The sequence below is a fragment of the Delphinapterus leucas genome, chromosome 11, assembly GCF_059928025.1.
Source record: "Delphinapterus leucas isolate spDelLeu-1000000601 "Yukka" chromosome 11, BTC_Dleu_Yukka2, whole genome shotgun sequence".
NCBI lineage: Eukaryota > Metazoa > Chordata > Mammalia > Artiodactyla > Monodontidae > Delphinapterus > Delphinapterus leucas.
Genome location: NC_143139.1, coordinates 60,111,674 through 60,400,031, shown reverse-complemented (window position 1 = coordinate 60,400,031; position 288,358 = coordinate 60,111,674). Strand labels below are relative to the sequence as shown.

At 40.3% G+C, this 288,358-nt stretch overlaps 2 long non-coding RNA genes across 2 annotated transcripts; both read left to right on the top strand.

Annotated features, from left to right (window-relative positions):
- The first annotated feature begins 45,071 nt into the window (after positions 1-45,071).
- LOC149748035 (uncharacterized) lies at positions 45,072-133,763 on the top strand. The gene is made up of 2 exons (XR_016394979.1): positions 45,072-48,483; positions 48,861-133,763. It is a non-coding gene; the product is annotated as an uncharacterized LOC149748035 (long non-coding RNA).
- Positions 133,764-137,089: 3,326 nt separating this feature from the next.
- On the top strand, positions 137,090-209,101 carry LOC149748034 (uncharacterized). Its single transcript, XR_016394980.1, has 2 exons — positions 137,090-179,580; positions 186,843-209,101. It is a non-coding gene; the product is annotated as an uncharacterized LOC149748034 (long non-coding RNA).
- Positions 209,102-288,358: the final 79,257 nt, after the last annotated feature.

Genomic DNA, 288,358 nt, shown 5'->3' with positions numbered 1-288,358 from the left:
AAATCAAGGCTAAGTCGGTTCCTCAGAGCATTTGAGGGCCAAAGAAATGATTGCAGGTACATTATTATGTGCCACCGCTTAGGTGAGCTTAATGGAACAGATAACAGATGCTGTCTACATCCAGCTACAGAAGGAACTGCCCTCACTGCAGATGAGGACTGTCGGAACACAAGTTCGCCTGCCAGGGGCTACCAGAGAAGAGATTATGATTAGGCCTCTTGTTTCCTGAGCAGAGCAGTGTTAATGGAAATCATGGAGATCATAATAAGCTGGTGGCTTCAGGGTAGTAGATGGATCATGAGGAAAAGACCTGCCTTTGTTGAGTGATTTTTGTTACCCCCAAAGGTAACAAGACTAGTAAGTAAACTATCTCTTTTAAGGTGCTCTTGTGGTATTAAAGAGTCTACTGCTGGGCTTCCCTGGTGGCGCACTGGTTGAGGGTCTGCCTGCTGATGCAGCGGACACGGGTTCGTGCCCCCGTCCGGGAGGATCCCGCGTGCCGCGGAGCAGTTGGGCCCGTGAGCCATGGCCGCTGAGCCTGCGCGTCCAGAGCCTGTTGCCCTGCGGCGGGATAGGCCACAACAATGAGAGGCCCGCGTACCGCAAAAAAAAAAAAAAAAAAAAGTCCACTGCTTCTGAGCCTCCCAGGACTGGGGTTTTAAAGTGACCCTTGACAGAAAGTCTGAAAAATTGGACAACTTCTCTGGGATAGGCCTTGGGAGAGACAGATAATATTATCAATCTGTAACTCTTGTTTCTTTCCTCATTGGGATCAGTTATATTCCCACCAATCCCTTCCACATGGGACAGTCTCCTGTTCTGTTTGAATTTCATGGAGTTGAAAGTCTTACATGTATTCCAGACTCCATTAATTCCAAAGGAACCTAATTCAAAAATAACCTTCAAAGGTGTTCACTTATTTCTCTATTTCTTAACTCAGCTGTTAAATGATTGGATTTTTATCTTTTCATCTGTTTGGGATTGAATCCAGGCCCCATCTTTTACATAATGTGCAATCTTGGGAAAGTTATTGAACTTCTATGGATGTCAGTTTCCTTATCTATAAAATAGTGATAATAATAGAATCTACCTCCTGGGTTACCATGGAGATTCAATAAGATATTCTATATACAGTTGACCCTTGAACAACACTGGGGTTAGGGGCACTGACCCACCACACAGCTGAAATCTGCCTCTGCCTCAAAAACAATGGAATCGATAAATGATTCACCCAAGGACAGGAAGCTGAAACAGTTTGGGTAGAATCAGAGTTCAAACCCTACTTTGAGTCCACATACTGTGATCTCTAAACAAACACAAACTTTTCCCCACACTTAGTTCAAGGGTCAACTGTAGTTGCCACAATTTTAGCAAAGAGCAAATGCTCAATAGACATTAGCCCTAATTTTTATTTGTTATTCTGTACCTCAAATTCTTTCAGGTTGTCTTTATAGGTATATAGCTGATATATGTTTATCGAGTGACCAACAATGGCATTTTTACCCAGCTGTGACTCATGCTTTATTTACTATAGGTGACTATATTATATTTGAAAGTGAAAACAAGAAAATCTTGCTTTTCATAGTCTGTGCAAGTACCGAATTTTGCTTGATTGGGTGCATTTAAGGGGAGTGAGGTGAAGGAAGGAATATTTGGGTGGTAAATCTCTATTCCTAAATCTCATTTCTAGCTTTCAGCTGTGCAGGAAGCCAGTGATTACATTTCTGACACTAATAACCTTTTTGCTCATGACTCATCTCAGATGATGGCATAAGGAAACCATGGCTCTGGTAAATGGACATGTAATTTGTTTCTCAGATTTAATAGTGTATGAACTGGGATTCTCTGAGCACTAATCTCCCTAACAAGGACAATTCCTGATTGCAAATTGTTTAGTCTATATACAGTTTGGAAACTTAGGAATGTTTAGATATTCAGTATTTCACAAGCCAGACTATTCATGTTCAGAGAATGTCTACCAAATCCTCTGATTTGGTTCAGATAACATACAAGCTTACGTAAATCTTGTAGAAGGTATTGAACAACAAAGCAGCGAGTCACATGGCTTGGTTAATTCTGCCTTAGGTTATTCAGTCATTCTTCAAACATGTGTACTCTGGACACACAAATGAATGTGATACCATCTCTGTTCTCTGGGGTCTCAATGGCAGGTAGTACTTTAGTCAGAAAAATATGGTGGTTACAGCAGGAAACAACCATTTATCCATCTATCCATTTATCCATCAATTCAATAAATATTAATGAAGCATTTATAGGAGCCAGACACCAAGCTAGGTATAAGTGATTCAACAATGGTAATATAGATGCTTCCTGCCCTCTTAGACTTGTTAAAACTCACAGTAGAGTTAAAAAATTAAACACATTTACAGTACATTGTGATAAATGCAAGATAAGGAAACTATTCATAGCCCATTGGGACACGCACGATCGATATAAGGAAAGGAGCTACAGTAATCAAAGTTAAAATGCTCACTTCAGAACTGATATTTTTTCTTTTCTTTCTTTTTCCCTCTTTGTTTTTGTTTTCTCTTTTCTTTTCTTTCTTTTCCTCTTCTTTTCTCTTGAGACTAGAAAGATCAGAAGTCATGAGCAGAATACAGTTCCATTCAAAAGAAGTTATACGGGAGGGTTGTACCTTTAGAAGTTTCTTTGGTTATACGAGTTTGTACAAAAGCAATTAGGAGTACAGATAGAAAGAGTGATAGTAATATAGTTGATGTCTTAAGTGGAAGAAAACCTGTATATTAGGCAATGGACTTTGAGTAATTGCAGACACAGACAGCAAAGACTTCTTTAAGATGAGCACGGTAGCACTGACAGCAGGAAACAACCGGAAAGGACCTGCCTGGATATAGAGACCATGATGAAAGAAGATGCAGATTTGTTTCATCATAGGGGGTTGTATTTCCTTAAACATTGTCTCATTTTCCTCATCAGGTACTGAGTTATAAAAGTTTTTTTCTTTTACCATTAGGAAGTACCTGAATCAGATAGAAACAACCAACACGAGTGTTCTAGCACCCAAGCAGGTAGCTGAGTAAGAAGTCCTCACTTGTTTTTGGTAAAAAGTCCTAAACATTGAAGGCATCTGCAAAGTCAGAAGTTCCCAAGTCTCCTTGTGTATCAGAAATACCTGAGGAGCTTTGAAAAAATAGAGATAACCTTCCTATCCCGGGAGATTCTGATTTAGTGGGTTTGGGAGAGAGAGCTGGGGATATATTGTTAAAAAGGCTTCTCGGGTGATTCTAATGTACCTAGTCTGCTATGGGTGGCTGTTTCTGACCATTGTACCAGGTTAACTGTAGATTTCTCATTTATTTCCCTTTTCAGGTGGATCACTCGTTTTAAAACTTAAACATAGGTTTACATCAATGGCAATTTAAAATTCTTATTCCCTTCTTTTGTCCCATCCTCTCTTCTTTCATCTCTTCCACATTTTTCATTGAATCCTAAAATTTGTAGATACAGTGTGAACACCTTGTCTAAATCCTGCTTTGAGATAAGAGAAGAAAAGTAAATAAACTATTAGGGAAATCCCTTGCCCAGTAAAATTTCCTGGAAGAGTCTCAGAGTCAGGTAGCAATTCACAAGGGGAACTACGTTACAGTCAACACAACTGGTCGAAAACGATGTGGGGCGGAGCAGCTGACAATCTGGAAGTCAACACATTGTTCAGCTGGCGTTTTCAGACCTGCCTTCTTGCCTCTGGTAAGCTCTTTCCGTGTGTTCCATCCCGCATCATGACTCATGACTCAGCTTCAATGACCTGGCAGGCTTCTCACTGTGGCCCCTTGGTTTGGCAGTTTGGTGAAGGCTTTCCTTCCAGGGCTGGGGCTGCTCTGAGCCCTACTCTGCCAACTGGGGTTTAGCCTATCTGTCTCCTTGGCCCTTTCCGGCTCCCTTGTACCTAGGCTCCTTCCCTAGGCAAATGGCCTTTTGGAGTCACAGTCCCCCCAGAACTTTTTCTTCCAGTGTTTGATCAACTTCATAACCAAATAATTTCTCCCTTATGTTCAGCTGAGCTCTCTTTTGTCATAATGTAACCATTATCTCCTTATCTAGTCTTTGGAGGACCAATATCCTCATAGGACCCAATTTCTGTTCCTCTACTATTCTCTCTTACCTCTAAGCTCTCATGCTTTTTTCTTTTATGAATTAGTAAGTATAACAGTGCTTGACATAGAGTAGACGTATGTAGGTGTTATTTCTATTATTGTTTTCTTTACATCCTTCTAGTACTGTGAACAGAGGTACACTTATTTCTCTAATAAATAAGTGATTTCTCGAATAAGGATCAGAGGAAGAAGGACAGGGGTACAATTACTGTCACGTTCCTTTCACTTCATTACACACTAACTTCCACTTTCCTCCTTCGTATCTCCCGACCCTCAACCTCACACACCTCATCTAAACTGCTAACTTTGAATTTGTTTTCAAGGACAATGACCTCCAATTTTTTTTTTTCTCTTTTATTTGTCACTGCTGAGTACTTTTTCCTCATGTTAAATTAGGTATGTTTTGGCAGTAATTTGTGATAAGAGACACAGCAATGTAGTTTCCCTTTTCATTTTCCATAAAATTTGCTTATTGTGCCATATTTGTTTATGGTAGGAAGTTATGGTCACATAAACTCATACACATTTACATTGCCCAGAAGCATCGTTTGTAGAAGAGCAGACGTTTTCAGTTTCATTACCCCTGGTCTTTTTTCAGTTTGAGGTAAAATCTTCCTCCCTAAGATTCATTACATAAATAAAATGGGATCATTTTATTTGCCTTGAAATAATTTTTGAGGTGTGATACAAAACATCTTCTGTTGACAAGAGACCTCTTACTGTAAGACTTGGTCTACGTAGGAAGACAGAGGACCTGCTGTAATTTTGGCAAGAGTCAAGGTAGGGACCAGATGTTGGTTGGTCAATTGAAAAAGTCTGCTAAAGCTAGGAATTAAAGATACATAGATATAGAGCTATAGATATCTAAATGTCTTAAACTTTTTAGTTTAAACTTAAAATGCATGGATCATTTTTTACTCTGAAGTCCGGCTTTTCCTTGCTTTGAGTTCACCGTTTGGAGTTCCATGTCCTCATTCTTATATAAACCACTCTTGTCATGCATCATTAACCACATCCAGTTGCAATTTCTTTAAAGTGGAGCAAGATCTTAAAAACACTTGCGAAGTAAACTGACTGTCGTCTCTGTCTAAACGGAAGTTTTCATATATTTTTCTTCCTGCCTTTTACAGTTGCCTTACCCGCACCTAGATGGACAGCAGTTTTTAAAGCAACTCACTTTTGAGTTTTTTGAGACATTCAACTAAATTTTTACAGAAACCTTTTCTGTTTACATTTTATCGGTTTACATAGTGTTTACTATACGTAATTCTGATAACAAATACAATGGGTATAAACATGTCTGGGATTGTAGACAAGTGATTCTTTTTTTTTTTTGCAGTATGCGGGCCTCTCACTGTTGTGGCCTCTCCCGTTGCGGAGCACAGGCTCCGGACGCGCGGGCTCAGCGGCCATGGCTCACGGGCCCAGCCGCTCCGCGGCATGTGGGGTCCTCGCGGACCGGGGCACGAACCCATGTCCCCTGCATCGGCAGGCGGACTCTCAACCACTGCGCCACCAGGGAAGCCCAAGACAAGTGCTTCTTTATAGCTCAGCTGATGGGCACCTGAAGTGCAGAGGCTGCTGGGAAACAGTCTGTGCTTGCCTATAGGTCAGTGGGTTTAAAGAGGGACAGATGGCCCTGGTTTGTGCCTTTTGTCCTGGCTTAACTATTAAGAGCACTGTTTTCATTCTTCCAGAGGTCCTGGGTAATAAATTACACGGTCACCCCTAGTGTTGGTTAACCCAGTTAGTCTGGTTAAGTGAAGGTAAAAGTTGATTAAGAGAGTTTCTACTGAATTTGGTTAGAGTTTCATTGTAGCTGACTTGACAATGCCTATAAATCCTTGCTAACTGGTGGGGAAAATTGGAGTTGTTGAGAGGATAGGGTTCTTTTTTTTTTTTTTTTTAATTGCAGTATAGTCAATTTACAGTGGTGTGTTAGTTTCAGGTATATAGCAAAGTGATTCAGTTATACATATATATATATATTTTAGATTCTTTTTCCTTGTAAGTTATTACAAAATATTGAGTATAGTCCCCTGTGCTATACAGTAGGTCCTTGTTGGTTATCTATTTTATATGTACTAGTGTGTTTATGTTAATCCCCAATTCCTAATTTATCCCCCCGCTTTCCTCTTTGGTAACCATAACTTTGTTTTCTATGTCTGTGGGTCTATTTCTGTTTTGTAGATAAGTTCACTTGTATCAATTTTTTTTAGATTCCACATATAAGCGATATCATATTTGTCTTTGTCTGGCTTACTTCACTTAGTACGGTAATCTCTAGGTCCATCCATGTTGCTGCCAATGGCATTATTTCATTCTTTTTTATGGCTGAGTAATATTCCATTATATATATATGTGCACACACACACACACACACACACCCCACATCTTTATCCATTCATCTGTTGATGGACAATTCGGTTGCTTCCACGTCCTGGCTATTGTAAATAGTGCTGCAGTGAACATTGGGGTGCATGTATCTTTTCAAGTTATGGTTTTCTTTGGATATATGCCCAGGAGTGGGATTGCAGGATCATGTGGTAGAGAAGGTAGAATGCTTGTCTCAGGCTGGGAATGGGGCCAGAGGCACAGAGTAGCCCAGATGGCTGCTGAGAGGCTGTGTTGAGAGGCTCCCAGGTAAATGGTGCCGCAGGGGGCGTCTCCTCCGCTGCTGCTGCTAGAGCGGCTCATTCAGGTAGGCAGGTATTAGAAACAGGTGATGACTGTGAGCACCAAAGATGACTTTCATTGACATGGGAATCAAAAGTGCACCAGTTTTCTGTGTGTGTGGTGTGTGTGCGTGTGCATGTGCGTGCGTGTGTGTGTGTGTGTGTTTTAAGCATTGGTAAACGTGATTAACTGAAAATGATATTAAATAAAACCTTTTTGCTTTCTGGGCCTGAGTCTCCCCAACCACATCCATTTTCTCCATTTCTGTGGTTGCCTTCCTGTACTGTTCCTTCCTCAGTCCCTCCTTGTCTTGGTTCGCTCCCAACACTGCCTCTTCCTTATCTGGCTCAGGATCCTAGAGAGGATGCTGACTACCAGTGTGTTATATCCTGTGGAGAGACAACCCCGCTTCGCCCAGCAGGCTGATTCAAGGGGACCGCTGCTCACCACCTCCACCTCTTCTTTCTCCCCTCCTACACGCACCTACCTTTTTTGCCACGTGGACCTCTATGCTGGTTTCTGTGCTTGGAGGACAATTCCAAAGCTACAATCCTTAGAATGGATTAAGCCTGGAGTTGGCTCTAGACCCTGACATCCGGAGATCTGACCCTCCACTATATAATCTATGTGGTCTGTAACTGAGCACTGAGCTTGAGTTGGGGCAGGAGTGTCACTGAAGAAACATCCATGGGGCCTGAATTCTGCTACTGCGTTAAAGCTTTTTCAGCACTTTGACTCAGTTTCAGATTAGCCAGTAATTGAGTATTTGCTATATACTAGTTCAGTGCTAGTTACTTTTATAAACACCATAACATTTAATCCTCACAACAGTCCTTTGAGCTAATATTACACACACACACACCCCACACCCATACACATGCCTGCACACACTATTTTTAAACAAATGAAGACATAAAGATCAGAAGGTATGAAGAAATACGTTCCTGGTCACACAGATGGCAGGCATGGACCCTGGATTTGAACCTGATGCCTTTGACTCGGCATCTCCTTCCCAGCAGACCTTAGTTTTCCTCTTCTGTAAACAGTTGTTCAGAGAGTGTTGCTATTTACACACTGTAAGTAAAGAGATCAATGCCATGGTTTTCAAAATAAAATCATAAAACCTGTTATTTAAGTGGAGTCTTGTGAGGGAGCTCAATGGCTGAGTACGAAGTGGTTCTAAGCAGGGGGTCTAAGCGGGTGGAGGGCGTCTGCAGTCGTCGCCATTGCCATTGCTTCCCTGCCTTCCACCCCTGCAGCCCCTCAAAGCCGGCTGAGGAGCACACCCTAGCAACACTGGTTGAGTGTAATCATACGTCTGCATCCGTTGAACTCAGAGGGCTCCGAAAGGGCAGGCAGCGGGGGATCGCCGTCAGCCAGTGCTGAGTTCCCTCTCGGGAAGCAATGAGACTACGCTTCCCTGTTCACCTTCTGGCCGTTCCTTATCTATGGATAAGCAAATGCACATCTGTTCTTCTTTTTAAACTCTTTTTGGTGAACAAATTGATGGAATTTGCGTTTATGATCTTATTCACTTTCCCAGTCATCCTTGGAATCCCAAAGACCAAAGCAACATTTTGTTAAGGTACTTTGACAAGTGGTGGCTGTGCAGTAGGACGACCAAACAACCCGGTTTGCCTGGGACCGAGGAGTTTCCTGGGACTCTAGACTTTTAGTGCTAAAACTGCAACAGTCCCAGGAAAACTGGGACAGTCGGCCATGAAGCCATGAGGTCACAAGAACTGGCCCTGAGGACCACTCTCCAGGGTACCCCAAACCACTACTCCCATGACCTGGACAGTTGGTTCCTGGTCCTTTATTCCTGGCCCTGAGCTTGATCTGAAAATCAATGACAAAGGAGGCCATTTCAAGGAGATGAAAAAGCAATACTTTTTGTTTTTAAAGCTTAGTTAGAATATGGACACTATCTCTTTTTCTTCTATTCTCAAGCTATTTTTAAGGTAAATTAGTAGCTACAGCTATTTTTAATGTTACCTAATAGAGAACTGTTTTTTAAATTTTTATTTTCTATGGATTTCAGTTATCCTTTACACTTTGTTGGGTATAAATAAATAAGAGTTGGCTAAAACAAAGAAACAGACACCCCCAAACCTCTCATTAGTTGCAAACTGTAGTAAGCTGTATTATCTGGCAGTGTGATTAAATGGAAAAAAAGGGCTCCCGAGTTGCTTATAGACTGTAAGACATTGGGAGGGTCCCTTAAACTCTCAGAGTCCAAGCTGCTTCTTTGCCCCAATGGAGATAATTACACCTGCCTAACAGGATTAGCATGATATGTCAAAGTGCTTGGCAAATTACATTTGCTTGATAAATGTTAGTTTCTTTTCTCCCTGGCATGGTCACGTATCGCTTAATCAAATATTCTCATTACAAACTGAAAACTTTCTACTAAAGAATAAAGCATGTTTACCATTAAAAACGTACCAAACAAGCATACAGGCATGAGGGAACTTTCTGGGTGATGAAAATATTCTATATTTTGATCTAGATAATGGTAACATAGTGGTTCTCCAAGCAGTATACTTAAGACTTATGTATTTTACTGCATGTAAATTAATCTTCAGTTTTAAAAAGTACTCCAAACATAAAAGGTGTTTGTATTGATTTATATGATTCTTCTAAAGCAGGAGAGGGGTCATAATCATAGGAATTTATTGGTACTTTACTCTTAGTAGGGAAAAAAATACCATTTATTAGCGTGTTTAGTAATTAAAATACTCAGCCTATTACAATTCATACTAATATATATGTGTCTATATGTATATGTGTATATATATATATACACACATTTATATTTAAATTTACAGAGTAATGGACACTGCTGTATTCTATGTGCAATGGGGAGAAATGATGCTTATTCAAGCTCTAAATCAGTTACATTTTGTATTCTCCACGGAATGTATGGTAAAATATTGCTTTTTTTGCATCTTGTTTTTTTTGGCTTCCCTGGGAGCCTCAGCTAACCAAACTTTTGCAGTAGTTTAGTTATTATCTAATATTTGGATTTGAGGAAGGTGGTCACATTCTGTAGTCTGTGGAGCAATGGCCTGATAAATGATTTTGGAAAATGGGTTTGGAAAAAGCCTTTGGGCACTGGGCCTACACAGAACTCACTCATAGACCCCTGGTGACAACAGTTAGCACAAAGCAATTGGCTTAAAAAAGAGAAAAACACTGGCGTTTGCAACTCATTTTTACATTGCACCATTTATTATAATCTCTTTGTGGCATCCTGTGTTTAAGGAAATAATGTTATCATCCATTTCCAGAAATGGTTTGGATAACTTCTTCTCGGAAACCCTTCCCACGCATTTGTATTTTGGTATCTCTCCATTATTTCCCACTTAGGCAGACTGACCACAGGGACACTGGGGGACTCTCTGGCTCTGGAATGCACCAGCCTCCCACTTTTGCATGCCGGAGACACACGTGGGATTGTCTGGAAAGAGAAGGAGGGAGTCATGATTTGGAGGGAAAGCTAAATATAGCATTTGGCTCAATGGAGGGAAAATGTAACCATCACCACCACCACCTGGTATCTTGGGGAGGGGGGAGATTCAAGGGAGCTGCCTGGGATCATCTCATGAGATACGGCATCCAGTGTCACCCTGGTTGCTGATGACAGGTGATCTCAGAATGGTGGTGGGCAGCAAGCCCAGGGAGCAGTCTTTCTGTATTGGAGCAGAAGAGTGGAAGCGCTGGGGTGACAAGGGTGTCTCTGAGAACATATAAAATGGAGAGATGTGTTCAGTCTATCAAAAGGAGAGGTTTTTTTTTGCGGGGGGCGCGTAGAGAGCTTGCCGCTGAATTAGAGATTACTGAAAAACTAAGCAAGGGGATAAAATGATGACTAATTCTAAGAAAAACAAAGTTTACAAGAAAAGAAATACAGAAAACAACATGATGCAGCTGTGAATAAATGTTACGTAATTATGATAATGTAATACTGAATACTGATTTAACCCAAAAAATTATATTGGGAAGATGAGTGGAAAAGTAGGAGTTTGTGTGTGTGTGTGTGTATGTGAGTGCGCGCGCATATGGGTGTTAAATTATATGAAAGCTAATTTCTCATTTTCAATAGTATGGTGTCAATAGATAATATCTATTAATAAATTGAAAAATCAAGAACTAGCAGTATAAGCATACTATTTAGAAATATGGAGGTGAGAAAGAGCTGTAAGAATTGAAAGTAATTGCTCTCAGCAAACAGGGAATAAGAATGTAACTTTGATCATTGAAATTAAGTTAAAAATTATCCCAAATTTGTCTTCGGTCATTTCAGCTAATTTACCTTTTAAAACTAAAGCGTTTCCTGAAGAAATTAAGGTAAGCGGAGAAGTAGGGCAGCCACCAAGTAAGAATTTTCAGTGAGAGTGGAAAACAGAGCCCAGAGTTACCGTACCGTTAACTAAAGCCGTTGGTGCACAGGCCTCTCAAAATGGGCTCTGGTAAGAATAGGAAGGGCTAGGAAGTGACTTTTGCACCATGTTGCTTTTCTTCTGGAGGCTGTTCAAGATTTGAATCTGCAAAGAAAGTATCTCACCGGATCCTGAGAGCTGGAGAATATAGCCCTAGTGTTAAAATAATGGTCAAAACATTTACTCTGTGGATTTGATCCCACCATTAAACTGGAGCCACCCTGCGCTCTTCCCACCCGCCTTGTGGAGTTATCTGTAGTGGATTATGACCGACTCCACATATTTTCTGAATTCCAGATTGTTGCAAGGCCCATCCCTGACCATGCCAGAGTTTCTCTGGGCAATGCGGAACCCTTCCTGCTCCCTTCTGTGAGAGCTTCCTAGCACAGGGCTAGAAACCTGGGAACTACATTTCCAGAATCCCTTGCCATAGGGTCCCAGTTAGATTCTGTCCCTGGCAGGCACTTGTGAGAGATGTGGAGGCAGAAGTGATACATATTGTTCGTGCAGCAGTGGGGGTAGATGGAAAGGCTTTACTGGACTTGAGATTTTGCAGCAACCCCTAAGCAACGCCTGGGAGTCATCTGTTGCGGTGTTGCTGGCAGCTGTAATCACTGGCAGTAGGTACCCTGGGATTCAGGCAACTTCTTGATTCTCTGAAAGCAAAAGGACAAACTTGAGAGCTAGTGATGTTTCCGCTTAAACCTTCGCTTCACAAAGACCTAGATTTGAATCCTGACTCCTCCTTTTTAAAAACTATGTAACCCTGAGTTATGTTTTTTAAAAAATTCTTGATTTATGTTTTTTTCAACTGTAGAAAAAGGGTAACATCATTTGTCTCATAGATGATAAGGAATAAATATAATATATGTAAGAATGCCCAGCAGAAGACCTGTCACCAGAGTAGGTACTCAATAAGTGGTAGTTATTGCTATTATTGGTATTATTTTTATCCTCTGCTTGCCACCTGCCACTTTTGTTATTTATGCTATAGCTGCTGTGCAATCACCAGGCAAGAAACCTGTGTGCAGGGTGCCGGGATGAGCAGCTAGGATAGCTTGCCCACTCCTCCTTCCATAAACTTCTCCTTTTACATAAAGCTGGAACGTCCACATTTTCCCTTCTCCCTGCCTCAGGGCATAAGCCTGTGTCTACCAGATACCCAGGCCTGTCTGTGTGCAGGAAACCAGGACTGATCAAGTCGGCTGTGACCTTGGCACATGGGTTTTGCTTTTTCTGTTTTTCCTAGTTTGCTTCTTTCAATAACCCAGGGAGCGCGGTAGCCCCTACCTTTTTCTCCATGTGATGAGCTGACATTTGATTGACGTCTTTGGCTGTGCGGCTTTTGGGGGGCCAATCACTCGCTCCTACTAGGTCTCCATGCTTGACCTAGGCTCATTCTTACACATCTGGGGGCTTTCACAACAAATCTCATTGCAAGGCGGAACCCTTTTGAGGCGAAGTTGTAGAATTCCTGATTTGGAGAATTTCTTTCCCATCCCCCCTTTTATATGTGAAACACCAGATGTTCCAGCTGATGAGCCCTATAAGTGATTTCTTCCCCCTCATTGATTTAAAAAATTGTACCCTTTCACTATATGGCACATGATCAAGCACTTTAAAATATATAATTAATTAAAGTGTTTACTGAAACTACAAGCAGGCAAAATACATGCAAATGAAGGAGGAAATCTATACAAATAGCCTAAGAATAGCCAACTCTTCATGGGCTGACTTAATCCTGAGGTCTAAGAAGCAGGAGTCCTTGCGGATGGAGGAGGTAGCCAGTTCAGACGTGGAGGCCACCACTCTTAGCGTGCAGTTTCTACTTCCCTCTTGCTCACAGCTACAGACTCCTAGCAGAAATTTTTAGCCTCTCTCTGTCTTCAAGAAATATGGACAAACAGGGAGAGAGGAAAAAATAAATGAATCTATAGAGTGAAAGTTATCATATCATGATCTATTCCATTTCCCCCACTATTTCTAATTTCTTCTCTCTCTGTTCTACATTTCCAAAAGGCTCACAATGAAACAGGTCCTCAGGGGAAGGCAAGATGCTATGGGAGAATTTTCCCTGTCCTTCATCAGAGACCCTAGCTCTAGGATGATTGCTTGTGATGCTGTGAGAAACAGGGTCTGCTTTCTTGCCTAGTGACCTATGACTAAAAATGAATTGAAACAAAACACCTTCATTAAGAGTTGTTTTTTTTTCTTGAATGAAAAATATAAAATGTCTCTTACTTTAAAAGACAGGATGTGTGCATGAAACAAATTAAAATCCCAAATAATCAAACACATGCATCTTTTCCCTATTGTGTTAAGAGCCAAAGAAAGGAAGAGACAGAGGGAAAGAGGGAGGAAAGTATAGGGTTTTCTATTCAGTGGTCATTGGGTTGGTCAAATTTGTCTCTTTGACAGTTGACTTTAGCTGTTAATTTTGGATGTGGTTAGCAGCTTTACGGTAATTCACCACTGTTCACAGATTTTCTGCGACTTCAAAAAGCCTTTCATGACCCTCAGTGGGGCATCAGAACAGCAGACTGGGGTGAGTGAGGATGTCATTTTTTTTTTCCCCCCCCAGGGATGGGAGTTGGGAGGGAGACAAACTATAGTCTGTGGGGCAAATCCAGCCTGCCACCTGTTGTTGTGGATAAAGTTTTATTGGAACCCAGCCATGTCCATTTGTTTACATGTTGTCCACGGCTTCTCTTCTGCAACAATGGCAATGTTGAGTCGTTGTGACAAACATCATCTGGCCCACAAAGCCAAACACTTTTACTATCTGACCCTTCACCGAAAAAGTTTTCCAAGCTCTGGTCCAGGATGAAGGGTTGTTGAAGTTAGAGTCCCATTAGCTGTTGGTTGAGTGTGACAGACCGGGTGAAATTAAGCCAAGAGCTAAATTTGACTCTTGAAGTGCTTTTGTAGTAACTGAAAACTGAAAACATTTTGTAGTAACTGAAAACTGCACATTGCTTGTGAACTGTCGTATGGTTGGTTTCACATAGATACAATCATTCAGTTTTTCAGTCACTCACGGTTTAAGCAAATGTTTACATTCACATCACCCTACATGGGTTTGATGAAGAGTGGGCTTCGAGTATTTGTTGAAGTGAATGAATTACCCTTGCTAGCACCTAGATGTCAAGTAAATGATTCTGCAAATTGAACTCCTTTTTCCTTCTGGGATGAGGTGGAAATATTTTAAGAAGGCTTGTTGGATGAAGAACCTTTATGATTTGTGAGAAAGATGGACACTAGAATATAAGACTACTTATAATTAGGCAAATTCACATTATAAAATCAAAATACTATTTTTAAAAAGCATCTTCATGCCCATGTCTCCCCAGTTCTTCCTCTAAGGACAGACATTATAAAGTACTGAGTAAGATAAGTGAAGGATCTAGTGCCGTACACATTTGGGTTTGAATTCTGGCTCTGCCGTTACTAGCTGCGTGGCCTTGGACAAGTTACTTAACCTCTCTGTGTTTCCTCATTTTTCATGTGGGAATGATAATAGTACCTATGTCATGGGGTTGTTATGAGGATTGATTGAGATGAGGCAGGCAAAGACTTAGTACTGTGATGGTGCCAAGTTAGCTATTATATTTATAGTCCCCTCTCAGAAAATTCAACCAGCTCTACCGGAATCTTAATTTCCTGTACTTGCTTCTCAAAATCTCCCCCTTAATTTGCCTTAGATGTCAAAGACAGGGCTGTTTGGCTGTGTCATATGAAAACCCTCCTCTGATTAGGGGAAGATGTGATCTCGACAGAAACGAGAGCCCCGGTGGCAGTACCCTGCAATGCTTTGAGCTAGCTCCTAATATCCTGGCCATCAGTCTTTCTGGGAGAGAACTACGTGAGTCACAGAGGGAAAGGGACCATCTCTGTGTTACCGAACCGTGACCAATGGCTTGCCAATCACAAGAATGCGTCTCTCTCTTTGTTCAGTACAAGTTTTTACCTGTTCCATTGTTCTTCTGACTCGGGCCTATCTTTAGTTCTCGCATCTGGAAAAATCTCTGACAAGAGGAGTTATTAAGCTGCTCCCTTGGTTGGCATGGGGTTAATTCCACCAGACTTGTGATGTTTTGCTGTTATTGTCCATGTGTGAAGCTGTGCCCACTGGTACTTTTGCATCTGTGCTTCAGTCATCTTCAGGTTTTCCTTGGGTTACCTTTTATCACCTCCTTTTACTAAAAGCACAGATGTTAGGATTCAGAAGAGTTTAGCCAGGTGTTGGTGAATCTGAATCATTGCTTTTGGTGGAAAAAATTCCCCTGGCAGGCTTGTGGTTGGTAGAGGATTCACCATCCATCCATCCTTCAATCTGTCCACCTGCTGTGATACTGTGAAATAATATTGAATTTGACTTTTGTTTTTACCTGAAATTCTCCTGTTAGCTATTCTCATCTCCTCTTTCAGCCTCCTTTTCCTTATGTGTTAAATGAGAATAATAAATGTTCGTCTAATTCTCTTTGTCTGGACTCATTTCTTACCACCAGCTGTCCTCTCCACAGTCCCCTTCACACCCTCACACCATACATACATTTTTGGATAAATGGAAGTACTGTGACCATTGCAGTTTTGCTGTGAAGTTTATGTCAGGTCGCATATGTGAAAACACTTATTACCATGTCTGGTACAGCGCAGGTGTTTCTTGGACCCTCATGTCTGAATTCCACGTCCAGCTATGTGTCACATTCACGGAGTTGTGTTTCAGAAGACTTGTGGTAGAGCCCCAGCTCTGTCACTTAGTGGCTGTGACACCTCGAGCACATGATATCGTTTACTTCTGCAAACTGCAGTTTTTCATCAATACCGTGAGGAAACCTGTGCTATGTTGTTAGGGAGATCAAGGGAAAATACACGAAAAGTGTTTTCTAAACTGTAAAGGATGGTACAAACGTATAGCGTTACATAGACAGTTGTGGTAGTTGCAGCTGCTTTCAATTGGGAATGATAAGAAAAAGTTAAGTTTAATGATTTTTTTTTTTTGCTTTAATTCAGCTTTGCTCAGTGGCCCCAGGACACGCATGTAAGTATTAATAAAACAGGAGAGCGGTTGACCTTGCTTTATAATCAAAGCAAACACACACACAGGTGTATCACATCCATCAAATGTACTACACGCGTTCAGACTTCAGCTGGGGAGAAGTGGGTGTGGCAGCCACAGCAGGGAAGCATAGGAGCCAGTTCACCCCATTAATGCCCTGGGGGCCAAGTGCTGATGGTGAAAAGCCGAAGGGGAGACAGGGCACCCGTTTAACCCAGAGGAGAGAAGTTGCTTAAGCGCCTGACCTGGCCAGTCTTTCCCTTTTGCCTCAGTTCAAAAGGGGTTAATTGCTCAAGTCACCCAGCTGTTTGCCCTGAGTCTCTGATTCGCTTTGCAGTGGGGGAGGGAGGGGTGAGTAGGTAGGGGGTGTGTTGCTGCTTCTCTTGTTCCTCTTCCTTCTTCAATCCAGGGAAGTTGGAGGGAGAGAATGGAAGGCAGCGTGAGTCACCTCTAAGAGACAGTTGCTTTCCCCAGGGCTTGCTTTCCCTGAACATAGAGGAGACACTTCCAATGCCATGGACTCTGGAGAAAACAGATGAATCAACGTCATCCTCATCTCACACATCACACTTATTTGACCTCATTTTCTAGCTGACGGTTTGGAGGCCTGAGGTCAGCACAGGACTCGACAGAGAGAGGAGAGAAGACAGAGAATGTACATGAGAGAATGTAGTATGCTAAGAAGGGTACCTGTCCAGGCGGGCTAGGTGTCTTAGAAGTAAGAAGACTCTCTGGAAGGTAGGTACCTGGTGGTTTTGGCAAAGCCAAGCCTTGTGTGGGACCAGGTGAAACAGCTGAATCATGGATTCATACAAGAAATTGGGCAAAAAAAAAGTCACTCTGGATGTTTCAAAGATGCAGTGGATGCAGGGAAAAGCATCTAGGACTTTTTTTTTTTTGGTACGCGGGCCTCTCACTGTTGTGGCCTCTCCCGTTGCGGAGCACAGGCTCTGGACGCGCAGGCTCAGCGGCCATGGCTCACGGGCCCAGCCGCTCCGCGGCATGTGGGATCTTCCCAGACCGGGGCACGAACCCGTGTCCCCTGCATCGGCAGGTGGACTGTCAACCACTGCGCCACCAGGGAAGCCCTCTAGGACATTTTTAGACACTGTTGAGGCTACTTTGCAAATGTAATTTTACTCAATCCCCATAGAAATATTATGAGGAAAGTTACAGATGAAAAAACATAGATTCAGAGGAGCCTAAAGCTATTAGCTTAAATGGAGGGGATTGATTTGATTCGGAAGTCCCTGTTCTTTCTTTAGTTTCGTGCAGAGACCGTCAAGCTAAACTATGTCCTTTGTGGATAGGACTTTTGTCCCTCTAAATCCATGGGACCACTGTTGCTTCAGTTGTGGTGAGAATTTTGTCATCCTTACCCAAAAGCACTGTGGCAGCTAAGGGTCCTGCTCATTGATATTCTGGTACTTCTCCTGCCACATAGGTTTGTACTGCCCACTTCCTTGAAGATAGCCATGGCCAGGTGACTTATTTTGAGCAACAGAGCATGAGTGAAAGTGACTTGTGTCACTTCTAGGTGGAAGAATGTAAGAGCCAATGAGATATTCACCATGTTTTCTTCTAACGGCCACTGTTAGCCCTCCAGTTGGTAAAGTGTCTGAGACTAGTGAGGAAGCATGGAGTGGAACCCCTTTTTATTTAGCATAAGAAATAATCAAACTTAATTGTTAAAAAAACCCCTAAGATTTTAGGATTGTTTGTTACTGCAGCATGACCTAACCTGTCCTGACTGATACGAGCAGGAAATAATTTTCCTATCATTCATGATTTCAAAAGGTGTGTTCTTAGGGAAGAGAAAGAATGGAGAAATGGGCTAACAGGAGTAAGAAAAAAAATGTAAAAATTAAATAAGTCATCTCTTTTGTTTGTATTTATAATCACTGAACATGTTTTAAATTGTGGACACATTTTAGGTGGTGGATAATTTCTGAAGAATCGGAGATAATAACTACTAGTTTGCTTGGGCTGCCATAGCAAACTACGATAGTCTGGGCAGTTTAAGCAACAGAAACTTATTTTCTTGGGGTCCTGGAGGCTAGAAGTCCAAGATCAAGGTGTTAGAAGGGTTGGTTTCTTCTGAGGTCTCTCTTCTTGGTTTGTAGATGGTCATCTTCACAATGTCTTCCCTCTGTATGTGTCTGTGTCCTAATGTCTTTTTTTTTTTATAAAGACACCAGTTATATAAGATTAGGGCCCATCCTAATGATCTCATTGAACCTTATGTACTTCTTTAAAGACTCACTCTTCAGGTACAGTCACATTCTGGGGTGCTGGGGGTTAGGACTTAAACGTATGAATTCGGTGCGGGGGAGCATTTCCGCCTATGACAACTATGGAATAGTACCTGCTACATAATATATACTCAAAAAATGACTTGAATGTCTTTGGCCTCAGCCACACATTTCCTACATATTTTGCTCTGGCCAGCACCCCCAACAGACTCTATCTCACAGCAACTGCAGTGTTTCACTGATCTCTTCATTGTTCTTTTAACCCCACACCAAAATGATCTGGATGGGAAAGATCTCTAAAGGAATTGTGAGGAGGGTGCTTCTAGTCCCAGTTTTTATAGCTAATGAAACTGGAGCTCAGAGATGTTAAGTGACTTATCCTAGGTCACACAGCCAATTTATGAATTCTGAGCACCTGGAATCGTCTTTCCATTAGGTCAGAGCTAATGCAGTTTACACTAAGAGAGTTTGGGCTTTAAATGAAGGAGAGTGTATGAGAAGTTCTCAGAGAAGATTTGCAGACTGGGATGAGAAGAGCAAAGAGATCATTCCAAGTGATTGGAGTGACATAAGCAAAGGTAGAATCAGGAAGGGTAAAGGGGCTCCTTATTTTTAGCCACTGTCCATCCACTCTCTAATCTGTAAGATGGTACATGTGATGGTACATATGAGGATTCACGATGAGTCCTCACGTTGAGGTTGGGCTGACAGTGCCTCTCTAGATAATCCAGGAAATAATGAGACATCTTGGATGTGTCATCAATTTATTTACTGGTTCATTGGGAAAGCCATAATGATTATTCACCAGCCAGTTTATATTTGCAAAATGGTTTGCCCTAATTTTGATATGATTTCTCTCTAGCAAATTAGTTCAGGGTGGTCACCGCAAGTGACTCAGCTTGCCAAGGAAACATTTAAAGATATAAAGATATTAAATAAGTTCACCCAGAGCAGCTCAGAGCAAGAGCTGGGATTAAAAATTGGAAACTTCAGAGACCTCCTCTGTTTTTGCTTCTGGGACCGGCTTTTTCCACAAATAGGCTTCTTGGAATGATGAGGGGATTCCATGAAGAGCGTGGCATTTTCTATAACCATTTATTGAAAGTGAAAGTCATCAGGGCTTCCCTGGTGGCGCAGTGCTTGAGAGTCCGCCTGCCGATGCAGGGGACACGGGTTCGTGGCCCGGTCCAGGAGGATCCCACATGCCGCGGAGCGGCAGGGCCCGTGAGCCATGGCCGCTGAGCCTGCGCATCCGGAGCCTGTGCTCCGCAACGGGAGAGGCCACAACAGTGAGAGGCCCGCGTACCGCTTAAAAAAAAAAAAAAAAAAACAACAAAAAATGCAAGTCATCAAATTAGAAGAAAGGCATACCAGGGAAGCGGGGAGGCCCACACTCTGGGCCAGGGTTTTAGAGCAAGGGTCCTGGACTGGGCTCCCTCTTACATATTCGTACTGACGGCCATGAAAGGCTTCAGCGTCTTGAATGAGACAGCTGCTTGTACAGAGGCGTTTTTTTTATGAGCTGACAAGTTAGCCAGGAACAAAGCATGTTTGTAGGAAGTAAATCGTTGCCAGTTTTAATCTGAGCTTTTCATTCAGCTGTGGCCGGAGACAATCGAGTTTTTCATGTTCTGCATGAAGCTCCTTGTTTCACATTTTGGTCAGAATAAGGCCCGGGATTTGGTTTGGCTTAGGTGCTCCATTTTCAAAATGTCACTGAAATCAATGAAAACAAAAGCACTGCTGGTTTTTTGCATTTCCTGCCGATCATAACTTTTCCAGGCGACAGGGTCTGGACAAAAAAAGCTGCCTCCACGAAGCATGTTTATGTTTCTCGCTCCAAGACTGAGCTTAAAGAGGGGAGGCAGATAAACAGTTGACATGTTATGATGTGAAAATGATTTAAGGTCCGCAATGAGCTGAGAATTAAGCTGAGGGCCCGGGAAGAACCCACTGGGGTCTTGAGGAGTCCTAGGAAGTTGCGCTGAGTCACACTGATGTGAGTGAAGAATTGCCTCTGATCTAGCTTCTCTGGGAGAGATGATTTTCCCAAGAAAAATTTCCAGGTAACTGAAGAGAATTTCTTTAAAAAAAGAAAAAAAAAAACCTTTACGGACTTCCCTGGTAGCGCAGTGGTTAAGAATTCTCCTGCCAATGCGGGGGACATGGGTTCGAGCCCTGGTCCGGGAAGATCCCACATGCCGCGGAGCAGCTAAGCCCGTGTACCACAACTTCTGAGCCTGCACTCTAGATCCTGTGAGCCACAACTACTGAGCCTGTGTGCCACAACTACTGAAGCCCACTCGCCTAGAACCCATGCTCCGCAACAAGAGAAGCTACCGCAATGAGAAGCCCGTGCACCGCAACTAAGAGTAGCCCCCGCTCACTGCAACTAGAGAAAGCCCGTGCACAGCAACAAAGACCCAACACAGCCAAAAATAAACAAAATATATAAATTTATTTTAGAAAAAGAACTTTTAGAAAGCACTTTTGTTGAAATTCTTTAACAATGTATATTATACACTTCCTTGCCTTATCAACAAGAGTGTAGACCATAACAGGCCGTGTTCTTCATGATTGAGGGTAATCATTGTCTGCACCGGCTCTACTGTAGTGATCCCTGAGGGCTCCTGAGCTGTCCGTCACTGAACCAGTTCACTGGGGGAAGCTGCACATTGGCTGCATGATGGTTGGGTGCCCCTGGGGATTTATAGTTTTATTCTAGACCATGAATGGAATTTTCATTAGAATCTTAAAATAAAGGCAGTATCTGAGAATACTCAAATCCTGCTACGGGGGAATAATAACTATTTACCAAGTCAACTAAGTTAACATTTCAACAGGTCAACCAGATTGGTTTGACCAGCGATACCTTCTCATTAGAAAGTTGATCTTGGACCTCAGAGTTTCTGTCACCTGACACTTTTCACTGTGTCTCTTCATATACATGTAGCAGGGCCTTAAAAACCACCTTTGTGTTTGAATAATGTCTAGTTATTGTAATGCAACTCAATCCAGGACAACTCAAACTCTAAAAACTAGAACTTCACTGCTTTTCACCATACTCACTGAATGATCATTTGTCTCTTTTAAACTGTCTTCAAACTATGCAGTCTCCTTCGGAATTCTACCTTCTGATGGATGAACCTTCCATTTCCCTAGGGATTTTACCCTAGCTTCCTGAACTCACAGTCAGTAAACCCAGTGGTTGAGTTAGTCTCTGCCGATTCTGGGATCCAGTCTGCACCGAACACAGTCAGCCTGTGGTCGACCTGACCTTAATTGTCTAAACACTTTAATAACAAAGAGAATGGATATTTATTTCCATCTGCAGTTTTGGGTGGGAAAAGACTGGTTTTGTGGCTGAATGCCACTAGGAAAACTTTCTTCCCCAGGAAAAAAATGAACCTGAATTCATGGTGTTTCCAGCAATTCTATTTTGAAATAATCTTTTGATCCTATGGGATCAAAAATAATACCAATACTTTTGACTTATTTCAAACTATTTCTTTTCTAGTAGTTAATCCTTTTGGCAATTTTTAACTGTATAATATTTTTTCTACTGGTAGGTTGTGATGATCTGTTTTGCATTGTTTTCTGATTCTTGTCTATTTGCTGAAATCCCTGGATGAGAGGGAGAATATTCTTTGTGATTTTAATTGATTTTATTTGTTTGTTTGCTACAGCTTTATCAAATCAAAGGGCCTTAATCTAAGGGTGTGGTAGGCTGAATAAGGGCCCTTAAATGGTCCTTAAAGACATTGACCCCAATCCTTGGAATCTGTAAATGTTACCTTACATGGAAAAAGGGTCTTATTAGATGTGACTAAGTTAAGGGTCTTGAGATAGGGAGGTTACGCTGGATTATCTGGGAGCACCTTAAATGCAATGATAGGTGTCTTTACAAGAGAGAGGCAGAGGGAGATTTGACACAGGTACAAGAAGGTAATGTGACCACAGCAACTGAGATTGGATGATGTGGCCATAAAACAAGGATGCAGCCACCAGGAAGGAAGAGGCAAGTAACAGACTCTCCCCTGGAGTCTCCAGAGGGAGCATGGCCCTGTTGACCCCTTGGATTTAGCCCAGTGATATTGATTGCAGACTTCTGGCTTTCACAGCTAAGAAAGAAGACATTCTGGTTGTTGTTTTTTTGTGGTACGCGGGCCTCTGACTGTTGTGGCCTCTCCCGTTGTGGAGCACAGGCTCCGGATGCGCAGGCTCAGCGGCCATGGCTCACGGACCCAGCTGCTCCGCGGCAAGTGGGATCTTCCCGGACCGGGGCACGAACCCGTGTCGCCTTCATCAGCAGGTGGACTCTCAACCACTGTGCCACCAGGGAAGCCCCATTCTGGTTAAGTCACCAAGTTTGTGGTAATTTATTATAAAGGCCATAGGAAACTAATACAAAGGGTAAATGAACTACTCTTAAATTTGGTTTGGAACGATGCTGTCATCTGCAATACATTCTTAAAATGTACTGAGTTCTGTGTTAGACCACATGGAAGGCAGAGGTGAAACAAAAAATGTAGTTCTTTCCTTCAAGAGCTTTGTGTCTTAGCTGGGAAGATAAGGTGGCATTCACGAGACAAGAGCAGGTGATACAGGGAGGGCAGTGTATCATTAAATGCTGTGTTACTTTCACAGGTTCATAAGAGGTGATGGATCAACCTCTCATTCGTATAGAGAAAAGTTTTCCCAGAAGATGAGAGACGTGGAGAATTTTCCGGCAGGGAGCAGGAAAGTGGGCGTTCCTATAGAAGTGAGTGTGAGCGAGGTAGAAGTGGAACCACACCTGGTGAGCATTGTGAGGCCAGGGGCCACGTTCACGCCACTCACCGTTGATCCCCACTACCTGGTATAGTGCCTGAACGGAAAAGGTACTCTCTAAATACCTGATAAATGAACAGATGGTGTTTTGTCGGGTATCACCGATCTAGGGCAGCTGGCCTGTAGAGCAAAAGACATACTTTGGGAAAAACAGGGAATTAGTTTGGGTTTGTAGGGTGTAGTCAGTCCTGAAGGGCCTTGGGAGCCAGGGAGAAGAAAGTCACAGTATCAGAGTACTGTTATATTAAAGACAAATTATTCTCTCAGAGGGTTTGGAAAGGCATTTAGGAACCATGCCTTCCTGGCACATTTCTTTCCTTTTTTTTTGAAAAATAAACAAAAAAATCTCTCCAGATCTCCAGTCTTCCTGTGACACTGGGATGGAAAATACATAAAATTAATTTGATAATCTCTTCACCCTGTTTAAATTGCCTTAGTTTCATCTGGAAGGTGGAGATATTGATGGACTCTTCAGAACCCAGTATCAGCCATCTGCCTGAGAATTGTATCCCACACGTCCTGGCTTCTGAAATCTACAGGCTGTCCATGGCTCTCTGTTACGTCCCCTCTCCTTCCCTGAGCCGCTGGACAGCAAATGCTGGCAGTTTTAGCAGGACAACTGGACAAATGCTGACATTTTTTGGGGGGGGAGACAGGGGTGTGATGATGTACTGAAGGTGTTAACCAGCTTCCAAATGATAAGAAACTTAGGAAATTTAAATGCCAAACCAAAGTTCCTTTTTCCAGAAGGGGCTTTCCATTCTTGGAAAGGCAGGGTCTAGCTGTTCAGTGACATGTTCTATGGTGACAGTCCCCATTGCCATATCACACAGGAACTGTTGTTTCAATAATGAAATCATCCTGGCTGCTAGTGGGGACTCTTTTACCTGTAGGGTTGTCCATCTCCTATAGAAACTACCTCTTTACAAAATAAGATGACAACAGCATGTATCGTACAGCTGTCACTTCTGGTTAATCGCTTAATTCTGAATTGTACTTAACAAAGATCTTTCTTTCCCTGATGGTTATTTATCAAAATAAAGTATACTAAAATCCAACAACATAAAATGATTGTTTTAGGCTGTACTGCCTTACATGCAACTTCACATCTCCTGCTGTTGATCGTTAGGCTGTCTTCCTGTCAGCCGATAAAAATGCTTAGTTCTTCAAAAATCCTGAAACAAACAAGCAAATAAGCAAACAAACACTACTCAATTCTGCTAACCTGTCATATAACCATTATACTTTTCTCATTCTTTCATTGCCAGACTTAATGAAAGCATAGTGGATTCAGAAGGTCTTACACTCTTAGGCAGTGAGCTGGCTTCTTCCTGTTTTGTTGGCTCATATCATGTTTTTATTCCCCCTGACATTTAAAAATTGTGAAATTTCCATAAAAATTTGTATTTCTCTTTCACTTAACACACTGGGGAATTGGCAACACGGGGTCCATATTTGCACATGACAGCAGTCTCTTAGAGTTGAATTTCTGTTTCTGTTTTTAGACAGGGTATGCATGCTCCAGTAATCCACAGACCCCACCACTCCCTATTGTCTCCAAGTCTGAGATCAAGTGTCAGTTACCATTTATCTTTGCCTTGCAGTCTTGTTTTCCTTAGATACAGAAATCTTTGTACTGATGCCTCTGTCGCGTATGAGAAGTAGGAGGTAGAGCCAGAGGGCTGCATGATCTTGTACTTAGCATTTTTACTCTTGTATGTTCTCTGCCTGGCTCCTTTGGCATCTGGGTTTGCAATCCCTAACTTGTATCACACGTTGTCAGCCTCTGTGATTCTTCAACTCGTTGTTAGCTCTTCTTTGCATCCACTGTCACCCGTCTTAACGATCACTGATAGTCAGATGGCTTTTTGTTGGTTCTGTTTCTCAAAGCCCTGTCTGCTGCCCTTTCCCCTCACTTTCACTTCATCCTAAACTGCCTTGCTCATTGACTTCATTGACACCCCCTGGGATCCCTGATGCATCCTCTTACCTCCAACACTGTTTCTTTTTTCCCATTTATTTATTTGAAGTATAGTTGATTTACATGGTTCTGTTAGTTTCAGATGTATAGCAAAGTGATTCAGTTATACATATACATATATATATATATTCTCTTCCAGATTCTTTCTTACAGGTTATTATAAAATATTGAGTATAGTTCTCTGTGCTATACAGTAGGTCCATTTTGGTTATCTATTTCATATATAGTAATGTGTATATGTAAATCCCAACCTCCTAATTTATTCCCCCAGCCCCTTTCCCCTTTGGTAACCATAAGTTTGTTTTCTATGTCTATGTCTGTGGGTCTGTTTCTCTTTTGTATGTAAGTTCATTTGTATCATTTATTTTTTAGATTACACATATAAATGATATTGTATGATATTTGTCTTTCTCTGTCTGGCTTACTTCACTTAGTATGATCATCTCTAGGTCATCCATGTTGCTGCAAATGGCACTATTTCATTCTTTTTTATGGCCGAGTAGTATTCCATTGTATATATACATCACATCTTCTTTATCCATTCATCTGTTGATGGACATTTAGGTTGCTTCCATTGTAAATAGTGCTGCTGTGGACATTGGGGTGCCTATATCTTTTTGAATTACAGTTTTCTCTGAATATATGCCAAGGAATGGGATTGTAGGATCATATGGTAGCTCTATTTTTAGTTTTTAAAGGAACTCTCCATACTGTTCTATCTAGTGGTTGTTACCAATTTACATTCCCACCAATGGTGTAGGAGGGTTCCCTTTTCTCCACACCTTCTCCAGTATTTATTGTGTGTAGAATTTTTGATGATGGCCGTTCTGACTGGTGTGAGGTGATACTTCATTGTACTTTTAAAAAATTTTTTGTTTTGCGGTACGCGGGCCTCTCACTGTTGTGGCCTCTCCTGTTTCGGAGCACAGGCTCTGGATGTGCAGGCTCAGCGGCCATGACTCACGGGTCCAGCTGCTCCACGGCATGTGGGATCTTCCCGGACCGGGGCACGAACCCGTGTCCCCTGCATCTGCAGGTGGACTCCCAACCACTGCGCCACCAGGGAAGCCCTCATTGTACTTTTGATTTGCATTTCTCTGATCATTAGCGATGTTGAGCATCTTTTCATGTGCCGTTTGGCCATCTGAACACTGTATTTCTTAATGTTACGTTTAAGATCTTTTTATTTTTATATACTTGGTCTGGGCAGTTTCCTTCATGTCATGGTTTTGATGGTTTCCTCTACGTGGATGACTCCCAATTCCATCCTTTCCTCTGACCTCCCTTCTGAGTCCTCATCCTGCAGAACAGCTCCATTGTGGGGAGGGGGGGGCAGTCCTGCTAGCCCCTGAATCTCCTGCCCACACACCTACAGTATTTATTTCATTGCTTCTTTCTCTGAATGACATGGTTGTCCTTCCAGTTTCTCAGGTACATGACATTATTCCATGTCTGATCAGTCTCCATGTTTGCTCTTTCTTTTCTCTCCCATGATCACTGTCTAGTTAAGTCCCTGTTACCTCTTTCTAAACATTATTTATTGGTTTCATTATTTCAGTCTCTCTCTCCTTCAATCTGTTATATATACCACTGCTTGGCTAATCTAACCTACAAAGTTCATTCATTGATTAATTTATTACTACATACAATAACTACTTAAAGCCTGTAAAATGTGTCATATTTTTTATTCTAAGTCATCCGTTGCTCTGTACTGCTAACAGAATCAAGATCACGCTACTTACCGTGGCTTGGGAGTCCTCTGCCATCTGCCCCCCAGCCTCTCTTTCTGGTCTCATCCTTTGCTACTCCCACGTTCAAATCTTTGCTCCTTGAGTTAGTGTCTGGGAGCATATAAGCATAAAGCCCTAGAGTCTGCCTTGATTGAATCTCAGCTCTGCCAATTTCTGGTTGTGTGACCTTGGGCAATTCACATAATTTCTAAACCTTGTTTGCTTAACCCATGGAGTTATTTGAAGATTTAGAAAAATAATAAGCCATGTAATATTATATAATGCCTGGTGTATAGTAAGAGCACAAGAAATGTTAGATGTCATTATCCAGCCAAATCATAGTTTGCTGTACATTCTCATGTTATTTCTTCATCCTGGAATGCCTGCCTCTGTCTCTCTACATGTCTAAATCCTGGTCACCTTCAAGGCCCAGGTCAGAGATGGTATGGCCTCCCGTGCAGCCGTTTCTGATCCCTACAGGTAGAAATACTCTCTCTTCTTGCACCCTTAATAGAGACATTAACGTTTTATAATTTGCAAGATTGTATTTATATACCAGTCTCATCTAGCATACAGTGCAATAAGCTTTTTGATTCCTGGGATCTTAATCATGTTTTTGTTTCCCGTGTCAGCCAAGGTGCCTTGTGTAAAATAGATGCTCGACAACTATTTGTTGAATGGATAAACATTCATCTGAGTGGCTATTTCCTTATAGTTCTCTATTTTGATTCATTCAAGAAAACATGAAGAAGTATCAGTCATTAGATTTGAGAAGTGTGATATATTTTTCCGTAAATTTTCCCCCTTACCCCTATGCTATAGGTATAACCCAGGTGTCTTTTGAGAAACTTACATATCTGTTGATTTATTCAAAATGTATACCACACCTTCTTTTAAAAGGATTTGAAACAGCATGGAAATTAAACCTAATGTAAAACAGGACAGTTATGGCTAAAAAGAGAACAGAGACCATCTCAGAGAAACAGGGAGCAGATGTTACCAGGCACCTGGGATGAGTTAATTACTATACTTGGTAACAGGGTTTGGCTTTGAGTTTCTTGGCAGCTAAAGCTGAAAGGAAACACATTGGGTTATTCATTCAGCAAACATTTGTTGAATATCTTTGATAAACGGGGCACTGTGCTAACAGTGGAGATACTAAAGTGAATAAGCCTGGGTCCCTGGCTTTAGCACATCACTTAGACATGAGTTAAGTGATTGGAGGTGGATACAGGGGGCAGTAGACTCAGGGAAAGGGCACCAGTGATGTTTGTAAGGGGGAGAGTCAGGGACAGTTCGCTGAAGCGGAGAGGCTTTCACCAGACCACTCCTTGGGGGAAGTACCTTCTTGGTATAAGGCACAGCATACAGAGAGACCGTGAGGCCTCAAAGCACATGTTTGCCGAGTGAAGCAGCAGGTGCAGGAGTGGCAGAAGGTGAGGTGGGAGGAATTGGTAGAAGGCAGAATATGCTGGATTTCACACGTGACATGAAGGAGTTTGGATGTTATTCTCTTGGCCGCTGTTTTCCAATGTGACTGCATGTAAGAATCACTGGGGGGCTTCCCTGGTGGCTCAGTGGTTGAGAGTCCGCCTGCCGATGCAGGGGACACGGGTTCATGCCCCGGTCCAGGAGGATCCCACATGCCGCGGAGCGGCTGGGCCCGTGAGCCACGGCCGCCTGAGCCTGCGCGTCCGGAGCCTGTGCTCCGCAACGGGAGAGGCCACAACAGTGAGAGGCCCGCGTACCACAAAAAAAAAAAAAAAAAAAAAGAGAATCACTGGGGAGCTTTGAGAATATATATAGACTTACTGAATCAGATTCTCCAGACGTGAAGCTGGAGCATCTGTATACAGTGCTCCTTGGCTGAGTTTCATACCACCAGCCTTGACACTGGTCACTGGACCAGGTTGGTGAATCACCATGGTGCAGGGGAGGGAGACACCCCCGAAAGAGTTTAATCAGGGGAGTATCTGAGAGATGTGGATTTTCAAAAACTAACCGGGGTGCAGAAAAGGGAGGGTGAACAAGGGTGGCTGTGAGCTTGGAAGAAAGGAGCAGATGTGAGTTTATTTTGCTCACTAGTATGAGTGCTTGGCACAATGCCTGGTATACAGTGGTGCTCAAAAAGTAACTACTTGTTAAACATGAAAGCTGATTTTATTTACAGTGGTCGTGAGATTTCTGGGCTATAGGATGTGGCTGAATGTGGACACTTGAGCCGGAATGAGATTTGGCAGAAAGGTCTATGGAGTCAAACAGTCCCAGGTGCAGATTTCCGCTTCATCCCTGGGCAAGTTGTTTTAAATCCCCCAGAGCTTCAGTTTCCTCACCTAAGTGATGGGAATACTAACTCCTAACCCACAGGACTTCTGTGCGGGTTAAATGAGGTCACATCTGAAGCATGGGGCAGTGGAGAACTAATTCTCTTTCTCCTTCTCATTACATTCCTTAAAAATAGTCAGGGATGCTTTCACTATCTTATTAATTCTGTTCTGGTTATCTGCTGCTGTATAATAAATCACACCAAAATTAGAAGTAGAAAACAATAGCCATTTTATTCCACCCATAGAGTCTGTGGGTCAGGAATTCAAACAGGGCAGAGTAATAATGGCTTTGTCTCTGCCCTACAATGTCTGGGGCTCGGCTGGAAAGACAGGACTGCCTGGGAGTGGCTGGGAGCTAGAACTCTCTAGAAACTCTTCACTCACATGTCTGGTGTCCGGGCAGGGATGACTTGAAGTCTGGGTTCAGACAGGACTGTCACCTGGAGAACTTGTTTATGGCCCCTACCTGTGGCTTGGGCTTCCTCATAGCATCGAGGCTTCAAATCATGGAGACCTCTTACAAGGTGGGATAGGGCTTCAAGAGTAAGGGTACCTACAAATAAGGGATGCTACATGGTCTTTTATAATCTAGCCTCCCAAGTCATCTAGCATCACTTTTGTCACACTCTATTAGTTGAAGCAGCCTGCCCATATTCAAAGTGGCAACACATAGGAATTACCTCACTACCGAAGAAATACCAAAGAATCTGCCACCATATTTTATTTTTTAAAATATTATTTATTTATTTATTTTGACTGCACCAGATCTTAGTTGCAGAACGTGGGCTCTTCTTTGCAGCATGTGGGATCTTTAGTTGCGGCCTGTGGACTTCCTAGTTGCGGCATTTGGACTCTTAGTTGTGGCATGCATGTAGGATCTAGTTCCCTGACCAGGGATCAAACCTGGGCCCCCTGCATTGGGAGCACGGAGTCTTACCCACTGGACCACCAGGGAAGTCCCTGCCACCGTATTTTAAAAGCACTATCCATGTATCTGAGCTTTTTTGTTTTTAGTGCACCTAATTTTTAGTGCTTAGTAATGGTCCTTGTAAAAAAGAAGAGTATGATTCTTTCTTGTCTGTGTTCTCTGTTGTTCCAGTGTCATCTACTCCAAGTAGTTGGCCTAGCTCACCCTTGTTTTTCTACTTTTCTTATGTATATTTAATGCAAACCCAATCTTTATGATGTATCAGGCACTGTTTACAAACCTTCACTCCTTCTGGGATTCTTTATGAAGAAAATGTAAAACATATTTTAAAAAGAACAGACTGGCCAAAGTAAATGAATGGAACCCTTTCTGGGATTGACCAGGAACCATGGCAGGAAGACTCCTGATTTATTTGCCCTCAGTTTCTCCAAGTGCTGGAGAGAGTTAGAGACATTGAGATAAAATGGGAAGATCATTGTGCCTGCTTAGAGCTCATCACAGAAAAGTGATGCATAGTTAATGACCTTTTGTGACAACCTTATTCTTACATCTAGTGGGGCCATATGTGCCCTGCGGTGACAGATGGTCCCAATCTGCTGTTGCCAGATAATGGCTTGTTTAGAGGCTCGGGGTGACAGTGTGACAAGTCTGGGCTGGACCAGCTGTTTCCCCTGCAACTAAAGCATGGTCTGGCTGAATGAGTGCAGACAACAGACTTTAAAAGACGTGCTTCTACTGCATGGAAGTATCCATAATTTCTCTGGCAGGAGAACCGACTAACATATTTCTTCAAACGCATGTACACCATTCTTCTTCTTTTTCCCCCTAAAAGAACTGGTCTAGGGGTCAAGGCACCTGGGTTTTAATCTCATCTCATTGCTAACTAGCTGTGTAACCATGGATACATCACATAAATTCTCTGAGCTCCTATTTCCTAAAATGGATCTGAATTAAATCATCTTTGAGATCTAAAATTTTGCTCTTTGAATCTTTGAATCCAAATTGTGGGCCATAGTGATTAATATTCGTCAACTTACCAAGTGTTAGGCCCTCTGCTAAGCCCAAACTAATATTACTTTTTTTAAACAACGACAATGGCCCTAGGTAGCCATTATCACTATTAGTCATCATTTTAAAGATGGGGAAACTCAGTAACAGACAGACAAGTAACTTGCCTACAGTCAAATGGCTGGGACAAGGTAAAGCTGGACCTGGCCCATGTGCTTTATCCCCATGCTATACAGCACAGCTGTGTGAGTTGAAAAATAGGCAAGGCAAGAACCAAGATGGAAACAAATCAACACCCTGATTTTGTGGCATCTCTGTTTCCTCTCCTTGCAAGTTATTGTCTGTTGCCTTATATTTGTGATAACTTGGGATAAGTGCCCTAATCCATTTCAGAACCCCACTATGTGGGTACTTGCCTCCCCTCTGGTACCGAACAAGTCCTGAAGAGCCAGGCTGCTGGGGTTCCCGTGTTGTGTGTTTGGAAGCGCCCCATTCATGTGCAGCACTGGGGGCGCTTCGGTATGGGGTTGCACTAAGTATGAGAAGATGGCCTTTTCCTGGAAGAAAAGCAAAGATTCCACAGTATGCTGTCAGTATATCTCTGTGTGCTTAAGTCACACGTACAGGTTTGTCATCTCTTAAGCCCACTTTATTTTAGTTCTCATTTCTGAAACGTCTCATTCTATTAGCCTTGTGTTTCCCGGTCATATGAATTTTGAGACAGTAATCCCTTTCTGTGAAGAATGACCTCATTCTCCTCATAGAAAAATTCCTTTGGCCTTTGAGCAAATAAGAATTAAATTGAAACCCAAGCCGTTTCTCTGATTATGGTAAGCTTCTCCACTCAGCAGCTCTGCAGTGTTTTGCTGTTGAAGGTTGTCATATTTTTTCTCTAGGCTCAGGTTTATTTTAAGAATATAATATGGGGCTTCCCTGGTGGCGCAGTGGTTGAGAGTCCGCCTGCCGATGCAGGGGACACGGGTTCGTGCCCCGGTCCGGGAAGATCCCACGTGCCGCGGAGCAGCTGGGCCCGTGAGCCATGGCCGCTGAGCCTGCGCGTCCGGAGCCTGTGCTCCGCAACGGGAGAGGCCACAACAGCGAGAGGCCCGCGTACCGCAAAAAAAAAAAAAAAAAAAAAGAATATAATATGAATATCGTTTAAATAAGTCCTTCCCCAACAAGTACAGGATAAAAGGCTTGGTCATACTGTGGGAAGAAGACTAGATATTTAGTTGACCCTGAGGTTAGAGAATATACTCTTTACTAAATTTAGGTCAGTTTGACTTTTGACTGGCATTTGAGTCTCAAGAGGCATTTTTTTGAAGAAGGTTTGTGGGTTTTGCCAAATACAGCTACTGATGGGTCCTGGAAGGAAGTAGGTATTACAGCTCCTGTAAGATATTGCCAGACCTTTTGTGTATTAGTTGATCATTTAACTTTGGTCACTTGTCCTCTCATCTGGCATTGTTAGGGTTAGTCCCTCCTCTGCCTGGCATGGGGAGGATAGAAGACTCATTAGAGGCCTGCTAGAGGGTTGGTGGTATTTAATTGGTGGTGAGATCTTTAATACTAAAGTCAGCCCCGGGGCGTGCAGGTAATAACGGAAGGCCATCTGAATTAGAAAAGAGAAAACTGAGTCCACAGGCAAGGCTGGTAGCTCCATTTCATGAGGTTTGAGGGAAGCTAGGCTAGAATGAGATATATTAAGTTGACATTTTAAATTTAGAAAATGATTTTCTGTAGACACCAGCTAACACAGGTAGCTGTGTAAATTAGCGAAGTATATCATTGCCTGTGTCTCACACCCACAGTTCGTAGCAGACCAGTGATTACGTTATAGATCAGTTATATTGACAGATCTGACCAGGTCAGTAAAGTTGCTGTACCATGTGCACTGTCTATGGAATATTCCTTCAGGTTGGTGCTCTCTGCCCTTCCATCATGATGTGAGGGCTTCTCAACCTCAACAGTCCTGACATTTGGGGTCAGTAAATGCTCTGTTGTGGAGGGGGCTGCCCTATGTGTTATAGAATGGTCAGCAGCATCCTTGGTCTCCACCCTCTAGGTGCCAGTTACATCCTCCAATATGACAGCCAAAAATGTCTCCAGATGTTGCCAAATGTCCCCTGGGGGACAAAATTACCCTCCTTCCTAATTGAGAACCACTGCATCAGATTCACACTGACCTATATAGGATTAAAAGTGTCTATGAGTTTGTATGTGCGTATGTGCACACAGGCACACACATAAACATACACTTCTTTCTTTTTCCAAGGTGTGAAACTAATAGCAATCCCTTACACATAGCAAACTTTGCATAAATGGAATGTTATCAATAACTCTTACTTAATAAAATGATGCTACCTCCCCTCCACTTGAAAAGCTGATTCATCTCCAAGAGTGATATGAAACCAGGAATGAATGATCTATGGTAGATTATAAGTGGAGCTAAAGAGAGCTTGGTAGACCAGACCTCCAACGCCTACTGTTGAGTGAGGTAATTCATGTAGTGAAATCTGAGAAAACAACGTAAACACTTGATTCCACCAAGGCATTCCTATGGCACTTAGAAGAATTGTTGATGAATTTTTGGAAAACCTAGGGATAAGTTTCACGGATTGCACCATTTCTTTTTATTGACCTTTCCTTCAGGTAAAATTGCTATTTGTTTTGAATTAGTTGGGAAAGTGAGGACAGCAAAAAGAGTCCCTAAGGGAAGCTTCGGGGATAAATGAAGGAGAAGGTATTTATAGCCTGGCGCAGGTCATCAAAATCATAGAATCCAAAGATGGGAAGACTTTAGAAGCCCAATGGCCTGTGTCCCCCAATTCTACTGCAACAGTTCACATCAGGGTCACCAGGACTACGTATGTATTGATAAACCCATGGCCAGTTATCTGCCCTTCTCTTATACTGAAGCACTTGACACCGTTGACTGTGTCCTCCTCAGAACACAGTCTTGCCTAGGGCTCCTTATCATCATACTCAAAGAAACCTTTCCATCTGTCTCTTTTGCAGGCTCTTCTCTACAAGCCTGTAAAATATTGGAGTTTCCCAGAGCTGTTTCTTTTCTTTCTTCTCTCTTGAACTGATTTTACCAGGTCCCAGTGACTCGCAGCATGTATACTTCCAACCCAGAATTCTTCCTTAAGTCTGCCTCATATGTTCATTGGTCTTCTTGACATCTCCTCTTGGATGTCTGACAGACACCTCAAATTTAATATGGCCAAAAGCCAGGTGATTTCACCCCCATCCCTGGCCCACACCTCTCAAGTCTTCTCCATGGTGGTCAATAGCCGCATTGTTTATTCAGGCCCCACGTCTAGGAGTCATCTCTCCTTTCCCTCTTTTTCTCACACTCACATCAAATTTGTCAGAATCTCCCATCACTACCACCTCTTAAATATATCCTGAATTGTATCACTTTTCATCAGCTCTAAGCTCCAAGCTGTGGTCCAAGCTACCAGTTGATCTTGCTTCTACTTCTGCCCACCCACAGTTGGTGCTTTTCACAGCATCAAGAGTGATCACATGTACATCATACCAAGCTACTTCCTGGTCGAACCCTTCAATGTCTTCCCATTATACCAAGAATAACATCGAAACTCTTTCACATTGTCCACAAGTCTTACAAGATCCAGTTCCTGGCTCCCTCTCTGGCCTTATCGCCCTGCATTCCCTCTCATTCCTGTCTCTCTAGCCGATTTTGGCCTTTTTTTCCCCCACCTCTTGAAAAGACATCAAGCTCATGCCCGTCTCCAGATCTGCTATATCCTTCTGCCTGACTGTTCTTCTCCTGATCTTCATATTGCTGTCAACTTCTCATCATGCATACAGCAACTGAGGGCCCCTCTTTATCATAATATCCTATTTCTCTTCCTCCTAGTGCTTATCAGTATCATAAAATATCTTGTTTGCTTACATGCTTATTGTCCATCTCTCCCTCACCAGAAGGGAGGCTCCCGGAGAGGCTCTGTCTGTTTTCTTACTGCCTGGCAAATAGCAGGTGTTTAATAAATACATATGCATTGCCTGGCCAACATTCCACAACACAGTGAGATACAGCCACATTCTGACTACAGGCTCGGCTGGCTAAAGGGAAGTAGCAAAAGGGATGTTGGCTGGTTCAGAAGAAGTTTATTCATATATGTTGTGGGTGTAGACAGGGAAACAATTTGTCTGAATCTCAGTTGTCCTTTAAGAAAATTTGCCTTTGACACTTGAGGGCAGGAGTCATCCCCTAAATTGGGCTGACATATTGAATAGACTCTTCAAGCAGCTGTGTGTTATGCCCTAAGAGTTCTCTTTTCGTTATTTCCGATTAGTGTAACTAAAAGAGTAAATCAGTCCTCATTGGCCTAGATTTCCAGAAGAGACCCTCCCACCACATTTTTAAAACAGAAAACCCCCAAATCCAAAAATGGTTCCATTCCACACTCATCATATTTCCATAGAGAGACAGGAAATTCACTCTAGGCTCTAGGAAGGCAGATCTTGGGAGGGATTCTTCCCGGTTCTCTCGGCCTCCTCACTCATGCTCATCAGAGTGGGACTTAGTTGATTGATCAGTTTGAGAGGAAGAACTGAGCATGCTAAGCTCCCGCATGTGTCTCTTATTCCATCCATCTGTCCACAAAAAGGTGCAGTCCCATCTGCTGTCTGCCACACGGTGAGCTGTCTGCTCTGGCATGGCCTGTGGGTATCGAATGATGCCCGTGACTGGGGTGGATGAGGCCGTTTAATGGGGCAGCACATAAGGAGTCAAACACACCCTTCGGTCCCACTCTATAGTAAGTGCATTGTGATCTCTATTGGTCTCTAGTCTGTGTCTGTCTCTCTGTTGGTTCTGAGCTTGTGCAGGGCAGAGTGCTGTCTTGTATGGCCCCTCTTAAACTCTAAATAAAAGGAATGATTCAGTCTCAAAAACTCCAGTTTGAAAGGTACCAGTAGATTATAAGAAATATTCAAAGTTTTTCTGCATCCTGACAGATGCAGAATAAGTTCCAATTTCTAGATCATTTTGTACAGTGACAATTGATGTTCCATGAAGGCAGCAGGATGTTGATGAAAATATCATATGTTTCAAAATCAATAAGACATGACACCAGTTCGCAGCTTGGCCCTGTACAAATAGCTTTGGATAATTCACTCGACTGCTTAACACGCATTTTCCTCATTTGTAAAGTTAACATGATAGCATCTGCACTTCCCAGGGCTGGTGGGAGACTTAAGTGAGATTGTGTACATAAATTGCTTCCACAGTGCCTGGCAGTGAGTGGTCGATCTATAGAACCTAGTTCCCATCTGTCTTCCCATGCTGCATGACTAGAAGTTAGCCAGAGTGTTAAGTCTTGCATAATGTCTGTTCATTATAGTCATTAACATTTGTGTTATTCTTTACACCTATTAAATGTATTCACATATACATTGTGATCTTTCTAAATCACTACGTGAACTATGAGATAGATGCATGGGTAGGGGTGATCCTATGTCACAGATGAGAAAAGGCAGCTCAGATTGTCAGTTGATTTGCCCAAGGTCAGTAGAGTCAGGTCTCAAACTCAAGTTGGTCTCTAAATCTGATACTCTTCCCACCATGCCTTGCAGCCCTGTGCTATTCTGTTTGAGAAGCATGTTATTTACTGGCTATTCCAACAGATAGGAGAACTGGGAGAGGGCAGTTTGAGTACCTCAAATCTAAGGTAAGTGTTAGAATAATTCTTGGATATGTTTCCTTACATTATTGATGCCCAAAGCTCGACCTCTGTGCACTGGTGCTGAATTGAATCTCAGAGACGGAGTTTTGGGTGAAGTAGAAAAGAATAGCTTTATCGCTTTGCCAGGCAAAGGTGGACACAGTGGGCTTGTGCCCTGAAAACTGTGCATCCCAACCTGGGAGGATTTGGTGAGGAGTTTTATAACAATGGTTCAAGGGTGGGGTTGCTGATAAGGATTAGCGTGTGTGCAGGGCCTGCACTCCTTTAATCTGATCTCAGGCAGTCTCTTGATGAGCTTCTCTGGTTCCTTTAATCTGGCCTCAGATGGTCTTTTCTGCAATGAAGAATGCTAGCATCTTCCATTTTTTGGGGGGTTTAGTTCTGTAAAGAGCTCAAAGATATTGTTATGTGTATCCCTTGAGGTGGAACCAGGACCCTGCCCCAAGGCTGCACTATTGTTTCTTGACTGCTCCTCCCTTGTCTCTGCATCCCCTCCCTTCCCTGATTAGCAACTGTTTGAAAGGCTTCTGTGCCCAGGAGCCCCACAGGGTCCTGCTCGGCTTCATTATTCCAGTATTCCTTCACTGTTCGGTCCTTTTCCAATGATGCTTCATTTTTTTAAATGTTGATCTTTTCCATCCATTCGTTCACTCATACATTCATAAGCATTTCTTGAGTCCCTACTGTGCATTATCAAGCAGCATAACACATGCTGTGAATACAAAAGCGCAAGACAGTGTTGTTGCCCTCTAGGAGCTCAGTGTTGCTGGGGATACAGATGTACAGACAAATAATTATTATACGGTGTGTGGTAGGTACCACGGAGGAGGAATATGCTGGGTGTAGTGCAGCTTCAGGGAGGGAGTGATCAAGGAAGCCTGGAGGGGGCAAGGCCATAAGCAGAAAGGCTTCTCAGAGAAGATGCTTGAATCAGGCACTGATGGGGAGGAGGAATTGGCTTCTCTCTCTGAGCCCCAGCCTCTCACTTGTGAAATGGTGGTAACATGAGTAAATACCTCATATGTTTGCTGATGTATGTAAAGTGTTTAGCTTTGTGCCTGGCAAGTAGTAAGCACTTGATAGATGGTGGCTGTTATTACTATTACCATTTCATTCACGAAAAAGCCATTTTGTTTTATGTCGACTTCACACAAGACAGTAGAATAAAATGAATACTCTAATATTCTTTAGATGTTGGTTCCAGAGATGTGCTTAAAAGGGCACACATATATCCAAATTTTAGATAACACTAGGGAGAATAATCTTTACATTTTATTTATAAAGGCTTGAAAGATAATGCTACCTGACCTCTTCCTACCCCGGCCCTTCCTCCTCATTCTTTTGCTCATGGCAGGCAGTATTAAAATGTAGGTTTTCTAATTTCCTGTCCAGAAACTGCTGTTCTGCCCAGAGTGTTTCTGATGTGTCTGCAAGAGTTAATTTCAGTGTGATTTTTTTCCCCCTAACCTTGGGGATCTGGCTGACCCTTGTTAAATTCTGTTCATCCACCATGGATGATGACATGTTTAATTGCAACACGTGAAGACTTGGGAGTCATGGAGAATCCTAACTCAAGAGGGTCGTTCTTTAAAGATGCGAGCTTGGTCCACAGGCTGAATGCTTTCTCAGGGCAGCTCTCTTCTGAAGGTCTGGAAACTACTCTAACCCTTTACAAAATGAAGCTTCCTATCAATCATACTCACCTATTCATCATATCATTTTTTTCTTTTTTTCTCAAATCGCCTCCACAAAGCAGATGGTTGGGCACTGAAGATGCCTGTATATGCTGTAGAAGAAACTGCAGGGAATTTTACGGATTTTATGTTGCTTAGTAGCCAAGAAGGGATAAAATGACATACTCAAGTAAGAATCCTGAGAACAGTGGAGAGTAGGATTGCCTTGTGCTGCCTTGTCTGGGAATAGGGATTCAGATAAGTCAGTGGCCTAAAGTGAACTTAGCCCAGTGTTTTATCTTACTTCCTACTTGATAACAGTTCACATATCCAAAGCCCAGTCTGGAGAGCACGGCTCAATTGGAATTTAGAAAATCTACAGAGTGAGTCGGCATGCCAACTATATCACATTTCTCCTCTTGAGAGAGCAAATGCTGGGCTGCCAATAGCAATAGTGTTTAGCATTAGTGGGACCAAAAGATAGAGCAGTTGAGGAAAAACCCCAAAGCTCTGTGACTGAACTGTACCCTGATAGAGGGGTCTGTGTAACCCTCTCTCAGGCCCCTAATTGAAATATATTCTTCTTCTTTGTTATTTCCGAGGCTTATCTGATGATATCTTTGACATGAAATATGAACAATTAGATGTGCATTTATGAATGTGGTTGAGAAATATAAGTTTGCCCTATAAAAGCAGTTACATTTTTTAAATTTATTTTTATTTTTATAAATTTATTTTATTTATTTATTTATTTATTTTTGGCTGCTTTGGGTCTTCATTGCTGCTTGTGGGCTTTCTCTAGTTGTGGCCAGTGGAGGCTACTCTCCGTTGCGGTGCACAGGCTTCTCATTGCCCTGGCTTCTCTTGTTGCAGAGCAAGGGCTCTAGGGTGCACAGGCTTCAGTAGTTGCGGCGCGTGGGCTCAGTAGCTGTGGCTCGTAGGCTCTAGAGCGCAGGCTCAGTAGTTGTGGCACATGGGCTTAGTTGCTCCGTGGCATGTGGGATCTTCCCAGACCAGGGCTTGAACCCGTGTCCCCAGCATTGGCAGGCAGATTCTTAACCACTGCACCACCAGGGAAGCCCCAAAAGCGGTTACATTTTTAATAACTACATATTTTACTGGTGATGTTAACCTGATATTTCACATTTTAATATTATATGTTGTTACTTTTACTTACATAATTTTCAATATTGTTAACGAAACTAAAGCTGCACCAGAGGCAATAAAGGTTGATTTGCAAAGGAATTAGGTATTTTCGCAATTACCGTGCAATATGTCAGCTACTGGAATAGCAGAAAAATGCCTGTATTATTTTATTGCATGCCATATCACATTATTTACACTTTCCAACAGTGAACCTATAAAATATATGATACTTTTAGGTGTGAAGATTAATGAAATTTTATTTTTATTATGATTACTGTCAGTGACGTTTATGAAATTCTTTCAATTCCCAATGAATAACCATTGTTTTTGCTTATTCAGAGATACTTAACTGTGTGCTCCAAGTATGCTGAAACTAAGTTATACAAATGGCTAAAGGCAATAGAAATAGAGATCAGTAAAAATATTTTACAAATTGGGAAAGAGAGGTATCTTCTATTGAGTTAAAACACTTGAACTTTATGATTTGACATTTATTTTAGAATTTAGCTAATTATTTGAGCATTGAAAAATTATCTTAAGTTCATTGCCTCATGGCAGCAGAAAGAATATTTTAAACGCCTCCATTTAGAAGGAAGAGCAAGAAGTTGTGGGCAGAAAAACTCTCTTGTATGTAAGATAGGTACATTTGAGGAGGCAAAATATGCATTGTTATTAAAAACTCAAATTTCAGCTCTGAAATTAGATAGGCTTCAGTTCAAGTTCAGCACTACCAATTAATAGCTGTGTGAAATTAGACAAGTATTTGATTTCTCTAAACTCATTTCCTCTTCTATAAAGATGAAAATAAAACCTCATGTGGTTGTTATAAGAATAACTAAGATGCTTAACAGATTACTTAATAATCATGCAATTAATGACAGCTTTTACTGATCTTTTTTTGGATGAAGAGATTTAAGTGTACCAAGGAACAACAAAAGCTCATGAGTCAATTCAAAGATTACTAAATGTTCTAAAGAAAGATTATGTCTTTTTAATAAAGGAACATTCTGCTCTGCATATGATATTTGTGGAATTTGCTAAAGCCAGGAATATAATCAAAAGAATCTACACACAATCCATGTTTGTCATGTCATAACACAGGATAAACTGTTAGACATTTTTGTATTTTTATTTATGAGAATAATTAAAAATTAAGGGGTGAGGATTTAGGGAAGTTAACTCTATTTCTCTGGTTTTTCCTTTTCCTTCTAAGTTTGGTGCTTAACAAAAAGCACCCAGAGCTCGGTTGAGTTGGGTAAGAGTAAAACTGTCACAGCCACAGAAATCATAAAATATTCAATGTATCTGTTTATAGAAAATGTGTGATACCGGTCCAGTTGGCATGAGAGAGTAAAAATGACAGCAGTAAATTAAACATATGGCCAAATTTTTGCTTTTAAAACAGAAACTATCTATATTCATGAGAAATACTGCACTGTAGTTTTCCATTTCTTGTAATGTCTTTGTCTGGTTTTGGTATTATGGTAATTCTCGCTTCATAGAACAAATTGGTAAGTATTCCTTTCTTTTCAATTTTCTGGAAGAGTTTGCATAAAATGGTATTATTTCTTCCTTACATGTTTGGAAGAATTCACCAGTGAAGCCATCTGGGCCTGGAGCTTTCTTTGTGGGAAGATTTTGAACAACACTTCAATTTCTTTAGTAGATATATGGCTATACAGGTTATCTGTTTCTTTAAGTGAGCTTTGGTAGGTTTTATCTTCAAGGGCTCTTCCCATTTTGTTTAAGTTGTCAAAATTACTGATATACAGTTTTTTTTTTGTTTTTTTTTTTTTTGTGGTTCGCAGGCCTCTCACTGTTGTGGCCTCTCCTGTTGCGGAGCACAGGCTCCGGACACGCAGGCTCAGCGGCCATGGCTCACGGGCCCAGCTGCTCCGCGACGTGTGGGATCTTCCCGGACCGGGGCATGAACCCGTGTCCCCTGCATCGGCAGGCGGACTGTCAACCACTGCGCCACCAGGGAAGCCCTGATATAAAGTTCTTGATAACATATTAACTCCTTTAAAAAATCAGTAGAATCTGTAATGATGTCACATCTCTTATTCCTGAGATTGGCAATTTATGTCTTCTCTCTCTCTCTGTTGTTGTTGATGTTCTTCTCCTTCTCCAGTCTGTGTAGAGGTTTATCAATTTCATTGTTCTTCTCAAGAGCCAAGTTTTTATTTCATTGATTTTCTTTGTTTTCTATTTCACTGATTTCCTTTCTGATCTTTATTATTTTCTTTCTTCTGCTTACTTTGGGTGTATTTTTCACTTCATATATCTAGTTTCTTAAGATATATGAAGTTTCTTAAGGTGAAAGTTAAGGTCATTGATTTGAGATCTTCTTTTCTTATATAGAAGATTAATGTTGTACATTTTCCCCCAAGTAATGCTTTAGTAGAACTCCACAAATGTTGATATGCTCTGTTTTCATTTTCATTTAGTTCAAAATACTTTATCATTTCTTTTTCAGGTTCTTCTTTGACACATGTGTTGTAGAAATGTAGCAAAAAAGGGTTAAGAGGATGTGAGCTAGAGAATTAGTTTGAGATAAGAGTTTGAGATATAGTCTCTGGACTGGGTAGAAAGGAGGTAAGGGAAGGTGCTGATGAAGAAATGGTTGTGTGAGTGGAGTGAGGAGAGGATTGGAAGGTGAGGTAATTCCTACATGATCCCTCTGTGTCCTTGGTGAAGACAGAGGTAAGGGTGTCCCCTGGGGATAAGAGGATAGGTAACTGAGTGTGGTAGAGAGTGGAAGCAATCTTTGTGGGGAATGATAGTGAGAGAGAACTATCTAGAAACATATTGAGGCAGTAGCTAAGGATGAAGGTCATGGATTTGTAGAAGCATGCTGTACAGTTTTTATTCTGCCTTGCCTGGATGCTTGAGTACAGGTTCAAGCTGAGGATTTTAGAGGAAGCGCAATGGAATGAGAAAATCAAAGTTATTGATAAGAGAGTGTTTGAAGAGCTTATTTAGGCTGAAGGGAAGTGAAGACAGAAAGAAGCTTACTGATCAGAGAAAATGGGTGCATGGGGAAGCGGGTCAAAGGACTAGCATTCTTTTTTATGAAGTTGAAAAACAAGTTTAAAGGAATTGACAGAGCAGGAAGTTTAAGTAGGTTGTGTGGTCAGGCTGCAGAATATTGGTGATTAAGTTTTCATCAGTGAAGCAATTCTGTGGGACAAGTTTCCAGGTGTGGTTATACAGGCAGGTGAGAGAATTAGAGTAGAATCGAAGGTTATTGAATTGAGAAAGCTTAGGAATTGGGAGTAAAGGCATTTTAAGGGGCCTGCACATAGACTGTGAAACCACCAGGGGCGATGGTAAAGCTAGGGGTGGAGAGGAGAATATGAATCAGCTACTGTTTCAGGTTTGGGGATGAATGTGAGGGGGTTGGTTGATGACGATAAGAAAAAGGCATTTAGGATTGTATAACTAGAAGACACAAGCCTGAAGAGAATGCTGGCGCACCTCTAAGTCTCGTGTCAAGTGAGGCTTGAGAGACCAAAAGCCACCCCTAGTGAGGACTGTGGAAGAGAAGAGTACCCATGGGGAGGACCAGGCTTGGGTTCAGCAAAGATGTGGTGAAAGATTCACTTTCGGAGGATGAAAATGCACTGGACTTTGATGATCAGGAAATGGGGTTCTAGAAGAGACAGCAGAAAGATTTGGGAGTGAACAGGAGATGTGGGCATTTGGTTCTCCCTGATCCAAGTGTTGGTCTGGTATTAAGGGTTAAGGGCAGGATTGCTGACTGGAGGGGCTTATCTTTGGGACAGTGATTGAAGATGTCAGGGATGTGAGGCATGGTACTGACCTCAAGCTTCCAAAGGGAATTGTAATGTGAGGTTGTTTTAGTTTGAAACTGATGTTCCAAATGGTACTGGAAGCAATCTGTGAACTTGCCTGCTTAACACCTCTTTCAGCTCAGGGGAGTGTAACAGCATTCATTTCAAATATCAGTGTATAATGTATTTTTCCTTCCTGATGACTGAGTTGTCTTTAGAGATTGTCTCATGGGTTGTAGTTCCCATGCTTCCTACAAAGGCAAGGACAGTCCACTTGACCTGTGATAAGGCCCATGTAGAAAGCATTGGTCCAGGGAAATGTGGGCAACCACAGGGCTCCACCTGAACCCCCGTGGCGATTCCCTGTGGAATCCCTGTGTCCCATGATTGTGCATCTTTCTATCCCTTTAACCATCTCCCTGCAAACTGCCAAAGTAACCCTTGGACCCATCCAAGGTCACAATATTGAGTATATGACGGGCAGTTTTATGCCTTCCTTTCCTCAAGTATATCATTAGAAACATTTTCTTGCTTCATTTATGAGACTTTTTCTCTGAATTGAGTTCACTGTTTCCAGAAGAGCGAAGATTTCAAATTATACATCTATGATTCCCATCTATTCTGTTGGCATGTGAAAACAACAAGATGCAGTGACCATCCCAGGGTTGTGGCTTACCTGGCAGGAGGACCTTGTGTCAATTGTTCTGCCTTCTTATGCCTCAGTCTTCTCTTCAGTGAGACACAATTAATGACACAGGACTCACCTTGCAGGGTTGTTGTGACCTCTATAGTTGATGTGCATGAAGTTCTCAGTCCAGAGCCTGGCATATAGCAGGTGTTTAATAAATGGCCGCTGTTACTTTTATTCAGAACATCATGCCAGAATCATACAGAGGTTTAACACAAACTCACAACTTCACAACAATTCTGTAAAATGACTATTAATGATGAACTTGACAGATAAGGAAATTGAAGTTCAGTGTGATGTCAAAGGTCAAAGTCTAGTAAATTGCAGAGCTCAGATGTGGCTTCAGGTCTCTTTGACTCTAAACCCAATGTTCTTCCCAGTGTATTGGGAAGATGTATTAGATTATCCTAGGAAAATTATTTAGAATTTAAGAAGAAAATTTCAAAATGTTCTATTGTTGCCATGACATATTGTAATCCCAACTATCAGGTAATATTCTTGGGTCAGTCTCAAGCCCCTTATGCAAGAACTGTAAACTCTTTTCATCTTATTCAGTTTTCAGGGGCATAAAGAGAGATATGCCTATGCAAGCTGATTTCCTAGGCAAGGAGAATTGTACTCAGAGCACTTGGGTGGTTTCTCACAGGGAGCTCAGCAATTAGGCTCAAATTAGATCATCAAAGCTGAGCTGAGGGAAGCGGTGGTTGATTTGAAATATCAAGGGAAGAATAGGAACACTAAAAGTCAGAAATATCATACAATCACATTTCTCCTGATCCAAGCACATCAGAATTCATTTAGTTAGCAGAGAGCAGAGGCTACCCACGGGGCTCCTTATTTATAACACCAGGGCCCTCTGTAAAAACATGAGAGGAATGCCACTTCTGGCCATTCATAAACCAGGCAATTTCACTTCCCCTCTGGGATGGACATTTTATTGCAGACCAGGTAGGGATTTGCTGGACATGCAAACCCCCTCCATTCACTTAATCGTGGTACATGACAAGCTCCATAATGCCCGGGGGGAGTGATTTTTAATAATCCGCAGTCCTTCAGTAGTTAACGCTCTTTCCCATCCCGAGCCTGAAGCATTGCTGTATTTCTCCTATCATCTTGTGGAGTCACAGCTCTGAAAGGAAGTTATAGAGAAGATCATGGAGATCATGGAGTTCCATCCCTTTACAGTATAAATGAATAAACCGGAGCCTCAAGAAGTTTAATGCCTTTTTTGACACTACATGGCCGGATTATAGAAACATTAGAACTGGAGGCCATATCTTGATGAGGCAAACTAGTGTCATGCAATGGGGCAGACTTTGGAGACAGAGACAGGGCTTTTTGTTTTTTTCTTTTTTTTTGATGTGGAGAGGAGAAATTTCTTAACCTTTTTGAGCTTCATTGCCTTGTCTGTAAAGTGTCTTAATATCTGTCTGGTGGGATGGTTGGATAATTGAATAAAGTCATGCGCTTTGCAGAATGTCTGGTAAGTGCTTAAAAAAAAAGATAGATTTTACAAATCTGCCTTTGAATTCTACATTATCATATTTAAACTAAAAGAGACTCTTGCTCCACTTTCTTGGTATTTCCAGCTGAACTCATCGTCCTTCACTCACCAACTCAACCCAAACCAGTTTGGAATCAACCTAGATTATGGTCATAAGCACTCACAGCTCTAGTGCAGTAGATTTAGGAAGCCTGGAGAGAGTCTTGCTTTCATCTTCACGTCTGCTTCACCCTTGTTCTTTCCTTCAGTGTGTGCCTTAATCAGGCCTGCCATACTCCGTGCCATGCTGTCGGGTGCCATTCTTGAGAGGTTGATACATCCAGCTTTGTGCCTCATTCTCCTCTGAGCTTTCCTGTTCCCCCTGGTATTCCTGTTTATCTCTCACCTCAGCATCTTTGGCTGGAGCCATAACCTGATTGTGTTGAAACCAGTGTATCTCTCCAGTCCCAGTGAGGTCTAGCTGGAATGGTTGCTCATTAGCTGTAGCCAATCCTAGTAGTCCCAGATGTACCCTCAGGTGCTTACATGTTTTTCTGCGTCTCTTCCAGGCCCAGGTAGAACTAGGTACCTAGAAAAGTAAAGTGCTAGAGGGATGTGGAATTTCATGATCACACTTGGCCCAAGACTACCACAAGAAGTTACTCTGTTCTGTCCAAGAATGTGAAGAAGCCAGGTTCCTTTCTACCTGGATCATCTAGGCACCTGACTTTTCTCTCTTATGATTCAGGGTTTGATGTCCGGTGGGAATCTCTTTAAACAACCGCAGACAATCTGACTGGGATATGTTCCCGTTCCTGTCTTCCCCAGTTCTAGACATGGAGTAGGGGTTGCCATGAGGTCTTGTTTCCTTTAGTAGCTGGCTTTAACAGAGAATCCAGACCACCCGCATTTGGTGATTGACACTCACTGTGCCTTTATGGGATGGTTATGGGGCTGCACCTTGCTTGATTCCCCAAATGAGATCACCCCTTAATCTCACATGTGGTTTAAGCTTAGAGGAATGAACTGATTCTGTGCCCTTCCTACTCACTCTTTGGGACTTGATCTTAAGTAGTCAGCTGCTGAGGTTAAAAAAAAGGTTATTTTCATGCTGTCAGCCTGGAGATTTGACAAAATGTCTACATGACACCAGGCATCCAATACATAGAGCTTTCATGACTTTGGCTCAATACATATACAAGGCAGTAAATTCTATAAACCATTACAAAACTACCCTACTTTGCTTGTATCAAAAAATAAAATTTTTTACAGATTAACTTTTTTCCTTTATTCAAAATGGCAATAGTTTTAATGAGTCCGATAGTGGGGTGTGGGTATCAGCAATTGAAAATACCTACTTTGTTGAATAAAAGAAAGTCAGTAGGAAAATGTGTGTTGCTTTTCAACTACTAATGTTAATCTCCAGGCACATTTGAGAAGCAGCAACATGGAGCTGCTTTCTTAGCTTTCACTGACTGTAACTCTCAGGCTGAATCACTTGAATCCTGAAGATTAGGGTTGCCTATCACCGCTGGAGATTCTTGTCTTTCCCCACCTTACTCTCTCTTGCCAGGATTATGGAGAAGGCTGGAACTGCTTTGCTGAAATTCCAGTGAAGCAATATCTTATAAAAATGATCATGCCAGGTATAAGACTGAGCAGTAAAAGGGCAGGGTTACAGGCTTTTAAAAAAGACAGCAATTCATAGTTCTCCCTTAGTGCTGGTCTCTCCCCTTCCTTTTTCTTTCTAATTGGAGGGAGTATTGAGACTGGGACTTCAAAACCATCATTGGCCTGGGGTAGCCAGTAAGGCAATAAGATGCAGCTGTTCTACAGGGCAGCCAAAAACATAAGGGTAAGAGACAACCACATGTTTTCCTGGTTTTGATTGGAGCACACCGTTCAAACTTGCTTTTCCAAAGCCCCATGAATCCTTGCTATTGGTTCATCTTCTGCTTCCAAACATGACCTCACCCCACGCGCTGCCCAGTGGTTAGCAACTCTAGAACATATTCTTTTCTCAATGCAAGAGAATCGGAATGGAAGATCCCTGAGTTGGTGCTTGTTTAGGAGCTTTTCAAAATGAATCATTAGAGTGCAGGGATTTGGTGTGGATGACTCATCCAGTAATTATCTGAAGTTATTTAGTTATCAGGTCTTTGCATAGAATTCAAGCCCAGGCCCTGACACAAAAGCCTGTCATTTGGGAGTGATCAAAATTGTGTCGCCTTGTTCTCTCTTCTTAATCCTTTTGGAATGTCTCGCTCCCCAGCTAACATTCCCTGTTATTCCAAAGGTGATTTGGAGGTAAGATGGAAAGCCATTAGCTGGGGACCGAATACAGAGCCACGTTTTCATCCAGGATCTGAACACCCATCTTTAATCTCTTTTCTCTCAAATGACAAGGACGTTGATCTGGTTAGCCCCGAGGTTAAGTGATTTGTCCAAGTAGACACATGAGTCACTTCCACACCACGCACTGTAGGTTGTATTCCAACACAAGTCTCTAAAGATTGAGCATCTGTTTTTTTTCTAGGAGATACGGCTGTTACCTTTAGTTATAGGATTTTATTTTTATTTTTTTAGGAGATGCTACAATTCATTGAGTCCTTGGTGAGTTCAAGCTGTTACCCTCTGTTAGGCTGACAGTAGTGCCTTGTGCTCAATAACTTTCATGTCTGAATGGCCCCAGAGAGAAACATCAGCGCTGGAACTGTTTCCTGGTTTGAAAAAGATAGCTTGTCTGATTAAATTTTTTACACTGGCTGAATTAAAGAGTTTATGGACAGTCGTCTAAGAAAACCAAATGAGGGCATTTCTCCCAAGGGTTACGACCATTAAAGGAGAGAGGAGAGAAATCAATACAGAATTTATCTGGAAGTGAGTTGAGCTGAGGGAGAGAGAAAGCAGCTGAAAGAAAGGAAGTGGCAAGAGCTGCTTTCCCCTGTGACTTGAGTGTTCATGCTTTGTGTATGGTTGTACTTTTTCAGATATGCCAGAAAATCAGCAAAAGAAATGCTTCTCACCTGCAGGATGAGACCATAGGACAACGAACAAACATCTTCCTTTCTTCATCTCCCAAACATGCAGAGGGTTACCTTCCTTTGGAGAACCACCACCAATGCTTCTCCAGCTCTTTTTAGGTAAGTGTGCTAAACACTTTACATGTTTAATTTAATTCTCTCTGCATCCCTATGAGGAAAGTGGATTAATATCCCCATTTTGAAGACACCGAAACTAAGGTTTATAGAAGTTAAATCACCCAAGGTCCCACGCCCAAGGAAAAGCTGGGCTTTGAACTCGTTCTGCCTGATTCCAGCCTTTATGCTCATATGCGTGTCTGGTGCTGTCTACATTCTTGGTAAAGGATGTCAGTCCTGTGCTCCTTTGGCGGCTGGTGCCTGTCCAGTGACCATAAAGTGACAGGTTAGCTCTGAGTCAGCAAGGAGACAGGGACATCCACCTGTAATACATCATTCACCCGGCCAGTTCTTTTCCTAGGGTGTAGGAAACTTACATTTTCCTTCAACTGTTTCTTGTACGGGGTTAAAGAAAAGTTATCAACATAAATAGGATTATAGAAGAGAATAGTATTTTAGTATCATTTGGTAAATCAAGTATCTCAATATGACACTCTGTTCTTAAAGTTGTATAAGGTGCACAGGGCGGGAGTGGTGTTTCTTTTTTTTTTTTTAATTTATTAAATTTATTTATTTTTGGCTGCGTTGGGACTTCATTGCTGCGCACAGGCTTTCTCTAGTTGCGGCAAGCAGGGGCTACTCTTCGTTGCGTTGCGTGGGCTTCTCATTGTGGTGGCTTCTCTAGTTGCGGAGCACGGGCTCTAGGCACGCGGGCTCAGTAGTTGTGGCCCGCGGGCTCTAGAGTGCAGGCTCAGTAGTTGTGGTGCACGGGCTTAGTTGCTCCACAGCATGTGGGATCTTCCCCAACCAGGGATCGAACCCGTGTCCCCTGCATTGGCAGGCAGATTCTTAACGACTGTGCCACCAGGGAACTCCTGGAAGGGTGTTTCAATGGCATGTCTAGGCCCTTAACAAAGAACTTACAAGCTCCACAAGGTGACATCAGACTATTAAGGGTCCAGAGTCATGTATTTAAGTTCTAAGTGCTTTAATTCTGAATGTTAAGGATGCTTGGGGAAGCGGATGGTTTGTGTGGGTCTTTAACGTGCTGTTTTGAAGAACGTAGAACTGCCGTGTCTTAGAGAATTGAAATTATTTAGAAAGCAGAAGGAAATGAGGCACTGGAGAGAAAAGCTGTTGTTGTTATTTATTACATGCTGATTGCAACCGCAGTGGTGACAAAGGTATAAAAGGAGGGGACTGCTGGAAACATCAGGGTGGGTTTTACTGCATATAACAATGTGCGCCGAATCAGTTCATTATCTTCGTGTCAATATCAGGAAGCGGGGTGGAGTGCATCATATTGTTTTATGTGTTGTTTGCAAAATGTTTGAGTTTAAATTCTTAGATAGGAATGTCTAGTGTGTTAACCCATTGCATTATCGTGAACTGATTTTACTGCATGACACTTCTGACAAAAAATGTGGGTTTTGGGACTTCCCTGGTGGTGCGGTGGTGAATTCAATCTCCAGCTCCTCTTCCCTCCCCAGAGGTCTGGGGGTGAGACTGAAAGTTCAAGCTTCTAATCAAAAGTTGGTCTTTCTTGGGCTTCCCTGGTGGCGCAGTGGTTGAGAGTCCGCCTGCCGATGCAGGGGACGTGGGTTCGTGCCCCGGTCTGGGAAGATCCCACGTGCCGCAGAGCGGCTGGGCCCGTGAGCCATGGCCGCTGAGCCTGCGCGTCCGGAGCCTGTGCTCCACAATGGGAGAGGCCACAGCAGTGAAAGGCCCGCGTACCGCAAAAAAAAAACAACAAAAAGTTGGTCTTTCTGGTAACCAGTCCCCATCCTTCCTTTCTAGGAACCCCTCAGCCAAGAGTCATCTCATTAGTATACTAAAGGCACTCTTATTATTCAGGGAATTCCTAAGGTTTTAGGAACTCTGTGTCAGGAACCAGAAACAGAGACCAAATATTATAACAGAAGATACTTGTATCAGCCCCCATCACTCAGGAAATTCCAAGGGTTTTAAAAGCTCTGTGTCAGGAACTTGGGAAAAAAGACCAAATATATATTTCTTATTATATCATAATATCACAATTATCAAGCCATGTGACTAAGTTTTCTTAAAACACAATTACATATTATAGTTATTATCTGGGGAAAGGTCAGGCAGGCGTCTGCTTGTTCAGCAGAGTCGTGTAAGCCTGTGGCAGCTTCCTTGCTAGTCGAGGTGGCAAATAAGGGTTCTCAGGAATCTCGTAGTGAAGCTCTACTCAGATTCTTTTCTCATAAGTGTGCTTCTACTGCATTTTATGCATAACTGTTTCTTATCCTCTAAGCGAGCAATCCAAGAGACAAGGTAAAAGTTTCGATACCTTTTATGACCTCACCTTAGAGGTCACGGAGCATCTCTTCCATGGTATTGTAGTGGTCAAGGCAGCTAAAGGTCTGCATAGGTTCAAGAATAAGGAAAATACACCTCTTGATGGAGAATGTTAATATCACATTTTAAGAAGAGCATGTAGGACAGAATATATGTCCATGTGGCCATATTTAGAAAATGCAATCTGCCCCAATATGGAAAGCATATAAACACATAAAGTGTTCACAAACATTAGCTATTATTAGTATCGCTAAATAAATGTGTTCATAAGAGTGAATCAATGTATCTTCCTTTGGCTAGAGCTTCATAATGTAGTTAAAGAATTATTTACTTGTGAATTTTCAGTTTGAGCTTGTCTTGTTTATGTCTACCTACTACCTGCATGGATCCCTTGAAATTGAAGAATTTTTAAATTTTACTTTTATTTTGAAATCATTTCAAACTTAACAGAAGTTTTAAAAATAGTACAATGAACTAACTCTCTAAACCCACCTGGATTTACCTGTTTTAACATTTTTGCTTCTTTTACTTGCTTTCTCTGTCTCCGTGTGTGGTGTGGGGTGTGTGTGTGTGTGTGTGTGTGTGTGTGTGTGTGTACCTTTATTTTTCTACTATTTTAGAGTTAGTTTCAGACATCATACCCGTTTATCCCTTATAGACTCATAGTACCATCATCAAATTCAGGTAACTTAACATTGATACAACGCTATTATTTAATATACTATTAAACAATATTCAAATTTCAACAATTGTCCTAATAATGCTTTTATAGCAGTTTATTTTCTCTCTGAACCAGGATCCAATCCAGGATCTCAGATTGCATTTTAATCTCCTTCAATTGAAGCAACTCCTCAGCTCTGTCTTTTATGACATTGCATTTTTGAAGTGCACAGTCCAGATGTTTGGGTAGAAAGCACCTTCCATCCTATTTACTTGAATTAACGGAGTCTTATTTTTGTTAAATGAATTGTAATCCAGTACTGTCAATTCATTCATTTTGAAGCTCAAATTGTCCCAGATTTGGCCAGTGGGTGCCCTTAAAGCTGGCTCCTGAGTCTTTGACATACCTCCTATATTAGTTTGGGCTGCCATAAAAAAGTACTACAGACTAGATGGCTTAAAGATCAGGAACTTATTTCTCACAGTTCTGGAGGCTGGGAAGTCCAGGATCAAGGTGCTGGCCAATTTAGTTCCTGGTGAGAGTTTCTTCTTGGCTTGCAGATGGCCACCTTCTCTCTGAATCCTCACATGGTGGAGAGAGAGAGGTGTAGTGTCTCCTCCTCTTCTTATAAGGTCACCAGCCCTATTGGATGAGGGTTGCATCTTCGTGACTTCATTTATCCTCATAGGCCCTGTCTCCAAATACAGTTACATTGGGGGTTTGGGCTTCAACGTATGATTTTTGAGGGGACACAAACATTCAATCCATAACATCTCCCATCATTCTTTTGAGTACTTCCTTACTTTTTAGTATAGCAAGATATTCTAAACCCTTCTTTTATTTCTTTGCTTCAGCCCTCCTTCCTCTAAGCTCTGGTTCCTTTTAGCAAGGAATGGTACTTAGAAACAAGATCTGCAAGGAAGCATTTGTGTAGGTCATCTAATGTTGAGGCAATTCAGGCAAAAACTAATTAAATGGTGAATCTGTGAAAGGGTTAGAAAACCTTCCTTGAATTAGAAAGTGTAAAGACATTTGGGCACTTCTTGACCCTTGTCTAAAATGTTCTATGTACAATATTACTTTTACATTCAATCAGTTGCAAAGCAAGAGTATGAGAGCCATATGCCTAGGCTTCATGAAGTGATGATCAATTGAACACTGAGTCAGGAGAGTAGAATTTGAGAGCTAGTGAGAGGTCCGGATGCCAGAAGAAGGTACAGCACTTGTGGGACACACACTTTTCAGAAAACTGGTCAGAACCAGCAGACAAATAGCCTTGTTTTCAAATAGTGACTGTTTGTACCATCTGGACTTAACCAATCATAAAGCTCAGTTGACACTCCAAGGCTATTATGGTCTTAGAGACGATTTGTAGTTTTTGATTTAAGCTCCATTTCAAAGATCCAGCCTCTCTGTGTAGGATCAGATTTCCCTGCCTTGCACTGAACTTGGCTAATCTTTGTCCATCCTAAATCTTTATGTTACTTATCCTTGCTGATTATTTAGGACAAGAGACATAGTCAGGGAAGGAGGAGCCCTGGCCCTGGTACTCAGTAATTATACATCTTTTGATGACTAATTGACTTACTGTGTAAACCTAAGTCCCTTCTCCTTTCCAGTCCTCAGTTTCCTTATGTGTAGAATGAGAGACTGAGGCTAAATTATCTCTAAGTTCTTTTCTGGCTTTCAAGTTCTCTCAAACCTTCCCTGCCTAAAATCTTTAAAGTGTGAATTAAACTCGCAGATCAAGATAAATTACTAGAGGAGCTGGGTGCATTACAGAATTAAATTCTTCAGAGCCCCAGCAAGCCTGCGTTTTGGAGCATGCTTTCTTTTTACAGCTGTGAAGAGAGGAATCAGCACACTAGTTATAACTTCATATGACTAATGGTTACCATGGCGACCACTAAATATTCCTTCTAGACCTTGCATCTGCACAGCTCACTGAAGCAGAGGAAATAAACGTTGCTGCTTTGAAAAATGATAAAAATAATCTGAACCAGCGACAGGCTTAGAAGGAAAGGAGAGATCTCACATCTGAAGGTCAAGCCATTTCATCTCATTATCTCTCAGGCCTTTGTTTAATCTCACAAGGCATTTGATGCCAACTGAATGGATAGGTCACAGGCCTGAGGGATTTAGCATGAGGCTTCTGAAGCACTTGACTAATTTTTAAAGAAGCTTCTGGGGTTCTGATAATATTTGCTAGGTTAGTGTGATGACCCCTATGTTGAAATGCTGAAAGTGAACATCAGGACACTAGGAGAGGACCCCTGGGCTTCTGGTAGTTCTTGATATCAGGTCAGCTTAGTGGTTTAAGGAAAGAGCGACTAGAAGACTGGCCAAGGTCAGACCACACTCAGCAGGAACATGGGCAAGAGAACTGGGCCTCATGAAGCCTGCAGATTAGACAAGGAGAACGGATGACAGGTTGACATCACCTTGGTAAAACGTGGGCAGTCACCAGGAAGACTAATGCTGTGGTGCATCCCAGGAGAGTCACCCAGGAAACGTAAATGAGTGGATTAGTGGAGAGGGGGTGGGGTCTGTGCAAAACTGGAGAGCACATGGCCTGTCTCAAGAGGTCAGCCTATTGTTGCCATGGGAGATTACAGATCCAGAGCTCCCATTTTTCAAGAGAGGCTATAAATCTGGGTTTTTAAAAATATGAAATTTCTTAATTATTTCACGTTGACATGGTATGGGCTGCCATTTTGAATTCTCTGAAATTACAGTTCCATTTTGAAAATGAAAACAGGAAATGCCAGAGAAGTGGGATTCTGTATAATGACCTGTACAATGACCATGAGACCAGGAACACTCCAAATCCAATCAAGTTGAACTGGGTCTGTAATGTCAGGGAGGCACAACTGTGTGTGATGGCTTTGGAAGAAGTTGGCATTTCAGTAACTACATTGTGCTTGGTTTGGAGAAAATATGTCAATAGATAGAAGATGATCTGCATGGAAGGTTTAAAAGGGGTCCAGAGTGACACACGTTGCAGTCTGTCTCCAGCACCAGAGGCTGGGAATACCTTTCCAAGTGGCTAGTCAGTCTTCCTGAAGCCGTCTCCCACAGCTCCCCTCCCCCCACTATTTTCACCTGAATTCCAATAGACACACTAGCACCAGGAACCCAGCCTTGAGCCAGTCGTATGCTTTAGGCTACTCTGGGGTCTGCACATAAGTCATAAACACCTGACTAGGGTGGGGAGTGAGGGGACAGAGAGAGAAGTGGACAGTGTCTGACAGAGAAGAGAAGCCAACATATGTAGAATTGCCCACTGTCCCATCCACTCCGTTACCCCACTGGGGACTAGTCCGGTTATTGCCTAATAAAACTTAGCGCCTGGGCTTCAGTAGGGAGCAGCGGATCACTTTACCCCTTTGAAAAGCATAATTACTTACCAGATTACAGAATTATTACAGGAAAATCTGAAAATTGGGAAAAAAAGGAAGAATAACTTATAATCATATCATGAAATAGAGATGAAGAGACAGTTCACAGAAAAAAAGTGAGACCAGCCAGCAAAATGTTGTCTTGTGGGAAATTCCTTTGATGTATGGTAGCCTCCAAGTACCATTCCAGACAAGTCATTACAGAAGGTATGGAACAGAAAGGCTTATAGACTGAATTAATATGTTGGAGTCATGTAGCTCATTGAATCAATTTAAAACAAGAGTGAGAAACGATTGGAAGAAACAGCATACTCAGGGCAGGTGCATGTGGGCAGAAGGACCACACTATCTGAATCCTGCGCTACACAGTGTTCATATGTCCTGACTCTCTTCCTTCCTTCCTGGCCACATAGATATGAGGCCCAGAGTTGAAGGGAAGAAAGGGGATTCAGGCAGCTGGAAGATGCTTGGAACCAGCACATATTTCCTCTCTGGGAGAGATGCAAGGGCAGGTATACTGAACAGAGCTGCAGCTCCCTTATTAGCCTGATGGGGTTAACTTGTATATTTGGTGTGCATTTGCTAGGCAGAGGATATGTGGGCCAAAATGGGGTCATAATGGGCGTCACCAGTGTGTGGATAATTTAGGGGTGGCATAGCCATCCATCTGGAAATGACATTTTTACCTTACTAATACTTAAGGTTTACTTGTGTAGCTTTTGAGCCTTCGACACTGGTGGTGGTAGTGGTGGGCATCCTCCTCAGGTTTTGGAGACCCCTAACCCTTTACCAGACAGAGAATGACAGGCGGAAATATATTGACTGCTGCCTTTTGTGTGAAGAGAGCGTGGTGTTTCCTCATGAATTTCGGAATGGGCTCATATAAAAAAGTAACCAGGATCAGAAAGGGTCTAATATGAGTTTCCCTTTAAGAGCTAAACCAGCGCTATTTTCATGGGGATATTTAGGTCTGTGAATGCCCCAAACCTGCAGACAAGAGAGTAAGTGTACGCAGTAAGATGAGTGGAGGACGGAAGTCCAGAGAGAAGATCCACAGCTAAAGGGCAGATGGAGAAAAGTGAGCACGTGAAGGCGATGGAGCTTGAAGGACCAGGAGATGATGCTGTCCCAGAAGCCAGGGTGCTACATAAATCCCACTTAAGTTAAAGGGACCGGTCGTGAACTAAAGATGAGAATGTCTCAGTGAGCACACCCATCTAGAAGGGGGAGGGAACAGAGCCAGAGGGAGGGAGCTCCTGCCAGGCGGGATGGAAGGTAAAGGAGGGAGACTGTCTAATCCAGAGTGCTTCATCCTGCACAGGGGGAAGAGTGCTGATGGTGTCAGGAAATCAAAGTGCCATTTTGGGTTCCCCTCTTTGAAATCACATCACTCCACAGTGGGGTTTATAGCATCCCACTACCTGCCCCTTTCTTTCATTCCACACTTCTGAAGGGTTTGCCTATGTGCACATTCTTTTTCAGATGTCTAATTCTGACTCAGAAAATTGCTGGTTTCAACTCTTTTGCCAGATGGCTGAGGAAAGAGCAATTGACTGTTAGTGCTAAATGCCTGTGTCAGAACCCAAAGCAGCCGATTCCAATTAACATAAAAAGCAGAACAGAGCTCCTAAAGTGCAAGTGTAAAATGATGGGATGAAAAAAAAATACAAAAAAAAAAAAGATGGGATGATGAAACCTCATCCTGGCTGAGAAAAGAAAACACACAGCATCCTTTATCCTCTCAGATGCTGGCCACACTGCTGGGTTGAGAGGCGGATGTATTCACGAATGAGAGGGGACTGCAGATCAGTACCCCTAGAACAGCCCCCTTGGTTCCTTTCTGTTTAGCAGGATGGGAGTGGTCCTCAAAGTCACATGTCAGAAATCTTTATTTGTTTGGGTGGACGGAGTACAACATTGTTGTTTTCAACACAACTTCCTGTTTTCTCAAATGAGACTCATTTCATAGAAGTGAGTGGTACTGATCTTTTAAGTGGATGATATAGATAAAGAGCTCTTGATTTTTCACATTTAGAGAGGCCAAAATAAAAATAAAATAAAAAGATCTAAATTGAGATATTTTGTTCCCATGCCATTTCCATCTACCCTATTTCTTTCTGCCCTTAAGAAGTAGTCATTTTAGGGATTTCCCTGGCAGTCCAGTGGTTAGGATTCTGAGCTCTCACTGCCAAGGGCCCGGGGTTCAATCCCTGGTCGGGAATCTAAGATCCCACAAAAGAAGCAGTCATTTAAATTATTCTCTTGCTTATTCTTCCAATATTTCTTTATGCATATGAAGCATATGTGAATTTATGTATTTATATATGTGTATATATGTACATTTTTATTTCCTTTTTCTCCCCATAAAAGATGGCATATTATATAAATTATGTCTTGTTTTTTTTGTTACTGAATAATATATTTGGAGATCTTTCCATATTAATACACAGAGAGTTTCTTCATTTTTCTTTTACTTCTATATCATATTCCACGGTATGTCTGTACCATAGTTCATTTAACCAGTCCCCTGTTTTTGGACACATGGATTGTTTCTAGTTTTTTGCTATAACAAACAGTTCTTGGTGGATGGTCTTGTACATAGATCCTGTGATATGTGTATAAGAGGAATCATAGGAGAGATTCCCAGAAGCAGCATTTTAGTTCAGATGCATCTGTAATTTTGGTAGATGTTGCCAGATGGCCTTCCATGGAGCTTGACCATTTTGCATTCCATCTGGTACAGTATGAGAATGCCCATTCCCTGCAACTTAAGTAACTGAGTGTTGCCAAATTTCTGCTTTTGTTAGTTTGTTTTTGTTTAGTAGGTAATGAAATGGTAGCTCAGGGTAGTTTTCACTTGTATTTCTCTTATTATTCTTTCTTCAGGGAATAGAATATTCTTATTTTACTTTGTTTTCATTATCGCTCAGAGAAGGATTATGACATGATGATGCAGGGAAAAAACTCTTTCCAGGTGCTCCACTCTTCGGCTGTAAGGACCTCATAAGACTCTGGGCTCTTTGCCATGTCCTTTTGTGTTAGTTAATTACTTCACATTTCCTTTCAGTGGTTAGTAATCATAATGATAACCAACATTTTTTGAGTACTTACTGCGTACCAGGCATGATCTTAAGCACTTTATGTATTAACTCATTTACTCTCCAAAACAAACAAAAAAACAGCTTTATGCAGGGGGGTTGCTATAATCTTTGTATTCAGATGTGGAAACTGAGGCACTGAAAGGTTAGTAACTTGCCTAAGGTCACAAAGGCAGTCTGTCCTAGGGTAAACAGCTGTCGTATTTTTCCTGGGAGCATCTCGATTTTAGCACTGAAAGTCCCACGTCTTTAGAAACCCCTCATTCCTGGTACAGTTGGTCACCCTGGTCTAGCCCCAGAGTCTTCGCTTATCACTGTTAGGCTCCTCTGAAGGTCAGAGGGCCTACCTGCTTGTAAGCAGAGGAATGGGGGAGGTGATGTTCCTATAGCAGCATGTGTGAGACTTAATTTGCAGGTTCTTAGTTTTATTCAATTAGCCTGATGCCAAGGGAGTAGGAAAAAAGAGAGTAGGGCCGCTTCCTCTAATCAGGTAGCAGCATAATGGCCATAAGGGGAGGGCAGTTGTTAATGCAACTACTGTCATGAGAAAGCCACGTGGAGATCTAGTAAAAAAAAAAAATTGCCTTGCCACTGTGGTAAGTGAAAAATGTTTATGTGTTATCTCAGTTACTCATCGGAGTAGCCCTGTGAGATGGGTACTAATATCATACCCATTTTACAGAGGAGAGGTTAAGAAACTTCCTGAAAGAAGGTTGATTGACACTCAAGTCTTCCTGCAAAGCCCATGGTTTCAAGCATTATATTTTACCTAAATATAAGCACATATTTGATTTCTGACTGGACCCTTAATGCCTGTCAGCAGGAAAGACTCTCAGACGAGGAAAGTCTGAATCTTTGGGCTGCTGCAAGAGATGTTGGTTTGTACCTGAATAGAGTAGCTCAGCAGCTAAGCGATTCAAAATGCCTGTGAGGATTTCCAACAGCTCTGGGGAATATCTGAGAGAACAAGGCCTCGTGTAAACATGCTGATGCTGTGAAGAACAGCGAGAAAGTGTCTGCTCTCTTTCTGCTACCTGGAGCCATGTGGGACTGAGCATGTCTCACTTCATCTCTGTGGATTTAGGCACCTTCAGTATAAAATGAAGATAACTGTTTCTTACTTGCTTCAAAGATAATCTTTTGAAGACCCTTCTGGTTCTAAGATTCATGACTATCCATATAGCCCTGATTTCGCAAGCTACATTATCCTTGAGGAAAATCAAGGCCTCATTATAGAAAAGTTTATACCAAGTGCATTGTATATATAAATTGGTATAATTCAAGAGTGAATTTGGTTAGAGTCCTGTGGTAGACAGAATTTCTAAAATGGTCTCCCAAAGATGCCCTGTTCTCATCCCGAGAACCCATGAATGTGATAAGATTCCTCTGATTATGTTATGTTATATTGCACAGTTGGTCTTAAAATAAGGAGATTGTCCCGGATTATCTGCTAGGCCCATTGTAATCTCATGAGCCCTTAAAAGCAAAGAGCTTTCTTTGGCTGGTAGCAGATGAGGCCAAAGTGGAAGACAGGGTGATGGGAGAGATTTGAAGCACAAGAGGGCATTGGACACAGCATTGTTGGCTTTGAGGATGGAAGGATACTTGTGCCAAGGAATGTGGGCAGCCTTTAGGAGCTGAGAACAGCTTCCGGCCCACAGCTGGTAAGGGACTGGGGACTTCAGTCCTACAAGTGCAAGGAAATGAATTCAGCCAATAGCCTGAATAAGGAAGTGAATTCTTCCCTAGAGCCACCAGATAACCTCCCAGCCTGAACACACCTTGATTTCAGTTTCTTGAGACCCTAATCAGAGAACCAGTAAAGCTCAACTTGGATTTGTAACCAGCAGAATTGTGATATAATAAATGGATGTTGTTTTAAGTTGCTAACTTTGTGGGGTTTTGTTAGATCAACAGATAACCAATATATGTCCCAATCCTTATTTCCTAGAATCCTCATTTTCTACCTGATACCCCTGTAAATTAGAACCCAGCATGACCTGGGCCTACTTATGGGGTGTTCCACTTATGTGCTATCTTTTTTTTTTTTTTTTTTTTTTGCGGTACTCGGGCCTCTCACTGTTGTGGCCTCTCCCGTTGCGGAGCAACAGGCTCCGGACGCGCAGGCTCAGCGGCCATGGCTCACGGGCACAGCCGCTCCGCGGCATGTGGGATCTTCCTGGACCGGGGCGCGAACCCGTGTCCCCTGCATCGGCAGGCGGACTCTCAACCACTGCGCCACCAGGAAAGCCCTTATGTGCTATCTTAACACCTGATCATGTCACATTGTATTGTCTTTGGCTGTTTATTATTTGTCTCTTCTGTTGGGTTATAAAGTCATTAAGGGGAACAGTGTGTCTTGGTCATTGTTGAAAATTCAGTACATATCTGAGGGCCTGATATATAGTAGTTCTCAACCAACACTTGAATGAAAATGAGATATTACTTCATGCCCAACATGGTAGTTAGGTAACAGTTTCCATGGATACTTTTTTGGTATGTGGATTATATCAGAGAGTTTTAATGGTTTTTCTAAAAAAAATCTCATAATCAGAAACATTGCCATCAAGGAAAACCATTGGTTGAAATGTAAAAGAGCAAGTATAAGCTCTGACTACCTCTAGCAAGTAGAGAATTTATGGTATATTGATCAATTAATATTTTCTTCAAAGCGCTATAGGTTCATGAAGCACAATAAAAGCGCCCATTAAATACTAAAAACCAACCTGCAGTGCTAGGATAGCTGTATAATTTTTCAGGAGCAGCCATTCTTAACCAATTTTTATGTCTTCAATGCAGTGAATTCAGTTATTATATTTTCTGGTTCCCAGTAACCAAAAAATTTTTGACTCCATTTTTAAGTTTCAAAATAGATTTAAATGTGTCTATTGGATGAAAGGAGAATATAGGACTTATGAGAAATCCAGATAGTTTTTGTTGGCCTAGTGTTGATGGGAAGACATGGGGACAGAGTTGAAGCAATAGAAGTGGAGTCCTAAGTGACATGAGACTAAGATTAGAACTGAAATCATTGTTGTGAAGAGTCAAAATTATACCAGATGCTGGAGTTGAAAGAGTGAAGTAGAAATGGGAAAGAAATATCAAGGTCAATAGCTAAAAATAGAACAGAGCTAAGGCTCTGAATGGCAGAACGGTGCTTGCCATGTATTACAAGGGTGAGTATTCTGTCTGTCTGGACATATAAAGCATGTTAGTTATGTCTTTAGGAAGTTCAAGTCCTAAACATGTATTAGCTGGTCCTAAAGCACTCTGTGTGTGTGTGTGTGTGTGTGTGTATGGAGAGTGAAAGACAGGCAATTCATGGAAAGGTGTCCATATAAGATGGAGCTGAGTGGGACGTTGTTTTTGAATGAAAAAACAAATTGTATATGGATACAAGTTGATTTCTTCTTCTTATAGTGAGTTTTACTGCTTTTATCTCAACAAAATACTCTTTACAAATTTGGTGGCTAGGAAAAGGAATCTTTCTGGTATGAAGTGCTATTTTAGCTGTGAAAAAAAGGTCTTTGGTAAATTAGCTATGTAACCCTTGGGCCCAATTCATGAAAATGTATACACCAGCAATAGAGCTCTCTCTAGCTGTTACGCTGTCTCAAGTACCTGCTCAGTTAGTGATTCAGAGTATTCTGTTATCCCAGTTGTATTCTACACTGCTTCAGAGCTGATGTTAGAAGTTTTTTGAGATTATCTCTGTAAATAATAAAGTCCCCATACTCTAGGCTTCACCTCAATGTGTGTTACATCTCGTTGGAAAATTTACTGACTTTATACAACTTTCTTCTCTCCCTTTGGGTTTCTTCTGACACTAACTCTGGCCCATTTCTCTCTTAAAATTTTTTAAGCTGGAAGGAGCTGAGTTTAGTTTTAACTACTGAAATTGGTGCCTTGGTGGGTAAACTTCACCAATATTATTGATCAGATGAAATGGTTTTGTAGACATCAAAAGAATTTAAGTTGAATTAGGAGCCAGTAGCTTGAGAGTTTTAGCTGGAACTTTGAAATCTCTTAGGTCCTAGGAATAGGCTTAGGGAGCCAAATATTGGTCCTTTTCTCTGTGGGTGCAGGGTTTATTTTTTATTTGGGCAAAAAGTTGTTGTTCTGTCTTTTAAATTCATGCTGTTGTGCGTTGATTACAGTAAGAGCTTCATTGCCATTAATTATTGATGGAGATGATGATGGCTATGTAATCTTATGAGACCAGGTGGCCTTAATGGGTTTTAAGCTTGGTTCCTCGTTCCTACTCAATCCAGCGTGACTTTCTCCTGGTATTTTCCATGTTATCAAGGTCTTGGATCATTAAAGAGAAATGCAAATTAAAAAAAAAATCTCACCAGAAATTGTAAAATATCGTAATTCATAAAGTAACTATTTTGTGTGAGCCTGGGGCACCATACTTTATTTGATCACACACTTTCATTGGAAACAAATCTGTCAGATAAAATTAGTATTTTCATGGTTGGTAACTGAAAGAATTGCTAGGCAATCTTAATACCTTGCTTTTGGGTTATTATCTACTGTAATATGTAAAATTTAACCACTTCAATGTCTGATCTAAAGGGGAATACTCAGGGAGTATCATTCATTTCCTCTTTATTTCACTTACTTATTTAGTCAAATATTTATTGAGTATCCACCATTTGCCAGATACTGTGTTAGATGCTGAAAATATATCAGTAAAGAAAACAAACTCTCATAGCAATTACATTTTAATCAGAAAGACAGACAGTAATTAAATAAAGCAAGAGATAAGTACTATCAAGATAAAAAGAGACTACTGTGGAGGAGAGGGGATAGTCATTAAAGCAATGTGAATTCCTAAGAAGGCGGGTTATAATATATCTATAATAATCATAATAAAACAAGGCACATGGATGGACTTAGAGTCTGTCATACAGAGTGAAGTAAGTCAGAAAGAGAAAAACAAATACCGTATGCTAACACATATATATGGAATCTAAAAAAAAAAAAGGTTCTGAAGAACCTAGGGGCAGGACAGAAATAAAGACGCAGATGTAGAGAACGGACTTGAGGACATGCGGAGGGGAAGGGTAAGCTGGGATGAAGTGAGAGAGTGGCATGGACTTATATACACTACCAAATGTAAACTAGATAGCTAGTGGGGAGCAGCCGCATAGCACAGGGAGATCAGCTCGGTGCTTTGTGACCGCCTGGAGGGGTGGGATAGGGAGGGTGGGAGGGAGGGAGACGCAAGAGGGAGGGGATATGGGGATATATGTATATGTATAGCTGATTCACTTTGTTACACAGCAGAAACTAGCACACCATTGTAAAGCAATTATACTCCAATAAAGATGTTAAAAAAAAGAAAAACAAGGCACAGTAGTATAGCATATAGCTACTGATCACCTGGGTGATTGCTGTTTACTACAATGGCTTTCTTTTTCCTTGAGCTTTTGATTTCTATTTTTATTTATTATTTTTAGGTTTCCTATTTTATAAAACATTAAGGTGAGGGGGCGGGGAGACACAATTGCAGAACTTTTATCTTAGAGTTGATCCAGTCTAATTTCCTTCACTCTGTAGGTGATGGAATTGAGGCTCAGAGAAGTTACCTGACTTACTGTGGGTTTCACAGCTACTTACAGCTAATTATAAGTAGCTCGTCCCTGTGGGTTTCCAGTGAGTGATGCATCTCTGGGTTTTTAATTCATAAAACCCCAGACCTGAACTTTTATGGTCTCACACGTGATTAACCCTGAGATATCCCAAGATCTCCAGGCTCCAGGAATTTCCTGTTATTTAATGCCTAATAACAACGTACAAGCCCCCTTTCCACTCCCAAATTAGCAAGAAATCTAGCCTTTAATGGGCTCTCATGTGCCTCCTCTCTGTCTGGCTTAGTGTTCCAGGTTTTTCTGTGGGTGGACTCTGGAAGTTTCATGACTGCTGGGAATTTCCTCAGTGTGGACACAGTTCATTTTCTAAGCCCTTCTAAGACCAGGCTATCTAGTTTACAAAATTTTACCAATGGTTTGGGGATGACAGAAGAGAATTACACTGCAAAAAAGGAAAAGGAACTTGAATGCTAGCTATGACTAGAGTTCATTGGTCAAGCCACTCAGAAGAGGTCCCTTATTGTTGTCTTAATCTTTCAACCTTCCTCTAAGCCCATCCCTGCCACCATATTGCAGGGACCAGTTTAACACACCACGGCCTTTGACAGTGTCCCTCCTTCCTGGAGTCCAGGCCATTAGGTCTTCACTGGCTCTAGACAGTTAAAAAAAGTCCTTTTGTCTCTCAGAGAGGCACTGCAGTCCACATTGATGACAACCTTTGACAGAATCATAGAGAGCAGTTTAGTCTTCATGGTCTCATGTTTTCCATTCCAGACTTGAAGCTGGGCTTTCTTTTCACATAATCAAAATGCTCTAAGTAAGAATTTTTTCCAAGACAAAAGAGAACCCCTCCCCTACCCACTATGAATAATGCCTCCACTTCCAGCTAAATTTTAAAAATATAAAACAAACCGAAAAAACCTGTTTGCGGGCTTTGAAATAATTATCTCACATAACAGCCAGCTATCAAAATTTCAATCTTACTGGCTCAAGTTTCTGAACAGCTCCTTATATAACCTGTAGAAATTCTCCACTTCTTCTTGGCTGGTTGCCTTCCATCACCATCTTCAAAACTTATTTCAAAACCCAACCTTTTTTGGAAGCCTGGTTAGCCTCAAGTCCTTCTAATTAACACTTTATTCTTAGCACTTATGTGTTCAGTTTGTGTGATGCCATTTTGCCATATTTCATCATTTGTACATGTGTATTCTCCTCCCAATTAGAAGGAACACAAACACTTTAAAGACAGGTACTTTGTTTTAAGAACCCCTCGCTCCCTGTTTGACAACAATGCCTATTTAGTACTCAACAAAATAATGTAACATAGTCTTGTCAGACTGAAGTCTATTGTTTACCCCCCAAACACTGCCAAAGACCTTAGACTTACTGCATTGCTCTATTTTGAAAATGTCTTTCGTTTCACCTTCCTTCTGAATTTGTCCCAAGTTCAGTTGCCACTGCTTGTCATATGGATTTGGGCACGCCATCCAGTGAAATTCCCATTCGAGAGCATTGTTTAATCTCATTTGACATGAGAGCGTTTAATCTTTAAATTTCATACTGTGATTTTCTATTGCATAACCCAATGGGAAAATAGTATGCTGAGTTGCCAGAGACTGAACTGAAGCCAGGGTGTCACATTGGCACTGCTTTTTCTATGCAGGAGGATGCTGGTGATATAACTGGGCAGAAGGAACCGTAATCAGAGCTTGAAAAGGTGGTGGAGGGGAGTATATGTGCAAAGGGAGCACACCTACTGATACATCTTCTTGAGGGCAGGAAATGACGTAAGGAAGGGAAGTTGAGAAGCCTGGGCCACTACACCTCAGACCCAACTGTGTCCTGAAAATACCCGACATGTGAGGAGGAGATATAGAGATGGGGTCAAGGAGGGAGGACTACATTTTGCAGGTCCACACTGAGATGTAGAAGTAGCTGAACTCAGTGTCTGTGTTATTTAACAATTTTAGGTCAATAAAATAAAATGGAAACATATCTAATAAACATCATTATCCCCCCCGTGCCTAGCCCCACCCCATCTTCTTTTAATGTTTAGTACCATGTGAAAATTTAGGAAACTTTGATTTTCCAGTGTTTGAATTCAAAAATATGCTTAAAAATGCTATTTGATAGTTTGGTTACTTGCTTATTCTAATTATGTTTTTCTTATAAGAAGGAAGTATATCTCCGACTAGGAATCAACAAAATTAATTCATGATAGAAATCTAAGACCTACACATCTGCAATGGTTTTAATATTATGCAAAACTACTTCTCTGGATGTCAAAACATGTACTATACATATCTGATGGAACTGACATATAGCTAACAGAATCCAGAGGGGATCTATTTAGAGCCAAATATCTTAGGTTCCAACCCCACCTCTACTCTTAACTAGCTTGGTGATCTGAGCAAGTTACTTGGCCTCTTCAAGTCTCGTTTCCCCTGTTAAATGAGACTGGTGATAATAGTATTTATCTTATAGGGGTGTTGAGAGTTTAAAATGAGTCAATATGTATAAAGTTCATAGAAGAATGCCTGGTACACAGTGCCAAATAAGTGTTCACTATTATTATGATTATACTCCCATGGTCTACTTCTGCATGAGTTCATGCTTAAGGTGCTTGGAGGTGAAGATTTTATTGTTAATCAACTTTACAAATATTGAAAGTTGAATTTTCTTTTTTCTTCTGAAGAATATGTGTGTATGTGACATATATATGCATACGTGTATATGTATTTGTGTATATGTATATGGTGATTTTTAAGTGTGTGCTTGTCTATTTCCATAATACTCAATAATGGATTGAATTTTTTTTTGATGGTAATTCTGAAAATATTCTACTCATGGGGCAAGTTCTTTCTCATCTTAACCACCAGGGATAGAATGTAATTCTAAGGCGGGAGCAATTTCAGTGAAGGTGTGAGCCCACAGAGTTCCCTTTATATTAGGGCCAAAGGAACAGTTTAATTTTCTCCTTGTTATATTTCAAATGCATCTCAAGCTGTACTGGGAATATCACTGTAAAATAAAGAGGCTCTTGCAATTCAGCACCTCCTACACACAGCTAATTAAACAGAACAAGAGACAAGGAGCAGACAAGAATCAAGCTCATAAATATTACACCTTTTTATTAATAATATACAAATTATCTTAATTAAACCTGCATTTTCCATGAGTAACAATCTCACACATAGTTTGTTCCCTTGTCCAAGGGGTGGAAGTGTCCTGGAGTTTTAATATGAGGAGACTGCTTCCTGGCTTAACAGACTTCCCTACTCTCTGTTTTGCAGTCTTTCAGAAAAAGTGTAGTTTTTCCCAGTTTCTAGGATCCAAGTGACTAAATGAAAGACCTGCTTTTCCTCTGAGCTCTAGATGAGCCTGGGATCCTCGAGATAAGCCTTGCCAATTAAAAAAGATTTCAGGGCTTCCCTGGTGGTGCAGTGGTTGAGAGTCCACCTGCCGATGTAGGGGACACGGGTTCGTGCCCCGGTCCGGGAGGATCCCACGTGCCGCGGAGCGGCTGGGCCCGTGAGCCATGGCCGCTGAGCCTGCGCGTCTGGAGCCTGTGCTCCGCAACGGGAGAGGCCACGACAGTGAGAGGCCCGCGTACCGCAAAACAAAAACAAAAACAAAAAACGACTTCAAACCAAACCCATATAGTCCACAAAGGTCTCAGTTAGGTCTCTTTATATTGTTTATTCTTCTTGACTCCTTCATTGTACTTACTCAAATTTATGATTATATATTTTCCTGTGATTATTTTTAAAAAGCCTGTTTCCCTCTCTAGATACAAGCTCCTGAGATCAAGGACTCTATGTATCTTGTTCACATTCCATTTCCAGTGCTAAGCTCCCCTCTGATCTATGGTTGGTTCTTTGTGATTTGGTGTGTGTGTGTGTGTGTGTGTGTGTGTGTGTGTGTGTGTGTGTTAGAGGGAGGTGAAAGCCAGGGATTTTATAACTGCTTCTTCTTTTTCTAGCTGTAAAATAATTTACACACAATACAGTTTACACTTTGAAGTGTATACTTTCATGTGTTTTGACAAATATATGGAGTCATGTAATTTTCACCATAATCAAGATGAAGAACAGTTACATCATTCCTTAAAGTTCCCTCCTTCCCCTTTGCAGTCAGTCCCCTACTTTGCTTTCATCTCCAGCTCCTGGCAACCACCAATTTGTTTTCTGTCCCTCTAGCTGTTGCCTTTTCTAGAATATCATATAAATGGCCTCAAACAGTGGGTAGTCTTTTGTGTCTGGCTTCTTTCATTTAGCATAATGCTTTTGAAATCCATCCATGTTGTTTTGTCTGTTAGTAATTTGTTGCTTTTTAAAACTGAGAAGAAAGAGAGTAGATTCTTAATAATTATTTATTGAATATATAAAAAGGAATACAGACCTAGAAGAGCATCTACTAATGGATTAATTGAGAAAATGTAAACATCTTTATCCATAAGTACTTGCTGATTGCCTGGATAATATGTTAATTATCCTTTCATGGTAATTGTAGATTTGAATACCAGATCTTGTTTTTATCTTCAGATTTTTTAATGGAGTAGTTTTCCAGGATAATTGGAATATTTAAGCACCATCTCTAGTGGAAAGGAAGTCATTTTTTGTTTCTGTGATACCTAGGAGTTAGCATCTGGATACTGTCCCATGAAATCTTCAGGGGAGACCCTGCAATAAGTTTGAGGGAGGCTGATATTTTCAGCATAGATTATCCCCATTGGGAGAGTAGACATTGCACTTTTCAAGTAAAAATTTCACCTTTCAGCTAAAAAGGTGTGAAAATTATCTTATTTGTATGTTTAAAAGGAGAATTTAAAATATATTACTTGCCCAACCTTAGAAAAATAGAAATTAATATTGGATACTTCCTGAAAATTTTATCTTGGATCCTTGGAGAGTACTTTCTCCAGTGCTTACTTGGACCATGACAAGGAGAACTTTGATATTTTGAAGAGTGCTAACATTAAGTCACTGAGACGAAAGGAAAATCAGGTCTGTCTTTTCTTCTTTTTCTTTCTTTCTCTTTTTCTTTTTAAATTTATTTTGGTTGCACTGGGTCTTCACTGCGGCGTGTGGGTTTAGTTGCAGCATATGGGATCTTAGTTCCCCGACCAGGGATCAAACCCGGGCCCCCAGCAATGGGAGCACAGAGTCTTAACCACTGGACCACCAGGCAAGTCCCAGGTCTGTCTTTTCTAATGACATAAAAGATCAAGGAGAGGCAAAATGTAGAAGGAAAGAAGACTAGATTAAGAATGAGGTGTGGAGTCTGTATATTAACCAAGTGATTTAACCACTTGTGACAGTGTATTCTCTGGTAAAATTGGGATAAATAGTTAAATTCTGCTTATCTCTCAGGTTGCTGTTTTTTTAAAATTTTCAAATGTTACCACAAATGCAGTTAGCAACTACATTCTCTTTGGATTGGCTGTTCTTTTCCTAGGGACAGTCCTGTATGATACTTGAACACGTTGCCCTCTCCTCTAACACAGCAGTGGAGATCACTGTGGGGAAAACTCTTTCTTCATTCACTCCTTTGCATAAATGTCTCCATCAGCACATAGGAATCTTGTTATTAAAAAAAACAAAGCAAAACAAAAACCCTTAGGTTTTAATTCAAAAAGGATATGTGGCAATATACAAGATAGTTTGTAGAATTCTCTACATTTGCTATGGAAAATTACTAAATGCACAGCAATTTTCCTAGTATCTTTCTTATTTATTTACTATATAGCAGGCACTAAAAGTATGACATGTATTATCTCATTTAACCTTCACAACAGTTCTCTAAGAAAGGTAAAGTATTGGCCATATTTCATAGATGAGGAAACCAGGACTTACGTTTTTTTGTTGGTTTTCTGTCTGGTTGTTCTAGTTTTAGCTGGTTTTCATGGCTACCATTATTGTGAGGCTATTGATTTTCAAAGCTACTCTAGAGCTGTGGAAGGTGGAATGGGAATATGGCAAGTTAAAACTCCACAAAGCTAGCTATTCTTTTCAAGATTCAGCTATTCTGTTGTTGTTGTTGTTGAGTAAATGCTCTCTTCAGACTGTTGTAAACCTTTGGCTAATTTCCAGAGTTCTAAAAAAAATTGACTTTGATAAAATTTTTCCATGTTCTCATTAGAACAGATTTTTGGGGTTCTTACTTCACCATTCCCGCTGATGTCCTAGGGAGTGATAGCTTTTTAGCATGGGAGGTGATAGCTAATCTGAGCCATTTCTTTAAAAAAAATTTCACAAATATTGCAATACATTATAAATATATAAATACATTGTGGATAAGGCTGAATTGATCAAAATATGGTTGAGGACCATCTCCATCAGAATCACCTGGAAATTTATTAAGGATGCAAATTACTGAACCGCCTCAATCCTATTAAATCAGCTTCTCTAGAGAGAGAACCCTGATCCTATATTTTTCACAAACTCCCAGGTGACTCATTTTGGAAGTTTTTCACAAACTCCCAACTAAAATTGAAAAATCACTTCCATATGGTATTCTACAATTGACATAATTCAGTGCTTACGTACTAGATATTGGGTTGTAGGATTAATTTTGAACATCTTAAAATTCAGCAATAGGAATTTTGGTAGATAATCACTTTCCTGTGGGTTTACATTTATCAATGATATTTCAGCATTGCCTCCACATAAGTATATCATGAAAATATCTAAGAGTTGGGTTATTAAGCACCTACCATCTGCTAGGGGTTCAGGGCTTTCACTATATCATTTAATTCTCAAAGATCTGACTTTTTATCCTTATTTTAAAGGTGAAGAATCTCTCCAGGGTCATATGGCTAACAAAATGGAAGAATTGGTATTTAAAGGAAGTATCCCTGACCCTAAATTCCATACTTTTTCTGCTTTACTTTCTTGGTTCTCTTAAGCTACAACTCTATTAGACATTTCTCACTTGAGTGTAATGATTATTTTGCCAGTAGATTCACGACCTTATTCATTTCAGTTCTTTTTTAAAAACTTCAGGACATTGGATGTCTTTCTTATCTCATTAATGCAATCCAACATGTCTCTGTCTGAAAGTTATGGAATAATTGGCAAATAAAGTGACTTGTTTGGCTCAGACATGAAATGTGGTACGCATGAGCAAGGAGGTAAGATGATTTGGAACCTCTGCGTGGGCTGAGGGCTGAGTTTCACAGCGGCTCTAAAATGAAGGTGAAAGAAAGAAATTGAGGCCCTTAAGCAAACCAAATCAAATTAGTTCAAAGAAAAGGAAATGACTTTCCAGATTAATAGAGATGAGCTGGCCTGTACATGCTGAACACCCTCATATTTTTCAATGACTATATGTTATTTTCTCAAGGCTGTGGGCAATGGGTGTATATTTAAAAAGAGGATTTCAGAAGAACGAGTTTTTCTCAATGAGCTGGTCAGCATTTTCTGATGTCATTGTTCTCTTTCTCAGAATTCTGGATTCAGTTCATTATGTGTCAAAAAAGAGAGAACATGGCAGAGGGGTGTCCTGTAGCCCCAGACGAGACCTAGAAAATTGGCTGACCTGACAGTTTATTTTTGATCTCACTGTATCTGTGTCTGTGCAGAATTCCTTAGGTCATTTATACAGCATAGAGGACTCGAGAGAAATCCAGCTTGTGCCGAATTCCTTCTGTGTTCTGAATTTTTTCAGATTGCTTCATGTACGGGTATATATTTCGTAGTAGATGTTAATTTTTAGATAGCTCGGATCTCTTTGAAAGCAGGGACTGTTTCTCATTCCGCCTTGTACTGTCAAAATCAAACACAGAGCTTTCACACTTAGTAGGCTCTCAGGATGTTTGAGGAATGAATAGAAAGTTGGAATCAGTGAGATGTAGATTAGTAGATTATATCTGCCTCATCTGTTCTCAACATACTGCTTTATTTGAGAGTAGATTAAAATATAGACAATAACTCAGTAAGTATAAGGGTAACGAATAACAATGAAACAAAAATCCACGCACCCGTCTAGTGTAAGAAAAGGAACGTTGTAATTAACTTCGAAGCCTCTTGAGTCTCCAAACTCTTTCTCCTTCACTGTGTACCCCACCTCCAGGGGTGGTGACTACTGTCCTAAACTTTGAGGGTATCATCATGGTTGCTTTTATATTAGAAATAAGTGGGCCTGTTGTCATTATTAAAACATGGCTCTTTCTTTGTGGAGAGGATACGATCAATTTCTGTTTAAAGCAACAGTAATCCTTATCGATAGGCTAAAAGTCCGTAAGGGGTGACATGTAAAGGCTCATCCGCTCAAAATATATTCAAATCTTAATAAGAGTTTTCCTAGCCTTCCCTCACAGGAGTAAATAACATGGGAATTTCAGGTTCCTCAGTGGGGTGAATGAAGGAGAGATTTTTGGCAGGGGCTCTTCCTAGTGTCCCTGTGTATTCCCACTGGACCGCACATGCTGCTGTTGTTAATAAGACTCTTCAGTGGCTGGTGACGTGTTGCCTCTGAGAAGTGTGGACCTGCGGTGTGGAGAAACGTGGTCACGATTCCTGTTATTTAAATGTCTGCTCCTTGCGGCTTCATTGATTGTGACAGCAGCTTTACCACCTTGTAGATTTAAAAGGCATGAGCCATGTTAAATGCCAGGCTTGATAAATCAAAGCTGTTTTCCCACAGAAGAAGATGAAAGAAGTGATTTATAGTTTATTCACAGTGAAGAGTTTGTGTGAGATCACGAGAGAAAAAGTCCTCTCTTATAAGAACCTGATTGACTACTCTGGGGACTCTCCAGAAGAAGGAAGATTTGCTCTTGTTTTTCTTTCCTATAGGGCTGGATTTCCTACTTTTTCATGGCTCTTTTTTTCTCTGAAGAGGCCAAGTTTTTTTCTTTGCTCATCAAGGGGTTGGGGGCGGAACAAAGGTAATCTTTTGAATACCCTCCAAAGGGGGTCTGTCAGTTTTGTTTGCCATTGACTGAATATAATTCAATTTTGCAATACCTGGATATTGGAAATGGGGTGTCGGTGTTCTGGTTATTATATTGACAGCATTTATACATTTGTTTTCTTCACGTTTTTTTCATGTAGCTCATGTAGTACATTCATGAGTATCTAATGTGTGCTAGATGCTGGAAGCAAGCAGAGTATAGAACAGATACAGTCTCTGCCTTTAAGAAGTTTATAATAGTCTGTCATGGGAGGCAGACCATTAATCCCAATTCAGTAAGTGCCCTGAAGGAAAAGTATACTTCATTTTGCCAAGTGTTATGGAGATGAACCTTCTTTCCATCTGCTTCGCATTTCCTTGTAGAGGGACATCAGTTAAAGTAGTGCTCCTGGCTTCTCTGAGCTGGGCTTGTCTAGCTCAGCCCTTCGCTTCCCTCTGCTCTGGGGATGAGCCTGTCTGCTCTGAGCCTCTGCCTCTGAGTGGGAGGTGGGGTACTTTGGGGCCTTCCAGGTTTCCAGCACTGCTGTGACACTGCTCACATCTGTCCAAGCCTGCAGTTCAGGTTAGGAGAACCACTGCCGCCTCGTACCCCCGCTACGTTCCTGACACAGCCTTTATTAGTATTATGCTGATACTTGATCCTCATCTACTTGACTCCACTGTCCCTAAATTAATTCAGAATTTGGGTGGGAGAGAAGATGCTATTATTGGTTCCTTCAAACCTCAACACTAAGCATCAAACTTGATGCATGTACTAGGGTGCATATACTGATAAAGTCTAATTTCTGGACCCGGGGTTTTCAAATTCTGCTTCTCAGAGGAAGAAGGTTGGAGTGAACTGGCAGGGCTGAATCCTTCCTCTATGCACAATGCCTTCAGTGAGAGCAGACTTGCTTGGGTCTGTTTTATATATTAGGCTTCCACACAAAAATTCTGAGGTTAAAAGGAGTTTACAGACTAGTGCCTTAGACTTAGAGCTTTCAAACACTTTAGATCACAATCCACACTGTGTATAATTACATTTTGTATCACACATATGCATATGTATTAAATATATGTGTATACAGACCTTACCATCTGCATTCCATTCCATTCTAATCCAATCCATTCAATTTCTTTCAATTTTATACCATTAGAAAGAAAAGTTTGGTTAAATCTCACTAAATTGATTCCGCTACACATATGACATGCAATTTGGAAAATTCTGCATAAGACTGTGTTCGTTTTGCCAGAAGGCTGTGCTCTGATCTCTTGTCTGCCAAGGATCTGACCTTCTCCTGATGACATCTTTTTGCTTTATGTGCTCATTCCTTTTGAAGCTTAATATATTATTTGTTTCCTGAGTGCATATAAATTAGGGTTAAACTTATTATGAAATTATTGTCCCTTCTGAGAAAGTATTTTTTTCACCATTGTTATTATTGCTGAGACTTTCACTAATACCAAAATGATGTGTTACATTCCAAATCTGGCAAACATTACTAAATATTTCTCCTGAGGCTCATTTGAAACCATATTATTATTACTGACCTGTTTTGTTTTGTTTTGATAATGGGGTAATTTTCTATCAAATCTCAGTAGTAAACAAAGCTGACAGAAATTCTCAAGTTCATAGAATTTATACTCACCTGGAGTGTTTCTTTTACATAAAAATATTCATAGGACTCCGATTTTAGACTGAATTATTTATGTGAACTTATTCATCACCACCACCCCATTCTTGACAGCATGACTTCCAGAAAATGGCAACGTGAGGGGTATGAAGAGAGCAGTATCATTTTTGTGCTTGAGCTAAAGCCCAGACATTTCAGGTTTGGGTGGAGCATGAGAAAGGGCAGCTCAGTGACCCTGGGCACAGGAAGGGTGAGGCGTCCACAGGGATGTGAAGTGCTCTGGAAGGAAAGTAAGAGGGCATCAGAGCAAACAGGGCCTCCCTGATGTAGCATCACACCAGCCTGTCCCCTAGCCTGTGAAGCTGACTTCAAAGCAGTAAACACTGAGAAGTCAACCCATTACTTCACTTTTGTCTCCATGATTGGACATCTAGTTAAGAGAGCTTCTGATGAGGGGCAAATTGTTCATCCCCAGATGGAGGAGGAAGAATGCGCTTGCCCAGCAAAGCTTGGCCTCTCCCTGGTTGCCCGGTTAAGAGCCCTCTTTCCTGCCTACCTCCAGTCACTGCTTGTTTGCTTGCAGTGGGCGGTAGAAATAGGCAAACACGGGTGCTGTCTGCATTGGCAGCCAGGCCTCTCCTCCAGAGGCAGGCTCTCCCTGGATGGCACTGGCTGGTAACCACAAGAATGAAGATCGAATCAAGTGAATACTGGCTCTCTGCTTCCCCATTGTTGATGATAAAACACGATTGAGCTTTCAGTTTCTTCCTTCTGCTTCCAAAACCAGCCTTTTCTGCAGGCTCTCTGACTTGCCACTTTTGTGGTGTCATGGAAAGAACACTTGCCTAGATCAGCACACCTGGCTTCTTCTCCAGATTTTGTCTCTAATGTACTGTGCACATCACTTAACCTCCCCGTGCCTTCTTTCAAATGGAGATCTAATCCCTAATAATGGCCAAGCTTTGTGGTTCTTATCTCAGGGATTTATCAGGGTGGAAAGCAGAAAATGCTTAAGTGAAATTCAGGGCTCTGTCTTAAAATTCTAAACAGTTGAAGAGTGTCCTGGAGGGGGTAAGGGGTGAAGAGAGGCAGTTAGGCTGCAAGGAGAGATTTCTGGAAACTGGGAGGGAGGGAAAGAGAGAGAGAGGGAGAGAGAGAGAGAGAGGGAGAGAGAGAGCGAGAGAGAGATCAATCCTGCCTTCAGAATTTGTGTTCTGCTCAGGAGGTGATAAGGCCTCAGGAGGGAGGTGTGACAAAGCAGCGCAGGCACCCTTAGAAGGCTTGGGTTCTACGACTCGTGTTTCCAACTCACGTGAGATTTCCAGCCTCAGCAAAGAAGCAGCAGAGCCTGGGACAACGGGTGACTCGGCTATAGGCAGTGTGGACTCTGACAACCTATGGTATTCCCCACCTTGGAGAGGGGTAAGACCCCAGGGCTTTCTACCTTTACAGGAGGGAGCCCCAAGAAGGCCTAGGGCTTAACTTCTTCAAAGTCCAATAGGAATGGGACTTGGAGTCAGAATTAAACTGACTTTTAAAAGAATAAAAATAGCTAATGCGTAATTTTTTTACACACCCAAGTGAAGGGACTGTGGCTCACGCTCTATTCTGTGTCCCTGTATTTACTGAGTGAAATCTCTCGGAAAACCCTGTCCTTTCATTCTGTATACATGGAGCTTCTCTGCCAGGCACCTTCAGAGGCCACCAGAGCTCCAGGCCAGGCCAGGCTGGCCTTGGCCTGGAGTAAGAAGCAGAATGAGCAATTCGAGGCTTGGAGTCCTTCCCGTGGTGGGGTAAGCGGCATGGGCAGGCCCAGGCAGGGCTCTGAAAGCCCATCACTGAGGAATCACCCCCCCTGGAGCTAGCGTTAGGGTAGCACTCAGCAGCGCTTCATTAGCCGGGGCTCCTGGCACACCAGCTGAAGCCATTAGGGGCTGATAGGTTCTCAGGGCTTCCTCAACCCCAAGTTTATTTCTACTTTCCTGCCTAGGGCCAACAGACTTCCCTCCTCTGACATAGAGACAGGAACCCAGAAGGCTTCTGGGCCAACAATTCTCTCCTGCTGAAAGTGTGGAGACTTTGCGTTGGCTCCTAGACCCCGTTCTCCTTCCACACTTCACAGTTCCCAGGCAGTCACAGAAAGAGGAACGTGCCTGAAAAGAACCACCAGCTGGGCCCACAGAGTTCAGCAGGGGGCATCCACAGCTAATGGAGAAGGTTTGAAGCCTGCCCCCGTGGTTCTGGAAACTCAGCTGTGGCACGCTTGCCAGAAGAGCCCTTCAAGTCATCTTATTCTTAGTGCCTCTCAGGGCAGCCTTTACAAAGGCAAGTTCTCCTTGCCTGCAACTTATTGAGGTCAGCCAAGGAGAGCAGCTATGGGAGAAATAGGAAGAAGAAGAAGACATGTATTTTTAGTGCATTTTCTCCTGACTTTCTGTTGCCCCTCTTTTCCTGCCTCCTTCCTCAGTCTCCCCAGAAGCCTCCCAGCACCCCAACATTAGCCAGGTCGCTTCTGTGCCTGCACTGTCTGGATCCCTGGAGACATTCATGGTTCCCTGAGCCGCCTTTCCTCATAGCCCCTTGTCTGGGATCTCACTGTCTCTTCTTCATCAAAACGGACATATCTGTCCTTCAGGGAAGGAAGTTAATCGGATAAATGAACTCACAATGAAGTACAAAGGAGGATGGTTTAAAATGACGTGTTATACAGAGTATGGAGCATTGTTTCAAATTGTGCGTTAAAAAACACATTTCATGAAATTTACCATCTTAACCTTTTTTTTTTTTTGGTGGTACGCGGGCCTCTCACTGTTGTGGCCTCTCCCGTTGCGGAGCACAGGCTCCGGACGCTCAGGCTCAGCAGCCATGGCTCATGGGCCCAGCCGCTCGCAGCATGTGGATCTTCCCAGACCGGGGCACGAACCCGTGTCCCCTGCATCGGCAGGCGGACTCTCAACCACTGCGCCACCAGGGAAGCTCTTAACCATTTTTTAAGTACGCAGTTTTGTACTGTTAAGTATGTTCACATTATTGTGAGGCAGATCTCCAGAACTTTTTTATCTTGCAGAATTGAAACTCTGTGTCCATTAAACAGCTCCCCATTTCCTTCTTCTTCCAACCCCTAATAACCACCATTCTACTTTCTATATCTATGAATCTGACTAGATACTTTGTGTAAATAGAATCATAATGTATTTGTCCTTATGTGACTGGCTTAGGGTTCATCTATGTTGTAGCGTATGTCAGGATTTCCTTCCTTTTTTAAGGCTGCATACTATTCCATTGTATGTACATACCACATTTTGTTTATTCATCCGTTGATGAGTGGGTTGCTTCCACATTTTGGCTATTGTGAATAGTGCTACTATAAATATGGATGTGTGAATATCTCTTTGAGACCCTGCTTTCAGTTCTTTTGAATGTGTATCCAGAAATAGGATTGCTTGATCGCATGGTAGTTCTGTTTTGAATTTTTTGAGGAACTGCAATATTGTTCTTGACAGCAGTTGCACCATCTTACTAATTCTACCAATAGTGCACAAGGGTTCCAACTTCTCTGCATCCCCACCAACACTAGTTATTTTCTGTGTTTTTTTTTGTTGTTGTTATTGTTGTTGTTAGTAGCCATCCTAATGGGTGTGAGAGTATGGTTGAATTTTAACAGAATATTTTAATGCTTCAGCCTAAAGGAATAATGATGGTTTTGATTTCAGACTCTGGCACAGGCACTGGGGAGTTAGTAGATGTTTTGGTTAGGAGATTCTTACAGCATCCTTTAAATCACATGACATAGACTTCAGCAGTCATTATATCACCTGAGTGACAGGTAGCTCACCTTCCCTGAAATCTAGATAAGAATACCTCTTTTTTATTAATAAATTTTATTTTTGTACTTCTATAAAATAGATCAGGCATACCAAAAGGACAGAGTAACATTCTGAGTTAGTGACAAAATGTTTATCTTTTCTATGAAAATTTTCAAAATAAGATTGCTGTTAAATGCAGTCCCTCAAAAATATATTCCTGACTATATGGTCCAGGATTAGAAAAGAAGAACTCCCCTACACTCTAGAATTATCAGTGAAAAGCCATGGTGAGTATTTGATATATTTTAAAGATTCTTCCATCATGCGAATACATTTATCTTTATAAAACAGGTCAAGGATAATCTTGACACATCAAAAACTCAAGTGAAAACTATATCCTCAACTGTTTTGAAACTCAGAATATGAGCTTCTGAATGGGCTCTAAACTTGCAAACTATAACTTCCCATCCTTTCTAGTACATTTGATAAAAGTGATACTAGGGCTTCCCTGGTGGCGCAGTGGTTGAGAGTCCGCCTGCCGATGCAGGGGACACGGGTTCGTGTCCCGGTCCGGAAGGATCCCACATGCCGCGGAGCAGCTGGGCCCGTGAGCCATGGCCGCTGAGCCTGCGCGTCCGGAGCCTGTGCTCCGCAACGGGAGAGGCCACAACAGTGAGAGGCCCGCGTACCGCAAAAAAATAAATAAATAAATAAAAGTGATACTAAATTTTCTTCTTTCATTTATATATTTGATCAATTTTATTGACTTCCCATATGCGCCAGAACCTGTGATAGGTGCTCAGAGGTCAGTGATTTGGCCATGACATCTGCCCTTATACTGCTCACTAGTGTGTTTCTCCATCCATCAGAACAGCAGACTTCCTCTTAGTGAAGCAATATATTGAACTGAATTATAGAATTATTTCTCATCCTTAACATGGAGATAATAGGAACTACCTTACAGCGTTATTGTGAAATTTAGGCGTGATAATATATGTAAAGTGTTAGAACTTTAGTTCATGGCACATAATAGGAGCTCAATAAACTTGAGCTAAAAAATAAATAAATAAATCATAGAACGCTATAGTTGTAGGAGACCTTACAGTTTGTTTAATAATCCAAACTCCTCAATTTAAGGCTGGAGAATATGACTCTCAGTGAGGTTAAGTAGCTTACTCAAGGTTGCAACTTGATTGTTAGCAGGAGAAACAATGGGACCCAAGATCTCTTGATTTCTACCTCATTGAAATTTTTACTATAATAGCGTCAGAGAAGTTGTGGATGGGAGAAGAACAGCGTAATAGTTCCAAGCATGTGGCAGATACTCAATAAATGCAGTAAATGCTTATTGCATCACTATTCAACAAAGTCACTACCTCAAGGAAAAACTCTAACAGTGTAAGAGCTTCCAAAAGTCTGGTGACATGCAATTGGATGTTTTACTCTAGTTGAGCATAGTCTGATTCCTTAAAGATATCACATTGGCTGGTGGTTTATGTATGAGGTGATTCGCTTGGGTTGAGTCCATGGAAAACAGGCGCCATGCAAACAAGCCCACCATTGTTTACTGATCAGGTGCGGTCTCCTACCTACTTACCAGGCGTTGGCCACAAAACATGTTCACTTTGGCAGTAGTTTCCAAGATTACCGAAGGCATTCTCTTGGTTATGGAGATTTGAAAATCTGAGAAAAAAATCTTCCTTATTTTCAACCCAATCTATTTCACCTCCGAAAATATTGAAGAGGTATGAACAAGTGGCAAGTTCTCAGTACATTCCTGCAGACAGCATCCAGGGAGAGCCTGAGCTAGACCGTGTGAACACATAAACCTTTAGAGTCCTATGAACCACACAACGTTTTAATCCACTATTTAGGGAACAAAACAGCAATAACCTGCAGAGGGTCCAAAGAGGAAAGTAACTGTCCTTTCTGAAAGGAAATGAAGTTGTTTGTGCTTGCCTCTCCTCACATCTTCAAGATCATGAAAGGCTTTTTTTCTGGAGATCAGCCACAGTTACTGCCTAAAAAGATGCACACCTCCTTCAAGGCTTCAGTCACAGACTTGAAGGAAAGCATGAAATCATCAGCTAAGCAGCCTGTGGGCTTTAGATGAGCAATTGTCCGACTTAGGAAGAGGAAAGAGAAGAAGGAACAAGAAAAGGAATCAGGGTCAATATCAATTACATTTGGGTGAAGATCCATTTGATTAATGATAATTTTAATCCTTGAATTTCAGGGACAAGCCTCTTAACTTTTCTTCTGTAACTATAAGTGTAGTTATCCTTTGCCTGTTTTGTGCAGTGACAGTTTAGTATAGGGCAGTGATTCCTAGTGAGTAGTGGTGGTAGGGGGTGTGATTTGACCTCCTGTCCACCACGGGACTTTAGCAGTGTCTGGAGACATTTTTGATTTTTACAACCCCACGGGTGGTGTGGCGGGAGTGGTGCTATTGGCATCTAGTAGGTAGAGACCAGAGAGGCTGCTAAACATCTTATGATGCACAGGATAGCCCCCACAATAAAGAATTATCCTCTTTAAAGTGCCCATTGTGCCAGGATTGAGAAACTCTGGTATAGGAGCTAAAACTTCATTTATGGAGCCAGATGGGCTGAGTTTCACTTGACCTTGTACAAGTGACTGAACCTCTGTCTCTCAATTCCCCATCTGTAAAATGAAATAATAATAGTATTTTCCTTATAAGATTTTTATGTGGATTAAATGAGTGTATGTATATGGTTCTCAGAACAGTGCCCAGTATATAGTCAACACCATGTAAATATTAGTTGTTATTCTTGTGCAAAACAGCACAGGGTAGATATCAGAACCATCAGAACAATAATCTCTGCACAAGTATGTTTTCATTTTTTAAAATAAATTTATTTATTTATTTTTGGCTGTTTTGGGTCTTCGTTGTTGTGCACAGGCTTTCTCTAGTTGTGGCAAGTGGGGGCTACTCTTTGTTGTAGTGTGCGGGCTTCTCATTGTCGTGGCTTCTCTTGTTGCAGAGCATGGGCTCTAGGCGTGCAGGCTTCAGTAACTGTGGCATGTGGGCTCAGTAGTTGTGGCTCGCGGGCTCTAGAGCTCAGGCTCAGTAGTTGTGGCATACAGGCTTAGTTGCTCTGCGGCATGTGGGATCTTCCCAGGCCAGGGCTCGAACCTGTGTCCCTTGCATTGGCAGGCAGATTCTTAAGCACTGTGTCACCAGGGAAGCCCAGCACAAGTATGTTTTTGAAGGGAACTTCATTAGAAATCACTTTATAAGGTAAAGATCAGTACAGACTGACTAATTTGATGTGACCTATGAGATATTGGAATCTGAGTGGTAATGAACTGTGTGACACTGTCATTACTCTGCTAGTTTCCTACAGCCAATTTAGCGCTGTGGTGTTGAAATGGAAAAGATGTCCAGGGTGGTGTTTGAGTTTAGTTAGTAATCATGTTTTCAAGATTCTTAAAAGATCAAAGATGTGAGATGGGGGAAAAGGAGAGACTAAAGGACATATAACTGAAAATTAACCACTCACTTGACAGGGCTGTTGGTGTTCGTAAGTGGAGGCACTTGACCTTTAAGATAACAGAGATAAAACTGTAAAAGGCCAGAGTCTGATGAAAGACCTTGAAAACTAAAGGTGGTGATATTTGTGGACAGAGCCAACGCATTAACATTATGATTTATTCTCCCAATAATTGTAGAGATGAAGACGCCAAAAAGGGAACAGTTAAGTACATATGACAAATTATAGGTGTTCAGCAGGGGAAGAGGCTTGAATTGGCTGAACTGGACTGTCTGAATACTATGCCCAGAATTATATTTAATCTAGTGGTTTTGATTTGCATGAGAGTCTGAAAATATCTCTACTAAGCTCGCTTAAATAGTCCTTGACCTTGAGGCTCTTGTTTTATGCTCTAGATAATTTCAGCAGCCAGGGGACCCACTCTGACTTTTCCCCATTCTAGATTCTTTCTCTCAGAATGAAAGTTTTAATTAAGAAGATATTTAACATTAGGGGCTGTAGGAAATTTCACAAAGCTTCAGGAGACCAACTTTAAAGTCAACAGTTTCAGGCCATTCTGTGATAACTGCCCGTCTACTTTAAGTATTTGTGAACCTAGAAAAAGATATTTACAGTAATACTGAGATCCTCCAGGCCTCCATAAAATGTGCCTTTATGGTATATACTCACTTGTAAGCTCAAAGGGCTGAAACTCACCTGGTTCTGGTATAGTCTCTTACCAGTAAAATGGAAGAGATCACAGAGAACAAGGGTAATCACTACCCTTTTTGAATACCTAGTATAAGCATGATCAGGTACTGTGCAAGGTATTTTAGATATTAAAAACATATTTAAAAAACTCTGCCCATTTTTCAGAAAGTAAAGCCAAGGTTCAAAGTCAGGTAATTGGCTCAAGATCATAGAGCTGGTAAATTATGGTGCCAGGAGTTAGATGCAGGTCTGTCTCTCCCTAAGGCCTTTTCTGCTTTATCTCGTTATCTCTTGAGTAATTAGCATAGAAAATCCAGCTCTCAGGCACTTCCAGCATCCTAGGAGTCTCTGAAAGATGAGGGATTTGAGGTGGGTCATGTCTGGGGCTGGGTACCTGTTCATTTGGAATTAACCAAAAACTTATGTCCTCTTCTGATATTTTAAAATATGGGGATCCCAAATTTTGAGCAGTTATCACTACTGCCTTGTCACTTAATGGAATGCAGGTATCATCAGAAGGACATAAGAAATATCTCTTAGTCACAGAAAAACAGTGTGCCTACACATATCCTGTAGATCCTACCTCCGAGATATATTCAGAGCCTATTTCTTCCCATCTCCTATACTACCACCCGTGTTTAAGTCTGCATCATACTACAACTCGCTAACTGGTTTTCCTGTTCCTACTCTCAGGCCCCTACAGAACACTCTTCATAGTTGCTGGTGTGATCCTTTAAAAAGGTAAATCTGATTATGTCACTCTTTGCTCAGCATCCTCCAATGGCCCCGTAATGTATTCAGAATAAAATCCAAACAAGTTTGCATTGCCTACAAGTTCCAGCGTTCACTCTTCCTACCTTCCAAGCTCTTCTCTGCCCCAGGCTCTTTGTACTTGCCATACTCTGTAACGCTTAAAATATTCTTCCCATAGCTCTTTGTCTGGCAGCCTTCTCTCATCATCCAGGTGCCAGTCCAAATGCCAATACTGTGGAGATGACTTTGCTCCTGACCAACCTAAATAAAAGTATCACGTCCCAACCCCCATCCTCCTGTCAGGCATACAACTCTCCTTCATGACAATTTTTTTTGGTTTTCTTGAGAGCAATTATCACCAACTCATATTTCCTCCTTTATATATGTCCATCCTCTTAGAAGTTAAAAGATTTTGTCCTCATCGCTGCTGTATCCCCTGAGTCTAGAAACAGTACATGGGTCACAGTAAGCACTTAATAAATATTCATTAATATTGAAAAGAATGCTGGGTTGGGGGTCATGAGACCTGTATTTAATCCTGGCTTCACTGCTGGTTTACAGAGTATGTTGGACAAGTCACCCTTCTTGGGTCTCAGTTTGTTTCTTCCTCTATGGATTGGATCAAATGACCTCTATGACCCCAGTCTAATTCTAAAACACTGATTCTGATAACACCCTGACTCACTCTGCAAGCTGTGGAATGGAGTTCCGTGACTCTTCTCTTTGTAGACCCCAAAGGGTTTATTGTAATATTAATAAATGAGAAATGCTGCAAGCCTGGGTCATCTTTAGTGGCAAGGAGAATTTGTTCAATGATGTTGATAATGAGCTTTTTGGTGCTGAAAGTGAGTTTTATACATAGAAAAAGCTAATTTGATTTTACTTTGGTCATAGAAATTAGTATTCAATTCAATAAAGTTGTAAATTAAAAAATCTAGTTCTGATAACCTCTAATTCAATTCGAAAATCTTAATCTAGTGAATTTTAGCAACTACTTTGATGGGGTCTCTGAATAATATAATATTTGGTCCCATTAATATTTAGTCATTTAACACTTTTAAACATTTTAAATTACATTTTATAGATTTGAACGCTTCTACAAGACATTAGCTGTCTGTCAAAGCTCTCTATATACTTAAGTACTTCTTATAAATCTAAGAAGTACATTTCTAAATATTGCAAACTTGAGTCTTCTTAAAAGTTCTAATACTGTACATAAACTTAACAAGGTTTCAACTTAAATTCACAAGTTTAAATCAGTTTCTCATATGTCTATTTTAAACTGCAATAAACAGGCTGAACTGTTATTCTAATATGATAAATTTTACAAAACATTACAAGAACAAATAATTCCAGTTATACACAACTTTCTTCACACAATGATATTCTTTTGTTTTGATGCACAATTTTATGCTTAATTTTAAATCTTCTTGAGATTAAAATATACTGATCAGCAGTAAGGAAATGATTACATCGTGCCCCTCCTTCCCCATTCTGAGATATAAGTGTGTTTGTGTGGGTGTTAGTTTAACCTGAATTGCGGGGATAATCAGGAACACTGATCAAGAATTCACATTCCAAGTGCTGTCAGTTCACATGTGGTCAGAAAGATCTACTTCCACAGGCAGCTTCTGTAAAAGCTTCAGCTAACTTTCTCTCTGATTGAGACCAGACATTTTGTCTAATTCACATAATAGAGAGATTTGAAACAGTGGCTTGTAGCATAGTAGTTGTTAGAAATATACTCTCATATGTGGAGTTAGATCTATTAAAGATATGTGGTTTGGCTAGCCCTAACCTTTACCTCTCAATGTACCTGTATGTGTGGTAGAATTTGGTTTGAGTCTTACTGTCTTAATAGCCTAGTGGTGAGGTTGTGTGTGAGTAGCTACTGTTATTTACCAAAAGAACCTAATGGTTGTTCCTAACTAATTTGGCTTGAGCCCCTTGGAAACATCTTTCCATGTAATTTTGCTATTAATTTACGGTTGCATAATAAGAAGTGATTCTTTTTGGCAACCTTGATGGAACCCTATTATAGTTGTCATGTCATTGAATTCATAACTGCAGGGGAGGTGGTGGTTTCATAGGTTAGGATCTTTAATTTTCTACTCAGGGGAATCTACAATCTCCACATTGTTTGATTAGATGCTGTAATTCTTGAGCTTTTAACTATGTGAAGGTTTTTCCCACTGAAGTTTAAAGACCATTGAACTTGATGGAATCCTGTGTTTTATACCTTATATTCATAAAATCACATCACATGACTCTATGCTTTTTAGAATAATACTGGATTAAATTTTAGCATTCTCTCTCTCTCTCTCTCTCTTTGGTAACTGTTCAAGTCAACTCCCAAAAGTCATTTTGCTGAAGTAGGAGAAGTGAACTGTGTGGCAAATCTTTAAAAAGCTAGCTCTGGAAATACCTTTTATACCAACTAATTGGTGGATCAGTGGTTTTTATTTTCCAGGGAAATGTTTCAGAAGTGTAGCTTCCCTCATAGGGCGCATGGCACGTGCCCAAATGTCAACTAGAGTAGCTATCTCCATTTGAAAACAAAGGGAAGCATGTGGAGAAAAGGGGTAAGGAGAAGGATGTTGAGTGGGAAAATAGGGGAGAAAATTTCTTCCACTAGTATTTTTCTACTATCAGGATTCTAGTCAAGATGTACTTAGCCAAGAATGGGGGGAGGAGAGCAGTCGGAGGGAAGCCATTTCAAATTTTTACTGTTAGGGATTCCTTTAAAAGAGAGTTTCTCTGTAGACCCACGTTTTGATAGATTTTTCTCTACTAAGCAAATTTATTACATAATAACTTATTTTCCCACTTTTATTAATGAAAGACCTGTGTCTGATAGTTAGAAATTCTGATCAGCATGTGCTAAGTTGACTTGATCCTTTCGGCTAAAGCAGAGAAAATTGGGATGCTACTTAGAGATATTTTAATTAGTCTTATCACCAATGAGTTTTCTCAAAATCACCTAGTGTTTGAAAACAAATACAGATTTCCAGGCCTTACACCCAACACTTTGAAATATAATCTCTTGGGTTGGGACATAGGAATCCTCATTTTCAAATAGTATTCTTATTGAAATAAGCATTCTGTCCTCATTCTTCAGATCTCATTGTTCCTTGAACCATACTTTGAGAGGCTTTGCACTTGAAATTTTGAAATATTGAACAGAGCTTCCAGACCTCTGAATTCACAGATCTGGTAACTTCAGGCTGGGAACCTCTGGAAGGGTGGATAATTGCAAACTCAATTCAGCTGTTCAGCCTTAGGCACTACTTCAAGAAGCTGTGACTAAGTTGACCTTTTGTCATATCTCTTTTCCTCCCTGTTTATTTAAGTTACCATCTTAACTGGCTCTAAAAGTCAAAGGTACTTTTGTTCTCTGCATGAATGGTTTGATTCACATCACACCAATATTGCTTCAAAGGAAGAAAAGTCTCTTACCTTTGGATAATCTCTCCCTCCCCCTCCAAATGCCACAACCCAGCTAAAGGATTTTTAAAGGTTTTTTGTTTTAAATAAAGTCAGATTCTTCAGATTACTGCTCTTTTCTTTCTCCTTGGAAGAAACAAGGCCAAAAGAAATAATACCCACTCAGAGCATTTTTAACAAAGGTGATTTCTTCCACATAATATTGTATTTAAGGCAGTGATTCACAAACTGGGAGCTGAAAATGCACAGCTTACTGGGGCCACCTCCAGAGTGTCTGATTCAGGAGGCATGGGAGGGGGCCTGGGAAATTGTATTTTGATTCAACAATTAGCCGGTCTCTGAATTAACATTTTAATGAATGAACCCCAATGGATCACTTGCCCAAGGTTGAATTACCAAGAAGTGACAAATTTTGACTAGGGTGCCTGTGTTCTTTCTACCGTCTCCCGCTGATGGAAATAAAAAGGACAGGAAAGAAACAAAGGCAGTCTGAGCTACTTGCTGTTTGTTGGACCTCATTCCTTCATTCATCGCTCTCCCTCTACCCCTCCATTCACTCCACGTTTCAGCAGCACTGAATTGCTTATGGCACCTGACCATGCATGCTTGTTTCTGTCTTCCTGCTTTTGTACATGTTCTTTCCGCCTGGAATTCTTGTACTCAACTCTCTTCTCCCTGCTGAACTTCCAGACTCCATTCAAGTATCACCTTCTTATGAAGCCTCCCTAACACCTCAGGCTGAATAAATCCCTCCCTTCTTTACAGCCAATAGGATTTTTGTACATACTTAGAAACCAGTGTTATGTTCTATTGCCTGTAATTTATTTAAAATACTTCCTCATAGGCAGTGCGATATGTATATGAGTAATTTAGTGATGAACTCTACATCCTAGGGCCAGTTCGGTGTATGATCCTAATCAGCAACCAGCTCAAGCAGTGGCAACAGCCAGATTCGAGTAACAGATCCTTTCATTTTTAGAGCCTGCTCATTTAGGCAACTTGGAGCAAAAAATTACAAGTACTAGCTTTCAGTGAAGCCACCACTTCGGGTGAAATAAATTTGTAAATATATTAAATATAATGCTGATACATAGGCTATCGTTACTTAGCAAGGGCTCATATGAGCAGAAAGCCAAACTGAGACAGTGGATGTTTGCAGCAGACTAAGGGTTTAACTGCAGGACACCAAGCAGGAGAATGGGTAGCTCATGCTCAAAAGACCCGAACTCCTCCATGGCTTTCAGGCAAGAGTTTTTAAAGACAGTGTTAGGAGAGAGAGTCATAGGATGTGTGATCAGCTCATAGACCTTTTTTCTGATTGGTTGGTGGTGTGGTAACAGGGTGATGTTTCAGGAATATCAACCATCTGGTTCCAACCAGTCTGGGGTCTACGTGCTTCTGGTCAGCATGTAGCCTCCACCCTCCTCTTGAGTGGGGGGGGGGTCTTAGTTCCTGCAGAACAACTCAAAGATATGCATCAGATGGTTATCTATATCCCTTCAGGAGGAACTAGGAGCCCTCTCACTTGTCCTGATCATTAAGTGCTTGGGCCTGCTCTTTGGAACTGGGGAAAGGCCTAGGAGACTAAAGCCTTTTTTCCTGCAAATAAGAAACAGGGAACGGAGGGGCTTTTGAACCTGGGAAGGCCCCGCAGGGTCCTGCCTGGCTTCAGTCCTCCCTTTTCTTTGATATTCCTCATCCTGAGGGGAACAGGGGTGGGACAAGAAAGGGAATAAAATTTTGGATAGAGAAGTTAATCATAAATTCAGCAGGGGAACTCAGTTTAGGCAGCCTCAGTCACACTTTATGGATTTTTTTATATCTCCCCCGCACACCCCCAGCCAGACCACTCCCCCCGCTATGCAGTTGATTTATCATCCCTTTTTGTACAATCTGAACAAAGGCAGCGTTAAGAATAGCTGCTGGGAATACATGATACACTCATTTGCAAACAGTGATGTTCATTTTTCAACCCTGTCAAGAAAATTCATTTAAAGAAACGATAAGCCTAAAGAGTTTCTACATTAGCCATTTGTCATTAGAAGCATTCCACACAATGAATAGGCATTACAGGTTGTTAAGCATCTCCAGGAACATTGCTCATTGAAATCTGTTGGAAAGATGATTGAATGTTACTTAAGTAGAACTTACATGCAATAAATAGTACATTTGCCGACTGCTGAGAAAATTGATGAAAAGGATAATAATCCATTTTGGACTCTAAAGAAAAGGCAATCAATTTGTAGGACCAGTCTGAATAATGTGAAAGAAATGGTGCCTAGAAACTCTCCTGCTGAAAGATTGGACCTCTGGCTGAAATAACTGCTTTTGCATTAAAAAGATGTATAGCTTGGCAGAAACACAACGCAAAAGGATATTATGAACAGAATCCACTTCCCTCCCCAGAGCTTGATTTCTCTTGAGTCCACTTTCTTTGCTCTGCCTCCCTTTTATTATGGGCTGCATTTCAACTTCCTTCTGAGCTCATAACTGCACTCTGGCCAACATTTAAGGTGTCCTCCCCAGCAAAGATTTTAAGTGATTTAAAGAGGGATCACTAACAGGAAGGTCAGAGGGTTATTATTGACTTTTGGGACTAGCCCTCCAATGCCACAGTGCGGGGTTGTGGGTAGGACTGTGCGTTTTGCTGGTAATGGGGATGAGTAAGCTTTGATGATGGTTTCTTTAAATCAGAAGTCGACAATTTTTTTTTCTGTAAATGTCCAAAGAGTAATTATTTTAGTATCTGTGGGCCATATGGTCTCTGTCATGACTCAACTCTGCCATAAATAGCCCGAAAGCAGCCATTGACAATACAGAAATGAAAGAGCATGGTTGTGTTCCAATAAAACTGTGTTTACAAAAATGGGCATCTGGTCCCTGCTCTACATCAAGGGACTAAAATCACGACTGAACAAGTCCCACACAGAACAGTCTTCGATCATGCATACATATTAACAAAAAAATAACTAAACTCTTATCTCATGGATGATGATTTCTAATTTCATATTACTTGTATATTATCTTTGCATCATAGATTGAACTTGAAGCTCCCTCATTTTTCCTTTCGTGCCTTCCTCTCTAGCCTTCTGTGTCTGTCAATACTTCCTAACCTTTAATATTGGATCAGATTAGATAGGTCCCCCTAGGAAATGGAGCCTTTGGAATGTGCCTGTGAACTGTTGTATAATTGCTGTGCCAAAGCCAAGAAGAAATTTCTAACTAGCTTAATGGATATCAGGTATTGGTACCTTTCAAATATTTTGGTTTTCTCCCCTTTCTCTAAGCCCCGGGATTTTTATACAGGTGAAATCAGAAGTCTTAGAAAGGAAGCCAATTAAACAACAAAACAATAAAACACCCTCAAACACGTTGAACCTGAGGGATGTCAGGTAGGAAAATGACATCCACTGATTCTATACATAGCAGTTCTCTTAACTGACTTCGATGGGCAGATGTACTCCCCGCGTTACTGACTCTCTCCATGGTGTAAAAGAGTACACCTGATTCTCATGCCACATGAATACTCGCTCTACATTCTAGTGTATTACAATCATCTAGCAAGGTTTTAAAAATTCTGTTTCCAAGCCCCCACTCCAGACCACTTAAAGCAAAATCATCAAGGATGGGACTCAGGTAATTCTAATGTGCTGCTGAGGCAGGGGACCTCAGTTTCTAGCTACTCAAAGTTTGGTCCATTGCCAACAGCAGCAGGACCTGGGAACTTAGAATTTACAGATTCTGCCCCACCCCAGACCTACTAAAGCAGAATCTGCATTTTAACAGGATGTCTAGGTGATCCTTATGCACACTAAAGTCAAGAAGCCCTGCTCTGGCAGGTCCATGCTCTTTTATCACCACCTGCTAAATAGCATGCATACTAAGGGTCAGTTGTGTTTGTTCTAAATCTGCCTATCCAGCCGTAATTATGTAAACATTATATGACTGATGAATTACAATTTCAAAAAGAGAGTTGATTTCCTGAAAACGTAATGAATATTTTTAAAGATAATAAAGCTGAGTATAAAATTGGCTTTCAAATGAGGTTTGAGATAAACTGTAAATATTGGCGGGGGGGATTTATAAAATTCTAGATTGATTGTGCAGTCATCTTGCTTCACAATTGTCTTTAAATTGTTGTGCCACTTTAAAAAAAAAAAAACTGGGCTTCCCTGGGACGCAGTGGTTGAGAGTCCGCCTGCCGATGCAGGGGACACGGGTTCGTGCCCCGGTCCGGGAAGATCCCACACGCCGCGGAGCGGCTGGGCCCGTGAGCCATGGCCGCTGAGCCTGCGCGTCCGGAGCCTGTGCTCCGCAACGGGAGAGGCCGCAACAGTGAGAGGCCCGCGTACCGCAAAACAAAACAAAACAAACAAAAAACAAACAAACAAAAAAACTAAAAGGGTACATTCTGGACCCTGAGTTTTGGATGTGGTTCATGCAAGAAAGATTACTTGAAACTCCAATCATCGGCAGGTCCAGTGAAAAGAAAAGTCAAAGAAAAGACCCTTCACACAGATGAGCATAGGTGAATAAATATTTTAAGTTAAAATAGAAAAGATGCAAAATATGTATTTTTAAAATGATGTCCCATCTTAATTGATGTTTTGATTAGCTCATGAATTACTGCTCTTCTGGATCACATTGGATAAGAAGGCTTCTATTGTTAACACCCAACTAACTGAGGAGTCAGCCAGCTTGTCTACTTCCTCTTCATGGTCCAACAGGTTTTGCTCCATCAGAGTGGTTTCTGGACTTTTGGATTTCACTGACAAGGAAAACTTCAGAAGTATTTTGGAGAACTCACATAGAGTTGCCTACTACTTATTAGACCAATTAAGGAGGGGGAAAAAAAAGGCCCTATCATGTATTATCCATGATTTCAGAAAAGAAAGGACATAAAAAAGTTAAAAGAACCCAATCTTAGGATGAAAGAAATCCTCAAATGGCATAAAATTAGCTTTAGGGAAATAAATTGATTTTTAATAATTTACCTCATTTTACTACGAAGTGGCGAAAACCACTATAGTTCTGCTGCCAGTCCTTTGGGAACCATTCTTTTATATGCTGCTAGGCAATGATAGAAGCATGGGATTACTGAAGTTTACTCTTCACCAGAGTTCTGCCCTGATAGCACCTCCTGACACAGTTAAGTGTGTTTTGCTTTGTGTCGTGGGTACTGACCTCACTCTATTGAGTATTAGTTATCTGTTTGTCTTCATCCCTGGATTGTGAACTGGATCATCCTCACTATGTATTTCTTATACGTAATACAGTACTTGATGAACTGTAGTGAGGCAATGCATGTTTGTTGTTTGAATGAATGTAGTTGGTCTGCTTCATATATATGCCAAAGGGAAAATGGAACTCATTGCAAGAAATACGCTATTCTGCCCCTCTAGAATTCTGGTTGAATATTTTTGCTGAACTGTCAATAATGTGGTAATATAGGTCAGTAATTAAGCACTGTGGAATTGGCCATAGTTGGTTGCATTTTTTGATTACTTCTCTTTTATGAACCCATTTATTGTAGTATATTTTATTAATATTGATTTTTCAGACTGAGAGAGTTTTAGGATAATAAAAACATATTTACTGTTATTATTACATTGTATTTTCATTATGTAGTAACTTTTGTAGCAAAGCTCTGTTGCTTTTTTTATTAATACAACAAAAAGAGATTTTATTATATTGGTACCAGTCATTCCAAGAGACTAAAAATTGAAAGTGTACCATAAGATTTTCCTTTTGCCGAACTAATGAAGGAAATAAGAGTTGTAAGTGCTCTTTTCTTTTGAAAATAAGATATTAAAGGAATAATTAATATCTCAAGTTGATTCTTGGAGAATCAATTCCCCCCTGTATTTGAAATTATGTAGTTATTGTTTGTCTTTTCATTAAATCTTTTGTCTTTTCATTATCTTTTTTTTCATTTTGTCTTTTCATTAATGTCTTTTTCATGATCTTTTGTCTTTTCATATGTCAGTAACCGAGTGACAATAATGCCCTTATACTGATGTTCTACTTATAAATTTGAATTTTAGACACCACGTATATGGGATTTTATTTAAGAAATAGGAGAACATACTTAGGACTGGTACTCCTACTACCCTTCTATTCATCTTCCTGTGGTCCAATAAGAATGGAATTTGGATTACTTATTAACATTTTTATCTTATTGGTAATACTGTTAACCTATTAGCTGACAGGCTGTCCTTCACACATGAAAATTACTCTTCCGGTTTGTTGTGAACCAAATGTAAGAGCTAAGATGTTTTTCTTCTGCTGATATGCTATCTTCCCATATTCTCTGACTGGATTTCCTTTGTGACCCTTTGAGTAAGAGTGGCCACCAAGTAAGTGATGCAGCTATGGCTGAAGCAGAAGAAGCCAACTGGTGCTTGTCAGGATGGAACCCAGGCTTGGCCTGTTTAGCACTATGATTTGACTCTCTGGCTGATGCCTTAGTTAGATCACTAGCATGGCTTCATGCTTTGAACAATAGGGACTTTCCCACATGAAGATACCTGGTAATGAACTTCTTGGTATTTGAATATTCTCCCTTTTATTTGAAATACTTGATTTTAATTCAGAGTTACCTTTATTTAGATTAGAAAAACAATTCTGAAAATGCAAGGCCAGACTTTTTGTTCTCTCCCTTTTAAGACCTTTACAGATCATGTCTTTCAGGCAGGAAACCAGGATCCTTCACACATAGAATATGAGGGACGAATGGGAACATTCTTTCTGTTGTCATCAAAGCATTCATTATGGAAATATGATCTGGCGAACCAAGTTGCCATGATGTAGGGGATCAGCTGAGTCAGGACCTGGCTGTTGTGCAACATTAGTGAAGACAGAGATATCCACCACGTAAACCAATCTGTCTGGTCCATGCCATCGAGGAGGGGCTGATGGGATGAGGATAGGAATCCTGGACCAAGAGTGTTTGATGCATGAGGGACATTTGGAGTTACAGCTGCTTAAAAAAAAAAAAAAAAAAAGATTCTGCATATTGAAGTCTTATAATTATCTAATTCAAGCTTATTGCAGATTTATTCCCCCTGAAGGGAAACAGTATTTTATTTTTTGGTTTCATTTCATTTTTTTTTGATAACTGGGAGTCTACTGGATTGAGGATTCCACATATGAGGGAAGAGTTACATCACCTACTTGAATTATTCATTTATTCAGCACCCAAGCACAGTGCTAGGCATTGTGCTTAATGCACAAGAGATGAAATAAAAGGCAGAAGAGATACCTGCTCCCGTGGAACTAACTACTACTCTGCTCTGGTTTGAGTGTGCAGGGCTATGATAGACAACAAACAGATACACAAATAAGTAAAAGATGATTTCTGTAATTACAGGCTGTGATTATTCCTGAGGAGGAAATAGAAACCAATGGCGGGATTAGAGGTCTGTGTTGACATGAGTGCAAATCTTTCCCAGCACTGAACACCCCAGGGAAAGATCAGGCTCTGGGGTCCCCAGTGCTGCCTCTAAGACACTGGAAAAGCAGCATCACCTTGGTCATCCAGTTGCTACAGTTCAGAGAGATGTCCAGAAGGCAAGCTGAACTTTCAAAATGTTCTTCCTTTGTCATCTGCTTAAAGAAGCAAATTTAAATTTTCTAAGCCATTCACTCTCTCGAAGCTTTTTCCAATAATTCTTTCAAATGGCCCAAGGGTAAAGTTTCTGTCAGCATTCTTACTACAGCCATAACAGTGCTCGACTGTCACCTTAATGACTTTATGTACTACAAAATTTAATGGGAAATGTGCCACTTCGATGAAAGCAAAGAAACCTGAAAATGGGATATAGAAAATTACACTGTTACTATGGTGATGGCATCTCTTTGGCAGTTGAAGAAAATTGTTTAATAAAGTTATAAAACCCTAGTAAATATTAGCAGCTTTATGGAAATGTAATAACTGATGTCATATATCAAAAAGCACTAAAACTCATTTTGTGTTTATGGCACACAGCAAAGTTATAACGCAGGTGAGGACTAAACGACCTATAAATGTTCAACACATAGTTAATATATTCCAGTTAAATGCAATTGTGAGGAGAAATAACTGCCTTCTTCTAAGGCTGTGTATGTTTGGGGGCCTTTTCTGAGCCAGAAAGGTAGAACAGAAACCATATCCATTTGCTTGCAGATAGGGAAGATATCAAGAGAAATGAACCATCCTGTGTCCTTGGATACGAACTTAACAAGGTAAGCACTGATAACATTGTTAGCCTGGTACCACTACTGCTCAGCCTCATTCAAGACGTAATCGCATTTTGTGTTGCATGCATGTCCTCGAGTTTGTGAGGAAACCACTGATTTTATTTACAGTACATAGCTATTGTTTTGTATTTTTCTATACACCACTGTCAGAAGCCGAGCCTGGAGGTGTTGTGAATAATGCATCCTAGGACATAAAAGCTTTTCAAATTGGAGGGAGCATTTTATCCTATAAAGAAACAGGTTTCTCCCCAGCAGCTGGTCTAGATTACCTGCAGAAGGAAACTGAAAGGGAGAGGATCTTCCTAGGACACAAAGAGGAGGCGTTTCCAGCTAAGAAACTGAAGGTGCAGGTGCATATTTTTTTCCTATGCAATTCAACCAATTGCTCCAGGGTAATTGAAGGAGATACATTGCTTATTCATAAATGGCCGAATAACCAAGTGAAACAGTCCGTCAAGTATCACATTCTCAAAATGCAAAACCAGAGAACTGACTGATGCTTTTCATTGAGTCAGCCAATGAGCTAAAGTAAAGCCATCAATCTAGGAACTCTGTGTAGTCAAACCTTGGGCATGAGTTTGGTTTTTCATGATTTGTCCTCCTAGGTTTGGTACAAGTATCTCGCAAGTGGCTCTGAAGGGTTCCACGCCCTGTTTCTTTGGTTCCTGAGCTTGAGGAGTTCTCAATTACTCTGGCTTCAATCTCTCAAGATGGTTCTCACACACTCTCTGCTTTCTCCTCTTTCCGGCTCTCCAGGGATATTGCTCAGTGCATATTCCTAGCCTCCTTTTAGGACTCTCTTGGATTCTGTACTTGCTTAAAGGGATCAACTGCACAGAAGAATTGAGAGCAGGGTTCTTGAAGAGCATTCTTAGGCAAAGTTGTTGGTTTGGCAGGGAAGGAATAAAGACAAAGGACTATAATAAAATTAAGTGTAAAATGTTCTGGGTAACTGTTTTACATTCTATTAGAATGTAAAATTTGAAGTGAGAGGTGGTGGTACGTGAGGTTGCACAAATAGAGTGAGAACGGGAGCTCTGGTGGAGCAAGCTTTACGTGCTAGGCATGAAGTGTTTTACGTGGATCATCCCATTTCATCTTTTTAAAAAACTTCTTAAAATTGAAATGTGGGCTTCCCTGGTGGCGGAGTGGTTGAGAGTCCGCCTGCCGATGCAGGGGACACGGTTCGTGCCCCGGTCCGGGAAGATCCCACATGCCGCGGAGCGGCTGGGCCCGTGAGCCATGGCCGCTGAGCCTGCGCGTCCGGAGCCTGTGCTCCGCAACGGGAGAGGCCACAACAGTGAGAGGACCATGTACAGCAAAAACAAACAAACAAAAAAATTGAAATGTAATTCACATATAGCATTGTATTGGTTTTAGGTATGTAGCATAATGATTTGATATATGTATGTATTGCAAAATGATTATCACAATAAGTTAACATCAATTACCACACATAGTTACAATTTTTTTCTTGTGGTGAGAACTTTTAAGATGTCCTCTCTCAGCAACTTTTCAAATATACAATACTGTACTGTTAGCCATAGTCACCGGGCTATGTTTTACACCCCCAGGACTTATTTATCTTATAAAACTGGAAGTTTGTACCTTTTGACCACCTTTATCCCATTTAATTTTTATGTTTTAAGGTGGGTATCATTATTACCTGTATTTTTAGGAGACAAATGACATAAAGCAAATAAGTAACTTGCTCAAGGTCATATAACAGCTAAGTGGTAAGACTAAGATTCAAACTCAAGTCTCTTTGAATCCAAGTCCTGTGCTTTTAACTATTATATCATATTAAGGTAAATCGGGTCCAGGTGTAGCTCTGTATAGCAATCTCTTCTAATGGAAACAAAGGATGCTATAATTAGCACCTATCATTAGAACCGAAACTTAGGGACTTCCCTGGCGGTCCAGAGGTTAGGACTCTGCACTTTCACTGTTGAGGGCCCGGGGTTCGATCCTTGGTCGGGGTACTAAGATCCTGCAAACTGTGGGGCATGGCCAAATAAATCACTGTTGGGGGAAAAAAAAAAAGAACTGAAACTTAGAACGTCTTTGTATCCCTAAGTCCGAGGAAGGCCATGCAGTGCACACTGGGGTTCTCCTTGGGGATACTTTAGGAGAGCTGATGCAGGGGCCACAACAGGGATGTCAGAAAATTGGTGGTCAGCCCAGCTCAACACCAAGTTCAGAAAGTGAAAATGAACAGTGAGTCTGGGAAATAAAACTATGTATCAGGGGCTGCAATGTAGGTGTAAATCAAGAGAGCTAATGCTAATGAAAAAAGGTTGATTCAGACTGAATATTGCAAAGTGAGAATTCTGGCTAATATATAGCTTAGTCTACTCCTGTTGGGTCAGGATCAGTAGGTTGAAGAACCTTGACTAAATGAAAGAGAGAGACATAGAGAGAGAGAGGAAGGAAGGAAGGAAGGAAGGGGGGAAGGAAATTACATGTGATATATTCTCAGTATAAAAAATTTAAAATATTCAGGGAAATTTTTAAAAAGAGAGAAAAAGAAAATTTACTATCGCTCCCACCTTCTAAAGAAAACCACAGTTAACATTTTAGTATATTTCCCTCTAGTCTTTTTCTCCTTTATGTGAAAGATTTATATACTTTTATGCAGATGTGCCAAAAATATATATAGTTTAGTGTCCAGCTTATTGCTTTGAATATAATATAAGCATATTCTATATTATCAAAATTCTTTATAAACATTGTTTTATTTTCTATCTGATGATCTATCACTTGTATACAGTTATTTATTTTTTCCTTTTATTAGACTTAAGAAGATTAGCGTTTAAAAATTTTTAGTTGTCATTCTCTGACACTTATTGCTTTTTCCTCTCTAGTTTAGGGCTCTTTTCTCATAGATACCCCCAAGGTGGAATCCGTGGGTTAAAGGTTAAAGACCTCTTCTGATTCCTGACACATATTGCTAAATTGTTTTCACTTCTTGCAGCAGTGTTTGAGGTACACTTTTCACCACATTATCCTCAGCATTGAGTACTGTCATAAAAATAAAAGACAAAAATAAAAATTGGGCAGAAAATGGCACTGTATTGTTTGAAAAATTGCATGTCTTTGATTCCCATAAGCCAGATATTTTCTTGTAAGATGATTAGTCATTCGCATATCCTCTTTTTGTGGTTTTTCTATGCACATCCTTTGTCCATTCATCTTTTGAGATCCTTTCCCTTTCTTACTGTGAAACATGGATTGTACATATGGAAGAGCATGTAAAACATATGAACAGTTTAAAGAATAATTGTACAGTGAGCTCCCATGCAACCATGGCTCAAGTTAAAAATGGCGTGTAGGGCTTCCCTGGTGGCGCAGTGGTTGAGAGTCCGCCTGCCGATGCAGGGGACACGGGTTTGTGCCCTGGTCCGGGAGGATCCCGCATGCTGCGGAGCGGCTGGGCCCGTGAGCCATGGCCGTTGAGCCTGCGCGTCCGGAGCCTGTGCTCCGCAACGGGAGAGGCCACAACAGTAAGAGGCCCACGTACCGCAAAAAAAAAAATTGGCGTGTAAAACATTGCCCCCAAGACCCATATGTCCCCCTTGACCATCACATTCTTCTCCACTGTGTCCTACGCACCCTCATCCTTGGTAAACACGATCCTGACTTTTGATTAACCATCCTCTTGCTTTTCTTAATATTTTTATTACTTATGTGGACATTCATGAACAATTGATTGCAGTTGTGCCTGGTTTTGAACTTTACATAAGTGGAATCCTGGTCTAAACTCTTGTGACTGGCTTGTTTTTTTCAGCATTTTGTTTGTAGAATTCATTCATGTTGCTGTGTGGGGCTGTTGTGGATCACAGCATTACTTCCATTCATTTCAGTAATTTCAAATACAATAGAAAGTTTTGTTTCTATCACATTTGAGGCAAATATGTTTATTCAGTTTTTTAAAATTCTTTGTAATTTTGGCTATATTTCAACATCAGACATTTTAGACAGGTTTACCTAGTAAAATCCATTGATCTTTTCCTTTATGATGCCTTTCATCCCTTTGAGACTTAGATGGTCCTTCCCCTCCATGGTATTGATAAATATTTGGTCTTATTTTAGCTCTTTCACACTTTGAGTTCTTTTTTTTTAAAAAAACAAAACAAAACTTTAATGCTTTAATCCACATGTATTTATTTTGGTTTATGGTCTGATTAAACATCTAGATTGATTTTTCCTCCAAATAGGTAACTGATTATTGAATAATCCTTTCCAACACCAATTTGTGCTGCTTTCTTTGTGTAGCAGGGATGAGGCAGAGTTGGATTTATGGGTAAAAAAGCAAGTGTCTCCAGATACAGTGTTGGTCAGAGGGGGAGTGATTTAGCATCCAAGGGAATTAAGGAGGGCTTCTCAGAAGAGGTGGTAATTGGGGCTTGTCTTATAGGGCCAATAGGAGCCTATAAAAAGAATGCAGGAGGGGAAGGAAGGTGGGTGAACAGAGGAAACTGACAGTGCAAGGGAGTTTGTGGTTATAAGTTTGAGCAACTCTCGAATCAGAGAAATCCAACTGTTCAACTGATGAGCTCTGTGATCTGCTGCAACTTACTTAAACTTTCTGTGCCTTAGTTTATTCACCTATAAAATGGGGATACATAGGTTCTACATCATAAGATTATTATAAGCAATTATAATGCAATATGTGTAAAGTACTTAACATAGTACTCAGTATATCCTGAACACACAATGAACATTTGCTGCTAATATTATTTAAATATTAGCCAACACTCTATCCCTCCTGCTTGCTACTATGTTTGAGGACACATGTCAGACAATCAGTATGTATTTGCTGATTGAATGGATGAAGAACAGAAGCTTGAAACATCATGTTATCTTCAGGAATATGGAAGTAGTTTGGTGTCTCTTAAATAAAATTTGTGAGGAAGCAAGTGGCGTGGGGACCACATAATATAGGAAGGGCTTAGAATAATCATTCTGGGGGGCTTGCTTTTTATCTTGTAGACAATATGGAGACACTAGATGGTTTTCAGTGAAAGAGTGATGGGGGCATAACTAAGAGAAAACAATGACCTTAGGGTCATAGAGACTCGGTGGAGACTTTCAAGACACTAAACCCACATCCTCTGCCTCTATAAAACTCTAGGAAGAAGAGGTTTTAACTTTATCTTTTCTTAGAAATAGTCAAAGATGGAGACATTATGTCCTTAAATAAATGACTCCAGCCTTCAGTAGACCTTATCAGCTAAGGTCTTATGTAGGCTGTTCTTTATTTCTAAGGAAATTCCCTGTGTTTCTGAGGCCAAGTTTGCTAGCTGCCCCCTAATATCTGTTTCTCCTCTTCTTCTGTAACAGAGACCACAGTTTTTCAGCGAGGCATTTGGCTATCTGGAATTAGGACTGGCTTCCCTTTTGGCCTGCTGTGATCATGTGACTGGCCAATGGAATGTTAGCTGAAGTGTTTCCTGCGATTTCTAGGATCTATTCTTAAAGGGAAGGGACGTACCTTCTTCTTTGCTCCAGCTTTTTTTGCTGCTGTATAAACTGTAGACATGATGACTGGAGCTTAAGCAGCTGTGTTGGAAGCTGGAGTGTAGGCCAGACACTGCTTGCTAGCTATGGCTTGTCTTCCTCCAGACTCTGTTTGCGTGAGAAGTACGCTTCTGTCTTTGTGATTTTGTCATTGCTGTCATTTGCAGCTGCAACTAATTTACACAAATACTGATTCACACCTATGTGCTCTGAATCATTAGACAAGAAATGCAGCATTTCCCTCTCTATATATATATTGAAAAAAATCCTTCTCAAGTAGTAGGCCAGAATTATTAAATTTCTCCTCTACCTGTAGTGTTAAATTCTACAAATCACTTTTTTTTTTGCGATACGTGGGCCTCTCACTGTTGTGGCCTCTCCCGTTGCGGAGCACAGGCTCCGGACGCGCAGGCTCAGCGGCCATGGCTCACGGGCCCAGCCGCTCCGCAGCATGCGGGATCCTCCCGGACCGGGGCACGAACCCGTGTCCCCTGCGTCGGCAGGTGGACTCTCAACCACTGCGCCACCAGGGAAGCCCTACAAATCACTTTTTTAAGGCTTTTCACCCAGACCGCTTATTTTCTGATTTGCAGTGTTTTCCTCTGACTTCCTAAAATGTTTCAATATTCCTCCCTTGGGTTAATGGGAGGATGGGATTAATTCTGTGGAGAATGAAGAATTGGTTGGTACTGTTCTTAATGTAGATTAATTTTATTTCTTAATTCCAGAATGGTGTTGGCATCTTTCAGTTATTTCTCAAGTGAGCATTATAATTGTTAAGAAAATACGATTAGGTTTTCCCATGGCTAATTTTTTCGTTTCTGACTTGTGTGCATTCCAAGTCAGTAAATCACGTCCTGGTCTGGAGAATCACCCCAAACTTCGTTCCTTGTGTACACAAGAAACAGAGCATAATCATAATAATAGTGTGGGGAGGGCTGGGGAAGACCGCAAAGGCTGGACAGGAAACAGTGATAGTTCTGATTAGCTCTGGGTGTCTAACTCAATAAAGTGATTTTAAAAAAAATGTGTGTAAGTTGATGCTTTATTGTTCTGAGCAACAGATAATTATGCTTTCATTCCAGTAGGAATTGTGGTCCAGAGATGGGTTTGGGAAATAAATATCAAATGGCAAATGAATAGTAGCTCAGAGAAGTAACCATTCATTGCTTCTCAGGGAATGTGAGAGGAATCACAGGATCTATTTAAATGGACTGTCTTGGTGGATGAAAAGGAATGTTGTGCTTTGCTTGCTGATTTTCTACTCTTTTTTGGGGGGGGATTAAGTTGTTTATTTGGTTTATATGCCCACTGGACAGGATTTTTTTAAGCATCAGAGTAAATACCGGATTATTTTGTAAGCATCAGAGTAAATACTGGTTCACATGAATAGATAAGTGAAAAGAGATGGAAAGGTCAGAGTGGTGTAACAGTAAGAACATAGACTTTGGAATGAGGAACACCTGATCCAAAGCCCACTTCTGTGACTTATGAGCCGCTTGACCTTGAGCAACCTATTTGACGTCTCTGAGTCTTAGTTTCCTCATCTATAAAATGGAAAAAGTGGTATCTTCTCCCCAGTGTTGTTCTGGATAATTTATCTTTACTTCAGGGTTACTAAGATTACTAAAGACTACGAGTAGCCCACAAAACAACGGCCATATAGTACCTACTGATCCTATGGTGCCTGGAGCACAGTAAACACTCTCCAACTGTTGAATAAAGGAGTGGAAAATATGTGTACACATCTGTGTACATTCTGTTTACTTTCCTGAAGGCTTCGGTTCCCACAAAACAGATGTAGTGGGCTGAATGGCTGTGCTGGAAAGGGAGGAGACCAAGGGATTGGGTATGAGACAGGATGTGGTGTGTGTGTATGGAAAAATCCCAAACTCATCAAAGACTTCTTGTTTGCTTTGGTATTTCACTCACATAAGGAAATGTAAACAGAGGGCTCTGTTTGGGTTATGACTTTTAAAAGCTATCCGCCTATTTCAGGTATCAGGTGGTTTATAGTTTTGACATTGGCTTTCTCCCAGGGAGAGATATAAAGCCTCTCAGGTGCAACACCATAGTGTTTAGATTTTTACTCATGATTCTGAGCCAGGACAAACAAACCAGGGGAATTAAATGGTGCGGTAGATTGTATATGGGATGGCTTCATTCATGGAAAGAGAAGGCAGGGCGCTCCCTCTCTCCCGTCGACGGGTCGATGTTCCCCGCATATTTCACCCTCACATGAGAATTTGTGTGAATTGCTTCAGAAGGTTACTTTACATAAACCCTGCGTTAAGGTGATTCCCTTGATTGCACATCTGCTAAATTCAGCATCTGCCAAACACAAGCTCTAGGTCATCGGGACGTTCAAAGCGTACAGATTCCACTTAGGTACAGATTGATCGGAATTTAGGGTGTTGCTTCAGCTGCACACCAACAAGTGTTATTAGGCAGCTTGATTATATGTGTAACCACTTTCCAGTCCTCTGTCTTCCATCCTGTGCTCTGTTTAACAAAGTGAGATAAGGTAAGGTATAGGAAAGAAAATTTTATTTAAAGGTAAAGTGCTATGCACATGTCAGAATAATGATGTACTGATTTACTTAGCTGCCTACAGTAACCTACAACTTGGTCCCAGATGCAAAAGCCACCTGGCAAAAAGGTCTTTAGAGTCAAAACTTTTTTTCCCCTTTTTAATCTTTATCTTGACAGTCAAGCTCACTAAGAGCACGTGCCTCGTCTGTTTTGATACTTGATTCCTTCAGGTTTGGTGCAGGTTTCTGTACCAAATTGCACTCTGTCACCTCTGATTTTATAGAATTTCTGTTTTCACTGCATCTATAGCCTGGCTCAGAGTCAGAGTTCTGAAGTGTGAGACTACTATCCTATCTGTGCTGTGGGTGAGTGTGTCTAAGAAAGGAAATAACATTCACTCTATTTTCATGGCTTTCCATGAATCATTGGTTACAGTTCATTTGTTGTTTTAGTCACTGAAGAAAACGTTGAATAAATCTATGTGTTCTGCTGTGGGCTTTCATGGCCCAGGGAAAGGAGGTTTTTTCTTAATTTATTATTTCTCATAATTAAAATGCAAAAATGTTAAAGATAAAACAGATGAAAAGGTGAAGTTTTAATGAATCTCTTGGAGCAGAGACCCTAGATGTTTGATTTAAATATTGGTTGAATTACTGAGTTATGATTCGATATCCATGAATGATATTCAACCATCGTTGAAAAGGATTGAATTTTGACTCAAACCTAAGTGTATTGCAGGTTAGTCGGGATCCACCCGACACAGCTCCAGCTTGGGTAGGCCTCTGAGAACACTAATCTAGGTTCAGAATTTGTGGTCCATTTTTAATCGATCCATGTGTGGATCCCATACAAGAGTTGTAATATAAACTGAATTAGCAGTTTCTCTAAAACACTGGGGCACAGGTAGCCCTGCTTTGGGGATCCTTTCGAATGGAGTGATGCAAAGAGGAAAGACGTGCTCTTCTCAGATCTCTGGAGACCACGACTGTCACACACGAGGGTGTCAGTGTGCTGGTGGCGGCTCCAGAAGGTGACGGCAGGTCCTACAGAGCAGCAGCCACACCCCATGGGGAAGGAGACTTGTGGACCACCCTTCTTCTTCTTCTTTTTAATAGTCATTCATTCATTCATTTATTCATTCATTTATGCTGCACCGGGTCTTAGTTGTGGCATGCGGGATCTTTTAGTTGCGGCACGCGGACTTCTTCTTAGTTGCGGCATGCAGACTCTTAGTTGCGGCATGCGGTCCCTTAGTTGCGGCATGCCAACTCTTTAGTTGCGGCATGCATGCAGGATCTAGTTCCCCGACCAGGGATTGAACCCGGGCCCCCTGCATTGGAGTGCAGAGTCTTACTCACTGGACCACCAGGGAAGTCCCTCCACCCTTCTTGATGGGGGTGGTGATGGGGGTCAAGGAGACTTTCTGAGGTCATTGTGTGGGCAAGAACCAGTGAAAATTGTGTCTTTATCATTACTGTGACCATAGATTGGTGGAATGCTGGGAAATTTAGGTTATATATAAAACTAGAAATTAGAAGGGGAAGAAAAAAGAAGATAAATAAAGAATGGAACTATCTTCTGTCCAAATCTTTCTTTCTTGCTCTAATCAAATGTTTTCAACTGCCCTTGAAACACGGCCATCTGAATAGTTCATAGGCGTCTAAGTTTACCATGTCAAAAACCAGATTCATTGTTGCTCCTCTTTTCCCCCAGACATCCCCAAGTTGGTTTTGTTCTTTAGTTCTGTAAATGGTATCTTTATTCTTCAAGCCATCCAGATTTGAAAACGAGTACATTTTGATTTTTCCCTTTCTTTTATTCCTAACATCCAGTCAGTTGATGAATCTCATAGATATTACCTCTGAACTCTTATTTACATGAATCTGTTCTCCCCTATTACAACGGCACTGCTTGAGATGAAGCCTTCATTTTCACTTGCATGTCCATTGTAAACAGTTTCCTATTTTGTCTCTGACTTCTGTTCTTCAACCCTTGTCCTGTCACTCTCCTGCTTGACAAACTTCAGGAAGGTGTCATTCAATGAATTAAACACAGACTCCTTTCATCCAAAGCCCACAAAAATACATTTCAATCTGCCTTTCTGAGTATATATCCAGTCACTGCTACTGACAACCTCTGCTCCAGTCATACCACGAATATGCCCTAAGCTCTTCTCTCTTAGAGTTACTTTTCAAAATTTTATTTATCCTTTTCAGATCCACTTCCAATACCATCTCATTCATGAAATCTCTTCCAATCCCCTTATCCCAACCAGATATGAGCCTTCTGACTCCTAGTTTATCTTGAGATTATAGAGCATGTATCTGTACTAGTATTATTGCTATTTGTATACTTGTCTTTGCTAATATGTTGTACACCTGTGATGTTCCTGGCATTATGTTAGGCATCCTATTTACATTATCTCATTTAAATGTTCAGGCTTCACATCAGTTCTATGAACTACATAGAACCTCCCTCTTATAATTAAGGAAATTGAGTTTGAATAACTTGCTCAAGGACAAGTGCTAGATTCAATCCAGACTCAATTTCACACCAAAGCACGTGTTTTCTCTATTAGACCATGCTGCCTTTGTATGATCAAGGGCTCTCTTTTACTTATATGTGTGCCTCCTATAGTCCCTAAAACAATGGTAATGATGTGTATGTTGTGGACATAGAAGGATGTAGGTTGGGAGCTGCTGGCAATTATTTTGTACCATGTGAAGACTGAGGTTGAAGCCAAGAACGTCACTGAACTGAGATCACGTTTTGGTGACATTACTGGAATATCTGCATCAACTCAGTTCTATCTTTGAACCATTTAGGACTATGAGCTGGTACAGTTGAGTATGACTTAGATTTTCTGTTTAGTAACTGAAAATTACTAAAATGACATAGCAGGAGAATATTGTTGGCCTTGATTTCAGCAAGGTATTTGACAACATTTATTAAAATAGGCTCATGGGCAAGAGGGTGAATTAGAGTTAGTCTATAGTGCTCAAATTATCTTTATGAAGATACATAAGACTGGAAATAATTCTGTAAGTTTTATAGTGAGGAGAAAATATAAATGAGCAAATATGAACTCTTACAGATCTTCAAGATAATGCTGATATGATGCAGATTCTAGATAAGTGGAAAGCACTGCCTCTAGCATGACTGTGGATGGTGCAAAGGAAAAAAGTCGGAGCATCTAGGTCAGTGTTGTACATCAGAGAATAGGTGACAGCGTCTATCTGAAACCAGAGAAGCAAAGGTAAGGGCAGGCAGCCAAGGTCAATAAATACCCAGAGACAGCACTAGCATTAAAACCACACAGATGGGGGCTTCCCTGGTGGCACAGTGGTTGGGGGTCCGCCTGCCGATGTAGGGGACGCGGGTTCGTGCCCCGGTCCGGGAGGATCCCGCATGCCGCGGAGCGGCTGGGCCCGTGAGCCATGGCCGCTGAGCCTGCGCATGTGGAACCTGTGCTCCACAACGGGAGAGGCCACGAGAGTGAGAGGCCCGCATACCGCAAAAACAAAAACAAAACCGAAAAACCCCACACAGACGTAGGTTCAAATCCTACCCTTGTCAATGAGTAACTGTGTGACCTAAGGAAAATTTCTTTCATCTCAGATCTTTTGTTTCTCCACATTAAAAATGGAGATGATGGCACCTACCAACTGGGTTGTTTTGAGGAATAAGTGGGAGAACTTCTGTGAAAGCGTTAGGCACAGAGTAGACGTTCAATGCCTATGATTTGTTTTAAAGTATATTATTTATTTACTAGGAATTGGGTAATAATTTACTGGGAACAGGATGGGAAGGCCAAGGACCTGCAAGGCAGGGGAGTGGAAATAGTCATGAGGAGAAATGAGTGATTCTGGACAACATGGTCTTTCTCATTCAGGGATGATTTATCCCCTACAACATCTTAAATACTCTGCTTCACACCTCATAGGAGGAAGAAACCAAGACCATACAATCAAACTTACCAAAGATAAATGTAAAGTTCCACATTAAAAATTTATTCAGATAACTATAGGACACAGTAAATATGCTGGTTTAGTTCAGGATCAACTTCATTACAGTCCACAGATGATACAGCTTCTAAACCTTGGCATCCTTAGGAGACTTTAATAGAAACAGAGGGTGCACTGCATAGGAATAATAAAGTAGCATAAAATTTGACCAAGAGCAATTGGGCTCTAAACAATTTGATCGGAAGTACCTTGGTTGACATAATGATGTGGTTGAAATTGGTATTTCCTAATCATGGATTTTTGGAACATTGGTCATTTTGGTGCTTAATTTTCAGCCAATTAATCTTACTCTGCCTTGATTTTTTTTTTTTTGATGTGAACCATTTTTAAAGTCTTTATTGAATTTGTTACAGTATTGCTTCTGGTTTTTTTTTGTTTGTTTTGTTTTTTATGTTTTTTGGTTTTTTTGGCCATGAAGCATGTGGGATCTTTGCTTCCCGACCAGGAGAGCCCTATGAGTATTGAATACTCACCCCCTGCATTGGAAGGCGAAGTCTTAACCACTGGACCACCAGGGAATTCCCTCTGCCTTGATTTTTTTTTTTTTTTGATGTAGACCATTTTTAAAGTCTTTATTGAATTTGTTACAATATTGCTTCTGGTTTTTTTTTGTTTGTTTGTTTTGTTTTTTTATGTTTTTTGTTTCTTTTGGCCATGAAGCACGTGGGATCTTTGCTCCCCGACCAGGGATTGAATACTCACCCCCTGCATTGGAAGGCAAAGTCTTAACCACTGGACCACCAGGGAATTCCCTCTGCCTTGATTTTTAAAAGTTTGGAACAATCTCAATGTTAGTATTTGAATTCTTTACAGTTTTTAAGTACTTATTTTTTTTCTTATTGTAAAAAATGGAAACATTATAGAAAAGTTAGAAAATATAGAAAGGCAAAAGCAGAACAACAACAAACTCCATAATATTGCCATCTGTAGGTAACCACTGTTATTACCGTGACTTACCTCATTCCAGGTCCTTTCCTCTGCGATATATCACCTTACCAAGGAAGGGGAGCTACAAAGTAGTGAGCTCTCCATTACCAGAAGTTTTTAAGCAGAGGTATAAAACTCTGTCAGAGCTATGTGTTGTAGAAAGAGTTATTGTACGGAGGAAGACTGAATTTTACAATGTCTAATTTTTTTTCTACTTTAGGATTCTAAGAAAGAAATACAGTAAATGTCATTAGAATGCACACTTGTGTATTGCTCATTTTATATTGCATTTGTAGGATTCAGCTGAAAAAGAACTTCTGGAAATTCCAGCTCTGATTTATAAGCCATTCTGTTGTTTTCTAAAGTATTGGCTGCAATGCCTATATTTGATTTCTGTGCTTGAGTAAACCCACCCACATGCCAGACTGAACCCCAGTGTGTTTGACATTGTCCCTTTTGAACAGCATCCGGCATAATGTAGCTTTACTGGAAAAAATCTACACAGTATGACTCAACCAGTCATGCAAGCCTTTTTCTTTTTCTGTGGAATTCATTATTTTTTTTCTCAAAATGAAAATTGACCACATTATTTAAGGATAAACAAATCTGAAAGTGTTTCCAGTAACATCTTGTTATGCACTGGCTGCTGAAGATTAACTAAAAATTCTTGGTTAAGATCTTGCTTCCTACCTAAATGTTTGAATAAACACACTTTTATGGAAACAGAATTCAACTTTTCAAATACCCTAACTGGAAACAGAAACTGAAGCCCCATTTCCCAAGAGGAGAAATGCTTTCCCATGCTTTCCTTTTCCTTAAGATGCCCCTAATTATCCAACATAGTGCCAGCCACACAGTTTACATTTAACACTCTCTAAATCAAACTATGTAAGGTAGAATCACTGCTTACAAATAGTCATGTAAGCTACATGGCCTAACAAGATCTGGATTCTTCTTCCTTCATTTTCTGATAAATTCCAGGGAAACTTCCCAAGTGAGTCCATGTATTCTTGTTTTTTTTTTTTTTTTTTTTGCGGTACGCGGGCCTCTCACTGCCGTGGCCTCCCCCGTCGCGGAGCACAGGCTTCGGACGCTCAGGCCCAGCGGCCATGGCTCACGGGCCCAGCCGCTCCGCGGCATGCGGGATCCCCCCGGACCAGGGCACGAACCCGTGTCCCCTGCATCGGCAGGTGGATTCCCAACCACTGCGCCACCAGGGAAGCCCGAGTCCATGTATTCTTAATCCTCATCATTGGAAATCTGCTATTTTTCAGGAGTTGTATTTTCGATGTGTTTTTAGAATTTTCAGTGGAGTTCCACTAGATGAACTTGGACGTTTTAGAAGTTTTTTAGGTGGGTAGCTTTGGCAACTAGGCAAGCACTTCTGCAATCTATTGACTGTTAGTGTAATGTTAACTATATAAAAGGAAGGGCTGACAGGACTATAAAGCTTGAAACAGAAACTGAGAAAATGGGAGTGGAGAAAGAAGAAAGCTAGAGTAAATAATAGCAGAAAAAGAAGAAAGAGTAAATAGTAGCAGCAGTAGCTGAAGGTATTGAGTGTCCAGTTGTATGTGTTGGATTCTAGGTAAGGCGGTTTATATTCACTGCCTTTTATAGCAACCCTACAAATAAGCCTTATCATCTCCATTTTACAGATGAATAAACTGAGGCTCAGAAGAGTGAAGGGTCTTATAACCGTTGGCAGAGCTGAGATTTATGGTTTGTTCCACAATAAAGCTTACTTGCTTCCTGCTACACCGTATTGTCTCAGATGTGGTGTAAATATAACCAGGAAAAGACAAAGAATCAAAGAGGTGAAAAATATTAAATAGAAATAAAATGTACTTCTTATTTATTTGAATGGATTTATTTGAACTTGTGTATGAAATTTGTGATAGCAAAAAAAGGAATTGGGTTGAACAGGCAAAATGGAGCTGGGGTAGGACTGAAAAAACACTTCCTGGCTCAGTGAATGACAAAGTGCTAGGGCCAAACATGGCAGTGACCGCCGATTCTCTCCCTCTGATTCCTATAGCTGATCAACTCTGGAATATGCTTGTCTTGGATGGGGTCTTCAACACTGCCCGTACATATGGTGACATTGTGAGAATAACAAAATGGTACCTTTGATAACAAAACGTCTGGCTGATGCATAAGAAAGGGCTCCGTTCCTCCCCCCGGGCTGGGCCACAATACTTGGCCAGCAGACTACAGTCTGATTTTCAGCAACTTCTCACCTCTTGGAAAAGAGTATTGTGCAGGGTATAACCTGCACAGCCATATGTGGTGGCCTTGGCCTTGTTCTTTTCCACCTTCATTATCTTCCCCGTGGTTCAAGTCACCATCATTTCTTCCCTGCAGCGCTCTCTTAACTGTGATCATGCTGACCCCACCAACAGCACTACCATACGTCCCCTTTGTCTTCCTTATGGAGTCCGGACTTTCTGGAACAGCAAACACATTGCTCTTTACCTGGCTCCGTGGCCTTTCTCCTTTCTTCTTTTACCCCTTCCCTTGTGCCTTTTACTCTCCTGCAGTTGAAATGGATCACACTGCCTCATCTTTGATATCTTTGTGCCTTGAATACCATTTTTACTCCTAACCTTGGGCCCTTTATCTGGCAGGTTTCTTCTAGTTCTTCAGAGCTCAGCTCAGACATTGTCTCTGGGAAGCCTTTCTGACCCCATGATTCTGAGCTAAGTGTCCCTCTGGGCTCACATGGTTCCTTTACTCACTCTGGACTATAGCACTTAAGAGGCTGTGTTGCGATTGTCTACCTCTGCATCTGTCTTTTCCACAAGGCAGTCAACTTCTCCAGGACAGGAGCAATATTTTATTCACTCTCGTAGCCCAGGGATCTACTCTAGTACTTGACTCAGCTGTCAGCTGGTAGCATAATTTGCTATTGGGGGCGTGCAAAATCATTTGTTTAGCTGTTCCAGAAAACGAGAATATAAGGATGGGGTCAGAAGAATGAAAAGGCAACCACTCTGGCTTTAAGCTGTTCAGTGCTTCTGTGACAACTTCTCTGGAAGGTTCCTGATCCATGAACTTCCCTTTTTTTCTCATTCTGGAATGGAATTGGAATTAGAACTATTTTCTTACACCTGCTTCTTCAATGGTGTAAAGTGACTCTGAAGGAATGTACCAATTAAGCAAAGAGCAAGCCACTAGAAATAGCTCTGACAGTGTTATTCCAAAAGGGTCTGCATTTGGAAGATGAATGAAATCTGAACTGATGTTTTCAATGTCTCATAGGGCCATAAAATCAGAGAATGTGGCTAGGGGAAGGCCTGCAGGTGGGGTGTTGTTGATATTTAAAAACACCGAATTTTGGAATTTTCAAACATTCCTTTTAGTGGAAGAATTACTGCCCATGGCAGAGTACTGGGTCCCTTCGGTGATTTGTGCAGCTCTCCAGAGCCAGAAGATGCCTTTTGTTTTGGCCTTAGGAATAAGGACCTAAGTGGAAACAGTCCACTCAAATCCCTCATGATTCCCTCTTCCTATCAGAACCCCCAGGATAAAGCTCTCATCTTGTTTAAAACCTACCCTCTATCCTTCTAAGCGAAGAAATCAGCAAGCCATGAAACTGAACAAAAGTAACAGAATCTTCCTCCATTCTTCAAAGACTATACCAACAACATGACACGTGGGATGATAAAAGGGCATTTGCACCTGTTATGGGTACACAGGAGAGAAAGCATTTATTCAGGCCTTTCTTTTTTCCTTCATATCTCATAACTTGCAGTTCTTTTTCTTTTTTACCATGTGTGTTTTCTTCCTAGAACAAGGCTTAACAAACTTTTTCTGTAAAGGGCCAAATAGTAAATATTTTAGGATTTGTTGGCTATAACAGTCTCTGTTGTAGCTACTCAAGTCTGCCATCCTAGTGCAAAAGCAGCCGTAGACAATATGTAAATGAATGGGCATAGTGTGTTCCAATAAAATTGTATTTATGGACCTTGAAATTTGAATTTCATATAATTTTTCTGTGTTGTGAAATATTCTTCTTTTAATTTTTTCGTTTAGAAAAGTAAAAACCATCCTTACTTCACAAACCATACAAAAACAGGTGGTAAGCCAGATGAGGCCTGTGGGCTGTAATCTGTTGGTCCCTATAATAGAGTGTCAACTGGGATGACAGGATCAGATTTGCATTTTCAGCCAGTGAGCCTGGAATTCAAATGTGCATATGAATCATCTGGGGATTCTGTTAAAATGCAGATTCTGTTGTGAGATTCTGTGTATCTAACCAGCTCCCAGGTGATACTTCGGCAGCAAGGTTTGATCTGTGAATCACACCTCAAGTATCAAGGCTTTCAAAGATCCCAGGTTGGATCCATCCATGGAAGAGAGCCCAGACTGGAGAGCGAGGGTGAGGATGGAGGGGAGAGTTGTACCATCAGGAGTCTTTTGGGAGGTTGGCTCAGCAGGCCTTGGTTGCTGGGAGGAAGTGAGACCTGGGAGAGAGGGAGAAGTTGAAGATGACAACAAGGTTTTGTTGGTTAGTGGTGCCTTGAGCAGAGATCCCAGTGATCCGTACGAAACTGGGTACAGAGTAGTGCTAAAGAAGTTTTTGTCGAATAAATAGAAAGACAGGGAGAAGAGCAGATGGGGTTGGAAAGGGATGGGAGAAGGGAAGATAATGACCTCAATCTGGGTATTTGAGTTTGGTTTTGCAGAAACCCAGAGAAGGTAGCAAAAGCAGGTAATGTTTTGAAGGCAGAATGATGTGTGACACCTGCTGGCCTGGGAATGGGTTGCTCTCCATCGGCTGAGAGCTAGACCTGGACCAGTAGCACGCCTGGCCAGGAACAGCATCAACGGCACTGAACATGTATTTTCCTTAATCGCCAAAAAGGGGCTGGAAGCATTTGTCACCTTGCAAGTGTTCTCACGTAAATGGTTAACCTTATTCTTATTTTACGATAGGACTTTTATTACAAAACCATTGAGGAATCAGAATTTGCTTGCAGACATTTTAAAGCTCTGGCCTATAATTCCACTTAGTGTGAAAATTATACCATAAGGCCTGTTTGTTGTCTCAGGTTTTACCCTCCCTCCTGGCTAACTTAGTTTGTTCTTCTGCTGAAGGCACCAAGTGTCTTTCATACATCAAAGGAATTGGTTCCTTACATGAGAGCATGTAGTGCTTTCTCTGCTGAACAGGTTTTCTTTCCTGGCTTCTTTTTAAAAACCCACTTTTACCTTTGTAAACTCTGATGAAAATGGATCTATCTGAGTTTTCTGGTGATCTGTTTTGTCATTGGCCAAAAAAAAACCCTAACATACCCAGTAATATTTAATCAACAACCCCCTAAGACTGTCTCTAGTCTCTCCCTCTCTTAATCCATTTTACACACTGTTGCCCAATTAATATTTGTGAAGCATATCCTCTATCTTATTACCTCCTTCAAGCAACTTAAATTACTCTCTATGGTCTACAAGTGATGTCCAGACTTTTCATCTGCTTTTCAACATCATCTGGTTTCCACCATCTGATTTCCATATACGTTTCTGAAAGATTGCCTGTTACTCACTTTCACCCACCCTACCCGATGACCAAATCAAACTCACTGCTTCCTCCCAGGTCCTGCCTTTTCTTGCCTTTGGGCTATTGAATAGGAAGTTCCACCCACCCCTGCTCTCACCACGCATCTCTGAACCCTGTGGTCCTTTGAGGTCTAGGTTAGACTTTCCCTTCTCCATGAAGCTTTTCTGATTTCTAAGTTGGAAATAATACTCTTTTAATTTTTTTTAATTTCCAAAGCTCTTTATTTGTGCATCAAGGTGTAGCAGAAAGGATATGGATCTCTAGAATATAAGACCAACCCGGACTGAGTCCATTTTATTCATTCAAGGCCTTGGCAAGTGCCTAGAACACAGCAGGTGCTGAATAAATATTTATTGAATGAATAAATGAATGAATGAGTGAATAAATATAGGTATGTGTTTACTTAAATTCAGCGGTATCATCACATGCAAATGCCTAGGGCAACTTAGGTATTCAATATGTTAGCTTCCTTTCCCTTTATTCTCTTTTTTTAATGGAAGTTATACATTTCAAATATATCTGTTTCTATAGTGTCTGGAACCTAGTGGGAGAGGGAAGAGAAGTAAACTTACTGAGCATCTACTGTCTTGTCAGGGACTGTACTGGGTGCCTTATATTCACTTTCATTTTAATTCTCCACAAGAATTCTATAAGGTATGTGTTATTCTTTCCATTTTTTACGTGGAGAAACTAAAGCTCAGCGAATCTTTTCTAAGGTCACGGATATAATAAGTGGGCAGAGCTGAATTTTAAAGCCAAGTCTGTCTGACTCCAGAACTAATGCCCTTAGCATCCACTTATACCAGTGTGGGTTATTAGCTAGTAAATTATAAAGCAGGATGCAAAGCTATGTTTACCTGACTTGAAAAATCCATTCTTGCCACTGTATCGTGATGCCTCTCACTATACCATTAGATAGCAAGTGCTTGATGAATGAATTTTAAATTAATTAATTAATTAAAAAATAAATCAATGAATTACTAATGGGAAAAAACTGATGAATTATAGAACTAACGTACTAAGAATAAGTCACTTTCCTACTAGAGAGGTTGGAATCATGCCACTTGGCACAGAAAAACCAACTGCTTTTGCTCAAAGAACAAGATTAGCTGCACAATGGAAATAAGCCCCAATTGACAAACAGCCTCGTGCTGCCATGGTGAGATCGAGAAGTTCTGCCACCATCACTGAAACCTACACTCTTAATTACAGTGCCTGCCATGCCGTTTTAGAGTCTCTATTCTATGACTGCAGGCCTGAAAAAGCAGCAGCTAAAACCTTGTTGTTTTCAGCTGTCATCCATAGCAGATCCCAGACCATGTGTAATGCCAGTTCCAGTGGAAAGTTTGAAGTCAGAAGCCTCTCTGAGCCCCTGCTTCAGGCTATTCAAATTGCGAAATTAACCAAGTTAGCGATAGACGAACTTTCAGATGAGAAATTTTTAAGTTATTCACAAGCCGTCAATGTGAGTTGTCACACTATGAAAGATAAATAACGAAGTGAGTCTGCTGTCAAAAGGATCTTCTGAAATCTCTTTTTTAAAAAAATATTTATTTATTTATTTTTGGCTGCGTTGGGTCTTTGTTGCTGCACGTGGGCTTTCTCTAGTTGTGGCAAGCAGGGGCTACTCTTCGTTGCGGTGCGCGGGCTTCTCGTTGCGGTGGCTTCTTTTGTTGTGGAGCACGGGCTCTAGGCACGTGGGCTTCAGTAGTTGTGGCATGTGGGCTCAGTAGTTGTGGCTTGCGGGCTTAGTTGCTCCGCCGCATGTGGCATCTTCCCGGACCAGGGTTTGAACCCGTGTCCCCTGCATTGGCAGGCGGATCTTCTGAAATCTTGGAGGCTGTGTCCTACTCAATCTGTGATCTTGGAAAGTTGCTTAACCTAAGGCTCAACTGTCAAATAGGGGCAACAGTGAGTGCCTTATCAGTTGGTTTTAAAGATTAAGTAAAAAGGAAAAAAATAAAGGCATATGTAGCATTTAGCACCATGCTCAGTAAGGGTTTTAGTTAGTAATATTAATTTGTAATTAATTAGCAACATTATTTTACATTGACCACCCTACTTTCAGCACATGTGGGAATTTCTCCCATAGTGACACTGACTGAAAGCTTAACCAAATAACTTGAAATTAATCGGGCTTTTGAAAAGACTCCGATGTATATTTAATTTGCAGGAACTAGTATCCTGAGCGCCTCCCTCAGGTGTGTGCAGCCATTCTCAGATACTTGAGCGAGACCTCAGAATCTCTTTCAGGTACTTGTAGCATATTGTCTATGAGTTACAATTGACTTTGATCTGATTTGTATAGGAATAAATTCTGATTTTCATCATTAATATGATAATACTAAAAGCTACCTTTAATCAGACCCTGGAAAGTGTTTGATATGTACTATCTAAGTTAATTCTTACAACGTATCTGCAGGGTAAGGATTATCCTCCTCACTTGCAGATGTACCACTTGGATTTAAATGAGTTTATGTAATTTGTTGCCCAACATTGTGGACAGCAAGTGGCTGAGCTGTGATTTAAGCCTAGATGTGCCTGAGTCCAAAGCGTGTGTTCTTTCCATTGAACTACAGAGCCGTGGCGCTCTCAAACACATGGTCACTGTGCCACATACTTGTCTCTGATACATATTGAGTGCCGTACCAGTGTAAACCCCTCTGCTAGGGGCTGGCGGTACAAGAATGAACAAAACATGGTTCCTTAAGGATTTAAGAGTTCAGAAGAAAAGACAAATGAATACGTGGGACTTACAATGTGAAGAGGGTCTGACTGATGTGTAATTGGGAGGGTCTGGATTAGGTAAGACATTGGAGGAGGTGTTGCCTTAGGTGAATTCTGAAGAATGAGTAGGCATGAGTCAAGTAATGGGTGGGGTAGAGGTGGGAGAGAAAGATGTCCTAGGGAAAAGGCACAGCATATGGGAAGATCTGCAAGGAGAGAGATAGAGGCATATCTGGGGACCTGTAAGCAATTCAGTATGTTTGGGGCGTGTAGAGAAGAGAGAGTGGAGAACATGCAGCTTTGGGGTGAAGGTAAGGAAGTTGGGCTTTATCATAGTGGATATTTATATTGATTAAGGATAGGACTGAGTTTAGAGAGGGACAAGGGAGCTAGAGAGAAGTAGAAGTCATGGACCAGGGAGGCCAGGCTGGATGGAAAAGCAGAGGAGTCTGGAGGAGGTCGATAATTTGAAACTGGTTCAGAAGAGACTGGCACATACCTTGCCAGACTTCTCATTGTCCCATGTGTCACATCCTGACCTGCAGCGGATATGAAACTGTAGAATCAAAAATTGGACATTGGGGACTTCCTGGTGGTGCAGTGGTTAAGAATCTGCCTGCCAGTTCAGGGGACACGGGTTCTATCCCTGGTCCAGGAAGATCACACATGCTGCAGAGCAGCTAAGCCCGTGTGCCACAATTACTGAGCCTGCTCTCTAGAGCCCGCGAGTTACAACTACTGAGCCTACGTGCCACAACTACTGAAGCCCGTGCACCTAGAGCCTGTGTTCCGCAACAAGAGAAGCCACCGCAGTGAGAAGCCTGCGCACCTCAACGAAGAGTAGCCCCCGATTGCCGCAACTAGAGAAAGCCTGCGCGCAGCAACGAAGACCCAGCGCAACCAAAAATAAATAAATAAATTTATTTTAAAAATTGGACATCGTTCACTGGCTTATTATATTTCTCTCTCCATCCAGTCTGAACCAAGGACTTACAAGAACAGTTTCTGAACCCTGTTTATTCAGAATCTTCTCCACCCATTTTTCTCAAGAGTTAGTCATTGCCAGAAACTGTGGAGTTGTGCTTACTTCAGCAGCACATACACTAAAATTTAAACCGTGGAGCTGAGCCAGCATGAATCCTGACAGTATGAGTGAGGTTGGAACACCTGAGTCACGTAAGGTCCAGAGGGCAGGTAGGCAACCAGGATATCTCTGTGTTAGCCAGGGCATCTTGACAAGACAAGAGCTGAATGAAGAATCATTTTTCCTTCAGAGGCATATGGTGTTTATATGGGGAGGACAATGCCCAGGGATTCACTAGAACTTTAGGGAGAGCACTGAAGTTTTGGTTACAGATAAAGGGGAATCACTTGGTGCTGCCATATCTTCTAGGGCAGCAAGGGACAGCTTCACAAAAGGTTGTCTTTTGCCAATAAAAGCAAAATACAACACAACGAGGGACCCGCAAAAGATAAGCTAAAGGGAATGATGTGAGTCCAACTTGTGTTTTTACTCCTCATAACTCATTGTTAATATTGTGTTCCTGTTGGGTTCCTGTACTTACCGGATGTAGTAGTATGGAGCCTGGTTGACTTAGTTATGCCTGTTGCATTTGTATAGGTAGCACTTATATCGTGCGCAACGCAGTCCTGATGACTTTCTATGTAACTCACTTGGTTCTTTTATAATCCTATGAGCTAGGCACCGTTATTATCATCACCTCCAGTCGGCTGATGAAGAAAGTCATGCAGAATAATATGCCTATTTAGGAGAGTTGAATTTTGAACCCAGGAAGTCTGGCTCCAGAGTCTATGCTTGAAACCTGGAGTCCCTAAGTTTTAATGTGAAGAAGGAATACTAGGGAAGTGTGTTAAAATGCAGAATCCTGGGCTGCACTCTTGGAGATTCTGATTTAATATGTACAGAGGGGCCTGGGTATTTGCATATTTAACAAGCGCTCAATATGCTTATGATGGGGGTGCTCCTCAGACCATACTTAGAGAAACACCGCTCTAAATCAAACATTAGCCTGTCTCTTGCTGCTGTTGTTGAGACTCTGCTTGTCCGCTGATGTTTCCTACTATCCCAATATACTATTAAATGTAAAGAAGAAAATAATGTGAAAATAATGGCATTTTGAGGATTATCTATGTATCTATCCATCTATAATTTATCTATATATCTTACAGCATTGGTTCTGTCTACATATATAAATCAGTTTGAATGAAACTAGTTTCAAATCAAGTTTTAAAAATTCTGTATGCTACCAAGTACCTTTTTGGACTAAATTTTTAGCCGTTTGTTTCTATGCCCCATAGTCCCATTCAGAAATAAATTTGTGATGACTCCAGGAGGAGAAAATCCTCTGTACTTTTTTACCTGATGCTTCTGTGATCAAAAGGTGTCATTCTTTTATAGTTCCAGTGTTGCAGTCAGAACTAATGTTTGCTGTGTGTTAGTCATTTTATTATGACCTTTTAATGCGTGGAGCTGGGTTTTGAGAATGTGATCTGACCTATGGCATCTTTCCATTAATTCAAGAATGTCTCGTGTTTCGTCTGAGTTTTACTCTACTTCGTTAACTCTCTGTCATAAGTTTTACACAATGGTGATAAAAGACGTGGTGTCAGAGTACAATGAATATTGAAGTCAGTGCAAAACTGATCAGTTGAAAGACACTATTTGGAATCTCATTTTTCTACCTGACATAAGTAAGGTATTATCTGTTTTTCAGTCTTACCTTTATCTAAATGTGGGTACTTAGAAGGCACATGTTTTTATTTTTTTATATTCTTTTAAAAAACTTTATATTGGAATATAGTTGACTTACAATGTTGTGTTAGTTTCAGGTGTACAGCAAAGTGATTTAGTTATACATGTACATGTATCTATTCTTTTCCAGATTCTTTTCCCATATAGGTTATTACAGAATATTGAATAGAGTTCCCTGTGCTATATAGTAGGTCCTTATTGATTATCTATTTTTTTTACATCTTTATTGGAGTATAATTGCTTTACAATGATGTGTTAGTTTCTGCTTTATAACAAAGTAAATCAGTTATACATATACATATGTTGATTATCTATTTTATATATAGTAGTGTGTCTATGTTAATCCCAACCTCCTAATTTATCCATCCCAGAAGGCACATATTTCTAGGTTAACACTAAAATTCACATCCACTTGACAAAAAAAAAAAAAAAAAATTAATCAGAAAATCATCACCAGTTACAACTGAGCCCTCTAAATTGATAAAGGTCCTGGACAGTCTTGTCCTCTCCCTCAAGGTTGATGCCCTTTGACCTACAATGGAGGGCAGCTTTCCTGGAACAACTCCTGCCCACCTCTTTGAGTAAGAGAAATGATGTGAGAGACAAGAGGTTTCGCTTGGAAAAAAATGGGAGAAGGGCATGAGATTAGCTAGAGACTAGAGCAAAGGCACATTAACAAGGGCAGGAGAGGCTCAGACTGCTCAGTGCACCAAAGGAAGCTGCAGTTAGAGAGTGAGAAGAAAAGGGAGGAGCTTTAAATGAAAGAAATGTGAATTCCTTTCCATATTCTCTTTTTATTCTCCAGTGGACTCACATTCCCATGGACTAACAATCTCTCCTCAGAAGCAGCTTTTTCTCTGACTGTCTTTCTCTATGTGACCCTGTTCCAGAAAGTTGTACACCTCTGGGTCTAAACATTGTAGAAGGACCAGTCAGTTTCTCCCATTTTCCTACTGAAGCTTTGTTCTGTCTAGGTAGCCAGGGTAGACCTAACCTAACTCATAAACTTTCCTGTAAGGACACAATTATTTTTTGTTTGTTTCTCCTCCTCATATTGAGGGTGTGTGGTGGAAGTAAATAATTTTCAAAAAGAAATAGTGGACTTGTGCTTCTGGTCAAGATAGAGAAACTGGGACCAAGTTTACCCTTCACCCTGAAACAAGGAGGAAAAAAAAAAAGGAAAAATATATGAAACAAAGGTTATTAAGACATTGGAGATGAGGCAAATTAAGGAAAGTGACACCTGCAAGGTGGGGATCAAACAAGGTAAGCTCTAAAATTGCCCCAGCTTACTGCTCTGAATGAGTTGTCAGGTTGCTGTGTAGGGAGGGGTAACCCAGGTTGGTCCAGTGGACCCCGTGAGTTGGGGAGATGGAACTGACAGGCTGGAGAGACAAAGGCAGAGTTTGCAGGGCAGAGCTCTGGAGAGGAGAAACTGCAAAGGAAAGAAGCTCAGAGGCCTACAGAGCTCTAAGTTTTAAGCAGAATGTTGACGAGCACATGTGTGTGAGAAAACTACTCTTGGCTGTGGAAAGAACTTCCAAAAAGATTAGGAAGAAATTTCCAGGAGCTCACATAGGACTGGGAATAGTACTGTTCCCATCAGCCAGATTGGAAAACATAATTCACGGCACGTTGGATAGAGTACTCAGAAAGATTTTGCCTCAGTACTGGGGAATAATTAACCCAAGACTAAATGTGCTGCTCTAGTCTTGCCCAATAAATCTCAAAAATATGACTTGAAAGTATCAAATTGTTTTCAAGTAATGTAACTGTGTCTCAGAACAAAACTCAAAGATATTTATAAGAATGCAAAAATATCCAGCACACACCACAGGAAAAGTCAAAATGTGTGGCATCTATTAAGAAGTTACCAGGCATGCAAAGAAGTGGGAGGATATGACCCATATTGAGGACAGCAAAATAGAATTGGCCTAGATATTAGAATTAGCAGACAAGGACATTAAAACAGTTATTATAATTATATTTCATAGTCTAAGAGCTAGAGGAAAGACTATTTCATAGTCCAAGAGCTAGAGGAAAGCTGGAAGATAAAAAAAGGCCCAAACTGAACTTGCATAGATGAAAACTGTGTCTCAGATGAAAAACACACTGTAGTGGGATTAGCAGTAGATTAGATACTGCAAAAGAAAAGACTAGTGAACTGGAAGACATTGCAATAGAAAGTGTCCAAAATGAAAGATAAAGACAAAAAGGAATAAAAAGTAAATAAACAAAGCATCAGTGAACCATCATTTACCTATTAGAACAGCTAAAATTTAAAAAAATTGAGTATGCTGAATGTTGGCAGTTTCTTAAAGAACTGTATGATCCAGTGATTCCACTCCCAGGTATTTGCCCAAGAGAAATGAAGCCCTGTGTTCATACAAAGACTTGTTCATAATGTTCATAGAAGCTTTATCTGTAATAGCCCAAACTGGAAACAACCCAAATGTCCATCAACAAATGAATGGATAGTAAATTGATCCATTTTATGGTATATCCTAAAATAAACACTACTTATTAATAAAAAGGAAAGAAGCTAGAGAAAAATATAGTGCATACTGTATGATCCCATTTATTTAAAATTCTAGAAAATGCAAAGTAACCTCTAGTGACAGTAAGCAGATCAGTGATTGCCTGAGTCCAGGACAAAGGGCGGCAGGTAAGGGTGATAGCGAAGGATTAAAGAGGGGCATAGGAAACTTTTGAGGGTAATGGATATACTCATTTTCTTGGTTGTATTGATGGCTTTTGGGTGTATACGTATGTCAAAATTTAACAAATTGTACACTTCAAATATGTGTCATTTATTGCAGGTCAGTTATACATATAATAAAGCTATTTTAAAAAATCACTTTTTCCAAACTATGAACCATATACCTTATAGGAGACTCTAGAATCACTTAAAAATAAGATAAAATGGGAAATCATTTGTTCTTAAATAATTGGTAAGAGAGGCCTTTCCTTCAAATCAAAACCCATTCTCTGGATTCTGGACCTTGGAGAGCTGAGAAGAGGCCAGAGGCGCGGTCTCTAGGCTGTGCCAGCTTAAGCTGCCCACTGGGTCAGTACCCAGGAGAAAATCTCAGGGCCATCTTAAAGGGGATAGTCAGAGTGTACAGAACTGAGCAGACGTGCCAAGAGTGGGGAGATGACAGAATATAGAAGAAATGGAGAGGGTTGTGGTCCCGAGAAGAGCATCAGTCTGGAAGCCACATGGGCAGGGCTAGAATATAGTCTGAAGGTCAGTGAGAGGAAACCAAGGGGACGAACAGGATTAAACAGAGGTGAAAAGAGGCAAATGCAGGCACGGGCCAAAGTGGGAGCTTCTGGTGAGTCACCCCTTTGGACTTCCTCTGGTCAATGTTTAATGAGTTTTGCAGGTGTGAGGCAAAGCTTAGAAGCAAAAGAAATGCACTCATTCAACTGTTGTAAGACATTACATAATTAATAGAAATCATTTTTTTGCATAGGTTGTGGCAACATACAGGCTGAAACTCTTGATTAATGCACTAGGAAAGAAAAGGAATCTAAAATTTGTTTATTTAAATGTCAGTGGAAGAAGGTGCTCAGAAAGTGTGTTTTCAGGACGACCACAGGGTTCCATTAAGGAATTTCCTTTGGTCTGGGCTATGAAATAGAAGAATTTTTAGTCTGTATATACCAGCTGGCACTCGGCAAAGGTGAGCAGTTAGGTGTGATAGCTTATTAGTAATGCTTTATATTTGTGTAGTATTTTAGAATTCATAAAATTCTTTCACATATGTTTTATCTTGCTCATGTAGGGATTCCATTTTTTATTAGAATGATTAATTACTACACTGATAAAGATTAGTTATTAATATATACCAAATAATTTATGAAGTAAATTTCAGGGTGGGCAAAATAACAAGAAAGATTCATTGTGGGCCATTAGCTAGGTTTAGAAATCATCAAATTAGAAATTATTGAACCTGCATTGTCCAATATAGCAACCACTGACCATGTGTTTTTTTTTAATTTAAAATGATCAAAATTAAATAAAATTAAAAATTCATTCCTCAGTCATAGTACCCACATTTCATGTGCTGCTCAATATGGCTAGTGGCTACCACCTTGGATAGCACATTTCCTTCTTTGCAGGAAGTTCTACTGGACAGTACTGATCTAGACAAATTCCCTCCTGTTTTCAGCGGCTGAAAACACATTTATTATCTTGAGTTTAATTTTAGGGTTGAGGAATTTGAGGCCCAGAGAGGTTAAATGATTTACACAAAGTCACACAAGAAAAGCCTGAAAATGAACCCAGATCTCCTAACTTCTGTGCAAGTGATCATTTCAGTACCCAAATTTTAACTTGTATTGTTACCAAATAGGGTCCTGTTGCTCGTTACTTACAAAATCAAAACTCAGAAATGTTGATAGACTGGAAAGTCACCTTTAATCAGAATGCCAGCAATCTGGGGAGAAGGTGGACTCAGCGTCCCCCAAAAACCACCTCCCAAGATTCCACTCGGCCATGAAAGTTTTGAAGGGAAGAAGGGAAGTAATCTCAGTTAATCATTGAGATGGGGGGTCAGAGTCGTTGCCATCCCCCACCGCATGCAGGCTGGTATGATCTTCCGCTAGATGTTATCTTGTTCACACAGTTTGGTCGCACAATTTGTTCAGGAGATTACTGAAGGGGAAGCAAGGGAAGAGACCTGGTCATCTCTTACTTACCTATTCTTCATTTCTACTTCTTTGATTCTTTCATTTCTTCTTCTTGTCAGAAAGAACCGACAAGTTAGGCAAGGTATTGTGTGATTAAAAGATTTGAAAGGTGTGCTTGGACCGGAGATTACTGAAGGGGAAGCAAGGGAAGAGACCTGGTCATCTCTTACTTACCTATTCTTCATTTCTACTTCTTCGATTCTTTCATTTCTTCTTCTTGTCAGAAAGAACCGACAAGTTAGGCAAGGTATTGTGTGATTAAAAGATTTGAAAGGTGTGCTTGGACCGGAGATGAGTAGAGCGTGGGGCTGCCTGGTTTAAAAGTTAGTTACGTGAGCTTCCCTGGTGGCGCAGTGGTTGAGAGTCCGCCTGCCGATGCAGGGGATGCGGGTTCGTGCCCCGGTCCGGGAAGATCCCACATGCCGCGGAGCGGCTGGGCCCGTGAGCCATGGCCGCTGAGCCTGCGCGTCCGGAGCCTGTGCTCCGCAACGGGAGAGGCCACAACGGTGAGAGGCCCGCGTAACGTTAGCAAAAAAGAAAAAAAGTTTGTTACGATACAGCTTTGCTACAGTGACAAGCAAAGGGGCTTCATGCTGAGGGCGGTTTCCTGCAAAGAGCTACTTACAGTATGTCTGCTCGTAAATAAGAGAGGGTTGGATATATTCAAACTGGCAAGTAATCATTTAAAAATTTTTTTGTATTCTACACTTATATTTGAAGTTAGGCAGAGCTAAAGTCCAGAAATTGTACTTCAAACAGAACAATGATGTCACACTATGAAGACATGATCTGGAGGAGCTTGGGAGCGTTCCAGTTTCTCTGCTCTGTCCCTTTATACAAGCTCTGGTCAATCTTCTGTACTCCATGTTGGGACCAGACAGTTTGTTCTTAGGTTAACAGCAAAATAGGCAGAGCTGCCCCCTCTCAAGACACCCTTGGAGCGCCAGGTGGTAAAGGGCCTGGATTTTCAAAGGTTACTCCGCAGGGCTTTGAAAATTAAAGAGAGCCCAGATGCGATGTGGGGAAAGCATGCTATTGCATTTGAGAAGGTACAGCCTTTCACCTGGGTGAATTCTTGATGAAACAGCAAAGCGAGTCATTAACCAGTAGGCTGTCGATGAAGTTGAGACCCAGATTTTCCTTGGATCAGCTGCAATGCCAATAATTCAACCACCCGAAGAAACTATGGGTGGACCCTTGGTAAACCCTTGGACCCATTTTTATTATAGTCTTAAAAACCCTTTTTTTTGGAGGGGGGGTACTTTCCTGGTGGTCCAGTGGTTAAGAATCCGTCTTGCAATGCAAGGGGTGCCAGTTCGATCCCTGGTCAGGGAACTAAGATCCCACATGCCGCGGGGCAACTAAGTCAACATGCCGCAACTACTGAGCATGTGAGCCACAACTAGAGAGCCCGCATGCTGCAACTACAGAGCCCACATGCTCTGGAGCCCACGCACCACAACTAGAGAGAAGACCGCGCACTGCAACGAAGAGCCCGCACGCCGCAATGAAAGATCCTGCGTGCCGCAACTGAGACCTGATGCAGCCAAAAAATAAATAAATATATATTTTTTGAAAAAACAGCAAACCTTTTTTTATTTTCTTCCTGAAAATAGGTAGAGAAAAGAGTAGATGTATATTGAAGAGTTCCTGATGAAATTCAAGGGCACTTTAAAAAAAAACAACCCATTATGCAGGGTCATTTGGGAAGGTCAATGCTCTATAGCCCCTTTATTGGCCTCAGGGAAAAGTGATCACTTCCACATTTGAATTTTGGTAAAAGTTGTTTTTCCTGGACCACTGTTAAATTTCATCCAGCTTTTGGCAGGAATTGCCTTCCTGGACCCTGCTGGAGTGCTGGCTGACATGTTACATCTTCCACGGAGCAACAACTGTTCTATCAAATTCTGGGGGAGCAGCCTATTTTTGTTACCAGACGCTAGAGGATGCGTGACATGTCATTAACCTTCAAAACTGGCTCTACACATGAGTATTGTCAACAGATGGTGACTCTGATTCTCCCTCTCTCCTCTCCCTGTCTTCTTCCCTCATCTCCATGATATCTTCTGGCACAGAATGCTCATTGGTTTCAAAGGGAAATTTGTGTGTGTGTGACACAGACATTGTGGAATGTGGAACAAGGACTGGAGCAAGGTTTCTTATATTTATAATTGAGGATTATAGAAATCAAATGGCAGAATAAGCCACCAATACTGTTCTTATGCAAAGACAGGCCAATAGCGATGAAATAAACACCTCTACTGAGCGTCAGGCTGTTGAGTACCAGGGAAGATGGCTGGGGCGCTGGTTGGAAGAACTGAAAGCCAGCATTAGACTTAGATTTAGGTCTAACCATTTAACTTTCAAAGCTCTCATTTTGCCTTTTTCATTTTTATCAGTGGAAATCAATAGTAATTAGGACATTAATTATCAACCAACCCAAAACATATCCTTGAAAAGAGGAAGTTAATTGATTTATTCAGCAAATGTGTATAGCATGTTTGCAATATACCAAGCACTATGCTAGGCTCTAGCAATAATACAAGAAAGAAACCAAAGTGCCTGTCTGGAGGAGGAAGACCAGTAAACAGAGGGCTATAATATAGCTCTAATAACTTACCATGGAAATACAGATGAGGAAAGGCAGAAGGCCGCAACTAATGACACAAGGGTGCCATGGGGTGCAGTTCCAGAGGGCATAAAAATAAATGTGGTAAATGTGTCACTTCTTCCCAAAGCATCCATTTTTGTTTGTTTGTTTTTGGTTTTTTTGTGGTATGCGGGCCTTTCACTGTTGTGGCCTCTCCTGTTGCGGAGCACAGGCTCCGGACACTCAGGCTCAGCGGCCATGGCTCACGGGCCCAGCCGCTCCGCGGCATGTGGGATCCTCCCGGACCGGGACACGAACCCGTGTCCCCTGCATCGGCAGGCAGACTCTCAACCACTGCACCACCAGGGAAGCCCCCATAGCATCCATTTTATCTCACTGGAAATTTAAACTCTCTTAAAATAAAACATGGGTTAAAAAGTAGAAATAAATTTTCAAATAAATTTCTTTCATTTAGCCCAGTTACTGGTTCATTCTCTATTCTCCTAATGAAGACTTCTAGGGAAAAAAAAATTTGAGCTCATGGGCCTAGGACATGATTATCAGCTTTCTATACAGGAGTCACTGAAGCCCTATAAGCCCTTTAGTGCCACTTTGCCCTCAGGGTTAGAGGTATCCAGCATCACACTCTTTTACATTCATATAACACTAAAAGTGCATTTAAAAAGTGCATTCAGTGGATTTTGCAAATCACATTAAACCAGTGTGCCATACCCACACTGGTAAGAGATGAGGGAAGTGAAGCTCTGTAAGATTAATTCAAGAGTAATTCACTTCAGTGACTTTTTTCAAAGTCACAGAGCTGTAAAGTGACAGAACCAGACTTCATCTTGGGTTTTCTGACACCAAATCTATTATTCTTTCTACTAAATCATACTGCCTCTCTTTGCAATAATTAAAAACAGGAAGACCTAGGTCAAGGAGCTCTAGCCTTTTTGTGGCTCATATCCATTTCCTTGCTATATCACTTTGTGAATGGAGAGTGAAAAGAGGAGGAGTAGACCTTGGGTGATGCTAAAATGAGGGTCTTGAGAGTCTGGGTGAGACAGAACACTCCACTTAATATCCGGGAACCCTTAGGAAAAACAGCGTGGAAGGTAATGAAGGGGGAGCTTGGTTAAGTAGGGAGTGTAGTGGTGACAGTTTAGGGATCTATCATGAAAGATTTCAAGATCTGTTGCTAGATTTTGAATCACTGGTTAGGTGACCTTGATGCACATTTTAGTCCTTGTTCTCCTGTTAACGCCTCATGACCTTGGGCTTGCTGTTTTGACTTTTCCATTCATCAAAACTGAAGTACAGTACTATATAAACTAGCTAACACTGGTGAAACTTTGGAAGGATATTTCATCAGGAAAATGTTTAAGATTCGCATCTTAAATTAGGTTATCTGAAAGTATCATGAGCCACAGTGATGCTTATTAAAAAGCAAATGAGGCTAAGATACATATTATCAATACCTGGCAATTTCTGAATTGCTTAAATATTTCACATGTATCTCTGTCAACAGATGAAACAAGGCATTTGCTTATAATAATTGCAGATTGATTAAGATCATAAACTCTTATGATTTAAGATTTAAATTTTTAAGGCTGACTCTAAGAAGTGATGAACTAAAGGAAGCCACAGTATGCCTGCCAATTATCGTTGGCAGGAAATGGGATGACTCATCCTGAACATGTGCTTTCGTTGCCTGGGACAATGGGGCGCGATGCAAATGTTCAACTTCTTGAATATTGTGGACATTTTTGTCATTCAGTTTGCAGGAGACTGTTGAAATGCAACCACAGACTAATAAGAATGCCAAAGTGCCCCAATGCTTTTGTGCGAGAAAACTGATGATAAACATTGGGAAAAAGACATGGATTGTTTCAAAATAGTCAACAGATGTGCTATGGACTAAAAGAGACTATGTGTGATGGGTCCCAGCAAAGTAGAGGTGGAGAAATTGCAGAATTTAGGAAGGAAGTGTATGTAATATTGCTAATGGAAGGCGTGACCCATAACCAAGAGGGAGGGAGTAGGATTAGTTGCTGGGGAGAAGTAAACAAATGTATTTTGGTTGCAGGAGGATGGGAACATTTGTGAAGTTCTTCCTAATGCAACTCTGATAGGATATCATCTCCTGTCTGGTATCTCATTCTGTAAAAATATCTGACAAATATAGAGGAAAAAAGGTATTAACTTGGTTTAACCTCCATGGAATGGTCCAGAGTTACTGGAAAACTTACAAGGACTTGGAGGCGTGTGTGGGACAGGGCAGTATATGGGAAATCTCTGTACCTTCCACTCAATGTTGCCGCAGATATAAAACTGCACTAAAAAATTGTCTATTAAAGAAAACAAAAAAAAGAAAAGGACTGAGGGTTGTTGACCAAGTCTGATCGAGGCCATACTGGTTTGGCGAAAGGATAGTAACTGAAGCTCAGGTTTTATTCTTAACTGGTTCTATAACCTGAAGTAGGTTTGCTTTCTGGCCTTGTGTTTCTGTATCTATTAACGAGAAGGTTCCCTAGATTATCTTCAAGGTCTTTTCTAGCTGGAAAATGCTGTGATTCATGTGAGGAGAAATATCTGTGTACACACAACAGTCTCAGAAGGAAGCACAGTTTTGCCAACAGATAAATACCTTGAGTCATTTTACCATTTCCCCAGGAAAATCTACCCTCTGTTATTATAGGTTTGCACTAACAGGTGTGCTGTTGATGGGTGGGGCATGAACTGAAGGACATGATTATTGTGAGTGGGGAAAGAGGATATAGATGAAGAGGATTAGTCATGAAAGTTGTGCCGGGGATCACTTTTCACTGTAACCTTAGCCATACTGTCCACAGGGAGATCCTAGATTTGCATTTTCTCATTCGATTTGCAGCCCAGAAAACGTTTGTTCAGTTGGGGCCCGTTTTATAAAAAGTGTGCTACACACGTCCAGAACTGTAAAAGGAAAACGCAAGAGGTGGGTAACCGGAGTCTTGTGGTTTGTTCCACAGTGGAGTGGATGTTATGTATTCTCCCATAGTCTGCAGAGATGCAGGCAGACGATGCCCTTGAAGGCAAGCTCGCCTTTTCCTGCATACATCCCTAATAACACCGCAGTGAATATTGCAAGAAAATGATGCAGTGTAAAGTCATGCTAAAGCCAAAGGAGCCTTGTGTAAACAAATCCTTGCAGAGATCTTGGACGATCTCTAAATACTCTCCCCATTCATTCACTCAAACATTAGAGCATCTGTTTGTGAGCCAGAGAGGTTTTCATTTGGAATCATGACACTCTGCAGGCAGTAACACGGAAGAAAGTCTTTTTATCTCAGCTTTCAAAAAGCTCCATTAGGCAGATCCTTTTTCTTCTTTTCCAAACAGACCCCTGATTATTTGGGAGGAGGTACGTTCTTGACAAGTGCTCTTCCCAATGGCACTGCATTGTAATTCAACCCCCAGTAACTTGACCAGCTTTTGACGTTATCAGATTGGAAGAGAGGAGCAGTGCAGCCTGAGGCTCTGGCCACAAGGTGACTGTTAAGAGCAGAGCCCTGCTGCAGCCTCTCTGTGGGTCCTCACCTCCCAACGGCTCATTTCAATTTTTATGTTAGAGCTGCATGTAGAGACCTATCAGATAGCACAAGAAACGGATGTTGCTTGCTTGACTCAAAGCTCTAAGGTTTCAGAATATATGAGAACTGGTATTTATGTGGCATTTATCTCACAGCTTCTGGGGTGGTTTTGATTTCAGATTATTTTTCTTGGTCTTCAATATTGAAAATGTGCTTTTTTATATCAGTGGTTCTCAAACTTCAATGTACATTATAATCATCCGAGGGTGCTTATTAAAAATGCAGATTCACATGCCCTTTGCCCAGAGATTCTGATTCAAAACATCTGAGATAGGGCCAGACATTTTTATCTGATGCTTAAATCTTTTTATTGAGTTGTCAAATACCCATGGTAAAGTGCTCTCAAGTTCACAGTTCAATGAAGTTTTAAAAGACTTCATAGTTTTCGAACCGTTTTAGGTTTACAACAAAATTGAGAGGGACGTATAGAGATTCCCCATATCCCTCCTGCCCCAAAACATGCCTCCTGTATCACCAACATCGTTCACCAGAATGGTACATGTTTTACCAAGGTTGAACTCACATTGACACATCATAATCACCCAAAGTTTATAGGTTACCTCAGAGTTCACTCTTGGTGGTGTACATTCTATGGGTTTGAACAAATGTATAATGACATATATCCGTCATTCTAATATTATACAGAGTATTTCCACTGCTGTAAAAATCCTCTGTGCTCTGCCTATTCATCTCTCCAACCCCCCCCAAACCCCTGATCTTTTGTCTCCATAGTTTTACATTTTCCAGAATGTCATATAGTTGGAATCATATAGTATGTAGCCTTTTCAGATTGGCTTTTTTCAATTAGTAATATACACTTAAGACTCCTCCATTACTATGTAGCTTGATGGCTCATTTCTTTCTAGCCCTGAATAATATTCTGTTGTCTGGGTGTAGGAAAGTTTATTCATCCATTCACCTACTGAAGGACATCTTGTTTGCTTCCAAGGTTTGGCAGCTATGAATAAAGCTGCCCTAAATATCCATGTGCAGGTTTTTGTGTAAACATAAGTTTTCAATTCTTTTGAATAAATGCCTAGGTTCCTTTTTTTTTTTTTTTTTTTGCGGTACGCGGGCCTCTCACTGTTGTGGCCTCTCCCGTTGTGGAGCACAGGCTCCGGACGCGCAGGCTCAGCGGCCATGGCTCACAGGTCCAGCCGCTCCGCGGCATGTGGGATCTTCCCGGACCGGGGCACGAACCCGTGTCCCCTGCATCGGCAGGCAGACTCTCAGCCACTGTGCCACCAGGGAAGCCCAATGCCTAGGTTCTTGATTGCTGAAACATATGGTAAGATTATGTTTAGTTTTATGAGAACCACCAAACTGTCTTCCAGAGTGGCTGTACTATTTTGTATTTCTACCAGCAATGAATGAGAGTTCCGTTGCTCCCCATCCTTGCCAGCATTTAGTGTTGTCAGTGTTCTGGATTTTGACCATTCTGACTGGTGTGTAGTGATATCTCGTTGTTGCTTTAATTTGCATTTCTCTGATGACAAATGATTTGGAGCATCTTTTCATATACTCATTTACCGTCTGCATATCTTCTTTGATAAGGTGTCTGTTAAGGTGTTTGGCCCGTGTTTTAATTAGATTTTTGTTTTGTTATGATTGAGTTTCACGAGTTCTTTGTGTATTTTGGATAACAGTCCTTTATCAGATATGTCTTTTGCAAGTATTTTCTCCCAGTAAGTGGCTTGTCTTCTAATTCTTTTGATACTGTCTTTAGCAGAGCAAAAGCTTTTAATTTTAATGAAATCCAGCGTATCAACTATTTCTTTCATGGATCTTGTCTTTGATGTTGTATTTAAAAAGGCATCCCCATACCTGGGGTGGTTTCCTTTCAGGAGTCTCTGCTCCAGTAAGCTGTGACTCCCTTTATCCTCCTACCTGTCTCTCCAGTCTTGAGGGTAGCAGTTTGCCCTGTGTCCTCCCCTCTCTTATGGATCCAAGAAGAGTTATTGCTTTTTCAGTCTGTTCAGCTTTTTACCTGTTTTTAGTAAAAACAAAAGGATGGAGTGGCAAATTCCAAGCGCCTGACATGAAGAACCGGGAACCAGAAGCCTTCCAGTTCACTGAATTTTCACATACGTCTATATCTGTGTATACACAGCCACCACCAAGATAAAGCTGTGGAATGTTCCAACACCCCAGAATGTTTGCTCATGCCCCTTCCCAGGCCAACCTTACCCCACCCTGTCCTGAGATAACCACCATTTTAACGATTCCAAGAGTTTGCAATTTTAACCAGTAGCTCAAGTGATCTGGACTTATATGTCTTTCTTCATCTTTTGAAAATAAGTGGATTTAGTACCATGGTCAGGAAAAACTCACCTGTAGTTCTGAGGCTGAAACTATTCGATAGTAGAAATAGTCACATAATTAATAAACTTAACACCCCTATCAAAATAACCTTCCCTGGAGATCTAGGAAACCCTAAATCCAGAGGAGGCTGCCTGGCACAGAAAGTCATGCCTGGAATGTGACTGGTGAAAAGAAGACTGATGAAAAAGTAATGCTAAGGTGTTTGGTGGTGTCTTATGAAAACAATCTTGAAAGTAGGAAGTTTTAATATCTGTCAAGCGCTGCTATCCAGGTGGAGGGTATTTTGATTCCGTAAAACCTATTTCTTTAGCTAGAAACAGTAATAGTTAATATTGTTAGAGCATCTTAATTAATTCTCACAACAACCCTATTAAAATAAACTTTTCCCAGAAAACCAATATCAATTCTTTAGTTAGAAATATAACGCTGAACATTTTTGGACTGTTTCCTATAGGTTGTGCTTAGTGCTTTAGATGGATTGTCTTTTTTTCATTATTTCCGTATTCAGAAGAGAGAAATAAGCACTAGTGAGCTTTCCCAAAGTCACTAATAGGTGGTAGATGAGCTTTGAATCCAACCCTAGTCTCAGCCATATCCTAATCACTTAGCTTCTGTGCTGGACTCTTTCCCTAGAGAAAAACAACCCATTAATTTCTTCGCTTGGTGGAACTCTGATGTCTTAAGATTATGCAGTTTACTTCGTTTTAATATAGGTCTTTTGATGGGAAATTTGGAGGTCTGAGTATTCGTGACCATCAGAAGGCATGAACTCCTACTAGGAGATAACTTCCAACATAGGTTCATAAATTGGCATTCTGGTTTACACATCAGAATCTTGTGAGTTTGAGCAATGTGTAAGTGGGCCCCTAAAGGGCTGAACAGCTCTGTGTACCATGATTAAAATTAAGTTTCAAAACTTGAAAACCTGAGGATAATAGCTGACCCCAGGTAATTTTGCCATGGTATTATCAGCAAACTAAGTTCCATCTCCTAATTAATTCCCTGCTCCACGCCCACAAGAGTTTCTTTCTGTACTAAAGGATTTATACACTTAGTTTTTCTTACTTCACTTGAAAATTCCAAAGAAGGAATATAGATTCAAAAGAAAAATGTATTCTTTCTTTGCTTTCGTCATTAAAATATACATACAAGGATGGTGAATATTCGTATTTAAAGATCTGGTCCCACTGTTTTATTGGTTGTACCATAAAATTTAGTGAAAAAAATAAATCACCTCAAGGATTCCTAGGCAGGCCTATTTTCTTTTGGAAACAAGAGTTACAGATTCCATAGTCTCCCTTCATGAATAACTCCAATTCTTTTTGCTTAAGCAAAATCCAAGTGTATTCTCATAAACAGCTGACCGATACGTCTTGTTGTTGTTTTTTTTTTTTTTTTGCTTTCAATCACATTTTAGCTCAGAGCACACATGCTCCTTTTTAGAGAAGGAACAGATGCCCTTTTCACTGTAACATCTTCCCTTAGCTTTCACCTTGAACTCCATCTATGGGATCTGGCATTCATCAGTATAAAGGGCAGTTTCATCGCATGGTCAGCAGTAACTGTCGCATCAGGCTACTAATCCTTTTGGGTCTACACGTTACGGTAAATGCACTCTTATGGCCTGTGAAGCAATATGATGGGGACTTAGGAGCTCCCATATCCATTTAGAATTTATTCAGACATCTAGTTGTTATTCCACTAGAATGTATGCTCCATGAGTACAGGGATTTCTATCTGTTTTTGATCACTGTGTTTACCAGTATCTGGTGCATAATAAGTACTCAATAAATACTCATTGAATGAATTGATTTATCCGTCCATCCTTCCAATGATTAACACCCCTCAGGTAAGGTACATGCATCTTTAGGAGCGTAGAAGGAAAAATATTGGTTTCCTCTAAGATGACTAAAAAGCAGCTCCCCTGCTCTGCCATTTCACACAGCTCGAACAAGTACTAAAGTATATCAGACTACTGCATTTTTCTCTTTATTTAGCCATCCTGCTGCCAAAAAAAAAAAAAAAAGTTATTCTTCTGATGCAGGTCATTTAAGCGACTGTATATTTGCCAAACAGCAGTTTTGGTAAATTTTCACTCAGCAGCACCGTTTTGTTCTTTTTTAATAAATTTATTTATTTATTTATTTTTGGCTGTGTTGGGTCTTTGTTGCTGCAGGTGGGCTTTCTCTAGTTACGGCGAGCGGGGGCTACTCTTCGTTGCGGTGCACGGGCCTCTCATTGCGGTGGCTTCTCCTGTTGTGGAGCACGGGCTCTAGGCACGCGGGCTTCAGTAGTTGTGGCACACTGTCTTCAGTAGTTGTGGCTCGAGGGCTCCAGAGCACAGGCTCAGTAGTTGTGGCGCACGGGCTTATTTGCTCCTTGGCACATGGGATCTTTCCGGACTGGGGCTTGAACCCGTGTCCCCTGCATTGGCAGGCGGATTTTTAACCACTGTGCCACCAGGGAAGCCCTGGTTTATTCTTTTTTAATTCCAGCTTTCATTCATGGAAATACCAATTCATCTATTATTATTCAATAATCAAGGGAGTTATTTACCCCTGAAATGAGTTTGATTTACTAGTAAGATAGGTAAGTCATGAACAGAGGAATTACTCTTTAAAAGGGCACTTTTCCATTGAATGGATATTTAAAATCTGTTGGATTAAAGGAAGGATGGGAAGATAATGGCAGAGAGGACTTTTATGCAGCTCAGGTCCCACCCAGCTTCCCCTGTTCCACCAAGTAGCGTGTTGGTGATCACATCCCGTCTCTGTCGAGCACTGCTATTAGGTCATAAGCAAATAGAGATAGATGGCTAGCTGCGTCTGGGTCTCCCTGGGTCATTTTTGATTGTTAGCTGTTGCAACTCTCACCACCTAACTTCAACCCCATCACTTCCTCTCTGGTGTATCCTTTATCAAGTCTCATTGCCTGGGAGCCCTAGGATACCACTCTGGTGTATCCTTTATCAAGTCTCATTGCCTGGGAGCCCTAGGATACCACTCTGGTGTATCCTTTATCAAGTCTCATTGCCTGGGAGCCCTAGGATACCACTCTGGTGTATCCTTTATCAAGTCTCATTGCCTGGGAGCCCTAGGATTCCACTCTGGTGTATCCTTTATCAAGTCTCATTGCCTGGGAGCCCTAGGATACCACTCTGGTGTATCCTTTATCAAGTCTCATTGCCTGGGAGCCCTAGGATACCACTCTGGTGTATCCTTTATCAAGTCTCATTGCCTGGGAGCCCTAGGATACCACTCTGGTGTATCCTTTATCAAGTCTCATTGCCTGGGAGCCCTAGGATACCACTCTGGTGTATCCTTTATCAAGTCTCATTGCCTGGGAGCCCTAGGATACCACTCTGGTGTATCCTTTATCAAGTCTCATTGCCTGGGAGCCCTAGGATACCACTCTGGTGTATCCTTTATCAAGTCTCATTGCCTGGGAGCCCTAGGATACCACTCTGGTGTATCCTTTATCAAGTCTCATTGCCTGGGAGCCCTAGGATACCACTCTGGTGTATCCTTTATCAAGTCTCATTGCCTGGGAGCCCTAGGATACCACTCTGGTGTATCCTTTATCAAGTCTCATTGCCTGGGAGCCCTAGGATACCACTCTGGTGTATCCTTTATCAAGTCTCATTGCCTGGGAGCCCTAGGATACCACTCTGGTGTATCCTTTATCAAGTCTCATTGCCTGGGAGCCCTAGGATACCACTCTGGTGTATCCTTTATCAAGTCTCATTGCCTGGGAGCCCTAGGATACCACTCTGGTGTATCCTTTATCAAGTCTCATTGCCTGGGAGCCCTAGGATACCACTCTGGTGTATCCTTTATCAAGTCTCATTGCCTGGGAGCCCTAGGATACCACTCTGGTGTATCCTTTATCAAGTCTCATTGCCTGGGAGCCCTAGGATACCACTCTGGTGTATCCTTTATCAAGTCTCATTGCCTGGGAGCCCTAGGATACCACTCTGGTGTATCCTTTATCAAGTCTCATTGCCTGGGAGCCCTAGGATACCACTCTGGTGTATCCTTTATCAAGTCTCATTGCCTGGGAGCCCTAGGATACCACTCTGGTGTATCCTTTATCAAGTCTCATTGCCTGGGAGCCCTAGGATACCACTCTGGTGTATCCTTTATCAAGTCTCATTGCCTGGGAGCCCTAGGATACCACTCTGGTGTATCCTTTATCAAGTCTCATTGCCTGGGAGCCCTAGGATACCACTCTGGTGTATCCTTTATCAAGTCTCATTGCCTGGGAGCCCTAGGATACCACTCTGGTGTATCCTTTATCAAGTCTCATTGCCTGGGAGCCCTAGGATACCACTCTGGTGTATCCTTTATCAAGTCTCATTGCCTGGGAGCCCTAGGATACCACTCTGGTGTATCCTTTATCAAGTCTCATTGCCTGGGAGCCCTAGGATACCACTCTGGTGTATCCTTTATCAAGTCTCATTGCCTGGGAGCCCTAGGATACCACTCTGGTGTATCCTTTATCAAGTCTCATTGCCTGGGAGCCCTAGGATACCACTCTGGTGTATCCTTTATCAAGTCTCATTGCCTGGGAGCCCTAGGATACCACTCTGGTGTATCCTTTATCAAGTCTCATTGCCTGGGAGCCCTAGGATACCACTCTGGTGTATCCTTTATCAAGTCTCATTGCCTGGGAGCCCTAGGATACCACTCTGGTGTATCCTTTATCAAGTCTCATTGCCTGGGAGCCCTAGGATACCACTCTGGTGTATCCTTTATCAAGTCTCATTGCCTGGGAGCCCTAGGATACCACTCTGGTGTATCCTTTATCAAGTCTCATTGCCTGGGAGCTCCAGGATACCACTCTAATACATGCCACCTTGTGTTGTTGAATCCTGCACAGACCTGGAAGATGAGCATATTCTTAGATGTACTAAACAATTCTGCTCGGAGCGAAGGAGGTGCCCAAGGCTAGACAAGGGGAACAGGAGTTCAGTAACTCCATGCCCTGACTGGTTGTCATTGAGGCCACTGTTGCCACAGAAACGGGGAAATGCTTAAATTCCAAGTCTTATTTGCAAATCCCAAGGCTTTTCCTTCACTGACAGTGGAAGTAATTATGCCAATAGCTCAAAGACATATTCTTATGGAATCTTATACGTCAAACTCCTTGCAAAGCCAAATCTTCATGGATCATTGAAATTAATTAATATTGAGTGGTAATTGCTGCTGAAAATTCAGGGCTTCGTGTATGGCAGGATTTCATTTGATCATTACTATGGGGTTAGGTTAGTAGATTAGCGCAGGCTGGGACGTGTTGTTCACAGTGATGAAGTGAATGCAATGAAATGGAAGATAGGAACATTGTTACCATAGAATGCTACGTTAGCCTGCCAGTAAACAAAGTCAGCCTCAGCTTCACTTTACTGACTCTGTGGGGATTCTGCTCTTGGTGTGTGCAGATAAAGCATCTCCTATGGGACCAGGTCTTTTTGGATTTTGAACTCGGATTCCATCATTCGTAGGAAAGAACCCTGTGCCAGGCCCACAGTCATATTCACAGACTGCAGTGCCACGGTTAAGAACTCAGATGCCACAGTAAGGCTGCCCAGGGCTCTAAACCGGTTCCTCATTTAAACTAGCTGTATGACCTCAGATAAGTGCCTCAACCTCTCTGAATCTCTGTAATGTCAGGGGAATGACAGGACTTATTCCATAGGATTGTTAAATAACAAAAATTCAACTGAGTAAATTTAAGGATCAAGTTGACTTTATTAAACAATCATGAATTGGGCAGCATCCATCTGGCAACTAGAAAAGAGCTTCACTGGGCTGTAGAAAAGGAAAGGTTTTGTGGAAAGGGGGAGGAAAAGGAAATTATTAGCAAAGAATGGATTGTTTCAGGCAAGGTTGCCCTCCTAAGGGGAACAGAAGGGCCCATGGGCCGGATTACCTCTTTTAGAGCTGACCAGGTGATTCCAGCTTGACTGGTTAAAGGTTACATTCCTGGGGGGTTGAGACTGCAATTAGGTTAGGTATTAAGCACAAGGGACTCCATTTTGGATCTGCTGTCTGCTTTTTAACAGGATTAAATGAGATAATGCATTTGTCATGCTGGCCATTGTACCTGGAATTTGGGAAGTACTCAGTAAATCTTAGCCATTATATTATTATTGTTCATTGGGGAAAAGAGTTTGAAAGGGAAATGAGGCTAGAGAAAAGTGGGAGATGGGAGGAATTTTGAGAAAGACAGGCAAACTGTCTTTATATTTATTCATTTTTAACCAACATTTATTGAGTAATCCCTCTGTGCCATGCTCTATTCTATGCATTTGGAATATGGTAGTGGAAAAAATAAATATTTCCGCCCTTGTGGAGCTTACCATCTACTGAGGAGACAGTTAATAAGCAGTAAGCACAATAACTAAATAAAGTATATCGTATGTTAGAATCTGATGTGTCACACAAAAAGAAAAAAGTGAAGTACAGTAAGAGGAATCAGGAGTGCTGAGGGGAGGGGAGTGGGGCTAGGTTAAATCTCGGATTCTGCTCATAACCAAAGTGGGGTAACCCTGCTGTTCAGACTGTGAGCCCTTAATGTGACTGGATTTGTTTCTATCAAGAGCACCAAACAAGAAACAAACGCTGACTGAAAATTCACTCTGTGCCCCACACTGTTCTAAGAGCGTCACAGAGGATACTTTTTAAAATTCCAACAACAGACAGACATTGTTATTACCTACATTTTACCGAAGAGAGATCTGAGGAACAGAGAAGTTAAGTACGTTGACAAAGATGACAGAGTTCATTAGTGTCATAACTATGATTCTAGCACCAGCATTCTGTGCAACTAAGCTCTACCGCACCCACAAAGCAGTGAGTTGATGTCAAAATGTAGAGACCCAGACATACTTTCAGGCCGCTGGGACAACTTGGCCTTTCAAAATTACAAAGTAAGCCCCAAATCCAATCATATCTGGATTTCCCTTTGCCCCTTTTTAAAGTGTAAATACTTTTAAGGTAAAATATGTTATCAGATATTCATATGATGACTTTAGTCATCCATTGATAGAGAAAATACAAAATGGTTAAAAGGGACTAAGTGACTATGAATTCAGTACGTGTTTTAAATCCATTTGTATTATTATTCATCTCAACAGTCCCTACTTAGGTTTTTTATTCAGAGAACAGATATGTACTATACTTGGTGTACGTATGGATTTGGGAATTCAAAGGTTTATGACCCATAGGTAAGGTCTTGAAATAAACTTTTGGTTAGATGTTTGTGGTTGTCTTTAATTGGAGATGGATGACACAGTTCAATAGGAGGGGAAAGGCAGACTTTGTTTTCGTCTATATCCATTTTCTTAGATGGAATATTGTTTCTCTAAAGAAAGGATCCCAGTTGAGAATTCTCTGATTTGAAACTGCATAAGCCTAGAAGCCTTCCTACTGGCAAACTTGTATGAAATATATAGTATATAGAGTTAGGACTGAGTGTCAATCAAGACTGATCTGTGATTGTATCCTTAGCCACATAACAGCTGGATGACCTCCCTGAGCTTCAGATTCTTTTTCCGTGAAATAGGAATCATCACCATCACCATCTCTTGGGACTGCGATAAGTAAATGAGATACTGCAAGTAAAGTACTCGGCATAATACCGGGCACACAGGCAGCATTCAGTGAGGGCAAATGATCGAAGTGAGTAGCTAGCTGGCTTATAACTTTTTGCATTCGACACAGCAAAGCCTCAGGCAACTAGTGATCAGATGTGTTTTCACCCTCAAGCATTCTGATTAGAAAAAGAAACAGAGTCATTTGTAGTAGGAATAAAGCGCTTTTAAACAACTAGCATGAAAATAGTGCAGAAGAACCAAAGGCCAATGTGCCATGATTGGTCTATTTTTTGACTAGAAGGAAGAGAAGGTAAAGCACATGCTAATTAGTGATGTCTATCTGCAGAGAAGTCAAGGAAAACAGGAGACGGAAGCAAAAGAAAGAAGGAAAGGGGAAAAAGAAATACAGGTTCCTTCTGTTACCTGCAAGTAGAAAATTCCTGTGAAACCTTTTGTGAACCAAAATGGTGTGAATCGAAATAGCAATTACCTTAGGACACATCTTGCTAACGGATGCACAAAATAAATCGAGATATAGCACAGATGCTCACAGACACAGTTCAAAGCTATGGCAGCCTGATGCTGAGATGGTGAGTGTAGTTCCTGGGGAAGGAGTTTTGTGGTGCTACTCTCACCGCACTGCCTCTCTAACGGCTCCCTGCAAAACAAACACTGAATGCTCCTCGATTTTCACCTTGTTGTGCAAAGGGAAAATCCTCTTCAGATTTCTTTCGGTTAGGAAAACGGGTACTAAAGTAGGTCTTTCGTAAAAGTGAAGTGGTATAAAACAAAATTGTTTTCTTTTTTTTGCGGTACGCGGGCCTCTCACCGTTGTGGCTTTTCCCGTTGCGGAGCACAGGCTCCGGACGCGCAGGCTCAGCGGCCAAGGCTCACGGGCTCAGCCGCTCCGCGGCATGTGGGATCTTCCCGGACCGGGGCACGAACCCGCGTCCCCGGCATCGGTAGGCGGACTCTCAACCACTGCGCCGCGAGGGAAGCCCCTAGCACAACCTTTTGAAAAGCAGGAATACCTGTAGGAGAGACTAGAAGCTGTGGCCCTGATGGTAGCTCAGAGGCAGCTGGGTGACAGGTGGGAGATATCTGATGGGGTGTAGGTTAGGGGGAGAATGGAGCCAGCAAAGAAGACAAAGATGGCAGAACAGTGCTCCTGTTTGGCTGGTGTTTCATCAGCCCTTAAAGGAACAGGCAGTTTGCATTTTCTACTCCCTGGGCCCGGTAGTATCTGGAAATGATGGCCTAAAACACCTTTGTAATAATTACGATTGTCTAATCAGTGTTTTTTATGTGCCAGGCGTGTTTTTCATATCTCATAAAGTAGATTATCCCTATTTTATAGATGCAGAAATGAAAGCTTAAAGAGGTTAAGGCCACTCAACAAATAAGTAGAAAATACGCTAGAGTCTCCTGCATATTCCATCCCTTCATAGCTCTTAGATTAAAACCAAAAAAAGTGCTGCTCTTTTGTTTTTTTTCTGTTTGCCAAACAACCAACTTTTTGAAACAAAGTCAAAAAGATAGCTATCAACTGCTACAGATCTGGTATTTGATAATTTTCAGTTAATTATGAATGGCATTTGTTTAACATTTAGGCAATTTGAAAAGGGGTTATTGTGTATTAGCAGCATTAGCAGCAAGGCTTATTTTTAAGGCTTATTTTTTCTAAGCCCCTGGAACTATGAGTCAAGGTAAATAAAGGTCCCTTGGTTAGAAAAGGGCACCAAAAGAGCCTTTGAAAAGTAGTTCAACTTGACTTTGACTTATTGTATCCTTGGGAACTTGCCCAGTTTCAAGGTGAGACTATTGAGACAGGAAGTACAAATGACAGTATAGATTATGGGGTTCCAGTTAAATCCTCATATAGAAAGGCTGAAACTATAAGGGGAGTTAGCCATGAGCTCCGAAGATAAATTAAGCAAAAGTTAGAATTGAATTATGACTTGAAATTCTCCAGTCTTTCCTTTACCAGAAAATGAGGGACCAAATAATAAATGTGTTTCCTCTGAACACTCCCTAGCAAGTTGTCTTGTAGACACCTAAAAAAACCCTGAAGTATCGATACCGTATTAATTAATTCTGTCCAAATTCCACTGATGTTAAAAAGAAAATAAAAACCATCCACTGATGTTAAAAAATAAAACCAGTTGCCTATTACCTGGTTAATTGATGACATTTGTCTGCCTATAACAATCAGCATTTTGAGAAGCTGGTATATTGTCATATAATACAAAGAACTATGGCATGAGGGGGAAAATGCTGCATGTGAAGAAGGACAAATAGACAAGTTCTAAGGTTCAACTTTCAACTCCCCTTTGTTTTCAGTTTTCGTTTTCAGGTCCTAATCTTAGCATTGGCTGCTATTTTTGTTGACCAGACAAAAGAAACCGGGGAGCTTGGTGGAAAATCAGAGTCAAGAAGGGAGGTCATTTGAAAATATAGGTAGGAAGTACTTGCCTCTAGACAATACAGCTCATGTTTTCCTTCCGAGCAGAGCATGCGTCAGCCCATCCTCCCTAAGTCATTTCAAAGTGACATTCTGGGGGCTTCCCTGGTGGCGCAGTGGTTGACAATCTGCCTGCCGATGCAGGGAACACGGGTTCGTGCCCCGGTCCGGGAAGATCCCACGTGCCGCGGAGCGGCTGGGCCCGCAAGCCATGGCCACTGAGCCTGCGTGTCCGGAGCCTGTGCTCCGCAACGGGAGAGGCCACAATAGTGAGAGGCCCGCGTACCGCCTAAAAAAAAAAAAAAGTGACGTTCTGGACATTCAGTTTTGCAGAGAATACCTTTCCTTTTCTCTGCTGGAATAAGATGTGTCTGAGTTGCCTGGAGCAGAGGGTCCTTTTCTCCCTCCACGTGGCTAGAAGAGCAAGAGTTTTTTGTAAGCAGATAATTCAGCTCTAGTGGTCGGTTTGATTCAATTAGTGATGGAGCTAACTTCAATTTCCACATTCCAGAAGGAGGGGTTGCCCTTTTCACACTGAGGCGACAGACCGTGATCCTGACTAGTTTGATCATTTCCTTGTAATTAAAGTGAAGGCTCAGACAGTGATCCTTGAGGAAGGAGCCAGTGCCCACATACACAAATACATTTGTCCAGCTGACCTCTAGTCAGCAGAGAGCATCTGAGCCAGGAAATATGTAGCACGTATAGATGTGCCAAGCACTAAAGTAGGGTGTGTTTCTTGAATAAGTAGGTGACTGATTCACTGGACTCGATGTCTAATGTCCACAGACATATTTCCCATGTACTTTGAGACATTTTAAGGCATTGCTAGACCAAACCATTGGCAGTTTGGAGATTTGTGGTGCCTTCTTTCCTTTGTTTACACATGAGCTCATTCTTGCGGATATATATAGAATTGATGATTCTTTCCGGCATTATTAGGTACTGTGGTTTGGATAGCAACTCAGGGTAGGGAAAGACAGCCAGAGCATTAAATACACCCATGCCACAGTAGTAGGCAGGCCAGAGACAGAAAGTTAGGATGTGCAGTTCCCATCAGCATTTGGAATGTTTATCCAGATAACCAAGCCCTTTGGAGAAAGTAGAGATCAACTCTTGGCTGCCAGTGGGCATGTGCAAATATATGTATTAAGATGGAAAGGCAGGAAGCAAGGGTCGTGTCTATTAGGTTATAGGACCTAAGGGCTAAAACAACCCTGATTCCCAGAGCAGGTAACTAATACTTATTTTTAGAAAACTGGCCTCACATGCACTGGGTGTGAAAAAGTACCCAAGACTCCCCCTAGGCCCCCGCTGCCAGGACATCTAACCAAGGGAGCCAGTCATTCTTTCTCAGAGACCAGCCTTTTTTAGGGCAGAAGAATGAGTCAGTATAATTGCAGTCACCTGGAAATAAAGTGCACACAGAGCTGCTTTTGTTCTCCCAGTGAAATCTTCCAAAGGGGATGCATTACTTTCCTAGCTCTCCTCCCTAAAAGGAAGACAGTTTTATGTACTATTTCCTGCACTATTTTGTTGTAACTTTCTAAAAAAAGTCACTTGTGATTTTTATGAACATGTAAAAATAAAGGCTAGTACCTCGCTGTACCCTCTGTTCCACAAAGACACTCATCTGTGTCTTGACCTCTTTTCATTAAATAGTATAAGAGCTGCACAGAGAACGGACACTTTCAATCTAACAGAGGTTCTACTAGACTTAAAACCTTAGCTCTTTTTTCTTTTTTAAAAAAGTACTTTTCTGAAGTAACTCATCATTAAAAAATTTGGTCTGAATTAGGAGTATGGGATTAACAGATACAAACTACTATACATAAAATAGGTAAGCAACAAGGATTTACTGTACAGCACAGGGAATTAGATTCAATATCTTGTAATAACCTATAATGGAATATAATCGGAAAAAAATAACTAAATCACTATGCAGTACACCTGGAACTAACACAGTATTGTAAATCAACTACACTTCATTAAGAAAATTTTGATCTGAACTCCTAGTTTTTGAAGAAAAGGACTGATCACTTTTAGTGCTGCTGTAATATTATGGTTCAGTGGCCCAGTTTTCTATTGTGTATCTCCAGCTGGATCAAGTTCACATCCCAGAGAGCTCTGTGCCCCCCTGGTGAGAGGAGGGGAAGGTGGGGGGAAACAGGAATCCCTGGAGGGGCAGCACCAAGGAGTGTGTTCTTTATAGGCTCTGGTGGTTCTATTACATATCCTAGAGCTTTGCATGTGATAGAATCCACAGATGAAGCTCATGTTGTTTGTTCCTCTGCTCAATATAGAAGGCTCTCCTTGGATTATAATACGAAACTAGTGGCTCTGACCTACTGGCTATAGGGCATATGCTCAAACTTTGTTTTTCTGGCAGTGTTACTAGTGTACTGACTTGTACTCTCTCCCTGGTCCTACTTGTGACCAACAGCGTAAGTTTCTGAGTTGACTGGAGGGGGAACTTTGCAGGTTGGCTTTAGAACAGAGAAAAGTTCCAACTCAACTACCCAAAGCTGTACAAATACAGAATAACAAATGTTCTGAAATCTGCTAGTTTCTTTAACGTGTTGAACTCATTCTTGTCCAGCATGAAGATTCAGATGCCATATTCCTTCCTGACTTACTTTTATCTTCTCTCTTTATCCCTGGTTTAAGAAAGATATGTAACTGTTCTGCTATACAGTGGAAAGAACAGGGGACTCTAAAGTTAGAAAAACCCAAGTTTGAATTTCAGCTTTGCCGTATATTAGCTATGTGATATTAGGCAAACTTGTTAACCTCTTAGAGTCCCTGTTGACTCATGTGTAAAATTGGAACAAATAGTGTGGCATGGAGGAGAGACAGTTCTTTTTAGAAGCAGAGGAAATGAGTTTAAATCCTAGTTCCTCAGCCTCTTGGAGCCTAAGAAAGTGTTAGTATTCACTTCATATGGCCATATTGAGGATTAAGCACTGTCTCTGGCTTTAGAGTGTGTAAGCGTTAGATGGAGTAGATGTGTGAAAGTTGCTGGAGCTATGCCTATAGGACAGCGAGGACTACACGAGTTTAATTTCCTTGTTCATTATTTGGGCAGCTTTGTAGAGGTCAAACCTCCTTTCTTTTTCAGGAGCTAAGGACCCTGCCCGTATTGTCAGTAAGCGTTTTGAACTGGAGGCCCAGAACAGGTCCGGACACATTTATCACCGTGCCTGGATTCTCCAGTGTCTTAATCTATGTGGGCTACTATAACAAAATGCCGTAGACTGGGTGGCTTATAAATGACAGCAATTTATTTCTCATAGTTCTGGAGGCTGGCAGGTCCAAGATCAAGATGCTGATGGATTCAGTGTCTGGCGAGAGCCTACTTTCGGTTCACAGTTGATCCTCACAGGGAGGAAAAGGCAAGGGACCTCTTCTCTAAGGTCACAAATCCCATTCATGAAGGTTCCACTCTTATAAACTAATTACCCTGAAGGCCTCCACCTGTTTATACCATCACATTGGGGATTAGGATTTCAGCACATGGATTTTGGGGAGACACAAACATTCAGTCTATAACATACAAGGTGAGGGTAAGATCTTAGAAACATAGGAAAATACACATGATAAGTAGTTTATGGATATTACCGTAAAATATGTGGTATGTCACTATGTCATCCCTCACTCACAATGTATAGTTGACCGTGCTGCGCAAAGCTGCATTGACCATGGTGCATCACGCAGCTTTTGCATCGGTCTCTAACCAGACTTCCAACCCTACCACTTTGGCACAGCGGGGTGGTGCGCCATCCTGATAGAATCACTCTGGACGCCCATCAGCTACAGGCATTATTTAGTCACTTAAATGGGGCAAACGTGTACCTGTGTTTCCAGACTCCATGGCCATCCTATGGTGAAGTTTCAGCATTTGAATAAGATGAAGGGCATTTGCTCTGCTTTCTATACTGCAGAAGTAACAAAAGCATGGTAGCAGCTTGTTTTTCTGGAGACTTGAGGGCACAGAGTCCACCCATGACTGGTATTTCAGAGGCAGTTGCTGAGAGGACCTCCTGCTAAGAAATGTTTTCCCTGTACACCCCATTTACATATATTTAGTGATTTTCTTTTTGTTTGTTTTGCCTTAAGCCGATGAATTACTGAGATCCCGTACAATGAATTATAGAGAACTCTTACCAAATTCACTTCAGTGTTTAGAGGCTGATCAGATGGAGAAAGATAGAGGGACGATAAGAAGGACTAGCCACTGAGGCAGGAGAAGAAGCAAGAGAGTGTGATGTTCCACATCCGAGTAAAGAAAGTGTTTCAAGGAGGGAGTGACCAACTATGCCAAATACTGCTCATAGGTCAAGTAAGATGAAGATTAAGAGCTGGGCGTGGATTTGGCCGCATGACTACCAGAGCCCGTGATAAGGGCAGTTGTTAGTGTTGGGGCCAAAGACTTACCGGAGTGGATTGGAGAGGATGGGAGAAGAGGATATTGATTACGGACAACTCTTTCAGAGCGTTGCCATTCTTTTATTTGTGTTGCCGCACTCAGTGTAAGATAGTTTATAAAATCATCGTGTCTATAGACATCCTACTAGTGATGTAGAATCGGCGCTATCCCTGATCTCTGTTTGCTCTGATCATTGCTTTACAAAGAACACAGTGCTCAAGCCAACCTATGGAAGCTAAGGGCCTAGATGGCTTCTAAGGTTTCTCCCCATTGAACCGTTGTGGAGTGTTACATTTCCCAGCACTTCCTGCCAGATGGTCCTTGGGACTGCACTTATTTCTTGTGTGCTTGTGAATGTGAGGCATAGTTTTTACAAAGTGATGTAGGTATATGCTATTAGGATCCAACAGAGTAAAGGGAGGGCTAAGTGAATTGACACAGTCACAGCCGGAAGAGGAACCTTATCCAGGACAGGTATGTCTAGGTGCCCCTCTATTCCCTACCCTAAACCCCATCATATTAGGCCAGATGGAAGTGGGTAATCTTAGGGGCTATACCTCATAATAGCCTTGCTTTCCACATGGGAAACCTACTTTAGAGGAACCTTTTAAGGTGAATTCTTGCATACTTGCCCAGGAGGTAGTGCCACTTACATGATTTCCCTGCTATGAAAATTCTTTCTTCAATTTTCTGGAAAACACAATTGAGGAGACTGTCATTATTGAAAAAGAGCACATTTCCCCATCCATACTGTACCTGCTTGTGTGTATTTTTCCAAGCATTTCAATCTTTCTCCCCACTGCATTATTCTTTTTTTTTAAGATCAGCTTTTCTCATTATAGTTCATGGCATTCTGTTTTATGTCATTGTAACCCTGACTGCTATGTAAAAGTGGGTCCTGTAGTGTAGGAAGCCTGATTATAATCAACAGATAAATCTGTTTTCTGGGAACTGTGCATTCCACAGCAGCCCCAGCATATATGATTCTGAAATAATCTCTTTGCTTTTTTCCCCAAACGGAAAGCAGTCAAGTCAACCAGTTTATTCTTCCAGTATTGCAAGAGAACTCCCATGCATTTCCCAATCTTTTTTTTAAGCTGCTGTTGTAAAGTTTAGTGTGCTTTGGGATGCGTCATCTCTTATTTCTTAAGGGTCAACTGTGCTGAGAGAGAGAAGGTCAACCTAAATAGCTCTCAGATTTCATTCCGGGAAATTCCAGGCCCTAGCTCAGCTTGTTCTGTGCATGTCCACCTACCAAGGCTAGGCCCTCTGTTGTTGCAGCTGTTGCTGAGTACTGAGCCCGTTTATTCCCTTCCTGTAAGAGTTACCCAGATGCTTTTTCCTATTCCTGCTCAGTTTTTACAAATTTATCAAACAGTTTGAATCTCACAGGGCTTTGGAATACATACCTCTAATGTCTAATGGCTTTTCAAAACTCAGATGCAATCCTAGCAGCAAACTATCAGGGATCAATTATCTTACGTAGTTCAACCTCTGCCATTTTGTAGGTGCCTCCATGCAGAATGGGGGAAATGGAGTGAGGAGGTAGAATGAGCACCTGGAAGGTTTCTTTCATTGAACCGCTCTCTCCCCGACCATGCTGTGGCAGAGACCTAGACAGTCTTAGGACTGAAGGAGAACTCAGCGTCAGAGCCTTGACTCAGTTCCTTTGTCCTAAGATAAGAAGAATTGTAGTGACTTGCCCAAGGTCATCTGGCTAATTTTGTCATTATCCTCTTGTAATATTTGATACAGTTGATCTTGGAAAAAGAATCTCAAGGTGATAAACAAGGAGTTCCTTTGTACAAAGAAGTTTTTGTCCTTGTTATTATTTACCATGGAACACTGTGTTTGTTGGTGATAGTTTGAATATAGCCTGTTCTTTCTTACTTGTCAGAAGTCTGTATTTTGATAAGATAGAAATATATATTTATACTATATCTATATAAACACTCATACACATGCAGGTGTGTTTTGCTCCTATTAATAGTTCCTTTCTCTGCAGTGACAGGAGGCAAATGCATCTGAATTTGTACAAAATGAAAACATCAAAGTTGTAAAATAAATTGATCCAATATATACTGTATGAGGCATTTAAGTTCTGACAAGTCATGTGTGATGTAAGCTACAAGAATATGAAATGGTACACGAGTCTCCTTTTTTTCATAAAGCTAGAGCAAAAATAAAGTGTTCTAAAATAAAGGAGAATGTTATTTAAAAATTCAGTCCTCACCTTTTACCCTTTCTTTTCCCTTTGCCTGAAAAACTGCAGCACTCTCCTTAATCTTCTTGAGTTTTAATCCTGTGATTTAAAAATGCCTCTGCTTGTTTCTTGGGACAGTAATCACACCATTTTGTTTTCATCATCTTTTAGAGACATTGGGTTTCTGGGCAGATTTGGGCCAGAATTCATCAGCTGAATCTTTTACTTGCTGGCTAATACTGACTCTAAGGAAGGAGATCGAACTTTGCTGACATTTCCCCCAGCTCTCTACAGTGCATTAATCAATTTACTTGTCAGTAGTTAATAACGGGCACCCTGGAGTCAGATTGCATGGGTTGGAATCCAGGCTCTACCTCTTTGTTAGCAAGGCAATCTTGGGTTAGTCATTCAAACTATCTGAGCCTCACTTTTCCATTTTTAAAAACTGTGGATAATAATATCAACTCTCATACAGGATTTTTGGAAAGGTCAAATGATATAATCCATATGAAGCAATTATTCTCTGGTGCAAATTGAAAGCTCTATAAAGGATTGCTATTATTATGATTATATATGAGATTAAGTGTTCTTAATTTAGAGAGATGGAGAAGGTCAGATTACCTAGATTTTCCAAAAGGTGCACCTGAATGGAACTGTGGCCCTTAATGGCCAGCCCACACAGGTGTTCACAGCTTTTCTACGGACCTGTCAGTCATGGAGCTGTTATTCTCTCTGCTCTCTTGACTTTGAAAGGACGAAGAGGAAGGCTCATTGTTAGCCACTGAAGGATATCCATTGGCCAGAGTACATCTGACCATGACCTCTTATGGAACAAAAAAAATCATTCTTTATTCATGTTCTAACTTCCTCTCCAGGAAGTAAAACAATGCAGCAGACAACAACCTTCTGTCTAAGGTGAGTTCAGGCTAGATAAACAGATAAATAGACAGAGCTGTGCCCAGTTTTCTTCCTTTCTCACATTCTTATGAAGGTATGGTAAGATTGTTGGTCTAAAGTTCCTATCTCTCAGGGTGAATGCCCTGTGCATACATTTAAAATTCACTCATGTTCCTTCTCAGCAAACCACTCACCATCCCCCAAGGGGCTACTCTGATTTGTTCCATTTTGTATTAGTTTTCTAGAACTTCATTAAATCATAAAGTATGTTCTATTCTTCAGTGTCTACCCTTCTTCAGACTGTTGGGGGAGTTTGGTGGCATGTCTTATGCAGAGATACCAAGTTTATAAGTCACTAGTGTATCTTTCTTTTTTTTCCTGTCCTCAAATGTCACTGCTGGGTAGAACTACCATTATTGAAAGGCTGGAATATGTGTAAGTGGGTACTCAAAATATATTCTCCGGTAGACAGAATGATACATTTGAGTCAGCTGTGGTTGAAATGCATCATTTTGTATCATTCAGGTAACTTTGGGCTTTTAAATTTCAATGAAACAGTCTAGAAATCGAATAGCCATATAAGTATCCGTTTTTGTATTTAAAAGAGGTTGTAGGGGGCTTCCCTGGTGGCTCAGTGGTTGAGAGTCCGCCTGCCGATGCAGGGGACGCAGGTTCGTGCCCCGGTCGGGGAAGATCCCACATGCCGCGGAGCGGCTGGGCCCGTGAGTCATGGCCGCTGAGCCTGCGCATCTGGAGCCTGTGCTCCGCAACGGGAGAGGCCACAACAGTGAGAGGCCCGCGTACCGCAAAGAAAAAAAAAAAAAAAAAAAAAGAGGGTGTAGGGAGTGCCAGGTAATCTAGCAAACCTGGGAAGTGGTGAGGAATGTTCTGGTGCACCCTGGTATCAGTTGAGTTGTTGAGTTGTTTGCTTACCAAGGGTTAGTTACTTGAGTTTGTCTTGGTTCTCAAACTTGTATATGCCAGGTATGCTATTATTTTACTTACATACTTTAAAAATTATATAAGTTGGTGAAATGCGAAGGCAAAAAAAAAAGAGGCATATTGATTTTATGGCAACTAAATTTTTACATTATGGAAAGGCACAATGCATTTAGGTGACTAAAAAGCCTGTCCAGTTAAGTATGGATGAGACAATTGTTAAAGGGAAAAACTGTATGTAGGAAAAATCAGAACGATCTAGAATTACGCACAATGATGGCTTTACATGTGTCTTTGTCTTAAGGCAAAACAACTAGAAATGTATGGGGCAGTTTATGCAACAAAGACAAAGAAAACCGGGGGAGGACCCGTGATCAAAGACAAGGCCAGTTCAGAAAAATTGGTGCGTTTATGTTCATCTCTGTATGTGTTATTTTTCAGCTTTTCATTGCAGAAATATTAACCACATACAAAGTAAACACAACAACAAAACGAACCTCCATATACCCGTCATGCAGCTTCAATAATTACCAACTTTCTGCCTTGCCTGTATTGTTACGCATGCTTCCACCTACTCTCAACTCAATCGCATTATTTTTCCTTGGTTCCTTTTATTTATTTACTTTTCTGGAGGTAAAATTTACATACTTTGAAATGCACAGATCTTAGCCATGCAATTTTGACAAACAGATAGACTTTTGTAATACACACCCTTACCACAATCTAGAACATTTCCATCTCCTTCAAAACTTCCCTCATGCCCCTTCCCAGGGAATCCCCAGATGTGACCACTTTTCTAATTTTTTTTTTCATTTAGTTTCGTTTTCTAGAACTTCATAGAAATGAAATCGTGTAGTATGTACTCTTTTGTGTCTGGCCTTCTTTGGCTCAGCATAACGTTGGTTGAGACCCACCCGGCTGTGAGCGAGCTGAAACCACGTTGTGAGAGTCAGTGGTATGCATCTCTTCCCAACTCTGCAATCACTGTCAACTCGAAATGGGAATATTCAAGTGGGAATGTTTACATCATGGAAATTGGCAAACAGTACAAATCAGGGTTTTCTCTACCCTGAAGAGTCACTTGTCAGCACATCACTGGCTTCACTCATGTGGTCAGGTGAATCAGTAAAATAATCCTTTATATTGCAGACTAGTATTTTTTTTTTTTTTTTTTTTTTTTTGCGGTACGCGGGCCTCCCACTGTTGTGGCCTCTCCCGTTGTGGAGCACAGGTTCCGGACACGCAGGCTCAGCGGCCATGGCTCACGGGCCCAGCCGCTCCGCGGCATGTGGGATCTTCCCGGACCAGGGCACGAACCCGTGTCCCCTGCATCGGCAGGCGGACTCTCAACCACTGCGCCACCAGGGAAGCCCTAGTATTTCTTTATAGAGATACACCAGAAATAATTTATCAGTATATTGTATAGATATATTGCAGATTGTGTTGATGCATATTTGTATTGTTTCCGGTTTGGGGCTATTGTGAATAAAGTGGCTATGAATGTTCTTGTATAAGTCTTTCTATGGACATATGTTTTTCTTTATTTTAGATAAATACCTAGGAGTCGAATTGCATATAATTTTAACTGAAAATTAAATGTTCAGGGTATGGAGGCATCTTTATTTAAATGATTTTTATATTAATGAACTTTAAATTGACTGATCCACTGACCTAGTCCAGATCATATCAGGTAAGGCTACACATTCTCATGAAGGTGTTTATTTTAAAAAATAATAAAATAAGGCACACATACAGAAACAGAATAAAATGCAAAACAGACAAAAATGTACAACCCAGTGAATTATTACAAAGTGATCATCTGTATCAAGGAATAGAACATTTTCAGCATCTCAAAAGTTCCCTTTTCCTCCCATCCAGTTATTACCTCCTTTATCCCTCCTTCACAAAGATTATCATTATCCTGACTTTATAGTGTCACTTCCTTGCTTTTCTTTAGAGTTTTATCACCTGCATATGTGTTTCTAAATGCAATAATTTAGTAATGATGGCTTTCAAATGAAATCACTCATTCTTTTGTGTCTGGTACCTTTTGCTAAAAATTATATTTGTAAAAATGTGTGCTTTTTTTATGTTGTTGCATGTAACAACTTGTTAATTTTAATTGCTTTATAATATTCTGTTGTACGAGTATTCTTTTTTTCTCTAATGCCATAAAAATTTGGGAGTCCTCAGTTTGGGGAAATGATAAATAATGCTACTGTGAACATTCTTGTATATGAATCCTGATGCATATTTATATAATTTTCTGCATCCATATGTGGATTTGTTGGGTCATAGAGTATTATCTTAGTCAGTTTGAGCCACTATAACAAATTACCATAAACTGGGTGGCTTGAATGACAAACATTTATTTCTCATAGTTCTGGAGGCTGGGAAGTCCAAGATCAAGGCGCCGGCATATCCACTGTCTGGTCAGAGCTCACTTCCTGGTTTGCCAGTGGCCGTCTTCTTGCTGTGTCCTCACAGGGCAGAGGGCAGAGAGCAGTGAGAGGAAGCAAGCTCTCATGTCTCTCTTCTTACAAGGGGCATTAATCCCATTACGAGGACTTCACTCTCCTGACCTTGTTATCTCCCAAAGGCCCCACCTCCTAATACCATCCCATTTGGGTTAGGACTTCTAACATATGAATTTTAGGGGAAAATAAATATACAGTCCATAGCAGGTATGTACCTCTTCATCTTTAGTAAGTGATACCAGAATGTCTTCCAAGTGTACTTATTTATGCTCACTCGGAATGCATGAGAATTTTCATTTTGCAATATTCTCTTTTGCTTTCCTCCTTAATTTTAGTCATTTTATGGATATATGGTTGTTGGTCAACAGAAAAAAAATGTTCCTCTTTATCCCTTGCAGTACTTTTTGCCTTAAAATCTGCTCACTTTGACATTAAGATGGCTATTTTTTTCTTGTTTAATGTTTGCAAATTCTATCTTTTTCATCCTTTAATTCTTTGTCTACATCTCTCTTATATATAGCAATAGCATTAAAAAATTCAGTCTAATAAGCCACCTTTTAATTGGAGCATTTAACATTTATCTTTAATATAATTTCTGATCTACTTGGATTTAAATCTACCATTTTATTATGTTCATTTCTATTTGTCCTAATAGCCCTGCGTTTCTTTTCTCTTTCTTTTGGGTTAATACTTTTTAAAGTTTTCCCATTTTACATACTCTTTAGTGTTATCCTAGGGGTTGCAGCATGTATCCTTAACTTATCAAAGTATAATATTAATTGTTACTTTTAACCTATTTCCGGAAAGTAAAATAATCTTAGAGCATTTTAATGCTATTTACCCTTCCAACTAAATGCTACTTGTGTTGTTAGTTTTAATTATTATTTTATATAGTCAATATTCAAATATATTTACTCACACATTTACCATTTTATTTGCTATTTCTTCTTCTAATTTTCTTTTTGTTTGTTTTTTACATTTCATCTGGTTTCATTTTTTTCCACCTAAAGAATGCTCTTGGATATTTCTTTTAATATTGGTCTGTTGGTAATGAATTCTCTCAATTCTTATCTAAAAATGTTTCTATTTCACCTTCATTAGAATTATAAATTAGCACTTGTTTTCTTTCAGCACTGTAAATATATCATTATCTCTCGCTTTTATTGTGGGTTTTATTTTTTTTTATTGTTTGTTTGTTTTGAGAAGTGAACACTCAGTGTAATTGTTGCTCCTTTTAAGGTAATTTGTGTTTTTTCTCTCCTGTTTTGTTCTTGACCATAATCAGTTTTACTAAGAAGTGCTTAAACATGTATTTCTTTTTATTTAAACTTCTTGAGTTTTTTGGGTTTCTTGAATCTGTGTCTTAGAATATTCAGTTTTGGACTATTTTCTACCATTGCTCAAATGTTACTTCTGACCCATATTCTCCTCCCCCCCCCTTTATCTGGGACTATGATTTACACCCAGTTTAGACCTTCTCATTCTATTCTCCAGTCCTCTTAACCTTTCTTCTGTATTTTTTCCTCTTTTTTTTCTCTTTGTCCTTCTTTCTAAATTGTTTCTTCTGATTTATATATCACTTAACTAATTCTCTCTTCATTACTTCTAAGCTTGTGTTAAACCCATCCTTGGGTTCTTAATGTTGTTGACTGTATTTTTGATTTCTAGAATTTCTGTGTGTGTTTAAGAATGTACCATGTCCTTTTTTATGGTTTCCAGCTATATTGAAATTCTCAATTGTATCTTTATAGCCTTAATTATAGTAATCATAGTTATTTTAAAGTCTGTGTTTGATGACACCAACATCTGCAGCCCCTGTAGGCCTTTTAAATTGCCTGTTGTTTCTGCTGGTTCTCATTTATTTTATCTTGCACTGTCACATGTGTGAATGTATTTGATTTCAACACAGACATTGTACTTAAAAATTGTAGAAATTGAGACCTAGTATAGCGTCTTTCTCTAGAGATTATTTCTTTCGCTTCAACAGTGGCCTCTGGACACTAGCCATCTGGGATCACCTCCATTTAATTTCTGGGACTGAGAGGATTGAAAGCTTGGCTATAGTTTCAATGAAGGACCACTTTTGGTTCACTCTTACTCCTAAGGGACAACTCTTCAGAGTCCTAACCCAAAGTACGTGGAATAGATCAGCACCTCCCTGTACTCCCACGTAGGTCCTGGAGTCCAGCTGTTGTCCACCTATTCCTGGGATGTTGTCCAGAACACTGTTCAGCCTCTTGGTCCCTTAGCAGCCCCAGGGGAAAAGTGAGCCAAATCCTGACCTTGTATCTCTTGATTTCTCTCTTCTTCTGGATGATGGATTGGTAATTACTTACTATCTTGTTGAGTCTCCAGTGCCTTAAAGCGAATGCTTGTTTACATCTTGTACAAGGTTGTCTGAATTATGGACTCTCGTTACTACAAATGTAAGTCTGGAGCTCTTTTAGCATCTAATTCTGCATTACATACAATTGAAGAAGTATCTATCCTTGAAAAGCTCCCAGTATGTTTAGGAATACAAAGTGTGTGATGTAGATTTAAAGGAAGAATACATATGGAAAATCTCTAAAGCTAAAGTGAAGGGAATTAAGGGTGGGCTGGAGCCACTAAGGACCTGATCCTGCTTTTTCTGTGTGACTGTGGTCTTCTCCTTTCATTCCACATTCTATATTTGCCTGGTCTCATTCACTAGTCATGGTTTTAGCCTTATTGCTAAACATGCAGTCTGACCGCTTTACCTCTTTTGAGCTTAACAGGTACAACCCTCACTGTCTATGTATATATTACCACAAGATTTTCACAGGTACCTCACGTGCAGTGTGTTTAAACCTATAGTCTTTCTAGATTTTTGCCACCCCATTTAATAGTAAGGTATTGTTTTTTTTATCTATATGAGAAACTTAATTTTCTTTATTAAGAAACTTTTAGTGTAAAAAACTTCATAAATTTTATTAACTTCACTAGATTCTGATTACTTTGCACATTTTCTAAACCACTTTATATGATCATAGCTTTAAAGTACTGAACATTTCTGTCAACTGTTTTACCTGAAAACTGGATAAGAAATGTTTAATGATACTAACCTTACTTCATATTAAACGATTATTTGGGTTATAAGCATATACAAGTGCTTTGGATTAATTTTTGTATTATACAGTATTGTGGTAGACATTTAATAATTTTTTCTTTCATTTGGTGGCTTGTAATTTATTAAAATATTTTATTAAATATTCTGGAAATAACCTTAATAATAAATGATTACTTTTCTATTTTATGAAATACCTATTTGATGAACTGTAAGCAATTATGAAAAGTTATCCATCTGAGGAATTTTAACAAAATAGGTAAATATCCTTTATTGTAATACTAAGTGAAAAAGGACAAAACTCTGTATCACTATAATTGTATCCCTCTGTATGTATATGTGTGTGTGTATGCATGTGCACATTTATCTTTCTTAGAGAAACCTTTCACTCTTAAATTTACTTGAAAGTGAGGATATATTCTTCCCTTTTTTTTTTTTTCGTCGCGGTACGCAGGCCTCTCACTGTTGCGGCCCCTCCCGTTGCGGAGCACAGGCTCCGGACGCGCAGGCTCAGCGGCCATGGCTCACGGGTCCAGCCGCTCCGCGGCATGTGGGATCTTCCCGGACCGGGGCACGAACCTGTATCCCCTGCATCGGCAGGCGGACTCTCAACCACTGCGCCACCAGGGAAGCCCTATTTTTCCCTTTTGCATTCAGAGATTAATTGAGAAAACTGTAAAATACTTGGCACAATTATTTCACTTGGGACATTTTTGTAAAGAAAGAAAAAAGCTGAGTGGTAGGCCAGAAAAGCAGATAATTCTGTAATGAATTTCATTGACTGTACACTAATGGATTCCAGGGTACAATCTGAAAATTGGATGTAGAGCAAAATGGATTTAAACTGCAGGATGAGACCCATTATTAGATCAACTAATCAGTTTATGAAAATTAGCATTAAAAATAAAATAGCAAATATCAAAATACATCATATGTGTTAGGGTACGTATTATGTGTCAAACATTTGTTCAGTTATACTCACGCATGTGTAGTTTCATTACGTCATGGTAAAATGTACATCATGTGCTGACTATAAAAATTAAACCTTGTTCATCGTGTACGTGTGTGTGTGTTTGTAACCCATTGGAGTTCAACAGTAATCCAATGGATGATGTAGCAGAACAGTAAAGACCTGGAGTGTGAATTAAGTGTACAGAAGGCTGGACTTGTGGAGAGAATGAACTGAAATACATAGAGTGTATGTGAATTATACTTTATTGCATTTAGCTTAAAGTGTATAGCTCTCAATGAAGGCTACAAGATAACATCAATGAGTCTGTTTCTGTTTCATAAACAAGTTCATTTGTGTCATATTTTAGATTCCACATATAAGTGATATCATATGGTATTTGTCTTTCTGACTTACTTCACTTAGTATGATAATCTCTAGGTCCATCCATGTTGCTGCAAATGGCATTATTTTGTTCTTTTTTATGGCTGAGTAGTATTTCATTGTATATATGTACCACATCTTTATCCATTCACCTATTGACGGACATTTAGGTAACTTCCATGTCTTGGCTATTGTGAACAGTGCTGCTATGAATGTAGGGGTGCATGTATCTTTTGAATTATAGTTGTTGTTTTTTTTTGTAATTTTATTTATTTATTTATTTTTGGGTCTTCGTTTCTGCATGTGGGCTTTCTCTAGTTGCAGCGAGTAGGGGCCACTCTTCATCACGGTGCGCGGGCCTCTCACTGTCGCAGCCTCTCTTGTTGTGGAGCACAAGCTCCAGACACGCAGGCTCAGTTGTCGTGGTTCATGGGCCTAGTTGTTCTGCGGCATGTGGGATCTTCCCAGACCAGGGCTCGAACCCGTGTCCCCTGCATTGGCAGGCAGATTCTCAACCACTGTGCCACCAGGGAAGCCCCTGAATTATAGTTTTGTCTGGATACATGCCCGGCAGTGGGATTGCTGGATCATATCGCAACTCTATTTTTAGTTTTTTGAGGAACCTCCATATTGTTTTCCATAGCGGCTGCACCAACTTACTTTCCCACCAGTAATCATTACACTATCTTTGATATGCCATGTCAAAAGTCCTAGAAGCCTGGTAAGCTTGACCATGGCCCACCTCAGAGGATAAACCTTACATTGAACTGAAGCCTTCTACCTGTTGTCCTTGTATTATTCTATTCAGCATAGCTCAGACTTTGGAAATGTCTAGGATATTGTATTCTATGGATTGCCTAGGAAAGGAGAGAGATGGAATCTAACACACATCTCCAGATAAGGAAGGATAGCATTTTAAATTGTACTTCAAATCTCTGAAGTACAAGAGTTGGGGCAAGTCCTTGCTTGCCTGGATTGAGGACAGTATTGCTCTAGCCCTGCCTTCATTAATCCCATTCTCAGTTGTAGGAAAGAGGTCTTTGCAACAGATATGTCGTATAACAATCTTAAAATAGCTTTGCCTAAAGCATGGAGACATGGATATACAATGATCCAAAGCAAGGTGGGAAAATATGATACAAAATTATCAAAAGAGATACTTAAAAACTGGGTTTGTGATATTGAACTCCTTACCATATTAGAGGGTTACTGATGTGTCAGATTTGACCTGTTTGGACTGAATGCTTCTATTCTCACCAAATTCATATATTGAAGCCCTAACCTCCCAATGTTATGGCATTTGAAGGTGGGGTCTTTGGGAGGTAATTAGGTTTAGATGAGATCATACGGGTGGAACCCCCACAACGGAATTAGTAGCTTTTTCAGAAGAGAAAGAGATCAGAGTGCAGTTTCTCTCTCTCTCTCTCTCTCTCTCTCTCTCTCTCTCTCTCCATCTCCCATGTGAGGATATAGCAAGAAATCAGCTATTTGCGAGTCAGAAAGAAGGCCCTCACCAACAACCAAATCTGCTGGCACCATCTTAGACTTCCTAGCTGCCAGAAAAGTGAGAAATAAATGTCTGTTGTTGAAGTCACCCAGCCCATGGTATTTTGTTGTAGCAGTTCAAGCTGAGCTGCTTAGAATTCCATTGTATATATGTACCACATCTTTATCCATTCATCTGTTGATGGACATTTAGGTTACTTCCATGTCTTGGCTATTATGGATAGTGCTGCTATGAGCATAGGGATGCATATATCTTTTGAATTATAGTTTTGTCTTATAAGAAGTAAGGAATGTTTTCTCTTCTCTGTCTGTTGGAGAGCTGGAGTATGAGCTGAACTAGCCTGAGTCTGACCTGAAATGGGAGGACACGGTACACTGTAATTGTTCCTGGCATTTGTTTAGCTAGTGCTCATTAAATTCTGCGGTTTCTCCAGCAGCTGTTACCATAGCTATTGGAACAGGGTTAGAGCAGAGTGACAGACACTGAGTAGTATCTATGAAGCTAATATTAAACATATTTAAAATAATCTCTGGGGACTTCTGGAATTTGTTAGGAGGAATTTTAAGAAATGCTCTACATTTTATAACAGTTGATAAAATAAATGCTATGATGCTGATGATAACAATGATGACCCTGATATAACCTGGGAAATTTGGCTTTTCTTGTTTATTCTTTTATATCTAGTCCTGAATTCCTACTTAGATGTCCTTTTTAAAATTTTATTTTTAATTTTAGCACAGAGACAATTTACACATTTTTATTCTTGGGGCCTGGAACATTCATTATATGTCTGATGGTGGTATTGGTGATGATCAAACCAGATAGCAGAGAGGTAGGCATCTTTTCAGGTAGGAAAAACAAATGGCCTGCCTTCTTTTAGAACTTTTCATGATGCTCAAAGCTGAAGTTTTCCCCTTGTATAGCTAATTATAAACTTCCTGTTACATGAGTTTCTAAGGGGTGGACCATCTTGACCTTTTAATTATTAATGTCTTTTCTCAAATTACAATTATATTCTTTTTTTTTTTTTTTTGCGGTAGGCGGGCCTCTCACTGTTGTGGCCTCTCCCGTTGCGGAGCACAGGCTCCGGACGTGCAGGCTCAGCGGCCATGGCTCACGGGCGCAGCCGCTCCGTGGCATGTGGGATCTTCCCGAACCAGGGCACGAACCCGTGTCCCCTGCATCGACAGGTGGACTCTCAACCACTGCGCCACCAGGGAAGCCCTAGAATTGCATTCTTAATCCTCGTCCTGCTAACTGGCAATTTTCTGATAGACTGAGTTTTCATTATTCCTTATTTCATTAATTGCAACTTGTATAATAATAGAATCTTCAGAACAGCACTTTACCAACTGCAAAAGTTATCAAGTGCTAATGAGCCCTTTTAAATGGCTTGTTAATTCACTGCAAGGCTTTCTAAGGTTCCATATTTCCTTTATTATTTCCCTATTTTTCTACATATTCTTTTTTAACAAGTATTCTTTGAGATAATTTTAAATGTTCTTGGAAAAATTAATATATTAGATGGCCTTCAAGAGGGAGGGGATATGGGGACATATGGCTGCATATGGGTGATTCACTTTGTTGTACAACAGAAACTAACACAGTACTGTGAAGCAATTATACTCCAATAAAGATCTATTAAAAATATATATATATATTTGGTGACTGTCCAGGTCACCAAATATATATTTGATGGTCTTCTATATGTCAAGTATGCTCACATGGTCATCTTAGTTATTCTTTCAACAAGACCTGTGAGTAAGTGCTTCTTACTCCTCTCTAGCAAAGGGAAACGAGGACAAAAAATGCTAAGTGATGTGCTCAGCGTGGGGTAAGGATTTGAGTTCAAGTTTTCTGTCTTCAAATCTTGTGTTCATCATTATAGAGAGCTCAAGGTGCTATGTTAAATGTTTACTGTAAAGACAAAATAAATGTGGAAAAAAGAAGTGGCCCATAAATAAATAACAATGGAAGGACTTTCCCCCATCAGATGCCCTCATTGGCTTTCCTCATCTGACTTCACTTTTCTTCATTATTCTACTCATTTCTTGCCTTTAATCTGACATAACTTTTCTTTTTTTCATCTTTTTCTTTTCCAGTTTTCCAACTAATATCCTGGAGTTATGTAGGAATAATTCAATTACCCAGATAATTGATCCATGTCCATATTTACCTATTAGCATTCTATTTCCACTAGATTTCATAAAATTTGAATTTAAGATAATGAAAAATACCACTTTAGAATGGTTTTTGTGTAACTGGTATAAACCTGATCACCTACCTGGGGTACAAATATAATCATGCCTTATTTTTTTAATTAATTGCTCAAGACGCTGCTTCTGCCCTTCAGGAGAATATCCTATGCCTTCTTATTGAGACCTCCGTTGCACTCCTCCTTGAAATTGCCAAAGGATTCTGGGGTTTCCTGAATTCTTAGGGATTGAGTCTATAAATGGAAGGCAGAATGAGAACTAAAGTCTAATCTGGCAACTAAAGGCCACAGCATTTGCCTCTGTCTCAGTTGTTGCAAACTGTTTCCACAAATCAGGTGGACTTTTGTCCCCTGCTGTGGACTGGTGCTGCTCACCCAGATCTTGGATCTTCTACATTTAGATTACAGTCCTTTCAGTGCACTTTCTCATGCTCGACTGTTGCTACTTAAGTGGACCATTCATGTAAGAGGGGTTGGGTGGGGATGAGCTTGCAGCCTCAGTTGTCTATTCTGTTAGAATCTGCTTTCTGTATAGGTCTCCAGATGAGAAACTGTCCAGGTCACCAACTAGACCTTCCCTTCTCACCTCTGATGCCTTTGGTGATCTTTTCTGCCATTGAGATTAGCAGGAGAGTTTCTATGAATAAATGTGGTTTAAAACCTTAGAATATTATTTTTCATGATTTTTTATTACAAAGGCTAGTTGTTTCACATTGTTAAGAATTTTATAGAGTACTTTTTGAAATAGGTTTTTAATTCCTTGGTTCACTCTTTGGAGCAAGATTGTGGATTTGCCCATAATTAGAATCCATCATCCAGAAAACAGGTATAATTTAGGGTCATAAACGTTTCCTCTAGTTTAGCTGTGATACCTTGGTCATGTCTTATAGCCTGTTTATGTGTAGGACCCTCATTCGTGAAATGAAGGGATTGGATTAAAATAGAATCTACCTTAGATATCCATTTTTTGGCTCATAAACTCCTTCTATAGTAATGTATGATCTCACTAACTTCGTTAGGTTTTTAAAAATCATTTCATCATCTTTTGTGTTATATGATAAATAAATAAATATAAATTTTAAAATTAATATATTATTACAGATTATAAGCTTAGCATTATTACTTGAAGTCCTGGTTTCTTCAGGATAGCCCTAGGTTTTTTGTTTTTTTTTTTTTTTTGCGGTACGCGGGCCTCTCACTCTTGTGGCCTCTCCCGTTGCGGAGCACAGGCTCCAGATGCGCAGGCTCAGTGACCATGGCTCACGGGCCTAGCCGTTCCACAGCATGTGGGATCTTCCCGGACTGGGGCACGAACCCGTGTCCCCTGCATCAGCAGGCGGACTCTCAACCACTGTGCCACCAGGGAAGCCCCTAGCCCTAGATTTTATATATTATCCTGGTGATTATTAGTAGCACTTACCATTCTCAAACTTTTCCAATTTGTATGACAAACTCTTTGGTTGTTTAAATACAATCTTAATAATAGTTATAAAAAAATACATTTAAGCTTTTTCTAATTTAACAAGTAATACCAGCTATTCAATTCTTAAAAGTTAATTATGTGGGTTTCCCTGGTGGCGCAGTGGTTGAGAGTCCGCCTGCCGATGCAGGGGATACAGGTTCGTGCCCCGGTCCGGGAAGATCCCACATGCCGCGGAGCGGCTGGACCCGTGAGTCATGGCCGCTGAGCCTGCGCGTCCGGAGCCTGTGCTCCGCAACGGGAGAGGCCACAACAGTGAGAGGCCCACGTACTGCAAAAAAAAAAAAAAAAAAAAAATTAATTATGTAACTGAACACATTATTAAGGGGCCAGAAATGTAAAATGATATCTATCACGTTTAGTTGGGAACCAATTGTACATTAAAATGAAGATATAAATTTAACTCTACGTGGCAACATCAACAAAACTGCTTATTTTATAAGACTGAACTTCTTGTATTTTGCTCTTAAAATTGTGAAGTGTTTTATTTACAAAATTATATTTTGCTCCTAATAGATGAATTGAGAGAAAGGATCTGTGTTGCTATTTGCCAGCCTTTGTTCTCAAATGAGACATTTTGTTATGGATAATCTTTAACTGCAATAAAAAAAACAACAACTCCGTATTATTGGTAAACTGTTTTCTTTTTTAACAGTTTTGTGTGTGTGTGTGTGTGTGTGTGTGTGTGTGTGTAACTAGAGACACCTTGATGTGCTGTATAAATATTTTGGTCAGTTAACAACCTGTGGATTTGGTAAAGAGAATCTTAAGGAAACGTATAGAATATCATTATTTTATTTTATTTTTTTAACATCTTTCTTGGAGTATAATGGCTTTACAATGTTGTATTAGTTTCTGCTGTATAACAAAGTGAATCAGCTATACGTATACATATATCCCCATATCCCCTCCCTCTTGCGTCTCCCACCCACCCTCCCTCTCTCACCCCTCTAGGTGGTCACAGAGCACCGAGCTGATCTCCCTGTGCTATGCGGCTGCTTCCCACTAGCTATCTATTTTACGTTTGGTAGTGTGTATATGTCCATGCCACTCTCTCACTTCATCCCAGCTTACCCTTCCCACTCCCTGTGTCCTCAAGTCCATTCTGTAGTAGGTCTGTGTCTTTATTCCCGTCTTGCCCCTAGGTTCTTCAGAACCACTTTTTTTTTCTTGTGGAACTAGAGACACCTTGATGTGCTGTATAAATATTTTAATCAGTTAACAACCTGTGGATTTGGTAAAGGAAATCTGAAGGAAACATATGGAATATCTTTTTTTTTTTTTTTTTGCGGTACGCGGGCCTCTCACTGTTGTGGCCTTTCCTGTTGCAGAGCACAGGCTCCGGACACGCAGGCTCAGCGGCCATGGCTCATGGGCCGAGCCGCTCCGTGGCATGTGGGTTCTTCCCGGACCGGGGCACGAACCTGTATCCCCTGCATTGGCAGGCAGACTCTCAACCACTGTGCCACCAGGGAAGCCCTGGAATATCTTTTTAATATTCCTTGTGAATTTGTATTTCAACATCGGTCTTCTTTAGCTGTCTGTCTTTAGCTGATGATACAACATAGATACAAATTAAACAGTGAATATGAACAAAAACTATTGAGAACTGCATAATGGTCAAAACTGCCTGTGGATGGTATTCTGATGATGATACACTGGGTGAGGTCTGGCTTGTGAACCATTACACATGCTCACTTAACATTCTCAACAAGGCATCCAGCTTGTTCGTGCTGCTGGTGGAGCAGGGGCCCTCTGCAGGCCCTCGTGGCAGGGCAGCCACAATCACGGCTCACATGCCGGTTGCCCTGGAATCTACAGCTGGTTTTTGCTGCTGCACTACCTCTGTGAGAGCATCACTCTGTGGGCATAGCTTTCTTCCACCGTGATTACTGCTGCCATTGCCGTTGGTCTTGGGAAAAGCTTGACTACTCTATTGGACCATCGCACTCCAACTGTGAGTGCTATTCTTTGTCTTAATTTCCCTTAGTAAAACGTAGGCCAGGAAGTACATTTCATCATTTTAAGATTTTTGAGCATTTTTTAAAAAATTAACTTATTTTATTTATTTATCTTTGGCTGCATTGGGTCTTTGTTGCTGTGCACGGGCTTTCTCTAGTTGCAGCGAGCAGGGGCTACTCTTTGTTGCAGTGCACGGGCTTCTCGTTGCGGTGGCCTCTCTTGTTGTGGAGCACGGGCTCTAGGTGTGCGGGCTCAGTAGTTGTGGCACACAGGCTCAGTAGTTGTGGCTCATGGCCTTAGTTGCTCCATGGCATGTGGGATCTTCCCGGACCGGGACTCGAATCCATGTCCCCTGCCTTGGCAGGTGGATTCTTAGCCACTGAGCCACCAGGGAAGCCCGGATTTTGAGCATTTTAAGGATTTAGTTTGAGGATAAAGAAAGGGAAGTACAGCCTATATAGAACATTTTGAAGTTACTGCCTCTCCTGTTCTTGGAGTTTCTTATGTGAGCAGGTTCTTGCTTCATTCCTGGTAGCCAGGAACAGCTCAGCCCCTACCCAGTCACTAGAACTGTTGTTAATGTATTTAGGCTTCGGTGTTTGCTAAGGTAAGTCCCAAATCTAAAATATGGAAAGGTTTCCTGTGTTCTTGGGGACTGTGATATTATCTCCCAAGCCCTCCTTTCTTGTTTTAGGATTGACTTCTTTGTGGAATGATTGACAGTGGGCACATCAATTTTCTTTTTCCCCCAGGGAAACGTCACTGTCACCCATTGCAGTGTATTAAGACCCTGAGACTGTGTTCAGCACATGCATTTCCCAATGTCAGAGTAATGTCATAAATAACACCATTTGGGGATGCTAAAAGTTCAGTCCAGGTGGGACTTGTTCAGACTCAGTTTTTTTTCAGTTTCTCTTCATCAAAGAGTCAAGGTGTATTGGGATCTAGTTTTAACCACAAAACCTTTAACAATACCCAGAACATGAGTTAATCAGCCCCAAACACTGCAGTTTTTTTCCATTGTTATATTGCTAAAAATCATTCTGATTATCAAAAGTAAAAAGCTATTTTCATGTCCTTTATGGTAGAATGTGAATTTGGTTAAAATCAGACAAATTTACATTCATAATCTTCAAAGTAGGATGACTTTTACTGTGGAATGTGTGGTCTGATGGATTTTTAGGAAACAACGCTCCAGTGGAGAGCACAGGATCTTAGAGCTCATCCACTTCATTTTCCTTCTGACACTTAACTTCCTTCTAGAATATTCCTGCCAACATGAGCTCTGAGATCAGCTGTGCTGCTCAAGGCTGTTGCTATGTGGATACAGAGCAAGAGACTCTCCAGGGGGCACAGAGGGTACCTGTGAGCCCAAGAGAAGAGAATAAACTTGCAGACCTAATTTCAAGGAGCAATTTTAAATATATTGCACCAAAAAGCTCGTGATCAGTAACGCCTTTGTTAATGAAGAGAATGCACGTCTCTGTCAAGCTTCCTTTTCAGAAAGCAGAGGTCAAAATAATGAGTCCAGTGGAAAAGGGCCCTATGTCAAGAAATGGGCAGAAAACAGGGTTGAAAGTGAAGAAAACTCCCCCAGCACATCATCTTCAGGCTACTGGCATTCAAGGGAGTGGGCTTCTGCCCCTTAAACACCTCTGCATTTGCTTGATTATGTCTTAAATTTTTCAACAGGGAATAAATCCTCCACAACAGGAGATAAATAATGTAAAATCAAAGTGTGGAATTGAAGCTACTGAGTTCTGTCCTACTAGTCAAACTTTGTACAGCTATTTTTAGGGCATGGTTATCTCTCACCTGGGTTACAGTAACAACCTCCTAACTGTCCCCTAACTGGCCTGAGTGATTTTTTTCTGAAACTCATATCTATTCACGTCTTCCCTAATTAAACCCTTTCATTGTCCTCCAGTTGCCCTTAAGCCTTTGACACTCAGAGAGCCTCCCAATCTAATCCCATCTGTTGTTACTATTTCCCCTGCTCCTCTTTCACCATCTTCTTTCAGTTCTTTTAACAGGAAACCCTTTGTTCCCACCCCTTTATACCTCTTGCCCCTTCAAACAAGCTTTCCCCTCATTCCCCACCCTGCTTGATTTTAGGTTTCAGCTTAGAGTAATTTTCTCCAGGGGCTTTTTTGCTGACCTCCCCAATAGGGGTTAGAGACAGCCTAGGCCTGCTGGGTTCTCATCACAGCCCTTAGTGCCCTGTATTGTTCAAGCTGTTTTGTTGTCTATGTCTTCCACTGGGTTGGAGTTTCTGGGCATGTCTTGTTGTCCATGGTATCCCCCACCCCTCCCATAGTACTAACTTGGAATAGATGCTCAATAAACAGCTGTGAATGGATGATCAGATGGACAGATGAATGAATGAATGAAACCTTTCCTTTTCTAATAAGAGAAAATGATGAAGAGAATAGTTGGAAAAAAGTGTGCTGGCTGAAGATGAAGGGAGCAATCTTTTCCTTACTTGAATCACTGTACTTTCCTTAAAACAGTCAGGACAAAAAAAAATTAAGTTGTTGGTTGGTTGGTTTTAAATCTTGCTACCTGTGAAATCTTGCTGCTGTGCGCCTCTGTTTTGTTTTCTATCATGGCCTTCTTTACAAGAAATTTGTTATAAAAGAACATTATTCCAAGGTATCACTGTACAGAATTCAGTGTCACAAATATTTGTACTTGGTAATGTTCAGTGGGCACAGTCATTTAATCTCCAGTGTAGCTCTCACATGAATGTTATAAGTATTTCTGTCTACCTGGGACATCTGAGCTGGTAGGAAGAATATAGGACCGGAAAGCTGGAGGCTTGGGGTTCGTTCTTATTTGAATCATCACCTATGTATCTAATATTAGGACACTAAACTTTCTATAACTAATTGCATTTAAGTAAATGCATCATCTTTGAAATGCACTGGTGCTTTTTCTGACATCTTACATTGTGTGAAGATATAATGAAATAGCATATATGACAGTACTGTAAGCTACTCTACAAAATATGCATGCTGGGCTTCCCTGGTGGCGCAGTGGTTGAGAATCTGCCTGCCAATGCAGGGGACACGGGTTCGAGCCCTGGTCTGGGAAGATCCCACATGCCGTGGAGCAACTGGGCCCGTGACTCACAACTACTGCGCCTGCGCGTCTGGAGCCTGTGCTCCGCAACAAGAGAGGCCGCGACAGTGAGAGGCTCGCGCACTGCGATGAAGAGTGGCCCCCGCTTGCCACAACTAGAGAAAGCCCTTGCACAGAAACGAAGACCCAACACAACCAAAAATAAATATACATACATAAATAAATTTATATAAAAAAATATATGCATGCTAAGAAATATGATAGGAAGGGTAATAGCCAAGGAGTTTGGAGACCTGTAGCTAGCCTTATTTGTACTATTCATTATCCACTGTTTCTCTACTGCTCTCTTATCAAACAAAATAAAGCATAAAATAAGAAAGCTAGGCAGAGTGTTCTTTTGAGATTCCTTTTAGCACTTATGTTCAATCTAAGAAACTTGAGTATCTTTTACTCATTAAATTTCTTAAAGATTCCCATTGCTCTTTAATCCTTTCTTCAATTTCATGGGTTGCTGTAGTTCAGTGGCTGTCACAGGCAGTGTTGTCTTTTCTTTTTGTTCCATTGCAGTTATTTTCTGAATGTTCCAGATGTGCACCTTCTACTTTGATATATCTACACATTTCCTTAGAATGGAGTGTTTAAAATCTACCCAGGAACCAGTATTTGCTAAAAGCTCTTTGTGTTTGCCTCCACAGCTATCCAAGATGACTTCAGTAATTGTATTCTGTAGAGCCCGGCAGGGATTATGTTACCCGAAATATTTTTCTTGCTTCTTGGCTTTTAAATTGATGTTCAGAACACCTATTCCCCAGTGCTCAGCCTGAAGGAAAGACAGTTCTCTGTTTCCCTGCTAATGCTAAACCAAAAAGGCCAATTCCAATTAAACAGTCTAGGAGATTCTAGTTGAATGGTGAATATTAGCATCTTTCAAAGCTAGACCACATGCCTTTAGGTGGTTTGTGGCTTTCTATTGTGCAATACAAGGGACAGATGTCTCACAAGTCAAAAAAGAATGTGGAAAATAGAGATGAAACATGATTGATTTTCAGGGGAAAAATCACTTCATTCTAGTACCTGCTTAGTTTTGCTGTTGCAAATGAGTAGCAGCTTATTCTCAGTTGTACTCTCCATTATTAATTTAAGTGGGCTCTTCATGCGTGTGTGCAATTTTCATTCAGACCCCTTAATCACTATGTGGAATATTTGTACTTGGTTTCTTACAAATTGATAAGCATAGCTACAGGGAAATCTGTGTGGAAATTCTATTTTCCAACCGTTTGGTGGTTTCTCCTTAATTAGGTCTTGGGGTATCTCGGGCTTCACTAATTTGTGTTTAATTGGATGGGAAAAATTCTGGCAGCAGCAGGAACCTTCCTCTGCCCCATAAATTAGAAAATGCCATCATTCAGGCACTCAGGTAAATCTTTTTGAAAAACCTGCAATAACCTGTAAATCTTTTTTAAAAACCTGAAAAATTCTGGTGGCAGCAGGAACCTTCCTCTGCCCCATAAATTAGAGAACGCCATCATTCAGGCACTCAGGTAAATCTTTTTGAAAAACCTGCAATAAGACTTTTACAGAGATGGTTATGAGAACCATACAGTATTATCCAAACACAGGAACAAAAGTTGTTCTTAATGGGATATTAGTTGCTATCTGTGGATTTGTTCTTACTTGCTGCTTTGCAGCTGCTATTGTAGGCAAGAACAAGGGAAGAAATAATGCTCTGAGCTGATGAAAACAGATGCTAGAAGCAATTATTACCAAGTTGTGGTTAGAGAAACAATCTGAGAAACAATTTTACAAAGTTCCCAGAAGGGTTTGTGCAAGCTACACACAACCAGGCACAATGTAACACACTACAGGAGGATTCAGTGATAAAAGTGACACTCTTCGGACAGACTTTAGTATTGAGCTGCAGGGTTGAAAGGCTCTGAACCTTTGAGATGAACAAATTCCTATAAAGAGGTAGTACACCCTCAGGGTTAAGAAGCTGAACTCCAGAATCAGACAGACCTAGCTGATATCAGACCTTAGGCAAGTTACTTGACTCTTTGGGGCCGCAATTTTCTTGTTGGTATAAAGGGGGTAATGATAAGCTCTTTCTGTTGTTTTGAGAATGGAATTAGATAGTGCTTTCCAGGCACATAAGTATTTAATAGTATGTGTCAATAAATGGTGTCTATTATTGCTGTTGTTACTAACAGGTTGTACCTTGGTGTGGACTTCATTGATCCAGAGTATTTGGTCACAGACTGAGCATATCCAAATACTGTGTAGTACATTATAGCCTAGGACTGACTCAGAAATTCCATTTTGCAAAGAATTTTAAAGACTGTAGGTTTCACCTTCCAAATGGCTGCAACAATATTTCCCCAGCCCATTTGTTTGATAATATGGCCTTGCCACTCCTCCCAAGAGATGGGGTCTATGTTTTCTTCCCTTGCTTCTGAATGGACTTGTGAGTGTTTTAACTTGGACTTGTGAGTGTTTTAACCAATAGAGTATGGAGGGAGGGACACCACGTGACTTCAGAAACTAGATCAGAAGCAGTAATACAGCTTTCATGTGGTTGGCTGGTCACGCTGGGAGCCTGACTCCCCTGAGGCTGCCATGCTGTGAAGAAGCCAAATCACGTGGAGAAGACATAGATAGGTACTCTGGTTGGCAGGCTTAATCTCTGAGTCATTCTCACCCAGTCACCAGACGTGTAATTGAGTCTTCAAATGATTCCAGCCCCCAGTCACTGAATTATCCCCAGCCTTAGGGTCTTCCCAGCTGAGACCTCAGACATCATGGAACACAGAGAAGCCAGCCCCACTGTGCTCTTTCCAAATTCCTGACCAATAGAAATTTTGAGTGTAATAAAATGGTTGTTTAAGCCACTGAGTTTTGGGGTAATTTGTTACATAGCAAAGATAACTGAGATAGAAATTTCTCCTAGTTTGGCCAGTTCTGCCGTCTGTGGATTTTCCAACTTTTCTCAATCAATTAGTCATCATTTACCATGTCCCTTTTTATACAAGACACTGTGCTGGAACAGGAATAAGCCAACACATTCAAATAGAAAATAAACACAGAATAAAGAGTGTTATAGGAATCATATAATTAGAGCTGCATAGCATAGAGTAATTCAGACATGGCCATAGTATAAATTCAAAAGAATAAGACTTTACCTTGGACTGAGGCAATCTTGGAAGGCTTCATGTAAAGAAGAGGCTTATATAGGGCCTTGAATTATAGGTGGGAATTGAATAAATAGAAAAGGGAGAAGAGAGAATTCCTGACAAAAATGTGAAAAAAAATTAAGATTTTGGAAGAAATGAGATGTGTGCACTGTATCTTAAAATTAATCTGCCAGAGCAGTATTTATTGTATTTACAAAATAATATTTACAAGGAGGAGTGCTTTTAGTTATGTTGCTAATTCTAAGAGACTTACTTAGCACTTTATATAGACTGAATTAACTAGAAATATATTGATATTAGTGATATCTTAGTTGGGGTAATTTCCGCAAGATTGATAAGCAAACTCTACCTCCTATAAAAATATAATTTACAAGTTACTAGAACACACTGAATTTTCTACAAACTGCAACAAATGTGTTATAACTGATGTAAAATCTCAAAGTTACATATCAATAGCCCTTAGAACTGTTAAATCAAATCATGTAATCTTATAGAACAGTGCTTTGCTCTTTTGGGGACACATATTTAAATAGAACCTAAAATTTTGATGACAAGACATAGAATAGATATGGATATAACTTAAATTTTATAGTAACTAATATATAAGTATTCACTAAACATCCTCATTTTTTTTAAACAAAAAGGAATGGCTAACCCAGGCCTTTGCATTCTCAAGGCCGCTGTGACAACTTCTCTTTAAGTTCTTTTGAGAGGTATGGACTCTACGTTAACTATAAATTCAAATTTTGGAATTAAAAAGTTTCCAGAATCTGCTTCAACATAACTAGTGGCTGGAGTGCATCACTTTGTAAATAGCAGATTCTCCTGCTGAACAGCTGAGCTTCCTGCTTTTGCTGACATTGGGGCCACCTGATCTCTCCTTAAATTCTTCTGTGTGACCTTAGTTCTACCCTGTGGAATAGAGCAGAGTAACGTGAGGCCTCCTCCTACATGACAAGCATTCAATTGCTTGAGGGCGGCACCCATACAAGCTCGGCATCTTCTCTTTTCTTGGCTAATAACCCCATGTTCTCTCATATGACCATCTTTCCAGACCCTTCTTCATCCTGTTGTCCTCAGAATCGTTTTCACAATGTCTTTCTTAAAATGTTGCCCAGAATGATTATAATGTTCTAGCTGTTGGGAGAAATGCCTTGATTTTCAGACAGTAAATGTTTACATTGATCTGAGTCTAACCACTGGGAAGTGAGGGTTTATTTTTTCAATGCTGAGGAAAGTATTTTATGACAATTAATTTGGTGGTGTAAAAACATTCTTCGGCTTGAACATCCCCAAATTTATAGAAACTTTTTAATCCAAAGGAACCTTTGAAGCTTCAGCATTATGTCAGACTTTAGGTAGATTTCATTGGGAGATTTTCTGGCTCAGTGAGTCACCTAGCTCTTCCTTGATCTTGAGCTTTCTCCTTCAGGTAACCTAGAGTCTCCATTATGGCCCATGATACATAGTATACCTGGCTCTGCCAATGACAGACACCTGCCGTATTAATTGTGACTATTCCAATGTTGTGCCACTAGCCACATATGTCCATTTAAAATTGAAGTTATGTAATTAAAAACAAGGGCTTCCCTGGTGGCGCAGTGGTTGAGAGTCCGCCTGCCGATGCAGGGGACGCAGGTTCGTGCCCCGGTCCAGGAGGATCCCACATGCCGCGGAGCAGCTGGGCCCATGAGCCATGACCGCTGAGCCTGCGCGTCCGGAGCCCCGCAACAGGAGAGGCCACAACAGTGAGGGTCCCGCGTACCGCAAAAAATTAAAAACCAAAAAAGGACAAAAAAAACCCAAATTGAATTAAAAATTCTGTTCCTCAATTGCACTTAAGTCACACTTAAGTGCTTGACAGTCACATGTGGCTGGTGACTACTGTATGGGACAGCACAGCTACAGAGCATTTCTTTCATTGCAGAAAATTCTTTTGGACAGTGCTGCCTTTTAACTTCACTCATGCCACTTAGATAAAAACATGGAATATGTGAGAATTTTTTAATATATAAATGGAAAATAATATGATAAAATGGATATGGGCATAGACATTTCTGACATTAACTATTTTGTTATATAATATCTAGTCCAGTGTTTTACCAGAGATGCCTAGTAATTAAGAATTTGGGCTTTGGAGACAAGCCGTCTGAGTTCAGGTCCCGCCTTCACCATTTTCTAGCTGTGTGATCTTGGGCAAGTTATTTAACTAAGGCCCTAGTTTCCTTAACTGTAAAACAGACTGAATGAGTTTCTTTTTTTTTTTTTTAATTAATTTATTTATTTTATATTTATTTTTGGCAGTGTTGGGTCTGCGTTTCTGTGCGAGGACTTTCTCCAGCTGCAGCGAGCGGGGGCCACTCTTCATCACGGTGCGCGGGCCTCTCACTGTCGCGGCCTCTCCCGTTGCGGAGCGCAGCCTCCAGACGCGCAGGCTCAGTAGTTGCGGCTTACGGGCCTAGCCGCTCCGCGGCATGTGGGATCTTCCCGGACCGGGGCACAAACCCGTGTCCCCTGCATTGGCAGGCGGATTCTTAACCACTGCACCACCAGGGAAGCCCTGAATGAGTTTCTTAATGTGATTGCTAAGATCAAAGGAGATAAGGCTTGTAAAAATACTTGTATATTTTTATAGCACAATGTCTAACTCTTATAAGCTATCAACATAAACATAAGGCATCATTGTTATTATTATTTATAGAAATGTAATTTTTAGCCCAAAGTACTCATCACAGAATGTGTGCATAAACAAGATGTAGCACTTTATTAAATGAATTGGATTTGATAGGAAGCAAGCGGAAAGCAAATGCATTCTTTCCCATTCCTGTCCCTTTAATCCCATTCTGCTGAATCGTTCTTCCCTTCCCTTGGGTGAAATTGAGGCTGATTCCATAGCTTTTCATGTGATGTAAGTATCATTCCCAGGGAATTAAACAGTCTCCTTCAGTTCAATACATAAGCTTTAATTTCTCATCTCATTCAGCTCATCTCAGTTCCGGCTAAAACTCTGAAATGGAAAGGTGGGTTTGGGTGCTCTCTTTCCCCCTTCTTCCCCGTTCTGGCACTCCTTCCTCATTTACTAGGCTGCTTCAGGATTCTCTGGAGTTGGGAAGGGATGGGTGGGAAAAATATACACACTGGAAAGGTCTTCCCGAGCTCTCTCGGCTCTCCACTATCTCTGCTGTGGCAGACATGCCAATACTGGCTCATGGTGAGGTTTTATGAGTAACTAGGAGTGCCCCACAGCTGTGGCTTGTCCATCTGCAGGTCCCTGACACAGTGGTGTCTCCAACAGTCAGTCATTTACAGTTTCCTCCCCAACCTCTGACTTCCAGAGGCTCCTCGGATTCTCCCTGGGGGTGTCACGGCACCCTTGCAGGCGACCTTTATATTCAGGGTTCATATAAAGAGGATTAAAGCTCAGCTCTCTTCGACAGAATCCATATTTGGTCTTCAGAATACATACACTTTTGTCCCACCATTGAGGAGAGAACAGTTAACTCCATTATAGTCTTCTTTCCTCACGCTGCTCTCAGGGGAATCAAGAGTTCATGTTTAAATTTTTTCCAGTGTGAGTCAGATACAACAGCCCATGTCACCTAACTTTCAGGAGACACCGGGATAGCTCTCCTGGTGTGACTCTGAAGCCTCCTCATTTAGTCTGGTTGGTGGGGGGTAGAAGCACTTCCTTCCTCTACACCTTTGTGTGTTGGGCCAGAGGGATGCATAACCTGCTGACAAGCCCTTTTGAGGAAATCACCGCCTACATTCTTTAAGTAGAGGTGGTGAGCCAGACTCCACCATCATGTGTGTCGGGAGCTCACACACCAAGTTTTACAGTGTCTTAGCCTTGAGTTAATAGGAAAATTGATTGAACATTCTGTTCTAATTGTGCTCATGGAGGCTGTAAGATCGATACTTAGGCAAAGTAGAAAGCAGTCGGTTTTCAGGGATTCAGAAGTCATCACTTAGTGCTCAGGATATAGCTGCTGACTAGTACTTCAGTGTATTTAGACAAGGAACCAGGGCAAAAACGATTTCAAGAGGGTCATACACATTGCATGGTGATCAATGGAAGGCTACAGGGTTTCTTGGTAAGGACCTTTTCTTCTTTATAACTTTTTTCTTTCTTTTTTTTTTTGTGGTACGCAGGCCTCTCACTGTTGTGGCCTCTCCCGTTGCGGAGCACAGGCTCCGGACGCGCAGGCTCAGCGGCCATGGCTCACGGGCCCAGCCGCTCTGTGGCATGTGGGATCCTCCCGGACCGGGGCATGAACCCGTGTCCCCTGCATCGGCAGGCAGACTCTCAACCACTGCACCACCAGGGAAGCCCTATAACTTTTTTTCTTTACTGTGGCAATCTGTCTTTTAAAGAAGCTGCCCCTGAACTCTGGCTTTTCATTGTTAGATTGGTCTGGGCATTCATCTCTGTTTCACTGATCACACTGGGTGGTAAAAGAAATGTTGATCTAGTGACAAAGGAAAATGACCTGTTCTATTCCTTGGCCATAACGTAGCTTCTGAATGTAGTAGTTCTATTAGACTTGACTCCTTCCCTGTCTATGACAGGGATACCATGCTCCACTGTCCTTTATTAACCATTTTCTTATTTCCCAGAGATACAGCCTGGGAGTTAGGTGACCCTCCCAATTAATGATCATCCTGGTCACATAAAAAGAACATAAAAATGGTGACATAGTATATCATATAATGTATAAGATAATATTTATAATATATAAATAATATTTAAAGTGCAAAGTGACAGTGTTAGCAATGGCAGTCATATTAAGCCAGAGATATTTTAATATATACAGAATGAGTAAACAATAATAGTAAATCTCCACTGATTTGGATAAAATGAATATAGTAACCAAATTAATAAAACCAGTGATACCTTCTACTTACAGTATAGTTATATTACTTTTATGTAAATTATTCTATGGTATTTAGAAACAGTTTGCTCTTTTAAATAGGTAACCATTTGCTTTGCGACCTTCCACTTTTTTTGTTTAAAATGCCAGCATTTTTTCATAAGAAAAAAGATATATTTCAACTAATTTTCAAATTGTTTTGTTAAATCTGTGAAGATTTTCTGTACTTGATACTCATCATGGGGTTAAAAAATGCATTTAGGGACTTCCCTGGTGGCGCAGTGGTTCAGAATCTGCCTGCCAATGCAGGGGACATGAGTTCGAGCCCTGGTCCGGGAAGATCCCACATGCCGTGGAGCAACTAAGCCCGTGCGCCACAGCTACTGAGTCTGCGCTCTAGAGCCCGCGAGCCACAACTACTGAGCCCTGTGCCACAACTATTGAAGCCCGCGCGCCTAGAGCCCATGCTCCACAACGAGAGAAGCCGCTGCAATGAGAAGCCCACGCACCACAATGAAGAGCAGCCCCCACTCGCTGCAACTAGAGAAAGCCCACGGGCAGCAAAGAAGACCCAACACAGCCAAAAGTAAATAAATAAAATAAACGCATTTAAAATCATCTCATTAACTCTTAAGAAAATGAAATTGGATTTTTATTTATCCATTCTTTTTGGGTGTGTGGGGCGGTTCAGCTAAGCTCCATGGTTGTGCACGGTTGTGCACAATTACGGAGACTCTCATCAGGGCTCAGTAATGTACTCCCCAAGCTTCCACTCCCTATGGCTGAACTTCAGCAGGGGGCACTTATGTCCCATGAGATCCTGTGCCAGAGCCCTAGAATTTCATCATTGAAAAGACTTTCAAATCTGGAACTAAATCCACATGAAACCAGGCTACTGGAACAATAACTGGTTTTGTGTGTCTTCTCTGTAGGGATTCCTGCTGACTTCGTAGGTCGTCACCTTCGGGGGCTTTCCTTCCTGACCAAACATATCATTTGTACAGAGTAATGTCAAGGCTTAGAAGCCATGGATATTTGGAAGCAACTAACTGATACTAGACTCTTGACTAACAGTACATAATGGATCATTATGCAATCTTCAACCCAACCTAGGGTATGAAAGATAATTTGAGCTTTTAAAATAAAAATTAGCTATACAGATTTTCTAGAGAGAAAACTTAAGACTTAATGGCAGAGATGATATCAGAGATGAATCCAGCCGTCTGGTGAGTGTGCCGACCTCCGTTGTGTTTCTTTGGCATTTTTCTCACGTGTTTCTTCTGACGCGCAAACCAAGCAGTAAAAGCATAATATTGATCTCAATCTTTTATACCCTTAGGAGAGGACCCTTCCATTCTTTTATTGTTTTTGCAAGCCTGTGATTACAAGGCTTTGACATTTGGGTAAAAGTAAATGCTACAGCAGAAATTGTATGTTAATGATTTTCCAAGATCTAAATATTTAATATTCTGGCTATGTTTTCCATGCTTGAATGAGATTGTGTGAGAATATTATATTACTTTTTAAAAAATCTTCATATAATGGTGTAAAATTCTTTTCTTCTTTTTCTAGGCTGTTAGTTAATTTCTCATATATTTAACAGAGCCACATTTTAAAAATGGGACTTTTTTTTTCTAAATTTATTTACTTATTTATTTTTGGCTGCGTTGGGTCTTCATTGCTGCGAGTGGACTTTCTCTAGTTGCGGTGAGCGGGGGGCTAATCTTTGTTGTGGTGCCTGGGCTTTGTTGTGGCTTCTCATTGAGGTGGCTTCTCTTGTTGCAGAGGACGGGCTCTAGGCACGTGGGCTTCAGTAGTTGTGGCTCGCGGGCTCTAGAGCCCAAGCTCAGTAGTTGTGGCGCACAGGCTTAGTTGCTCCGTGGCATGTGGGATCCTCCCAGACGAGGGATTGAAAGAATGGGACTTTTCAATGCCTATCTTCTATTGCTAAGAGAGGCAGAATTGCGTAGTAATTAAGAATGTAAACTCCAGAGTTCTCCACTTGCCTTTGGATCTTGGCTTTCCCACTTAGTAATGATGTGATCTCATCAGTAAAATGAGGAAAATGATAGTATTCACTTTCCAGAATTCATTCATTCTACAAATACTTGTTGAACGTCATCTATGTGCCAGAAAGTTTGCTAACCACCCAGAATACAAAAGTTAGCAACACCACAGGGTTATTGCCTTTCTGGAATTTACAGTTTCGTATAGAAATGTTGTCTTCTGGTGATCAGTCCACTTGGTTTTATTCTAAATTTAGTAATGAGTTTAGATTTGCTTAATTGTTTAGACTCTGGTCATCGATAACAGATTAAACTGTTTAGAGTGAATGGATATGAATACACTAACTCATTTAGCAATAGGTTGGGTGGAATAATATATTAAAAACTTAAACTTTCAGCTGTAAAATAAGTCACAGGGATGTAATCTACACATAAGGAATATAGTCAATAATATTGTAGCGTTGTATGGTGACGGATGGTAACTGGACTTATTGTAGTGATTATTTCATAATGTATAAAAATATTGAATCACTGTGTCGTACACCTGAAACTAGTATAACATTGTATGTTAAGTATAACTTTAAGAAAAAGATTACTGGGGCTTCCCTGGTGGCACAGTGGTTAAGAATCCACCTGCCAATGCAGGGGACACAGGTTCGAACCCTGGTCCGGGAAGATCCCACATGCCACGGAGCAGCTGAGACCCGTGCGCCACAACTACTGAGCCCATGCACCACAACTACTGAAGCCCGCGCACCTAGAGTCCGTGCTTCGCAACAAGAGAAGCCACCACAATGAGAAGCCCGCACACCACAATGAAGAGTAGCCCCCGCTCGCTGCAACTAGAGAAAGCCCGCTCACAGCAACAAAGACCCAACGCAGCCAAAAATAGATAAATAAAATAAATAAATTTAAAAAAAGATTACTTACACCTACATCTGACACCTACTAGTTGACATCTAGTAGGATGTCAACTAAAGAGTGAATATGGGTGTATAATCTAAAACAAAACCAAAAAACCCCAGTATACTCCTGAGCCTTATTACATGTTTTGGTTTGAGCATTACCAGGTTGCAAACTGTTTTTTGGTGTGTGCACAATAAACTTTTACTAATCACTAAAACAAAACTGAAACCAAACCAATACCACCCCCCACCAGAAAAAAAAAAACAAGGAAAAAAAAGGATAGAAAGTGAGTGTTATGGGTAGAAGAGTAAATAAGATATTAGGAGGAACTCATATGGATATTATGAGTGAATTTTCAATTTATTATACAGAGAAGTTATGAGGGAAGCATTCGAGAGATATGAGGTCTATATTGTCATGGCAAAAATGAAAACAAATATTCTTTTGATCTTCGCAGGCTGAAATTAAAAAAGAATTGCAGTAGTCAAGATCACAGAGTGTCTAGAAGAATATTTTTTATTTTAAGCAGTACATTCGGAAACAAAAAATAGAAATCTATGTGTAAAGAAGGAGAAGATTATAAAAAAAGTAAGCTTTTCATGAAATCAACTGCTTGATAAGTTGGAAAAAATTAAAGAATATTAGTGATTTCTTAAAAATTCATATAATTCTGAGTTATATTACATTTCACATTCAAAAACTTCTTTCTGCTTCTTTCCCAAGCCAGGTCTCCACCAAATAACTTAAATGATATAAAGCTATTCCCTGAACCATTCAGACATTGTATCATAATTATTAAGTATGTGCAAAATTTTAAATATAGGAGTATAAATCATAATTTTAAAAATCAAATTACACTCCTTAAAGTAACTTATTATTTAAAATAATTCCAATATATTTTAAAGTAATTTTAAGAGAATCAAGGAACTTACTATTTAAACATAAAACGAATCCTATTAGAGATTCAAAATAATTTTAAGTGAATAAATTTGTTTTATATACTCAATATTTAGAGGAGTAAACCACTAGTATTCTTTTGAACAGTAATTGGAGAATTGTAAACGTACTTGACTGCAAATACTGTGTTTGAAGAGCTTTTCTTTTCTAGAAGCGCTCTGCTTCTGTTGCTTCTATGGAACTATTTTGCTGGGGAAAGAGCCCTGCAATTCCAAGCTCCCCCCCCTCCCCTTCTTTTCCCTTCCCCTCCCCCTCCCCCCTTACACAAACAGGCAGCCCTGGCTAATTACACTGCCTCTCAAGAAGGAAAAGGCTACAGCCTCCCAGATATCAATTACAAACCCTGGTTAGGACCGTGGCCTCTGCTGAACCCCATTAATTCTCCAGACTGCTTAAACATCATCAATCCAAAAAAAAAATCAAATTGTGACACTGAACAGTAAACTGTTCTTAGCTGGGAAAGTATAGGGATGGTAATATGGTCGTTGGACAGTTGCTGCTGTAGGATTATGTGTGGTACGATGCATAATTGAGAGACAGGGTCCGAATCACTATTTGCTGGTACTTTGAAAGCCTGGGGAATACTTGGTTATGTGTTGTTTGGGACATTTAAATATATATTGGCGTATGAATACAGAGGATTGCAAGAAACTTTTACTGTTGGGGGGCAAGGTGGTAAGTGTGTGCTATTTTCTAAAATAATATATGAAAGATTATAAAATGAGCCACATCCTGCCGTGTAAGAGGAAAGCTTTTGAAACACCTTGGGGACCTCTACAAAGAATTTTGTAGCTAGCAGAGATGATGTAGAGAGAGCCTCCAGTGAGGATTTGGGATGGATTTTCTGGGATGGATTTTCAAAGTGATTACATGCTGGTGAATGTACAAGTAAAATTTGGCTGTTCAAGCACCATTTCAGCTACCTTCAATTAAATTACAAGCAAAAGCTGTGTATAAAGTAGACATAAATACATATTTTGCAACCATGTGGCCTGTCTCCAAACCCTGATGAATAAATGAGAATACTTAAAATAAGTGACATTGGAGGGAAAAAATAGTTGGAAGAGTTTTTTCTGTACTATAAACAAATAAAGACATTGACCAAAAACATTCACATATAGTAAAAATGCATACAGCACTTTATAGATGATGATAATTTCTCAATTTCAGTGATACTCAGGTCTTCAAATTGTATCATAAAATGCAGTGAGCCATTCATTTCAGAGAGACTCAATGGATAAAGAATACTCAGTGAGATGGGACATGATAAAATACAAGGAAGTTTTTACTTTTGGCCCAATATTTAAAAGTATTAGCTATGGAACGAGGAAGGTTTCATAAAGGATATTGGAACTGTATTGTTCTTGGCAATGGAGTTTGAACAAATGTTCCAAAAAGGTACCAATTTTTAGCCCTTCACTCAGTGTTCAAGGAACTTCACAATATGGTCCTAGCCTACTTCTCCAGCGCTGTTTACATGCATGTCCCTGTAGCCTAAATGTGTCCTATTCTGTGACCAAGAGGAATTGTTTATTGTCTGTTGTACATACCCCATAATCCTCACCTTGATGTATTTGCTTATATGCAGTCCATTGCCTTTCCCTGCATGCCCAACCTGCTATTTAAGATCCAGCTCAAATGTTCCTCCACCAGGAGTCCTTGATGGATCTCTCCAGCTATTCCTGGTGACTTAGCACTTTCCACATTGTTTTACAGTTATTTGTGAGCACACCTTACCTACCTGTACTAGACTTCTTGAGGGTAGGATCTCTCTCTGATTCATCTTTCCAGGCTTTATAGGAACTGTAACAATAATTGCATAAAAAAGACTCCTCATAAATATGTATTCAGTGAATGCTTAAATTAAAAGATCTGTTACAAATAAGATTTGGGGGAAAATGCAGATGTTTTATTTGTCCTTCATGGAACTAGTTATTTGTTGCTGTATAACAAATTACCCCAAAATTTAGCAGCTTAAAGCAACACACATTTATTATTTCTCAGTTTCTGTGGATAAGGAACTCTGGCATGGCATAGCAGGGCTCTCTGAGTGAGGGAATTAAAGTGTCACTGAGGACTGAGACCTCATCTGAAGGCTTGACTGGGGAATGCTGTTGGATGAGACCCTCAGGTCCTTGCTGTCTGTTGGCTGGACGCTCCTGCAGTTTCCTGCCACATTGGCTCCTCCAGCATGAAAGCATTTTTTATGGAAGCATATAAGCTGAGAAGTCAAGAGAGAGAATCTACTAGTAAGGCAGAAGTCACAATCTCATGTAACCTAATTACAAAACTGACACCCACTCGCTTTTGCCATATTCTATTGGCTAGAAGTGAGTCATTGGTCCCATTCACATTCAAGTGGAGAGGATTACACAGTGGCATAAATACCAGGAGGTAGGGGTCCCAGGGGTCATCTTAGAAGCTGCCTGCCACATTTACTGAAATGTGTACTGTGCACTTTAAGAGTTCTTTGCCCTTCCTTATACTATAACTTGCCTTACAGTAAGTAAACTCAGACTTCTGAGTTTACAAAGCTTGTCAATTCTTTGAGGACCAGATCAAATACTACCTTCTTACTAATGTGTTCTTGGATTCCTCCTTTCGTTATAAACCCATAATAGTTTGTGTCCTTTCTCATGGCTCACATTTAATTCTGAATTCACCAGGTTAAGTATGGTCAGTCCACCTTTGCCTGCCATGATTATTTTCCTATCGACAAGGGGAAAAGCATAAAACATCAAGATCAGAAGACTTATTTTCTAAAGGCTATGTCTCTTGCAGGAAAATAGTACTATACCTGAGTGAAAAGATAATAGATAATGGGAGATAAGTTTTGGAGGACCTATTAGAGCTGAGTGAATATTGTCATGTGTCTTACAAAATTTAGGATTAAAAGTAATAACCCAGAAGAGACATCTAACACAGTGCTTGGCATAGAAAGGGAGTTCAATCAATGGTTGGTGCCTTCCTTTTTTCTTTTCCCCCTTCCCAATATTCCCCCTCCCAACACATACACTATTTGAAAATGCTGCTTGAATTATAATATCAGGATGTGTTAAGTCATTTATTGAATCATTCAAGAAGTTTTCAAACAATTATTGAGCATCTCCTAGTACCAGGCAGTACTCTAGACATTAGGGATACATAAGTGAGCAAATGGAAAAAAAAATCTTTTCTTGCAGTGGAGCTCGCGTTTTAGTAAAGGGAGCCAGACATTAACCAATTGTGGCAGATGGTGACAAGTCCTATAAAGAAAAATAAAGTGAGGAAGGAGATAGAATGATGAGGTGGATACTATTTTATACAGGATGATGCAGTGATTTTTAAGTATATACCCTAAGGAAGTGAGGGAATTAAACCATGTAAATATTTGGTGGAAGACAGTTCCAGGAGGAGGGAAGAGCAATTACAAAAACCTTACAGTAGGAGCATGATTGCTGCTGGAGGAACAGGAAGGAAGCCAGCAGAGCTAGAATAGAATAAACCAGGGGAAACGATAAGAGATAAGGTTAGATAGGTAGCTTGGGGGTAAAGAGTTAGGTAATGTAGCAGGTCACATATGATCCTGTACCTCATAGCAAGACTAGGGCTTTTAGCCTCAGTAAGATAGGGAATCATTGGAGGGTTCTTAGTGGAATATTATGGTCTGACGAATATTTCTAAAGGATCTCTCTAGCTGTCATATAATGAGTACAATTTAGGAGGCGGGGATGGAAAGAGAGAGACCAGTAAGCAAGTAGGCTATTGCAACACCCCAGCGAAAGGTGATGAAAGTTTGAAGTAGAACCAACAGGATTTTCTGATTGATTTGATATGGGCTATAAGAGAACAGGAGTAGTAAAAGATGACCCTGAGATTTTTGGCCTAGATGACTAGAAGAATGGTGTCACCATTGCCTGAGACGGAGAAGACTTTGGGAGGAACTGGTTCAGCAGCAGGAAGAATCAATAGTTTAATGTTGGACGTGCTAAGGTTGAGGTGTCTACTGAACATTTAAAATGAGATTTCAAATGGGAGTTTAGCTTTATGGAGTTCAGGAGAGAAGTTGTGTTCTAAAGATGTAGATTTGGGAGTCATCAGCATGTAGATGGTATTTAAGAGGTCAAGCAGGGACTAGATGCAGACAGAGAGGAGAAGAGGTCGTAGGGCTCAGTCCTGGAGCTATCCAGTGCCAAGAAGGCCTCGTGTATCCGGAATGGTGTGTCCTGTTTCATCGATTCCTTGGCAGAGCTTCAAGCTTTTGGTTCTCCAGAGGAAAAGGGATCACTGCCCACTCAGTCTGCTGACGGGAGGTCCTTTCTCATGGGGGAGTGGAATCAGAGCATGGTGAGAAAGAGCCGGAGGTAAAACCCTCAGCCGAGGGAACCGGTAAAGGGGAATTATGCTGGGTCGCTGTAAGATTTGTGTAAAGATCAGCTTCAGGGGCTGAAGTGAAAACAAATACCCATCAGCCTCTTAGGGAGAAAGGGCCATCTTCCCAGCTGAACCCCTACACCTACATTTTATTCTGGCTGTATTCCAGAGAACTAAAAGTTGTAGACAATAAAAAGGTTAAAAATTAGTAATAAAACAGTAAAAAAAATAAGATTGGGCAGTTCAGTAAAGACTAAATGATATTGGAAACTAGGTTAAATAATTGACCCCTTTTCTGCAGACCACCTTCCCCCACCCCTGCCCACCAAAGAACATAAGATAAAAGAAAGGGTAAGGCAGGGAGCAAACCATGAGGTAAGAACAATTAAGATAAAATAAAATTTAAAACTAAGAGTCAGAGAGAATAAAAGAATAGCCCAAACAAGCTAAAGTGATAAAAAAAGAAAGTAAACAATGATTTCAAAGCCCAAGAGGTTAGCCAAATTCAGCTAACCAGCTGAATTCACTAAGCAGTAGCACAAGTTCCAAAGATCAACCCGATTTCCTTAAGCTACAGCCGAAAAGCCTGTAACACATTTCTTCTTTAATGGCCTGGCCTCCACAGGCAGCTGCCCGCTGGGCAGAAGAGGGGCCCTGACTTTTTTCCTCATACCTCTTCTCTCTAATTCCTGGCAAATTTTTTCTTTGATTCTGTAGCTCCTTGTCTCCCTGCTCTTCCACAGGAATGTGTATCGGGTAGCCATCTCTCTCTATTGTGACTCTACCCTCTGGCTCTAACTGGTGGAGTAGAGGTAAGCACCTGACCCAAGTTGGATCATTCAGAGTCTCTTTCCTAGAAATCTGGATTTGTGACTGAGACCCACTCAGTTAGGGCTGGCTTCTTTAATAATAATAATAATGACAGTAGTAATAAATAATATTTATTGAAGATATATATGCTAGACGTTGATCTTTAAATATGGTTTCTTGGTTAAATTTCTTAATAACCTTATGAGGTAAGCGCTATTTTTGAAGAAACTGAGATCAGAGAGGTTGACTTTTCTGATGTCACACAGCCTAAATGGCAGAATTAGGATTTAGACTCACATCTGTCTGACCCTGGAGCTCATGATCTTAACTTTCATGCAGTACAGTCTCTTTTAAACAGAGAAGATAGAAACTTGGGAACCATGGGATGGCTGTGTTTTGCCCGCGTGAGCAGAGAGCAAAGAATGAACTGCTGCTTAAGTGCATATAGGAGCCAACATGAGAGAGGGAGATCCCTGAGCTTCTCTTTTGAGTCTAGGCTCTATTCTATGACCACGTGTCACAAACCACCCCTGCTTCCCCATAATAAATGTTTCTTTTGGGGGCTTAAGCTATCAGTTGAATTTCTGGAACTTGCAACCAAGAATTCTAACTAATTCTAGTGCCATTCCTTGATGTGTGCAAGGGAGGACCTCAAAGGTCCAAGCTTCCCCTGCTTGCCGTGCTTCTCCAGCTTGCTAAGGAGAAGTGGCCTCTCCTCTTTGGCTCTCAGTCCCCTTTCTCTGTCACTCTTTTCCCAAACTGTGGGCCTTTGAGTAAGACGATTAATAGTCGTGTGTGTGTGTGTGTGTGTGTGTGTGTGCGCGCGCGCGCACGCACGTGCACACTTGCTCCTAAAACACTTTACATATTTTGCAAATGATGGATCTTAATAAACTGCTTGTTTAGGTAAATTGATATGGTAATGTTTATATATTTCCTTATATAAATGTGCTTTCTTCCTCAAGTATGTACTTGGGAATGATTAAAAGTGTATCTTCCCAGAATCAAAAGGTCATATATTACATGATTTTATTTATATGAAATATCCAGAACAGGTAAAACTATACAGACAGAAAACAGACTGGTAGTTCCCAGGGTCTGGGGGAAGCGGCAGAATGGTGAATGTACTAAATTCCCTCAATTGTTCACTTTGTCATGGTTAATTTTATGTTATGTGAATTTCAACTCTATAGTTTAAAAAAATCACAGTAAAAAATCCTAAGTTCTGGAAGGAAAAAAATAAAAGGCTATCTTCCATTTAGATGGTACCTATTTGAGCCTGAAGTCATCATGTTGAGAACTCTTTCTGGGCATGGAGGCAGGGGCTTCCTGACCACTGTCTTTTACAGTGCTTTCTTCATCTGAAATAAAGGAGTCAGAACTCTCATCAGGAGAGCATGGCACAGCAAGACTTACTTTGTCCCATTCCCACGAGATAATCTATGTGAATTATAACCAAAGACTTGAAGAGAATGGGGCTGGTCTCTAGTCTTTATAAATGTATCTCACATGTTGTCTTGAGAAGCTCTGTGGGGTCTCCACTTTGTCATCTCTATTGCCTAATAGAGGAGCGCATCTCTTAGTCCACTAAGTAGAAAAGGAAAAGTACATGTTTTTGCCCCCGCTGTAAATAATCTGAGATATAAAATGGAAGGTATGTAGACCTCAAGGGAGGGCCAGATAGTGTCATCACCGCTTGAAAATGGTAATCTTTCTATCGGTCCTTCTAGGGTAAAGGCAGCCTGCAATCTCTGCCTAGGACTTGAGCAAGAGTGAAGAAGAGCACCTTTATCATCAAAGGTAAGAAGCCAATGCTGGCGACTACTTAATGTCATCTTATGTATAAAACAAAGAAACGTTACTAGAAAACCCGACTTCTGGGTGCCTGTCTCTTAGAGTTCAATTTTGTACCCATTAAATTATAAAAGGAATGATTTACTACTTTTTGACCCTGGCAGGGAAAAAGAATCTTCCTTTATTTTTGTATAAACATACTCCTGAAGTTATTCCTTTGTCAGTGTTCTTGGAAGTTCCTTATTTACACAGTTCAGGTGGCTTCTAATTCTTGGCCAAGTTCATGTTTATCAAAATAATCAAGATGAATCACAGACTTTCAGAACTAGAAAGGTTGCAACTTCCTCCTTTTTAGGGAAGGATCCAGAAAATGAGATTCAGAGAGATTGACAGGCTTTTGCTGGGGCAGAAGAAATAGTGGCAAGAAACATCCACTACCTGATGCTACGATGTCCCCGTTAGATGATGGAGCCCAGCACTCTGGGGGTCTTGAGATTAGATTTTTTTTTCCTACTTTAATTGGGAGGAAATGAAGATATTTGTGTGACCTAATGTCCTCTTTACTTCTTAAAAAGAAGCACTGTCTTGTATTACCACAATTCAACAATATATTTAGAGGGTCATAGACCCATGGAACTTGCAAATATTTTCAGAGTTCTCCCTGCCCACCCCTTTCCCTGACACATCACTTCTTGAATGCCATTCCTTCTAAGAGGTTGTCTAGTCTCTGCTTCAACATTTGAAGTGACAGGAAACACTACTTCATGAAGCAACAGATTTCATTTTTGTGTGCCTGTACTCATATGCTCTTCTCTCATAAATACAGAGTTGGGGTCACAGCGTATATGCACATATTTTGTAGTCTCCTTTTTGCAATTGACATGCCACAGATATTTTTCATATTGATACAAAGCTCCCATTATGGCAATTATAAATAGCTTCATATACTGTATAATTTCCTTAACCAAAATGTATATAACCATGCCTTAAATTTTTACTTTTATAAATAGAATTCAATCCTATTTTGGCTTGGACAGTTTGGTTATTAGACCATAAAGAGGTCAAGATTAAATTTTCACTCCTTGGTTCTAATTGTATCTTCTAGAACAGCACTGGAGAAATCTAATCCCTCTTCCATGAGACAGGTTCTTTTCAGTGTCTTTTAAAAAACTATCACGTTCCTCTTAAAATTTGTCTTTTCCAAAGTAAACATCCTTAGCAATTTCAATCGTTCCTCACAAGTTGTGGTTTCCAGACCCTTCACAAGATTGTTTGTTCTCCTCTGGATAAGCTCCAATTTGTTCATGTCCTTAGTAAAGCACGGTGCCGGAATTAGCTGCCGTAATAGCAATACCATAATAATAATAACCACCATTTAGTAAGTGTGCACAGTGTTCTAGAAACTGGGCTAAAGGCTTAGCTCATTCAATCTTTACAAAACCCTCTAAGGTATGTGTTATTATCCTTATTTTTTTAATGAGGAAACCAGTTTTAGTATGCTAACTAGCGTGTCCAAGGTCACACAGATATGAAGTGCACAGCTAAGATTAAAATATGCTCTGCATTCTGAACCACTTTATAATGCTCCAGAATTTTCTGGCCTTGTAAAATTGAGGAGCTAGATATTAAACTTTTGTGAGAACATCTTAAGACTTCATTATCTTGTTTGATGATTTCATGTTTATGGAAAGTATGGCAGAGCTCGCTTCTTCCAGGATAGGCTTAAAAAGACTAATTCGTTCATTTGTCAAACACTTATTGAGTGCCTACTTCCTGCCAGACCCTATTTTAGAAGGCGGCAGTACAGAGATAAGCAAGGTAGACAAGTGTCCTTCTTTCATGGGGCTGACATTCTGTTGGGGAGACATTCTATAAGTAAACAAATAAATAAGCGTGGTAACTTCAGATGGTGATAAGCGACATAAAGAAAATAAGACAAAGTAATGTGCTAGAGAGTAACTGTGTTGGGACCTGGGGGGAAGACAGGATGAGGTTTGGCGATCAGAGGAGGCCTCTTGGTGACGTCTGGCCTTAGACCTGAATGATGAGAAGGAACCAGCCATGTGAAGAGCTGAGGATCTGAGGGAAGAACATTCAAGCCTCAAGAAATGGCAAGGGCAAAGGTCCTGGGATCAAAATAAGCTTAGTGAATTCCAGAAACATAAAAAGGCCCATGTGGCTAAAAGCAGAGTGAACAATGGAAGAGCAGAGGGGGATAACTTCAGAGTCAGGCAGGGGTAGATCACATAAGGTCCTACAGGCCATGTGAAGGATTTTGGATTTTTTCTAAGTGTAATGGGAAACCCATGTTGAGTTTTATGTCAAGAGGACTGATCTAATTCATCTTTTAAAAAGATGACATCTCTACTGTGTAGAGAACGGATTTTAAGGGGCAAAAATGAAAGCAGGGAGATGAGTCAGGAGGCAGGCTATAACCCTGTCTTGGTAAGAAAACATTGTGGTTCAGATCAGGTGGTAGCTGACCCAACTGTGACTCAAATCACTGGAGAGAAATGGATGAGTTCAGAAAAAATGGAGGAAGAGTAGGCAGAAATTTCTGGTAAATTGAATGTGGTAAGAGAGAGAAATTGATTTAACTCTTAGATCTGGGGGCTGGTGGGAGTGTTGCACATACTTGTACCAGATGTAGTATATACAGGTATCTAGAGGTGTGTATATAGACCTCTATATACTTTGTACAGGACATTGACACATTATTTCTCACCAGAGTCCTATGATGTAGCTAATATTTCCCAAAGCTATTTCTGACAAAGAAACTGAGATTTAGAGAGGCTAAATAACTTGCCTCAGGTCATGTAGGTAGTAAATTGGGAAGCCAAGATTTGCACCCAGGTGTGCCAGACATCAAAAGCAGTGCACTTTCTCCTATGCCACAGCGCCACCCCTGGAGCTCTGATCAAGATTGCAGCTTGCCCGTAAGGGGAGAGGTAAAGAATACATACATACAGAGTCACACGTGAGGGGCTCTATATTTCCACAAGGCAACACCAAGGGGCTCCATATTGCCACAATTCCCTCTGGTTCCTTGAAGGGCTATTTTCCATGTTTGGAATCTTATGTCTAAGAGCTGTGAGCACATTGGATGGAGTCAGAAGTAAATGAAATGATTAAGCAGATGGAGAAAATGACTTCTGAGAAATGAAAAGATTGCAGCTCTGCTTGGTGATGACTAAAGAGGACATCAGACTATAACTATCTCATTGGTGGAAGCAGCAGGAAGAGGGGAATAGTTTTTTGTTTTTTTTTTCTTCAGAAAGTAGAGAGGAATTGCATGAAGGGACAGGCAAAGAATGGAGTTCCCGAATCTGCTCTTAACTTTATGACGTTGGTGGCTTATCATGACTCTGCGTCTGAATATTCTCATCTCAAAGGAGTGAGCTATGATTGAGGTAGTCTCTCTAGAAAGGCATCAGAATCCACAGAAAACATTTCTTCTTCCTTGTATTTATTCACTGATCACTATTTATTAGTTCTCTACTTTGCAAGAAGAGGATTTGGGGCCAAAATATGGGTGCCCGTTTTGAATATTCTTATTTTACAATGAAACCTTCTTTTAAACGAGGCAGATATTATCATGACAGTTCGTCCAAGTAATCGTCCCTCTGCGATCAGAATTAAGCACACACTGAAACATATTAACCATCATCATGTGACAGAGTCTTAAAGGAGTCTGGAGAGAAAGGATGATGCCGGCACCATGGATCCCTATTGTCTAAATCATGCTACACTCTAAAGAATGGAGAGGCTAAAGTTTCAAACACAGGCTAGTGATTTCCTTGCATTTGCCGTAATGTACGTTTATCTGCACATTTGTTAGTGAAATGAGAGAACACGGCTACTTGATAACAGGGACAACTATCTGATACATTGCATGAATGATCTCCTGATATACAGTATGAAAATTACATCTATCAGGCTGCAAAGTTGGAGGACTTCAGTATATCAGTTACTTCTGGGCTGCTTGCAAAAGCTAAAGCCACGGAGGGAAAGGCTTCTTGAAAAACACACCTGTCCTTTTCAGACATTTTTGAAATATATTCTTTTTCTGATGTTTTTGGCCCTCTGCCCTTGCTTCTAAATCATGGTTGGGAGGCCATCCTGCCACCCGAAGGTTAAAGAGAAATCCAAGCGGATGTGCTGTCTTAACGGGTTTTGAATAACCTCCGAAATGACAGTTTTTTTCAGGGTTGCTTATACAAGTTACACCTGCAAAAATGGGACTGAGTCCAGTAAGAAAGGATATGACATTTTCCTGAATATGCAAAAAATGAGTGGGGTGTAGTCTGTATTCCTGTAGGCACTTGGCAGCCTCATGGGTAAATGAGCATTTGTTTCCTGTGTACCATCTTTGAGTTGAAAATGAGTCACACACTCATGAAAAGAGTGGTGCTATCTTCTTTTGTCTAGCTCTGTATGCTTTTGCAGTTACTGAATTTGTCTTAATGGGAATCTTGATTGTTTCTCTTTTGAGACAAGTTATTAGAATTTATTTTTAATCTGGAACAGGATTCGTTTAAATATATTGTCCTTGATTCATAACTTGATTCACGGCCAGTATATAAAATTACAGGAATTTTCTATGGGGGAACAATCTTTCAGGTTCATATAATCATCTAGAAGCATAGGTCGGTTTCCAAGTGTTTCAACTAGTTTGCTTTGAAAATAGTAAGTATAATGTGTTGACTGTCTACTGTGTACCAGCCACTGTGCTATGTTTTTTATAGATTATTTCTAATCCATGCAACATGCCCATATGCAAGTAGCAAGAGCCCCTTCTTATAGCAAAGGAAAACAAGTGTTGGAGAGATGAAGTCACTTGCCGGAAGTCACAGAGCTGGTCATTGAATGAACTTGCATTTGTACCCATTTCTGTCCAACTTCAGGGTCTGTACTGCCTCCATATGACACTTTGCCTCTTTGATAAGGTCATGTGATGACAAGTTTGCCCCAAATTCTTATTAGAAAAAGGCAGGTCAAAAAGTAAAAGAATGAACAATAATATCCCCCCATTTTTATATTTTGTTGATTAGAAATCACTTCTGGTCTTTCCCAGATGTGCAAAGAGGCTCCTTTGAGTACTGGAATATCCTCCATGGTTGAGGGGACTCTGGCTCTAGTCTTGGTTCAGCCAGCTCTGCCTGGCTTTGGCCTTGAAACTCCCAGGCCTCAGATAACTGAGAGTATTCTGGGGTACACACAGGGATGAATTCTTGCCCCGTTCCAGGTTCTTGGTGAGGGGGGAGAATAGCATATGGATCAGATGCTGATGTAGGCTTGCAGGAGAATTTTCAGACTCTTGGAAGAAGGGGAAGAGACACCAGAGCAGTAAACTTAATAGGAAAAAAGGGAACTTATCACAAGGAAAACATCTGAAAAGTATCAGCAGAGGCTGTGGTACCTAAAATTACTGCTAGACTGTCTGCAATTGTAAATCATTATTTCAGGAAAACTAGCTGAACAGCTAGCACGTTAGGGCCAGGAACAAATAGTTGCACAGTTTGTAGTATTAAGGGCAGTTCCGACACTTTTCCTTTATTTCCTCTAGAAAATTGGACGGGGCATGCTTCTGAGGAGTTTACCATTTAAGTTCGCGATTTTTGCTGTGTATTCATTTTGCTTTTCTCTTTGCTCCATTAGCTCTATTTCTATGTACTTGCAACAGTGGAGCCACCGAGGGTGTGGGGCAAGTGCCCGGTTGTGGAATTGTGGAAGAGTAACATCTCCAGTCTGAGGGTATCACACAGCTCTGATTTTGATTGGCTTCTTAGGTACATTGACTTGGATTCTAGACATTTTTTAAACTGATTACAGAATGTCAACCCCCCCCCCCCAAATCACATTTGTTAGTCAAGGCAAATTTTCCAAAGAAGTTTGTTCATGGCTATGTAATAATCTATGCCTGATGTGCGGATTACTTAGCACTTTGGCTTATTCACATCTATCTCCCCTGTATTTCTTCAGGTGCACATTGGAGAGAACTTCCCATTACCCGTTTTCTATTTTTACAACTTGGCATTCACTTCCTCTAGCTACCATATCTGATTACGAGTGCTGGGGACAGAGGGGGCAAAGGATGATCTATAGGACTAGACGCCAGGCTCTGTACAAATCGTATTGTTGCCTTTTTACAAAACATTGCTGTACTGTGTGTTCTCTTTGAGGGCTTTTATATGCAACTGAATGAGGGCTGAAGTTTTCATGAGAACGCACTCACACTCCAATTGTACTTCTCGATGAAAACCCACTTTTGGATCATTAGACCCATCAAGGCTTCCTTTTCTGTTCACAGAATTATGCCGACTTTGTCAAGTTACCTTGGCAGGGATTCCCTGCAGTCAAAAAGACTGGTACCGGGGACTTCCCCGGTGGCACAGTGGTTGAGAGTCCGCCTGCCGATGCAGGGGACACGGGTTCGTGCCCCGGTCCGGGAGGATCCCACATGCCGCGGAGCGGCTGGGCCCGTGAGCCATGGCCGCTGAGCCTGCGCGTCCGGAGCCTGTGCTCCACAGCAGGAGAGGCCACAACAGTGAGAGGCCCGCGTACCGCAAAAAAAAAAAGACTGGTAGCGATTTTTGGTTCAAAGGGTTTTTTTTAGGGGGGCGGTGGGGGGGTACGCGGGCCTCTCGCTGTTGTGGCCTCTCCTGCTGTGGAGCACAGGCTCCGGACGCGCAGGCTCAGCGGCCATGGCTCACGGGCCCAGCCGCTCGGCGGCATGTGGGATCTTCCCGGACCGGGGCACGAACCCGTGTTCCCTGCATCGGCAGGCGGACTCTCAACCACCGCGCCACTAGGGAAGCCCCTGGTTCAAAGTTTTTAAATATTACGTAACCTATTAATGTTCTTTTTTTTTGTAAATAACACTTTGTTATGAAGACCTTACAAACCTCTTCTTAAGACATTCTTACTCCAGATCCAGGCAAAAACACTTCAAGGTTTGTAAATGACTATTTCCTGACGTAAATTCTTTTTTATTAAAATGCAAAATGATCTTCAGGATAAAAAAAAAAAATTACGAGCAGACTCCAGGCTGGCACAGCAAGCTGATGCAACGGGCAGAGCTTCTGCCTCTGCTCACCAGGAAATGAATGAATTCCTTTCCATGCCTGTCAGATGGGGGAAAGGGCAGGGTCATGCTCAGCAGGTCCTAGCTCATTCCTCCCCAGCCAGCCACGCCTTCCTTGCAGATGACAAGGCCTATTCTTTTCCTCATTTATCACATCTACTTTTCCTTCAACGGCACTTCTGCTGAAAGACACTTGTGTCATTTTTATCAGCTACTCCAGCCCTCTCTGAGTTTTCACTTCTTTGGTTTCTGTGACATGTTTACCCAGGTTCCCCTCTCAATGAACACCTATTTTGATCACACTGAAGTTAGTCTCAGTTATAATGTATTGAGTCACTGATATCAGAAAACACAGTTCAAACTGGCTTAAGCCATAAAGTAGAGTTACTGGCTCACAGAACTGGAAGTCCAGAAGTATGTAGGTATCAGGATTGGTTTGATCCAGGCACACAACTGCATCACCAAGGACCTGTTTTGTTTCCTTGTCTCTAACATTCAGTATTATCAGCTTCAGGTTGAGGAATGCTGAGCTGTTATGGTCCCGATACGGATGCTGATAACTCCTAGTTCTACATACTTCCACTTCCCAAAGAGTAAATTACTATTTACTCCAAAGCTCCAGCAAACCCTCCCTGCTGTCTTGCTGGCCCAAACATGCATCGGGGGCCAGGTGGTAGGAGTAATCTGATTTTCTCAGCCCCTAAGAATATGCTGTATCCTTAGAGTCAGAATTGGTGTCAGCATCCCCAAAGCTTGTAGGCTGCTCCCAATGACAAAAATATGGGTAACAGGGGCTAGACGTTGGAGAGGCAAGCATTTCATCAGTCAAGCGCAACCATTTGCCTCCCCTGTCCTATAAGTTCAAAACTCTTCGTCTCCAGGCTTAATTTCAGCGCTCTCTAAATATATAAGATTTGTCTTTATATTGTCTTGGTCTACTTAAAGTGGTTGCTTTCTGTGGCCACATACTGATTCTCACACTAATATCTGCTTGCTGATGACCCTCGTGTCTCATCTGCTTACCTTAGTGTCCTAGACTTTTCCACAATGGGACTCTGATTACCTACTCTCTGGCTATCTTCTGAAGGTCCTGGGGACAGAGTTTTAAAATACAGGATTCAGTCCTTGATTTAAAGAGACAAGATTTTTTACAATCCACCCTTTTCCAGGAATGGTTAGAAATTGTGAGTGCGTTCCAAGTGACCGTGGGCTGACAGAGGTATGCTGGAGCCAGCTAGCTCACTGTCTCATCAAAGCTAATTATTAAATTTTCAGGAACTTTGCGAGCTGGTTGTTAAACATAGCCATTAAAAATTCAATTTACAATTTAGGTAAGTAAATTTACAATTAAATAACATTTAAAATAAAGTTAATAAACACTCCAAACTCGTCATTTCCTAATCATTTTACTATTTTGCTGTTATGCTGTTACATATGCTCTTGGAGCTATTTCCATCTATTGTGCATGTAAATATTGTATATACTATACTAACTACATATGTATACTGTATATATACTGAATCATTCTACACAACAGTGTGCCATTTGCAACTCTCCCCAGCTCTGCATTCAGTGATGTAATGATGGTAGCTTAAAATTGGCCAATGTGGGAGTATTTATACCATAGAAATTGGCAAACACTATAAATTAGGGATTTTTTAGTTATTAAACATTTACCAGCACAATGGATGGTTTTCCAAATGTAAAACAAGAATGATAACAGAATCCACGTTACTAGCTCGATAAGAGGTTGCAATGACGTAAGTTGTATAAATAATCGAGCTCACGGTAAACCAGCTGATGGATCTTGGCGATAACTATCTCTTTCCCTGCCTTGTTAATAACAGTATATTTAACATCATATGATATTTAAGGGCTGACTCAGGGCGATCCTTAGGAGTATGAAATAATACTACACTGTGAGATTGGTAGAGTTATAGGAAGAGATAAAGCCCTATGCGGTATGGGATAGAATGATGTTGCCATCTGACTCCTGTGTGATAAGTGGGTCCCACCCTTCAGCCCACACTCTGGTCCTGGTACCACATTAACTCCCTCAGGGGTTTCTTCATCTGCTTCCACCTCTCTGCCCTTTTCCTCTTCTACTTGCTATACTTCCTAGAAATGGCCTGTGCCTTGGTCTTTGAAGGCCACTGAAGTACCACGCTGGCTGTTAACATTCGTCTCTTATCTTACCTTCCTGAGAGTCAAGGGCTACCTCTCTGTTACTACCGAGGTTGCTGCCATTCATCTCTGAAATATCCCTTTCTCTGATTCATTTTTTTCCTGTCTTTTCTGTCCTCTATTGACACCTCTTGGTTTTGGCACAAAATGAAAACAGTTTTGAGACACTAATTACCATTCTCCTTTTGCTTTGGTAATTCATTCATTTGAAAACTATTAACCCCCTACTCTGTGCAGAGCACGTGTACTTGATACATAACCACATTGAAAAAGTACTTTGTGCAAAGTTCTTGGCAAAAGTTACAAATATAGAGATGTAGGAGCTATAGAAGAAAGAGAAAAGAGGTCACATTTCACAAGGAGGTGGGAAGGGGGAGGCACAGAAAGTCGAGAATACCTTCCCCCTTACTTGTGGTTTTGGAAATTTTCTGGATACTTGGCAATGTTGATGGACAGATAGCTGAGATTTTAGTTCATATAATGCCTCATGTGTTCCTAATTATTTCTTGAATGTCTTATCTCTCTAACTGCATTGTATTGTAATTTCATTAAGGACAGAGGTTTTTTTGTTTGTTTGTTTGTTTTTTGCGGTACATAGGCCTCTCACTGTTGTGGCCTCTCTCGTTGCGGAGCACAGGCCCGTGGGTTACTGCTGCTGAGCCTGTGCATCTGGAGCCTGTGTGAGATGCTATGGAGGTATAGAGGGCAATAAGAATAACTAGGAAGATTTGACCTATTTCGAGACTTAAGAGCTGGCTTCCCTGAAGAAGTGATAATTAAGCTGAAAATTATTTAAGATTATAGCATGTGTCAAGGCCCTGTGGCAGGGATGGTGGGTACTAAAGAGAGACTTGTATGTTGTACCTCAGAGAGAAAGTAGAAACGTGGCACATGATGAGGCTGTTGAGAAGAATGAGCCTGCAAATGAGACAGAGGATCTAGGAAACCTGAGACAGGGCTGCTGCATAGGAGCCAAGGGGAAGCAGAATTCAGAAAAGAGGAGCTGATCAAATATATCACATGCCTGTGGGTCACATAAAATGAGGTCTTACAAATACCTGCTGGATTTAGGGTTGTGAGGTCATTGACAACCTACACATCTAGAGCTGTTTTGATGGTGTAGAGAAGATAAAAGTCAGACTGAAGTAGGCTACAGGATGAATGGGTAGGAGAACATAAAAAGAGAAAGAAAACACTCTTTATATGCTTAACTATATAAAGGAGAGGAGAAAAAGAAAGGGGTAGTTGAGGGATTTTTTTTTATTGTGGTAAAACATAAATAACATAAAATTTACCATTTTAACCATTTTTAAGTTCTGTAGCATTAAGTATGTTCATATTGTTGTACAGCTATCAGCCTCATCTATCTCTAAGAACTTTTTAATCTTCTCAAACTGGAACCCTGTACCCATTAAACAATAACTCCCCATCCCCCTCTTCCCCTAGTCCCTGGTAGCCACCATTCTCTTTCCTGTCTCTATGAATTTGACTGCTTGAAGTACCTCAATATTTGTCCTTTTGTGTCTGGCTCATTTCACTTGGCATAATGTCTTCAACACATCCATGTTGTAGCATGTGTCAGAATTTCCTTCTCTCTTAAGACAATAATATTCCATTGTATATATATACACCACATTTTGTTTATCCATTCATCCATCAGTGGACACATGGGTTGCTTCCACCTTTTAGCCATTGTGAATAATGCTGCTATGAACATGGATGTGTGTACAAATATCTGTTTGAGTCCTGGATTTCAGTTCTTTTGGATATATATTCAGAAGTGGAATTGCAATAGAATGGTAATTCTATGCTTAATTTTTTGAGGAACCACCATGCTGTTTTCCACAGCAGTTGTACCATTTTACATTCCCATCAGCAACGTGCAAATGTTCCAATTTTTCCAGATCTGCACCTCTCACTATTTGTTATTTTTGGTGTGAGGTGATATCTCACTGTGTTTTTCATTTTCCTGATGATTAGTGATGTTGAGCATCTTTTGTGTGCTTATTAAACATTTGTATGTCTTGTTTGGTGAAATGCCTATTCAAGTTCTTTGCCCATTTTTTTTAACCAGGCTGTTTTTCCACTGTTGAGTTTTAGGAGTTCTTTATATATTCCGGTTATGGATCTCTTATCAGATATATGATTTGCAAATATTTTCTCCCATCCCATAAGTTGCCTTTTCGTCTGTTGCTTGCTTCCTTTGATATGCAGAAGTTTTTAAGTTTGACGTAGTCCCACTTGTCTATTTTTGCTTTTGTTGCCTTTGCTTTTGGTGTCATATCCAAGAAATCATTACCAAATCTAATGTCATTAAGCTTTTCCCCTATGTTTTATTCTAAGAGTTTCATAGTTTTAGCTCTTACTTTTAGGTCTTTGATCCATTTTGAGTTAATTTTTGTATGCCTATTCCCCAAAGGAAGAAACCTCTTCAATTCTGTTTATTTTAATACAATTTATCTTTCCTAGTTTACCCACCTTATAGAGTTGCTGTAGTGGTAAGACAAATATCTAAAATGATATCCATGGCATATCACTTCCAGTTTTAATGACATAATAAAATTATTTTGCCACATTATCCTCTCATAAATTACCCTGAAACAACAAGAAAAATGATAAAGAGAATCAAAAACTCTATTTTTAATAAAATTAAGAGATAGCTATCACCCTGAACCATAATATATAAAAGTAAAAAGCAGATAGAAAAGTGATGCTATAGTGTCTGATTCACTTTCATGACCTGCGTTCTGGTAAGTAATGACCTCACAGTTCTTTTCTAGGCTATGGATCTGTATTTTATTTATATCAGCAAAACTGAAAGGCCCATTCAAATGGTTTTTCCAAAACAAGAGTTGGTCTGTCCAGATGTAAAGCTAAACTTTCATCTCTTAAGAGCTAGAAAATCTCTTGCTTATCTAGGGTTAGTCTCAAAAAGGATCTCATTTTCTCTAAATACACTGGATAATACCCACTGTAGAAAGTGTAATCCATAGATTAAAACCCATTCTTTGGTTTATCTCTTCCTGTGGAAATGGAGGAATTCCTGTTACCAAATATGGCATCCACAGACCTTCAAATACTACATGTTTACATTTTGGTTTAAGTGAAACAGAATTCAAAGAAAGCATGGCTTTGAAAACCCCCAAATTCTGCCTTACTTTTTCTTCATTGGTGCCATTAGGCATTTCCTCGAGCCCAGGTACGTATTTTCATGGGGCTTCTCACTGCCCACACCGCAGTGGCGGAAGTGCCAAGTTGGCTTAGTCTATAGGACATTTGGGAATTGTCTTTACAGAAGGAATTTAATTGGTCTTCCCCTGGGTGGTACAAGTCAGGGCAAGATGTACTTACTCCCATATAATGAATACTGATACAGCAAAATAAATGACAAGTGGTTTCAGCCCTCACCCTCCAGCCTAGTTCTTTCCATAAAAAGATAAACAGTTGGCCAGATACTCAGAACAGGGAAAGCCACAGAGTCAGCTCTTCTTTTGCTTTGTTTCTATATTAATAGTAATAAAAGAAGTTGAAGTTGAGGAATAGTTTCCCCTCACAGAGCTCCCTCCGGTGCAATAAACATGTAGGTGAATCCTTTCTGATCTGTACCAAGCCCCTCTGACTACCCTCAGAGGGAGTAACACATGGGAACATTGCAGACTATTTGATAACTCGCTGTGCTGTAGTTTGCAGATATGCGGTACATATCCAAGAAAGAAAATTTAGCCTTTGCACTCTGGGAACTCACTGGCCTAATTATTCTATTCAGACCTTCTGTCATGAGAAAACAATTTAGTCCTCTCTCAGCCCCGCTCATGGTTAATGGAACAAATGACAAAAGAGGAAATTGCAGCAAAGAGGCCAAACGAATTGCACTGGGGTGTAAACTTCAGTCACCACTTTGGACTAATTAAGGGATAAGGCTGATTATAAAGCGTGAACATTCTGATTAAGGAACATTTTAAAAGAAATGTAACCTCACTTTTAAACATGAATGATTACCACCAGTAGTGGTTAGAAATAGGCAGAGGTAGATCCAGGCCTACTGGGAGGAACAGGAAAGACTGTTTGTCAATCTGCACCTTGCTTGCAGAAGCCGTTGCTGAAGTGCTTGTACAGCTTTGCATCTTTATAAGGATAATGCTCCTCTCTCCAAAAGCAATAATAGCAACATGGGCTCTCTCCCTGGCACCCAGAAGCCAGCTTCTTTATTCCACTCATTCATTCATTCATCTGACAAATATTTTTGGGAACCTTCTATGTGTCAGGCACTGCTCTTGGCGATGAGGACTCAGCACTAAATAAAAAAGAAAAAAATCCCGCCCCTCGTGGAGCTTTGGAGAAACAGGCAATAATCGAGTAAATAATTAAAGCATATAGTCTGTCAGATGTGTTGAGTGACTGAGAGGGAGAAGAGAAAGGAATTGAGTGAGAAGGGTAAAGAGAGGGCAGGGTTGCAGTTTTCAGTGAGGTAACCAGAATAGGCCTCTTTGAGAAGGTGATAGGTGAACAAAGACCTGAAGATAGATGGTCAGGCAGCAAGCCATGCGTACATCTGGGAGATGACTATTTCAAGCAGAGGGAAGAGCCAGTGCAATGGTCCTGAGGCATGAGCACGTTGGACCAGTTCCAAAAGCAGCTAGAAAACTGATGCGGATGGTGAAAGGGAGAGAGTAGTAGGAGATTAGATGAGAGAGGAAATGGGTGGGTATGGGAATGGGAATAGGGCCCAGATTGCATAGGACCCCCTAGGTGATTGTAAAGACTCCACTGGTATCTTGGACCATGAGGTGTGTGCAGTAAGAAGTGGAGCTTTTGGAATTCTGTAAATTGAAAATTATATTTGGTCAAAATCTCTTGCCATAGGGTACTTAAGCATATATAATGACATGATAGTATGGCCAGAGATAGGTAGGTAACTCCTCAAATAATAAGCATCTAAATAGCATGTGGTGAGAATTGCCCTGGATGTTTAAAGTTGTAGATCTCACTGCCAGTTAAAATTACTAGTCAAGGGACTTCCCTGGTGGCGCAGTGGTTAATAATATGCCTGCCAGTGCCGGGGACACAGGTTCGAGCCCTGGTCTGGGAAGATCCCACATGCCGCAGACCAACTAAGCCCGTGCGCCACAACTACTGAGCCTGTGCTCTAGAGCCCTCGAGGCACAACTACTGAGCCTGCGTGACATGACTATGGAAGCCCGCACGCCCTAGAGCCCGTGCTCCAAAACAAGAGAAGCCACCACAAAGAGAAGCCCGCGCACTGCAACAAAGAGTAGCCGCCGCTCGCTGCAACTAGAGAAAGCCCGTGTGTAACAACGAAGACCCAACGCAGCCAAAAAAGAAAAAAAGAAAAGAAAAAATTACGAGTCAAAAGTCACCTAAGTTAACTGAGAATGCAGTGGTTTCCTGAGACAGAAGCATCTTTTAACTATGGGAATATTTAGGATTAGTATAAAAATGTTTAAGAGTCAGAACCATAGTATTAATCTTGTTATGTAGGAATGTGTGCATAATTTGGCTTTTATATGTTTGAGGAAATCTGGAATCTTTGAGTGACAGTCTTATAATTTCAGTTTCAAATGTGTATTGAATAATTGGTTTTGGTATATATATATAAAACCTTAGTAAGGTTATATACAGTATTTGAATATTAAGAGGACTCAAATTTCATCATAGTCATAAAGTTAATTTGATATATCTGAATTACTTAAGTATTTGGAAGGGTTTGCCAATCAGACATTTTTAACTTAAAAGAAAATAGAATATATTAAATTTATAAATAATGTTTACAATATTTGAAGGTGTTTAGGTTACCAAGGGTATAAGTGGCAATTAACCAGCATTATTCCAATCTCCTTAACAAGTGGTTGTAAATATTTGCTAGATTTTTAAATAGAATAATAAGCGGAAGGTAAAAGCTTAAGGAAGAATTAGGCTTCAGCATCTATAACTTTAATAAAAGGATATTAATGAATAATTTTTCTGCACTGACAAGCACCCTTAACTTTGCCAGGATGTTCATATTTATCAGCAGTTGTTTACCATATGGTTTCTAGAACTCCATTTTTGGCCACTTTTTACTACTCATTTTCCCACTCACATCTTCGTTTGCAGCATGTATTTTAATGAAATTACTACTTAGAAGGGAAAAAAAGAGACTTCTTGTGGGGTCTTGACAAAATTCTGGGCTATGGGAGGGGGAGTGTAGCAGGATGTGAACTCTTTTTTTCCTGCCATTTGGTAGCTTTCCTTTGCTAATAATTATTCTAGAATACTGGAATGTAGCCCAGGCAGAATTAATTTACAAGATTATACGTTATGCGCATCTCTTCTGGAACAATGAATTCTCCATTATGCACCGTGTTTCCTAAAATTTATCATCTTATAGCAAGAAATGTACCTGTGTGACAAAGAACAGTGTGCTCCAGCTTGTGTCAGGCTAATGAAATATCCATTAAAGGATAATATTTATTCACCTGACATTTATTGAATAACTGTGTAGTTCCATGGTAGGGAGGGAAGGGGTTCTTAAATAGTCTTGAAAATTATATTACAATCTACACCTTGAATTTCTGTTTTTGGTGCATTTTAAAGTAAAGCTACTATGTGTGATAAATCACTTAGTCTGTATCCTTCTGACTTCACAGCCATGATGAGGTCAAATTTAAGAGCTTCTCAGACCTGACTTTAAGAATGGGAACAGGCTCCTAGAGGTTTTTGTTTGTTTGTATATACATATTTATTTATTTCTGAATATATTAAGCAAGAGGAAAAATTGTGAAAATCTAAAAAGGTGAGTTTAATACTGCTTGAAGATTTATAAATTTAAGTCATATTCATCTTATATTTTGCTGTAGCTCCTTCTGAATTTTGATGTGTTACAGATTTTATAGCTTTTTGTTTTAGGGTGTGTGTGTGTGTATTTCCTAATAGAGGCATATGTTTTTGTTGATATTTGTGAAGGAAGTGACAGCAAATGGAAAAGGCCACCTTAATGCATGCCAGTGAAATAGAACTTGAGGGAACTATGTGTACAGTAATTATCAAGTACTGTCAAGAACTTGGGAGAGTTTTGTTTATTTTTTTAAAGGAAAATAGTGTTCGATAAAACTGAATGCATTTTGTAATTGGAGACAAAAACATTGGCCTTTCATAAGTTTTGACCTAGGTTTTTTTCAGGAGAGATTCACCTGGGATAAGGGCATTTCTTTATCACAAAGCCCTCCTAACTCTGTCCCTGACCCCAGCCTCCTCTCCCAGCCCGGTATGAGTTGTTCTCTGTTTTATATTTCCATGGAAACTTGTGCCTATCTGTGTCACCCAGTATTGAAATATTTATGTAGATTTCTTACTTCATTGTATCAGAGGATCCCTGATGTCAAGATCTATTTAAACATATAGCAGGAAGAAAATTATCAACAAGGAGAGAAAATAATCAAGAGACCAAATGGCAGGGATTAGAGAGTAAGAATGAGAGAGGGATCTATTTGGGCAAAGTGTAAGATGTTCCCAGAAGCTTCAGAGTGCCTGAATATTGCAAAGGACCAAGAGTAATTAAAATTCTCCTCAGCAGGTTGCTCAACATCATTAATCATTAGAGAAATGCAAATCAAAACTACAATGAGATATCATCTCACACCAGTCAGAATGGCCATCATCAAAAAATCTACAAACAATAAATGCTGGAGAGGGTGTGGAGGAAAGGGAACCCTCTTGCACTGTTGGTGGGAATGTAAATTGATACAGCCACTATGGAGAACAGTATGGTGGTTCCTTAAAAAACTACAAATAGAACTACCATACGACCCAGCAATCCCACTACTGGGCATATACCCTGAGAAAACCATACTTCAAAAAGAGTCATGTACCACAATGTTCATTGCAGCTCTACTTACAATAGGCAGGACATGGAAACAACCTAAGTGTCCATCAACAGATGAATGGATAAACAAGACGTGGCACATATATACAATGGAATATTACTCAGCCATAAAAAGAAACAAAATTGAGTTATTTATAGTGAGGTGGATGGACCTACAGTCTGTAATACAGAGTGAAGTAAGTCAGAAAGAGAAAAACAAATACCATATGCTAACACATATATATGGAATCTAAGGGAAAAAAAAGGTCATGAAGAACCTAGGGGCAAGACGGGAATAAAGACACAGACCTACTAGAGAATGGACTTGAGGATATGGGGAGGGGGAAGTGTAAGCTGTGACAAAGTGAGAGAGTGGCATGGACATATATACACTACCGAACATAAAATAGATAGGTAGTGGGAAGCAGCCGCATAGCACAGGGAGATCAGCTCAGTGCTTTGTGACCACCTAGAGGGGTGGGATAGGGAGGGTGGGAGGGAGGGAGACGCAAGAGGGAAGAGATATGGGAACATATGTATATGTATAACTGATTCACTTTGTTATACAGCAGAAACTAACATACCATTGTAAAGCAATTATACTCCAATAAAGAGGTTAAAAAAATAAAATAAAATTCTCCTGAATCACATATTACAACAGTCAAGAACTTTTGTGAGTAACAGAAGAAAAGATCAAAGTTTAAATGCAACACAATCCCAAGACTAGACCACTAGGGAATTATATCTTTGTATGCCCCTTGGAGAGATTTTTGTTCCTACTGTGGGAATTCTTAGTGCCTCATGCAATGTGGTTTACAGTAGGTGCTCAATTCATACTACTGATTGAACGCTGAGCTGAACAGCTTTACGCGTGCCATTCTCTGCTTTGCATGGGCTTGTTTTCATCCCTTGGAATGAACGTTTTCAGATGATTCCCTCCGTTATATTTTGTATATTCTGGCTCCATGATAGATATTAGGTGCTGATTAACTCTTATTAACTATCTGTTTGAGAAATTTGTACAAATAATACTGGAGTTGCTTAACAAGCAAATTTTTACTTGACATTTTTAAGAGGCATTGAATGTTTACATCTGTGTTAGTAGTCCTAAGAGAAGTGATGCAAAAACTTTTATTATTAGATTAAATGATTGATAATCAGGAGCCCATGTGGTGAATTTCTGGATGTTAATTTTATATTATTTTTCTTTTTCGTGTCTACACATAATCTTACACTTAGCTACATGATTCTCCTTCCTATATGATAGCAAATATTTCAGTGCTAGGAGGCAGGAGGAAAATAAGTGATGCAGGCAGGTTGGCTGAAGGTCCGTATAGTCCAGAGAGAATCTTTAGGGTTCCAGATATTTCAGAGGAGTGTGGACTCTCTGAAATCGTTTCTGGAGGTTTCCTTTAATTTGAGGCAAATAGGGTCATTCATCCTTCTTTACCAGCTCTGACCGTGTCAGCTACTCTGATACCTCAGCCAGAATAGTTCAGTGGGATAAGGGGGTAGTGATGGGGGCAGTGAAAGCGATACAGAAGGAAGAGATTATGGCAGGGGGTGAGGACTGGGGACTGGGTTAGATGGAGGAGAGACAGGGGAGTAAACGTGACCCTCTAACCACGTGAGCCCTCAGCCCTATAATTATAAGAATTAGCCTCAACACGAACGCTCAACTCTATATTTACCCACTACTGGTCTTCTGTAATGACCTCCAACCCTCCACTTTGGGAGTTGAGATTAGGCAGTTGACATTAGGGTAGAGCCAGATTGATTGCAGAGAATTTGTGTCAAAGGCAAGTGATTTGGGAATTTTCTTTTGCTTTATTAAGTTTGCCTTTTTTCCTTCTTTAGGTATAGTTAATTAAACATTGGCTCCATGTTCCTGTAATAATAGTGAATTGTTTACCTACTATCGTTGCTTAGGCTTTTCTAATTCACAGTCTCTCTAATACTTAAAGCTGAGTCTTGCAAAAAGACCTCTGGCTTATTTTTCTCCTAGCAACTGCTGACATATTGCATTTGGTAGTCCATCTTGAACTTGCAAATAATACTATAATAAAAATCTATTATAGGAGATGTTTGACTTTACTAACATTCATTTTGTGTTCGTACATAACTTTTTATATACAGTTATTTTGAAAAAAGTATTTCATGGCTTAAAAACTTGAAGAGCCCCTAATGTAAATGACTGGAACTGCTTGAATAATAATGTGCCGAATCTATTTACTTGAGTTGTTCAATAAACTGTTAACATTCTCTGGTATTCTAATAGCTACAGGATCAAAATTGGACACATTTCGCTTTATGGGTTTGATTTTATTCTAAGTACTTGGAGACTGTGCTTTCTTTTCAAAATGTTCAAAATAATTTGTGTCTATAGGCTAATAATAGCAACACCTAGAAGAGCTTTTCTTCCTAGATCCTTGTGGGGATGATTTGAATATGCTGTAAATATCTTAATAATTATATCAGATAGATATCTTAGATAATTATAGATATCTTAATAATTATATCAATTGGGATGTTTTCAATTGCAAATGGTTAAAACAATTGAACCTTAACTGGCCTAGGGGATTTATTGATTCACATTCCTAAACAGGCCAGAAGTAAAGCTAGTTTTCACATAAATTCAGGGCTTCAAATGACTTTGGTGATTCATCTAGTCAATTGGCCCCATTCTCCAGTGGGTTCATCTCTAATAATTAGACTATGGTTTTTTGAAGGTTTCAGGTGTATATTCTAGCTTTCTCAACAACTCTGGTAGAAAAGAGAATTTCCCAACAGTTAGGAACAAATGCCAGTTCTAATTCTCATTGACCCTGAACATACATCTTTCTGAGGCAGCAAGAATGACGAGATTCTAAAAAGAAACAGGTGAAATGAATTGTATTAATACAGTTGATCCTTGAACAACAGGGTTTGAACTGTGCAGGTCCACTTATACAGGGAGTTTTTTCAATAAGAGCAGTACTACACAGTGTGTGGTTGGTTAAATCCGTGGATGAGGAACCACGGATTCAGAGGGCTGACCTGGGACTTGATCTCATCACTGGATTTTGGTATCCACGGCGGGTCCTGGAATCAATGCTCCAGGATACTGAGGGAGGACTATATGTAGATTTTCTATTGTGCAGCAGGGGTAGGTGCCCCTAACCCCCGACTTGTTCAAGGGCCAACTGTGTATTTTATTTAACTAATATGTAAAAAATATACAATTTCAGCACATAATTGATATAAAACTTATTAACGAGGGTTTTTTGGTTTTGTTTTTTCCTGTACCAAGTTTTCAAAGTCTGACGTGTCTTTTCACACTTAGAGCCAAGCTCATTTTGGTCCCCCCAGCCTTCAGGTACTCCATAGCCACATGTCGCCAATGGCAATGTTTAGTTTCTACTCTCAGACATTTATCCTAAATAGAGAATACACAGATATTCATACATCTCAGATGCAGAAATCTTTAGCATGTCTTGCTTAGGAACAATGGTCATAAATTCTTCTGTTCTCAAAGAAGTCATTAAATGTCAGGTTGATGATTAAATGACTAAAACTCCCCATTCCTTCAACCCTCCATCTCATAAAATGGTTAATCTTTATGCCAGAATGTGGAGATCACCTATAGACAATGTTCCATTTTTCTAATGCCAAATGATGGCAATATTTAAGGCCTAAATAAATACAAAATCAAATGAAAACAGAAAGATTTTAAATGTTTTAACTTTGGCTTTACTATGTCTTTGCGTGAGACATTAAATAAAATTTCTCTCACAAAGCAAACAAACAATAAATGTTAGTGAGGATGTGGAGAAAAGGAAACCCTTGTACACTGTTGGTGGAGATGTAAATTGGTGCAGTCGCTGTAGAAAATGGTATGGAGGTTTCTCAAAAAACTAAAAATAGAACCACCATACAAGCCAGCAGTTCCATTCCTGGGTATATATCTGAAAACAACAACACTAATTTGAAAAGATGCATGCATCCCAATGTTCATAACAACATTATTTACAATTGCCAAGAAATGGAAGCAGTCTAAGTGTCCAGAAACATATGAATAGATAAAGAAGATGTGATACACACACACACACACACACACACACACACACACACACGATAGAATACTATGCAGCCATAAAAATGGATTTCTGCCATTTGCAGCAACATGGATGGACTTGGAGGGCATTATGCTAAGTGAAATAAGTCAGACAGAGAAAGACAAATACTGTATGATATCACTTATATATGGAATCCAAAAAGTACAACAAACTAGTGCATATAATGAAAAAGAAGCAGACTCACAGACATAGAGAACAAACTGTGGTTACCATTGGGGGGAGTGATGGGGAGGAGGGGCAATACAAGTGGAGGGGAATAAGAGGTACAAAGTATTAGGTATAAAATAAAGCTACAAGGATATACTGTACAACACAGCGACCTTAACCAATATTTTATAACTATAAAAATGGAGTATAACCTTTAAAATTTGTGAATCACTATACTGTTACACCTGTAACATAAAACTGTAGAGCAACTATACTTCAATAAACTATGTGAAATAAACAACAACAACAACAAAAAAATGTCAGGTTGATGTTCAGGCCTCAAAGGTGGTGTGGGGGTATGTGTGGGGAGAACAGATTTTCCCATAGCTCTCCTGTAATATCTCTCCGGACTTTGTTCATACATGTTTTTTCTGGTTTTTCTTGTTTTCTTTTGAGCTTTAAACCATTTCATATCAAAACCACTACCTGTTTTCTTTTTTTAATGAGACAGACTGACCTGATTTCAACCAGTTTTAAAGATGGACTCTATCTTTTTAAGACTTCTGCTCTCATTTTATACATGTCATTAAAGAAACTACTAAGGGAGAAGAAAAAGAACATGTCTCTTCCTATTCTAGGATAACTTCTTCTTAACCTCAGGTAGGCTGTATAAAACCATGTGATTTGATACATTTATACCATTGTTCCTCAATCAGAAAGTTGATTGGCCTCCTTATTAATTTGTTCATTTTCCCTCTTTTTCTTACACTCCTCCTTCAAAGTAAATATTTTCATTGTGGGTTTTATAAAAACAAACTTGTGTAATTTTTACCATAATAATAAAATCTTAGTATATTGAAGATAATACATTCTAATACAAAAAAATATTGTTAAGTAACTGTTTTCTTTTATTCTAAATCTCAGTTTATACCAGAGAGTAACCTTTTAACAACAGCTAAACAGCATTTAACAATGGTCTTAAATCAAAATATAAATTAGGTTTACTACAATTATTTTGCCTTTTAGAAATGTGTAACAAGATTATTAAGAATCTACCACCCCATTGTTGATACATGATACCTGTGGGAGATACCTGTCATTTGTAGCTGCCTGTATTAATTTCATATGTGCATAACAAAATGCCAGAAAGCTGGTAGCTTAAAACAGCACCCATTTATTATCTCATAATTTTATCTGTCAGGAGTCTGGGCAGGTGTAACTGGGTTCTCAGGGTCAGGGTCTCACAAGTCTGAAATTAAAGTGTCGGCTGATGTCTGCATCTCATCTGAGGCTTAGGGTCCTCTTCCAAGCTACTGTGGTCATTGGCAGAATTCATTTCCATGCAGATGTCAAACTCATGGACCCTATGTGTTCAAGAACAGCAGAAAAACCCCTCTCATGCTTCAAACCACCTCTCAGAAAGGACACATTTCCTTTTAAGGGTTCACCTGGTTAGGTCAGGCCCACCATTTTGGTTAACTCACAGTCAACCATTTAGGACTCTTAATTAAATCTGCAAATCCCTTTTGCTGTGTAAGCAATCATGGGTATAATGCCAGGGTGTGGCGATCATAAGGGCCATCTTAGAATTCTGCCTACCAGACTTCCCAGAGGGTCTTGAACACCCTCTGTCTGTTGATAGTTCTCCACATTGTGAACTCCATCTTCTCAGGGCAGTTTACAAAAAACTTGCATTCTCAGACTCCCCTGTGGTTAAGCTGAAGGCATGTGACCTTGGTCTGAGGAGTCAGATGCCCGTAAGTAGGACTTAGCTGGGAGATGAACTGCAGGAGGAAGCAGGTTGGGGATGCTGATGTGGAGGTGGTAGTGACCATGGTGACACGCTGCTCAGGCCGGTTCTGTGGCGTGGTTCTAGGATTTCTTCCTAGAGGCTAGTCCTGAGCCTGTTTCTCCAGCCCGACCAACAAGTCTCTGAGCGATCTAAGAAATTTAAGATTTATTAGAATATATTAGCTCTCAATAAATTCATTTTCTACCTACACTAACTTCAGTAGATTGTGTTGCTTACAACTTATAGCCCCAATTGATACAATTCCTAATATTCTCTATGTGCACCCTGCGACTCTAGAGGAAATAATGTCTTTCTGATACAGTGAGATTCCATTAAGGTATTTTTCCCTGCTGGAAAAAAAGTCTCTGATTTACTAGAGAAGTATTTTATGTCTATTATTTCTTTACTATTACCTTATTTACATTTTCTGGGACACGATTACTTTATTAGAAGGGACCTATGAGTTTTTATAAAACCAACATGAAAATAATTATGCCTGCATTATATGCATGACTTAAATCTCATCTCGATATCCCTTCATTTCATGTCACCCCCCCTTCCCTCAATCACACCAATACCTTTAAAAGATACAAATAAATCATTATCACTCAATTCTGTGCTATCTTCTCCAGGTATTAAAAAATAATCAATCAAACCGACTAGAATTTGCCTGGAAATGTTCCTCCTGTTAAAGTATTTGCATTTGTTTAATGTTGACTGGCAACGACCTAATTGTCCCTGCCGAATTCTTGCGTAAAACTTTTCTTTACAGTTTTCAAAATTCTAGATAAGTTGAATTTTTACTACACTCACAGTTTTTCTCTTCAGGTTTATGGTGTATGATTAATTACATTCTAAATTACAGGAGAAGAGCTATGAATAGCTGCAGGTGTTTTGTAAACAAACTTGAATTAGGCAAAAATGCTGCATTTTCTTTCATATACTTTAAACCTGATTAGAATTTACTGGTCTATTTTATGTCTACCATAATAATATTTTTAATCAGTGTCATATGCTGAAACTTCAGTTTTATGAAAAGTGTCCTGTCCTTAATGATAAATAATCTCATCACTACACACACACACACATACACACAGAGATACATACAAAAGACACATTCATTATTAAATATTTTGCACCTGAAATAATTTCAATTTGTTATTCAATTCTTATTCAAATCATTTAATAAATGATAAATATTTTTGCAGATTGGCCTCAATGTAAGGTGAAAAATAATTTTCAATTTTTTTTTCTTTTGCTCACATGTAGACCTCTTTCCTTCATAGCCCAAAACTCACACTTCTCTTCATACCTAGATGCTTACCTTGTTGACGTTCAGTTTTCTCATCTCTAAAATGAGGCAGTGGACTCTGTGATTCTAAAATTCACCTCTAGATGGCTATTATGTATCTAAAGTAGTATTCATAATATTATTAAAGACATCATTCTCATCATGCTATCATTTATCATCATCATTTTTGCAAATGTAATGTTTACTGAGAGTCTATGCTATTCTACTTTTTCTTCTGTCCCATTTTATATTCTGAAAACATTTTAGCTGGTAGATTTTTTTTTCTTTTTCAAGTGCTTTTCTCATGGAGTTGTGTGGAAGAAATCATCAAGAGGATCTTGGAGTTAATGACAATTGTTTAATGAAATTACTGTATTTAAATAGTGATGAGTTTCATTAACAAAATGCTAGTAATCCATTTGCACCATTTTTTAACCAGCTCCAATCACTAGCCAATCTGCGCAAGTAAGAGTGGATCTCAGAAATGGAAAGAGAAAAACTCATTTTACCTAAATGTTCCGTTGGGTGAATATTTCCATTTCGAATAAATGTATTTTGGATACTTCAACAAAACTGCGAAATATTCTCTTAAAATTTCTGTTCCAAATTGTTGCTGGGATACTTCATGCACAGGGCTAAGTGCCCAATGGATTCTGAACTGTAAAAAGAGTAATATTCCTAAGCTTGATTCTTCCTGGACCTTTAAACACCAGAATCCTTTATTAGGTGATATCAGTTAGGGTTTGTTGGTGGCAAACAACATAAATTAACTCTTAAAGAGTAAGATAGTAAAGGGCATTTATTGGAAAAATAACAGCTCAGAGAAGTAAAAGAGAAGCTTTAAGAGCCAAGTTGAAGAAATAACAACAGAACAGCTCAGGATCCCTGGGTGTTATAGGTTCAGGAACAAACACCTTTAAGAGTTAAAGATTTATAAGGGATGAATCAGCTCCAAAGATTCCAGTTGTGCAAACAGACAGGTGTTCGCTCAGCACCCATTCCAATCCCTTCTCCTTTCTTCCACCCTTGGAAGTTAGGAAATGAAAGTACGTAATTTCCTGGTCTCCCAGTTAGGCGGGTCTATGTGACACAATTCAAGTCCTGGGCAGAATTTTTCAACCCTCTACTTCTTTCTATCTGGAAGGTAAGAGTGATGCCTGAAAGTGCAGTAGCCAATCTATAACCATGAGAATCTCCACTGCATACTAAGGATGGTGGTGCAAGAAAATAAAAGAGGCTTGGCTTCCTGATCCTTTCAGTGAGCTGGCATACCTGCCATGGCCTGCCATCCCCAAACTTATTTTGAATCTAAGATCCCTTACTCAATTATGCCGCTGAATTGTGGGTTTTGGCTCCTGTAACTGAATACATTTTAGCTGAGGGTCATTCAGGATTTATTTTCTGATTGACTTAACTTAGGTCGCAAGCATAGTCCTTGGCCGTGAGAGTCCTGGGCACTATTATTTAATATTCTCACTGTGGCTGAAATGGCTAGATGATTTTCTTACCCATTTCCTTGTCTTCCTGGGCATGGCTGGACCACAATTCCAGTCTCCTTTCTCATTAGGGTTAGTCACAAGACTGACATCTAGTCCTTAGAATGTGAGCAGATGTGATGTATGCCACTTCCTGATGTGGCCTGTAGAAACCTCTCCTGAGTGCTCAAGCTCATTTCCATTTCCAGCTGAATGGATTGAAGAGGATTCCTGCATGATATTGGCACTTATGAGTTGCAGATGGTGAAGTCACAAGATGGAAGGAATCTGGGTCTCTGAGTCCTCTGAACCACTTGAAAGACAGAAGTCAAACCAGAAATATTCACTGGACATTTATGTGAGCAAGAAATAATTATTTTTTGAGGCAACTAAAACTTGGGGCATTCTGTGTTACAGCAACTAGCATTACTTTAACTCATATACCCACTAAGACAGTATGAAATGGGAGGAAGAGGAAGCAGCTGCCCTGGAAATATGAAGGTGCCATTGCCAGAAGAAAGAGAACAAACACTGGGCAGGCAAGAACAATAGTCATCCACTACAGCAGCCGCCGTAAGGATCCACTGGACACCTTATCTGTGTATCCATTTATGAACCATTTACTGCAGGCTGTGGTAGGCTGAATAATAGCCCCCTCACCCTGCCCTCAAGGTGTCCATATCCTAATCCCTGAAACCTATGAATATGTTACCTTACATGACAAAGAGGAATTACATTTGCAGATGGAATTAAGGTTGCTAACCTTAAAATCAGGAAGTTGTCCCAGATTATCCAGGCGTTTTGTAATTATAAATGTCCTTAGAAGTGGAAGAGGGAGGCAGAAGAGGAGGTGAGAAGGACCTCCCTTGCCTTTTCTAGCTTTGAGGATAGAAGGAAAGGACCACAAGGCAGGGAATGTGGATGGTCTTTAGAAGTTGGAAAAGATAAGGAAACAGATCCTATTAAGGGCTTACAGAAAGGAATGCAGCCCTGCTGGCATCATAATTTTAGCCTAATGAAACCTGTCAGACTTCTGACCTACAGAACTGTAAGATAATAAATTTGGATTGTTTTAAGCCACTGTGTTTGTGATAATTTGTTACAACAGCTATAGGAAACAAATATGGAGGCCTCCTATGTGCTAGGCATTTCATTTTAGTTACTGGGAATATAACAATGAATAAAGATATGTCCCCTTCCTTCAAGGGGAGAGAATAAAAAAATTAATTTCAAAGTGTACTCAATTGACAGGTGGAAGTTTGGGGGAAAAATGTGAGAAGTGAGAAATGCAAGGGCAGCAAAAATCTTTCCAGGAGGAGAGTGGCCTCTGTAAAGGCCCAGAAGTGACAGAGAGTGCTAAAAGTATTGAAAACTGCAAGTTGTTCTGATTGAAAGGAAGAGAGTATTTGAGAGATGAGGATAAGATCACAAAGGTCCTGGTAAATCTCACTGGGAGCTTAGACTTTCTATAGATGGCAATGGGGAGTCATGAAAGGGTAAGAAAGTAAAGGGATGTGATCAGAATCCATTCTAGAAGTAGTCTGTGGTTTCAGAGTAAAGTATGTATTAAAAGGGGATGGATTTATACATAGGAAGGCCAATCAGTAGATTACCACAGATTATTCATGTGTTCACTGCTTCTCAAGGGGAAGGACATTGCTCTGGACTGAATGTCTGTGTCCCCCCAAATTCATATGTTGAAACCTAGTCCCCCGAGTGATGGTGTTTGGAGGTGGTGACTTTGGGAGGTGATTAGGTCATGAGGGTGGAGCCTTCATGAATGGGATTAGTGCCCTTATAAAAAAGGCCCCAGAGAGATCCTTTGTCCCTTCTGCCATGTGAGGACACAGTGAGAAGACAACCGTCTCTGAATCAGAAAGCAGACTCTCACCAGAAACTGAATATGCTGGTACCTTGATCTTGGACTTCCTAGCCTCCAGAACTGTGAGAAATAATGTCTGTTGTACATAAGCCACCCAGTCTATGTAGTTTGTTATAACAGCCCTAATGGACTAAGACAGACATCATCTTATTCACCAGAACTTGTGGAACATACACCCAAGTTCCTCAACACAGCAAAATTACAGATTCTTTTCTATACCCCAGTACAACTAAGACCTCTCTGAGAACTGCCTCCTGGTCAGCAGGGGCAGGGAGAGTCTCATGACACTCTGGAGGGAGGAGAAGGTCATCCTTGTGGTCATAAGTTAGTAATCCTCAAAGAGGTGATTTGAAAAGGGTACTGATAAATTACATTATGAAAGGATTACAGTATGTATCCAGTAAACACTAAGGAGATGCTTTGTTGATTTAATTTCCTTTCTTGAACTACTGAAAAGCAGCACTATCTTATTACGGAAGGGCCAACTCATCAATCTCTAGTGCCCAGAACAATACCTATGATTGGTATTCAAGCAGTATTTATTTATTTTTGTACATGCCAGACACTGTTGTAAGGATAAATTCTTATAACAGCCCTATTCAGACAGTTCAGTTATCCTGATTTTAAGGATGAGAAAACAGGGTAACAAATCTTAAGATTCAAACTGAGATCGGTCTGACTACAAAGCCCATTATTTCAATCATTCTATTAGATTGCATTTGTGGGACCTGTGAATTACCCATTGATAATATCCAGCAGATAATTGAAAGTAAGTGACTGAAGTTTAAGAGAAAAATCTGGCATACAGATAAACATTTCACAATAATTGGCATTTAAGTTACAATTGAAGATAAAGGATTGGAACAGCATAACTAAGCAGTGACTTTCAAACCTTTTGACGACAGTTAGAAATTGATTTTTTAATAGTGACCCACTACACACACACACACACACACACACACACACACACACACTCTTTCTCTCTCTCTCTCTCTCTCTCTCTCACAGATGCATGTGCGTCTCCTGTAATAACACCTATCTTTATTAAATGTGATATATTCTCTTATTTTTGATTTTCCTCAGTGCAATTCAATTTCATTTAAAAATGCTACTTGCGATCCATTAGGCTGATTACATGATCTACTAGTGGGCTGTGCTCTACAGTTTGAAAACGACTGCCTGTAGTAATCTGTAGTGAAGAAGCCGACGACTGCCGACGACTGGCGACCCACTGATCATACCTGCCACAGAGATGTGTTCTCTTTGGCCCACTGTTTCTGGCAGACAGATGTGTTAGGCTCGAGCAAAATTTTATTTTATTTATTTTTTTATTATTTTTAATTTAATTTTATTATTTTTAAATTTATTTTTATTATTTTTAAATTTTATTTATTTATTTATTATTTTATTATTATTTACTTTTATTTGTTATTATTTTTTAAATTTTTAATATCTTTAAATTTTATATTGGAGTATAGTTGATTAACAATGTTGTATTAGTTTCAGGTGTACAGCAAAGTGATTCAGTTATACATATACATGTATCTATTCTTTTTTAAATATTGGAGATTTCATATAAAAGTCTGAATTTCCAGATTCTTTTGAAAAATGAAAAATTTTGCTAATGGTTATTTTACCTAGTGGAAGACATTGACTGAAGCTGAGAAATAGCTGCTTCCTGGTTCCCCGCAGACTCAGCCATTCCACTGACTCATTACCTCACTGACACTGAATATCAGCTGCCATTTAAGATTGTGCTTGTGATGGATTTTTGTTTTCTTATATGAGAAAAGATAGTTCTTTGCTGTATCAAAAAATAAGAGAGCATTATTTGTCTCCCATATGACCTGCTTCATTTATTTATGTTCAGAGCCCTGTATGCACTTGGGTTTGTGATCCGTAGTCCTGTAGAGTGTTCAGGGCAGAGCACCAAGATGGAAGTCTGGGCAATACCCACAATAAAAGAAAGAGGACAAAGAGCCCTAGAGAGATACTGAAAAGGAATAACCAGAGGGTTTGGAGCAAACCCACAAGAATAGGATATTAAGGACATTGGGGGTCAAGAGCGTCCAATTCAACCTGTAAGGTCTTTTTAAATTTTTTAAAAATTTATTATTATTATTTTTTTGGCCATGCTGCATACCTTGTGGGATCTCAGTTCCCCACCCAGGGACTGAACCTGTGCCCTTGACAGTGAAAGTGAGGAGTCCTAACCACTGGACCTCCAGGGAATTCCCTATAAGGTCTTTTTTAAGTCAAAGACATTTGTGAATTTAATTGGCAAAAACTGCCAAAGAAGATTCTGCTCTCTTTAGGTGATTCATCTCAGTATCTGAGCATCACTGTCAGGAAGAAACATAAATAAAGGATTTCATAGAGAGGACCTGTCTTAACATGCCAGGATTTAGGGGGATGAGGATACTGAATGCAGTAGCCAGGGATTATTTTGGTGGTGGTGCTTTTTGGATTCAACAAGAATGTGGCTCCCACACGTGTCCTGCTATTTAGAATAAGGTTCCGTGAGAAAGAGATGGTAATGGAAGCCCCATGTCTCAGTGTGGATTGGAATTGAGCACGCTAGCATAACTTTACCCAACCATTGGAGAGTCTCCCATCACCTCCCACTGATGGGTCTAACAGCCTGGGACAATTATAATGTCAGAAGCATGGCATGATAATATTCTTATTAAGCTTTGAGTCCATCCCAGTGGCAGCTTACCATCATGGCACAACATTGGGATGAACATATAAGATGAGTTGAAGTCCTAGGAATAAGGCTTTGAGAGGGTTTTAGGTCACATGAGGAAGTCATTTACAATCAGCATTAACTGAGGGTACTCCCTATAGTGCCTGGAATAATAGATCATTTGAAAAAAATCAGAGGTCTTAAATTTCAATTATATCAGGAAACAATCAGAAGTCCCTTGGAAATCAACAACTGGATATTGCATTAGACAATTGGAAGGAGGGAAACAAAATAAGTTCTGCTGTAATTTTCAAAAGAAGTACTAAACTCTTACCCCCAAACAAAAATAATTTTTAAAAGGATTTCTACCTTACCACTTATCTTTTTGTTTAATAGTAAAGGAAGAAGGAGAAACAAAAAGAAAAGATAGACTATTCTTGCCTAAATGTCATTCTTGGAAACAGAGGAGTGTTTACTTTTCTTTTGTTCTTTCAAATCCCAGGGGAGCAATGCAGGCTGGAGCTTCTCTTTGCCTTTTCATCTGAAGGGAAACAGCACACAAAGGCAAGGCTTCTCTGTGCAGGACAGAGACATTTGTGTTTTCTTTTTTTCTATTCCCCGTTGAGCTGAGCCTTTAAAAAATCTGCCCACTGTGCTTTTCTTGTGTTGTAAGCACCGTGACTTGTGTTTATTCTTTATGTATCACATTGTGTTTACAAGTGGCAAGTCTATATGTCTTTGATTATGCATAAAGGCAGAGCTGCCAAAATACTGTAAGGGTAAATTTGCCTAGAATTAATATACATAAAATACTCCAGGTGTTATATAGCCGGCCATAGCATAAACTAATCAAATTTCCAAGACCTAAGATTTTACAATGAGTGAAATAGTGCATATAGATAGTAAACATTATAAAGAGAATTTCATTCCCTGCATAGGTATTGTCAAGTATAAGACAAAATGGCCAATATGATTATAAGGCAAAAATGACTTATTAGTACTTATTAGTCTAAGGAAGGTCACTTTCTTACCTTAAACTCTTTAATCAAATAAACACCTTCTCCCTGGGGAGGATGACCATGAGTATAGATGGTTTAGCTGAAATCTCTCCATATGAAGCATGAGGGAAGGAAAGGGCCCTTGAGAGGATCTGTTAGATCTGGTAGATATCTAATAGAGATGCTTGTACTCAGGCAGGTGGCAGGAGAGAAGAGAATGAGAGAATAAGGGGTTAGGCATGCTTGGAGGACATAGCAAGAGCTAAATAAATGGTAGTTCTTGTGACTAGGATAGACATGGTCTCCAATTGCAATAGAGTCTTGCTACTTATATAATAATAATATTGATACTTTACATGTATTGTGCATATCTTTTATTCTTTGAGGCATACTCATGTATTGTCCTATGTGATACTCAGAAAAACTTGGTGAGGCAGTAATAGAAGACTATTATATTTTATTAATATTTTCATTTTGTAAGTAAAGAAACCAAGGCTCAGAGACCTGCCCATAGTCACTCAGGGAGTGTGTGCAGCATCTGGATCTAGAGTCCAAATCTTCTACCTCTATTGTGACAGCACATGGTTATGTACTCTTGGCCTTGCAGTGGAGGTATGTCTTTTCATCAGCCTTTCAAAGCTCCCTAGAGATACATGAGATCATTAAGATTGTGTAGGGCTCTTTATATTTTATAGGGTTAATTATAAACAATCTTGAAATTGAGTGCAAGATGAAATCAGACAGAGGCCAGAGCTTGTAGAGTCTTGTATAAACCATGGTAAGGGGTACAGATTATATTCTAAGCACAGTAAGCAGTCATTTGAGAGTTTTAGGTAAGGAAGTGAGAGAAATTGATTCACATTTTTAAAAGATGGTTTTGGTGCTCAGTGGAGAATGGATCATTAAAAAGACAAGGGTAGAAGCCAGAAAACACCTGTTGAGCCCCTATTGCAGGAGTCCAGGTGAGTTAGGATGGGTCCAAAGGATTTTTCCTTGAGGACCTCTAAGTTGTAGATGGAGGAGATGGAGAATTTTGGCAGAGACAAAGTAGAGAAACCATATGCCTCTAGCTGCTTATCTTACACCTCTGGAAAATAGTTTATATTAATCAAGGGCACCAGGAGCCAGGGCCAACATGTAAATGCTTGAATAAACACTTCCATTTCCAAGCAATTGAGAAGGACAAGGCAGTTTCTTTTTTCACTTTTTGTGTAATTTTCCATGTCATTCATCTGAAAAGAGCAGGCAGGCAAACATCACTGCTCAATTCTTCGGCTTTGTGATAGAAAGAAATAGAATATAATGCCCCCCAAACCAAAATTCATTTTCCTCACACTGAGATGTTTCCTTGGTTAATTCAAGGTTTCATGACAAAGAATGTTTGCTTGAGATTGTAAAAATATAGGCCAAAGTCCTTGTACAAACAGTTGTCTTAATCTGGAATATTTATATACAAATGTATAATACTGTTTTGTGTATGTTTAAATAAGCCAGGTATTTTAGAAACATGATACCTGGTGTACCCTCAAGTTCTTTATCAACTGAGTAAAACCAATTTAAAAAATTATCAACAGCAAATATTGATTATATATCACTATTTATTGATTCTATTAATGTTTCTCTGAAACTATTCATAATCTTAAACAAAATAAGGACATACAAGGCCAGTTTATGAAATAATTCAACAAAATATGTTCTTATTTTTCTCTTCACAAAAGTATGGAGTTTTTTGGTCCTTTTAGAAATTCCTGATAGAGAAGAAAATAGGTAATTAGGGTATTATCTAATTAATAAATTGACTCACTTTATTCGTCTCCATGTACAACTGGTTTGACTTCTGAATAAAATTAGTAAGATCAGTGAAATAATTGTCAATTCAAGTAACATATATTTTAGTCCCCTTTGAATGAACTATGTCCTCCCTTAAATAGCTATGCCTGAAGGAGATGTATTTTTGTATTCGGCTGTGCCATATGTCATTTTAAATTTACCTAACACGGATAGGGCCTTACTGAACCAAGTTTTAGTTGGTCATGGCGGAAATAGTGACAACATCAAATTGATCTTAGGCAAAAGATCAAAACTAAGAGATCAAAAGATAAGATTCAGGTATTAGCAAGGGAACAGAATCTAACTTTTATGGAAAACCTACTCGGTATTAAACTTCATGCTAGGCACATCGAATATGTAAGCTCATCTATTTCAGACCAGGAAGAGTTTGTAGCCTATAGATAAGGAAGCTCCAAATAGGACACATCTAAAGAGTGGCTGAATCAAGATTAAAATCTATGTCTATCCAGCTCCATTTTGTGCTGTCTACGTATTCTTGTTAATTCTCCTGCAACCTTTCCTAAAGTGGTAAGTCCGTGTTTTTCCATTAGTTTCACTCATCCTTATTCTAATTAGAACCTTTCACACCCTAAATAAGTCCATCTGATCCCTTAAAATTCTTTTGTTTTTCTTCTGGTTGTGAAAGTTGATGTATAGTTGCAGAAGACTTGGGAACCACAGAGGAATTAAAAAATAAATATCATATATTCTTAGCAACATAAAACTAACCTCTGTAAATATTTTCATGTCTTTAACGTCTTTCTCTTCAGTATTTTTCACATGAAGTTGAGATTATTTTATCTCCAGTTTTGTACTCTGCTGTGGTAATATATTATTGAATTATCTTTTTCTATTTCACTAAGTATTCTTTGAAAAGGTATTATTTGTATGGTGCAAACCACATTTTTGAATGGATGTACTAGAATATATTTAATCATTCTCTTATATCTGAATATTATAATGTTAATCAACTTTCCCTCTTTTTAGTCATATAATAAGCATACCTCTTTGCCCACATTTCTGATTATTTGCTAGAAATACATTCCTATAAGTAGAATCATTGTATTAAAAACACACAGCACACAGTTTTAAAAGGCTTTTGATACGTCTTGCCAAATTTTGCTGGTTGCTCTCCATAAAAGTTGTAACAATTTGTTCTCTTACCAGTCTTCAACGCCCTACATCCACAAAATAACTGCAAATTTGAGAAGCAAAAATGGCATCTAATTACGGTTTTAATTTGAATTTTAGCTTACTAGTGCAATTGGATCTTTTTTAATATGTTGGTTTGTTCTTTGCATGTAGTCTGTAACTTGGCCCCCCATATTCTTTGGCTTTTTCCTACTGATTTGTGTTGTGCAATGTTTGTTCCCTCTTTATTTTCTTGAAGGCTTTTTGTAAGATTGGAAGGATCTGGGTTTTGAATGTTTGCTAGAACTCACTTGTAAATCCACTTCAGCTGATTTATGTTTTGTGAGTAGATTTTAAAATGTTTATTCAATTTGTTTAATGGCTAGAACACAGAAAATATTTTTTGAGTTAGTTTTGGTAAGTTATGTTTTTCTAGGACTATATTAATTTCATCTAAAGTTTACATTTTTTTGGCACAAACTTGATTTTTAAGATTTATTTAGAGGGGACTTCCCTGGTGGTCCAGTGGTTAAGACTCAACACTCCGACTTCATTGGGCATGGGTTTGATCCCTGGTCAGGGAACTAAGATCCCACATGCTGCGTGGCAGGGCACGGCCAAAAGTAAATAAATAAATAAATACATACATAAATGAGATTTATTTGGAGATTAAATAATTTTCCTATTTTATTTGGCTTTTAGTTTTGCTTAGAATTTTTTATAATAGACATTAGATTTTTGGTGGTTGTTTTGTTTTAGGTAGTTAAGCTTACCAATCTTTTTTTTTTCTTTTGACAACATAAAAATAAAAGATATTCTAATCAAGTTTCTCTTAAGTTTTTCTCTTCTTTTTTCTTTCTTTCTTTCTTTTTTTTTTATGTAATACATATTCTACAAGCCTGCTGTGGAATTTGAGGAAAGAGCCTGTTCCATGCATTGATAGAGTATACCGAGGCAAGCAGCTCCCCATCTGTGATGGTTTCCTGGAGCTGCCATAACAAAATACCATAGACTGGGGGGCTTACACAGCAGACTTTTTTTTATCGCAGTTCTGGATGCTGGAAGTCCAAAATCAAGGTGTCAGCAGGTTTGGTCTCTTCTGAGGCATCTCTCCCTTCCTTGCGGATGGCTGCACAAGGTCATCCTTCTTTGCACATGCACCTGTGATGTCTCTGTGTGTGTCTTAATTTCTTCTTATGAGGACACCAGTCAGATTGGATAAGGGCCCACCCAAATAGCCTTGTTTTAACTTAATCACCCCCTTTAAAGTCCCTGTCTCCAAATACAGTCACTTCTGTGGTTAGAGCTTCAACATATGAATGGAAGGGGCACAATACAGCCCATAATGCCATTTTTGAGGGACCTGGTCCTGAGGACTTGTGAGCTATTACTCTGGAACCCTCTCAGAAAAAGCTCCAAGAGAGGTTAAAAACTTGGACCTTAAATGGAAATGCAAAAAAACAAAACAAAACAAAGTATTTTCATCATTATATTATTCAAAACCTCTATGTTAAAACAAACAACCCAATCAAAAAATGGGCAGAAGACCTAAGTAGACATTACTCCAGAGAAGACATACAGATGGCCAAGAGGCTCAACCTCACTTATTATTAGAGAAGCAAATCAAAACTACAATGAGGTATCATTCACACCAGTCAGAATGGGCATCATCAGAAAATCTACAAACAACAAATGCTGGAGAGGGTGTGGAGAAAAGGGAACCCTCTTGCACTGTTGGTAGGAATGTAAATTGATAGAGCCACTATGGAGAACAGTATGGAGGTTCCTTAAAAAACAAAAAATAGAACTACCATATGACCCAGCAATCCCACTACTGGGCATATACCCAGAGAAAACCATAATTCAAAAAGACACATGCACCACAACGTTCATTGCAGCACTATTTACAATAGCCAGGACATGGAAGCAACCTAAATGTCCATCGACAGACGAATGGATAAAGAAGATGTGGTACATATATACAATGGAATATTACTCAGCCATAAAAAGGAACGAAATTGGGTCATTTGTAGAGACGTGGATGGACCTAGAGACTGTCATACAGAGTGAAGTAAGTCAGAAAGAGAAAAACAAATATGTATATTAATGCATATATGTGGAATCTAGAAAAATGGTACAGATGAATTGGTTTGCAAGGCAGAAATAGAGACACAGATGTAGAGAACAAACGTATGGACACCAATGGGGGAAGCGGGGGGGGTTGGTGTGATGAATTGGGAGATTGGGATTGACATATATACACTAGTATGTATAAAATAGATAACTAATGAGAACCTGCTGTATAAAAAATAAATTAAATTTTAAAAAAAACCTCTATGTTGTCTGTTTTTACTACTCCCTCTAAAATGGACCAATAATAGAATGAAGTCTCTCACTACAGTTATTTTTTGGTTTCTGTATGAATTCCTAATTGTTTCATTTATCTCTAATAGGAGGATGCTATATGAATAAGCTCTTAAAAGTGCGTGATGACTAATTTCAGTTTAGGGGTAAGAATATATTGTGAAATGCAAGGACTTACCTTTTGATCCAACAGTGATACAATTAAAAGAAATTCTCTTGAACTTTGATTCATCGTCTTCTCATATCTTTGCTCTTCACTGTTCTTGCCAGTTTTAAACTCTTATTGCATTTTTTTCATAGGAATTTTAGTGGGTAGCTTGTAGGCATAGTCAGGCATGCCTGGTCTGCTTCTTTGTTTAGCCACAAATCCTTTTTCTGATACCTATTAAAGTGATCAATGCCATCTGGATATACACTGAGTACTTTTGCTATCTCGTTACCCATCACCATATTATCCCCTGATTTTTATTGTAACTATTCTCTCCTTTTTTCCCTGACTCAGAGGATTACTAAAACTAAACTCTCTACCTATGTTCTTTTTGCTGTTTCCTCCCTTCTCCCAGGGCACTATTCTCCTCTGTAGGGTTTAGGTTTTCTAGGAGGTGCCAGTGAACATTCTTTTGGGGGGCAGAGAAAAATTAGAACTACTAATTATATTTTTATGTCACCTTAAATTGTTTTTGTTTATGTTCTATAATTATATTCTATGATAATCTTATAATGTATAATTACATAGTACAGGTATTATTTACCAATAAATAAACACATGTGTAAATGGTTTATTGAATGAATGGAAGTCATCAGGGTGTGACAGATTTCATGATTTGCGTGTGGGATGTTTTATCAGGGAATGCTTTCAGGCTCAACCCCTGTGGAGGTTGAAGGGGACAGGATTGCACCATGGTTCTCCCCTGGGGAAGATTTTGCACCCCAGGATATATTTCGCAGCATCTGGAGATGTGTGGGCATCTAGTGGGTAGAGACCAAGGATGCTGCTAAATATTCTGTAATAGAGAGGGTAGCCCTCAAAACAAAGAATTGTCCAGCTCAAAATGTCAGTAGTGCTGAGTTTGAGAAGCCCTGAGGTAGAAGAAGCTGGGTGGCTGACACAGTTAAGTCTTCGTTTCATTCAGTGGAGAGCTCTGCAGTGGGCAGGGTCCTTCCCAGTGTCCTGCGTGGAACAGTCATTGGTTACAGGCTACCTCCGGGAGCGGGGAAGGGCCTTAGAGGTTTGTCTTTGAAAGCTGTACAAATGCCTACAGGAGGTACTCTTTTGTGTATGGCTTCTTTTGCTCAGCTTTATATTTGTGAGGTTCATGTTATTGTTGTGTGTAGCTGTGGTTAATTCCTTTTTTTGCTGCATACTATCCTGCTACATGGTTATATTACATATGATTTATCCATTCTACCATAGGTGAACATTTGAGATGTTTCTAATTTTTGCCTATTACAAAGAGTGCTGCTGTGAATTTTCTTATGTACATTTCTGGCTTCAGATGTGCGTCTATTTATATCGGGTATGTATCTAGAAGTAGAAGTGCTTAGTCATTGGTTTTGCATATTTTCAACTTTAGTAGATAATGGCAAATGGTCTTTCAAAGTGCTGGTACCACTCTCACCGGAAGTGTATGAATGTTTCCATTGTTCCATGTCCTTGTGAACACCTAGTCTTAGCAATCTTTTTAGTGTTACCATTTTGATGGGTTTATAGTGGTATCACAATGTGATACTGATTGCATTTTTCTGGTTACTGATGAGGTCATCGTGTGTTTATGGGTCATTTGGATATCTTATTTTGTGAAAACCTGTTTAAGTCTCTAGCTATTTTTCTGTGTTGCCTATTCTTTTTCTTATTGATTTAGAGTTCTTAATTATTCTGGCTACAACCCCTTCGTAGTAATATGTTTCACAGGTATCCTCTCTAATTTTCATGTCCTCAAGGTCTTTTGTAGAAAAGAAGTTATTAATTTTAACGTAATCCAAAATTTTCATTTATTTCTGCATGGTTAGTATTGTTTCCTGTTTAAGAAATAGCCTAAGAAATTAAGACGTACAAACTTCCAGGTACAAAATAAGTGAGTCACAAAGATGAAATGTACAGTGTAAGGGATATAATCAATATTAATGTAATATCTTTGTATGATGACAGGTGGTAACTAGACTTATGGTGATGATCATTTTGTAACATATAGAAGCATTGAACCACTATGTTGTGCACTAGGAACTAATATAGTGTTGAAGGACAATTATACTTCAAAAACAAACGAACAAACTCATGGACGAAAAGAGACCAGACTTGTGGTTACCAGAGGCAAAGCGTTGGGGGGAGGGGGAATTGGATGAAGGTGGTCAAAAAGTACAGACTCCAGTTATAAGATAAATAAGCATTAGGGATGTAATGTACAACATTATTAGTATAAGTAACACTGCTGTATGTTATATTTGAAAGTTGCTAAGAGAATAAACCCTGAGAGTTCTCATCACAAGGAAAAAAATATTTTTTTTCTTTTTCTTTTCTTTTGTATCGATATTAAATGATGGCTGTTCACTATGTGGTGATCATTTCATGATGTATGTAAGTAAGATCATTATGCTGTATGCCTTAAATTTATACAGTGCTGTATGTCAATTGTATCTTAATGAAACTGGAAGAAAAAGTAATTAATTAATTTTTAAAAGAAATAAACAGCCTAGATCATGAAAATATTCTCCTATATTATCCTCTAGATACTTTATTGTCGTGTCTGTTGTGTTTAGATCTACAATCTTTTTGGAACTGATGTTTATGCATGGTGGGGGACAGAGAGTTAAGATTCTATTTTGTTTCTAAATAGATGTCCAAGTTAGCCAGAATCATTCATTCAAAATGTCGACTTTTCTTTACTGTTTTTCATGCCTATTTTATTAAGTATCATGTATGTAAATGCAAGGACCTTTTCCTTTTCTATTATGCTTCATTAGTATATTTGTCCTTTTTTTTTCTTTATTACTGTAGCTTTATAGTAAGTCTTGTTGCCCAGTAGAGTAAATCATCCATTTTTTGGGCCATGGCCATTCTCATTAAAATTTTAGAATCAGCTTGTCAAGTTTCACAAAAGTTCCTGTTTGTGTCTTGATTGAAGAAAGCAGATATCTTTGTAGTGCTGAAACTTGCAGTCATGCACAATCTGTGTCACTCCATTTATATCATTTTAAATTTATCTCAATATTTTGTAATTTTCTTTAAAAAAAAGTCTCATGTTATTCCAAGGGAATTGCTATTTTTCATTTTTTAAATGTTATAAATTAAAATTTTAAACATTTTTTACTGCTGGTACATAGAAATGCAATTAATTTTTGTATAGTGACTTTATATTCAGCAAAATTGTTAAATTTACTGATTAATTCTAAGTAAGTTATAAATATTTTGGATTTTTTTATTTACACAGTCATACCCGCAAATAGTAAACTTTTATTTTTTTAATCCATTGCTAATGCCTTTTATTTCTTTTGATTTAAATTTTTTTGTCTTATTAAACTCACTAGGACTTCCAGAACAGTGTGGAATAAAATTAATGGCAGTGGGAAACCTTGTCTTATGCTCTGTCTCAAAAGGAAAGCTCTAAAATAATCACCATTAAATAGATTTTGCTATAGATTGTGTGAGCATGTCTGTAACTTATTTCAGTTTAAGAGAGTCCCCTTATATTCCTAGTTTTCTAAGAGTTTTATAATAAATAGGTTTTGCATTTTTAAAATGTTTTTCTGCAACTATTAAGTTGAATTGCTTTATTTTTCTTATTCTGTTAATTGGGCATTATATTGATTGACTTTTAAATGTTTTCCAACATTTTTTTTCCATCAGCTTAAACATGCAGAGAAGTTAGAAAATGTTGTCATGAACTGCCACTAACATTTCACTAACTTGCTTTATTAGATCCATCGTTATCCATCCATCAATCCATCTTGTCTATCTATCAGTTTCAAAGTAACTTTCAGATACTTTCAGATTCATAGACTTCCTCCTAAAGACTTTAGTTTGCATATCAATAACTAAAATTTAATGCCTTTTTACAGTTTTCTTCAGTTCAACATATAATTAAATGCACAAATCTTAAATATATCATTTAATGAGCTTTGAAAAATGTATTCACCTGAGTAACCCAAAGTCTTATCAAGATATAAAACATTAACATAACCTCAAAAAGTTGCCTTATGTCCCTGAACCATTAATCTCTGCCTTTACACTTCCAGAAGGAACAATGTTCTCATTTTTTCTCCACAGTAGATTAGTTCTAAATCGTCTAGAACTTCATATAAATGAAGTCACATAGCATGTACTCTCTTGCCTGAGGTTTCTTTCTTTCAGCATAACTTTGAAATTTATACATGCTATTGTTTGTATCAGTAGTTTTGTGGGGTTTTTTGTTTGTTTGTTTGTTTTGTTTTGTTTTTCGCAGTACGCGGGCCTCTCACTGTTGTGGCCTCTTCCGTTGTGGAGCACAGGCTCCAGACGCGCCGGCTCACCTGCCATGGCTCACGGGCCTAGCCGCTCTGCGGCATGTGGGATCTTCCCGGACCGGGGCACAAACCCGTGTCCCCTGCATTGGCAGGCGGACTCCCAACCACTGTGCCACCAGGGAAGCCCTATCAGTAGTTATTTATTCCTTCTTTATTGCTGAGTAATATCCCACGAATATATTACATTTCGTTTATCCTTTCTCCTTTTGATGGACACCTGGGCTGTTCCCAGTTTTGCAGTGTTATGAATGCTCTTATGAACATTCTTACATGTCTTTATGTAGACAATACTTTTCATTTCTTTTGGGTAATACCTAGGAGTGGTATTGCTAGGTTATAGCTTAGGTATGTGTATTTTATAAGAACTGCCAGACAGTTTTCAATGGGTATACCATTTACATCCCCACCAACCTATGAGTTGTTTCCCATCCTCGTTGACATTTGCTGTTTTTAAAATGTTTGCCATTCTGGTGGTCATATAATGAAATCTCATTGTGGCTTTAATTTGCATTTCTCTAATGAATAATTAAGAGCATGTTCATGTTTATTGACTGTTTGTATATCTTGTTTTATGAATTGTCTGTCCAAATCTTTTGTCTATTTTTCTACTGGGGTTTTATGTCTTCTTATTACTGAGACCACCTTTTATATAGCTTAGATACTAGTTTTGCAAGTATTTTTCCCCCAATCCATAGGTTGCCTATTCATTTCTTAATAGTGTCTTTTGATAAGCAGAAATTTTGGATACAGTATAATTTATCAATTTTATTTGTTTGATATTGCATTCTGTGGCTTACTTAGAATTCTCCTATCTTTTCTTTTAAAAGCTCTATGATTTTAGGTTTTACATTTAGGTTTATGATATACCTCAAATTAATATTTGGGTATGGCATGAAATAGGGAATGATGGCCAGTATTTTCTATATAGACATTCAGTTCTAACACCACTTGGTGAAAAATGTTTCATCACCCAATGCATTTCTTTAATGTTTAATGTAATTATTGACATGGTTGGATTTAGGTCTGCCATTTTATCTTCTGTTTTCTGTGTGTTGCCTCTGTTCTCATTTCCTGCTTTCCCTGAGCTTATGTGAATAATTTTTAGACTTCCATTTTAATTTACTTATTGATTTTTTGGGTATACCTCTTTTCATTAATTTTTATTGGTTGCTGTAGGAATTAAAATATACATCCTTAACTTTTCATAGCATACTTATAAAGTAAATATTATACCATTTCACATTACATAGCAATTTTGTAACAATATCTTATATTTCCATTTATCTCCACTTCACTCAATCCTTTATGCTGTAGTTTTCATTTGTACTACATATATTTTTTTGCTAAACCTCATAAGACAATGCTTTAACTTTTGGTTAAACAATTATACGTATTTTAAAGAAATTAAAAGAAAAAATGTTTTATATTTACCTGCGTATTTACGTAATGGCCGATTAGTAAGTTTTTTCAAGTCTTTCTTTGTAAATGTATTTTATAACATTATTTTTCTCTTTATTCTATTGTTCTATTTGTCCCTGCAATACCTTATGAATAGATGATGCCTCCTAACTAATTACCTTTCCTCCAGACTCTGTGTTCTCAAATCTTCTCTCCCAAACACTGTAATGAGAAATGGGGTGGCAATGAGGAGTCCTTTGCTTTTCTTTGAGGTAGAGAATGAGAGTTAACATGTAAAACGTAACTCAGTGAATTGCCTCCAAGTAGAGCCTGTCTTAGACAATTTTATATTCTATGCATTGCCTTGTATTCGGCCTTGCACAAAGAAAGCACTCAATGAATATTTATTAGATTGTTGGATGAACAAAGAAGCTCCTTTTTTTCTTACCCACAGTGAAGGAGAACCTGTGTTACTTATCACTCTGAAAACTTATAAGGACAACTAACAAGAGATGCAGTTATATTATTGCTTCTCAATGAAAATAATCAAGTAACAGACAAACAAATCTATTTCACTTTGTACGTAAAATGAAAAATGACTATAGCCAGTTAAGAAAATCCTATTGGAAAGGGGATGAAAAGTTATAAACCTTCCAGAAATCTGTCTGTCCTATATCATAGCATATATCGTGTCATGTCCTGTCATATCATATCATCACAAGGCAGTTTAATTTCAGGATGAAGAAAGCCAAAAGTTGATTTTTTAAGGACATTAAATTATCACCTAGCATTATTGTCATAAACATGGGGTCAGCTTATGAATAAAACAGTACCTGTTTTATTTTCTAAAAAATTAGAACTGAGATGCTTGTCTTTTCTTTCTTTCCTTTTTATTTTTTGTTTTCTTTTTTGTGGACGCAGGTATATTTTATGCTCATTCAGCTCAGTAAAATGCTGAACTTATAAACTGAGAGGCGATTCTTTGAAATGACAGGAGGGGACTGGGTCTCAGTTGAACCCAGCAGCTGGATTTCTACCACTGTGACCTGTTAAGAAGGATGAGCTATGGGGAGCTAAGGAGAAAAGGAGGACAGTTTAATTAAAACTGGCTCAGGATGGAAACCTTAATGAATTGCAGTCCAGGGGCAGAGGAGATCTCAAGACCCCCAAATCCTAAGGGAACCGGCAATAATAAAGATGCAATTATCTGAAGGGATTGCTCACCGAGGTTCAACTTGTTTCTGCTGGTGCCACATGTTGTTTCCCAGGGCGTAATGATTTGGCAGAGAAATAACCCCGGCAGAGCATGCTGAAAATAGCTGCTTTATAATTACGTTGCTACTTTCTGTAAATCTGTTAATGAGGTAATACCTGATCTGCAAAAATTAATCATGCATTCAGAGAATTCTATATTAAATGTCACATGAATGAAATTTCCACTCAGTAGTCACAAAAACCTCTGGGAAACTGACAAAAAAAAAATTATGGATCAAAGAAACTGGATTTGCCTTCAAGTCTACAATGTCATTCTCATTATATCAGAGGGGAAAATTTCAATCTACTGAAAGGACACAGCCTCATGCTGCCCCTGCAGTGTCCTGAATGGACTTGAGGGGTGGCTGGAGGGTGAGTGATCCTTTGGGAAGCCTTGTAGGAGTTCAGTATGCTAATATTGTCGTTAATTAAAAGCCCCTGGGTTAGTTTGCTACTGCTTCTGTAACAGATTTTCACGAACTAAGTATTATCATGATAAAAGTTTATTATTTTACAATTCTGGAGGTCAGGTGTCTAAAAATGGGTCCACAGGGGGGCATTACTTCCGGGGGGGTGTTGGTTAGGGGAGAATCCATTTTCTTGCCTTTTCCAGTCTTTAAGGGTTGTCTGCATTCCTTGACTCATGGCCCCTTCCTCCATCTTCAAAGCCAGTGGCATAACGTCTTCTTTCCTCTCTGACCTCTGCTTCCATCCTCACATCTCTCTGACCCTGACCCTCCTACCTCCCTCTTATAAAAACTCTTGTAACTACATTGGGCCCACCTGGATGATCCAGGATTGCCTCAGCATCTCAAGGTCCTTAACCTAATCACACCTGCAAGATCTCTTTTACCAGGTAGGGTATCATATTCACAGATATCCTATTCACAGGTTCTGGAGATAGAATGTGAACATCTTTGAGGGACCAGTATTCAGCCTTCTGTGCCCCCCAAAAGGGTAACATGATTTGCAGTAAAAGTTGGCGACCTTTAGGTACCAAGGTACGGACTTGTAGTACTTTCTACTTCCTTGATGTTCTGATGGCTACATCTATTGGGTTGTATCAGCTGTGAGTCGAAGAAAAATCCTGCAGAGTGGCTTCAATAAGGTGTAGAGTTTATCTGTCTCAGACAACAGGAAGTTTAGGCATGGGCAGTCCATGGTTTCTCATCTTCTTCCTCATTTCTTGCTCTGTCATCCTTAGACATGACAGAGACCTCAGGTATCCTCCCACCTTTCCAGGCAGGAAAAAGAAAAGCAGAAGTGGCAGCACTAATGGACTTCTACTTATGTCCTGTTCGCTAGAACCAAATAGCAAGGCCTCCCCTTTAAGGGAGGCTGGGAAGATGAGTTTTCACCTTTTGATCTCTGTATTGGAGGAAAGCAAACATGAAGAGGATTGAGTCAGCAACTTTAGTATTGTCTACAATAACCAAGGGGAATTCCAAGCCTCTAAGTTCCCCACCGCCACCTCACCAGTGACTGGATAAAACCAGCTGTCTTGTGTTATTTTAAATATGTCCCCCTGCTCACTCAATTTTCCACCAGAGTTCCCCAATAGGCAACTAAATATAACCAGTGTGTTTTCACATGCCCAGAAAACAAAAATTTTTTTGAAGACAAATATTTTAAAATAAAATTATTTAAACAGACCCAAATGATAGTTATGGTGGTAGTTGTCTTCTAAGCAAATTAGCTGATTTAAAAAAAAAAGATTTAAGTGACAGAATCAACGGTTATCTCAACACTTTGTAAGAAGAGTCTCTCGTAGCACACACTTTTCATTTCCTCTTCCCCGTCACAATGGCTGGAGATTCTGGGCAGTTATTTTGTCCAGTATGTCCATGGCTCCTGTCCGCAATTGATAGGCTGGGCCAAAAAATCCCATTCTCCTCTCTGGACCCCACTCTAACCAGAGTTGATTCATTTAAGAATGGATAGCTGATGAAAACTAGCCAATCTTTTGCTTCAGAATTTTAAAATTGGAACTGGGAGAGAGAGCATCAGTCTCTCCCTGGATGGCTGAATTATAACACATAAATCAGAGAGCTTATTGGTCCCCATGTGTCATATGTTGACTGAAGAGCAGAAGAAGCTAGTCCTCAGAGGAAAACTATGAAGTAGAAGAGCAGGCAGAGCACAGACAAAGCCCTGGTTCTAGATCATTCTCAGAGGCCAGCTATATTCCTGTGTTTCATTTGGTACCTGGCCTTTAGTTATTACGAGAATACTGGGGTTAGCTCAATGTTGTGTTCTATTATTTACATCCAGAAATAGCTCTGTAAAATGCGGAGTTATTACTGGTCCATGAAAAATTATGTCTGTAAAAGACCTACTTGTGTTACAACAGAAGAAATTACTTTGATTAATCGAAAGGCAGAATTATAACTGCTGGACTATAATTAATCACACTGTACTCTTATTTCTTCACTAACTCCTAATACATCATAGAGTATAGCAAAATATGATAAAGTATTTGAAATGACAATAATAAAATTCAAAACATATGCATAAAATCTGGATGAGTGCTATATATTAAAAAAGAAATGAAGTATTTTACAGAAATGAAACAAGTGTTAATTTCAGACTTTACTTCCAACTTCTGGGTTAGACTAGAGGGGACTTCAGTGAAATATAAAAAGATTTATTATCATGAAAAGGTTTGGTTTGGGATTTGCTAAATCTGGAAATTAAGAAAGTGCCATATTTCCATTTCTCACAGGAATCCATCTCTTAATATTTGAGATGAAAATAACTTTATCAATCTTACTTTTAATGCTAACTTTAAGATGCTGAAATATGACAGTTCAGAAACCAATTACATTTCATGTAAAATATAGCTATAATATAAGGCACTGAAACCTGGGTTGGCAGTGGTGAGAGAGTGTGCTATATTACATATTACGTTGCTAATTCGTCAAGTTTCTTCATAAAGCTGCAGGCAGAGCCATCTCACACACCTTGTTAATGAGCCTTATTCTGCCCCTTCTGGGAATGCACATGGGGTTTAGCTTCTGGCCCTTCTGGAGACAAATAAGGAAATGGGACTGACTAGGTTATAAATCCAGAGGAAACCCTCATACGAAGAGAGTCTCATTTGTGCCATCTGTTCAGGCTAAGCTGGAGATGAAATATAAGGTGTCATTGGCACAATCCCTGGAGGATTGTCACCAAATGATCTTCCTTCAAATTTGCCTTCAACTTATCACAATCGGCTTTAATTCCCCTCTACTGTGTACATCATCCTCTCATCTGCCTTAGATTTCTCCATCACTGACATAGCTGATCGGCCCTTTCCTTGAAATGCGCTTCTCTGACACAGAACTTTCTGGGCACACTTTCAGAATTTTGTCTGTCTTCTCAGACGCCTGTTTTCCCTCCCCTATCTGTTAACTGTGGGTATTTTGAAAACATTTATCCTTAGCCACTTCTTCCTTAATCCCTGTATTTTCTTCCTGGAAGAACACATCTACTCCTTCATGTCCACTGACATCTTTGTGCAAATTCCCAAACCCCCGTCTTGAGTTTTACTTCTATTCCTCTACGTGCAAATGGGACACTTGCAACTGGATTGGCCCTTCAAATTTAATAAATCACAGACCTCACACATCTTTGAACCGCCAAATATTTATCCTCCTGACTTTGCTAGTGCTATTAGTGGCACTGCTGTATTCGGTCTCCCAAGTTTTAAAAATGGAAGCAGCTTTTTATTTTGCCTTCTCTTTCCCTTTCCATTTTAAAAATTGACAAGGTTTCACTAGTCTTTCTTAGCAATTCTGTCCCCCATCTGTTCCATCCTTCTTATTTCAGTTTTTACCACCATAGTTTTGGCCCTTGTTAGCTTACATTTAGACTATGGTGATTGCTAGGGGGATGTTTGCTGCTGCTGTGGAGGCTAAGACTGACATTTCACCTTGATTGCCATGGCTCTCAGCTCCAAGATTCAGCCACTGAAGATGCACTAAGGCTTTCCAGGTCCAAGAAATAAATGTCAGGAGACTTTGAACTTGACAAAATTCCATGCCTACTTTGTCATAACATCTCAGAGGCCAGACTCAATGGGAAAACAGCAGAAGGGATTTCTTGGTGTGGCTGGTATTCTTCAAGGCAGAGGTTCTGCTGGCTTCTTGTAATTTGGCCATATCAGAATAAATGTTTTGCAATGTAGAGTTGGGAGTTTTTAATGGAACTAAGACACCAGTTACTTGAGAGCCTTCAGAGATGTCCCATTAGCATCCTTTTAGTGCGGAGTGTTGCTTTTAGCTCTCCTGTCTACCTATGTTATCTAATAATACTTCTCAGAGGGCTTTGGTGAGTAAATAATGATTGTTTATATGATGAGTAGCCCGCAGTAAAGAAACTTCTGCACTTCCTTCCACCTCTCTGCTTTGTACTCTCTGTGTAGGGTAGGAAGAACCTGTCAGATGGTTTCTAACCCACCAAATAAAATAGGTACCAGAACATATTATGGATAGAAACAGTCCATTTTGGAATGTATTCTAGGGTTATCCATGTGGAACATGGCCTTCTGAAATCAAACAGAGCCAAAAAATGTCTGGTATTAACTCTGTTTACAGACCTGTAGCTTTCTGTGTGATGAACCTGTTTCTGCGCCTTCTGACTAATTCTGTGGTTAGTCTGGGAAAAGGAGTTTAAGCCTTGATTGCTAATTAGCTTATGCTTTTTTTAATTGGGAAAAAGCACATTTACTAAGGACATGCTAATTATTTATGTATACTGGTATGTGTGATATAAAAAAGGAGCTCCATTAATTCAAAAATTGTACTATTTCTTTTATGCAATAGTAGAATTTCTTGTTTTAAAAAATCCTATGTAGGACCCAGTTTCCCTGTTTGGATAAATCTGCCTAATCATTTTAATATTCTTGAATAATATATTGATTAGCAATGCAAAACTTAGACTTAAAATATTAATTTTTTATTGTAAAATAACTTTTATCATGTTTGATTTCTTCTAAAATCTGAACGTATCTTATAATTAATGACAAATGAAAATTTCCAGCCAGCCACCAGGCAGAAGGTGAGTTGATAAGTAGTTGTCAACAACTAGACACAGACAAATTTAACATGTAGACAAGCAGTTGTCACCTCAATTAACAGGTTTGCATTAGTAACATCACACTCTGATGAATTTTAAATTAAACTCAAATCCCTGTCACTTAAAATTTCTTGTAAAATTGATACTATTATGCAGTCTTGAAATAAAAATTATTTCCTATCCAGAAGATCATCTGTTCTGCCCCAAGGGATATATTAAAAGGCAGTAGAAAGTGCCAAAATTTGGAGAAGAGTTAGAGAATTTTCTAAGATAGCAAAGACTGGTGTAGCCAATGTAAGCATAATGAAAGTCTAGTACCACAGCAGTAAACATTCATCTGTTGAAAGGTCCCAGCAGGCTTATGAAACAAGCTGTTCAACTCCCAGTGGTACATCGTTGAAATTACGAAAAGCAAAACTACAAATTTAGCTGAATAGAAAGTTCATATCCATCCCTGGTACTATTTAGGATGTCTCCTCAGATCATGATCAAGCCTATGAAAAACAGTGTGTCATTATGATGGTCCACATGGCTGCTGAGGTCCAAGAGTGATTTAGAAAAATCTTTATATTCTAAAAGGGAAGAAAGCTTAGACCAGTCTTTTTCAATGTGTTGGTGGACCACTGGCATCTGAATTCACTGAGATGCCTGTCTAGAATTGATTGCATTCCTGCACTCTACTGCTCATCCTCAAAAAGTTATAATAGAAAGGAGAGGGATGGAAATAAAATGCATTTTAACAGGCTCCCATGATGCTTCTGATGTACCTTACCATTTGAAGACTATCCTTAGACTCACAGTTTGAGTGCAATCCTGAGAAATAAAGTGGAATGCAAATATATGTAGCATTGCGGTTAATTAAAGGAGACTTGTGAACATCTAATGTAATGATTTTTAAGTAAGAAGAAAGCTATAATGGTGAATCCTACAACCAATGGTATTTAACAGTGAAAGAACTATATGATATTTTAACAACAGTGAGCTTATAAGTCATACAGCAAAAAGATACATTTGAGTTGCTTTATGAGTGTTCTTGATGGAACTCTGCAGTCATGATCCATATGTACCCTCTGAGCTAAGTCACTCTTGTCACCAAGGTGGGAGGTTCAAGACACAGCTTATGGTTAGGACTGGAAAAAGTCAGTTTGGTTGTTCAAAAAGTGGGGCTTCCCTGGTGGTGCAGTGGTTGAGAGTCCGCCTGCCGATGCAGGGGACACGGGCTCGTGCCCCGGTCCGGGAAGACCCCACATGCCGCAGAGCGGCTGGGTCCATGAGCCATGGCCGCTGAGCCTGCGCGTCCGGAGCCTGTGCTCCACAACGGGAGAGGCCACAGCAGGGAGAGGCCACAGCAGTGAGAGGCCCGCGTATCGCAAAAAAAAAAAAAAAAAAAAAAAGTGGTCCAAGTCACCTAAGTTGGAGCAAAATATTTAAATGCTGTTTAGAAAAAAAGCCTCATGGTGAAGTCAAGAGTAACATAGATGTCAATCAATTAGTTGAGTGCCTGGCAGATACTCTCATCCAGGATGGTTTTAACCCCCAGGAGACATTTTTGGTAATGACACTGGGGCAGGGGAGAGGAGAGATACTGTCAGCAGAAATGCGGCTAAACATCTTTCAATGCACAAGGCAGACCCCACAACAAAGAACTACCCAACCCACAACGTCAGGAGTGCTAAGCTTGAAAACTCTGCTCTCGAGAATAACCCTCTGCAACCTCCAGTTTTTAGGCTGATTCTGGACTTAGGAAAGAAAAGCAAGAATAAAACACCTATTCGTCTTCGACAATAAAACAAAACCATCATTTTAAAATATGGCAGAGAAGAAGCAAAGTCCTGACACTCCTGCCTGAAACATTCTTTTCCTTCACAAAATGAAAGACATTCTCAGATTGGCCAGTGATATCTATAAAAGACCAACATGTAATTCTGAAAATTGAGATTCATTAAGGAAAACGAGATGGGAGACAGAAGAGAAAATAAAGGGGACAAAAAGTGATGAAATGACAAGATGAGAGGGAATAGAAACCCATGATGGAAATAGCAACAATTAGAATAAGAATAAAGGCATACATAGCTACTTTGCTTGTCCTAAAGAACTTGTGTCCTGAGGGCTCAAAGTAGGAATGAAAACAACATAAAGCACAGCTACTGTCATGTTCTCTATTGCCTAACTTAATCCTGACAGTAGCACTATTGTGGATGGATACCAGAGTACCCACTTTCGAGATGAGAAAACCAAGGTGTAGGCATATTGGATTTGGCCGACTGGATTCCTTGGTTTCTGCCAAGGAATCTGAAGCTGGAGGGAGGGATACAAAGATAAAAGGATATTGAGAGATTATTCTTGGAAGCAGTGGTGGTAGAGTGAGTTGGGAATCCAGCGGCCAACACCCACTGACAGTAGAGCCAGCAGTGTGGATCAAGGAGTAGCAGTGCCTGGCTTTGTGTCCTAAGCAGATGGCTCCTGTCAGGGCCTTGGCTCTCTTCTCTGCTGGCTAGGACCCTTGTTGCCTGTCAGCTTTCTAAACTGATTCTCCTGCATTTTCATCGGGTGAATAAAATCCTGATATCCTTCTAATCACTTATTTTCATCTTAAGTCAGCCAGGTCAGTGTCAGTGGTTTGCAAGCAAGAAGCTGCACAGATTCAGGGCCGGAAGGGGAAGATAGAGAGCTCTTTAGAGTTATTTAAATAGGAAGGGGGGAATGGCATTTGAAATAAAAATAAAGAGCTCTATCTCACCTCCCCCATTTCAAAGACTTGCTCCTCTGACCTTGAAGTGTTGTTTTTAAAGAGAGACAAGCAGTGATTCTGTGGGTGGTGGGGTGGAGGGGTAGGTGGGGGGAGCAGAATTTCTACAGAAGCCTAGATGGTGCTCATCACTGGCACTCAAGGGATTGACATTTCCTTAAAGTGGGATATTTGAACCCTATCCTTTAAAACTTTATCTTACTGACCTCAGCACATTCTTACGCAATTCTTCTCATGCCTGCTTCCTTCTTGTCTCAGTCTAAATGCACCTTCCTCAGAGATACCTTCTCTGACCATATATAATGTAGGTTCTCTCATGTTCCCATCTCTTGGAACAAGCTCCTTTCACTTTTCTTGGTAGCACTTACCACCTCCAAATCTTTTTGATTATTTGTTGGTTTACATGTTTATCTCCCCGAACCCTGCACTCCTGTGTGGTCTTTTCTGTCTTGTTTCTGTCTCCTCAATGCCTAAAACAGCTGTGGCCTGGACTGAATATTTTTTGGATGAGTGAATCAGTGGATTAAGTCTATCCTTAGCCTGTCATATATGTTCTAGACTTTTAAAACAACTGAAACTCGGGCTTCCCTGGTGGTGCAGTGGTTGAGAGTCCACCTGCCGATGCAGGGGATGTGGGTTCGTGCCCCGGTCTGGGAAGATCCCACATGCCGCGGAGCGGCTAGGCCCGTGAGCCATGGCCACTGAGCCTGCGCGTCCGGAGCCTGTGCTCCGCAACGGGAGAGGCCACAACAGTGAGAGGCCCGCGTACCGCAAAACAAAACAAAACAAAAAACTGAAACTCATGAGTTTTGGTATTCTTGCTACATGGAGATTAATGCCATGCTAGTTGGATAACAATCTCAAAGGTTCTAAAAGCAGTTTTAAAAATTAAAGAGATATAAATCTTACTATCTATAATTTCTTTTATAAATATCAAGGCATTTTTTAAAGAAGTTGAATTGTACAGAAAACCTAGTATTTGACAGAGGTCCCCCTTGCTCACAAAACCTATTTTAATTTGATGTCGCAAAATATCATTATATAAGCAATACAAAAATTGTTTACTGAGCCCATATAGGTGTCAGTGACTGTGTTAGTCGCTGGGGAATTACTTGTCAACAAGGTAAACACAGTCTTTTCCCTTAGGGAACCTACAGTTTTGCAGAGGAACTGTTCAAAACATATAAGTGTCATGACAGGTCTGTCCAGAGTTCCATGGGTTGTGCCTATCCTAGGCTGGGATGGAGGGTGGGTGATGGGCAGTAAAGCCTAAGCTAAGATCTGCAGGTGAGTTAGCTGAGCCAAGCAAGCGAAGGCGAGGTGGGGCATGAGGCAAAGGCATCAGCAGGTATGAAAGGCCTTCCATGAAGGAGTCCCATGAGGAGGTCAGGCCAGAGTGATGCACACTGACCACACCACACAGGACCGAGATCAGTGAGTGAGCGGGTTCTGGGCCACTGGGGTCAGAAGCAGCCTGTTTCCTCTAGCTAAATTCCTGTCACCATCACTCCAACATTTGTGGAAAGGATTTATCTTTCCATCAATGCACGGCTTAAACATCACCTCTTCCAGGAAGTCTTTCCTGATATTCCAGATGGAAGAAACTTCTCTCTCCTTTGAATTCCCATTGTCCATCACTTTATTTACAGGTTGCCTAGACAACCGTGCAGCTTGTGCACTGCACACTTAGCCAACCACATGTGGCAACTCTGCCAATACATATGTAGATATGAATGTACCACATATTTCCCACTAGTCCTTAAGCAACTCGAGGACACAATTCTCATTGGTTCCATCTATGTATTTCCTTTTGTGACAAGAACATGTCACTGGATTGATAATCTAACTGTATTAGTATGAATTTGGAATGTCAATGATCTATTCAGGGAAAACAATTAAGAAAATATATATATATATTTAGAAAATAGGTGAGAACTTGTTAGCAGTGTGTTCTGAACACTGTTCAGATATGGCAAGAGTGAGAGACTGACCCAGCTATATGCTGTGAACCTCAGTTCATTAGGCCGTTTTCTTTTTAAATTTTCAGAGTTTGCTTTATGTTGTCTCAGGACTTCATGACTTCAAAGGAGTCACAAAAACCCAATCTATCGCAGTTACTATTGAGTTTATTATTTGTGGTAATTCCTCAAGTGTGTTGTGTCTTCCCATTCAGAAGTTGTTCCAGTAATGTGTGTTTAAAACATTGAATTACCAGTACCATTTACATGGAGATGTTCTATATCACAGGAGATACCCCATCGTTTTTCCCTTCCCTTCCCTTCCCTTCTCTCTCTTTTTTTTTTTTTAACAACATTTAACAGTTGTTTGAACTGTACATCTGTTAACCATAAGGCCAACCTGACCTCAGTTCTTAAATGCTGTCAGGATGGCTGTATCTGGTGTTGTTACCTCTGAAGTCTTTTTAGGCCCTTTGTGCTCAAGATTGTGTTGTGTGTGTGTTGAAATATATTCTCAAGGGAACTTTTTCTTGAAATTTTTTTAGTAACTCAGAAAAGTTTAATATGTACCCCCACCCTTATTCTATTAAATGTTAGTGAGAGCATCAGGGTTGCAACTGTTGGGGACGGCATCTATACTCTATGGAATTCGACTTTTCTCTCATGGCTTTTTCACACACATACAGTTTGTTTCCTCAAAAAACAAAGGTCTTCTCCATTTATCTCTCTTGGTGGATGTGAGAGGCTCCAGGAAACACTTTCCTGAGTGATTTCGTGTTTGTGCGGGTAATTCCCTCTCCTGATTAATCACTGAGTTTGCAGCACTGAGAGCAACTGTTAAAACACAAGTGTAATCTAGGAGTGGCGTCACGTTAAGCCCTGAGACCTTAAATTAGTTCATTAAGGGGGCACATGGCTCAGGACATGAGAAGCAGTACAATTTAGCACCGAGTGAAAGAAGGGAGAGGAAATGAATGTTGCCAGATGCCTCAATGAAAGCCCTGGACATATAATTAAAATGTGTAGAAAAACATACATACAGTATTAGAAACTTAACAGTCATCTACACTATATTTTGCAGTTTACAATAGACTATATAACATTTATCAACTAAAATTTTTTTCGAAAGCTGGCAAATTTAAAAAAATCAACAAATTTCCTTTCCTACTGCCTCAAAGCTTAATCTGCTGAATTCATAGAGACATGGGCTACTCAGGTTGCAATAAATCCTCTTCATTCCAGCAGTTGCCCTCAAACTGACACAGGATATTGGAGAGGTAGTAACTTTGCTGGGGGCGGGAGCGGGCAAGGGGGAAACATCTGATGAATTATCAAGATATGCTCCTACTTCAAGGGAAGTGAACATTTCATACAAGGAAACACATATCTAGCAAAGGACAAAATCATCCAGGTTTGGTTGTGGGCTCCTGGAGGGCGTACTTAGATACATAAGTATGGAGACAATGCTTGACTAAATTCGAAACACTGAGGAGAGGTGCTGTATTCTGTGCGTCTGGCCAAGAGTAGTAATTCATCATATTTCTCAGAATGAGCCCAAATCAGAACATTACAAGGGAATTTTCAATAGGAAAGTTCTCTGGATATTTGAAGACCTCTATACATTCAGCATTTCAGAGGGAAATATTTTAGGTTTTTGAACTTCTAAGTAGTCTTTCTATGATGCAGGAATACTTTTTATAGTGACAAACTTACTATCAATTCCTTTTCTTGAAATATTTTGAAAGAAAATTTACTCAACAGACGTTTTTTTAAGTGTCTCTAATGTGCCAGATACTCTTATAGGTGTGTATATGTATACATATCTCAGAAAAAAAAGAGGCAAAGGGAAAACAGAGATATTAAACTAAATGAGAATTTAAAACTAAAGATGTTATATGTAAGGTTTTTTGATAAAGCTATCCAACTCCTTCTACGTTATGACAATCAAAAAAAAATGAGATAACAGTATCCTGAAATATGTGTTGATGAAAGAGAGCTACTTAGCACCACTGTGCAGTTCTATCCTGCCTGGCTGGTTAGTAACACTAGACGTGAATTGGGAGCTATGTCTTCCCAGGCTGCTCTGCACAGAGACACCTGTATTGAGATGCCAGACTAACGCAAACAGCAAATTGGCCCTGGAACGTGCAGTGCAGGTTCAGAGAGTAAATGCCAAAGCCTCTCCTGTGAAAATATCTGTCCCCAAGATGTGTCAGATAGTAATAACAATACAGTTTGCTTAATTGGGAAATTGAATTTTTATTTAAAAATTTTTTTTGTTTCATGGGCAGAAACCTCTGCCATCAACTATCCAGATCATTCTGAGGCACTTGGTCAAACTAAGTGAAATGTAGATAAAACTGTGAATCAACCCACCTCGTTGCCTGTAGCCCTGCACATCTAGGGGGTGAATAAGTTTACAGAATCTCCCCCCAAAAGTGGTGACGCTGCATGATGGGTAAGGAAGAAGGAGAGAAATCTAAGCAGAGGTCTGGAAGAACCAAAAGGTAAATATGAGTGACTTCACACATTTAGCTGGGTTTGGCCTTGAATCCATTCTTTTTCTTTCTTTTTTTTGAATATTTGTATATTTATTTATGTATTTTGGCTGCGCTGGGTCCTAGCTGCAGCACGCAGGATCTTTGTTGCAGCATGTGGGCTTCTTAGTTGCGGCATGTATGCAGGATCTAGTTTCCCAACCAGGGATGGAACCCAGGCCCCCTGCATTGGCAGCATGGAGTCTTACCCACTGGACCACCAGGGAAGTCCCTTGATTTCATTCTTAATACCCTTCAACCATTGAACAGTTCGGGAAAATCCTAAGTGTGTAGAGGGAACAAACTTGCATTTGGCTATAAACACAGGTTGTGAAAGGAGAGCAATGGCTGGAAAAATAATTTGGTATCTTAACAGAAGGTCTCTGAGTAGCCTATCCAGTTTTGGACCACATTCATTTATTCACTCAATGAATATTTATGGAACATCCACCGTGTGTCAGGAGTTGTTCCAGGCAATGGGAGTTCAGTGGGAAGCAAGATGGAGGAGGGCCCCATCTTCTGTTTTACTGGAGGTGGATAGGGATTAAAAATCAGTAAGAAAAAAAACAAGGAAATATCAGGTGATGATAAGTGCTATGAAGAATGCAGTGGACAGTGAGAGGTGACAGAATGGATGGGAAAGCCATTAGGTGGTCCAGGAGGACCTCTCTAAGGAGGTGACATGAAGGCTGAGACAAGAAGGAAGCATCCACGAGAAGATCATAGAGAAGAATTGTCCAGGAAAGGGGAACAGGCTCTCAGGTGGGAATCAGTTTTATGGCTGGAAAGTAATGATCAAGGGGCAAGAGCAGGAGGGGATGATGAGGTCAAGTGAGGTGAGCAGGGGGCCAGCTTGTAGAGGGCTCTCTAGGTCATGGTAAGGAGTTTCTGTATTTCCCTAAGTGCAATGGAAGGTAATAAAATGTTTTAATTAGAGATGTGATGAAGTATGAATGGACAGTTTTTTTTTTTTAAGTCCATTTTAGGGGCTTCCCTGGTAGCACAGTGGTTAAGAATCCACCTGCCATTGCAGGGGACACGGGTTCGAGCCCTGGTCTGGGAATGATCTCACATGCCGCGGAGCAACTAGGCACATGTGCCACAACTACTGAGCCTGCACTCTAGAGCCTGCAAGCCACAACTACTGAGCCTACGCGCCTAGAGCCTGTGCTCCTTAACAAGAGAAGCCACCGCAATGAGAAGCCCGTGCACCACAATGAAGAGTAGCCCCCGCTTGCTGCAACTAGAGAAAGCCCGCGCACAGCAACGAAGACCCAATGCAGCCAAAAATAAATAAATAAAATAACTTTATTTTTTTAAAAAGTCCATTTTATTGCTCTTTTATGTGAAAGGTGGATTAGAGATGGGCAAGACTGGGAACAGGGAGACTAGTTTCTGTAATTAACAAGAAGGCTATTTCAAAAGTTGAGTGAAGGGTGCTGGCACCTGAGACGAGGAAAGTAACAGAGGATGTAGACAGATTTTAGGTATATTTTGAAGGCAGATCTGATAGGACTTTATCATGAATGATAGGAGGGAAAGAGAGGAATCAAGAATGACTCCTAAGTTTTGGTTTATGTAATGGGGTGAAGATGGAGAAGACTGGGGATGAGCAGACTTTAAGGGGAGCCCAGAGTTCTCCAGGTGATGGGGAGCAATTTATTTGTTTTATTTTTTTTTAATTAAAAAAATGTATTTGTGTGTGCAGGAAAATGGCATGGTTAGAGTTACACTTCAGGGAGACAATTGTATCTTTGAAGTTGTGTGTGAAAGAACTAGGGATGTGGGTTCTCAGTTCTAACATTATTACTCAGCCATATAACAGTATATGTATAAAGTAAAAGTACTTAAGTTCTTTTTGGATTATTTTTATTCATAATTGTTTATTAAAGCTTCCCAAGTACCAAAAATTAAGCTAGGAGCTGTGAATACCAAGATGGATGAGACATACTCCCTAGTGGAGGAGCTTACACTATACTGGAGGTATAGCAAGAACCCATCTATCTCTAGTATTGAGTTTTAATTTTCACCATTGTGGTGTTTTTGGTGCAAAACCAAAAATGTGTGGGAGTTCCAAAACTGGGGTGATTATGTCTGCCTGGGGTGGTTGCAGTGGGCTGGGGAAGTTGTTTGGTAAAGTTCTGAGGCTTTAGGTAGAAGAGGGATTTGGTCATTGTTACAGAGTCCTTCTGCCTGATAATCAGATGTGGTCAGTGTGCTCTCTACCATGTTTGCATACATTTAAATTTTCCCCATCTTCTTCTCCACAGTGACTGATGGCTTTAAAAAAAATTTTGGTTTTAGGTCTTCAGCTATTATTAGGAGGAGGTATTGTGAGAAAAAATCAACAGATGACACAGTCTCATGTGTAGGGATGTTGAGTCACTTTATGGGCAGAGGAAATACTCTGAATAAGGCCATAGGGCACAGTGAGAGACTGAGAGCATCAGATGTGGAAACTACTTTGGGTAAAGCCAACTTCATTTCTTCCTGTGACTCACCAGTTTGCATTTTAAAAGACCTGAGGCTCTGCCATCAGAGATCCTAAATTATTCATCTCTCCAGGGTCTAGCACAGTAATGAACCGGCACTCGAGAAGGTTTGCTCTTTGTTTCTCTGGGTTGGCAAGTCCTGTGTTGTTGTCACTGCTGTTGTTTTTGTTTAATTGTGCCACTGACGCTGTGACAACTTGATGGAAAGCAAAAACTGGAGGTGAGGTGGGGATCTTTGGCTTTTCTCATATTGAAAATAGCTGTTGAGTAGCTTTCTTTACTTTTCAGCCCTTCACATTGTTGCCCCTTTTGATGGCAACAGATTCCTCAGGGCATAATCAAAAGCTGGCAGATGTCGACTCCTCTTGGATAGATGAGAAGGAGCAAGGAGGAAAAGAGCAGGGGGCATCTTCCAGGCAGAGGAGCTGCTCTATGCAAAGACGAGGAGGTTCCCATGGGCCATGTCCCATCTTGCCCAGTGGAAGAGGGGGTTTTTAATGGGGTTATTAGATCTACCTAACCTGGATAGAAACCACATATGATTATTCACTATACAACTCCATTTTCCACGGATTATATTCCTCCTTCTTTCCCCCAGAAAAACCTTTATTTTCTGCTTAAATAGAAATCATAGATGAGCTGAGAGTGGAAGTGCTCACTTGCAGAAAAGAATAAAGGAAAGAGGAACTGTCCCATCACATTATCTTGCTGGGTCATCGTGTCCCTGCTTTTATAAGTGACCCTGTACTCTTTCACCTTTTTCTCTCTGTTCTCAAGTTAGCACACTAAAATGAGCATAATTTGTTTTTCTTTTCTTACCAGTTTAAAAAAAAAGCACATATTAAAAATATTTATAAGCATAAGGATTCCTTGTTCAAGGGGGAAAATCAGAGATACAGATAAATGCTAATTATGTAACACTATTTCTACTCACAGATCAGTGTGTCTCTGTGTGGTATGCAAGTCCCACTGTACCATATTGGCTAGGGATTATGTTTTCCTTGTACACTGCAATAAACATAAAGAGTAATGTAAATATGTTAAAGACTCATTAAGATTGCACAATGATTTATCACTTAACAAAATAAAAGACAAAGGTTTTTTCTTTTAAAGGCAAAGATAAATAGAATCACTTACAATGTCACTTTTCAAAATAACTCCTATGAATATATTGTAAATAAATTTCCTGTCCTTTCTAACACATACACGCACATAGAAGCATGAATTTATACATGCTCACCTACAAACTGCTTTCTTCTCTTAGCAATACATCAGTTAATGTTTTTAAGTGTGATTAGAAAATCTTGAAACAAATTTATGAACGTAAGTTTTGAGCTTTTCTCAAAAATTTCCCAAATAATTCAGAAAGTTTCCTGGAGTATCTTGTGTGGACTCTAAAAATAATCTTCTTGGGTATTTTTCTCTCTCTAAAGCACCAAGTTCTTTTCTCCTTCATTGCTTTTTCTTAGTGCTGTTAAGAGCACAGGCATAACTATGTTCTCCTCCCCTCCCCCTTCCCAGAGACAGCATCTTTGCTGCCAGTGGTGGCATCTAACGTCTGGGAGAAAGACCTCAGATATAGCTATCTGCACTAAGTTTGCCATGTCCTACGCCTGTGAATGTAATTGAAACTAATGGAGATGTTGATTTTTGTTCTCAACATATCTGGTATTTTATTCTTTATTCTCTGTTTTTATCAAATCTCCCCTTTCCCCTAGTGCTAGTAATTCACATTCATCTGTGAATTCATTCAGTAAGTACATGGGCTGAGTAATAGGGGGACAGGAAACAAAACAGACATGATCCTGGCCTTCATGGAGCCTCCAGTCAAGTAGTAAAAAACAGACGTTAAGCTCGTAAAGATACCAACAAATATGTAATTTTATTAGGAAGAAGACTACAGATTCTGTCCAGGAGAATGATAGAGGCAGCACAGTTTTTGTTTGTTTGTTTGTTTTTTGCGGTACGCAGGCCTCTCACTGTTGTGGCCTCTCCCGTTGTGGAGCACAGGCTCCGGACGCACAGGCTCAGCGGCCATGGCTCACAGGCCCAGCCGCTCCGCGGCATGTGGGATCTTCCCAGACTGGGGCACAAACCCACGTCCCCTGCATTGGCAGGCGGACTCTCAACCACTGCGCCACCAGGGAAGCCCAAGTTTTTTTTTTTTTTTAACATCTTTATTAGAGCATAATTGCTTTACAATGGTGTGTGAGTTTCTGCTTTATGACAAAGTGAATCAGCTATACATATACATATATCCCCATATCCCCTCCCTCTTGCGTCTCCCTCCCGCCCTCCCTATCCCACCCCTCCAGGTGGTCACAGAGCACCAAGCTGATCTCCCTGTGCAGCACAGTTTTTGCTGTGGACTCAAGAAAGCTGCTTTCAGGAAGAGAGTCAATGGGTGGTGGGAAAATGATAAGCTGAATATCCAGCACCATCTTTCCCAGGATCATCTTCACCCTGATGTTCTGGCCCATTTTCCTGGAAGTCACCTACTTGTCCCAGCCTCTCTTCCTAGAATGAGCTCTTCCTCCAAGATTCCTCTATCCTTTGATAGAAGGATTCTGCCAGGCTGTCCCTGAGATCTCTACATTTATAAAGTCCTGGAATAAACAGTTTCAAATCTACCTATTTTCATACATTCCTGTGCGATGAGGGTTAGAAACAGCTTCTCAGTAAAGAAGATCTAATTATTCAATCTAGATAATTTTTATAATTGAAGTGACTACTTGATGAAATATTTGTTAGAGAGCTAAGACTAGTCAGTGGTATTCTGTAGTACAAGGATGACATAATAGCTTTCACAGTTATAGAAGAATAATGGATTGGAAGAAAAGAGAAGTTCTATTATTTTTCCTCAAGCAGGTTTGCTTTTGTCTTCTGAATAATAGGGTTTTCAAATGAGGGATAGAGGAAGACTGAGAGAGATGGAGGGAGGGAGGGAGAGGAGAGAGGGAATGGGAAAGAGAGAAGGAGAGAGAGAGAGAGAATTAAATGGTTATGGTATTTTAGTACCAAGGTCCTCAGTGCTCCTCTGCGTCCTGTCCCCTGGTTTAATGACCTAATATGAATGAGATACAGTTATACCCCACTACCTTTGATTTATAGAGCTAGGCAAATGTCTTTCGCCTCGTCTTTTTGAACCTATTTCATTTTTCTTTAATGACATTTCTCTGGGCTCGCCTTCCCTGTGCACAGACTGGTGACAGAGGCTGATAATAGATAATGGGTTGTTTCATAGCAGAAGTTTATGATAACCTTGGCCTCATAAGGTCTTCCCCATGCATAGGAGTCATTTATGAAAATATATGAAGAAATTATAGACCTGCTGTGTCTTAGAACAGAGGCTGGGAGCATGGCCTTTTCAAACAGCCTGTGGGCTTCTGAGCGTGACTTCTGTGTGGAAATGTAAAGATATACCTACACAGCTCAGCGAGCTGTCAATGGGGATGTTGGGAATTAGAGCAGAGCTCAAGAGGGTCACAAAAATTAGAAGGCATTTCTCTGCTCGTTAGTAAATCTGGGATTGTTTTTTCACCTTGACACTTGATCATCTTAAATGATCAACTTATCTAAAAATATCTTATAGGAATATTTTGTGTCAAACTCCTTAGGTTTTGATGCCCTTTTTTTCAAGAGACATTTCTTATGGTTTAAGTTGCCTGAAAAGTCACCTTGTTGTGTCACTGAATTCTGCTTTGTTGTTGCATTTTTCATATGCTTTCCTAGACTTGCTCCTGGGGTGGTCACTGAAGTGAGAAGTCAGGAAAAGGGGGTCAGGAAAGGCAGATGTAAATGCATGTGCTGACCTTGAAGCAGCCCTTCAGCTCCGGATGCTGTCAGGTGGAGATGCTATGAGGGCTTATATGCCTTCTGTTGGGCAAGATGTTGCAGATCCTATGGCTTCAAGAACACTCCCCTATCCTTGCTATAAAATCTCTCTCTTCTCCCTGTTACTCAGAAAATATAACTGCCTATATTTAGAGCAACAGTTCTGTGGACTGTCAGGCTTTCAGCAATGAGAGAGATGATAGCAAAACTTCTACCCCAGGATCTGGAAAACCTTGTTAGAAAGACTGTTCACAGCTCAAGAAAAATTTTGCCTTTCATAAAAAAAAATTCCTCTGATTGTTCAATCAGTTGGTATTGAAGAAACCTGGAACCTCTTTATGAAATGCAGTATGCCTAAATGGATTTAGAGTTTACCATTTTGTTGATATAACTGCAAGTGTATTTCATCAGAAATAATATCAATCCCATGGATTGATCATTTACTCTCTACCACACACTATGCTCAGTGCCTTCTACGTGATCTTACTTAATCCTTACAATAACCTTTTGAGTACATATGTTGTTATTCTTCTTTTTTTTTTCTTCTTTTTTTTGCGGTATGCGGGCCTCTCACTGTCGTGGCCTCTCCCGTTGCGGAGCACAGGCTCCGGACGCTCAGGCTCAGCGGCCATGGCTCACGGGCCCAGCCGCTCCGCGGCATGTGGGATCTTCCCCGACCGGGGCACGAACCCGTGTCCCCTGCATCGGCAGGCGGACTCTCAACCACTGCGCCACCAGGGAAGCCCTTGTTATTATTCTTGTATCACAGGTGGAGAAGCTGAGGTTTAGAAAGATGCAATAACACGTTTGGTTTTCTTTGGCTAGGAAGTGGTAGGGCCAGAATGTAACTGTGATCTGGGCCCTAATTACAAATTTCATCCTCACAGAATTAACATTAAATGAAAGATTTGGGGAAATCATTTGGTTGTCTCCAAGAGGAAGATATTTTTGAAGTAAGAATATTACCGAACACAAGTTCATGTGCCCGATGCACAGTGAGGCCAAACAAACCAAAACGCCAGAGTTTGGAGCAGAGAAAGGTTTATGTCAGGGCCATGCCAGGAGATTGGATGGCTCATGCTGAAAAACCCCGGACTCCCCCATGGTTTTCAGGGAAAAGCTTTTATAGGCACAATTTGGAGTGTGGGCTACAGGGTGTGTGACTTTCTTCTGATTGCTTGGTGGTGAGGTAACGGGGCATGTTCCAAGAGTCTTGTGCTCAGCCTGAATTTACCATCCTCCACCTGGATGGGGGCCTTCGTTCCTGCAGAAAATCTCAAAAATATTGTTATATATACATCCCTTGAGGAGGAACCAGGACCTTGCTTTATCCGGGCACTGTTTTTTGTTGACTGGTCCTCCTTTGTTTCTGCATTCCCTCCCCTCCCTGATTAGTAACTGTTTGAACCTGCTCTTTGGAACTCAGGGAAGATTTAGGAGGCCGAAGCCTTTTTTCCTGCAAGCAAGAAACGGGGGACCCAGAGAAGATTTGTACCTGGGAGGGCCCCACAGGGTTCTGCTTGGTTTCAAGAATATTCTAGAATTTTCTTTCTGAAGCATTAAGGGAAAATACTGATGCTCATTAATTTTATGCCTGATGTGTATACATTAAGTATAGTATGCAGTTCATGTCATGCCAGTTTTGTAACAAGCACATATTGCAGGATTCTCAAACTGGAAAAATAAACTGGCTTGGGATGAGAGAGAATCCAGGTCACTTTAAAAATACCTCAGTACTTTTAAGCTATTTTTAAGTTAAGATATTTTTGTTCTGATATAATGATGTAAGTAGAACATATTCAATGGCCATAAGAGTCAAAAAAAAAACAACCTCACAATGCTTTCAGGAGAAAGCTTTCATTATTAATCCCATTTTATGTACTAAAGGACAGACATATTGAAATATGTCAGTACTTAATTGTAAAATAATGGCTAACATTTATTGAGCACTTAATATGTGCCAGGCACTCATTTAATTCTCACAGTAACTCTATGAAGTAAATACTCCCATGTTAAAGATGATAAAGCTGAGACAGAGTTACATAACTTTCCCAAGGTCCTACAAAGTATCAGAGCCAGAACAAAAGCCTGGCACCGGTCTCTAGAATCTGTGCTCCCAGTCACTCTGTATCATGGCCTCTCCTTCTACACATGCTACTGTATTTACGTATTAACCATACTATATGTTGCTATTATGTTTATGTTCTTTTTTTTGTGTGTGGTACGTGGGCCTCTCACTGTTGTGGCCTCTCCTGTTGCGGAGCAGGGGCTCCGGATGCGCAGGCTCAGCAGCCATGGCTCATGGGCCCAGCCGCTCCGCAGCTTGTGGGATCTTCCCAGACCGGGGCACGAACCCGTGTCCCCTGCATCGGCAGGCGGACTCTCAACCACTGCGCCACCAGGGAAGCCCGCTAGTATGTTTAAATGAGGTATTACATTTATTTTCTGGAGATGCTTTCCATGGTGACCAAAATTCATAACCCTGGCATTAATTTCTTTCATTATTCAATTAGTTTAGTAGCATTTTTGGTTTTTGTTGCTTTCAGAACAGAATCATCATGGTGTTATGCATTCATTAATTTACTCAGTCATTTTTCAGTTCATTCATTAATTTACTCAGTCAATAAATATCATTCAGCACACACTGCAATGTACTATCTATAATCCACTTTGCTAGGCATTTGCGTGAGTTACAAAGACTCTATTAATGCATTCAAAAACCCACAACTTAAGGGAGGGTCAGTGTAATGGAGTAAAGCAAACAAATTACACAGCTAACTTGACCACGGTTCAGGATAAGGTATACTGTAACATAGTTGAGAATTAAGCACTGTACTATGTGAAAAGAAGGGACACATGTTTATCAGGATAGAGGTCAGGAAAGATTCAGGAAGGAAATGGAATTGAGATGGAATTAAGTCTCTCCTAAAGGATGAATATTTGCTATGGAAGATGTTGCATTGAGAAGAGACCTTAGAGACATTGTACCTAATTCTCTCATCTTAAAGGAGAGAACACTGAGAATCAGAAAGGTTAATTGATTTCCCAAGGTCACACTCTCCCAGCTGTAACCCATTGTTCAGTTCCAAATCTGCTTGCTTAGTACTTTTTTTTTTGCTTTGCTTGGTACTATTTTTACAAATAGTTTTGACAGATTGTCTTGAATTCAGTATTGGTTACCTTGTTCACATCTTAAATACTCTCAAGAGGCAAATAAAGTAAAACAGACCTTTAGTAATTAGCGAAACCATTAAGAAAAAGTAATGCTGACTAGGCAAACCTGAAGTAGAGTCTGACAGATTTAGTGCCAAGTCAGGCTTGGAAGAGAAGAGAAAGTAGCAGATGGAGTTTTATGCTAGTAATGACAGCAGGTGGGAAACAGGTAATAGCAAACAGATGGGACCCATAATATAGAAGACCACCAGCATCACATTTTCCACAGCTTTGTTCCCAGATAGTAGTGAGATTCAATAGATAGTTCATTGCAAAAATCTTATTGAGCACAAACTCTTACAGGGATAATGCTGGGTACCATTTAAGAGGAAAGTATAAAAATAAAGCTGTTTACATATTCAGGCTCTGTACTGAGGCTCAAGAAAAGTAGGAAATATAAAACAGGTACAAAAAGAGAGCAATATAATGCAAAAAAAAGGGTAAATAAATGCTAAAAGAGAAATACAAATAAAGCATTCATGGAGAAGGTGGCACTCAAGGTGAGTCTGGTCTATGCAGCCAGAAAAGCAAAAGGAAGTATTCAAGATAAACAAAAGCTCAGAGTTAGATAAATGCTGGAGAGGATTTGCTTAATTGCAAATGGCACATATGGTTACAGATAAGCAAATACACGAATCGTGGGGAGATATACTGTAGGGAGGTAGAAGCCCCTAGTCGTCACTGTGTGGCTGGGAACAAGTCACTTAAACCTCTCTCTCCTTCCATTTAGTCATTGCTAAAATGAGCTAGTTTCTACAATCCCTTCCGGGTTTAGGAGTAAGTAATCTCTAATCTAGAATCTTCTTAAATGTTTTAGACTAACATTTCCCCAAATATAGGACAGTATGTGCTACCAGTGGAATGCAGATTTCAAGTGGTATATATGTAATATTTATGTTAATAATTATATAATTTTTAGGGCTTCCTTCTATTTGAAGCAAGTGATACTGACTTCCATTTTTTTCTGGTAGTGTTAGAGGTTTTTCTTTAAAATTTCTGTTTAAGTGAAAAATGTGTACCAAGTTGTATAAAGGATTGTTGTGCAAATGATTTCTCTCCCAAAGAAAAGATAATCCCAAAGGTTATGCTCTGATTGTCATGCAGTATATTAACCAGTTTTGAATCTAACTCAGCCAATCATATTCCAGAATTCTTTCTTTTACTCACATCAGTGTTTTGTATCTTTCTTTGAACTATGGATGCCACCTTGCTGGTTTCTTCATAAATCAATCTTTCCCATGCTCACTATGTATATTTGTATTGAGCTACATTTGCAGCTTTTCAAAACTTATGCTTTGGCATACAGTGTGTCAGTTAGGGTTTAAGCAAAACCATATATACATTTATTTATACATGTTTATTATTATATATATAATTACAAAGATTTAAACTTTACTGTGGGAGCTGGGTATGAGGTCTGAGTAAGGATGTACAGTTGTTTCTGTGTCTGGCGCTGGCACCTGAGCCCACAGGCAGTTGGGAAAAGAAGATGGATGGCAAGCAGGGCAAGCAAAGACAGGCTGGATGAAGGTGAAGCTGGTGCCTTCCATCATGGAGCTAAATATGCACCTAGTCCAGGAGTCAGGGAAGCTGATCCAGCAGAAAGATCTGGCAGGGGCCCAGCTGCTGTCCCAGGCCAGCAAGGTGAGCCTGTGGATAAGTAACAACATGCGTGAGTCCCCACAGTGCTTGGTGCCCTGAACCCGCCTTTCAAGCATAAAAAAACAAGATGGCCACTGCTGCTCTTCCACTTTCTTAACCTCATGCAAAATATCTCTCGAGGCCTCACTCTCTGGGCAAAGGAAATTCTGGAAAACATAGTTCCAATGTAGCCAAGTTGACATGATACAGAACCATCATACTCTAGTTATCAGAAAATTTGGTGGGATGAAGGTGTTCAAAGACCCCTGAAAGACCATTGCTAGATAGCCTAGAGGCTATAAAACCCCTGGGTTATTACAAATCTTTTCCCTACTTGTACATTATAAGAGGAATGGTACCAATGACTCAAGAAAACACTGCCATCCCGATTTAGGCTTATCAGTGTCAGTAAGTTTTAATTACTGAAAGGATCTATCATATTTGTTACCTTTCTAATTTTCTCTTTACCCCGGAGCAAGAATTTTAATAAGCGTGTGAGTCTTTTCTAGATACTAAGGAGTCAAATTCTTGAAAAAAAATTTTTGTTTCAAATGTAAGCTTAGTTTTCCAATTTTTCAAGCACATGAACATATTGTTACAGATTTATTACATATGCCACTGACTTTAGTTATAATTAATTATATAAAATAAGTGAAGGTTTTTTTCTTTGACGTCTAATGTTTCAGATATTTTTAAGCGATAGAATTGTTGAAGATACTGCTATTCATTTTGGATTTTTCAACTTCTTGAATACTGGGTGCCCCTTCATGCCTACCCTTGCATCTTAGTTTTGAGTCAATAGGAAACGTTTCCATTAGGTTGTCTCTTGATCTTTTGACCAGTCTTCAGCTCCACAGAAAGGAAGCAGCCCCTGCTCACCTGCTCGCTGCACAGTGGAAATGCTCTCTGTTACAGAGCTAGATAATAACAGCAAGATATTGGGGCTTTTTATGCAGTGCTGCTTTATTGTTATGGGAACTTGGATAACTCTCCTTTCTGAGAGTTGTTTTCATAAAGAAATTGCTTCATGGGATTTCACTGAACATTTCTATTTTCATTGTCAGATGGTTCTGAAAATCTCACATCTTATAGTGGACTGTGTTGACACAGTTTACATGTACATAAATAAAAACAAAAAGAAGTCTTTATCTCTTTACCCATTTTCAAAGTTTTATATGAGATTTGCATACTTCCTGGTATTATAAAAACATTACGATAAGGGGCAAAAATTAGCAATTGATGGAAATATGACATCGGGGCAAAAAGTTATTTTACTTTTTTTCAAAATTTATTCATTTGAAGATTATGACCATTGAAAAATAATTCTTATAACATAGATAGTTAGAAAGCAAACAACAGGGCCTCAGGTCTGGCCTTATGCTCCAAATAGAAAGTTTCTTTTATGTATCTTAGCTGTAAAATTATATTTATAATGTCTTCGTTTTTATATAAGATGACCTAATTTTAGTTATCTATTAGTCTTGTAAATTTATGCCTAGCATAGCACCCTATAATAGGCAATACTCAAAAAAAAAAAAAAAGCAAAAACAAAACAGAACCTGCTGAATGAGAAAGGAAGGAACAAACGAATGAATACATATGTTCACAATGTTGTATTTGTCTGTTTAGCAATCCTACAATTTCAAAATCTGTTAGCATATTGACACTTAGAGCACCTTCCCTAAACTGAGACATAGCCTCGTTCCCACCTCAGTGTAGCACCACTGTTGGTGCTGAGAGATGCAATGCAAACTATCTGGCCAGACTACAGCATTCCACAAATGATCTGGAGCCCAGAAGTTCTGGTCCATCTTCAGGAGACTTCAGTAACTATAGAAAACCAAAATCATATTATTGCTGTCACTGATGATCCCAACCTGTCTGAGGTCTCCTCTTCACTGCCTCATCCTGAAGCCTATAAACCTCTATCTATATTGAGACAACTAGGCCCCTCATTTAAAAAACCCATGAAATATCTCCTAATCCACTTTTCTGCTTTTCCTTATTAAGAGAATTTACCACTACACTGAAAGTCCCAGTAATTACTCTCAGTGTCAGTTTCTGCCTTACCTTGCTCTGAAATGTCCTCATGTGTTCTGATCATCTAAAACCTCTACACAGGTCTATCTAGCAGAATAGTGCTGCAAAAGTTGGGAAGGAGGCACCACCATTTGACTTGTGTAGAGTACCCTTCCTCCATCCCATCTTCTACCACATCTTACTTTCAAGCTGTGAAAACTCACTCTTAATTGGACATATGATTATCTTTTAAAATATATATATATATCTGATAATACCCTTCCCCAGCTTTAAGTGGACTACCATTCCTCCTAAGATAAAGGCCAAACTCTAACATGTTCTCCAGGCCTTGCATGCTTTGGTCCCAGCCTAGCTCTCCAGCTCCCTGCCCCTTTAGTCTCCCTGTTGCCCCTGTCATCCATCCATATTCCATCCATGCTCTGCCATCCGTTCACACTGGCCATCTTTCAGTTCCAGGAAGGAATCATGCTCACTCCTGCCCAGAGGAGAGCCTTTGAACATACTGCTTTTTTTTTTTTTTAATTGTGGTAAAATACACATAACCTACAATTCATCATTTTAAAGTAGACAACTCAGTGACATTTTAGTGGATTCCCAATGTTGTGTAATCATTGCCACTATCAAGTTCCAGAACATTTTCATCACCCCAAAAGGAAACCCCATACCTATTAAACAGTCATCCCTCATTCTTCCCTACTCCCAGACCCAGGCTACCACTAATCTGATTTCTATCTCTATGGATTTGCCTATTGGGAATACTTCACATAAATGGAATCATACAATATATGGCCTTTGTGTCCGACTGCTTTCACTCAGCATAATGTTTTCAAGGTTCATCCACATTGTGGCATGTATCAGCACTTCATTCCTCTTTATAGCTGAATAATATTGCATCTTATGGGTATTGAACATACCGTTATTTTGCCCAGAATGATTTTCCACTCTTTTTTTCGCCTGGGTTGTCTCCTGTCCGGCCTTCAGCAGTCAGCCCAGTGATCACTTCCTCAGGGAACTTCCCCAAAATTCCAGCCTTTATGAGGTCATATGCACTTTTAGGCCCAGCTTTCTTTTCTGCATAGCCCTTATCTCCATCTGCAATTAAACACTCCTTTAGGGGCTATTTGATTAATGGCCATCCTCCCAGCTAGAATCTAAGATCCATGGGGCAAGGAATCCTATCTGTATTGGTTGTTTTTTTTTCCATAGTGTATCCCTAAGGGTCTATTACAGGGCCTGGTATATAAATAAACATTTGCGAAATAAATGTTGTGAAATGATTTCCCACTAAAAAGTAAATAATTGGCAGCAGTGTAACGTTCTGTCATTCCCAGTGGCATTTTGAATCTGAATAGAAGAGCACTGTGTGCAGAAACTCCATGGGGGAATTTCCCTGGCAGGGAGTAAGGGGCAGGGTTGTTCTGGGGGAGCTGCTCCTTCCTGCTTCTTGAATTGCAAAACCCAGTGCCTACTCCACCTGTAAGTCCAGCTGTCTGAGTCACCACTCCACTCACTCTAAATCTGTCCTGCTTCCATGTCATCTGAACTGAAAAAACAGCCATATTTGGTTCCATGAACATCTTTATTTCATCTCTAGAAAAGCAGTGATCTGCTCTAAGTAACCATCTGTCATCCATCTTTCCAATATTTATAGCATAAGCCTGATTGAAATCTGATGGGTTTCTGTGATGTCGGCAACACAGGGATGCTTTCCTCTGTAACTGGGATTGTAATCATGTACTGGAATGTCACCTTCATTAACTCCATGGCACTGTCTCTTCCCAGTCTTTTCCTGATATTTGTAATGGGCGTAAAAGTAGTATTTCCTCTTTCGTGCCCTTACTTTACCTCAGACACGAACCATAGCCTTTGCGTCAGCGTTTGCAGTCTACACAATGCTGTCCTATCTTTGAGTAATTACATCTAGAAAACCGCCAGTCATTATCTTCTGAAAGTGACGGCAAATTCTTCTCTCGTATTTACAGACAGATGACAATTAAATCGAGGCCCTGATATAGTAAGAGTACAATTTAACAAATTTACTTGGTGGCAGCAAGTTTATTTAATTTTTGTATAATTACTCATGAGAAAATTTTCTCCAGAAGGATAGTTTTATGCTACAAATGAGCTGCTTGGAATCTTTCTCAATGAGGCATCAGATTAAAGGACAGCTGTGCCACCAAATAAACTACACCTTTTGTGTGTAGAATCACTGCTATTTTAGTTTCAGTTTATTCTGTGATATCTTGTGTTAACCCAGTGAAAAGTGGATTTTCTGTTGTCCTAGATACAGCTGAAACTCTCAAATGGTTCTTTTCTCCCAAGGTAGGGATGGGGGCTAGATTTGAAGAAAGTTAATGGCTACTCTTTGTAGGTTGAATGGCTAAATACAAATCTATTTCAGGAAACCTAAAAAAAATCAAAATGGGTCCCTGGCCTCCAGGATTGTCAATGCCCTAATTAATTGTGCTAATGTAATAAATTAAAAAGAAGTTAGTTAGCCATAGAGGCCTTGGGAAAAGGAGAGGACCAGAGGCAGACATTGGCAAGTTAGATCTAAATATTCAAGGCTGACTGAGATCTTGGTCCAGCAATGAAGACCAATTGATTCGTTGGCCTTAGTAATCAATTCCCAATTGTGTGGATGGATATCAGAGTCTGATGTAGTATATTTTTGAATACTCTACAAAAGCTTGCTTATTCTGACCATAATTTGGCATCTCATAAAGCTTGTCTCTGGGAAGGGAATGTGCTGGGCAGGTAAATGTGACTGTCCATTCCACTTGGGTGTTATATTTCCCATTTTATAAAGTTAAAGATCGCTTTGGTTTTAAACACATCTTTGTGATGTTTGAGAGAGGGAGAAAAATATACTCTAGGTGGATCAATTTTGGAATAAAGACCAGATTAAAGTTTTGAGCTTGCAGAACTGAGACCCAGGCTAGGAGCGCTGAATTCAGGAAGGCAAAAGCCAACCCATGGGTACCTTTCTGGTCCTGACAGTGGCCAGCTCACTCTCCCAACGCAGAGCCCCTCTCTCTTGCTGTAGGTCTTCTTTAAATTTATTAATCTTTTTTTCAGGTTTCTCCGACGAGATGGGAACCTAATAGGAAACAAAAGTCTTTAAAGAATCCCTAGTTGGAATATTCTTCCTGCCAGTGTTAAGTGACATTAGGCAAATGACAATTTTTCTTAATTTCAATTTCATCATATCTTTAAACTGGAAATGTTATGTTGTGGGTTTTTTTGAATATTAAATTAAAACTTTTTAAAGTTTAAAGTGCCTAAGATGGCACTGACATACAGTAGCCCTCAATAATTCATCTGACTGGGTTTCAGCTTATTCTTTAAAAAAAATGGTTGCCAAATATTGCACATACAGTTCTTTGGTTTGGAGAGATGATTATAGAAGTGCATTCATGGAACCTAGCTGATTTTTTTTTTCCTGGAAAAATACTACAAGTGGGCTTATGTTGAATATATTTGGCCATTGGATATCCCCTCATGTCTAGACTTAGAAAATTAGGGACTTTTGGTGTCTATGGCACTGCAGCCTAGACTAGGATAGAAATAGCCTCAGATCATGGTCATGTGCCAGAAATCTCCTGAGACTCCGAGCTTGTGAAAAAAATGCAGAAAAACAAGGACAGTCACATGCCGACATTCAGTGCTGGAATATGGCTTTTGGATAAGCATGTGATATCTCATATCCTGGTCTCTTTTTTAAGATCCTGCCTCTCTAGTTCTCTTCCCTGAGTAACCAACTACTAGATCACCATGATCAACAGCCTCCTAAGGCATCTGTTTCCAGGCTTTGGCCAGCACCCCCTGGTTTTTAAGCACCCCACTCTTAGTCTATAACCTCATGACTGGGAAAGAATCACTCATTTCCCTCGACTGTAATAGGATAATCCGTGAAAAGATTTATTTAAAGCTGCAAGTCAGAAACTTTCATTTACTCAAAGTGTCGTTTCACGCGGGCATATTTTTTTTCTTAAAGGTGGGGTGACTTTTAATGTTGATGTTGGAATGAGTGAGATCTGTGGCTTTTATAACTATGAAGGATTTCAGCATAAACCGTGGGCGCTTTCCTAGTCAACTCTGCCTCGTAGAAAACTGTGTCCAGCCAAATGACCGATTTAAAGGTCAATGTAAATGTTCACATTATGAAGCAATAACTGTTGAAGAAAGACATTCAGCTGCAGTGGAAGGCTGTTGGAGGAGAAAAAAACTGTGGTTTATGCACTGTTCCTCCACTTCTTTCCAGAAAAAGTTTCTTTGGTTTTCTCCTTTTTCAGACTGGGGTTTTATTGTCTCACATTGTCTGGGGAGGGAAAAAACGGGGGTTTTTCAATGTCAACACACCCTTGGAATTTGGAGTTTTAACTTCTGTAATTGGGGCTCTAGGGAACTTGCCAGGAAGAGCACCAGACTCCCTCATTATTTTCATGGCTTCCTGAGCTGCCAGGCATGGGCCTCATTACAACTTGCAGTCTCCCTGAGGGCCCCGCAGGTGCCTTTTTTTTTTTTTTTTTTGCGGTACGCGGGCCTCTCACTGTTGTGGCCTCCCCCGTTGCGGAGCACAGGCTCCGGACGCGCAGGCTCAGCGGCCATGGCTCACGGGCCCAGCCGCTCCGCGGCATGTGGGATCCTCCCGGACCGGGGCACAAACCCGTGTCCCCTGCATCGGCAGGCGGACTCTCAACCACTGCGCCACCAGGGAAGCCCCGCAGGTGCCTTTTTGAAGTTCAGGTGGACAGTGGGAAGTGCTTTCTAGAGCGCACCCCCCAGGAGAGCACAGGAGCTCTGCTGAGCAACCCAGGCACACACTTAACAGTTGTCTCCATGAACAAAAGCAGCTTAGCGCGTGTACCGAATCAAACCATGAAACAGTTGACTGTCTCTAGTGAACACGAGGGAGCATGCCGTTCATGCCTACATGATGATGTTTCTTAGTTAATGAAGAATAATTGATCTTTCATTCAAACCCTCAAGAGGCCTCTGGGACCTCATTTTCACTTCATACTGCTGCTCTTTTGATCCTTACTTTCAGTACTTCCCCATCTTTATGTGGAGTGATTCCCTGTGGGGTGTGTATACGAGTATGTGTGTGTGTGTGTGTGTGTGTGTCATATGCATGTATGCTTATGAGCATGTATGTATATATAGTATCGATAGATAGATATATAGATATTCATATCTTCTTAGTTCTCTTCTGGGCATATTCTCATGGATCTCCCAAACTGCACTCAATTATTTCCTCTTAAACTTTCCTTTCTTCTTATGTTCCTGGTCTCAGTGTAGGACATTGTCATTCAACCATTATGTTTGTCTTCATTCCCTGTTCACTCTCCCAGTCCCCTTCTCCATCACCTTATTCACTCCCCAAGGTAATATCACATTTCCTTCACAGAATTCATCACTAATTTATACAATTAATTTAATTTCTTATTTATTTGTTTTTGTCTCCCTCTTCCACTAGAATATAAGCTCAAGAAAGCAGGGATCTTTGCTGTGTTATTCCCTGCCTGCAAAAATGCCCGGAACATGATAGCCACTCAGTAAATGTTTATTAAATAAAAGAATGAATCAGTAATTATCCCACTGTTGCCATCTCTATAATATCTTGCAAATCACTTTTTTTTTTTTTAATCCCTGCTGTTATTACCCTAGTTAGAGTCAGTATAATGTTTCAGACTGGGGACTGCAAGAGCCCCCTAGGCTACTTTCTTTGCTTTCACTCTCACCCTTCTCTCAATCATTATCTACCTTGCAGCCTGAGGTCTTTCTAAACCGCAAATTGCCTCCTGTTCTTAAGTAGTTCCCATTACAATGTGCTTTGCAAACTTTTCTACAAGGGTCTTCTAATGGCAGAGGAGAGAGTGGGGCTGGAGATACAACCTCAAGTTACCCGTCCCAAGCACAAAATATCTTAGGAATCTCATGATTTATCTTACATATGTATGCGGATTTTGCATTCTACTCCTTTAGTAACAAATATTTTAAATTACTCACCACTAAGCAGAACCAATGCTCCAGGAAGATATTTCTTGTTTATTCTGTGGTTTCAGGATATGGGCCATACCAGGATAACAAAGTCTTGAGAAGCACAAAGGCAGAGGAAGGTCAGATAAATTAATCTGGTGCACAAGGCCCTTCAAAATCTGGTGCCTGATTTTCTCTCCCTCTTCACCTCTTGCCACTCTCTTACACCCACCTTCTCTAACCCAGCTCATCTCAATGCCACCCTCATAGCCAAAGCTTGGTTTGGTCTTGGTCTCCCTTCTCTGTTCTCTCTTAGGACCTTGTGCATCTTCAGTCAGTACGTTATCAGTCCTTATTGTTTATTTCTGTGTCTGTAGCACTAACCCTATAAACCCTTAAGGAAAGGAGGTGTTCCTTGTTGTGCCTCAAACCTGGCACAATGCCTGGTATATCTCAGACGCCCAATAAACATCTATGGAATGAATTGGTGAATGAATGAATGGATTGCCAATTGTTCCAAGCAAATGCTCATTCAAAGCTGTAAGGACCCATATATCTGAGGATAAGTGATATTCAATTTCAGTAGCCTCCACACCCCCTCCCCATCTTTTACCCCTTTGTTTCCAATACAGATATATGAAAAGATTAATTAATTTAGGGTTGATTTGATTCCCAAGGACTGAAAATTACTATATTGCCCGGGACTGATGCACCGATCCAAATTTTTACTGAGAGACATATAAATTTAAAAAAATTTCCTCTTCCTTGAGAATTTGAAGGGATTTTTGAAAGCACAAAGTCTCCCTAGCTTGAAGCAGCAATTAAAGAATAGATTTTTGATTTTCCTGATCTACAAGGCACCTAGGAATTGGATGTAATCTGCAAGGGCTTCAGAGGAGTGTTGAGCCCATGTTTAAAAAGACACTCAGGGGCTTCCCTGGTGGCGCAGTGGTTAAGAATCTGCCTGCCAATGCAGGGGACATGGGTTCGAGCCCTGGTCCGGGAAGATCCCACATGCCGCAGAGGAGCTAAACCCATGCACCACAACTACTGAGCCCACATGCCACAACTACCGAAGCCCGCGTGCCTGGAGCCCGTGCTCCGCAACAAGGGAAGCCACCGCAATGAGAGGCTGGTGCACCGCAACGAGGAGTAGCCCCCGCTTGCCGCAACTAGAGAAAGCCTGAGAGCAGCAACAAAGCCCCAACACAGCCAAAAATAAAATAAATACAATAAATAAATTTATTTAAAAAAAAGTCACTCAACCTGGCTGTTCCACTGTCATAGAGAATCATAACTTGTCTGCCCACTATCTCATCTGTTTCCAACACTTACTACAACATGCTGTCATTGGGACTGAAGTCTGATCAGCTGGGCTTACTTGAATGATCTGATGAGCTAACTCAAGTGTTTAATATTTAAAAAAAAAAAGAAAAAAGAAAAGAAAAGCAACACTTTGTTAGTGAAGTACAGCTAGCAGGGCGCCTATGCCTTCAAAGTCTCTTAGAATTATTTTGGCTGAAACCAAATATCAACTGCATTTTATGGAGTTTTCATTCCTGCACGACAGATGCTCAAGAGAAAAGTTCTGCAGATGCGGTCTTGTTACAGAGGGAAGTGGTTTGCTTTTATTGAAAAGTCTGAATGGGGACCAGAGGGAGAATGAGGAGGAACAGGAAGCAATAGAAAGGGATCTGGCTCCAAGGCCATCCCTTCCCTAGGTGCCTGATACACACAGCAGTTGGCTGAGAATTGACGTCTAGCAGCTGTGAGTCTCATCCTCTGAGAGCTCACAGTCCCTGACCAACACTGGCTCAAATACGTGATTAAATATCGCTTGGCCAACTATACAAATATTCGGCCATCAAAATAGGGTTCTTTATACTGAAATAAAAATGCAAGCAAATAAAGAGTATTCCACCCCCTCCCTCTGCAGTATAGCATATAAATCGAGATATTTTCTTTATAAATAGCTAACAATGGATTTTTCCTGAATTAGTCTACTCGTTACAGACTCAGAAGATGTCCTTTTTTATGCATGAGCTATGATTTGGGGGATGTTTAACACACAGGATTCATTATTTAGAGTGTTCACTAATTTTGTTACAGTGCTTCCAGTCAGTACAGATTAAAAAGGAGGAGTGTGTATTTTATTAACTAATGATAATGAATTATTAGTTATCTCTGGTTTGGCAAAGGCTGAAGCAACCTATTTGGTGACTGTTACACAGGCTGGTTTGCAAGCACTTCCTCTTGAGATTGCTGCAGCCACCATGGGGTCACAGACATTCTTTCTGCTGCCATCATCCCTTTTCCAAACAGTGAGACGCGACAGAACCCGCCCCATGTGGGCTTCTCCCCAGTCACAGCCAGAGCATCTTTGTTTTTATATTACATTTTCAGATATGATTTTTTTTTAAGATCCTAAAGCTGAAAAACTTTTTGAAAATTTCTCTTAATAAATAGATAGTTACGGTATACATAGAACATTGTCGTTCTACATTAAAACAAGTGCTGCTTCCAGCCATAAGGCTTTGTGAATTTAAACCCTTCTCCTTCACCAACACCCAATTATATTTAAAATATTCCTTCCTACTTAAAAAAATAACAAAAGAATTAATAATAAAAGAATAATGGCCCCCAAATACCCAGTGTCTTACCTGTTCCTCTAAATTGGGGTTGTGATTAATTTATTAAATTTGTGTGTATATTTTAGATGAATTAATCTGAAAACCTTTGTATCCATACAAGTGAGTTTCACTAATTCATTTTATGGAGGAAGCAAAAACCTGTGACTGTGACATGCAAATTCTTCGAAATTGAATGCCGCAGCCTTGATGTGGTCTTTTTCAAGACTGAACTTATTGACTGACCCCTAACACTGAAAATCTATTTCCCAAGCATTCTGAATGACAGGCAAGAGAACACAAGAGCAAAGAGCCAGCTGTGCCTTTAGCAAGCAGTGCTCTAAACGCAGCCGAAGGTAGATATAATCCAACACTCATTTGTCTCTTTCTGGCGAGAAGAGAATCCTCTGCTTTCTATTGCAGCTTTTTTATTTTAAATCACTGTGAAATGAAGTTTTCACAACATAAGATGTCTCCTAACTCCAGTTATTGACAGGGTTTTATAGGAATCAAAGTTAGGCATCTCGAGTAGACTCTGAGGTCACTTCTTCCTCTTACCGCTGTGTCCACCCGAGTCACCCACAATCCTGCCAGGACCATCCTGGAGGAGAGGTGATCCTTTGTATTTGTAACAGGTCTAGCAAAAGTTATACAACACTTTATTCCTTTAATTTTAATTGGCAGTTTACATATCTGCATACTTCTGTATTTTGCACTATCTCCTTTCTTTTAAAATACACAAATACTTTCTGGGAAATATTTCAGTTTACAAATATTTAATCCATTGTGAATATCGATTTCATGTTCATTCCCAAAGCTTTCTTTATTCTGAATGTCTTCCTTCCTCCGTTCCTTTTTCTTCTTGGCTGAACCATCAAATGACTCTCCTGCTATTTTACATTTTTGCTGATAAGCAGTTCCTGTAATTAACAACCTTATCTTTCTATGTGTGAGAAAAAGATTTAATGCATTTTAATAAGGAAGTTGGAAGAAGGACAAGGAGACATTTTATTGCCATGTTGATTTTGATAAGACTGGAAATAAGCTGATGGGCTGATGACTGCACATAAGAATTAGTATTTGCACACTCTTTTTTTGTTATTCTTGATATTGGTACTTCAATATTTTTATAGATATATTTCTGAATAGCGAATTATATAACGTAGAATTCCTGAACAAGCAAGTCTCATTGAACGACATGACGTGACGGTCTTAAAGTCACTTTATCTTTATACCTGATTTGAATCTTGTGTTTGTTATTCTCAGCTGACCAACCCACAGGGCTGAGAATCGGAAGACATGGTTCCAGCCCTTCCAAAAATTTGCTCTTGACTCGGAAAACAGCCTGATTGTGAGTGTGTGTGTGTGTGTGTGTGTGTGTGTGTATTTAAAAGAGCTCTAAAATCTCTTCCAGATCCAGCATTCTACAATTGCAGTTAATTCATTTGAAAAGAAGAAAATGCCTATTTCAAAAGAAATCTGCTTTAAGGCTTTTAAAGTTAAAAATCCTTTGAAATGTGGATAACTGGGTCTCCATTTATCTGGAGCTAAATGTTTGTACATCCAAAATGAAGGCTGAATAAAGCCTATCCCTTTGACATTAGTGAAGTCTATGAGATCATGATGGGTCCCGAACAGAAAGAGCTCTGTGAGGGTCATCAGAGTGGCTTCTACCCTCATTTCCTGTCCATCCACACCCTGAGTCCTGTGACATGGGTATTTCTTTAATTTCATTCTATAAAGAGGAAAACTGTTGGTGTTGCAGAGAGGAGTTAGTTATCTTAGGCAGGGCCATCAGAGTCACACAGCTAGGGAGAGGTGAATAAAAATCTTCACCTTCCAGACTCTGGTGACTTTTGTTACAAATCTTGCTTGGGGTGTCTTCAGGACTGCTCCCTTTAAGTCAAGGGCAGAAAATGAATGAGAATGAACACCCAGTGTTCACCGAATGAACACCCTTCAGACAAAGTTGCCCACCAACTAGGGAAGCAGATGGTTAATTGGGTGCCAGGGTATCTTCTCCATTAGGCTGTAAGCTCTTAGAGGGAAGAGGTCCTGCTTTATTGAATTAAGCGAATTAAGATAGAAGTAGTACCCTCCATCCTCACATATGACCTCTTTCCATTTTCACCGTATCCCTCATCTTCCATGTGTAATGTTGAGTATATTCATTTATCCTTTAGGGCAGAGAAAAGACAGTTTTCATAATTCCCTGTAGTACCCAGTGCTGCTCCAGGCTCTCCAATATTTTCCTGTTCTGTTACTCTGTGGGCACTCAATAACTACTTGCTGATTGGTGGATCACCTGGGCTGACCAGAAAAAAATGAGAAGTTTTGGATTTGGAACCCACTGATAAACTCCTGCTTTAGTCTCTCATTGAATTCCTCCCCTCCCCCCATCCCCACTAGCCTGTTTTGAAAAGTATGAATTCTCAGTTAATCCCTCACAGGGTCCCAGTCATCCTTGCTAAAGCAGAGGTCAAGACCCAAGGACTGTGGGCTTTAATTATGGTTTAAGGAAACAATGCTTCCACTTTGGCAGCCTATCTAATTAGTGACACTCTCATTGGAAGATTCAAGCAGGTAACCCAAAGGGGGTTCTTGGCAAAGTTCTACAGATTTTAAAACCATCTTCAAATAACTACTCCCCTTTCAGCACTCATCCCTTCTTCAAAGGGCAAATTTTAGCCATTACATAACATTATGTATTTTTCTGAGCTTGTATTTTGCACCATACACCATGTGTGACCATACTGATGAAAGAAAAAAGATGTTTATTGAAATAAGTTGTTCACTCTAGTATATTCTAATGGTACCCAAACCAAGGCAACAGAGATTATTTTTCTGAGCATTTGGTCACAGCTTCAACAAACATCCTCTCTTTAAGAGTTTATTGTGAAAGGATTTCACCTACATTTATAAGGATGTCTTCTTTCATTTATTCTTTGGCGATTCTGAATATTAAATTTTATTGGCATTTTTCTTTCTCCATTCTCAGCAAGTGAAGACAGCATCATCATTGATGTCTGCGTCATGTTAGAGCAAACATGTTTATTTCTCCTTTTTCCTCCAAAGTAATAAAATCTTTATGTGCTCTGCACGTGGGTTAGGGGAAGTAACAATGGGGGGGATTGTTCCAGCCCTTGGTACTGCCTAACCTCAGAGGTAAGGACTGTAATTCTTTCAAGCACTGCCCTCTAGTGGGGAAAATAAATATCAATGCTTTTAGAACTAGTTTTTGCAAACTGCCTTCCACTAAACCACCCTGGACTTTTCCTGAGAGAAATTGACCCTTTTACCTATGTAAGTTAAAGTAACTCTTAGGAAGAAAAGTTCTGACAGCACGTGTACCTTTACCTGTACCAGCTTATCAGAAACCACTGAATAGATGGGCTTGTAGTGCAGCATAGGTCCTCTGACCATCTTGGTAAAATGCAGAACAATGAAAAGAGCACAGTGCCTCTATTTTTAAAAATCAGTACTTTAGCAGAAGGACTGTCGTGCTGACAAACTTGCTATTCTGAAATTAATTGCTGTGTGAAACAAACATGTACATTTCTTTGAATCTATGTGCCACTTAAGTCTTGCTGGCTATCGAATGGGCTAGCTCAGAATTTGTGTTTATAAACTTTCCTTTGGAGTACAATGATTATTCACATTTTCCAGATTGTTACTTCTTAGTTTTATTTAGTGTAATGACTAAAACTATGAAATTATGAGTGAATATTCAACAGGGTCTATCAGGTTAAGGTTTTTGGGGCTCTAGAATCAGGCAGACCTGGATTAACCACTTATTGGTTAGTTGGCTTTTTACAACCTCAGTTTCCTCAACTGTAGAATGAGGTTCATAACTGTGCCTTCCTCAAAGGATTTAATCATGAACCCATGAGATGATGCTTGAAATGTATTTAACACAGTGCCTGGCTCTTCGCAAATACTACATAAACGTTAGATATTCTTTTATATATCTTTTGTAATTTTTTTTTGGCATGACCTCTAGAGAGCTCTTTATCCCCTCACAAAGCTCCAAACCAGTCTCCCAATAGAGCACGTGGGAGAATATTTAAAAGTCGTTAACAGAGTTCACTTCGCCAGTTCCAGTCTTTGCAGTGTGTATACTCAGCCAGACTCATGCTTCTTCCTCTCCATTGAATTTTTATGTTTGACACCTCCTTGGGGAACAGTTCCACATCAGGTGTCATTTCACATCAAGAAGCCAAATTTTGTGACTGCTTATATACACTCAAGAGCATGAATGCAGCCAAGCTGACGTTCCCACTGTCAGTTCCCAAAATAGTATTCCAACTTCCACATCCAAAGAAGCATAAGCCACAGACTTGTAAAAGGGGTACTCCTGGGGAGCTAAGCTTGGGAGCTAATCTGTGAAATAGTCATACTTTTCATTGCCTCATAGATTATGTCTAATCCCCTTCCAGGGTATAAAATAATTGTCAGCACATCTCTACCATGAACAGTTTCATCCTTCCATAAACTAGGCCAGTTGCCCAGCTGGAAAGGTTTTCTGCAAGACAACGACTCATGGGGGCTTCCGCATAGCCAAGCCCTGGGTACAGTCCTCGCCTCTGCTTTTCTCTGAGAGATGGCCTTGAGTCTTCATTCTCGCTCGGTGTCCTGTGAAAGATGCTAAAGGCACCACCACCCGATCCCAGTGTTTCATTACCGCCTGACCCTGACCCGTCAGTTGACTTTTCCTCGTCTTTTCCTCATAAACAAAGCTCAGATGTCCCTTGCGCTGGAAAAGGGATGATGGTTGAAGTTAGAACAGGGGTCAAAAATCAACAGAGGAGGGCTTCCCTGGCGGCACAGTGTTTAAGAATCCGCCGGCCAATGCAGGAGACACGGGTTCGAGCCCTGGTCCGGGAAGATCCCACATGCCACGGAGCAACTAAGCCTGTGCGCCAAAACTACTGAAGCTCGCGCGCCCAGAGCCTGTGCTCTGCAACAAGAGAAGCCACCGCAATGAGGCCCGTGCACCACAACGAAGAGTAGCTCCCTCTCGCCGCAACTAGAGAAAGCCCGCACGCAGCAATGAAGACCCAACGCAGCCAAAAACAAATACATTTATATAAAAAAAAAAATCAGCAGGGGAGTCCAGTTACTTCTTTGCAGAAACAAACCCAGTGTGAATTCTCCAAAGTCAGGTATACTGCCTTGTGCGCAAGGTGGGGAAAATCCCAAATGGAAAACAAAAGAAAGGACTCTGAGGCAACTTCCAAATCTGTTTCTCAAAATGAACATTCTGGCACTATTTAGGGAAATGTCAGAGTATACTATTGTACTCAGAGCTCCTGAGCTCCAAAGAGAGTAGAAAAATGGAGAACTAAAAGGCCTTCCCAATACAGGCATACCTCGGAGATATTGCCAGTTGGGTTCCAGAACATTGCAATAAAGTGAATATTGCAATAAAGCGAGTCACATGAATATTTTGGTGCAATAGCATTATGTCTAAAAAATGTACATACTTTAATTAAAAATACTTTGTTGCTAAAAAAAGCTAACTGTTATCTGAACCTTCAGCAAATCCCACTGGTGGAGGATTTGAAATATTTCAAGTATTATCAAAATGTGACACAGAGCAGGGAATATATGAAAAAATTGTACCTTCCCCCTAATTTTTCTGTGAACCCTAAATTGCTCTTAATAATAAATAGTAAATAGTCTTAATAATAAGTTTTTAAAAATGTGACACAGAGACACAAAGTGAGCAAACAACCTTGGAAAAATGGCACTAATAGACTTACTTGATGCAGGGTTGCCACAAATCTTCAATTTATAAAAACTGCGGAATATGTGAAACACAATAAAGCAAAGGGCAATAAAGTGAGGTATGCCTGATTGAACTAATTCTTGTGAAAGACTAAGGACTTCATGTCTTTCAGCTGAGATGTGACACGTTCATGGACACTGAACTCAAATAGCCTCATGTGTTTCTATTTTTAAAAGCAAAGTGAAAATAGTCTATTACTTCAGGCTTTCCTCAAGCAAATTGTTGGACTAGTTTAGACTATTCCCCAGAGAGTAATTTCTCTGCTTGGATATTACAGGAAGGACTAGTATGACACAAAAATCCACTTTAAGTCACATATTTGGTATTGTTATCTGTACAGTAATAGCAGTTATGAAGAGTAATAGTATAGTTTTAAAGGATCAAAATGAATCCTTCATTAGAAATCTCTAAAAAGGAAAAATAATAATAGTAGTGATTCTGATATCTTTTCAGAGGTTGACAACTTAATTATTGACAGGAGAGTGAATTTCATTCCTAATAATTTTTATTTCTTTTATTTTTAAATCTATTTTATTTTAAAAAATACATTTATTTATTTAATTTATTTTTTTTAAAAGAAATTGATTTTTTAAAATTTTATTTATTTTTTTAACATCTATATTGGAGTAGAATTGCTTTACAATGGTGTGTTAGTTTCTGCTTTATAACAAAGTTAATCAGTTATACATATACATATGTTCACATATCTCTTCCCTTTTGTGCCTCCCTCCCTCCCACCCTCCCTAACCCACCCCTCTAGGTGGTCACAGAGCAGGGAGTGATCTCCCTGTGCTATATGGCTGCTTCCCACTAGCTATCTATTTTACATTTGGTAGTGTATATATGTCCATGCCACTCTCTCACTTTGTCACCGCTTACACTTCCCCCTCCCCATAACCTCAAGTCCATTCTCTAGTAGGTCTGTGTCTTTATTCACGTCTTGCCCCTAGGTTCTTCATGACCTTTTTTTTTTTTTCCTTAGATTCCATATATATGTGTTAGCATACAGTATTTGTTTTTCTCTTTCTGACTTACTTCACTCTGTATGAAAGACTCTAGGTCCATCCACCTCACTACAAATAACTCAATTTCGTTTCTTATTATGGCTGAGTAATATTCCATTGTATATATGTGCCACATCTTCCTTATCCACTCATCTGTTGGTGGACAATTAGGTTGCTTCCATGTCCTGGCTATTGTAAATAGAGCTGCAATGAACATTTTGGTACATGACTCTTTTTGAATTCTGGTTTTCTCAAGGTATATGCCCAGTAGTGGGATTGCTGGGTCATATGGTAGTTCTATTTTTAGTTTTTTAAGGAACCTCCATACTGTCCTCCATAGTGGCTGTGTCAGTTTACATTCCCACCAACAGTGCAAGAGGGTTCCCTTTTCTCCACACCCTCTCCAGCATTTATTGTTTATAGATTTTTTGATGATGGCCATTCTGACTGGTGTGAGGTGATACCTCACTGTAGTTTTGATTTGCATTTCTCTAATGATTAGTGATGTTGGGCATCCTTTCATGTATTTGTTGGCAATCTGTATATCTTCTTTGGAGAAATGTCTATTTAGGTCTTCTGCCCATTTTTGGATTGGGTTGTTTGTTTTTTTGATATTGAGCTGCATGACCTGCTTGTAAATTTTGGAGATTAATCCTTTGTCAGTTGCTTCATTTGCAAATATTTTCTCCCATTCTGAGGGTTGTCTTTTGGTCTTGTTTATGGTTTCCTTTGCTGTGCAAAAGCTTTTAAGTTTCATTAGGTCCCATTTGTTTATTTTTGTTTTTATTTCCATTTCTCTAGGAGGTGGGTCAAAAAGGATCTTGCTGTGATTTATGTCATAGAGTGTTCTGCCTATGTTTTCCTCTAAGAGTTTGATAATGTCTGGCCTTACATTTAGGTCTTTAATCCATTTTGAGTTTATGTTTGTGTATGGTGTTAGGGAGTGTTCTAATTTCATACTTTTACATGTACCTGTCCAGTTTTCCCAGCACCACTTATTGAAGAGGCTGTCTTTTCTCCACTGTATATTCTTGCCTCCTTTATCAAAGATAAGGTGACCATATGTGCGTGCGTTTATCTCTGGGCTTTCTATCCTGTTCCATTGATCTATATTTCTCTTTTTGTGCCAGTACCATACTGTCTTGATTACTGCAGCTTTGTAGTATAGTCTGAAGTCAGGGAGCCTTATTCCTCCAACTCCGTTCTTCTTTCTCAAGATTGCTTTGGCTATTCGGGGTCTTTTGTGTTTCCATATAAATTGCGAAATTTTTTGCTCTAGTTCTGTGAAAAATGCCAGTGGTAGTTTGATAGGGATTGCATTGAATCTGTAGATTGCTTTGGTTAGTAGAGTCATTTTCACAATGTTGATTCTTCCAATCCAAGAACATGGTATATCTCTCCATCTATTTGTATCATCTTTACTTTCTTTCATCATTGTCTTATAATTTTCTGCATACAGGTCTTTTGTCTCCTTTGGCAGGTTTATTCTTAGGTATTTTATTCTTTTTGTTGCAGTGGTAAATGGGAGTGTTTTCTTAATTTCACTTTCAGATTTTTCATCATTACTGTATAGGAATGCTAGAGATTTCTGTGCATTAATTTTGTATCCTGCTACTTTACCAAATTCATTGATTAGCTCTAGTAGTTTTCTGGTAGCATCTTTAAGAGTCTCTATGTATAGTATGTCATCTGCAAACAGTGACAGCTTTACTTCTTCTTTTCTAATTTGGATTCCTTTTATTTCTTTTTCTTCTCTGATTCCTGTGGCTAAAACTTCCAAAACTATGTTGAATAATAGTGGTGAGAGTGGGCAACCTTGTCCTGTTCCCGATCTTAGTGGAAATGGTTTCAGTTTTTCACCATTGAGGACGATGTAGGCTGTGGGTTTGTCATATATGGCCTTTATTATATTGAGGAAAGTTCCCTCTATGCTTACTTTCTGGAGGGTTTTTATCATAAATGGGTGTTGAATTTTGTCGAAAGCTTACTCTGCATCTATTGAGATGATCATATGGTTTTTCTCCTTCAATTTGTTAATATGGTGTATCACATTGATTGATTTGCGTATATTGAAGAATCCTTGCATTCCTGGAATAAACCCCACTTGATCATGGTGTATGATCCTTTTAATGTGCTGTTGGATTCTGTTTGCTAGTATTTGGTTGAGGATTTTTGCATCTATGTTCATCAGTGATATTGGCCTGTAGTTTTCTTTCTTGTGACATTTTTGTCTGGTTTTGGTATCAGGGTGATGGTGGCCTCATAGAATGAGTTTGGGAATGATCCTCCCTCTGCTACATTTTGGAAGAGTTTGAGAAGGATAGGTGTTAGCTCTTCTCTAAATGTTTGATAGAATTTGCCTGTGAAGCCATCTGGTCCTGGACTTTTGTTTGTTGGAAGATTTTTAATCACAGTTTCAATTTCAGTGCTTGTTATTGGTCTGTCCATATTTTCTGTTTCTTCCTGGTTCAGTCTCGGAAGGTTGTGCATTTCTAAGAATTTGTCCATTTCTTCCAGGTTGTCCATTTTATTGGCATAGAGTTGCTTATAGTAGTCTCTTACGATCCTTTGTATTTCTGAAGCGTCAGTTGTTACTTCTCCTTTTTCATTTCTAATTCTATTCATTTGAGTCTTCTCCCTTTTTTTCTTGATGAGTCTGGCTAATGGTTTATCAATTTTGTTTATCTTCTCAAAAAACCAGCTTTTAGTTTTATTGACCTTTGCTATCGTTTCCTTCATTTCTTTTTCATTTATTTCTGATCTGATCTTTATGATTTCTTTCCTTCTGCTAAATTTGGGGTTTTTTGTTCTTCTTTCTCTAATTGCTTTAGGTGTAAGGTGAGTTTGTTTATTTGAGATGTTTCTTGTTTCTTAAGGTAGGATTGTATTGCTATAAACTTCCATAGAACTGCTTTTGCTGCATCCGATAGGTTTTGGGTCATCGTGTTTTCATTGTCATTTGTTTCTAGGTACTTTTTGATTTCCTCTTTGATTTCCTCAGTGATCTGTTTGTTATTAAGTAGCCTCCATGGGTTTGTATTTTTTACAGATTTTTTCCTGTAATTGATACCTAGTCTCATAATGTTGTGGTCCGAAAAGATACTTGATACGATTTCAATATTCTTAAATTTACCAAGGCTTGATTTGTGATATGATCACAAATCATCACGTCAAATCACAAATCAAATTTGTGATATGATTACCAAGATATGATCTATCCTGGAGAATGTTCCATGAGCACTTGAGAAGATTGTGTATTCTGTTGTTTTTGGATGGAATGTCCTATAAATATCAATTAAGTCCATCTTGTTTAATGTATCGTTTAAAGCTTGTGTTTCCTTATTTATTTTCATTTTGGATGATTTGTCCATTGGTGAAAGTGGGGTGTTAAAGTCCCCTACTGTGAATGTGTTACTGTTGATCTCCCCTTTTATGGCTGTTAGTATTTGCCTTATGTATTGAGGTGCTCCTATGTTGGGTGCATAAATATTTACAATTGTTATATCTTCTTCTTGGATCGATCCCTTGATCATTATGTAGTGTCCTTCTTTGTCTCTTGTAATAGTCTTGATTTTAAAGTCTAGTTTGTCTGACATGAAAATTGCTACTGCAGCTTTCGATTTCCATTTGCATGGAATATCTTTTTCCATCCCCTCGCTTTCAGTCTGTATGTGTCCCTAGGTCTGAAGTGGGTCTCTTGTAGACAGCATATATATGGGTCTTGATTTTGAATCCATTCATCCAATCTATGTCTTTTGGTTGGAGCATTTAATCCATTTACATTTAAGGTAATTATCGATATGTATGTTCCTATGACCATTTTCTTAATTGTTTTGGGTTTGTTATTGTAGGTCTTTTCCTTCTCTTGTGTTTTCTGCCTAGAGAAGTTCCTTTAGCATTCGTTTTAAAGCTGGTTTGGTGGTGCTGAATTTCTTAGCTTTTGCTTGTCTGTAAAAGTTTTAATTTCTCCATCAAATCCGAATGAGATCCTTGCTGGGTAGAGTAATCTTGGTTGTAGGTTTTTCTCCTTCGTCACTTTAAATATGTCCTTCCACTCCCTTCTGGCTTGCAGAATTTCTGCTGAAAGATCAGCTGTTAACCTTATTGGAATTCCCTTGTGTGTTATTTGTTGTTTTTCCCTTGCTGCTTTTTATATTTTTTCTTTGTATTTAATTTTTGATAGTTTGATTAATATGTGTCTTGGCGTGTTTCTCATTGGATTTATCCTGTATGGGACTCTTTCTGCTTCCTGGACTTGATTAACTCTTTCCTTTCGCATATTAGGGAAGTTTTCAATTATAATCTCTTCAAATATTTTCTCAGTCCCTTTCTTTTTCTCTTCTTCTTCTGGGACCCCTATAATTCGAATGTTGGTGTGTTTAATGTTGTCCCAGAGGTCTCTGAGACTGTCCTCAATTCTTTTCATTCTTTTTTCTTTATTCTGCTCTGCAGTAGTTATTTCCACTATTTTATCTTCCAGGTCACTTATCTGTTCTTCTGCCTCAGTTATTATGCTATTGATCCCTTCTAGAGAATTTTTAATTTCATTTATTGTGTTGTTCATCTCTGTTTGTTTGCTCTTTAGTTCTTCTAGGTCCTTGTTAAACGTTTCTTTTATTTTCTCCATTCTATTTCCAAGATTGTGGATCATCTTTACTATCATCACTCTGAATTCTTTTTCAGGTAGACTGCCTATTTCCTCTTCATTTGTTAGGTCTGATGGGTTTCTGACTTGGTCCTTCATCTGCTGTGTGTTTTTCTTCCTTCTCATTTTGCTTAGCTTACTGTGTTTGGGGTCTCCTGTTCGCAGGCTGCAGGTTCGTAGTTCCTGTTGTTTTTGGTGTCTGTCCCCAGTGGCTAAGGTTGGTTCAGTGGGTTGTGTAGGCTTCCCGGTGGAGGGGACTAGTGCCTGTGTTCTGGTAGATGAGGCTGGATCTTGTCTTTCTGGTGGGGAGGTCCACATCTTGTGGTGTGTTTTGGGGTGTCTGTGGCCTTATTATGATTTTAGGCAGCCTCTCTGCTAATGGATGGGGTTGTGTTCCTGTCTTGCTAGTTGTTTGGCATAGGGTGTCTAGCACTGTAGCTTGCTGGTCGTTGAGTGGAGCTGGGTCTTGGTGTTGAGATGGAGATCTCTGGGAGATTTTCACCGTTTGATATTACGTGGAGCTGGGAGGTCTCTTGTGGACCAGTGTCCTGAACTTGACTCTCCCACCTCAGAGGCACAACCCTGACGGCTGGCTGGAGCACCAAGAGCCTTTCATCCACACGGCTCAGAATAAAAGGGAGAAAAAAATAGAAAGAAAGAAAAAGATAAAATAAACTGAAGTTATTAAAATAAAAAATAATTATTAAGAAAAAAATTTTTTAAAGTAATAAAAAAACCAAAAACGGACAGACAGAACCCTAGGACAAATGGTAAAAGCAAATCTGTACAAGCAAAATCACACACAGAAGCATACACATACACACTCACAAAAAGAGATAAAGGGAAAAAATATATATATCGTTGCTCCCAAAGTCCACCTCCTCAAGTTGGGATGATTCGTTGTCTATTCAGGGATTCCACAGATGCAGGGTACATCAAGTTGATTGTGGAGATTTAATCCGCTGCTCCTGAGGCTGCTGGGAGAGATTTCCCTTTCTCTTTTTTCGCACAGCTCCCGGGGTTCAGCTTTGGATTTGGCCCCGCCTCTGCGTGTAGGTCGCCTGAGGGCATCTGTTCTTCACTCAGACAGGACGGGGTTAAAGGAGCAGCTGCTGCGGGGGCTCTGGCTCACTCAGGCCGGGGGGAGGGAGGGGTACGGAGTGCGGAGCAAGCCTGCGGCGGTAGAGGCCGGTGTGACGTTGCACCAGCGTGAGGCGTGCCGTGCGTTCTCCCGGGGAAGTTGTCCCTGGTTCACGGGGCCCTGGCAGTTGCGAGCTGCACAGGCTCCCGGGAGGGGAGGTGGGGATAGTGACCTGTGCTCGCACACAGGCTTCTTGGTGGCGGCAGCAGCAGTCTTAGCGTCTCATGCCCGTCTCTCGGGTCCGCGCTTTTAGCCGCGGCTCGCGCCCGTCTCTGGAGCTCCTTTAAGCAGCGTTCTTAATCCCCTCTCCTCAGCACCAGGAAAGAAAGAGGTAAGAAAAAGTCTCTTGCCTCTTTGGCAGGTCCAGACCTTTTCCCGGACTCCCTCCCGGCTAGCTGTGGCACACTAGCCCCCTTCAGGCTGTGTTCCCGCAGCCAACCCCAGCCCTCTCCCTGGGATCCGACCTCCGAAGCCCGAGCCTCAACTCCCAGCCCCGCCCGCCCCGGCGGGTGAGCAGACAAGCCTCTCGGGCTGGTGAGTGCCGGTCGGCCCTGATCCTCTGTGCGGAATCTCTCCGCTTTGCGCTCCGCAGCCCTGTTGCTGCGCTCTCCTCCGCGGCTCCGAAGCTTCTCTCCACCCCCACCCCCACCCGCAGTCTCCACCCGCGAAGGGCCTTCCTAGTGTGTGGAAACCTTTCCTCCTTCACAGCTCCCTCCCACTGGTGCGGGTCCCATCCCTATTCTTTTGTCTCTGTTTTTTCTTTTTTCTTTTGCCCTACCCAGGTACGTGGGGAGTCTCTTGCCTTTTGGGAGGTCTGAGGTCGTCTGCCAGCGTTCAGTAGGTGTTCTGTAGGAGCTGTTCCACATGTAGATGTATTTCTGATGTATTTGTGGGGAGGAAGGTGATCTCCGCATCTTACTCTTCCGCCATCTTGAAGCTCCCTGGTTTTTCCTCTTTATTTTTATTTATTTACTTTCGGCTGCATTGGGTCTTCATTGCGTGCATGGGCTTCTCATCGCAGTGGCTTCTCTTGTTGCGGAGCACGGGCTCAAGGAGCGTAGTCTTCAGTAGTTGTGGTGCATGGGCTCAGTAGTTGTGGCACACGGACACAGTAGTTGTGGCTCATGGGCTCTAGTGCACAGGCTCAGCAGTTGTGGCACATGGGCTGTAGAGCGCAGGCTTAGCAGTTATGGTGCACAGGTTTAGTTGCTCCACGGCATGTGGGATCTTCCCGGACCAGGGATCAAACCTGTGTCCCCTGCATTGGCAGGTGGATTCTTAACCACTGCACCACCAGGGAAGTCCCATTCCTAGTGTTTTTGTTTGTTTGGTTGGTTGGTTTTTTTTGTGGTATGCGGGCCTTTCACTGTTGTGGCCTCTCCCATTGTGGAGCACAGGCTCTGGACACGCAGGCTCAGCGGCCATGGCTCACGGGCCCAGCCGCTCCGTGGCATGTGGGATCTTCCCGGACCGGGGCACGAACCCGTGTCCCCTGCATCGGCAGGCGGACTCTCAACCACTGCGCCACCAGGGAAGCCCCCTAGTTATTTTTAAATCAGTATATTACAACAGCATTGTTATCCTCACACTGACAGCTTATAATTAGTCATACATGTCACGGGTATTTTCTCACAGATATATTGAGTGCTGAAAGTGAAGATTTTTTTGTTAGAGTGGATCAACAGGAGGAAGAATTTCTCTTTAAAGTATGTCTTGAATATGGATGGAAGAATGATGAGTCATGTTTAATTATTTAAGAATGAAATTCACCCAGATGTCATTTGATCCTTTTGGTCTTTTGGGATATAATGGATGTGAAAGATAGAAAAATACCTGTGAGTGCATACACAAAAGCTGAAAACTCATCACCTAATTCTTTTCTACCTCACAAACCTCCAGCATCTCCCTGATGATAACATGTAGAGAGGAGGCAATAAACTGCAAATTTTGTGACCACATTTTGTGGTTGAGGCCAGCCCTCTTATTAGACCACATCTTACCTGAAAGATGGAATGAGTGATTCAGGCACACAGAGTCAGGCAGCAGGTGAGCCCAGGTAAGGGATGTGACATGGCTCTTTATTTAAAGCTGAGAGTCCAGGTCCCTTTTCCAGTATCCTTTGGCCAGTGTGATATTATCAAGTGAGCATAGGATTTCACCAAATTTAGAGAGCTGTTGTGATTCACTTCTTTGACTTCTTCTGAGGCTGCATGAACCTTTTGCTTCAAGACACTTGTAGTGGTTGAGTCAGGTTTCAGAGAGCCATTCAGAAGTGCAGCTGAAAATGCATCTTGCAGAAGTGAAGAAAGGACACACAATTAAGGGGGCAGCTCTCCATACAGGAACACTGTTCATGCAGTCAGCAAACACTGATTGAATTCCCACTATGTGCCAGTCACTATTCTAAGTTCTGGAGGTACCACAGTGAATACAACAAAAACAAACAGATATCCCTGCCCTCTAAGAATTTATGTTACAGTATTGCTGTTATTGTTGTTTAACTATAGTAAGCACTCCTTCCTCTTTTAGGTCATTTCCACATTGTATTGTCAAACTGTATTTGTACTTTATAGGGACGCATTTGGCTGTAAGACAAATTGACCAATAACTGTTTAAACAAATAGGGTTTTCTTTTGTACTTGGCAAGAAGTCGATATAGATTGTCTAGTGGCTTATGCAGCAGCTCAAACGTATCATGGGGATTTAGACTCTCTCTGTTTTAACATTCTGCCATGCTTAGCATGGTGCTCCTTTCTCATAGCTTCAGGATGGTTGCTGTAGCTCCTGCCATCATGTCTGTGCTCACAGCAGGGAGGAGGGGAGACAGGTGTGAGGCCAGCTATGCCTAAGCTTTCTTTAAAGAGGAAAACAAACTTTTCACAAAAACTGTACTAGCATACTTCAGATTATGTGTCATTGACCAGAATTGTGTCACATGACTACCCATATCAGCAAGAGAGGCTGAGAAATTAAGTATATAGTATTTAAAGTCTTGATAGTGAAGGCAATCAAGAAAGAGTGGGATTGGGAATGAGTGTCAAGTCAGCTAACCTATAATGTAGAATGAAATATTGATTACAAAACCAAAACAAAACTGAGAATCCAGTGACATTTAAACATAAAACTGGTTGATTTTTTGCATCGGGTAATTTTCTTAATGAGTAACTAAATGCATGAATGTCTTGTCAAAGTACACAATGCCCTGTACATAAGAACCTGAATAAATCAATAATCAAATGAATGGCATGGTGAAACTGACATGTTCAAAAGATTTGCTGAAACTCTACATGGACAACTGTTTTGACCATTTGACTCTTCTGATTGTTTATTTCAGTGAAAATTATTAATATGCCTGAATATAATTTTAATTGACAAAGTTAGCATGCTTTTTTCTCTTCATCAAATTTATTTTAGCCATTATAAAAGCAATACATGTTCATCATAGAAAATTTGAAAAATAAAGTAGACATAGAAAATAAAATGACCTAATGCCTCAACCTCCGCCTCATATATTAACTCTATTTTTTTATTACATTTCCTTCTAGTCTATTTGCTGTGCATTTTTTTAAATTGAAGTATAGTTGATATTACAATGTTGTGTTAGTTTCAGGTGTATAGCAAAGTGATTCCGGTAGATAAGTAGGTAGAGAGATAGGTAGATATAGATATACTTTTTCAGATTCTTTTCCATTATAGGATATCACAAGATTTTGTGATATATATAATATATAATATTATATAATATATAATATATCAAATATATGATATATATATTTGAGAAATATAGTTTCCTGTGCTATACAGTAGGTCCTTATAGTTTATCTATTTTATATATAGTAGTGTGTAAAGTTAGCATGCTTTTGAAAATTCCATTCAGTAACCACTTATCAACCAATGGTTATAAGCCAATGACTGTACTAGGCCAGGGAGATGCAAAAATAAGTAATAATAATAAGATAAGATTCCTACACTCAAGGAGCAGATGGTCAAGAAGAAGGAAAAAGGGGTTTTATAGGATCCTAAATTGGGTCATCTAACTCTGCCTGGGGGAATGAGAGTTGTCATGTAGAGTTGTGTGTGTGCTTTTCCATGGTGAGTGGAGAGGGGGGTGAAAGGAAAAGGAAGAGGAGAGGAGAGAGAGATGGAGGCTTTTTCAGGCAAAAGGAAAGGCATGTGAAAGTCACAAAGGCATATGGGTACACATCAAATAAGGCAAATATTTTGGTGTGGTTGTGTGGCATAGTAAAAACTTAATGGATATTGGAATCAAACATACCTGAGTTGAATCCCAACTCAGTTTCTTCCTTGTGAGACCTGTTAAGCTCCTGAATGTCTCAGTTTTGTCATCCCAGAAATGGGAATAAAAATACCTCCATGATAGGGAATTTGGAGGATGAAGTGCCATAAAAATGCACAACATCAGCTACAGTGTTTGAAACAAAGAAGGAACTCGGTGACTGTATCTGTGGTACTGGTTATCATTACCATCATGTTCCCAAGGCTAGATCATTGTCTTGTGAGAGTAACGGAGACAGAAAGGAGAGGTTAGCAAGTGTAGGTCAGAAAGGACACACAGCAAAGTATGGTCAGTTGCAAAATGTATCCACAAATTCCTCACACCCTTCTAGTCATACCCCTTTGCTTATGTGGTGCTCCTGTCCTTTCTACCAGGAGGGGAAATCTATTTCTCCAACCTCTGAAATCTGGGCTGGTCTTGTGACTTATTTTGACCAATAGGATGTGGGAGAGGTGACTGTATGATGCGCTGAGCCCCCAGGAAGCATTTCCAGCTTTCACTTTCACTCTCTTGGAATCCAGCTGCCTTCCAAGAAGATCCCAGACAGCCTGCAGGAGAGTCCACGTGGAGGAGAAGTGAGGCACCCCGGCCAACATCCCCAGGCAACTGTCATCTGGGGACTGCCAGTCCCTAGCTGATCTGCCACCTGACAAACACAAAACACATGAGTGAGCCCTGCAAATACCACAGGGAGACCCAGAATTATGAGAAGGTGTGTGTTTGTACTTCTAAATCACTGAGTTTGGGAGTGGTTCGTCATGCAGAGATAGAGAACTGAAAGGGAAGCCTAGGAAGTTAAGTTTATCCAGGAGATGACGAGAAATTGCTGAAAGATTTTAATCAAGGTGATGACCTCAGCAGAGTTTTATTTTACAAATTTCACCCCCGTGTAAGCATAGAGGATACTCTGAATCGCGTCTTACTGAAAGCAGGTAGAGAAGATAGAAGGTGTTAGGAGCATAAGATAAAACTTTATGAGAATTTGGAAGAAAACAGAAGAGCAAAGATATGGCGATTTTCACGAGAGTACAGCCTCAGAAGGGTTGAAAGCTCTGCAGAATCCTTGAAATTCTTAATAATTTCTGAACAAGGAGCCCATGTTTTTACTTTGTACTGAACCCTGCAAATTATGTAGCTGGTCCTGAAGAAGGAACTAACAGAAATACCTCCAGGCCCCGCACATCAGGGAAAACAAATCTGACATAGTATATTCCTGATTGGAGCAGCTTTGAATTGCCTGAGGCCTAGGTCAGTATCCAAGTGAATGAGTCCCTCAGGAGCAGCTGAGCTTTGATTACTCCAATGCTAAAGCTAGTGGCAGTTCCAGACAATAGAAACACCAAGAATAAGAAAAGTATTTCTAATCACCCTCCTAAAAGCCACCTGAGTGGCCTTGAATGAGTCAAGCTTCTCCAGCCTTCTCATTCATGAAATAAGGTGATAATTCTGTCCCTACCCAGCTCACAGGAGTGTGACACTTAAAGGACATGCGAATGAAGCACTTTAAATTCCCCACAAAGGAATGCATTCAACTAAATAGAAGTACTAAAAATAATTCAAGTAATAACAATAATCCTCACGGCAGTGTCCTCAACCCAGGTCCTTCAGAGGTGGCTATGACTGTATGCTCCTCAGAATACTCAGAATCAAAAAGCCTGATATTTTCCTGAGATAAGGAGACAATAGTAAACAGATAAGTGTTTGATCAGGCCGGATCTGTGTTAACAGGGTGTAAACTTTTTTCTTGTTTATTTACACTGTCTTACAGCTTAAAATTTCTGCATTCATTAATTTATTCATCAAAAATTTGTTGAACACACTTTATTATGTACCAGGCATCATGCTAGGTGCTGAGAGAGAGGAACCAGTAAGGGCCCCTGCCCTTAAGAAGCTCCCAGTAAGCTGGAGTTTGACACAAAAAAACAACTAGTCATAAACCATAAATACTACTGGAACACACAGAAAGAAACCATTTATAGTGGTTGGAGGAGAGAATGAGGGCTTCCCTGAAGAAGTAACACTGTGTTGCTAGGAATTAATTTTGACATGTTAAGAAGAAATAGAGTCAATCTAGAGTGAATTTTCAAGATTGGAAAATAAGTTCAAAATTTGAAAATAATCTCACACTCAGAATGCCATCTACATATGGCAGCATTTCTTTTAAAAACCACCATATCGTTTTTGTCTTCTAAAAAGCCAATCTGGGTTTATTGTATGTTTCCTAATGATTTAATACTGAGGTGCTGTGTAACCTTGGCAATTCATCTAAACACCAATGAATATTTTGAGACCCTTAAACATTCTGAGCCTCAGTTTCTTCTAAAAATGAGAGATTTAGAAATAGATAATGTGTAAGATGTCTTTGAGATTAAACAAACGAACAAAAAACCCCAACAGACTGATTTTTAAATTAATATATCAGGACACAGTTGTGAAATGTTAGTAATTCAATATGGGTACTCTGAGGGATGGTGCTTATATTCCCGTGGTGCTACCATTGTTCAAAATATTTCTTGCAACTAAACTTTAGAACTGACTTAATGATTTGAGGACTTCAGTGGGAACAAACCTAAAGAATAGGGGGAAATTTCTCCCTAGAATAAGAAATTCCTTTTGAGATAGGAAATCAGAATTTGCATCAGAACTCCATCTCTCTGACCCTCAGTTTCTTTATAAACAAGGTCTGTAAGCATGCCTCTGCCTACCCTACAGAACTGTGGAGGTTCAAATGCTGAAGTTATGTGAAATTCTTGCTATGAAGCGTGATACAAACATCTTCCTTAAGGATGAACTTGATTTCATATCTGAGCCTAAAGTCATTCAGAGTATATCAGGTAAATAGAGCAGATACTATTTTGGGTCATAAATGAGCAGTGATTTTTGAGGCTGACTTTTTCTTCACTTTGTACATAGGTTCTGAAGGTAACTCAGTGAGGTAACTTTTTAGAAATACAGTGACTTCCTTGTTAGTCTGAAGATACAGTATCCCAAGATGACTTTTTTTTGCGGTTCGCGGGCCTCTCACTGCTGTGGCCTCCCCGCGTTGTGGAGCACAGGCTCTAGACGCGCAGGCTCCGCGGCATGTGGGATCTTCCCAGACCGGTGCACAAACCCATGTCCCCTGCATCGGCAGGCGGACTCTCAACCACTGCGCCACCAGGGAAGCCCCCCAAGATGACTTTTAAAACACTACCAATTTAAAAACAATTGTAGTGCTAATAATGGAGTCACAATTTATAAAGTATGTTTTATATATGATTTCTAAAAATGACTGATAATGGAGATTAGTGTTGTAACTCATTTTTACAAAGGGGTGAGCTGCCCCTAAAATAACCCCAATGATACATTCGTATGGGCTTTGCCATTCAAAAAGTGTTTTGCATAAATCATCTCATTTGAGCCTAATAGCAACGCTGCGAAGTGTATTTTAATTTTATTCTAAGTTTACAGTTGAGGAAATTGAGGATTATCTGTAAAACGATACTGGGCCAGTTGTTAACCTTCTTGAGCCTTAAATAAGCGACAGGGCAGAGTTTCAGTCCCACAAATCTCGAATCTGAAGTTCTCCCATGCGCACACACATATTTAGATTCCTAGACATCTTCATTTCCCTGATGAATTTATTAAAGCTATGTCAAGCTTGTCTGGATGTCTGGAATTGTCTGAACAGCCGTGTTCCCTTGCCCCCTTGAGATGCAGAGATCTGGGTTCGTAAGATTTAACTCTTTGGGAAGGGGCTGTGTCCTATCCTAAGGTTTCACCTGGTGGCCACTTGGCATATATGACTCATGGACCCTTTGTGGGGGGCGGTCTGGTGCATGGCTAGAAACAGAGATATGACTTGCTCATTCCTGACCTCTTACTTCAATTGTGCTAAGCTCTACCTTGAAACAAGTTGCCTGTAGTTAGTGCTCACACCTCATGCTAAAAAAGCCAGTGAGGTGGGGGGGGGTCCTAATGGACTCCTGATCCCCAGCTGCCATTCATCCTTCTCTGATTTGCTAGCTTCACCTATAAACTCCCTTGTCTTCCTTTCTACTCTCATCCTCTTCCTCCTTTTGTCACACACTCTAAGTGTCCACAGATGTCAAGTGTAGAAAAAGCCATGTGGTGTTAATGCTTTAGTGCTGGCACAAAGGTACTTCCTGAAGAAGATACGGCCCCTCGTGGAGCTGTTTTGTAGGCTGACCGTCTATATATATCATTGCCCCGTGCTGATTCTTGATTCAAATAGCCTGACAACTTTTGAGCTGGCGTGATGCCACCCCAGGGTATCAGTCAACGGGCCATCTAGGCATATCAAGTGCGGCTGTTAAGAGCAGGAATCCTGGCCAGGAATTTCTAAACCACTGCCTGTGAAGAGGTTCTATGCGTTTTGGCTGGGGAAAACTTCCAAAAATAAAAACTAGATACTGTGGCCATTTGTTTGGACTTTGTAGAGAAGTTATTAGTCACCAGGGGCAGGGACAGGACGAGAGAAGACAGCATGAAATTAAATCTAATTAATCACTCTGACAGGCAGACAAGAACTGAGCCCACTCTTCCTAGAACAATCATTGGAAATATAGAAAAATGGGGGGGGGGGGAAAAGCATCTAGCCTTACTGGATTGTATTTATTTCTTTGGAAATTGAAAATCCCAGAAAGTAAACAATGTAGTGATCTGAGCAGTGTGTGCACTCTTAGAATTTAGGTGGAAGAGTTTGTTTCCATCTTCATAGTCTACTTACTACATATGTTGTTTGCTAATCAAGACCTTCCTGATGGAGGAACAAATCCGCTGCCCTTTTAAGTTGGAGCTCCGAGTGGCTTTGTGGGTTGTAAGCCTTTGAAGGGTGTGAGGTTTTCACTGAAGCGTCAGGGTGGTATATACTTTTTTAAGAGCAGGGGCATTTGAGTCAAAACTGGAGTTGATCTGTGCTTTCCTACCAGAAAAGTTGTTTTCCTTCTCCAAGCCTGTTTCCTGTCTCAAAAAGTAATAATAGTGGTACAGCTTTATAAGATGGTTGTGAAGAATGAAGAAGAAATTCGACATAAAGATCTGCCTAGTATTTAGTAATTTCCCAATAAATATTAATAAATATCTAATTGACCCACCATGCACATGACTCACATAGAGTCATGAAGTTTTTGTCTTTACCTAAATATTCCTGTGTGTTTTGATGCCTGTTTTCTTTTTCCTGCTCTCCCAGTGGTGTGCTAAAGCCAGCTTATACTGGCTTGCAAGAGCCAATTGTTAAAGTTTTAGGAATTTTGAGATCTGATTGTTAAATACTGCCAATAACAAAAAATAGATGAAAAGGAACATATGATTAAATAAATTACATTTAAACCGAGTCAATACTCAAAACTCATTACTTCCTAATTGTTTCACTGAATTTTACTATTATCTGTGCTCTTGAGGTTATTTATATCTATTTTATCTGTGTGGTAAACATGCCATATAATGGTGTGCTATCACTGTGCATCCCTTCCCAACTTGTGTTCAATGACATCCTTCTAGTGGCTTGAAAAATACAAGTATCTTGAAAAGAGATCCCTCTAGTGGCTTCTGTAGGCCATTGCCCTACAGAAATAGGCAAATACTATAATTCAGTACATTTTCCCAAAGAGTCAATTATTAAACATTCACCATAACTTTATCTATGTTAATTCTACATTTGGAAAAAATTGGATTAATTTTATGTGAGAATATATAAAAGTAATTCTGATAAACTTTTTATGCTTTGTAGAATCCAACTCTTAAGAATGAGTCAGACATATTACATACCCTAGTATAATTCTTTTATGAAATAAAAAAAAATATGTGACAAACAACAGAATTTCCATTTTTAGTGAAAACATAATTTCTATAAAACATGCCACTTAATAAATTTTTAAATGGGTATTCATTTATCAAACCTTTCAATTTCTTACTGGTTATTTTTTGAAGTATCTGAAAGTTTGCCTTATTCTTGATTTTGGGGAATTACTAAAAATCCTAAAATTACTACTGTTTGTCTCCAAGTATATGGAGATGTTTCTAGGTAAAAAAATATTAATATGTAACTGTGCATCAACGCTGCTTTGTTTTTAAAATAAAAAATTACCCAGCCCAGTGCCTGGCACAGATTATAAATGGAGTGAAACAGAGGGAAGAGAATGAAATTTTCATTTGGAAGACTTGGGGTCAAGTCCTGCTCATCCCTTAAGTGTTGAGACCTTGGGCTAGCAATCGGTTAACCGTCTGTACAGCCAGCATGACGTAGGTGTGTATGCTAGCATCCCAAATGGTGTTGTGAGGATTATATGAAGAACTCTGGCATACAGTAGATTGTTCAACACATGTTAATTTACTGTGATATCAACTAACAGTTATTGATTAAATAAATTCAGATCAACTGATTATTAAAGAGCCTCAGCATATGCAAGGGAAGAAATTCAGAAGACCAAATTTCTTTGGAGTAATTCACTTC